The following is a 288358-nucleotide window of genomic DNA, read 5'->3' as shown; positions in this document are numbered from 1 at the left end:
AGGAGGGAGACATCTATCAGGTAGGAGGGAGACATCTATCAGGTAGGACAGAGACATCTATCAGGTAGGACGGAGATGATCAGTTAAGAGGGATACATCTATCAGCTAGGAGGGAGACATCTATCAGGTAGGAGGGAGACATCTATCAGTTAGGAGGGAGACATCTATCAGGTAGGAGGGAGACATCTATCAGTTAGGAGGGAGACATCTATCAGTTAGGAGGGAGACATCTATCAGGTAGGACAGAGACATCTATCAGGTAGGACAGAGACATCTATCAGGTAGGACTGAGACTATCTGTTAAGAGGGAGACATCTGTCTGTTAGGAGTGAGTCATCTATCAGTTAGGAGTGAGTCACCTATCAGGTAGGAGGGAGACATCTATCAGTTAGGAGGGAGACATCTATCAGTTAGGAGGGAGACAACTATCAGTTAGGAGGGAGACATCTATCAGTTAGGAGGGAGACATCTATCAGTTAGGAGGGAGACATCTATCAGTTAGGAGGGAGACAACTATCAGTTAGGAGGGAGACAACTATCAGTTAGGAGGGAGACAACTATCAGTTAGGAGGGAGACATCTATCAGTTAGGAGGGAGACAACTATCAGTTAGGACGGAGACATCTATCAGTTAGGAGGGAGACAACTATCAGTTAGGAGGGAGACATCTGTCTGTTAGGAGGGAGACATCTGCCTGTTAGGAGGGAGACATCTATCAGTTAGGAGGGAGACATCTATCAGTTAGGAGGGAGACAACTATCAGTTAGGAGGGAGACATCTATCAGTTAGGAGGGAGACATCTGTCTGTTAGGAGGGAGACATCTGTCTGTTAGGAGGGAGACAACTATAAGTTAGGAGGGAGACAACTATCTGTTAGGAGGGAGACAACTATCAGTTAGGAGGGAGACAACTATCTGTTAGGAGGGAGACAACTATAAGTTAGGAGGGAGACAACTATCTGTTAGGAGGGAGACAACTATCAGTTAGGAGGGAGACAACTATCAGTTAGGAGGGAGACATCTATCAGTTAGGAGGGAGACAACTATCAGTTAGGAGGGAGACATCTATCAGTTAGGAGGGAGACATCTATCAGGTAGGACAGAGACATCTATCAGGTAGGAGGGAGACATCTATCAGTTAGGAGGGAGACAACTATCAGTTAGGAGGGAGACATCTATCAGTTAGGAGTGAGTCACCTATCAGGTAGGAGGGAGACATCTGTCTGTTAGGAGGGAGACAACTATCAGTTAGGAGGGAGACATCTATCAGTTAGGAGGGAGACAACTATCAGTTAGGAGGGAGACATCTGTCTGTTAGGAGGGAGACATCTATCCGTTAGGAGGGAGACAACTATCAGTTAGGAGGGAGACATCTATCAGTTAGGATGGAGACATCTATCAGTTAGGAGGGAGACATCTATCAGTTAGGAGGGAGACAACTATCAGTTAGGAGGGAGACATCTATCAGTTAGGAGGGAGACATCTATCAGTTAGGAGGGAGACATCTGTCTGTTAGGAGGGAGACAACTATCAGTTAGGAGGGAGACATCTATCAGTTAGGAGGGAGACATCTATCAGTTAGGAGGGAGACACCTATCAGTTAGGAGGGAGACATCTATCAGTTAGGAGGGAGACATCTATCAGTTAGGAGGGAGACAACTATCAGTTAGGAGGGAGACAACTATCAGTTAGGAGGGAGACATCTATCAGTTAGGAGGGAGACATCTATCAGTTAGGAGGGAGACAACTATCAGTTAGGAGGGAGACAACTATCAGTTAGGAGGGAGACATCTATCAGTTAGGAGGGAGACAACTATCAGTTAGGAGGGAGACAACTATCAGTTAGGAGGGAGACATCTATCAGTTAGGAGGGAGACATCTATCAGTTAGGAGGGAGACATCTGTCTGTTAGGAGGGAGACATCTATCAGTTAGGAGGGAGACATCTATCAGTTAGGAGGGAGACATCTATCAGTTAGGAGGGAGATAACTATCAGTTAGGAGGGAGACAACTATCAGTTAGGAGGGAGACATCTATCAGTTAGGAGGGAGACATCTATCAGTTAGGAGGGAGACATCTGTCTGTTAGGAGGGAGACATCTATCAGTTAGGAGGGAGACATCTATCAGTTAGGAGGGAGACAACTATCAGTTAGGAGGGAGAAATCTATCAGTTAGGAGGGAGACATCTATCAGTTAGGAGGGAGACAACTATCAGTTAGGAGGGAGACATCTATCAGTTAGGAGGGAGACATCTATCAGTTAGGAGGGAGACATCTATCAGTTAGGAGGGAGACAACTATCAGTTAGGAGGGAGACAACTATCAGTTAGGAGGGAGACAACTATCAGTTAGGAGGGAGACAACTATCAGTTAGGAGGGAGACATCTATCAGTTAGGAGGGAGACAACTATCAGTTAGGAGGGAGACAACTATCAGTTAGGAGGGAGACAACTATCAGTTAGGAGGGAGACATCTGTCTGTTAGGAGCGAGACATCTGTCTGTTAGGAGGGAGACATCTATCAGTTAGGAGGGAGACATCTATCAGTTAGGAGGGAGACAACTATCAGTTAGGAGTGAGTCATCTATCAGTTAGGAGGGAGACATCTATCAGTTAGGAGGGAGACAACTATCAGTTAGGAGGGAGACATCTGTCTGTTAGGAGGGAGACATCTGTCTGTTAGGAGGGAGACAACTATAAGTTAGGAGGGAGACAACTATCTGTTAGGAGGGAGACAACTATCAGTTAGGAGGGAGACATCTATCAGTTAGGAGGGAGATAACTATCAGTTAGGAGGGAGACAACTATCAGTTAGGAGGGAGACATCTATCAGTTAGGAGGGAGACATCTATCAGTTAGGAGGGAGACATCTGTCTGTTAGGAGGGAGACATCTATCAGTTAGGAGGGAGACATCTATCAGTTAGGAGGGAGACAACTATCAGTTAGGAGGGAGACATCTATCAGTTAGGAGGGAGACATCTATCAGTTAGGAGGGAGACAACTATCAGTTAGGAGGGAGACATCTATCAGTTAGGAGGGAGACATCTATCAGTTAGGAGGGAGACATCTATCAGTTAGGAGGGAGACAACTATCAGTTAGGAGGGAGACAACTATCAGTTAGGAGGGAGACAACTATCAGTTAGTAGGGAGACATCTATCAGTTAGGAGGGTGACATCTATCAGTTAGGAGGGAGACATCTATCAGTTAGGAGGGAGACATCTATCAGTTAGGAGGGAGACAACTATCAGTTAGGAGGGAGACAACTATCAGTTAGGAGGGAGACAACTATCAGGTAGGAGGGAGACATCTATCAGTTAGGAGGGAGACAACTATCAGTTAGTAGGGAGACATCTATCAGTTAGGAGGGAGACATCTATCAGTTAGGAGGGAGACATCTATCAGTTAGGAGGGAGACAACTATCAGTTAGGAGTGAGTCATCTATCAGTTAGGAGGGAGACATCTATCAGTTAGGAGGGAGACAACTATCAGTTAGGAGGGAGACATCTGTCTGTTAGGAGGGATACATCTGTCTGTTAGGAGGGAGACAACTATAAGTTAGGAGGGAGACAACTATCTGTTAGGAGGGAGACAACTATCGGTTAGGAGGGAGACAACTATCTGTTAGGAGGGAGACATCTATCAGTTAGGAGGGAGACAACTATCAGTTAGGACGGAGATATCTATCAGTTAGGAGTGAGCCATCTATCAGTTAGGAGGGAGACAACTATCAGTTAGGAGGGAGACATCTATCAGGTAGGAGGGAGACAACTATCAGTTAGGACGGAGACATCTATCAGTTAGGAGTGAGCCGTCTATCAGGTAGGAGGGAGACAACTATCAGTTAGGACGGAGACATCTATCAGTTAGGAGGGAGACAACTATCAGTTAGGAGGGAGACATCTATCAGGTAGGAGGGAGACAACTATCAGGTAGGAGGGAGACATCTGTCTGTTAGGAGGGAGACATCTATCAGGTAGGAGGGAGACATCTATCAGGTAGGAGGGAGACATCTATCAGGTAGGAGGGAGACATCTATCAGTTAGGAGGGAGACATCTATCAGTTAGGAGGGAGACAACTATCAGTTAGGAGGGAGACATCTATCAGTTAGGAGGGAGACATCTATCAGTTAGGAGGGAGACATCTATCAGGTAGGAGGGAGACATCTATCAGTTAGGAGGGAGACATCTATCAGTTAGGAGGGAGACAACTATCAGTTAGGAGGGAGACATCTATCATGTAGGAGGGAGACATCTATCAGTTAGGAGGGAGACAACTATCAGTTAGGAGGGAGACATCTATCATGTAGGAGGGAGACATCTATCAGTTAGGAGGGAGACAACTATCAGTTAGGAGGGAGACATCTATCAGTTAGGAGGGAGACATCTGTCTGTTAGGAGGGAGACAACTATCAGGTAGGAGGGAGACATCTATCAGGTAGGAGGGAGACATCTATCAGTTAGGAGGGAGACATCTATCAGGTAGGAGGGAGACATCTATCAGTTAGGAGGGAGACAACTATCAGTTAGGAGGGAGACATCTATCATGTAGGAGGGAGACATCTATCAGTTAGGAGGGAGACATCTATCAGGTAGGACGGAGACATCTATCAGTTAGGAGGGAGACATCTATCAGTTAGGAGGGAAACAACTATCAGTTAGGAGGGAGACATCTATCAGGTAGGAGGGAGACATCTATCAGTTAGGAGAGAGACATCTATCAGTTAGGAGGGAGACATCTATCAGTTAGGAGAGAGACATCTCTCAGTTAGGAGAGAGACATCTATCAGTTAGGAGAGAGACATCTATCAGTTAGGAGAGAGACATCTATCAGTTAGGAGGGAGACATCTATCAGTTAGAAGGGAGACATCTATCAGTTAGGAGAGAGACATCTATCAGTTAGGAGGGAGACATCTATCAGGTAGGACGGAGACATCTATCAGTTAGGAGGGAGACAACTATCAGGTAGGAGGGAGACATCTATCAGTTAGGAGGGAGACATCTATCAGGTAGGACGGAGACATCTATCAGTTAGGAGGGAGACATCTATCAGGTAGGAGGGAGACATCTATCAGTTAGGAGAGAGACATCTGTCTGTTAGGAGGGAGACATCTATCAGGTAGGAGGGAGACATCTATCAGTTAGGAGGGAGACATCTATCAGTTAGGAGGGAGACAACTATCAGGTAGGAGGGAGACATCTGTCTGTTAGGAGGGAGACATCTATCAGGTAGGAGGGAGACATCTATCAGGTAGGAGGGAGACATCTATCAGGTAGGAGGGAGACATCTATCAGTTAGGAGGGAGACAACTATCAGTTAGGAGGGAGACATCTATCAGGTAGGAGGGAGACAACTATCAGTTAGGAGGGAGACATCTGTCAGGTAGGAGGGAGACAACTATCAGTTAGGAGGGAGACAACTATCAGTTAGGAGGGAGACATCTGTCAGGTAGGAGGGAGACATCTATCAGTTAGGAGGGAGACAACTATCAGTTAGGAGGGAGACATCTATCAGGTAGGAGGGAGACATCTGTCTGTTAGGAGGGAGACATCTATCAGTTAGGAGGGAGACAACTATCAGTTAGGAGGGAGACATCTATCAGGTAGGAGGGAGACATCTATCAGTTAGGAGGGAGACATCTATCAGTTAGGAGGGAGACAACTATCAGTTAGGAGGGAGACATCTATCAGGTAGGAGGGAGACATCTGTCTGTTAGGAGGGAGACATCTATCAGTTAGGAGGGAGACAACTATCAGTTAGGAGGGAGACAACTATCAGTTAGGAGGGAGACATCTATCAGTTAGGAGGGAGACATCTATCAGGTAGGAGGGAGACATCTATCAGTTAGGAGTGAGCCATCTATCAGTTAGGAGGGAGACAACTATCAGTTAGGAGGGAGACATCTATCAGGTAGGAGGGAGACATCTATCAGTTAGGAGGGAGACATCTATCAGTTAGGAGGGAGACATCTGTCTGTTAGGAGGGAGACATCTATCAGTTAGGAGGGAGACATCTATCAGTTAGGAGGGAGACATCTATCAGTTAGGAGGGAGACATCTGTCTGTTAGGAGGGAGACATCTGTCTGTTAGGAGGGAGACATCTATCAGTTAGGAGGGAGACATCTATCAGTTAGGAGGGAGACATCTATCAGTTAGGAGGGAGACATCTATCAGTTAGGAGGGAGACATCTATCAGTTAGGAGGGAGACATCTGTCTGTTAGGAGGGAGACATCTATCAGTTAGGAGGGAGACATCTATCAGTTAGGAGGGAGACATCTATCAGGTAGGAGTGAGCCGTCTATCAGGTAGGAAGGAGACATCTGTCTGTTAGGAGGGAGACAACTATCTGTTAGGAGGGAGACAACTATCAGTTAGGAGGGAGACATCCATCTGTTAGGAGGGAGACATCTATCAGTTAGGAGGGAGACAACTATCAGTTAGGAGGGAGACAACTATCAGGTAGGAGGGAGACATCTATCCGTTAGGAGGGAGACATCTATCAGGTAGGACGGAGACATCTATCAGTTAGGAGGGAGACATCTATCAGTTAGGAGGGAGACATCTATCAGTTAGGAGGGAGACAACTATCAGGTAGGAGGGAGACATCTATCAGGTAGGAGGGAGACATCTATCAGGTAGGAGGGAGACATCTATCAGTTAGGAGGGAGACATCTATCAGTTAGGAGGGAGACATCTATCAGTTAGGAGGGAGACAACTATCATGTAGGAGGGAGACATCTATCAGGTAGGAGGGAGACATCTATCAGGTAGGAGGGAGACATCTATCAGGTAGGAGGGAGACATCTATCAGGTAGGAGGGAGACATCTATCAGTTAGGAGGGAGACATCTATCAGTTAGGAGGGAGACATCTGTCAGTTAGGAGGGAGACAGAGAGCTATCAGTTAGGAGGGAGAAAGCTATCAGTTCGGAGGTAGAGGGAAATCAGTCATTTTCACATGACTGGGAATACAAATGTGCAACTTGGTCACAGATAAACTGTACAATGCTTTTTCCACATTTTGTTACGTTACAGCCTTATTCTAAAATGCATTAAATACAGTTTTTTCCTCAATCTACACACAATACCCCATAATGACAAAACAAAACAGGTTTTCAGAAATATTAGCACATTTAATACAAAATAAAAACAGAAGTACCTTGTTTACATAAGTATTCAGACCCTTGCTAAGAGACTTGAAATTGAGCTCAGGTGCAGCCTGTTTACATTGATCATACTTGAGATGTTTCTACAACTTGATTGGAGTCCACTTGTGGTAAGTTAAATTGATTGGACGTGATTTGGGGAGGCACACACCTGTCTATATAAGGTCCCACAGTTGACAGTGCATGTCAGAGCAAAATCCAAGCCATGAGGATGAAGTAATTTCCTGTAGAGCTTCGAGACAGGATTGTGTCGAGCACAGATATTGCAAAGGGTACCAAAACATTTCTGCAACATTAAAGGTCCCCAAGAACACAGTGGCCTCCATTCTTAAATGAAATAAGTTTGTAAATAACCAAGACTCTTCCTAGAGCTGGCCGCCCAGCCAAACTGAGCAATCGGGGGGGAAGGGCCTTGGTCAGGGAGGTGACCAAGAACCCGTTGGTCACTCTGACAGAGCTCTAGAGTTCCTCTGTGGAGATGGGAGAACCTTCCATAAAGACAACCATCTCTGCAGCACTCCACCAATCAGGCCTTTATGGTTAGTGGCAAGACAGAAGCCACCCCTCAGTGAAAGGAACATGAAAGCCCGCTTGGTGTTTGCCAAAATTAACCTAAAGCACTGTCAGACCATGAGAAACAAGGCTGTCTGGTCTGATGAAAACAAGATTGAACTCTTTGGCCTGAATGCCAAGCATCATGTCAGGAGGAAACCTTGCACCATCCCTACAGTGAAGCATGGTGGCAGCATCATGTCAGGTGGAAACCTGGCACCATCCCTACGGTGAAGCATGGTGTCAGCGTCATGCTGTTTTTCAGCTGCAGGGACTGGGAGACTAGTCAGGATTGAGGGAAAGATGAATGGATCAAATTACAGATCCTTGATGAAAACCTGCTCCAGAGTGCTCAGGACCTCAGACTGGGGTGAAGGTTTACCTTCCAACAGGACAACGACCGTAAGCACACAGCCAAGACAACGCAGGAGTGGCTTTGAGACAAGTCTCCAAATGTCCTTGAGTTTCCCAGCCAGATTCCAGATTTGAACTCGATCGAACATCTCTGGAAAGACCTGAAAAAAAACTGTGCAGCAACGCTCCCCATCCAACCTGACAGAGCTTGAGAGGATCTGCAGAGAAGAATGGGAGAAACTCCCCAAATACAGGTGTGCCAATCTTGTAGCGTCACACCCAAGAAGACTCAAGGCTGTAATCGCTGCCAAAGTACTGAGTAAAGGGTCTGAATACTTATGTAAATGTGATATTTCTGTTTTTAATGGGGTATTATATGTAGATTGATGAGGGAAAAAAACAAAATAATCCATTTTAGAATAAGGCTTTGACGTAACAAAATGTGGAAAATGTCAAGGGGTCTGCTTTCCGAATGCACAGTATATTCAAAAGTATGTGGACACCCCTTCAAATTAGTGGATTCAGCTTCATTAAATGGGTTTCCATGATATAAGATACTTTTACAAAAGTACAAGATCAACATGTGCAATGCCAAGCGTCGGCTGGAGTGGTGTAAAGCTCGCCGACATTGGAGTGGAAACGTGTTGGCAGTCCAACGGACGAATCTGGGTTTGGCGGATGCCAGGAGAACGCTACCTTCCCCAATGCATAGTGTTAACTGTAAAGTTTGGGGGAGTAGAAATATTGGTCTTGGGCTGTTTTTCATGGTTCGGGCTATGCCAATTAGTCCAGTGAAGTGAAATCTTACCACAACAGCATACAATGACATTCTAGACGATTCTGTGCTTCCAACTTAGTGGCAACAGTTTGGGGAAGGCCCTTTCCTGTTCCAGCATGACAATGTCCCGTGCACAAAACCAGAAATAGTTTGTCGAGATCGATGTGGAAGAACTTGACTGGCCGGCACAGAGCCCTGACCTCAACCCCATCGAACACCTTTGGGATGAATTGGAACAATGACTGCGATCCAGGCCAAATCGCCCAACATCAGTGCCCGACCTCACTAATGCTCTTGTAGCTGAATGGAAGCAAGTCCCTGCAGCAATGTTCATTCCACGTCAAGTGGAAAGCCTTCCCAGAAGAGTGGAGGCTGTTATAGCAGCAAAGCGGGGACCAACTCCATATTAATGCCGTGATTATCAAATAAAATGCTATTTCTCACATGCGCCGAATACAACAGGTGTAGACCTTTCAGTTAAATGCTTACTTACAAGCCCTTAAACAACAGTGTAGTTTTAATTTTTAAAAGTATAAAATAGAAATATAACAAATAAAGGAGCAACAATAAATGAACAGTAGCGAGGTGATATACAGGGGGTTCCAGTACGAGTCAATGTGTGGTGGCACCGGTTAGTCAAGGTAATATGTACATATAAGTAGAGGAAAAGTGACTATGCATGGATAACAAACAGAGAGTAGCAGCAACGTAAAAATGGGGGGTGGGGTGGGGACAATGCAAATAGCCCAGGTAGCCATTTGATTAACTGTTCAAGAGTCTTATGTCTTGGGGTAGAAGCTGTTAAGAAGCATTTTTGACCTAGACTTGGCGCTCCGGTACCACTTGCTGTGTGGTAGCAGGGACAATAGCCTATGACTAGGGTGGCTGGAGTCCTTGGCAATTTTTTGACACCGCTTAGTATAGAGGTCCTGGGTGGCAGGAAGCTTGGCCCCAAAGATGTACTGGGCTGTATGCACTACTCTCTGTAGTGCCTTTTGGTCAGAGGCCTGAGCAGTTGCCATACCAGGCGGTGATGCAACCAGTCATGATGCTCTCACTGGTGCAGCTGTATAACTTTTTGAGGATCTGAGGACTCAAGCCAAATCTTTTCAGTCTCCTGAGGGGGGAAAGGCGTTGTTATGCCCTCTTCACAACTTTTGGAATGAGATTTTGGAGTGAGATGTTCGACAAGCAGGTGTCCACATACTTTTTGTCATGTAGTGTACCTTTAAATAAAAAAGTAGGAGCGTAGATCAGAAAACCAGTACCTGGTGTGACCACTATTTACCTCATGTAGCGTGACACATCTCCTCCGCATAGAGTTGATCAGGCTGTTGATTGTGGCCTGTGGAATGTTGTCCCACTCCTCTTCAATGGCTGTGTGAAGTTGCTGGATATTCACAGGAACTGGAACACGCTGTCATAAACGTCAATCCAGAGCATCCCAAACATGCTCAATGGGTGACTTGTCTGGTTAGTATGCAGGCCAAGGAAGAACTGGGACATTTTCAGCATCCAGGAATTGTGAACAGATCCTTGCGACATGGGGCGTGCATTATCATGCTGAAACATAAGTTGATGGGGGAGGATAAATGGCATGACAATGGGCCTCAGGATCTCATCACGGTATCTCTGCGCATTCAAATGTCCATTTATAAAATGCAATTGTGTTTGTTGTCAATAGCTTATGTCTGCCCATACAATAACCTCACCGCCACCATTGGGCACTCTGTTCACAACATTGACGTCAGCAAACCGTTCGCCGACACAAAGCCACACACGCTCTCTGCCATCTGCCCGGTACAGTTGAAACTGGGATTAAACCGTGAAGAGCACACTTTTCCTGCGTAACAGTGGCCATTAAAGGTGAGCATTTGCCCACTGAATTTGGTTAAGACGCTGAACTGGAGTCAGTTCAGGACCCTGGTGAGTACGACGAGCACACAGATGAGACAGCTTCTGTGCAAACCCACATTTTCATCAGCTGTCAGATGAGGTCCTGGGCTGGCGTGTTTACACGTGGTCTGCGGTTGTGAGGCCGGTTGGACGTACTGCCAAATTCTCTAAAATGACATTGAGAGCGGCTTATGGTAGAGAAATTACCATTACATTCTCTAGCAGCACCTCTGGTGGACATTCCTGCCAATGCCAATTGCATGCTCCCTCAAAATGTGAGACATCTGTGGCATTGTGTTGTGTGAAAAAAAATGCACATTTTAGAGTGGCCTTTTATTGTCCCCAGCACAAGGTGCAACTGTGTAATTATCATGCTGTTTAATCAGCTTCTTGATATACCACACCTATCAGATGGATGGATTGTCTGGGCAAAGGAGAAATGCTCACTAACAGGGATGTAAACAAATTGGTGCACACAATTTGAGAAAAAAAAAAATATACCCAATATGGCTCAAAGCTGTAACCGTCGCCAACAGCACTTTTACAAAGTATTGACTCATGGGTGTGAATACTTAAGTCAATGGGATATTTCTGTATTGAATATCAATACATTTGCAAACATTTCTAAAATAATGGAGTATTGTGTGTAATCCATTTTGAATTCAGGCTGTAACAACAAAATGTGGAATATGTCAAGAGGTTTGAATACTTTCTGAAGGGCCTGTAGCTGAGACAGCCAGACAGACAGATACACACACAATCTACTACCTATAATAGTAGAGTAACGGTTGTATTTTTATTAAACTGAGTCTTTTAGATGAGGGATGTGGTGATGAGTCTGAGAGAGAACACTGTGAACAAGTAACACAGGATATGACCAGACCATGACCATAGGATTTGACCTAACATGCATCACTGCAGCTAGTACCTGGGTGGTCAGGGGCTAACTGAGATGCCAGGCTGGGCTCCAGATGGAGTCCCATCTCAATGTATAGGGAATGTTTGGTTTACATTTAATCATAGTAACTCGTTGGGTGTCATGCTAAGCACACACACACATGTTTGTTTTTACTATCGTTTTTGGAACCAAAGAATGGATTCCCATTCAAAATCATATTTTCCCTAGCGCTAATTCTAACCTTAACCCTAATTGTAACGCTAAACCTAACCCCTAAGCCTTTTCCTTGTCTGAATGTTCCTTGTTTTACTATGCTTGTGAGGACTTCTGGTCCCCACAAGGATAGTAAAATCAAACACACATGCACACAAACAGACACACAAACAGAGAAACACAAACTCAGAGTAACTAGGCGAAAGGGGAAGGTAGTGGGCCATAAACATGGCTTCTATTAGCTGAAGGGGATTGTGGGTAGTGGACTCTGCAGTGAGGTGCAGCAATGTAAGGAATGTGCACAGTGCTCAGTGTTGACCTGAGACGCACAGAGAGCATGCTGGGATTCCTCCCGCTATGGAAGATAGGGAACTTTAATGATTGTTCTTTTTCTCCTTTCATTGGAAAGGCAGCGGCTCAATCCTATTTTCAGGAAGATGAGTGGCAACATTTACGGGGACGTTTTAAAGAAGATCAAGTGCAGATATGTTACTGAAAACTAGCATTTTGCCAGGGATATAATACATGTTTTACGTCTATCTGCCATCTCGACCCCTCTCAACCCACAAAAAAACAAATGTGTGTGATAGCCAACAACAAGTAATGGATGATGGAAACACAATATTTACACAAGCCTAACTGGATTATCAGACGACTTTGGACACATGACTATGAACACTAACCAAGTCCCATCAACAAAACGTAAAAAATATATAATAATTAAGTAGCCTGTCCTGTTCATATTATTGCTGGCTTTTAGATTTTGCATCCACTCCAATAAAACATTAAAGGGGCAGGATAGGAACTAAGAGGTGTGCCACATGGTGGTCAATGAACATAACGATACATTAATTAGCTTCATTCACATCACTATTAATTTACAACCAGAAGTCATGCGTTTCATTTCCCTGCCCGCCAACCCCTCAGTAAATGTTTTATATCAACCACACACAGGTACTACATAATAGGGTTGGGTTAAATGCTGAAGACACATTTTGGTTGAATTCATGGACGTTTGCTACACCACCCAAATAACTTTTATGTACAGTAGAACTATATGTTCTATGATAGTTCTAGGCAACTGCATCTCTCTCTCTCTCTCTCTCTCCACTCCTAAATAAAATAATGTACTTTTTACTCCATACATTTTCCCTGACACCAAAAGTACTCATACATTTTGAATGCTTAAACAGGACAGGAAAATGGTCAAATTCAAACACTTTGTGCAAGCATTTTGCGTATGTGACCAATACAAGTTTTTTTTTTTTTTGTCAAGAGAACATCCCTGGTCATATTGTCTCTGATCTGGCAGACTCACTAAATACAAATGCTTCGTTTGTAAATTATGTCTGAGAGTTGGAGTGTGCCAAAAAAACACAAAAAGTGTGCCGTCTGGTTTGCTTAATATAAGAAATTGAAAATTATTCATACTTTTATTTCTGATACTTAAGTATATTCAAAGCCAAATACTTTTAGACTTATACTCAAGAAGTATTTTACTGGGTGACTTTCACTTGAGTAATTTTCTATTAAGGTATCTTTACTTTCACTCAAGTATGACAATTGGGTATTTTTTCCACCACTGCACGTGACCATAAGCAACCATGACTAACTCATGCCCGCTACATTTTAACCGGTGGTAAATTCATCTGTGTTTACCACGGAAGAAACCAGCATCTTGACCGCTAGACCAAGAGGAAAAACACTGATTTTGAAGTTGCAGGCGGGGCTACCTCATCACGTGACCATGAGCAACCATGACCGACTCATGTCCACGACATAAGGGAAGACGATTGTATGTGTGTGTAGCATGTGTGTTTGCAAATTTCTCTGCGTCTCTCTGTGTACATTTTTCTGTGTCTGTATATACAGGTATGTGCATAAGTGTCTGACTCTGTTTGTCTGTCCCTCCCTCCCTCCCTCCCTCCCTCCCTCCCTCCCTCCCTCCCTCCCTCCCTCCCTCCCTCCCTCCCTCTGTCTTTGATCCAAAGCCATGTTCCTCCTCCAGTAGCCTGCAATGTAGCAGTGGTTCTGGGCTGCAGCCTTGAGTATGACTGTCGTTTGTTTTGGATGGGGGAGCTCAGGTTCGGTAGCAGCAAATCAACCAATTTAGGAAAACACCCGACGGGGCCAGCCTCACATGAGTGGAGTCATCATAGGCAAACAGTCTGGTCTGCATCTGAGTAAAACTGGGACACTTTGTGTATCCGCTGCCATGCCTGTCTGTGACATATAGGACGGCTACCCCGGTTGTGCTCCAACCATAACACCAAGCACACCGAGTGTTCTTTCTACTCCACACAGTAGCACTGTAAGAGGAACCATAGTCATTACTTCAAGAATGGCCCAGCTAGTCATGGTAAACGTCTGTAGAACCGTAGTTGCTATGGAGCATGTCTGTAACCCTCAGGTCTCAGAGAGGTGTCTGTGGCTTGTCACATCCATGACTCCTCTAGAACTGGTTGGGACTCATAGTCATGATCAAGGGTCCGTTTGCTTTCCGGTTAAAAGTGCTGCACCTACACTTGTTTGTATGTATGAGGGGTGGAGGTAGCTGAAGGAACTGTTTTGTTTCTTGTTTTGCTTCTTGGATGAATTAGTTGGTTATACCTCTGGGGAAGTGGAAAGTTCACTGCACCTTTGAGAACCGGCCTATGCATGGCAGACTAGCGGAAGGAGTAGGTTCCCTATACTGAGGCAGACAAAGGACTTTCTTCAATCCAAACTGGTCACTTTATGAGAGGGATAAGTATTGTGGATGTTGTTTTCTGGTTAAACTGATTAAAAAATATATATATATCGAAAGGTAGCTGCTTTTATTGGTGATACATTAGCTATTCTTATCTACTGTTTTTCCCCCAAAAATCCTGATAACACATTAAACCGCCCATCTATATACATTCTGCACCGAGCACATTGATTTTACAGTCTACATTTTCATACTCCTGTCTCCATGTAGCTTTGTTAGAAAGGAAACAAAACATTTTCTCCCGCTGAATTCACTGAAAGGCACCTCTGGCCAACAGGTGTGGCAACTTTAATACATAAGTGTTAAGACTGGGGGGGAAGAGTTTGCTTGTAGCAACTATTTCACAGATTTCTAGCTCTAAATATTGGCTGCATGACTTTCTGAGCTCTGTATCCACATGAGTTGGTCTACAGCGTTTTAAAATATAATTAGTAGAAGTGGTCGGAAGTAGGGTAGTAAAGGTTTGATAGATTTGCTGAGGTAAATTCCTACTGTTGTAACTTTGGACCAGGAAGGACAATTTTGAAGATAAATGCTTATGTTGCCTTGGAGAAAGTTACATACTGTAGCTTTTTGACACAAACTGACTAGTGACACAAGTGTGTGTGTGTGTGTGTGTGTGTGTGTGTGCTGACAGTGCTAAATATAGTCTTTGTGATACAGAACGGTGAAATTCCTCCAATGTTCACTGCTTACATCTCTTAACAGTGTGAGAACACTGTGATCTTTGTGTGAAGGTGTACCGTGTGTGCTTTACAGTATGTGTCTAATGTGTATGTGAGCACACAGCATGAGTGAGACAGTTTTACACCCTTCTTGTACTTCGTGGGAGACCTAGTAATAAAACCACACACACACACACACACGGTAGATACAGTAGATATGAAACATTTGATGAAGTATTTAGGTAATGTATGCATTTGGTCTTTGGGGTTTATATGGGGACTCGCGCAGGGTGGAAAAGAAAATACACAGCACCTGGAGCAGGAACATGAGAGGGGATCCCAGAGAGGATCCTGGACAGACATTTACACCCCCACCTCTAGGAATTCAAAGGGTACACAGTTACACCACCACCCCCAGGGGTTCAGAGGGTACATAGTTATAGACTCACCCCCAGGGGTTCAGAGGGTACACAATTAGATACCCAGACTAAGGTCCACAGGGTACACAGTTACACAACTACAAAGCTACATACAAGATGGCACCGAAGAACATGTCTGACATTTCACATTCTCCCAACCAATTGTCCTATTTTGTTAGTTTTTTTTTTGCATAACCTGTCTAGGAGCGGAACCCCTCGCCAATAGCCAATGAAATTGCAGGGCGCCAAATTCAATCAACAGAAATCTCATAATTCAATTTTCTCAAACATACAAGTATTAGGCACCATTTTAAAGATACAATTCTCGTTAATCCAACCACAGTGTCTGATTTCAAAAAGGCTTTTCGGCGAAAGCAGAACATATCATTATGTTAGGTCAGCAACTAGTCTGTCACGATCGTGTGGAGGATTGACGGACCAAAACGCAGCAGTAGGAAAATAAGCCATATTCCTTTTAATGAATACGAAGGCAAAACGAAACAAAAACACTTATACACTAAACAAAACAAGAAAACGATCGTGAAGCTAAGAACGAAGTGCACATACAGGCTACAAACGTATAACATAGACAATTACCCACATCAAATGAAAGCCTATGGCTACCCTAAATATGGCTCCCAATCAGAGACAACAGAAATCAGCTGTCTCTAATTGGGAACTCATTCAGGCAACCATAGACTCTCCTAGACAACTAAACCAACATAGACACAGCTAGACACATGCACTCAACACAAACCCATACACTACACCCAACACCCCCTTTACCATATAATCACCCAAAACCGACAAAACACAAACATTCCCCATGTCACACCCTGACCTAACTAAAATAATAAAGAAAACAAAGAATACTAAGGCTAGGGCGTGACATAGTCACAGAAAGCATACAGCAATTTTCCAAGCAAAGAGAGGAGTCACAAAAAGCTGAAATATTGATAAAATGAATCACTAACCTTTGATATTCTTCATCAGATGACACTCCCGGGACAACATGTTACACAATACATGTAGGTTTTGTTCGATCAAGTTCATATTTATATCCAAAAACCTCAGTTTACATTTGGCTTTGCCTCCAAAACATCTCGTGAATTTGCACAGAGCCACATCAAATCACAGAAATACTCATAATAAACATTAATAAAAGATACAAGTGTTATTCACAGATTTAAAGATATACTTCTCCTTAATGCAACCGCTGTGTCAGATTTTTAAAAAACATTACGGAAAAAGCAAACCATGCAATAATCTGAGTACGGCGCTCAGACGACATACACAACCCAAGAAGATATCCGCCATGTTGGAGTCAACAGAAGTCAGAAATAGCATTATAAATATTCCCTTACCTTTGATGATCTTCATCAGAATGCACTCCTAGGAATCACAGTTCCACAATAAATGTTTGATTTGTTCCATAAAGTCCATAATTTATGTCCAAATTCCTCCTTTTGTTAGGGCATTTAGTAAACAAATCGAAACTCACGAGGCGCGGGCAAGTCCAGCGGAAATTTCGGACAAAAATTCTAAAATGTTATATTACTGGTCGTAGAAACAATTCAAATGATTTAAAGATTCAATCTTTAGGATGTTTTTATCATAAATGTTCAATAATGTCCCAACCGGAGAATTAATTTGTCTGTAGAAAAGCAATGGTACGAGAGGTAACTTTCTCATGACCTCGCATCACGAGCCCGTGGCTGCTGGCAGACCTCTGACTCATTCCCCTCTCATTCAGCCCCCCTTCACAGTAGAAGCCTGAAACAACGTTCTAAAGACTGCTGACATCTAGTGGAAGCCTTAGGAAGTACAAGAAGACCCATATCCCACTGTATATTCAATAGGGGCTGAGTTGAAAAACTACAAACCTCAGATTTCCCACTTCCTGGGTGGATTTTTTCTCAGGTGTTTGCCTGCCATAAGAGTTCTGTTATACTCACAGACATCATTCAAGCAGTTTTAGAAACTTCAGAGTGTTTTCTATCCAATACTACTACTAATATGCATACAGTGGGGCAAAAAAAGTATTTAGTCAGCCACCAATTGTGCAAGTTCTCCCACTTAAAAAGATGAGAGGCCTGTAATTTTCATCATAGGTACACTTCAACTAAGACAGACAAAATGAGAAAAAAAATCCAGAAAATCACATTTGAGGATTTTTAATGAATATATTTGCAAAAAAATTAAAAATTAAAAATCTCTGTCTTAGGTCTTAAGATCACCACTTTATTTTAAGAATGTGAAATGTCAGAATAATGTCAGAGAGAATGATTTATTTCAGCTTTTATTTCTTTCATCATATTCCCAGTGGGTCAGAAGTTTACATACACTCAATTAGTATTTGGTAGCATTGCCTTTAAATTGTTTAACTTGGGTCAAACGTTTTGGGTAGCCTTCCACAAGCTTCCCACAATAAGTTGGGTGAATTTTGGCCCATTCCTCCTGACAGAGCTGGTGTAACTGAGTCAGATTTTTAGGCGTCCTTGCTCGCACGCGCTTTTTCAGTTCTGCCCACAGATTTTCTATGGGATTGAGGTCAGGGCTTTGTGATGCCACTCCAATACTTTGATTTTGTTGTCCTTAAGTCCTTTTTCCACAACTTTGGAAGTATGCTTGGGGTCATTGTTCATTTGGAAGACCCATTTGCGACAAAGCTTTAACTTCCTGACTGATGTCTTGAGATGTAGCTTCAATATATCCACATAATTTTCCTGCCTCATGAAGCCATCTATTTTGTGAAGTGCACCAGTCCCTCCTGCAACAAAGCACCCCCAAGACATGATGCTGCCAACCCCGTGCTTCACGGTTGGGATGGTGTTCTTCGGCTTGCAAGCCTCCCCCTTTTTCCTCCAAACACAACGATGGCCATTATGGGCATACAGTTCTATTTTTGTTTCATCAGACCAGAGGACATTTCTCCAAAAAGTACAATCTTTGTCCCCATGTGCAGTTGCAAACCGTAGTCTGGCTTTTTTATGGCGGTTTTGGAGCAGTGGCTTCTTCCTTGCTGAGAGGCCTTTCAGGTTATGTCGATACAGGACTCGTTTTACTGTGGATATAGATACTATTGCATCTGTTTCCTCCAACATCTTCACAAGGTCCTTTGCTGTTGTTCTGGGATTGATTTGCACTTTTCGCACCAAAGTACGTTCATCTCTACGAGACAGAACGTGTTTCCTTCCTGAGCAGTATGACGGCTGCGTGGTCCCATGGTGTTTATACATGCGTACTATTGTTTGTACAGATGAACGTGGTACCGTCAGGTGTTTGGAAATTGCTCCCAAGGATGAACCAGACCTGTGGAGGTCTACAGTTCTTTTTCTGAGGTCTTGGCTGATTTCTTTTGAGTTTCCCATGATGTCAAGCAAAGAGGCACTGAGTTTGAAGGTAGGCCTTGAAATACATCCACAGGTACACCTCCAATTGACTCAAATGATGTCAATTAGCCTATCAGAAGCTTCTAAAGCCATGACATCATTTTCCGGAATTTTCCAAGCTGTTTAAAGGCACAGTCAACTTAGTGTATGTAAACTTCTGACCCACTGGAATTGTGATACAGTGAATTATAAGTGAAATAATCTGTCTGTAAACAATTGTTGGAAAAATTCATGCACAAATTAGATGTCTTAACCGACTGGCCAAAACTATAGTTTGTTAACAAGAAATTTGTGGAGTGGTTGAAAAACGAGTTTTAATGACTCCAACCTAAGTGTATGTAAACTTCTGACTTCAACTGTACCAAGAGAGTTCTCATCTATATTATTCGTAGTTGTCTATTTACCACCACAGAACGAAACAGGCTCTCAACCAACTCTATAAGGCCATAAGCAAAGAAGAAAATGCTCACCCAGAAGCGACGCTCCTAGTGGCTGGGGTCTTAATGCAGGCAAACTTAAATCAGTTTTACCAGCATGTCATATGTGCAACCAGAAAAAGAAAAAAAAATCAGAGACCACCTTTACTCCGCACACAGAGACACGTACAAAGCTCTCCCTCACCCTCCATTAGGCAAATCAGACCATTATTCTATCCTCCTGATTCCTGCTTACAAGCAAAAACTAAAGCAGGAAGTACCAGTGACTCGCTCAATACGTAGGTGGTTAGATGACGCGGATGCTACACTACAGGACTGTTTTGCTAGCACAGACTGGAATATGTTCCGGGATTCATCCAATGTCATTTTTTATTTTATTATTTTATTGCACCTTTATTTAACCAGGTAGGCCAGTTGAGAACAAGTTCTAATTTACAACTGCGACCTGGCCAAGATAAAGCAAAGCAGTGCGACACGAACAGCAACACAGAGTTAAACTTTGAATAAACAAATGTACAGTCAAAAACACAATAGAAAAAGTCTATATACAGTGTGTGGAAATGAGTAAGATAAGCGAGGTAAGGCAATACATAGGCCAATAGTGGCGAAGTAATTACAATTTAGCAATTAAACACTGGAGTGATAGATGTGCAGAAGATGAATGTGCAAGTAGAGATAATGGGGTGCAAAGGAGCAAAAAAATAAATAACAGTATGGGGATGAGGTAGTTGGGTAGGCTATTTGCAGATGAGCAATGTACAGGTGCAATGATATGTAAGCTGCTCTGACAACTGTTGCTTAAAGTTAGTGAAGGAGATATGAGTCTCCAGCTTCAGTGATTTTTGCAATTCGTTCCAGTCTTTGGCAGCAGAGAACTGGAAGGCGGCCAAACGAGGAATTGGCATTGGGGATGACCAGTGAAATATTCCTGCTGGAGCGCGTGCTACGGGTGGGTGCTGCTATGGTGACCAGTGAGCTGAGATAAGGCGGGGCTTTAGCTAGCAAAGACTTATAGATGACCTGGAGCCAGTGGGTTTGGCGACAAATATGAAGCGAGGGCCAGCCAACGAGAGCATACAGGTCCCAGTGGTGGGTAGTATATGGGGCTTTGGTGACAAAACGGATGGCACTGTGATAGACTGCATCCAATTTGTTGAGTAGAGTGTTGGAGGCTATTTTGTAAATGACATCGCTGAAGTCAAGGATCGGTAGGATAATCAGTTTAACGAGGGTATGTTTGGCAGCATGAGTGAAGGATGCTTTGTTGCGAAATAGGTAGCCGATTCTAGATTTAATTTTGGATTAGAGATGCTTTATGTGAGTCTGGAAGGAGAGTTTACAGTCTAACCAGACACCTAGGTATTTGTAGTTGTCCACATATTCTAAGTCAGAACCGTCCAGAGTAGTGATGCTAGATGGGCGGGCAGGTACGCGCAGCGATCGGTTAAAAAGCATGCATTTAGTTTTACTCGCATTTAAGAGCAGTTGGAGGCCACGGAAGGAGAGTTGTATGGCATTGAAGCTCGTCTGGAGGGTAGTTATACATACATATAGATAACACAGTGTCCAAAAAAGGGCCAGAAGTATACAGAATGGTGTCGTCTGCGTAGAGGTGGATCAGAGAATAACCAGCAGCAATAGCGACATCATTGATGTACTGTATACAGAGAAAATAGTCAGCCCGAGAATTGAACCCTGTGGCACCCCCATAGAAATTGCCAGAAGTCCGGACAACAGGCCCTTCAATTTGACACACTGAACTCTGTCTGAGAAGTAGTTGGTGAACCAGGCGAGGCAGTCATTTGAGAAACCAAGGCTATTGAGTCTGCCGATAAGAATACTATGATTGACAGAGTTGAAAGCCTTGGCCAGGTCAATGAATATGGCTGCACAGTATTGTCTTTTATAGATGGTGGTTATGATATTGTTTAGGACCTTGAGCGTGGCTGAGGTGCACCCATGACCAGCTCGGAAACCAGATTGCATAGAGGAGAAGGTACAGTGGGATTCGAAATGGTCGGTGATCTGTTTGTTAACTTGGCTTTCGAAGACCTTAGAAAGGTAGGGTAGGATGGATATAAGTCTGTAACAGTTTGGGTCTAAAGTGTCTCCCCCTTTGAAGAGGGGGATGACCGCAGCAGCTTTCCAATCTTTGGGGATCTCAGACGTTACGAAAGAGAGGTTGAACAAGCTAGTAACAGGGGTTGCAACAATTGCAGCAGATAATTTTAGAAAGAGAAGGTCCAGATTGTCTAGCCCAGCTGATTTGTAGGGGTCCAGGAGTACATCACCTCAGTCATCGGCTTCATCAGTAAGTGCATCGACGACATCCTCCCCACAGTGATTGTACGTACATATCCCAACCAGAAGCCATGGATTACAGGCAACATCCGCATCGAGCTAAAGGCTAGAGCTACCGCTTTCAAGGAGCGGAAGACTAATCCGGAACCCTTTAATAAATCCTGCTATGCCCTCAGACGAACCATCAAACAAGCAAAGTGTCAATAAAGGATTACGATTGAATCCTACTACACCGGCTCTGACGCTCGTTGGATGTGGCAAGGCTTGAAAACTATTACAGACTACAAAGGGAAACCCAGAAGCGAGCTGCAAGCCTACCAGAAGAGCTAAATGCCTTTTATGCTCGCTTCGAGGCAAACAACACTGAAGTATGGACGAGAGCACCAGTTGTTCTGAATGACTGTGTGATAACGCTCTCGGCTCTTTAAACAGGCCAACATTCACAAAGCCGCTGGGCCAGACGAATTACCAGGACGTGTACTCAAGGCATGTGCGGACAAACTATCAAGTATCTTCACTGACATTTTCAACCTCTCCCTGACCGAGTCTGTAAAACCTAAATGTTTCAAGCAGACCACCATAGTCCCTGTGCCCAAGGAATCAAAGGTAACCTGCCTAAATGATTACAGACCCGTGGCACTCACATCTGTAGCCCATGAAGCGCTTTGAAAGGCTGGTCATGGCTCACATCAACAGCATCCTCCTGGACACCCTAGACCCACTCCAATTCGCATACCGCTCCAACAGATCACGCAATCTCAATCGCACTCCACACTGCCCTTTCTCACCTGGACAAAAGGAACACCCATGTGATAATTCTGTTCTTTGACTACAGCTCAGCATTCAACACCATAGTACCCACAAAGCTCATCACTAAGCTAACAACTCTGGGACTAAACACCTCTCTCTGCAACTGGATCCTGGACTTCCTGACAGGCTGCCCCAGGTGGTAAGAGTAAGCAACAACACGTCTGCCATGCTGATCCTCAACACTGGGGCCCCTCAAGGGTGTGTACTTAGTCCCCTCCTGTATTCCCTGGTCACCCACGACTGCGTTGCCAAACACGACTCCAACACCATCATTAAGTTTGCTGATGACACAACAGTGGTAGGCCTGGTCAACTACAACAATGAGACTGCCTATAGGGAGAAGGTCAGAGAACTGTCAGTGTGGTGCCAGGACAACAACCTCTCCCTCAATGTGAGCAAGACAAAGTAGCTGATCGTGGACTACAGGAAAAGGAGGATCAAACACGCCCCCATTAACATCGACGGGACTGTAGTGGATCAGGTCGAGAGTTTCAAGTTCCTTTGTGTCCACATCACCAACGAACTATCATGGTCCAAACATACCAAGCAAGTCGTGAGGAGGGCACGAAAAAGCCTTTCCCCCTCAGGAGTCTGAAAAGATTTGTCATGGGTCCCCTGATCCTCGAAAGTTTATACAGCTGCACCATTAAGAGTATCCTGACCGGTTGCATCACCGCCTGTTATGGCAACTGCTTGGCATCTGACCGTAAGGCGCTACAGAGGGTAGTGTGAACGGCCCAGTACATCACTGGGGCCAAGCTTCCTGCCATCCAGGACCTATATAATAGGCTGTGTCAATGGAAAGCCCATAAAATTGTCAGAGTTATAGCTTGTCAGTCACCAAAGTTATAGCTTGTTTTCTCTGCTACCGCACGGCAAGCGGTACCGGAGTCTAGGACCAAAATGCTCCTCAACAGCTTCTACCCCCAAGCCATAATACTGCTGAACAATTAATAAAATCGCCACTGGACAATTTACATTGACCCCCCTCCCTTTTGTACACTGCTGCTACTCGCTGTCTATGCATATTCACTTCACCCCCACCTACATGTATAAATGACCTCAACTAACCTGTACCCTCGCACACTGACTCTGTACCGGTGCCCCCTGTATATAGCCTCGTTATTGTTATTCTTATTGTTTTACTTTTTATTATTACTTTATATTTTAGTCTACCTGGTAAATATTTGTTTAACTCTTCTTGAACTGCACTGTTGGTTAAGGGCTTGTAAGTAAGCATTTCACGATAAAGTCCACACTTTTGATTTGATTTGAGTTGACATCATAACCACACAAATACATCACAACTACAAAACGTCATCACAACTGATACAGATAGAGACACAGCTCTAGGGTTTAGAGGGTAATCCTAACAAAATAAAATAATAAAAACCTTAGTGCAACAACAGTTTTAGTAAGTAATACTGAAGTTGTGCACAATTATCAGTTTCTATTTAGGTTTATGTCGCCCATTCATAGTCAGTTAGAGACACAGTAGGACCCAAAAACATAATCAGTGCTCTAACTCCCGCTTGTGCTGGTCTGGAGCAATGAAGTGGTGACGCAGGGTACCGTACTAAACCACAAAGTCCTGCGGCGCAAGCTCGCAACTTTTAAAGGAGGAACCACTGTACACACATGACTGACCAGCTGGCACATAAACACTTCACAAGGTGACTGACAGAGTGACATATATGACATCAACAAAAAAAATGGCAGGTGGGCACACATACAGTGGATATGTGAAAGGGACATGTGGCAGCGCTGACACTGAGCAAACAGAACAGACTAACATTCCTCCCCCAGCTGGCCCGGGGCAAATATGCCACCCAGGGGAGGGGTCAGAGGTCACACAGGAAGTATACCGGACCAGAGCCACCCTGTCGACTGACGTTTATAAGACAAACGCTTCATACTGTAAAGAGAGAGCGAGAGAGAGAGAGTTGAGGGGATCCATCTTTGATAGATATATCATTGCGCTTCCTACTGTTACAAACCAGTGGCATGTCAAAGTGTGTCTCATGGGCTCAGTATTTACTACACACCTACTACTGCTTTACTTCACACAACATGTCTGGAGTACACACACACACTTTTAGATCACAGACAAAATGTCTGGGTCATGTTGTATCTCCACTGTTAAATCACAAACACACAATGGCTGGAGCTTACCATTACTGACAGGGACCAATGTGTGTGTATAAGTCACAACGGTGTGTAAAAACCTGTGTGATCAAACACACTGTCTGGAGAAAGAGAAAATACCATCTACACACCCGAGAATAAATATAACCAAAGATGAGAGAGAAAGAGTCAGAAAACACTAACTTCAGGCAGTAGCATCTGTCCATCCATACTGTCACCTATGATGTAATTCTGTTTGATATTGTACAACAACAAACAACAACAAACTTCACCATAATAGGAGCTTCCATCAAATAAAGAACGTGCATGATACCAAAGGAACGAACCATGACATGTGTGTGTGTGTGTGTGTGTGTGTGTGTGTGTGTGTGTGTGTGTGTGTGTGTGTGTGTGTGTGTGTGTGTGTGTGTGTGTGTGTGTGTGTGTGTGTGTGTGTGTGTGTGTGTGTGTGTGTGTGTGTGTGTGTGTGTGTGTGTGTGTGTGTGTGTGTGTGTGTGTGTGTGTGTGTGTGTGGCCTGGAAACGTTTGAGAACATGGTCCAATCTTTTGTCACCTTTTCTTGCCACCTCTCCTCTATTTAGTTGGTGTCTCATTAAACTATTTAGAAAACCTTGTAGATAACAAGAACACTCCTCTCTCCAAAATAAACCTGTCTGCTAGGTGACAAGGATACACATCTCTCTCCAAAATAAACCTGTCTGCTAGGTAACAAGGATACACATCTCTCTCCAAAATAAACCTGTCTGCTAGGTGACAAGGATACACACCTCTCTCCAAAATAAACCTGTCTGCTAGGTAACAAGGATACACATCTCTCTCCAAAATAAACCTGTCTGCTAGGTGACAAGGATACACACCTCTCTCCAAAATAAACCTGTCTGCTAGGTGACAAGGATACGCACCTCTCTCCAAAATAAACCATTGTATAATATTCATATATATTAGCTAACTATTAGCTAACTTACACAAACATATGGATTTCTTATACATGTAGTAAAATGTCACAATGAAGCCTGTTTGTGTATGTGTGTTCGCACCCATACGTGTGTGTATGTGTGTGTGTGTGCATTTCATAAGGTGCAAATGTTACAGTGTGCTATATGAGTACACATGGAGCTCAGGGGCTGTGTTTTATACAGAACTGGTGAGAAAATAAAGCTTCAGCCTGAGCAGGCCTGTCCTCAACCATTAGAGTACTAGTGAAGAAACATAGTGAGCATATTTCATCAGCTTTTCTGACAATGTGACCAGACTATGAGTCATAACTAGGACAGAACGTGACTATGAGTCATAACTAGGACAGAACTCGACTATGAGTCATAACTAGGACAGAACGTGACTATGAGTCATAACTAGGACAGAACGTGACTATGAGTCATAACTAGGACAGAATGTGACTATGAGTCATAACTATGTCAGAATGTGACCATTAGTTATAACTTAGGCAGAATGTGACTATGAGTCATAACTAGGACAGAATGTGACTATGAGTCATAACTAGGACAGAATGTGACTATGAGTTATAACTAGGACAGAACGTGACTATGAGTCATAACTAGGACAGAATGTGACTATGAGTCATAACTATGTCAGAATGTGACCATTAGTTATAACTTAGGCAGAATGTGACTATGAGTCATAACTAGGACAGAATGTGACTATGAGTCATAACTAGGACAGAATGTGACTATGAGTCATAACTAGGACAGAACGTGAACATGAGTTATAACCAGGGCAGAATGAGACTATGAGTTATAACTATGTCAGAACGTGACTATTAGTTATAACTAGGACATAATGTGACTATGCGTTATAACTATGTCAGAATGTAACCATTAGTTATAACTATGTCAGAATGTTATAATGAGTTATAACTATGTCAGAATGTGACTATGAGTTACAACTATGTCAGAATGTGACTATGAGTTATAACTAGTGCAGAATGTGACTATGAGTTACAACTATGTCCGAATGTGACTATGAGTTATATCTATGTCAGAATGTGACTATGAGTTATAACTATGTCAGAATGTGACTATGAGTTATAACTAGGACAGAACGTGACTATGAGTTATAACTAGGACAGAACTTGACTATGAGTCATAACTAGGACAGAACGTGACCATGAGTCATAACTAGGACAGAACGTGACTATGAGTCATAACTATGTCAGAATGTGACCATTAGTTATAACTTAGGCAGAATGTGACTATGAGTCACAACTAGGACAGAATGTGACTATGAGTCATAACTAGGACAGAATGTGACTATGAGTTATAACTAGGACAGAATGTGACTATGAGTTATAACTAGGACAGAACGTGACTATGAGTTATAACTAGGACAGAACGTGACTATGAGTCATAACTAGAACAGAATGTGACTATGAGTCATAACTAGGACAGAACGTGACTATGAGTCATAACTAGAACAGAACGTGACTATGAGTCATAACTATGTCAGAATGTGACCATTAGTTATAACTAGGGCAGAATGTGACTATGAGTCATACTAGGACAGAATGTGACTATGAGTCATAACTAAAACAGAATGTGACTATGAGTCATAACTAGGACAGAACGTGACTATGAGTCATAACTAGGACAGAACGTGACTATGAGTCATAACTAGGACAGAACGTGTCCATTAGTTATAACTAGGGCAGAATTTGACTATGAGTCATAACTAGGACAGAATGTGACTATGAGTCATAACTAGAACAGAACGTGACTATGAGTCATAACTATGTCAGAATGTGACCATTAGTTATAACTAGGACAGAATGTGACTATGAGTCATAACTATGGCAGAATGTGACTATGAGTCAAAACTAGGACAGAACGTGACTATGAGTCATAACTAGGACAGAACGTGACTATGAGTCATAACTAGGACAGAACGTGACCATTAGTTATAACTAGGGCAGAATGTGACTATGAGTTATAACTATGTCAGAACGTGACTATTAGTTATAACTAGGACATAATGTGACTATGCGTTATAACTATGTCAGAATGTAACCATTAGTTATAACTATGTCAGAATGTTATAATGAGTTATAACTATGTCAGAATGTGACTATGAGTTACAACTATGTCAGAATGTGACTATGAGTTATAACTAGTGCAGAATGTGACTATGAGTTACAACTATGTCCGAATGTGACTATGAGTTATATCTATGTCAGAATGTGACTATGAGTTATAACTATGTCAGAATGTGACTATGAGTTATAACTAGGACAGAACGTGACTATGAGTTATAACTAGGACAGAACTTGACTATGAGTCATAACTAGGACAGAACGTGACCATGAGTCATAACTAGGACAGAACGTGACTATGAGTCATAACTATGTCAGAATGTGACCATTAGTTATAACTTAGGCAGAATGTGACTATGAGTCACAACTAGGACAGAATGTGACTATGAGTCATAACTAGGACAGAATGTGACTATGAGTTATAACTAGGACAGAATGTGACTATGAGTTATAACTAGGACAGAACGTGACTATGAGTTATAACTAGGACAGAACGTGACTATGAGTCATAACTAGAACAGAATGTGACTATGAGTCATAACTAGGACAGAACGTGACTATGAGTCATAACTAGAACAGAACGTGACTATGAGTCATAACTATGTCAGAATGTGACCATTAGTTATAACTAGGGCAGAATGTGACTATGAGTCATAACTAGGACAGAATGTGACTATGAGTCATAACTAAAACAGAATGTGACTATGAGTCATAACTAGGACAGAACGTGACTATGAGTCATAACTAGGACAGAACGTGACTATGAGTCATAACTAGGACAGAACGTGTCCATTAGTTATAACTAGGGCAGAATTTGACTATGAGTCATAACTAGGACAGAATGTGACTATGAGTCATAACTAGAACAGAACGTGACTATGAGTCATAACTATGTCAGAATGTGACCATTAGTTATAACTAGGACAGAATGTGACTATGAGTCATAACTATGGCAGAATGTGACTATGAGTCAAAACTAGGACAGAACGTGACTATGAGTCATAACTAGGACAGAACGTGACTATGAGTCATAACTAGGACAGAACGTGAACATTAGTTATAACTAGGGCAGAATGTGACTATGAGTCATAACTAGGACAGAATGTGACCATTAGTTATAACTATGTCAGAATGTGACTATGAGTCAAAACTAGGACAGAATGTGACTATGAGTCATACCTAGGACAGAACGTGACTATGAGTTATAACTAGAACAGAACGTGACTATGAGTTATAACTAGAACAGAACGTGACTATGAGTTAAAACTAAGGCAGAATGTTTTTTTTCTGGTCAGGGCCCTATGTTCAGGAAAATTCTAACATTTGGGAAAAATGTATTCAACCCCCTGTGTCAAGACATGTTAGAATCACCTTTGGCAGCGATAACAGCTGTGATTCTTTCTGGGTAAATCTTTAAGAGCTTTACACACCTGGATTGTGCAACATTTTCTCTATATTGTTTTCAAAATTATTCAAGCTCTTTCAAATTGGTTGCTGGTCATTGCTATTTTATTTACCATTTTCAGGTCTTGCCATAGTTTTTCAAGTAGATTTAAGTCAAAACTGTAACTTGGCCACTCAGGAACATTCACTGTCTTCTTTCTAAGCAACTCAAGTGTAGATTTGGCCTTGTGTTTTAGGTTATTGTCCTGCTGAAAGGTGAATTAATCTCCCAGTGTCTGTTGGAAAGCAGACTGAACCAGGTTTTCCTCTAGGATTTTGCCTGTACAGGGGTCCATTCTGATTCTTTATTATCCTGAAAAACTCCCCAGTCCTTAACGATTCCAAGCATACGGAAAACATGATGCAGCCACGACTATGCTTGAAAATATGTAGAGTGGTACTCAGTAATGTGTTGTATTAGATTTGCCCCAAACATTACACTTTGTATTCAGAACAAAAAGTTAGTTGCTTTGCCACATTTTTTGCAGTATTACTTTAGTGCCTTGTTGCAAATGATGCATGTTTTAGAATATTTGTATTCTGTACAGGCTTCCTTCTTTTGACTCTGTCAATTAGGTTACTATTGTGGAGTAACTACAATGTTTTTGCTGTATCCTCATTTTTCTATCACAGCCAATAAACTCTATAACAGTTTTAAAGCCCCCATTCTCATCGACGGGGCTGTAGTGGAGCAGGTTGAGAGCGTCAAGCTCCTTGGTGTCCACATCACCAACAAACTAGAATGGTCCAAACACACCAAGACAGTCGTGGAGAGGGCACGACAAAACCTATTCCCTCTCAAGAGACTGAAAAGATTTGTCTTGGGTCCTCAGATCCTCAAAAGGTTTTACAGCTGCACCATCAAGAGCATCCTGACTGGTTGCATCACTGTCTGGTACGGCAACTGCTCGGCCTCCGACCGCAAGGCACTACAGAGGGTAGTGCGTACGGCCCATTACATCACTGGGGCTAAGCTGCCTGCCATCCAAGACTACACCAGGCGGTGTCAGAGGAAGACCCTAAAAATGGTCAAAGACCCCAGCCACCCTAGTCATAGACTGTTCTCTCTGCTACTGCATGGCAAGCGGTACCGGAGCGCCAAGTATAGGACCAAAAGGCTTCTCAAGACTCCTGAACAGCTAATCAAATGGCTACCCGGACAATTTGCATTGTGTCCCCCCCCTGCCAACCCCTCTTTTACGCTGCTGCTACTCTGTTTATCATCTATGCATAGTCACTTTAACTATACCTACATGTACATATTACCTCAATTATCCTGACTAACCGGTGCAAACACACACAGTTCTGGGTTGCTCATCTACAGCAGGAAGTTGTCTCCTGCCTGACTGAGAAAGCAGTCGATATTCTGATCCAGTTTGACACCACATACCTATGTCAGTCAGGGTTCAACTCTGGATTACTTAAAAAACAAGTAGAGAAACAGTCTCAATGCTGAGCATGACCTTAGTGTTGCGTCAGAAACTGATCCCAGAATAGACCTGCTTGTTGAAAACTTCGACCAGCCACACACCTCTCATTAGGACTGTGTGTGTGTTTTCTGGTCTACATCCGTGTGATTGTTTTTTTAAATATTTGTTTTATTTAAATTGAGCCTTTATTTAACTAGGCAAGTCAGTTAAGAACAAATTATTATTTACAATGACGCCCTACCCCGGCCAAACATTGTTTGATAATTGATAATTGTGCGCCGCCCAATGGGACTCCCAATCACGGCCGGATGTGATACAGCCTGGATCAATCAGTTAATTCTAGTTCAGAATAAAAAATGATGACTTGTATTTTAACAGCAACAGTTCCAACCTAGACTGTCTTTCGCCAGTAATTTCTACAGTAAGATGTACAGTAGACCAGATCATTTTTCATCTTCATCTGTACTCTAAGGGATGCACTATCAAAAAGCCTGCGTGTCTGTTGTGTTATGCATCTGTGTGATGTGATCAATCAATTTGTTCCAGTTCAGAATGAAAATTATTTATTGTATTTCAGCAGCAACAGTTCCAACCTAGACAGATATGTCAGAGTTTTTAATGGAGGAAATAAACATGACTAGCGATTTATGGCTATTTCATTTCATTGTTATTTGTTTTTGTCTATATTGCATTTGTTTTAGGCATAAGGGCAATGAAATGTACCGATATCTACGTATAGTTGCATATGTTCCTATGCTTGGGTCCCAGGAAAACACAGAATTTCTCATTTGGATCGCAGGCTGAAAAAGTTGAATAAGAACTCCTGAGCTAGACCATGCTGGTCAGACCAGCTTAACCAGCATAGACCAGCTTGAAATGTATACTGGTCTTTTCCAGCAGGGTAGTACCAAGGGGGAGAAAAATGTGTTCCCTGGTATATTTCTGCTTAATGTAGGCTTCTATACTATTATTGAAAGTGTGTATATTTATGGTAATTGAGATTGTATTACCTAAATATGTTGATGTGCATTCAATTCCTTTCTTTATGACCAGTAATTGCACTGGGAGCATATTTTCTGCCTTTTCAGTACAACACCGCAACAATCTCGTTAACAATTGGAAATCTCAATTGAGGGAGAATATGGGTGGGATTGAGTTCAACTAGAGATGAACTATCTTCTAACGATGTTTCATATCCGCACTCACATACAAGAGGTAAATCACACCGCTGTCCAACGCTTCACTTCATCTTGGACCGTCACCCCCATCCCCCTCATTCTACCACCCTCACTTTCATTCCAGCCCCTCAGTGTGTCTGTTTAGGCTACAAAATGCACGGTAGTTTAACGGAACACATATTAAGACAGACACACATGGTTAAGCGGACAGACGGTACTGTAGACCGCAGGACATGGGTCCGCAGGTCTGAATATGGTTCTCACACAGATTAAACAAATACTCCTCCAGTTCTTTCCATGACCATGAACATACTGTGTGCCCAATAACCACGTCTGTCTAATGTTAGTATTTCTGTCTCAAAATGTACAGGACATCTCCACAATGTGTGAATGTATGACTTGTGTCTGTCTACGCACTGGTGTGTTTTCTGCAGTCTTTCCTGCACTGTGTGTTTTGCGCTTGTGTCTGTGTGACTGTATGTATAGATGTGAAGGTGTGTGTATAAATGTGTATGTGTGTGTATAGATGTGTGTGTGTGTGTGTGTGTGTGTGTGTGTGTGTGTGTGTGTGTGTGTGTGTGTGTGTGTGTGTGTGTGTGTGTGTGTGTGTGTGTGTGTGTGTGTGTGTGTGTGTGTGTGTGTGTGTGTGTGTGTGTGTGTGTGTGTGTGTGAATGGGCCCTTTGTCCTGTTTAGCTGTGTGTGTTCCCCTGTGCAGATGGGAGGCCAGCGGAGACATAATCACCTCTGATTTTGAGGATCTTCTGCTTGTTATTCAGGCTGGTTCCGGGCCACACGGAGGTTCCGGGCCACACGGAGGCTCCAAGGAAACAGACAAACATCTGTGCGGTGTGTGTGTGTGTGTGTGTGTGTGTGTGTGTGTGTGTGTGTGTGTGTGTGTGTGTGTGTGTGTGTGTGTGTGTGTGTGTGTGTGTGTGTGTGTGTGTGCCCTCCGTGTGCAGCGTTTTTTGTGTTTTGTGTGTCTTTCATATGCATATACGTTTGAGGGTCTGCGAGCCCCAATCTTTCCAGCGGACGAGCGGAAGAGGTGGTTAATGGACGGAGAGCATTAGACCACCGGCCATGGCAAACCATTAGAAGCTGTATGGCTTCACTAAGTCAGGTTCAGCAAGGAGCAGATGTTTATTTATGGAACAAAAATGGAACATACATGTATCTAGCTAGACCACCACCCTAAAACCCTCTCACCGCACCTCTAACCCCATAATGATTCATTGTGACGGTGGTCTGGAGAGCTTACAACCACACACATGTATGCACTCACATACAACCACACACACACACACATACACACATACACACACACCTACACACACATACGTCACAGCTTAACAGGTGTGACTCATTGCTCCTGTTAATTCATCAAGCATTTTCATTGGAAAATGTACAAATGAATAGAACACCTGGCATGTATTTAAACCCTGTTCTAGGCGGCTGCCCAGGGCTGGTGATGCAGTCCAGAGGTATGGTGGTTGCATGGTTCATGAATGTGTTCCCAGGCCAGAGAGTTAGGCCACGCTGAAAAGGTGAACTTGTGAAACCATTAATCAATTTGTTAAATGTTTGAAAACAGTTTGTTGTCTGCTTCTACTTCACTCTAAATAACCTGTCACTTTTTCACCCTGTTACACACACACACACAGACTTCTATGCACCTACTGTATGATAAATGTGACACCATTCACTTGTAAACCTACCAAAGCCCCTCTTGTTCCTTCTTTCAAGGAATTCTTAAGCACTTTTTTTTTCTTCCACCAAAGACCTTTAGACTTGGATCATTAGACTTACCTCACCTGGGGGTTAGTCGCACCTCTATCCTAATGGGGTGTAGTGATACATACAGTACTAATGTCAGGCCAGAGACCTACGTGCTGAAGCTCATGGCTCAGCGAGAGAGAGAGAGAGAGAGAGAGAGAGAGAGAGAGAGAGAGAGAGAGAGAGAGAGAGAGAGAGAGAGAGAGAGAGAGAGAGAGAGAGAAAAAAGGTTAGAGGAATTGCTGAATGTGTAGAGGTAAAAAAGGTTTGTTATTCAAGAGTCAATCTTCTGCACCAGACATCTGTAGCTTTATAAATCTTCCCTAACAGTATGTACCATATGTCCATCTGCACTGTGCTGCTACCTGAGTCTGCCGGCCATGACAACACACACTTAGCAGCACACACACACACGCACAGGCCAAGAAGCTTCGAATATTTAATTCGAGAACATATGGACCTATTGGCTATTCCAGCTTCTTTGTCATAATTTTACATGTTAGAGGGTTTCTTACCCTCTTGTTTTCTCTTTAAAGTCACCTGTGTCTTCCCAACCCTCTCTCCATTTCCTAGCTACATCTCCAGCCCAAGCAGGCGTCAGCAGTGCACAATTTCCTATGCCAGTCTCATAACCATGCCCCATGCCCTTCCACAACCCCTACCTATGACATCATCTTCCATGAGTAAATAGCAAGCATTTTTTAAACGATCTGTTTGAGATACAAGCTTAAGGTGGGGGTTTTGAAGTCTTTTTTCTCAAATTTATGCTTTGGCCACAAATACGAGTCTAGGATCAGTCAACAACATTATTTGGATATGAGTTAACAGAATATTAACTTTTAAAAGTGAGATTTTCACTGGACATTTACTTTAAATAGCAGAAATATATATGTCCTTCTGGTTTCTAGCCTTGTCTTTCTCTCTTTCTCTCTCTCTCTCTCTCAACACTGATGTAGTGATTGACCCTGTAAAGAGCTCTATACTGACACCAGGTGGATGTATCCACTACAATATGCTGAACTCCCTTTAATTCCCAGCCTGGACTCAGGGGTTGTCACGATGGTCGTAATTACACTCGCACCAAAGCGCAGCGTGAAATCGGTTTGACATATTTATTTGAAGTTAATCGCACAAAAACCAATAACCGACACGTGAAGCTATGGCGTGCTCACAGGCAACTACACATAAACAAGATCCCACAAAAACCAGTGGGGAAATGGCTTCCTAAATATGATCCCCAATCAGAGACAACGCTAAACAGCTGCCTCTGATTGGGACCCATACCAGGCCAACATAGAAATTAAACAACCTAGAATACCCACCCTAGTCACACCCTGACCTAACCAACATAGAGAATAAAACGTCTCTCTATGGTCAGGGCGTGACAGGGGTAGACAATACATAGTAAATGTAAATCCGGGACACTCCAATTAGGAAAGGAAAGGAAAAGGGGGATATCTAGTCAGTTTACAGCTGTATGCCTTCAACTGAAATGAGTATGATATGTTACGTTTCATATGGTATGTATTACTTTGTGGATGTTCATCAATCATTTTGTATGAAATGTTACAAATGACAATTGGTATATGTTACAAATTGCAAATCGTCCAATATGTTACGAATTGTAATTCGTACAATATCTTACCAATGCAAAACATATATGTTGCAAATTCCAATTTGTTGTGGCTAATGTTAGCTAGGTGGCTAGGTGGCTAACGTTAGGTAAGCTAGGGGTTAAGGTTAGGGTTAAGGCTAGGAGTTAGGTTAAAAGGTTAGAGGAAGGGTTAGCTAACATGCTAAGTAGTTGCAAACTTGCTAAATAGTAGTAAGTAGTTGTAAAGTTGCTAAAAGCTAAAAGCTAAAGTTGTCCTTGATGAGATTCGAATGCACAGCCTTTGTGTTGCTAGATGTAAGCATTATACACCCACCCATTTACCCCGACCAACCACCCTACTTTTGTTGTTGTACTAAGTATCCTTCCGCCTTATGTAACCATACTAAACGTGACATAGGCGATGCCTTGGGTCTTTTCAGCATAAATGGTGGATTGAAGTTGAATTTTCCAGGTCGTCAGAGCCTGTAGCTTAGTAGCTGTGACCCTCCAACTCCCTGATCCTTGACCTGGTCAGTGCCAGGACCATCCAGAATGTCCACGCTCTCTCATACAGGTCAGTGTGGAAGAATGTTCTTTGGAACACACCAGCATTCCACCATGTCTAGCCTACTGACGATTGTGGAACATTCTGCTCAGAACATTCTAATGTCAGAGAAAAATACTAAAGTTTCTGAGGCATTCATCTGATTGGTAAGAGATGTTTAGGTACTTTATTCCCTGATTCTCATATCTGCTCATATCTGCTGTGGTTTAATGAAACTATTCCATTTACAAAAGTAGCCCATGGCCTACAATAGGAGCTCTAATACTTGTATTTATTCTTGCACTCATCTGCTAGTCTACAGTCCTTGAAGGCCACAGTCTTGCTGGGTTTCCTCTCTCCCTGACACTGATTAACTAAATATCATTGATGTGGCTCTAAACAAATTGACCAGTGTCTAATGTATGTGTGCAGTTGGATAGGTATTTTTTGTATTAGCTAACCACATCATATGTTATAGAAATGTGTCAGTCGACTAGTCGACGACACAGTGGATGATGTGGCTAACAACCATGTTTGTTGCGTCAGCCTCGCCTTAGCTGTGGACCGCGCTCAAACACTCATCCATCTTCACAGTGATGTCATCAAACGGGGACACTGCCAATCAAGCCTGACACAGAAGCTCTTAACTTAAAGAAAAGCTCAAAGCATGTGCTGACATCAGATTCCATTCCATCTCAATCCTTACCCTTAGAATCGTGACCAAGGGGGAGTAGCGGACTGAGGTGTAAACTCTGGGTTTTTTATGGTTGTCTTTTGAAGTGTGAGGCAGAGGGACGGTTCAGTGATCTCCCTGTTGGATCCTGTCTAGACAGACAGACAGAGAGAGAGAATGAATGACTCAAGTATTTGTTTGCACACATGGCTCTCCCAGTTTCCAGTTTATTCATCTGAGAAGCATAATAACACACACCGATGTCTGTCAACCTCAGACAAACTCTCAGATCCCTGTAACCACGGAGCCACAGCCTGCAGGCTGTATCGATCACAAGTGACTTACATGCTTTGAAAACCAAGATGAGCATACTGCCATGGAGATTTGTAGGCCAGTGGTGAGGTGTGACCAGGGTAAGACAAATGGACCACTACAACAACAACACCACACATCTCACCAAAACTACACTCTCTCTCTCACACACACACACACACATACAGATGAATGTATACACATGCACGCATGCACACACACGCGTGCTTACGTGTCTTTTTGGCGAGCTAAACTTTTTGTGGAAGGTACTTAGCAGCACACAGACCCCCTCACGCAATCAACTTCGTTGAGAGACATTGAGTTTCCTTGTAGGCCTATTTGGCAGGGAAAATGTGAAGCCAGCTGTATGACCTATTGCCTGTTTGTGTTTAGGAGTCTTTTATTAAAGAACGTGAAATAGTCTTGTGTCTGTTTTCTGCTTTTCATTAAATCATGCATAGGTGTTCTAAATATGACCTAATGGATCTGGTAAAAATGACATTTCAGTTAACAGACTCTTTGTCATATCACTATAGAAATTGAAACATTGTGATTTTAGAGACACAAAGTAACAATAGCCTATGATTAAAGGTTAGGCAATACTGGGCTCTCACCTTCATCATATTTATCATGATTCACATCATTCCAATTCAATCAAGTCATAACTATCAGCTTTGGTATTCACATTAGTGAGCAGGTTTTCCGAGTGAGAAGAGTCACATGGGTAGGCCTCAACGGAAAACTACATTTTCACATTAGTGAGCAGGCTTTCCGAGTGAGAAGAGTCACATGGGTAGGCCTTAACGGAAAACTACATTTTCACATTAGTGAGCAGGCTTTCTGAGTGAGAAGAGTCACATGGGTAGGCCTCAACGGAAAACTACATTTTCACATTAGTGAGCAGGCTTTCCGAGTGAGAAGAGTCACATGGGTAGGCCTCTCAACGGAAAACTACATTTTCACATTAGTGAGCAGGCTTTCCGAGTGAGAAGAGTCACATGGGTAGGCCTCAACGGAAAACTACATTTTCACATTAGTGAGCAGGCTTTCTGAGTGAGAAGAGTCAAATGGGTAGGCCTCAACGGAAAACTACATTTTCACATTAGTGAGCAGGCTTTCTGAGTGAGAAGAGTCACATGGGTAGGCCTCTCAACGGAAAACTAAATTTTCAGATATTTTCATGAAATTTCGTAACAAAAGAAATCCAATGTTTATATAAAATGACTGCCTTTTCCGCTACATTTTAACAGTCGAATAAGTAAATTAATATAGGACAACGTCACAAAATCCATTTGGTCTATGTCGTTTTATTTAATCTCATTATGATACAGAAAATGTAGGCTATTTCAAAAGAACAGAATACCATATTTTGAGTTGACTATATAGGCTATTATACTCAGTGGCGACGCATCATTCAGGGCAGAGCCACCCCTGTTTTGAGCCCCACCTGTTTGGCAAAAAATATATATAAATATATATTTTTTTTTACTGTTTTGCATGTAATTTTGGCATTAATACATGTCACATATCAGTTTGCAAATAATGTAAAAAAATAAATAATAATAATTGAGTTAATAAAGCCGCAAACAAACATGGTCTCTTTTTTGCTTTCTTTAGTAAGGCAGCTCCAAAATGCAGGTGTTTCAGCCTGGCTCAGTGCTTTCTGTGGTGGTGGGGCAGTCAGTGGAAAATACGGCGCATAGGGATTGGTAATGTTCTCTAGTTCTCTAGTGATTGTTTCAGTGTTCTGTCACTCATGGATACACTAAGTCACCGCAAAATCTATGGGTAGAGCTCGAAAATTCAAGCCCCTTGAGGCTGCCATAGACTTACATTGGAAGTGCCCATCCAAGAAGGCTCAAGATCATTGGACATAGATAAAATGACGTCAAATCACGTTATATCTACAGTAGCTTTGATTGGACTGATCATGGAACATCATACTTTCAAAATCTTAGCTAGCAAGTTAGACAAGCAGTCATCATCATGCATCAAGTCAGCAATCTACTGGCAAATATTTTTCAATCCTTGTCAAATTAAGTGAAATTATAGATAAAACGTATCGGTGCTCATCGGCCGTAAACATTACACAACAAGTTGGAAATCGTAAATTCAACAATGAGTGTTAAGGTGCTACTGCAGGCCTGGGTTCGATCCCAGGATGTGTCACAGCCGGCCGTGATAGGGTGACCCATGGGACGGCACACAATTGGCCCAGCGTCGTCCGGGTTAGGGGAGGGTTTGGCCGGACGGAATGTCCTTGTCTCATCGTGCTCGAGCGACTCCTTGTGGAGGGCCGGTCGGTCGACTTTGTTCGTCAGTTCAACAGTGTTTCCTCCGACACATTGGTGCGGCTGGGTTCCTGGTTAAGCGAGTAGTGTGTCAAGAAGCAGTTCGGCTTGGCTCTCGACCTTCACCGAGTCCGGCGATGAGACAAGATCGTAACTACCAATTGGGTATCACGAAAAAGGTGGTAACGCCATGGGCCAGAAAAGTTTGAATACATTGGCCATGCTGTCAATCCAGCATGACTTCTGCCACGTTCAAAACAGCTGGAAACTCGGAAACGGGAAATCTCAGACTTCAGTGAGTACAAGACAAGGAACTCGGATTGCCTCTTATCCCGCTCGTCATCCCCTTATGCCATAGTTTGTACATCTCAATTGTCAGAAGAAACCAAATTTGCTGAAGCAAGACAGCCATATCAGCTATGTGTTTTTAAAAGGCAGTAAATGGGTCTGAATTAACTGTTTCGCTGCCAGACAAGGCTCCGCTGATCGCCAGGTGTAGCAGTGGTAAGGTGTTGGGACTGCTGTTGGGACAGCTTTATGTAGGCCCTAACAGTTTGTGGGCACCGTTTGTCAACGTTATAGTGCAATTAATGCATTGCTTAGTGTTGTGTAGTGTAGTGGCTTTGCTGGCATGCACCTAAAAAACAATTTTTTGAGTTTGCCCCACCAAGATGTACATGCTAAAATCGTCATTGATTATACTAAAGATATATTCAAGGTTAAAATTTAAGGCAAGCCATTTCTTTAAAACATTTTTGATACCCACCTCATGTCTTGATAATATGAATGAGAATGTAGTCCATTTTGTTTTGAAATCAGCATTTGTCCATCTCTCCCATTGTTCCCATTTGTCTATCAACGAATATGTGTGAGATAGTCACAAGACTATAACATTGTAATGTTTACCCTGACTGTTGAGGACACAGGTGAAGCCATTCAATCAAACGAATTACAAGGAAATAACGTTGTTAGATTTTAAAACTGTTTTAAAAAGGCTATAGTACTACATATTTTGTCTGTATAGTTTGGATTATCCTTTTCGTAACGTATGACACATAAATAAATAAAAAACTCTTCAACTCACGTGCTATCAGCGGTTCACTTTACTGTCAAAGGGGAAATTATTTTCTGAATCAGCTGATGATTGTTGAAACAGAGTTCAAAATGGGTTGGGGAGAAGGTCGGAGGTCTGCGTCACAAATAAAGGTTTTGGATGCTGATTCGCTGCTTCTCTCCCACAACTCTGCCACATAGTTACTGTTGCTATGACAAACAGGCTTGTGCAAGTTATATATATATATATATATATTCTTTTATATATTTTATTTCAAAAAAAATTATTAACAACAAATCAATACAGAAAGTACATAAGGAAACACAAGTCTATATAGATGATATATAATGGACAATCGAGCTAGGGGGTACAATATCACATTACAATTACACAAGGACCTTAAGGGACATACATACACTTACAATTCTAACAGCTTTTTTGTTAGTAGAGTATTTAATAGTCTTAAAATACAGTTCAATTTCTTTTTGTAGGGTAAGAAAATGTGTTTTTTTGTTAGTAAATTTACATTTGTGTATATGAAATTGGGCCAAAAGAATAATGAAATTAATTACATAAAAATGTTTCAGCTTATTTTTATCGTATGTAAAGAATCCAAGCAGTACATCTCTCCACAATAGTGTAAAATCTTCATAAATGTGTTCAATTATAAATCTACTGATGTCTTGCCACAGTTTTCTTACATGTATACAATGCCAAAAAGATGCAACACTGTTCCTGGGTGGTCATTACAAAAGGAGCAATTTGAGTTGATGTTTTCCTTAAACTTCTTCATATAGTGGTTGGCAGGATAATATTTATGAATAATTTTAAAGGAAACCTCCTTAATTTTGTTAACAAGTAGGTATGTGTGTGGCAACATCCAAACTTTTTTCCAACAGATATTATCAACAATCCATTCCAATAAGGCATGACATAAGGTATAGATACAACATCCTGCTGAAACAAGGTTCGTATCGCTCTGTTGTTGAATGGGCCAAAAGAGAAACAAATCTTTCCTACTGGTGAGTCAACAGGGTCAATAGAAGGTAGGCTCTGAGGGTCAGGTCTTGACACGTTCCTGAATAACAGAGCAACACCTGAGGGAATGGCGTCTAAAACAATTGCAAAATCTTTAGGTGTTACAGGGACCTTGTAAAGAGATAAGAATTCCTTATAACTGACCCTCTGCATTTACCAGTTGGCTCACCAATAGGATATTATTTCAGAACCAATATTCTAAAAACAAAGAAGTATTTTTATACAATATATCCCGATTATTCCATATATAATATCTGTGTGTGTAACGCTCGTCTTCCTCCTCTTCTGAGGAGGAGTAGTAGGAAGGATCGGAGGACCAATGCGTAGCGTGGTTAGTTTCCATATTTTAATAAAGCAAACTGAACACTGAACAAAACAACAAAGAGAAACGAACGAAAACGAAACAGTCCCGTATGGTTAGACACAGGAACAACGGAACAGGAACAATCACCCACAACCCACAATGACAAAACAGGCTACCTAAATATGGCTCCCAATCAGAGATAACGACTGACACCTGCCTCTGATTGAGAACCATAATCAGGCCAAACGCATAGAAATAGACAAACTAGACATACAACATAGAATGCCCACTCACATCACACCCTGACTAAACAAAACATAGAAACATACAAGGCAAACTATGGTCAGGGCGTGACAGGGTGGAGAAAAATTGTGTTTATAAATTAAGGACCATGACAAGAAAACCTGCCGATGAAAAGCAGAAAGTTTCACTGGAATTTTGTCAATATTATAATTGCACAACAACATTAAGTTAAGGCCACCAAAAGTAGAGAAGACATGATGAGGAATAAAATTCTAGATAGAAGTGGGTCTTCTTAGGAATTGTTTTATCCAATTGATCTTAAAAGTATTATTTAAAGTAGTAAAGTCCAGAAAATTCAGTCCACCATGCTCATAAGTGTTCATTACAACAGTTTTCCTAATGTAATGGGTACGGTTTCTCCACAGAAAGTTGAAAAGCATCTGGTCTATCTCCTTGCTTATTTTACTGTCAAGATATAAAGATAGAGCGCCATATGTTAGTCTAGAGATACCTTCAGCCTTGGTTATTAGGACTCTTCCTTTTAAAGATAAGTCCCTCTGTAGCCATTGATTTAGCTTCTTCTGGGTATTTTTAATAAGAGGGTTAAAATTCAGTGAGCCTCTAGACTTCTGATCCTTTGTAATGGTTATGTCTAAATATGTAAGTTCTTCTTTTACTGGAATACCATAATATGAAGGTGTCACACAATCTTTGACAGCTATGAGTTCACATTTATTAATGTTAAGGTATAGACCAGACGCTTTGGAAAAGGATTGTATCACATTGATCAATATGGGAATTTGGTTAGCGTCTTTCAGAAAAAGTGTAGTCTCATCAGCCAGCTGGCTTATAATAATTTATTTACCAGCTATGGAAATACCTTGTACGGGACTATTTTTTAAAGAATTTGCAAGAAGTTGGGTGGTTAATAAAAACAGATACGGGGAGATAGGAATTAGGCAAGGTTGTCCTCTCTTTAACTCAAATCTAGGTGAGGTGCCATATTTCAATTTGATAGAGCTGTTACCATTTGCATAGAGAGTCTTAATAGCCTTACAGAAAAAATCCCCAAAGCCAAGTCTCTCAAGGGAGTGGAAGAGAAACTGATGCTCTACTGTGTAAAATGCTTTATACAAATCTAAAAATAATATGAAGCTATCCTCAGTTATTAGGTCTGAGTAGTCAAGTATGTCTAATACTAGTCTGACATTGTTAGAAATATGTCTGTTCCTCATGAAGCCAGACTGTGTTTCATCACTCATTGCATCCAGGACTTCTTTAATTATTTTTGCAAGGCTAATATCTTATAGTCATTATTAAGAAGACAAATTGGACACCAGTTATCCATGAGCAGCACTTCTTTTTTAGGCTTAGGTATCAGTGTTATTTACCCCTGACTCATTGTAGGAGGGAGAACATTGTTTTTAATACTCTCTAAAAAGACTTCAAATAGGAAGGGAGCTATTTGTTCAGAAAATAATTTGTAAAATTCTGATGTAATTCCATCAACACCTGGTGATTTATTGTTCTTTAGATGTTTGATAGACTCTATAATCTCTTCAACTTTGATGGGTTCATCACACGGTTTAGATTCTATATCACTGATAGAGTGAACATTAGTTAAAAAACATATCTGTGGATTCCTGACAGTACGTAGAGCTATACAATTTTCTGTAAAAATTGCTACAGTATTTAGCGATTCGTTTTTGGTCATCTGTAATAACACCATCAATGTTTAATTTATGGATAGTGTTATTTTTAGAGTGAAATTTCTCAAGTCTAAAGAAATAGGATGAATTCTGTACTCCCTCCTCAATCCATTTTTTCCTAGATCTAATAAAGGCTCCTTCTGCTTTTAATCTATATATATATATTATCCAGTTTATTTTGTAACTAAATTAGTTCCATCTTCTCCTCCCCCGAGAGGCCGGCTGGGGACCTCTGAGAAAGGGAAGTTATCTTAATGATCACCTTTTCCTCCTCAGCTCTTCTGGTCTTAGCAAGATTACTACCATATTTTCTAAGGTATTTGGACACCTCAAATTTAAAGAGCTCCCAGTTCTTGCAATAAGATTTTTCTTCACAAGCCCTTTCCCAAAAGTGTGAGAGCAGATCTTTAACCTCAAATTTAACTATATCATTTTTTAATAATGAGCTATTTAGCTTCCAGTAAGATGCTCTGCCAAGGTTAGTATCAGGGGTAAATATTTTGATATCAATGTAAATGCCCCTATGGTCTGTGAGGGGAGTAGTACAGATATTTGTAGTAACACTTGTGCAAAGGCTTGTGCAAGTAATAGCCCTTATGCACATTCCATGATCGAACGTTCTAAACACACTTCTTACCGGTGTGGCAATTTCCGGTGGCTCATACTATAGAACGGAAGTCAGTCTAGTTGTTATCGGCGATATAATGTTACTACCACTATGGCACAGTTTGTACTAGGTGTCTTCAACACTTGCCTCAAATTAATATTAATGATGTACATCGAATTGTTAAATCAGCCTCCGAGACTCCAGCTAGCAAGAATGAGAAAGGGTTCAAGATGTATATAGGAAGCTACATAGACAACTATGAAGGTGAGTATCAAGTCAGTGACCGATATAATGTTAGCTAGCTACAATCAAATTAGCTAACTAATTTAACTGGTAACTGTAGCTAGCTAGTTAATTCGTAAAACGATGTAACGTTGACAGAATCTTAGCTTGGAAATAAAAACAATTGTTATTCATGTCTTCTACACAGTATCTAACAAAGATACATTGACAGGGGAGATCGCCGTGAGGGCTGCCTGTCACAGGTCCATGAGGAAGAGTGAAAAGCCACACAGCATGAGAGTAGGGAATGTTATAGATAGCTACTAGGGACCTTGTTAAACATCTCCTGTGGGACACTGTCATCATGGTCAAAATGTGTTGGAGACAGAGTCCATGTTTAATCTTATCAATAGATAGATAGATAGATAATGATGGGTCCCAATCCCAATTTAGAATTGGCCGCTTATTTTAACAGGATATTTGGTAAAGATATGTTGATGCAGTGTTTGGTACCCCAACACTGGCCAACAGCTCTGCACCCCTCGCAGCAACTGCCACCCCCCGCTTCTCCTTCACCCAAATCCAGACAGATGATGTTCTTAAAGAGCTGCAAATTCTGGATCTCTGGATCATAACCGCCATCGATAAAAGACAGTACTGTGCAGCCGTCTTCATCGACCTGGCCAAGGCTTTCGACTCATCATATTCTTATCGGCAGACTCAACAGCCTTGGTTTCTCTAATGACTGCCTCGATTGGTTCACTAACTACTTCTCAGATAGAGTTCAGTGTGTCAAATCGGAGGGCCTGTTATCCGGACCTCTGGCAGTCTCTATGTGGGTGCCACAGGGTTCATTTCTTGGGCCGACTCTTTTCTCTGCATATATCAATGATGTCGTTCTTGCTGCGGGTGATTCTTTGATCGTCCTCTACGCAGACGACACCATTCTGTATACATCTGGCCCTTCTTTGGACACTGTGTTAACAAACCTCCAAACGAGCTTCAACGCCATACAACACTCCTTCCGTGGCCTGCAACTGCTCTTAAATGCTAGTAAAACTAAATGCATGCTCTTCAACTGATCGCTGTCTGCACCCGCCCGCCCGACTAGCATCACTACTCTGGACGGTTCTGACTTAGAATATGTGGACAGCTACAAATACCTAGGTGTCTGGTTAGACTGTAAACTCTCCTTCCAGACTCACATTAAGCATCTCTAATCCAAAATTAAATCTAGAATCGGCTTCCTACTTCGCAACAAAGCCTCCTTCACTCATGCTCCCAAACATACTCTCGTAAAACTGACTATCCTACCGATCCTTGACTTCGGCGATGTCATTTACAAATTAGCCTCCAACACTCTACTCAGCAAATTGGATGCAGTCTATCACAGTGCCATCCGTTTTGTCACCAAAGCCCCATATACTACCCACCACTGGGACCTGTATGCTCTCGTTGGCTGGTCCTCGCTACATTTTTGTCGCCAAACCCACTGGCTCCAGGTCATCTATAAGTCTTTGCTAGGTAAAGCTCTGCCTTATCTCAGCTCACTGGTCACCATAGCAACACCCACCCATAGCACGCGCTCCAGCAGGAATATTTCACTGGTCATCTCCAAAGCCAACACCTGCTTTGGCCGCCTTTTCTTCCAGTTCTCTGCTGCCAATGACTGGAAAAAAATGGATAAATATCACTGAAGTTGGAGACCCATATCTCCCTCACTAACTTTAAGCACCAGCTGTCAGTGCAGCTTACCGATCGCTGCAGCTGTACACAGCCCATCTGTAAATAACCCATCCATCCAATGGGCTATTTGTTTTAGTTTTTCTGCTCTTTTGCACCCCAGTATTTCTACATGCACATCCTCATCTGCACATACATCACTCCAGTGTAAATTGCTAAATTGTAATTACTTCGCCACTATTGGCCTATTTATTGCCCTACCTCCTTACTTAATTTGCACACACTGTATACAGTTTTTTTTATTGTTATTGACTGTACGTTTGTTTATCCCATGTGTAACTCTGTTGTTGTTTTTGAGTCACCGCTTTGCTTTATCTTGGCCAGGTCGCAACTGACCTACCTGGTTAAATACGTAAAGGTGATATATTTTTAAAAACCGGAGACACAATGTATTCCTGTATTGTTAAATGAGCCCCTAGATAAGAAGACTAGACACTATGTTTATTGTTATTTATGGGCCACATCATTCTTGTTTCTCACTTCAATCTTTCATAACACTAATCTTCACAGATGGTGTTAAAGCACTCTGTACCGGTGATAGTGGTCCAACGCCACTGCTCCGTGTTGCAGGAAGTGTCATGTGAAATCATCTGGTGGCCCTTCTTTACCAGACAGCGCACTACTCTCAACTAAATACTCCTGCTCTACCACCTGACATGGACCTTCTCTGCATCTCAGAAATGCATGCCAACTTTTCTCCACTTTGTGACAACAATGGTAATGTCAGCGGACGTGCCCCTGGTTGAGTCTGCCTTTGGGCCAGTGCAAGCTGGCAGTGTGCTCTCCTATCAACTTCCACAGCCAAAGACCCGTGAAATTGTGAAGATTGCTGATGCCCCTTCTCCACCATTAGATGGCTACAGGCTTCAGTCTTCCCAGTGTGCTTACGTCCTTAGCCATCAGCAGCAGTTCCACATCAAGGCATTAGAGACAACCTACGAGATGTCACACAAAGTTCAGGTTGGTACAAGGGAGCAGAGCAGCAGCCCGGAATGGCATCAGCTCAGGAAAATGAGAATAACATCCTCTCGTTTCCGAGAGGTTTGCCTTGTCCGGGGAGAGACCTCAGCTGACCGTCTAGCTGAGCGGATGTTCAAGGGATCTGGTATGCAGACCATGGCGATGAAGAGGGAACTAGCCATGGAGCCAGTGGCTGTACAGGTGTACTGCACACTGAAGAATGTGAACTTCTTTCCGTGTGTCTTCGTAGTGCACCCAGATGCTCCGTGGTTAGGATCCTCTCCAGATGGAATCACATTTGATCCCAGTGTAAGACCACACTTTGGACTCTTAGGGGTCAAGTGCCCAAATGTACCAAGTTATGTTAACTGCCCTTACCTGAAGATACAGAATGGAGAGCTGAAGTTGAAGAGATCTCATGCTTAACTACTGGCAGGTGCAAGGTCAAATCCTTCTCACAGGTTGTAGCTGGTGTGACTTTGTCATCTGTGCACAGGAGGACATCCTAGGTGAAAGGATAATTAAAGATCTACAGGTTGTAGCTGGTGTGACTTTGTCATCTGTACACAGGAGGACATCCTAGTTGAAAGGATAATTAAAGATCTACAGGTTGTAGCTGGTGTGACTTTGTCATCTGTACACAGGAGGACATCCTAGTTGAAAGGATAATTAAAGATCTACAGGTTGTAGCTGGTGTGACTTTGTCATCTGTACACAGGAGGACATCCTAGTTGAAAGGATAATTAAAGATCTACAGGTTGTAGCTGGTGTGACTTTGTCATCTGTACACAGGAGGACATCCTAGTTGAAAGGATATATAAAGATCTACAGGTTTCAAAACTATAAGAGAGAAGGTTGACCACTTTTATGTTTACCACTACCTGCAGAAGTGTCTCTCGCACCTGAATGGATCCCCTGCATGGGTGCCAAGTTTAGTGGTTTTATGAAAAATAAGTATTCATGTTCTTGTGAAGAAAACTACAGTAGAAAAAATGTATTTCTGCAAATGTTCAACAGTTCAGTTAATCAATTACACATCCTACATTGTATTCAATCTTGCATTCTGGCTATTCTGTGTTTACTTAATTTCTTGCCCCCACCCCTAAACTCATTGCCTAATTAAAGCCAATACAAGCTCCACACAAACTGATATTCACTACAACACAAATTATTATTTTGCTGCTAGCAAATAAACACATGTTCATTTACACTGGCTTGGCCCATGCTCTGACTAAAGGTCCGTTTTGATTGTTGACCAACTGGCACGCCACTGCAAATAATTGGTTGATGCTGCCTGAGATGGTCAGGGGGATGACTGCGTCAAACAGCTTGAGTTCCTTTACTCTGTGGATCATTCTTTCAACATGCACTCTCAGCCTGGCAATGGATTGGGTCTCCCTAACCTCATGCGCTGGCATCTGTGTGTGTCTTGACAGAAAGGCTGGCCGGTAGACCTTGTACAGAACAATGTCATCTACAAGAAAGCCCTTATCCACCATAATGGCCATGTCAGGGGTGAGTAAGGAAATAATTCCAGACTGCTTGAAGATCTCCTTGTCACTCACAGATCCAGCATACAACGATGACACAAACGTGACAGCTCCATGTGGTGACATTCCCAACATGCCCTTAAAGGTACAGTGTGACTTGTAGGAAGAAAACACCTCACTCTGCAGTAGTAGTGAAGATGGTGTCTGGCAGCGGAGTTCAGTGCAGTCGATCACTACCTGAGGGTCTGGATAGTCCTTAAACTCAGGTGGCAGGTGGGCTTTGATGGTTTCCTTGGGGTCCATATCCGTGCTGATCCAAGCAGACAGTAGAGGAAGTTGGCCCAAGAGATGATAATCCGGTTCACTGTTGATTGGTGTATGCTAAACCGATGGGCCAAATCCTTCTGCTTTAGACCCAGCAACAAATGAGTCATAAACAAGAAGAACTCGTCGTCGATTGATGGCAGTGTCTGAACGTAAAGAAAGCAGTTTTAGTACAATATAGTCCTTACATTTGGTCCATAACAAAGTAAATAATGTTTAACAATTACTGTAATGTGACAACCCTCCCACTCTGTCTACCGTTTTCTCTCTCTCTTTGCTCTTGTTTCCTTATTAGGATGTTGGTGGGCGGAGTATGGAGGGTCGTCAGCTACATGGGAAACACCTGGGCCCGGGTGTGTCCCAGGATAAATAGACCTCTTCCAGTCATTGGGGGAACTCTCTCCATGCAGACACTGTCATAGATTTTGTTGTGGTTTTTTGTGACTTTTTGGTTGTTTGCTTTAGCACCTTTCAACACACCGCATTATCACATTTATGCAAGCAAAACACTCACTTACATTACTGATTACACACACCATTGTTAATTGCATTTAGGTTACCTTAGTTAAATAAATATATTTTGTTATTCCTTATCTCCACGTTGTCTCCCTTTTGTTACGGGCTTTGAGCCGGTTCGTGACAGTAAGATCAAATAATATTCTCTTAAGTATTTTATGAAGTTATAGTCCTTTACCGGTTTTCTTTGAGTAACACTTGTTTCAAATGGATTGGTGCTTGTGACTCTGCTGCCTGCTCAATCAAGTGCCAGAAGACCAGGTGGGTGTAGCATATCAGGTGGGTGTAGCTTGCAAATCTAAAGACGGACCCAGAGTATTTGAATACCAAAAAAGCAAATTACTATTATTGCCTCTTCTCTAAGCATCAAGTAGCACTAGACATGACCTAGCTGCTATTGTAGCCTGTTTTTCTTGTTACTGCAATTCGTACTGTAATTCACAGCAGCTATCATCACAGTAGTGAATTTGTTTTAAATGTTCCGTTATTTAACCTGGGAAGTGGACTAAGAACCAAATCTTATTTGCAGCAACGAGCTGGGAGCATTTTTGTAGGTTAACTGAAAACTAATGTAAAGACGAATGTGAAGTTTCTTCAGCTTGGCTCGAAGCTCCTCAATTTCTCTTACGTGCTCATGGTTTGCCATTAGGGCCATGTCCAGGGCTGCGGGTTCAGGGACTGCACAGATCGGATCAGACCGGATCAGAGACGGCACAGTCCTTAGGCAGCACACCTTGTTCTTCATCCTCCTCCAGTCGGAGCAGGAGGTTTCGGTCTTCTTTCCAAAACACTAGGTCTCTTTTGAATGTGCCATTTCCACCCCAAGACAGTAGGAACAACACCTCCTTTTAGGTATTGTCGCCCCCCAAATTTTTCCCTCAACAAAGTAATTCTCGACGAAATGTGTACTACACACCTTTGTGTGTTTGGTGACAGTAAAGTTGTCACGACGTACTGCCAACAACCACCTTTTTCTGAGCACTACATCAACCAGGAAACTATGGAAGCTCACAATACCATTACATTTGGAAGGAACTGAACACAGAGGCACTGAACAATGTTCATTAGCACCTCCTTCGCGGGGCTGTAATTTAAATTTAGTCATTGCAAACTATTTCAGTCAGAAATGCATGACAACAGTTAGCTAGTTAGTAAGCTAATGATAAAATCGGAAATCGCGCCGGAAGTCATCAACCCGGTAGGAAGTAAATTAGAATGTTGGAGGCGGTATAATGCATAGAGCCTGTTCTCGGGAAAGGGAGAGACAGATCGGGCAAGCAGGGTGATGAAACATAAGCTAACAATATGATGGCTAATATCTAGCTAGCTTTTGCTATGGTGAGAGGCAACAGTTTGTTCTGCTAACTGGCTAGCAACCCATTTTACTGTATCCTTTAGCATGATCAACAAGTGATGTGTCTTGGTCAAATTTTAAGAGGACTTGAGTATATAACTAGTTCACTAAAGTCTGCTTGCTTACAACTGGTCATCATCTCTTCCAGACAGTTTGCGCCAATCAGAGTATCTCCACCCAGTGATCTCCACAGATGGATGAAACCCACCTGCTTGCTGTGCCCCTCCAGTGCTGTTCCACTGTGTACACCATATTTGCTTGACTCAATACTTTTAAAGATGCACCTTACTTCACAAGGTTGAAAATCCTACATTCAATGAGTCTTGCGGTTTTCCTTCCCACCATCAACAGGAACAAGTTGTGTAAGGTATAAAGTAAATAACATTGATATCATTAGTTCATTGGCTTGTCATGCTCATGCCATACCAAGTACTCTGAACATGTAACCATCACAGGTGATATTGTAACCCAGGGACCTGTGATAGAGACATTGTCTAAAGCTTACACAATCATTCTTGTCCTAAAAACAATCACTGGTGTTCAAGAAACGGGTTATAATTTACATAAGGAACGTGCAACTAGGTTTCTTTCAGTATGGTTTCCAGCATAAGATTGCTAGAACTTTACTGAAGAGCAAGTGTTTTACTGTATTGTAATTATTTTTTACAAAATACATTTCACCTATGACTAGTGGATGCAAACAAATTAGCACTGGTAATTATGACTGGACAGTTTTAGCAGTATAGCAACAACTTCCGTAGAGTTATATTTAATTGGTTCAGGGTAGCACTGCCACCATGGCGCATCGGTGAGAATGTAATGGAATCAAAAGGAAAGGGTTGCAGGATTGGATATTTATTACACAGATAAAACAGGAGCACACTGGCACGAGGTGTTTGAATGGAGGGGTTGGACTGAAGGCTTAGCAGTTGGAATTTTAAGTGTGTAGGATGGTTGTGGTAGGTAGGAAGGTGTGTGGTTTCTGGAAGGGAGATAAAAGCATATATTTGGATACACATAATATAAAAAGTAAATGAATGATAAAGTAGTAGCAAATATAATGACTGAGCATAACTGTAAAATAGTGGATCTAAAGTGGCCAAGGTGGGAATGAAAACTATTCTAACTTGTAGGGGGGGGAAGCCCTCTCTGGACTACCAACTGAGGACATTGAGGACAACGTTCAATGGAAAGAGCATTGCATTGTATTTGCAGAGAGTCTGAACTATTTATAGTCTAGGTTTGATAGTCTGGACTTTAGTACAGAGTATCTCATCCTTAGATGCTGTCTGAACTCATCAAGAGGAAAAATTATTTGGTAATGGAGGAAGTATTGTTGCATTAAAAGGGGCAATAAGTAGTTGCTACATCCATTTTTTGACTTATACATTTAAAAAAATGTACCTACTGTATATTTGAACAGGGAAGACACACTGAGACATAGGTGTGTTTTACAAATGTTCCCTGTATATACAGTACATTCGGAAAGTATTCAGACCCCTTGACTTTTTAAGGGGGGGGGGGGGGGGGTCAGAAGGATTGCTTTATCCTATCCTAGGTATTCCTTAAAGAGGTGGGGTTTCAGGTGTCTCCGGAAGGTGGTGATTGACTCCGCTGTCCGGCGTCGTGAGGGAGTTTGTTCCACCATTGGGGTGCCAGAGCAGCGAACAGTTTTGACTGGGCTGAGCGGGAACTGTACTTCCTCAGTGGTAGGGAGGCGAGCAGGCCAGAGGTGGATGAACGCAGTGCCCTTGTTTGGGTGTAGGGCCTGATCAGAGCCTGAAGGTACTGAGGTGCCGTTCCCCTCACAGCTCCGTAGGCAAGCACCATGGTCTTGTAGCGGATGCGAGCTTCAACTGGAAACCAGTGGAGAGAGCAGAGGAGCGGGGTGACGTGAGAGAACTTGGGAAGGTTGAACACCAGGCGGGCTGCGGTGTTCTGGATGAGTTGTAGGGGTTTAATGGCACAGGCAGGGAGCCCAGCCAACAGCGAGTTGCAGTAATCCAGACGGGAGATGACAAGTGCCTGGATTAGGACCTGCGCCGCTTCCTGTGTGAGGCAGGGTCGTACTCTGCGGATGTTGTAGAGCATGAACCTACAGGAACGGGCCACCGCCTTGATGTTAGTTGAGAACGACAGGGTGTTTTCCAGGATCACGCCAAGGTTCTTAGCGCTCTGGGAGGAGGACACAATGGAGTTGTCAACCGTGATGGCGAGATCATGGAACGGGCAGTCCTTCCCCGGGATGAAGAGCAGCTCCGTCTTGCCGAGGTTCAGCTTGAGGTGGTGATCCGTCATCCACACTGATATGTCTGCCAGACATGCAGAGATGCGATTCGCCACCTGGTCATCAGAAGGGGGAAAGGAGAAGATTAATTGTGTGTCGTCTGCATAGCAATGATAGGAGAGACCATGTGAGGTTATGACAGAGCCAAGTGACTTGGTGTATAGCGAGAATAGGAGAGGGCCTAGAACAGAGCCCTGGGGGACACCAGTGGTGAGAGCGCGTGGTGAGGAGACAGATTCTCGCCACGCCACCTGGTAGGAGCGACCTGTCAGGTAGGACGCAATCCAAGCGTGGGCCGCGCCGGAGATGCCCAACTCGAAGAGGGTGGAGAGGAGGATCTGATGGTTCACAGTATCGAAGGCAGCCGATAGGTCTAGAAGGATGAGAGCAGAGGAGAGAGAGTTAGCTTTAGCAGTGCGGAGCGCCTCCGTGATACAGAGAAGAGCAGTCTCAGTTGAATGACTAGTCTTGAAACCTGACTGATTTGGATCAAGAAGGTCATTCTGAGAGAGATAGCAGGAGAGCTGGCCAAGGACGGCACGTTCAAGAGTTTTGGAGAGAAAAGAAAGAAGGGATACTGGTCTGTAGTTGTTGACATCGGAGGGATCGAGTGTAGGTTTTTTCAGAAGGGGTGCAACTCTCGCTCTCTTGAAGACGGAAGGGACGTAGCCAGCGGTCAAGGATGAGTTGATGAGCGAGGTGAGGTAAGGGAGAAGGTCTCCGGAAATGGTCTGGAGAAGAGAGGAGGGGATAGGGTCAAGCGGGCAGGTTGTTGGGCGGCCGGCCGTCACAAGACGCGAGATTTCATCTGGAGAGAGAGGGGAGAAAGAGGTCAGAGCACAGGGTAGGGCAGTGTGAGCAGAACCAGCGGTGTCGTTTGACTTAGCAAACGAGGATCGGATGTCGTCGACCTTCTTTTCAAAATGGTTGACGAAGTCATCTGCAGAGAGGGAGGAGGGGGGGGGGGGGGGGGGGGGGATTCAGGAGGGAGGAGAAGGTGGCAAAGAGCTTCCTAGGGTTAGAGGCAGATGCTTGGAATTTAGAGTGGTAGAAAGTGGCTTTAGCAGCAGAGACAGAAGAGGAAAATGTAGAGAGGAGGGAGTGAAAGGATGCCAGGTCCACAGGGAGGCGAGTTTTCCTCCATTTCCGCTCGGCTGCCTGGAGCCCTGTTCTGTGAGCTCGCAATGAGTCGTCGAGCCACGGACCGGGAGGGGAGGACCGAGCCGGCCTGGAGGATAGGGGACATAGAGAGTCAAAGGATGCAGAAAGGGAGGAGAGGAGGGTTGAGGAGGCAGAATCAGGAGATAGGTTGGAGAAGGTTTGAGCAGAGGGAAGAGATGATAGGATGGAAGAGGAGAGAGTAGCGGGGGAGAGAGAGCGAAGGTTGGGACGGCGCGATACCATCCGGGTAGGGGCAGTGTGGAAAGTGTTGGATGAGAGCGAGAGGGAAAAGGATAGAAGGTAGTGGTCGGAGACTTGGAGGGGAGTTGCAATGAGGTTAGTGGAAGAGCAGCATCTAGTAAAGATGAGGTCAAGCGTATTGCCTGCCTTGTGAGTAGGGGGGGGAAGGTGAGAGGGTGACGTCAAAAGAGGAGAGGATACCCCATAATGACAAAACAAAAACAGGTTTTTAGAATTTTATGTATTCAGACCCTTTGTTATGAGACTCGAAATTTAGCTCAGGTGCATCCTGTTTCCATTGATCATCCTTGACATGTTTCCTACTAGGTCTAGTGTTCCCTTTTAATGTGCATAGGGAAGGAAAGGGGGGTAGCAACTAGCTAGCAATGTTAGCAGACTGGTTCTTGGCCAGACAAGTCGATGGAACTCGGTGGACTCCAATTCCCTCCAGTCAGCAGGCTGCTTGTCTCAGTGCTCCTATTGCATATTAATATAATTTTCTGTTCCTACAGTGGTGGCAGAGAGTGAGTGCCTGGCAGGGTAGTGAGCAAGTGAGTACTATTAAGATCACGAGTGCTTGTGTGGTATAGACTCTGTGTGCTGAATCAGACATGGATCCTCACATGGCCTTTTTCCCCAGCAGCCATCATCATGAGACGTCATGCCCTTCCCACATAAAATAATATTTGTAACAATTTTTTTTGAAAATTTTTAACAAATTTCAACATAACTGTTTTTGCTTTGTCATTATGGGGTATTGTGGGTAGATTGATGAGGGGGAAAAAACTATTTAATACATTTTTAGAATAAGGCTGTAATGTAACAAAATTTCCACTGCTCCTTTTTTTCTTGTCCATCATCTTCTTGTCCATCATCTTCCAGCAGCATACCACCCTGCATACCACTGCTGGCTTGCTTCTGAAGCTAAGCAGGGTTGGTCCTGGTCAGTCCCTGGATGGGAGACCAGATGCTGCTGGTAGTGGTGTTGGAGGGCCAGTAGGAGGCACTCTTTCCTCTGGTCTAAAAAGATATCCCAGGGCAGTGATTGGGGACACTGCCCTGTGTAGGGTGCCGTCTTTCGGATGGGACGTTAAACGGGTGTCCTGACTCTGAGGTCATTAAAGATCCCATGGCACTTATCGTAAGAGTAGGGGTGTTAACCCCGGTGTCCTGGCTAAATTCCCAATCTGGCCCTCAAACCATCATGGTCACCTAATAATCCCCAGTTTACAATTGGCTCATTCATCCCCCTCCTCTCCCCTGTAACTATTCCCCAGGTCGTTGCTGCAAATGAGAACGTGTTCTCAGTCAACTTACCTGGTAAAATAACGATAAAATAAAAATAAATTCTTTTTCACCAGATCTTTCAGAAGGCCTGTGTAGTTCCCCACTCCATGTTTATGCATTATATGCTCCACTTTCTTCCTTATTTCCTTTTCCACCATCTTCTCCAATCGCTCCCGTTCTCCAAACATTTCTCCCTGTGCAACCCTTCCAACGCCATGTTGACAACAGCTCAAGGTTTCACATGACCCTTTGTCTTGTAATAAAATTGTAAAGGAGAGTTCCCATCAAATATTTTTTGGGGTAATAAAACAACTTAGCTATTTACAAAATGATGTGTACTCACCTCCACACACACTTTATCTTCTCTTTCAGCCTTTTGATCCAATATGGTCCTTAGCTATGTAACGTTCCCGGAACTTTTTTCCTTTTAACAACCAAACGGCAACCACAGGGGAACATTTCAGAAAAGGTTGAATTCACCAAAAAATAACGTTATTTTATGAGGTTATTTGAACATTCTCAGAAAAATGTGTTTCTACCTTGACAAAAGAGCAACTCTCCTTAAAGGTTCCCCTTTGATTCTTCAAAAAATTACTTCCACACAACGTTGCCAAAACGTTCTGTGAAAGTTATTTTCTAAGAACCTTTAAGGAACTTTACAGGAACATTCTGTGCTAGCTAGGCTACGTGTATCAGCTGGTATAGATGAACTTCATGCCGATGAGCTTCTAGGTGTGCTCAGTAACGTTGCTTGCCCTCCAGTGGCCACCACCAATCTCCAGCCTGGTACTGGAAATCCTAGGTGGACAGGCAGACAGAAAGACACACTGGCAGACTTGGAAACAGAATCAAATTAAAATGTTGTAGCTAATTATATTGACATGCTTTTCAGATAGTGGCTACCCAGAAGCCACTAAGTCTTTGTTCTAAATGTAAAAGTAAAATAAATAGAACCTACTCAAACTAATTTATACAGTAAAATGGTTTGCCTCTCACCATAGCCAGCTATCTAAGATAGCTAGTTATCTAGCTAGCTACATATTATCATATTATCATATTGCTAGCTTTCGTTTCAGCACCTTGCTTGCCCGATCTGTCTCCCCTTTTCCCGGGACTGCTCACACGCCCCTGTTAATCATAGCAACAGTAACTGTCGGGAAAGTTGTTGGAGAGAAGCAGCTGCTCACAACAACACCCGGGTTGTCCACCAGAGAGCATCAGTTTCACAGCACAGAGCACATGCTGCTAGTAGAAGCTGCCCTTACGCCTTAGCCACAGATCTAGGATCAGATTACTGTAATCCTAACTTTACATTTAGGTGTTGGGATAATATATGATTAGTGATCTGTATTAGTGTTTAAAGGCTACTTACTCCAGATGAACTGAGGCCAGACTGTTCTTCAGAAACAATATTACTGCTATTTAAATCATTAAAACATGTATTACTTTTAGACAATGCATTTGGTCAATGTGAGAACTTAGCTGGTTGGAGAGGAGGATATCAGCTAAATACAATACCTAGAAAGGCCTCCACAGGAGGGCTTCTACTGATAACAACACTAGTAACACACGTTACTGGAAATCCACAAATGTAAGCACTAAGGAGATAGACGAGACAATTTTGGACTGCTCCTCTACACAGCAAAAATGTATGTCCCCGTAGAAAACATCTGTATGCATTCAGATTTCTCAACTGTAGGCCTAGACGCACATACAAAGACACACACAGACCCTCCGTGCGTCCACACAGTTCTGAATCCCTGAGCACATTAATCACTGGTGAAAACACTGTTTGTTACTACGAGTTACTAATGAATACTCAGTTAGTTGCATCACACGCCAAAGCAAGTCAAGTTCTTACCTCTGCCAAGTCTGTGTGTGTCTGTGTGTCTGAGCCATTATAAACACATGATGTGTATGTGTGTGTGGAGTGTGTTTGTCAAGGTTATTATAGTTGTGTATTTTTAAATGAGTTTTTATTTATATTGTAAACCAATATGGTGGAAGGAAACTCTGTATCTGTAACGATCGTCCTGGAAAGAAGGGGACCAAAACGCAGCGTGGTAAGTGTTCATTATAATTTAATAAATAACCTGAACACTGAAACAACAAAAACAACAAAGAGAGAGACAGAAAAGAAACAGTCCTATCTGGTGCAACAGCACAAAACAGAAAACAACTACCCACAACAAACAGGTGGAAAAAGGCTACCTAAGTATGGTTCTCAATCAGAGACAACGATAGACAGCTGCCTCTGATTGAGAACCACACCCGGCCAAACACACAGAAAAAGAAAACATAGAACACCAGACATAGAATGCCCACCTCAACTCACGCCCTGACCAAACCAAAATAGAGACATAAAAAGGATCTCTAAGGTCGTCCATGTTCACATTAATTCAAGGCTTTTTACAACTTTTCTCAATTGCTTAGACACAATTCCTGGAACAACTCATCGTATCTCATCAACGTCACACATTATGTTTGCTCTTGCCAGACAGTGTGGGAAAAATGCTTTAGAAAACCCTGGATAGACTCCACAGACACATCACCACAGGCGTCCACCATTACCTCCAGGAGGTTTTGCTGTGCGTAGGGGTTGCTGTCACACACTCTCCACCGCCATGCTGAGAAAAATTCCTCAATCGGATTCAGAAATGGGGAATATGCTGGCAAAAAAAGAATGGTGAACCTGGGGTGGTCATTGAACTAGGTGTGAACCAGAGGAGACGATGGGAACTCACGTTATCCCAAATGACAGCATATTGGGTTTTCTCTGGTTGCCCTGGCTCCCCATCCTGTTGAAGAATGTTATTGCGCAGCTGATCTAGAAATTGAAGGAGTTGTGCCGTGTTGTATGGACTCACTTTGACATGGTGGTGGGGGACGCCACGATTGCTGATGGCTGCACATAGGGTGACTTTGCCTCCCCTCTGGCCAGGAACTTGTATGATGGCACGGTGACCAATGATGTTGTGCCCCCTTTTGTTAGGTTGAACCCTGCCTCGTCGATGAAGATGTACTCCTGTGGGTCAGCCATGGCATCCAGTTCAAAGATTCTCTACAGAAGTAAAAACTTTTTTTATTTTTATTTTTTTACTGTTCTACAAATACAGTACTGTAGTGTACTACTGTACTGGAATGAAAGATTGTGTATAGCAGTTACTGTAGTTACTGTAACACATTACTATACAGTACTGTATTGATATGCTGGAGAGATGGACCATACTCTACATACTGTAAATTCTGTACAGTATAGCAATTACCTGCACATACTGGAATCGTTGCTCCTTAACTCTGTTTGAATTCCTTTCAAAAGGCACACAGTACAGCTGCTTTGTCCTTATGTGGTTCTTCTGAACGATCCGGTCAATGGTGGACATGCTGATGCTGTCAATTCCTTGGAAGACTACCAGGTCTTCAACTATTTGGGTTTGAATTTCCCTCAAACGGATGGCATTATTGGCAATCACCATATTCACCAGGGCAGTCTCCTGCTCAACTGTGAGAAGTCTCCACCTACCTCCAATACCTCTCAGTTCTGCAAAAATTTAATTTGACCATTACTGACCTATGGTCAGCCATTACTGTGGTTAAAAACTACACTGAGATTCAGTCTATATGCACTACAACATTACATGGATCACAGTAGCAACAAGACAAATAACCTGTTTACCCTTCTGAAAGTATGGACAATGGATGCAACTGTGTAACGGCTTAGGTTGGGTTGTGCTAGCAGTCCAGGTTCTCTCATAGTCCTCCCATGTATGAGCACATGATAACTAGGGTGGCACGGATTTCATCTGAGATTACTTGTCTTTGTTGTTGTTGTCCTCTTTCTCTCTGTTGTCTTGCAACTTCGGCATTGTTAGGATCCATTGTTACGAAGCACATGGGCATGACTCTAGGCTCCATTTATTGATCCTGCAATTCTGATTGGGGTGTTAACCATTTTGAGGCTTAGTGTTTGCACTTGGAGAAAGGTGTGCTCTTTGAGTTTAGGTTGTAATGACGTGAGTTAATTATATTGAGAGCATGTGTTTGGTGAAGGAATATAGAGTGGAATGAATTATTTATTTGGCCACTTTTGTGTAAGGTTTTGGAGAAAGAGTTTTGAATATTGAAACGTGTGGAAACAGGTGAATAGTGTTTACGGTGAAAGGGAAACGTGTGTGTGTTTTTGGGAATGACTTAAAGGAATGGGTTTTTGTGCGACAGGAACAAGTTTTGTGTTTATGCAATTGAGAAAAACTGTAGTAGTGCATGTAAGAAGAATCAAGTTAGCTACCTAGACAATTGTTTGCATGTTATAGCTAGTGTTAGTGATGTACAAGCTAGGCCTATTTGAATCACAGCTATTTACTGGTCACATATATTCCAACCAAATTAATTTGCTTGAAAACTTCCCAAAAGCTTAGTTTTGGAGTCAAAGATAATAGTTCCACAATAGTTTTCGTTTTTTCAAATGGGTTTATTTGTTAATCATTTTATTTCAGTTTACTAATTCGTTTTTTCATGATTAGTTCTCATTTTAGTTTAAGTTTAAGTTTACTATATTAACTAATGCACCACTGGGACTCAGGAACATCTGGACCCTGGACAGGGACCAAAATGTAGGCGTTCATTAATAATAGATTATTACTGGCACACAACCTACTATCCACAACAGACAGTCAATAACCAAGCCACTTTGTGTTATATCTCTTCAATAAAAGAGTAAGCTGTCTATCTTTACATAAAGCTAAGCACTGACTAAGGACTGAATGTGGCTGGGTCATGGGCCTGGGTATTGGGCAGGTATGGCAGTATGGGCTATTTAGGTTGTAGGCCTGTGGCAACTTGTCCTCCAATAAATGTTGATTACCTGGTTCATCCCTATCACCAGGGCCAGCTTCAGGCATAAGCAACATAAGTTGGGGTCTCAACTTACTACTGAGAGTTAGAATACTAGAATACTGAAGATGTAAGTTCAAATTTGGTTCTTTATCAACAATTTTTCTCTCATGTCATCACTGACAGTCACTCAGTTAGCCATGTCAGCTAACAATTTTAAGGTTGCTAGACTAATTTACCAATCTATCTAAACTTAGTAGTAATCTTGGCATACTACCGACAGGGTACACAGGGCATGTGCCCAGAGGCCCTGACCTCCATGGAGTCCCCATTGATTTTGTTTGTCACTCACTCAGATATCATTAACATTGCATAAGTTATTGCAAAATGTCTAGAATTGAAGGAATGTACTTTAAAACTGAAAATAATTATCTCCACCACATGGCAAAAGGGGTAGAGTTGAACTAAATGTGCTGTAAAACTGGATACATTTTTCTCTTTGCCCCGTGGCAAAAGAAGTAGAATTGCATGAAATTTGTTATAAAATTGCAACATTTTCTCTCTGCCCCATGGCAAAATGTGTAGAACTGCAGAAAACATGCTTTAAAACTGCAAAGTTTTCTCTGCACAGTAAATTTGTCAGTGTTTTACCACTACCTTAGATAACATATGGTCCCATTCTATAGTGTATAAAGTACTCTGATTGTAGTGTTATACATTTAGAGTGTTAATGTAACACTTCACAGTGTAAAACACTGCATTAGCCATCAAATTTAACACTGTGGGGTAACTAACACTCACAGCGTTATTTCAATTTAAAACTAGTATTAATCTAGAGTTAACTCCTATTAATGTTATGCAAAAAAACTGTTACGGTAAGTGATTTTGGGTGTCGTTTTAACATTATATGGTGTAAAGCCTCATTTGCTTATTTCACATGGTACCTTTTCTTTTCGAGTGAATTGTAGAGTTACCATCCATGACTGTATTTGTTAGTGACAGAGACATGGCTGTTGAATGCTTTGCTATTAAAGACCTGTGGCTTTCATCAAATGAGTACCTAGGTGAATGTTATCATTAAAAATGTTACTTTATGCCAATACATTACATATATCATAAGACCTTACTTTCATGGCCTAGTTTTACCCTAACAGAATGGTGTTAGGAAAATCCTGGTTTACAAATGACAGGCCAGATCAGGCCTGCAAGTCACATTATGCTAGCTGGCAAAGTTGATGTGTAATTCCTTTTCAGACAGAGTTGGGATATCCAACAGTTGGAATTTGTGTTCATCTGCAACCTGCATTTGGAATGACTACCAGTGTTAGGAAATCTGGAAAAGGAGAATACCTATACCATTTAAACCGGAACAACAATTTATGTGATGGGTGCAATAAATCTTACTAGCTGATTGGATAAGTTTAGAGACAATTATGATATTTATCTTTGTGTAGCTTAATATTAATCAATCAATTCATATGCAAAAATACAGATACAGTTGAAGTCAGAAGTTGACATACACCTTATCCAAATACATTTAAACTCAGATTTTCACAATTTCTGACCTTCAAACCAAGTAAAAAATACCTGTTTTTTTGGTCAGTTAGGATCACCACTTTATTTTAAGAATGTGAAATGTCAGAATAATAGTAGAGAATAATTTATTTCATCACATTCCCAGTGGGTCAGAAGTTTACATACACTCAATTAGTATTTGGTAGCATTGCCTTTAAGTTATTTAACTTGGGTCAAAAGTATTGGGTAGCCTTCCACAAGCTTCCCACAATAAGTTGGGTGAAGTTTGGCCCATTCTTCCTGACAGAGCTGTACCTGAGTCAGGTTTGTAGGCCTCCTTGCTCGCAAATGCTTTTTCAGTTCTGCCCACAAATTTTCTATGGGATTGAGGTCAGGTCTTTGTGATGGCTACTCCAATACCTTGACTGTTGTCCTTAAGCCATTTTACCACAACTTTGTAAGTATGCTTGGGGTCATTGTCCATTTGGAAGACCCATTTACAACCAAGCTTTAACTTCCTGACTGATGTCTTGAGATGTTGCTTCAATATATCCACAAAATCCCCCCCCCCCTGATGATGACATCTATTTTGTGAAGTGCACCCGTTCTTCCTGCAGCAAAGCACCCCCACAACATGATGCTGCCGCCCCTGTGCTTCACGGTTGGGATGGTGTTCTTTGGCTTGCAAGACTCCCCCTTTTTCCTCCAAACATAATGATGGTCATTATGGCCAAACAGTTCTATTTTTGTTTCATCAGACCAGAGGACATTTCTCCAAAAAGTACGATCTTTGTCCCCATGTGCAGTTGCAAACCGTAGTCTGGCTTTTTTATGGCGGTTTTGGAGCAGTGGCTTCTTCCTTGTTGTTTGGCTTTTCAGGTTATGTCGATATAGGACTCGTTTTACTGTGGATATAGATACTTTTGTACCTGTTTCCTCCAGCATCTTCACAAGGTCCTTTGCTGTTGTTCAGGGTTGGATTTGCACTTCTCGCACCAAAATACGTTCATCTCTAGGAGACAGAACACATCTCCTTCCTGAGCGGTATGACGACTGCATGGTCCCATGGTGTTTATACTTGCGTACTATTGTTTGTACAGATGAACGTGGTACCTTCAGGCGTTTGCCAAAACTATAGTTAGTTAACAAGAAATTTGTGGAGTGGTTGAAAAATGTGTTTTAATGACTCCAACCTAAGTGTATGTAAATTTCCAACTTCAACTGTATGAAAAACAATACTAAAAAACTACCTGCATAGCATGGACTCTATAGTGGTGCAGCGGTCTGCATCGCAGTGCTAGAGGCATCACTACAGACCCTGGTTCGATTCCAGGCTGTATCACAACCGGCCGTGATTGGGAATCCCATAGGGCGGCGCACGTGTTAGGGTTTGGTCGGGGTAGGCCGTCATTGTAAATAAGAATTTGTCCTTACAGTTTTTCTCGATTGCTTACACACGAACACTGGTTATTTTAGCACAAAAACCCATACCCTTACGTCATTACCAAAAACACACACAGATTTCCCATAACGGTCCACACGTTTCAATATTCAAAACTCTTTCTGCAAAACCTTACACAAAAGTGGCCAAATAAATCATTCATTCCACTATATATTCCTTCACCAAACACATGCTCTCAATATAATTAACTCAAGTCATTACAACCTAAACTCAAAGAGCACACCTTTCTCCAGGTGCAAACACTAAGCCTCAAAATGGTTAACACCCCAATCAGAATTGCAGGATCAATAAATGGAGCCTAGAGTCATGCCCATGTGCTTCGTAACAATGGATCCTAACAATGCCGAAGTTGCAAGACAACAGAGAGAAAGAGGACAACAACAACAAAGACAAGTAATCTCAGATGAAATCCGTGCCACCCTAGTTATCATGTGCTCATACATGGGAGGACTATGAGAGAACCTGGACTGCTAGCACAACCCAACCTAAGCCGTTACACAGTTGCATCCATTGTCCATACTTTCAGAAGGGAAAACAGGTTATTTGTCTTGTTGTTACTGTGATCCATGTAATGTTGTAGTGCATATAGACTGAATCTCAGTGTAGTTTTTAACCACAGTAATGGCTGACCATAGGTCAGTAATGGTCAAATACATTTTTTGCAGAACTGAGAGTTATTGGAGGTAGGTGGATACTTCTCACAGCTGAGCAGGAGACAGCGCTGGAGAATATGGTGATTGCCAATAATGCCATCGGTTTGAGGGAAATTCAAACCCAAATAGTTGAAGACCTGGTAGTCTTCCAAGGAATTGACAGCATCAGCATGTCCACCATTGACCGGATCGTTCAGAAGAACCACATAAGGACAAAGCAGCTGTACTGTGTGCCTTTTGAAAGAAATTCAGAGTTAAGGATCAACGATTCCAATATGTGCAGGTAATTGCTATGCTGTACAGAATTTTTACAATCTGTAGAGTATGACCCATCTCTCCAGCATATCAACACGGTACTTTATAGTTATGTGTTACAGTAACTGCAGTACACAATCTTTCATTCCAGTACAGTAGTACACTACAGTACTGTATTTGTAGTACAGTAAAAAAAATAAAAATAATGTTTTTACTTCTGTAGAGAATCTTTGAACTGGATGCCATGGCTGACCCACAGGAGTACATCTTCATTTACGAGGCAGGGTTCAACCTAACAAAAGGTGGCGCAACATCATTGGTCACCGTGCCATCATACAAGTTCCTGGCCAGAGGGGAGGCAAAGTCACCCTATGTGCAGCCATCAGCAATCGTGGCGTCCCCCACCGCCATGTCAAAGTGAGTCCATACAACACGGCACAACTCCTTCAATTTCTAGATCAGCTGCACAATAACATTCTTCAACAGGATGGGGAGCCAGGGCAACCAGAGAAAGCCCAATATGCTGTCATTTGGGATAATGTGAGTTCCCATCGTCTCCTCTGGTTCGCACCTAGTTCAATGACCACCCCAGGTTCACCATTCTTTTTTTGCCAGCATATTCCCCATTTCTGAATCCGATTGAGGAATTTTTCTCAGCATGGCGGTGGAGAGTGTGTGACAGCAACCCCTACGCACAGCAAAACCTCCTGGAGGTAATGGTGGACGCCTGTGGTGATGTGTCTGTGGAGTCTATCCAGGGTTTTCTAAGGCATTTTCCCCACGCTGTCTGGCAAGTAGAAACATAATGTGTGACGTTGATGAGATATTATGGCCTGACCCAGACCTGAGACGAGAACACTGATGCTGAGTAACCTGTACATTTTCTGTATTTGGAAAGAAAGCTTTTGGAAAATGGGTATTCTATTGTGCATGGACTCTTCCTTACATGTTTTGTCAGTGTGACATTTCAAAGGTCAGGTTTTTGACCAAAACAGCATATACAGTAGTATTCCCTTATCCACTAATGTAAGGTATTTATAACAGTACTGTTTTGAATTTCTCTCGCCAGGGTGTTCCTGAAAGGGTTATCTGGATAGTCAGTGCTGTGATTTTACAAAGTTCCAAGTTATTTATCGGAAATCTTATTCTAAAGATTTTGGTAGCAGTGTTTTTGACAGCTTGTGTGTGTTGTCTGAGGGCAAAGTCTGAATTGGGACACAGAAGTTAGCTGTTTGTATCATTAGGTGTGAGGTTTTTAAAATTGTGTGAAGATTTGAGAAAATGGTGAGTTGTTCCAGGAATTGTCTAAGCAATTGAGAACTGTAACTGACTTAGTTAAATAAATAGCATGCTGGAAAATATGATAACGATGGGTGTGGTTTTGATGTGACTCTCCACAGTGTAAATCATTTCTGGTTATTAACAACACTGGGGTTATTTTACATCACTAAGTGTTAATTTCACTCTAACAGAGTGAATCCTGAATCAACACAAAACATGTTACACTGAAAAATGAAAACTGTCCATTTTGCTGTGTACATACATGGAAAAATGTGTAGATTTGCAGGAAATTAGCTTAAAATGTTATCTCAGCTCTCAAGAGGGGGGCCACAAAATGTTATTTTCCTCGGGGTGGAGGGAAAACAAATCTTGCTTATTCTAGCCCCCAAAATGCTAGATCCGGCCCTGCCTATCATGTCCAACGGGGGAAACTCGTTACAGGCTGCTCACAGGAGCGCAGGGCAAAGTCACGGTTTATTTTTTATTCCATCACACCACTTGGTGGACTAGGGGATTCCTACTGAATCCTATTGCAATGTGGGAGGAGGGGCGGAAGTGGAGGAAGTCGTTCCACAGCCGATTGGATAATGTTTCTTCAGATTCAGTTGTGGAAACGAAGCTGAACGCGACCGCGCAGTGATTTCAGAGAGAGTGGAGAGTGTCGGAGGTTTCAGAGCGCGGAAGGAAGCAAGGGTTAATTTGACGGAAGACGGAGGTTTTGGGAAGCGGCGTTTTAAACTGCTTGTATGGACTAAACTTGGAGTTCACCGGTGTGAAAGCGTGCATTATGCATTCAGACTGCAGGCTGCTATGGGCAGAGCGGTAATGGTGGGCAGGGGACCGACAGGGACCAGGCTTTTCTTCTTGTCGACTGTCATCATCCTCACCGCCAGAAGCAGTCGAGCGCAGCAAGGTTGGTGTCGGTCGGTGCCACTCAATGCAACCAAGTGTAATAAAAGTGTTACAAACTCGATACATATAGTCTGTTACTAGCTATACGTCGTTATGTCGCAGTGGTCAAATGACGTTTGGCTACTCGGTTGCACTCGATAGTCAAACGGCAGAGATTATTTTGTTGTCCTCAGCAAGGGGAGCAAAACAGAGACTATATCGCCAGATGGCCTACCTTACATGGCTCGTTCTCTCCCCTATCCCAAATATGTAGTCAGAATCACAGACTGGAAAAGTTCCTCTTTTCTCCAAGTAGTTTGTTAATCATTGAAATGGGTTATTGAAGTGTAGCCCACAGCCTATATATAAAGGGCAGACAGTGCAAAATAAACACTAGTCATTTGTGGGCAGGATTTCAGGTAATGAAAGAGACAGCGATATCAGAATTTGGTAGAATTTTGCCAAGGGGTTGAAGTGGTAGAAGGGGGTAAACAACCTCATATCAATTTATCGTGGCATTACAGGTAGTAACTAGTTAACAAATCTTAATCCAGCGAACTAGGTTAATGTGCACGTGGTTTAGAAACGTATTACACTTCTCCAATTGACACTTGCACGGTTGGAAACGGGTTTTGAGCGTTTGGAAACGTTGGTGGTTGAGTACAGTGTTTGGTTGGTGTAAACGGACCCGAAAGCTGCTTCTCTCGAAGTCCAGCGGGATGGGGAGGTCACTGTGTTTTTGTCCAGTTCATCTGGCTAATGTCCAGCCAGTGTCAGTGATGTTACATAACACCAGCCAGGCTGCCATAATGTATGACTGTCCACTGTTAACGTGGTCCCCCAAAAATCCATAGCCCATTCCCCTATAGCTTATTAACCATAGCATGTCCCCCTATAGCTCCTAGCCTGTTCCCCTATAGCTTATTAACCCTAGACTGTCCCCCTATAGCTCCTAGCCTGTTCCCCTATAGCTTATTAACCCTAGACTGTCCCCCTATAGCTCCTAGCCTGTTCCCCTATAGCTTATTAACCATAGCCTGTCCCCCTATAGCTTATTAACCATAGCCTGTCCCCCTATAGCTCCTAGCCTGTCCCCCTATAGCTCCTAGTTTGTTCCCCTATAGCTCATTTACCCTAGCATGTTCCCCTATAGCTCCTAGCCTGTTTCCCTATAGCTTATTAACCCTAGCCTGTCCCCCTATAGCTCCTAACCCCTAACCTGTTCCCATATAGCTCATGACCTGTTCCCCTATAGCTCCTAACCCCTAACCTGTTCTCCTATAGCTCCTAACCCCTAACCTGTTCCCCTATAGCTCCTAACCCCTAACCTGTTCCCCTATAGCTCCTAACCCCTAACCTGTTCCCCCATAGCTCCTAACCCCTGACCTGTTCCCCTATAGCTCATTAAACCTAGCCCGTTCCCCTATAGCTCATTAAACCTAGCCCGTTCCCCTATAGCTCATTAAACCTAGCCTGTTCCCCTATAGCTCATTAACCCTGTTCCCCTATAACTCATTAACCCTAGCCTGTTCCCCTATAACTCATTAACCCTAGCCTGTTCCCCTATAACTCATTAACCCTAGCCTGTTCCCCTATAACTCATTAACCCTAGCCTGTTCCCCTATAACTCATTAACCCTAGCCTGTTCCCCTATAACTCATTAACCCTAGACTGTTCCCCTACAACTCATTAACCCTAGCCTGTTCCCCTATAACTCATTAACCCTAGCCTGTTCCCCTATAACTCATTAACCCGAGCCTGTTCCCCTATAGCTCATAACCCCTAACCCATTCCCCTATAGCTCATTAACCCTAGCCTGTTTCCCTATAGCTCATTAACCCTAGCCTGTTTCCCTATAGCTCATTAACCCTAGCCTGTTCCCCTATAGCTCATTAACCCTAGCCTGTTCCCCTATAGCTCATTAACCCTAGCCTGTTCCCCTATAGCTCATTAACACTTTCCCCTATAGCTCATTAACCCATCGAATGTTCCCCCTATTGCTCATTAACCCCTAGCCTGTTCCCCTATAGCTCCTAACCCCTAAACTGTTCCCTTGTAGCTCATTAACCCATAGCCTGCACCCCTACTTCTCCTATCCCCTAACCTGTTCCCCTACTTCTCCTATCCCCTAGCTTGTTCCCCTATAACTCCTAACCCATAGCCTGTTCCCCTATAGCTCGTTAACCCTGTTCCCCTATAACTCATTAACCCTAGCCTGTTCCCCTATAACTCATTAACCCTAGCCTGTTCCCCTATAACTCATTAACCCTAGCCTGTTCCCCTATAACTCATTAACCCTAGCCTGTTCCCCTATAACTCATTAACCCTAGCCTGTTCCCCTATAACTCATTAACCCTAGACTGTTCCCCTACAACTCATTAACCCTAGCCTGTTCCCCTATAACTCATTAACCCTAGCCTGTTCCCCTATAACTCATTAACCCGAGCCTGTTCCCCTATAGCTCATAACCCCTAACCCATTCCCCTATAGCTCATTAACCCTAGCCTGTTTCCCTATAGCTCATTAACCCTAGCCTGTTTCCCTATAGCTCATTAACCCTAGCCTGTTCCCCTATAGCTCATTAACCCTAGCCTGTTCCCCTATAGCTCATTAACCCTAGCCTGTTCCCCTATAGCTCATTAACACTTTCCCCTATAGCTCATTAACCCATCGAATGTTCCCCCTATTGCTCATTAACCCCTAGCCTGTTCCCCTATAGCTCCTAACCCCTAAACTGTTCCCTTGTAGCTCATTAACCCATAGCCTGCACCCCTACTTCTCCTATCCCCTAACCTGTTCCCCTACTTCTCCTATCCCCTAGCTTGTTCCCCTATAACTCCTAACCCATAGCCTGTTCCCCTATAGCTCCTAGCCTGTTCCCCTATAGCTCATTAACCCTAGACTGTTCCCCTATAGCTCATTAACCCTAGACTGTTCCCCTATAGCTCATTAACCCTAGCCTGTTCCCCTATAGCTCATTAACCCTAGACTGTTCCCCTATAGCTCCTTAACCCTAGACTGTTCCCCTATAGCTCCTTAACCCTAGACTGTTCCCCTATAGCTCATTAACCCTAGACTGTTCCCCTATAGCTCATTAACCCTAGACTGTTCCCCTATAGCTCATTAACCCTAGCCTGTTCCCCTATAGCTCATTAACCCTAGCCTGTTCCCCTATAGCTCATTAACCCTAGCCCATTACAATATAGCTCCTATCCCCTCAATGGTTGCAGACCTGTAAAGTGTAGCAAAATGTGACAGACTCCAGCTTGACTTTAAATGGATTAAAGGATGTGTATGCCATATGGCAACACCTACCTGGTCAACGGATTGGGATTTCGGATAAGTCCTCTGACTGGTACAATATAGGACCGGGTTAAAGGTAAAGCCAAAGAACAGGGTTCCGGTTGGCCAAAGTCAGCTGCAGTTGATTTGTCCGCAGAACTCTGTTGGTATCCCGATAACTAAACAGTGATGGTGAAATCCTTACCCCTCATTCTCTCCTGTCCACCGTTCAAAGTCTGAACATGTCTACGTCTATCCCACTGATATCTCCAGTTCGACAGTTACCCATAATGTGTGTGTACAGTATTTGTGTAACACAACCCTTATGTGCATATTGGCTACATTCACCCATTATGTGTGGATAGATACATGTACAGTTGAAGTCAGAAGTTTACATACACCTTAGCCAAATACATTTAAACTCAGTTTTTCACAATTCCTGACATTTAATCCTAGTAACAATTCCCAGTCTTATGTCCGTTAGGATCACCACTTTATTTTAAGAATGTGAAATGTCAGAATAATAGTAGAGAGGATTATTTATTTCAGCTTTTATTTCTTCCATCACATTCCCAGTGGGTCAGAAGTTTACATACACTCAATTAGTATTTTGGTAGCATTGCTTTTTAAATTCTTTAACTTGGGTCAAATGTTTTGGGTAGCCTTCCAAAAGCTTCCCACAATAAGTTGGGTGAATTTTGGCCCATTCCTTCTGACAGAGCTGGTGTAACTGAGTCAGGTTTGTAGGCCTCCTTGCTCGCACGCGCTTTTTCAGTTCTGCCCACAATTTTTCTATGGGAATGAGGTCAGGGCTTTGTGTTGGCCACTCCAATACCTTGACTTTGTCGTCCTTAAGCCATTTTGCCACAACTTTGGAAGTATGCTTGGGGTCATTGTCCATTTGGAAGACCCATTTGCGACCAAGCTTTAACTTCCTGACTGATGTCTTGAGATGTTGCTTCAAAATACCCACATAATTTTCTTGCCTCATGATGCCATATTTTGTGAAGTGCACCAGTCCCTCCTGTGTCAAAGCACCCCCACAACATGATGCTGCTACCCCCGTGCTTCACAGTTGGGTTGGTGTTCTTTGGCTTGTATGCGTCCCCCTTTTTCCTCCAAACATAACGATAGCCATTATGGCCAAACAGTTCTATTTTTGTTTCATCAGACCAGAGGATATTTCTCCAAAAAGTGTGATCCTTGTCCCCATGTGCAGTTGCAAACCGTAGTCTGGCTTTTTTATGGCGGTTTTGGAGCAGTGGCTTCTTCCTTGCTGAGCGGCTTTTCATGTTATGTCGATACAGGACTCGTTTTACTGTTTGGATATAGATACTTTTGTACCCGTTTCCTCCAGCATCTTCACAATGTCCTTTGCTGTTGTTCTGGGATTGATTTGCACTTTTCACACCAAAGTACATTCATCTCTACGAGACAGAACGCGTTTCCTTCCTCAGCGGTATGATGGCTGCGTGGTCCCATGGTGTTTATACTTGCGTACTATTGTTTGTACAGATGAACGTGGTACCTTCAGGCTTTTGGGAATTGCTCCCAAGTACAAACCAGACTTGTGGAGGTCTACACATTTTTGTTCTGAGGTCTTGGCTGATTTCTTTTGATTTTCACATGATATCAAGTAAAGAGGCTCTGAGTTTGAAGGTAGGCATTGAATTACATCCACAGGTACACCTCAAATTGACACAAATTATGTCAATTAGCCTCTCAGAAGCGTCTAAAGCCATGACATAATTTTCTGGAATTTTCCAAGCTGTTTAAAGGCACAGTCTACTTAGTGTATGTAAACTTCTGACCCACTGGAATTGTGATACAGTGAATTATAAGTGAAATAATGTGTCTGTAAACAATTGTTGGAAAAATTACTTGTGTCATGCACAAAGTAGATGTCCTAATCGACTTGCCAAAACTATAGTTTGTTAACAAGAAATGTGTGGATTTTTTGAAAAACGAGTTTTAACGACTCCAACCTAAGTGTATGTAAACTTCCGACTTCAATTATATGTCACAGGCGGCTGGTAGAACCTTAATGTGGGAGGATGGCTCATACTAATGGCTGGAACAGAGTTAATGGAATGGTATCAAACACATACAACACTTAGTTGCTTGATACCGTTCCATTCATTCCATTTCAGCCATCGTTATGAGCCGTCTTCCCCTCACCAGCCTCCTGTGATGTATGTATACGTGTCCAGCCATCACTCATTGTGTGTATGTGTGTCCCTGCAGGCGATGGCTGTGGCCTCAGTGTTTTGGGCCCTTGCAGTGGGAGCCTGTCGTCTCTGGGTTACCCCGGTACGTACCCTAACCACACGGTGTGTGAGTGGGAGATCAGTGTGCCGCAGGGCCGGAGGCTCCACTTCCGCTTCGCTGACCTGGACATAGAGGAAAACAACTGTCAGGTCAACTACCTCAGGATCTACGATGGTATAGGACCTCATAGGACCCAGATAGGTGAGAGAGGGAAATGGGGAAGGAGGGAGGGAGATCATCAGGAAGGGGGAGGGGTATGAAATATACTGACACTGTCATATAGTGATTGCCATTGATTATGCACAGTATATGACAGACATATCAATAGAATAACACTGTCTGTACCACTGTATGAATGTAGATAATAACCTCTAGTTCAGAGTACAAGATGAAGTTGTACTGCCAAGGTAGGATCATGGAACTAGTGAGTTCTATGCTATTGAACTGACCCTCTCCTCCTCTAGTGAAGTTCTGTGGTCTGGGCCTGAATGTTCCTGATCTCATCCTGTCCAGTGGGAACCAGGTCACCGTCCAGTTCATGAGTGGGACCCACCAAAGTGGGCGGGGCTTCTCCCTGGCCTACTCCACCACAGAACACACAGGTACCAGGGGTTAAAAGTTAGGGGGCAGGTTCTGAGCTGCTGCTGGTGTCCAAACTTTCAGATATGACAATGTCACTAAGGGCCCAATCATAGGCTGTGTTGACTCTTAGTTGAGATCACAATAGATTGTTTTACAGTAACATTGTGCCCCCATGACTAAGAGAGTTGCCTAGGTAACAGTGTGTGTGTATGTGTTTGCATGATTAGGGGTCTCATGTGAGTCATATTAAAGATGCTTCTCTTCTCCATCTCTTTTCCCTTTACTCCTCTACTCTCTTCCTTTTCATCCTTCCACCTCTTCCTTACTGGAGAAATAACTATTTTACGTCTATTACAGTGACTGGCATCTGTAAGTGGTGTCTCCTGCTGCTCACCTTCTGTCAGTGAGTGGGAGATATATGGAGTGAATTCAGTTACAGGGTGACGTGAGGGAAGTGATCTGCTGTAACATGGATTGTAATACAGCTGTCTGGCATTTACCTCTACATATAGCTGTGCGTGTGTTACTGCATTTTTGGTTTTACTATCCTTGTGAGAACCAGAAGTCCTAATAAGGATAGTAAAATAAGGAACATTCAGACATGTGGTGACATTTCGCCAGTCCCTACAAGGTACAGGGCTATTTTAGGCATAGGCGTTAGGGTTACAATTAGGGTTAGGAGTTGAGCTTAGGTTAGGTTTAGGGAAAATAGGATGTTGAATGGAAATCAATTGTTTGGTCCTCACAAGGATAATAAATCAACATGTGTGTGTTTAAGTTCTGTGTGAGCATCGTGTGTGTGTGAGCATCGTGTGTGTGAGCATTGCGTGTGTCTTTATGTGAGTGTGTGTGTGTGTGTGTGTGTGTGTGTGACTAAAAGAGAGAAGGTAAAGATGTGGCATAGTGAGAGATGAGGAGGTGAATAGAGAAGGAAGTTCCTGGATAGTTTCGGTAGAGGGCAGATGGAAGGACAGGGAGGCTACAGTGCCTTTGGAAAGTATTCAGACCCCTTGACCTTTGCCACATTTTGTTACGTTACAGCCTCGCTCTAAAATTGATGAAATAAAAAAATATCCTCAACAATCTACACACACTACCCTATAATGACAAAGTGAAAATAGGTTGTTAGAAATGTTGGCAAATTTATACAAAATCAAAAACAGAAATACCTGTTGTGGAAATTCTTACAGCATGACACTCAAAGTCAATCTTAAATGAATCATTGTTTATTGTCAGCGTACTGGAGAGGTTCCAACCAACTTAGTGAACGTCTGTCTGTCAGGAGCTCTAACGAGACAGTCCTGTTTAGTTCTTCTATATACTGCAGACAAGTCATATTTGCATGATTTAGCTTATTCATAATTAATTAATCATTAACGTTTGCTTCATTCAAGTGACCGACCAATACTGGGTCATGCATGTGACAGACCAATACCTCACAGGGCTTCTCTATAAACTGACACCTTGAAACTGAGATATCCCTTTCCCTAAACAAGGTTCTGGGCGTACTGTCAAATTGTAGACACTGATAGTGAGGATTCGTTCAATCAGTCATTTGCATGAACACACATTGGTTTATAGAAAAGCACAAACGGAGAACACAGAAATGGATGGATGAAAAAGCACCAACATTTTTCATCACATACCTTATTTACATAAGTATTCAGACCCTTTGCTATGAGACTCAAAATTGAGCTCAGATGCATCCTGTTTCCATTGGTTATCCTTGAGATGATTCTACAACTTGATTGGAGTTCACCTGTGGTCAATTTAATTGATTGGACATCATTTGGAAAGGCACACACCTGTCTACATAAGGTCCCACAGTTGACAGTGCATGTCAGAGCAAAAACCAAGCTCTGAGGTCGAAGGAATTGTCCGTAGAGCTCAGACAGGATTGTGTCGAGGCACAGATCTGGGGAAGGGTACCAGTGGCCTCTATCATTCTTAAATGGAAGAAGTTTGGAACCACCAAGACTCTTCCTAGAGCTGGCTGCCCAGCCAAACTTAGCAATCGGGGCAGAAGGGCCTTGATCAGGGAGGTGACCAATAACCTGATTGTCACTCTGACTGAGCTCTAGAGTTCCTCTGTGGAGATTGGATAACCTTCCAGAAGGACAACCGTCTCTGCAGCACTCTACCAATCAGGCCTTTACGGTAGAGTGGCCAAACGGAAGCTACTCCTCAGTAAAAGGCACATGATAGCCCTCTTTGAGTTTGCCAAAAGACACCTAAAGACTCTCAGACCATGAGAAACAAGATTCTCTGGTCTGATGAAACCAATATGGAACTCTTTGGCCTGAATGCCAAGTGTCACGTCTGAAGGAAACCTTGCACCATCCCTACGGTGAAGAATGCAGCATCATGGGGATGTTTTACAGTGTCAGGGACTTGGAGACTAGTCAGGATTGAGGCAAAGTACAGAGAGATCGTTGATGAAAACCCGCTCCAGAGCGCTCAGGACCTCAGACTGGGGGCGAAGGGTTACCTTCCAACAGGACAACAACCCTAAACACACAGCCAAGACAACGCAGGAGTGGCTTCGGGACAAGTCTCTGAATGTCCTTGAGTGGCCCAGCAAGAGCCCGGACTTGAACCCGATTGAAGATCTCTGGAGAGACCTGAAAATAGCTGTGCAGCAACGCTCCCCATCTAACCTGACAGAGCTTGAGAGGATCTGCAGAGAGGAATGGGAGAAACTTCCCAAATACATGTGTGCCAATCTTGTAGCATCACACCCAAGAAGACTCGAAGCTGTAATTGCTGTCAAAGGTGCTTCAACAAAGTACTGAGTAAAGGGTCTGAATACTGTAAATGTGTTTTTATTAGATTTTTTATTATTAATCTGCTTTGTCCTTATGGGGTATTGTGTGTAGATTGATGAGAAGAAAAAAAATGATTTAATCAGTTTTAGAATAAGGCTGTAATGTAACAAACTGTGGAAAAAGTAAAGTGGTCTGAATACTTTCCGAATGCACTGTACGCTTGACATTTAAAGGGAATTTCCAATTGTGCTGACATTGGCATTGTTACCTTGAATGCAATCTCCTGCGAACGCGGTAACATTGCCTTTAAAAGTCGCCTTATCTACAAGCTCAATCGGATGGTATCACAGCCTTAATGATGGGTTGTGTTGTTAACTCACCTCTGAACAGACACGCACACATGCACATATACACACTAGACATAACTTGTGCACTGCTGTTGTAGTTCTAGAGCTTTGTACCATTCTGTGCAGAGCACTTTCTTATCTCTCTGTTTGTGTTGCGCAGTTCTAACAGTGTGTGTGCATTACAGTGAGAGTGTCAGGAATAGTGTGTGTGTGTGTCCACATCACCAACAAACTATAATGGTCCAAACACACCAACAAAGTCGTGAAGAGGGCACGACTACGCCTTTTCCCCTTTAGGAGACTGAAAAGATTTTTCATTGGTCCCCAGATCCTCAAAAAGATATACAGCTGCACCATCGAAAGCGTCCTGACCGCTTGCATCACCGCCTGGTATGGCAACTGCTCTGCATTTGACTGTAAGGCGCTACAGGGGGTAGTGCGTTAGACCTACATACTGGGACCTATATACTAGGCGGTGTCAGAGGAAGGCCCACAAAATTGGCAAAGACTCCTGTTTTCTCTGCTACCGCACAGCAAGTGGTGCCGAAGCACCAAATCTACGTCCAAAAGGCTCCTTAACAGCTCATACCGCCAAGCCATAAGACTACTGAACAATTAATCACATGGCCACCTGGACTATTTGCATTGACCCCGCTCAACTAACATGGATCCCCGCATATTGCCTGGTTACCGGTACCCCCTGTGCTCATTATTGTTTTTTTATTTTGTTACTTTTTATAATTTTTTTATCTTTAGTTTATTTAGTAAATATTGTCTTAACCAACAATGCAGTTTAAAGAAAATAGAGTTAAAAGGGATTTTTAGTAAGCATTTCACCTGTTGTATTCAGCGCATGTGACAAATAACATTTGATTTTGATTTGATCCAGAACCCTTAGATGAATCCTACCTTGTCTCTGTGTGTCTGGGCCTTAGATGAATCCTACCTTGTCTCTGTGTGTCTGGGCCTTAGATTAATCCTACCTTGTCTCTGTGTGTCTGGGCTTTGTCACACATCACTCCAAAGAGCTGTACTTCTCTGCAGACTAGAAGAGCCTGTGTGTGTGTGTGTGTGTGTGTGTGTGTGTGTGTGTGTGTGTGTGTGTGTGTGTGTGTGTGTGTGTGTACTGAGAGCCATTAGGGCAGTGCAGGTCCAGCGTGTGTGATCACACTTCTGTTGTGTCAGGAGTCTGTCTACATCACCAGTCTCCCTGGAGTACTGTGGGGAGGGAAGAGACAGATGAGATCGAGAGAGAGTGGATTGACAGGAAAGGAAGATGGAGGAGACTAAAGAGGGAAGCAGGGTGAGGGGAAGCAGGGTGATGGAGATCAGGGAGAGAGAGAGAAAGGTGGGAGAAGGGAGGAGTCCATTTTAATTGAAGAGACAAAGAAGAGGGGGGGGGGGGGGGTTGGAGATTGATCCTGCCCAAGTTTTTTATTTTTATTTGCATACTCTGAAAGAAGGATATCAAATTACTGAAGAGAGAGAAAGAGATGGGGTGAAAGACAGATTTGTTTGTTATTGCTCATTCACACGTTAGAGAGTGTTATATTGAGATAACATCACTGTGAGCTCCAGTATACAGGCAGTACTGAGCTAATGTAGACCTGGCCTACTCATCATCCTCTTGGTTTAGCAGAGCCACCTAGCAGGGCAGGCCAAGCCTATCTACATAGAATAGCCATCTAAGCGACCAACCGACTGACGGAAGTCATTTTCAACCGCTTTTACATGTAGAATCGGTTTGCAGTTTTCACTCGGTTTGCAAATTACGGGCGGCACTTTGTTCAGAGGTGCGTGGGCGAAATAAGGGAGTCTGACAACGTTACTGCTGGTGTAGATGTCCAATGTTTACTTCGCCATTATTGTTTCATACATGGTACATCTTGTGTCACACTTAATGATGTCCCCATACACCCCAGTTGTAGTGTACTAGTTCCGGTGTAACACCCACCCATCTACATTTTAGTCCGGCAGATGCTTGACAAACCTACGGGTCCGTTCGTGCCTTGACAAATCCTGGGCCTGCGTGCTGGATCGCCAGTATAGGAAAGGCAAGCAAAGCAAAAATATATATCATTTGACTCTGTACCGGTTCCCCCTGTATATAGCCTCCACATTGACTCTGTACCTTATCACCCTGTATATAACCTCCACATTGACTCTGTACCGTAACACCCTGTATATAACCTCCACATTGACTCTGTACCGGTACCCCCTGTATATAGCCTCCTCATTGACTCTGTACCGGTACCCCCTGTATATAACCTCCACATTGACTCTGTACCGGTTCCCCCTGTATATAGCCTCCTCATTGACTCTGTACCGGTACCCCCTGTATATAGCCTCCTCATTGACTCTGTACCGGTACCCCCTGTATATAGCCCCGCTATTGATATTTTACTGCTGCTCTAATTATTTGTTACTTTTATATCTTACTTTTTAAAATGTATTTTCTTAACTACATTGTTGGTTAAAGGCTTGTAAATAAGCATTTCACTGTAAGGTCTACTACACCTGTTGTATTCGACACATGTGACAAATAACATTTGATTTGATTTGAATCAAGAAAGGGATTCGTCTGTTTTTAGAGGGGGAGGGGTGTGTGTTTGTGATGGGATGGTGGTTAGCAGTTTGAACAGCCACTCTGCTCTAAATCAAAGTATATTTGTTAAGTGCCTTGTAACAGTGAAATGCTTACTGAAGGGCCCTTCCCAACAATGCAGAGAGAAAATGTGAAAAATAATAGAAAAAGAATAACACAAGGAATAAATGCACAAAGAGTAAGGATAACGTGGCTACAGTATATACACGGGGTAGCAGTACTGAGTTGATGTGCAGGTGTACGAGGCAATGGAGATACAGTGGCTTGCCAAAGTATTTACCCTCCTTGGAATTTTTCCTATTTTGTTGCCTTACAACCTAGAATTAAAATAGTTTTCTGGGGGGGTTGTATCATTTGATTTACACAACATGCCTACCACTTTGAAGATGCTAAGTATTTTTTCTTGTGAAACAAACAAGAAATAAGACAATAAAAACAGAAAACTTGAGCGTGCGTAACTATTCACCCCCCCAAAGTCAATACTTTGTAGAGCCACCTTTTGCAGCAATTAAAGCTGCAAGTCTCTTGGGGTATGTCTCTATAAGCTTGGCACATCTAGCCACTGGGATTTTTTGCCATTCTTCAAGGCAAAACTGCTCCAGCTCCTTCAAGTTGGATGGGTTCTGCTGGTGTACACCAATCTTTAAGTCATACCACAGATTCTCAATTGGATTGAGGTTTGTGCTTTGACTAGGCCATTCCAAGACATTTAAATGTTTCCCCTTAAACCACTCAAGTGTTGCTTTAGCAGTATGCTTAGGGTCATTGTCCTGCTGGAAGGTGACCCTCCGTCCCAGTCTCAAATCTCTGGGAGACTGAAACAGGTTTCCCTCAAGAATTTCCCTGTATTTAGCGCCATCCATTATTCCTTCAATTCTGACCAGTTTCTCAGTCCTTGCCGATGGAAAAACATCCCCACAACATGATGCTGCCACCACCGCGCTTCACTGTGGGGATGGTGATGGGAGATGTTGGGTTTTCGCCAGACATAGCGTTTTCCTTGATGGCCAAAATGCTCAATTTTAGTCTCATCTGACCAGAGTACCTTCTTCCAAATGTTTGGGGAGTCTCCCACATTCTTTTTGACGGACACCAAACGTGTTTGCTTATTTTTTTCTTTAAGCAATGGCTTTTTTTCTGGCCACTCTTCCGTAAAGCCCAACGCTGTGGAGAGTACGGCTTAAAGTGGTCCTATGACAGATACTCCAATCTTCGCTGTGGAGCTTTGCAGCTCCTTCGGGGTTATCGTTGGTCTCTTTGTTGCCTCTCTGATTAATGCTCTCCTTGCCTGGTCTGTGAGTTTTGGTGGGCGGCCCTCTCTTTGCAGGTTTGTTGTGGTGCCATATTCTTAAAATTTTAAAATATGGATTTACTGGTGCTCTGTGGGATGTAAAATGTTTCTGATATTTTTTATAACCCAACCCTGATCTGTACTTCTCCACAACTTTGTCCCTGACCTGTTTGGAGAGCTCCTTGGTCTTAATGGTGCCGCTTGCTTGGTGGTGCCCCTTGCTTTGTGGTGTTGCAGACTCGGGGGGCCTTTCAGAACAGGTGTATATATACTGAGATCATGTGACAGATCATGTGACACTTAGATTGCACACAGGTGGACTTTATTTCACTAATTATGTGACTTCTGAAGGTAATTGGTTGCACCAGATCTTATTTAGGGGCTTCATAGCAAAGGGGGTGAATACATATGCATGCACCACTTTTCTGTTTTACATTTTGTTTTTAAATTTCACTTCACCAATTTGGACTATTTTGTGTATGTCCATTACATGAAATCCAAATAAAATCATTTCAAATTACAGGTTGTATTGCAACAAAATAGGAAAAACGCCAAGGGGCATGAATACTTTTGCAAGGCACTGTAGATAATTACATATGGGTAGGGGTAAAGTGACTAGGCAACAGGATAGATAATAAGCAGTAGCAGCAGTGTATGTGATGAGTTAAAATAGTTAGTGCAAAGGGGGGACATTGCAGACAGTCTGGGTATCTATTTGGTTAACTATTTAGCAGTCTTATGGCTTGGGGGTAGAAGCTGTTCCGGGTCCTGTTGGTTCCAGACTTGTGCATCGGTACAGCTTGCTGTGCAGTAGCAGAGAGAACGTCTATAAAGGTCCTGAATGACAGGGAGCTCGGCCCCAGTGATATACTGGGCCGTCTGCAATACCCTCTGTAGCAACTTGCAGTTGGATGCCAAGCAGTTGCCATACCAAGCGGTAATGCAGCCAGTCAAGATGCTCTCAATGGTGCAGCTGTATAACTTTTTCAGGATTCAAAATACTTTTCAGCCAACTGAGGCGGAAGAGGCATTGTCGTGCCTTCTATGTTAGTTCCTTAGTGATGTGGACACTGAGGAACTTGAACCTCTCGACCCGCTCCACTACAGCCCCGTCGATGTGGATGAGGGCGTGCTCGGCCCGCCGTTTCCTGTAATCCACGATCAGCTCCTTTGTCTTGCTGACGTTGAGGGAGAGGTTGGGACCTGGAACCACACTGCCAGGTCACTGACCTCCTTATAGTCTGTCTCATCGTTGTTGGTGATCAGGCCTACCACCGTCGTGTCGTCAGCAAACTTACGATGGTGTTGGAGGAGTGCACGGCCACGCAGTCGTGGGTGAGAAGGGAGTACAGGAAGGGACTAAGCACGCACCCTGTAGGGTCCCCCGTGTTGAGGGTCAGTCTGGTGAATGTGTTGTTGCCTACCCTCACCCCCTGGGGACGGACCGTCAGGAAGTCCAGGATCCAGTTGCAAAGGGATGTGTTCAGTCCCACTTGAACACTGAGCTGTAGTCAATGAACAGCATTGTCACATAGGTGTTCCTCTTGTCCAGGTGGGATAGGGCAGTGTGGAGTGTAATAGAGATTGCGTCATCTGTGGATCTGTTTGGGCGGTAAACGAATTGGAGTGTGTCCAGTGTGTCTGGGATGTTGGTGGTGATGTGTGCCATGACCAGCCTTTCAAAGCATTTCATGGCTGCAGATGTGAGTGCTACGAGGCAATAGTCATTTAGACAGGTTACCTTGGTGTTCTTGTGCACTGCTTGAAACATGTAGATATTACAGACTGGGTCAGGGAGAGGTTGAAAATGTCATTGGAAACAATTTCCACCTGGTCAGCGTATGCTCTAAGTACCTGTCCTCGTAATCTGTTTGGCTCCCTGGCCTTGTGAATGTTAACCTGTTTAAAGGTCCTACTCACATTGGCTACGGAGAGCAAGATCACACAGTCATCCGGAACAGCTGGTGCTCTCATGCATGGTTCAGTGTTGCTTGCCTCGAAGCGAGCGTAGAAGGCATTGGGCATAGAAGGCATTTAGCTCGTCTGGTAGGCTCACATCACTGGGCAACTCGCGGCGGGGTTTCCCTTTGAATCCGTGATAGTTTGCAATGCCTGCCACATCCGATGATCGTCAGAACCAATGCTGTCTTTGGTGACTGGTAGTTGCTTTGGTTACACATCAGGTTGAATCACTACTTGATCATGTGGTCATGACCTGACCAGACATGACCAATATCCCCCACGGTCCAGTGTGGTCAAACCAGACCTTAGCATGGTCAGGCAGGGGGAGTTTTCCATTTGTCACCCTCAGTGAATGGATGGGTTTTCTAACCTTGTGGTCAACCCCTCAGTGTTTGTCTAGAATGTTATTCCCTTAGTTTGTGTGTGTGTGTGTGTCTGTGCATACTTGTCTGTCCGTGTGTATCTGTTGCACTTGTGTTTGTGTACCTAAACAGGGTGTAGTACAGAGCGAGAGCTGAGTTAATGTGATCTGTGTGTATGTCTTTGTAGATCTGATCACCTGTCTAGACAAAGGAATCCACTTCACTGAGGCAGAGTTCACTAGATACTGTCCAGCAGGATGCCTGACATCTGTTGGGGAGATCTCTGGGACCATACCCCACGGCTACAGAGATGTGAGTATATGCACATTACACAGATAAGGGTGTGTGTGTGTTTGCACGCGTACATCCAGGTGCCTGTGTGAGTGTGTGTCTGTGGGCCTGCATGTGTGTGCAGGCGCCAGTGTATGTCTGTGTGTGTGTGTGTGGTAGTCTGCGTGTCCCAGTCATTGTGGTGTGCACACGGTTCCCAGATGATTCACACTGCCACCCTTCCACCCCCACACACACACACCAAGTCTGTCTATCCTGCTGAACCCTCAGTACCCAACAGTACCTCCACCGCTACCCCACAGGAGCTGATGATTCACACTGCCCCCCCTCACCAAGTCTGTCTCTCTGTCCTGCTGATCCCTCTGTACCCACCAGCACCTCTACCCCATAGGACCTAACTGGCCACAGAGCCATGACTCACTTCATGGTCATGTTCCCTTCTCTTTCTTGTTCTATATCTCTTTTACTCTCTCTTTCTATCTGTTTTCTCTCTCTCTTTCTCTATCTTTCTCTCTCTCTCATTAAGGACTATGTAAACAGGGCCTCTCTCTCAGCGGTATATAGGCACGTCCCAGGCTGATGACCTCACAATGCCCCGAAAGTGTCTGAGGTCATGGGGGCTGAGGTAGCCTCTGGCTGATGACCTCATACCTGGGTGGGTCAGAGGGCCCATGGGGTTGGGAAGGAAGGGAGGGAGGGGTAGATGGAGTGTGACTGTGTTATTGATGAGGGGAGGCCCAGGGGTGGCTCAGAGGCACGGTAGAGGGGAAGGGGGTGTGTGTGTCTCAAAAGCACAGGGGAGGGAAAGGGGTTGTAGGGAGGTGAGCTAATTGTTTGGCCGAAGGAACGGTCTGCTAATTCAGCCCAGCTGGAGAAGGGTGCTGAGAGGACTGGTGTGTGTGTTTGTTTGTGAATGGTGATGTGTGTGTTTGTGACTGGTGGTGCTTGTTAGCTTGTGTAGGCGGTGTTGTACGGTAGATTACATGGCAGAAAAGGATCCCTGGTTTTCCATGTTCAGCCAAACAGAGATGTAAGGGGTTACAACCATTACACCTAGAGTCAGTCCGAAATTAGTTGCCATGGAGTGTTGCTCATTGGACCAGACTAGAGGTCTTTACAGGTCCAACAGGCCCAAAACTCTGAGATCCGACCTGGGGCCCGAGCGGGTCCGGGTCCTAAATTCTGACTTTTCTCTCGGATCTTGGTCAGGTCTGATATACAGTGCATTTGGAAAGTTTTCAGACCTCTTGACTTTTTGTTAGGTTACAGCCTTATTCTAAAATGTTGTTTTATTCCTCATCAATCTACACACAATACCCCATAATGACGAAGCAAAAACAGTTCTTTAGAAATGATAGCAAATGTATAAAAAAAGAAGAAGTATTTAGACCCTTTACTCAGTACTTTGTTGAAGCACCTTTGGCAGAGATGACAGAAATCCATGTCGATGTCGGGAACATGGCACCGGCACATCTCGGTCTATCTCTCGGTCTCTCTAGGGCTAGGCCTAAGCTTGTCTCCTTTAATATAGATAGTTTTATATGAATATTGTACAGTGGACACCTAGGCCTGTGCCTATATGCATTTAGCCCTCAAATCTGACAGCAGCGCCGTGAGGTAGACAATTACTGTTTTAGGAAAGTAAAAAACAAATAAAACAATAGACAGACTATAAAGTGTTGAATATCCTACACATCGAAACACAACGAATAGTGATTTTGTAATTTGTTATTGGTCGTTATTAAGTACACATAACTGTGGATAATATCGCATGTTTATTGATGGCGCTGGCAGCACCCAGTTGGAGGTTTCTTTCTCTTTCTACTGCCGCGGATCTGAATGGGTCTCTCGGATCCAAACCTGCACGGGTCTGTGGACTGTGGAAAACAGATCCAAACCTGCACGGGTCTGTGGACTGTGGAAAACGGATCCAAACCTGCACGGGTCTGTGGACTGTGGAAAACGGATCCAAACCTGCACGGGTCTGTGGACTGTGGAAAACAGATCCAAACCTGCACGGGTCTGTGGACTGTGGAAAACAGATCCAAACCTGCACGGGTCTGTGGACTGTGGAAAACAGATCCAAACCTGCACGGGTCTGTGGACTGTGGAAAACAGATCCAAACCTGCACGGGTCTGTGGACTGTGGAAAACAGATCCAAACCTGCACGGGTCTGTGGACTGTGGAAAACAGATCCAAACCTGCACGGGTCTGTGGACTGTGGAAAACAGATCCAAACCTGCACGGGTCTGTGGACTGTGGAAAACAGATCCAAACCTGCACGGGTCTGTGGACTGTGGAAAACAGATCCAAACAGACCCGTGCAGGTTTGGATCTGTTTTCCACAGTCTTTTTCGGAAAGGGTCTGACTGTCCTCGGGTCCATTCGGAACGGGTCTCCGTTTTTTTAGAATATGTATTTATCCATATCAAACCAAATTGTATTTGTCACATGCGCCGATTACAACAGGTGTAGACCTTACAGTGAAATGCTTATTTAGAAGCCCTTAACCAACAATGCAGTTTTAAGAAAATGCCTAAAAAATGTAAGAAATAAAAGTAACAAATAATTAAAGAGCAGCAGTAAAATAACAATAGCGAGGCTATATACAGGGGGAACCGGTACAGAGTCAATGTGCGGGGACACCGGTTAGTCGAGGTAATTGAGGTTATATTTACATGTAGGTAGAGTTATTAAAGTGACTATGCATAGATAATAACAGAGAGTAGTAGCAGCAGCATAGAAGGGGGTGAGGTGGGGCAATGCAAATAGTCTGGGTAGCCATTTGATTAAATGTTCAGGAGTCTTATGGCTTGGGTGTAGAAGCTGTTTCGAAGCCTGTATACTTGGCGCTCCGGTACCACTTGCCGTGCGGGAACAAAGACCTGGGTGGCTGGAGCCTTTGACAATTTTTAGGGCCTTCCTCTGACACCGCCTGGTATAGAGGTCCTAGATGGCAGGAAGCTTGGCCCGGTGATGTATTGGGCGGTACGCACTACCCTCTGTAGTGCCTTGCGGTCAGAGGCTGAGCAGTTGCCATTCCAGGCAGTGATGCAACCCGTCAGGATGCTCTCGATGGTACAGCTGTAAAACCTTTTGAGGATCTGAGGTCCCATACCAAATCTTTTCAGTCTCCGGGGGGGGGGAATAGGCTTTGTCTAGCCCTCTTCACAACTGTCTTGGTGTGCTTGGACGCCAAGGAACTTGAAGCTCTCAACCTGCTCCACTACAGCCCCGTCGATGAGAATGGGGGCGTGCTCGGTCGTCCTTTTCCTGTAGCCCGCAATCAGCTCCTTTGTCTTGATCACGTTGAGGGAGAGGTTGTTGCCTTTGCACCACACGGTCAGGTCTCTGACCTCCCTATAGGCTGTCTCGTCGTTGTCGGTGATCAGGCCTACCACTGTTGTCATCGGCAAACTTAATGATGGTGTTGGATTCGTGCCTGGCTGTGCAGTCATGAGTGAACAGGGAGTACAGGAGGGGACTGAGCACACACCCCCGAAGGGGCCCCCGTGTTGAGGATCAGCGTGGCAGATGTGTTGTTATCTACCCTTACCACCTGGGGGTGACCCGTCAGGAAGTCCAGGATCCAGTTGCAGAGGGAGGTGTTTAGTCCCAGGGTCCTTAGCTTAGTGATGAGCTTTGAGGGCACTATGGTGCTGAACGCTGAGCAGTAGTCAATGAATAGCATTCTCACGTAAGTGTTCCTTTTGTCCAGGTGGGAAAGGGCAGTGTAGAGTGCAATAGAGATTGCTTCATCTGTGGATATGTTGGGGCAGTATGCAAATTGGAGTAGGTCTAGGGTTTCTGGGATAATGGTGTTGATGTGAGCCATGACCAGCCTTTCAAAGCACTTCATGGCTACAGACATGATTGCTACTGGTCTGTAGTCATTTAGGCAGGTTACCTTGGTGTTCTTGGGCACAGGGACTATGGTGGTCTGCTTAAAACATGTAGGTATTACAGACTCGGTCAGGGAGAGGTTGATAATGTCAGTGAAGACACTTGACAGTTGGTCAGCGCATGCTCAGAGTACACGTCCTGGCAATCCGTCTGACCCTGCGGCCTTGTGAATGTTGACCTGTTTAAAGGTCTTACTCACATCAGCTGCGGAGAGAGTGATCACACAGTCGTCTGGAACAGCTGATGCTCTTGCTCTTCAGTGTTACTTGCCTCGAAGCAAGTATAGCATATAAGTTATTTAGCTTGTCTGGTAGGCTTGTGTCACTGGGCAGCTCTCGGCTGTGCTTCCTTTGTAGTCTGTAATACCGGGTCGGGTGGGAAAGCCACGGATTCATTTTAGAAATAGTCCAACTTTTTGGACCCATGGAGACCTCTAGATCACACCTCATGTCACGGGGGGGGGGGGGGGGGTCAGTGCATCTCACTCAGTCCCTCTATCTTTGCACCTCTCCTTTACTTGGTCACACTCTCTGTCAACTTTCTCAGTCGGAATTTGTCCCTCTCTAGTTCTACCCCTTTAGGTTGGTTTGTGATGTGTTGTAATGAGGGAGAGTGTGTGTGTGTGTCTTTGAGTGTGCGTGTGTATGCATTGTGTGAGTGGTCTGTGCTCCGAGTGGCTGGGTGGGGTGGTTTAGTGCAGTGTGTTTGTGTTTGTGGTTTGGTGGGGTGCTGCTTCGGATGTGGTCTATGTTACTGGGATGTTTTAAAGCTGAGAGGGCAAGTGTTCAGTACTTGTGGGTGCCTCAGCTATGTGGTTAAAGTCAGTTTGTGTGTGTGTGTGCCTTTATCATCTGACAGTGTGTGTATAAAACCATCCCACTTCACTCACCCAGCTAGCTGCCCACTGCTGGGAACTGGTCTCACTAAGTGTGTGTTCACTAGTGTGTGTGCGTGCATGTGTGTGTGTTTTGCTAATATATGCATGAATGGATCCATTTTATGATGTCAGTAAATTACTGAGTCAGTTACTGGAATGCGAAGGGTTTACTAAAGGGAAATAAGGAAAGAGTTTCAACAATCCAAATTTTTTCAGTGATTTTAATATAAGATGAATTGACGGAAGGAGGGAAGGAAGGAAGCATTTCTAAAGAGTTGAAACAGACCTTGAATCAGCGTTCTTTTCTTCATGCCACTCAGTGTTCCCCCTGCCTGGAAGTGACGTCGTCATGCTGACTTATCTCCTGTTATCTGTGAGGCTGAGAGCTGTCCTCTGTGATCTATCTCACTGAAACTTTATACAACCCATTACTGTCCCTCACTGGGATATATGGCCTCTCAGCTGACAGTGGAATAATCACAACCACCGACACACTGCTCCCTTCCTCTCTGTCCATCCTTCTCTCTCCTTTCTCTCTACCTCTGCCACTCTCATGATCTTCTCTCTCTCTTCCTGTTCTAACCCCTTCCCTTCTCTGCAACAGCAGGGATTCAATTGACGTAGCAGTCATTTTATGAAGATGGTCATACATCTAAATGTACATTTTCCAAACAGTCATGAATGGATCTCCTTCCCCCCTCAGTCGTCTCCAGTGTGTCTAGCAGCCATCCATGCAGGTGTGGTGTCTAACTCTGTGGGCGGTCAGATCAGTGTGGTCAACAGTAAGGGCATCCCTCACTACGATGGTTCGCTGGCAAACAACGTCTCCTCCACTGTGTAAGTACTCCTGTCTGTCTGGGAGAATACATCTGCATTCTCTTCCCTTTCCATCTCTCTCCATCATTATGTCTATCTCTCTCCAGTGGTACCTTGTCCAACAGCCTCTTCACTTTCAAGACGAGTGGTGAGTTCAATCAGCTACAATATACAAAAACAGACCATGATACCACAACCACCATAGCCACACATGCTTCTGTATCCTTTTCTACTACACCTGCCACCACAATTACTTCTACAATATCCTAAACAGCCATGTGTCCTCCCAATTTAATACAGACTCACAGTTTCTCTCTCTCTCTCAGGTTGCTATGGGACACTAGGTCTAGAGTCGGGCGTTGTTAGGGACTCCCAGCTCTTTGCTTCCTCGGTGTGGGAATGGAGTGACGTGATTGGCGAACCCAGCGAGTGGGGCCCAACTGGGGCCCGCCTTAATGGGGCGGGGCTTCCCTGGGCGCCGGCTCACAGCGACCAGCAGCAGTGGCTACAGGTGGATCTGAAGAAGGAGAAGAGGATCACAGGCATCACCACTACAGGCTCCTCCCTCCTGGAGTACCAGTTCTACGTGTCAGCCTATCGGGTCCTCTACAGCAATGACGGACAGCACTGGAACATCTATCGGGAGGCAGATGCTACCCAGGACAAGGTGATGAAAATATCCCTCTCATAACCTTAAAGGTCCTGAATAGTCATTTTGAAAAGTACTTTTTCCCTCATGGCTAACTACCAGGAAGTTTGAAAAGACAGGCTAAGTGGGCGGGGAGCTTATATTCATGAGCTGGCCTTGACTGACAGCTCTTTGCAACGCTATAGCAGATGCAGTGTTGCAGTAAAATCATCTCAAGCTAGTTTAGTGATACACAAAGCAACTCAAACAACATTGAAATTGCATCAATGATGTAATTTTTGTTCTCTTGTGATGAGGTTCAGCACTGACGGATGTGTTGACAACTGGGTGGGAGTTTTGAAGGACCCTTCCCCCCCTTTTGTTCCATGCTGACTGAAGACCTAGCTAGCCAGTAACTAGCTAGCACCAGACACAGATGAAGACCTAGCTAGCCAGTAACTAGCTAGCACCAGACACAGATGAAGAACTAGCTAGCCAGTAACTAGAAAGCACCAGACACAGATGAAGACCTAGCTAGCCAGTAACTAGCTAGCACCAGACACAGATGAAGAACTAGCTAGCCAGTAACTAGCTAGCACCAGACACAGATGAAGACCTAGCTAGCCAGTAACTAGCTAGCACCAGACACAGATGAAGAACTAGCTAGCCAGTAACTAGCTAGCACCAGACACAGATGAAGACCTAGCTAGCCAGTAACTAGCTAGCACCAGACACAGATGAAGAACTAGCTAGCCAGTAACTAGCTAGCACCAGACACAGATGAAGAACTAGCTAGCCAGTAACTAGCTAGCACCAGACACAGATGAAGACCTAGCTAGCCAGTAACTAGCTAGCACCAGACACAGATGAAGACCTAGCTAGCCAGTAACTAGCTAGCACCAGACACAGATGAAGAACTAGCTAGCCAGTAACTAGCTAGCACCAGACACAGATGAAGACCTAGCTAGCCAGTAACTAGCTAGCACCAGACACAGATGAAGACCTAGCTAGCCAGTAACTAGCTAGCACCAGACACAGATGAAGACCTAGCTAGCCAGTAACTAGCTAGCACCAGACACAGATGAAGAACTAGCTAGCCAGTAACTAGCTAGCACCAGACACAGATGAAGACCTAGCTAGCCAGTAACTAGCTAGCACCAGACACAGATGAAGACCTAGCTAGCCAGTAACTAGCTAGCACCAGACACAGATGAAGACCTAGCTAGCCAGTAACTAGCTAGCACCAGACACAGATGAAGAACTAGCTAGCCAGTAACTAGCTAGCACCAGACACAGATGAAGACCTAGCTAGCCAGTAACTAGCTAGCACCAGACACAGATGAAGAACTAGCTAGCCAGTAACTGGCTAGCACCAGACACAGTTGAAGAACTAGCTAGCCAGTAACTAGCTAGCACCAGACACAGATGAAGACCTAGCTAGCCAGTAACTAGCTAGCACCAGACACAGATGAAGACCTAGCTAGCCAGTAACTAGCTAGCACCAGACACAGATGAAGACCTAGCTAGCCAGTAACTAGCTAGCACCAGACACAGATGAAGACCTAGCTAGCCAGTAACTAGCTAGCACCAGACACAGATGAAGAACTAGCTAGCCAGTAACTAGCTAGCACCAGACACAGATGAAGACCTAGCTAGCCAGTAACTAGCTAGCACCAGACACAGATGAAGAACTAGCTAGCCAGTAACTAGCTAGCACCAGACACAGATGAAGACCTAGCTAGCCAGTAACTAGCTAGCACCAGACACAGATGAAGAACTAGCTAGCCAGTAACTAGCTAGCACCAGACACAGATGAAGACCTAGCTAGCCAGTAACTAGCTAGCACCAGACACAGATGAAAGGGGAAACATTTAAGTATCTTAGCACCAGTAGAGTAGCTATCTAACTATATAAACCACGCCCTTCTGCAAACGCCTTCTCCAATGTTGGTTACAAGGCTGTACTTATTTAAATGAGGTTAGAGAATATCATGTTACCTTTGGTGTATTAAAATGAGAGTTTAAGGTGTCCCCTTAATCATTAATCCAAGTGTTTGACATGGGGGAGAGGACCAGTAACTTTGTGATCAAACTTTATCATTGTAGAAGCAAGTCATTTTTCATACTTTGGTCATCATACTTTGATCCTGTGTCCTTCAAATATCATCAAATTTCATGGAAAACCTGATTTTGACTGTTCATGACCTTTAAGGAGAGAGAAAGCCTATTTAGACAAAATATGGGAGTGCAAGAGGGAGTCGTTTGTTTCTATGGCATCAGTAATTGATTGTGGTAGTTTATGGCAGGAAACGTGAGCTGACTGTGGTTGTTAAGTGCTGTGGTCAGTCAGACTCAGTCAGGACAGCAGCTCATTAAAGATGGATGGAGATTGATTGCTTGTGCTAGTCAGGCTCTGTAATCAGGGCTTTTTTTCCTTACTTATACTAGTGAAAATCTATTTTACAAGAGACTTGTCCCAAGAAGGCAGCAATCAAACATTTGTTATACACCATACATAAAATGTACAATACAGTAGACCTGTTGGCAGTAAGCACAGGCAAGATAACATGAGATATAATTAGTTAACATAGCTTCAGTGTAGTATTAGTAGTATATTATTAGGAACTCCATTAGCTATTGCTACAGAAGTCTGTTTCTGTTTCCTGATAGATTTTTAAAGGGAACACCAATTATCTCCAGGAGGTGCGCAATAACTTCATCCCACCAATCGAGGCTCGTTATGTGAGGATAAGCCCCACCCAGTGGCACCAGCGAATTGCCCTCAAGTTTGAGCTGCTCGGATGCCAGTTCCATCAAGGTAACCAAACCAGCCAATCACATGCAGATGTTTTGACTTTGTAGCCAATCAGTGAATTTCAATTATTTTATCATTGTGTGAGGGTAGGCTACCCTCATAGCCTACCCTCACTGTATCTGCCAGCTGTTGGCTAGAGCGCAGGTGCCAGGACCAGAGCAGGTACATTTAGTTATTCAACACAACAGTCTAACTCTCGGTAGAGTTGAAAATGCGATGGAAACACATTGAACTTTACATTTTTAATCTGTACATGTAAACTGAAGTGTGTGCACTACATCATCACTCACTGATTTTTATCTGCAACAAGTCAGTTTGGTGCGAAAATGCGCATGTTTTCTTTGCGAATATTCGCATATAAATCTGTTGCCGATAGCGGAGAGGTGCATAAAGATGGCAGCCCCCATGTACTTACCACAAATACCTTGTTTGCTAAGTTCGCCGTATTGTACATTGCTCTTCGCTAATGTTAAAAAAAAAAATTTCGTCATAAGCACAGTATACATGATCTCAATTTTAGCTCTAAGACGCCAGCAATTTGAAAAAACCCAACATTTGATTGTGCTGATTAACAGTGCATTGAACCATGTCGCGCACTGTAGGTAAAAAACTGTGGATAGTGCTAAAACAATGACGTCATATCTGAATTCCGACATCTTTATGCACCTTCGTCATTGGATGGCAACCTAGCTATTGGAGTTGAGGGATCCTATTGAGGCCAATGTGGATGCTATCTGTACAAAGGGAAATAAGAGCCTGTTCTTCCTGAAGAAACTGTTTCAGGGTGGATAGGACGCTGATGACCATATTTTACAGATAATATATAAAATCCATTTGAACATTCCATATGATCTGCTGTTTTGGCAATATAAACTTAGTGTAAGAACAGGCTGGGTAACATTGTTGAAGTAGGAGGATCATTGGTAGGAACTTATATTTGTTATGTGTTCATTGTGTTTTACTACGTGCTGAAAAATGAATAACAAAGATTAGTCTACTTTATTGGAGTCATGTGATCCTAACCGTTCTGTCTCTTCTTCCATTGGACAGCGAGGCCCCGGATATACCACCCCGCTCGGCCTCCCCCTCCCTCAGTGGCCACGGACACCCCGCCAATGTACAGCCGGACCACCCACACCCCTGCCATCAGAAACACCACCATGCCTCCATGCACCATCAACGGTGAGCGAGAGGAGAAAGGGAAAAGAGTCCATGTCTAGTTGATGTGTTGTTGATTGTTGTTGGTTCACACTGTGTTGTGGTCGTAGACGTGGCGTTGGCAACGGTGTTGGTGCCGGTGTTGGTCATGATTCTGACCACCCTCATCTTGACCATGGTCTGTGCCTGGCACTGGAAGAACAGGTGAGGATGAACTATAACTAGTAACAACTAAACAGATATCCACTCAGTAGCTCCCAACAACCTAGAACACTTACATGCTGACTAGGCCGGGCACGCGCCATTTCCCGCATGTTGATTTTGTCCATCCACACTAGACCCGATCAGGACACACAGGTTGATGTGTGAAAACAAACTTTGAACCAACTATATTAATTTGAGGTCAGGTCAAAACACATGCTGTTGCTAGCTAATTTGTCCTGTGATATAAAAATTTGGGTTGTTATTTTTCCTGAAATGCAGTCTTTTTTTCTGGATCTTTGTAGAATTTTGACCCATTTTGATTCACACAATTGTGTGTTCTCTACTCCAACAATTAATCCACAGATAAAAGGGGAAGCCTAGTTAGTTTCTAGTAATCCCTCCTCCTTCAGTCTTCTTCTGTGGACTTTATATGGTTGTTGGCAACCAACTTTAAGGTGCGTTACCACCACCAACTGCCCTGGAGTGTGGACCTCAGTTCATCTTTCAATCACCCACGTGGGTATATGCTCCTAAAAACCAATGAGGAGATAGGAGATTTTCAGCGCGTTAAGTGTACATTTATTTTGCAATGCTTGCGGTGTGGTCAGCATGTTACATTTCTTTCTGTTTTGTCTTTCTCCTCAGGAAGAATAGTTCAGAGGGAGCTTATGACCGGTCTCTCTGGGACCGTACAGGTAAACACAACACTCTCAGTATGTGTGTGTGTGTGTGTTTAGATGTTTATTGCGTGTGTGTCTCTGTCCAGACTGGTGGAAGAGTATGAAGCAGTTCCTGCCATCCAAGATGGCGGAGGGGGAGGAGTCAGTCCGCTACAGCAGCAGTGAGGTGGGCCGGCTCAGAGTGAGAGGGAATACCCCCAGACTACGGGCCGAACCCGCAGGTACACACACAGGCCGTGTCCCAAATCTTTCTTGCCTAATACTTACTAAAAAGACATAAGCTGTGTTCGAATACTCATACTAACCGCACTAACCATACTATTTGTAACGTAAATTGAGTTTATAGTATGCTTATTAGTCATAGTATGGATTTAGTTAGTATGCCAACAGTTCCCGGATGTCATACTACCTACGAGGTATACAAGCAGTGGACACTATTGCCATGCTTTTAGGACCCATAATGCAATTTTTCAGAAAATGCCCCTGGCTTCACAACGTTTTCAGATTTTAATAAAATATGCAGTCAAGAGCGGATACAAATTCATTGCTTTTACTAATTATGACAAATGTTAAGCAATCTAATAAAATTAAGACTTTTCAAATAAGTTACAGTTTATGTTGGCTGACAATTTATTGGCTACGCTATCCTTACGAACCGCATATCACGACAGCAGTAGGTACCTAATGTTAGTTGGGTACTAATACATCAAACTTGCCAGTATATTAACTATATGCTATCCAACTAACTACCCAATGTTTATTGACTTTATTATTCACGTCATTCTTAGCAAAGTGGTATAGTCATTGTGCGTTCTCAATGGACATAAATTCGCTCTGGCTATCTACTCTGATTTCAGAATAACTAATGAATTTACAAACGCTCAACACCAGTTGAATATGACCGGTGTCAGTAAACGTTGGCAAAAAAGCATTATTAAAATTGTTCACCAACAGCACAGTTGGTCACCAACGCTCTGGATAACATGAAAACAGCCTAACCAGCTCTGCTAGGGCAGGTAAAATGGTCAGAGTGAGGTATTCTCTCATTTGCCTGGAAATAGCTAGCCAGTTAGCGTGTGTGCTTGACTGCCATTGTGATGGTCAGAACGCTCGGATCAACCCTACTCCTCGGTCAGAACGTCTACTGTACTCTCTGAACACTCCAAGAGAGAAACTTTGAATTTACGAACTGACAATATGACAACGCTGTGAATTTACAAACGCTCAGAGTGCACTCTGGGACTCCAGATTGAATTTACGAACACACCCGAAGTCGTAAAATGTCGAGATGGTAATTTGTTATGCTAGCAATAGCATCAACTTCGGGTAGACAAGCGTACCTCTAGTATGCTCAACTGAAATGATACCATTCGTTTACAGTATACTAAAGTTAACTAATGGTATATAGTATGTAGTATATACTCATTAAGCATGTTGTAGACAGTATGTTAGTATGGGTATTCAAACACCGCTATACTGTGTTTGAATTGTGTAATAATTGTACTAAAAACTACTTAGAACGTTCTGTTTATTAAAAAACGAACGCAGTAAACAACATACTAGGCTCCTGAGAATGTGTAATCTAACGCACAATTGTGTTGATTTGGGTACAGAACATCCCCTTATCTTCTTATCAGCTGTTGTCAGACACACATGAGTCTGGAAAGACTATTCTCTTCCTCAAAAGTCCACACTGAATTCTCCTAGAAGAAAATCCTAAATTAGTATAACATCCTGGCATTTAAAGCATCCTTGAAATTTCACATACTATAAACCTTTCTATTTTTGAACACTTAAAATGCATACTATTTAGATCGCATGTATGGTTATTTGGACACGGCCACACAGTTGTTTGTATGTTGAACACACCCTCTCCATCTCTTCCATTAGAGTACGCCCAGCCCCTGGTCAGCGGTGTCGTGACATCACTAGGTCAGAGGTCAACTTTCAAGCCAGAGGAAGGTTCTGACCCCGGCTACATGGACACTAACCTCTATGACGCTCCCATGGCAACAGACATTTACCATGCCTACGCTGAACCCCTGCCCGCCTCCGGTGCAGAGTATGCTACGCCCATTATAATTGACATTGCAAGCCACTTATCAGGGAGCTCCACACTGAACCAGCCAACCACAGTCTCCAGCTTCATGGGTCGTGGCCCTGCCTCCCTTCTCACGCGAACAGACAGCGGGCAATCGGGGAGGTCAATGTATGACACGCCCAAGAGTACAGGACAGGCCACACCCACTAAGGATTTAGCCTATCAGGTGCCTCAGAGCAGCAATCAGAAGCCAGTGGGGTAGGGCTAAAGTGAGTACTTTGATTGACAAGGCCATAAACCACTCCCCCCCCCCCCATTGACAGAGTGGGATGGAGAGAGAGAGGGTGAATTAAACTGTAAAGAACATTACCTTCAAGTTAGATGTCTGTATGTGAGTGTGTCTATAGAGGAGTCTATATGTGAGTGTCTACCTGTACGTGCATGGCCGGAGAGTGCTAGCATAGTACCATACCAGTCCTATCACTGAAACCACAAAGATGAATGTCTACATGAGAGCGAGAGAACGGAAAGAGAGAAGAAACAAGGAGAGATGGAGAGCTCACTACTGTTTCAGCCAGGCTAAGTCCCCTCTGTGTGTCTCTTAATTTGATGTTTTGTCAAACTGAGTATCTATTAGTTCCTTTCGTGTCAATCTAAAAGTGAAACAATAGGTTCTCTGAAGTGGATGCCTTCTATAGAAAGTCAATGTTTCTACCACTGAAGTGTTTTCTGCATAAAGGCCAAAGGTCACCTGTCTAAAGAGGAGCTTCCTCAGTTTACTATGGTACGCTTTGATTGGAGGCTTGTACTATTTCAGCCTTCAGTTAGTTCACAAAATCCGACCTGTCAAAATGTTTGAGTTTAACCAATCACCTTATACATAAAGCTAGAGTGAAATCCACACCAAAAACCTGTTTGAAGTTTCTGAAAAATTATTTTGTATTTATTTTTCTTTTATAATTCCTGCTGAAAATAACTCACAAAAAAAATACACTATGGAAAGCGGTGATGAATCAGCTTCAAATAATTATGGTTATATTTGTCATGGACACCTTGCCTCACGTGACAGTCAAAAAGAACCTCTGCATAACGTTTAGGTGCCATTTGTATTTGCCCGATTGGATTCACACTGCCAGACTAGGACCAGTTACTTGAAGAGGAAGAATCTGCCCTCATGGTGATACTAGAGAGGAGCTGTCCAACAGAAGGGCTGTCTCTAAAATATGTCAGTGAGACTAAACATTGCCTTATGTTTTGTTATTATGCATCATTTATCATGGCCACCGTCTGTAAATTCCCAGAGAATCCAGAGGTTGGAGGACTTCTGTGTGCTAGAGGAAGATGATCCACTCCAGCCAAACTCACACTGGAGTAGTCTAGGTTACCACGTCAGGTGTGTGTATGGTACGGCGAGAGAACATTATCACTAGTGACCAATCGGCATGCAGAAGTTAATATTTACAGAAACAACAAAGACGGTATGGCAAGATAACATTACTAGTGACCAATCAGCATGCAGAAGTTAATATTTACAGAAACGCCTCTAGTATGTGTGTCTGAATTGCTGTCTATTGTATGACTGTCTCATCAATGTATGTAATGGCTTTCATTAGTGTCTTTGTATGGTTGTCCTAAAGAGAGTATCTGTGTGCGGCTAGCTATGTCTGTACGACTGTCCCTATGAGTGTACTGCATCTGTGTTTGATTAGTCATGTTTGTAGTCAGTGGAGCACATTAGTCCGGTCAATCCCTGTCCTGAACACCAAATCTGAACCTGGACCAGTTGAACTTTAGGTTAAAGGTTAGGGATTCAGTAGGTAAGGCTGGCCGTAGGTCAGTGTTTTCCCTGGTCACTGTGTTTCTGTCTTCACAGATTGGACAAGGACAAATAAAGCCTTTTAAAGCTTTAAAAAAAACGTCAATGATTTCTTCATATTTCACATCTTAAAGTGGTAGTACTCACGAGCGTGAGACTGAAGCTCATTGGTTGAACTCAAATTGCTAGAGAGCTGGAACACGTAAGGAAAATGGCGTAGCAGTTTCTAGAAAAACTGGCTAATTGAGGTAAAACAGTAATTCTGCTCATAGATTATTCATTTATGAACTACACATTGACACACCCAGTGGGAGGCTTAAAAAAGACTTAGTCATCACCAAAGTTCTAGAGCATGTCTTTAATGCATATTCAAGCACAACAATTTCCTATGGTTTCCCACCTCGTTTCATTCTAACAGGACTACTGCCACCACATGGTCATGTAGGGAAATTAAACCAAGTACAAGCATTCATGATGATCAAATGCTGAAAACACAAACCCCATCTCTCTAATCTAGAACTACATAAATGTAGACCATTCACTGTATCTACAGTATTATGAATTCCATGTCTCCTCTTCTTCGTCACCTTTTCCATCACTCCTCCATATTCTGTCCGTTCTTACCAAACTTCCACCAGACGGCGGTGAGGATGACAGCGAGGAGCAGGATGAGACAGCCTGTGACCAGGTAGGCTATGGGCAGGAAGTTGTTCTGACCCCCAAACCAGCTGACTGTGGACAGAACCACTTCCTTTCTGCCCTGGAAGTACTCCACGGGGAAGTCTGGAGAGGGGGCAGAGGTCAAGGATAAACACAAACTTTTCATCTAAACAGAGGATTTAAATAGGCTTACTAATAATGGGCTAACAATTGTTTTCACACAAATAAAGGAAATAGCTGTTGGTGTTTTTGTGCTATGACTTTCCATTGTTCTTGTAACTGACCAAATAAACATCCAATATTCCAAGCCACAACCTACGGTTTTCACTATCATCCAAAGAGAGACTAGCTACATTAACCCCAATCTACCTAAGGGTTGGAAATAAGATCATGCTGTTGGAATATACAGGATAAAAAATAAGAGTTACGATTTGATTGACTGTGATCTCCCTGGTAACAGTAATATGCATAAGAAAGGATACTGTAGGAGATAAGGACGCTGTAGTTCCCAGCCGGCAGCCCCTCGGTGAAGGGTTCTATGGCTCGGTTCAGGACCCCGTAGAGCTTCTTGAAGTTGGGGAAGGCAGCCTCCCTCATCCACACGATCAGGTCTTCGTTGATGAAGCCGTTGTTGTTGCGGTCCCAGGGGTCCAGGTCATACACTGGCTTCTGCCAGTACAGAGGCTTGCCCGTGCCTGACAACACACAGACAACGGTTACATCTAGAGTCCAGACAACGTTTTAACAACAGCAATACAACGGTTATACGACATTGAGATTTGGAAAAGGTTTTGACAACAGTCATACAACATTTGGAAAGGCAAGAGAGCAGCGATAGAAATGTCTATTAAATAAAATGTGGAATTAATAATAATCATGACCATGAACACACTGTGTGGGTGTGTTGTGATGCTGAACATGCTGTGAACACACTGTGTGGGTGCATTGTGACGCTGAACATGTTGTGAACACACTGTGTGGGTTATGAACACACTGTGTGGGTTATGAACACACTGTGTGGGTTATGAACACACTGTGTGGGTGTGTTGTGATGCTGAACATGGTGTGAACACACTGTGGGTGTGTTGTGATGCTGAACATGCTGTGAACACACTGTGTGGGTTATGAACACACTGTGTGGGTTATGAACACACTGTGTGGGTGTGTTGTGATGCTGAACATGGTGTGAACACACTGTGGGTGTGTTGTGATGCTGAACATGCTGTGAACACACTGTGGGTGCATTGTGATGCTGAACATGCTGTGAACACACTGTGGGTGCATTGTGACGCTGAACATACTATGAACACACTGTGTGGGTTATGAACACACTGTGTGGGTTATGAACACACTGTGTGGGTTATGAACACACTGTGTGGGTGTGTTGTGATGCTGAACATGGTGTGAACACACTGTGGGTGTGTTGTGATGCTGAACATGCTATGAACACACTGTGTGGGTTATGAACACACTGTGTGGGTTATGAACACACTGTGTGGGTTATGAACACACTGTGTGGGTGTGTTGTGATGCTGAACATGGTGTGAACACACTGTGTGGGTGTGTTGTGATGCTGAACATGCTATGAACACACTGTGTGGGTTATGAACACACTGTGTGGGTGTGTTGTGAAGCTGAACATGTTGTGAACACACTGTGTGGGTGTGTTGTGATGCTGAACATGGTGTGAACACACTGTGTGGGTGTGTTGTGATGCTGAACATGCTATGAACACACTGTGTGGGTGTGTTGTGAAGCTGAACATGGTGTGAACACACTGTGTGGGTGTGTTGTGATGCTGAACATGCTGTGAACACACTGTGTGGGTGTGTTGTGACGCTGAACATGTTGTGAACACACTGTGGGTGTGTTGTGACGCTGAACATGCTGTGAACACACTGTGTGGGTGTGTTGTGATGCTGAACATGATATGAACACACTGTGTGGGTGCGTTGTGATGCTGAACATGTTGTGAACACACTGTGTGGGTGTGTTGTGAAGCTGAACATGTTGTGAACACACTGTGTGGGTGTGTTGTGATGCTGAACATGTTGTGAACACACTGTGTGGGTGTGTTGTGAAGCTGAACATGTTGTGAACACACTGTGTGGGTGTGTTGTGAAGCTGAACATGTTGTGAACACACTGTGTGGGTATGTTGTGACGCTGAACATGTTGTGAACACACTGTGTGGGTGTGTTGTGATGCTGAACATGTTGTGAACACACTGTGTGGGTATGTTGTGACGCTGAACATGCTGTGAACACACTGTGTGGGTGTGTTGTGATGCTGAACATGTTGTGAACACACTGTGTGGGTATGTTGTGACGCTGAACATGCTGTGAACACACTGTGTGGGTGTGTTGTGATGCTGAACATGCTGTGAACACACTGTGTGGGTGTGTTGTGAAGCTGAACATACTATGAACACACTGTGTGGGTGTGTTGTGAAGCTGAACATACTATGAACACACTGTGTGGGTGTGTTGTGAAGCTGAACATACTATGAACACACTGTGTGGGTGTGTTGTGAAGCTGAACATACTATGAACACACTGTGTGGGTGTGTTGTGAAGCTGAACATGCTATGAACACACTGTGTGGGTGTGTTGTGAAGCTGAACATACTATGAACACACTGTGTGGGTGTGTTGTGAAGCTGAACATGCTATGAACACACTGTGTGGGTGTGTTGTGAAGCTGAACATACTATGAACACACTGTGTGGGTGTGTTGTGAAGCTGAACATGCTATGAACACACTGTGTGGGTGTGTTGTGAAGCTGAACATACTATGAACACACTGTGTGGGTGTGTTGTGAAGCTGAACATACTATGAACACACTGTGTGGGTGTGTTGTGAAGCTGAACATACTATGAACACACTGTGTGGGTGTGTTGTGATGCTGAACATACTATGAACACACTGTGTGGGTTATGAACACACTGTGTGGGTGTGTTGTGAAGCTGAACATGGTGTGAACACACTGTGTGGGTGTGTTGTGATGCTGAACATGCTGTGAACACACTGTGTGGGTGTGTTGTGATGCTGAACATGCTGTGAACACACTGTGTGGGTGTGTTGTGAAGCTGAACATGTTGTGAACACACTGTGTGGGTGTGTTGTGATGCTGAACATGCTGTGAACACACTGTGTGGGTTATGAACACACTGTGTGGGTGTGTTGTGATGCTGAACATACTATGAACACACTGTGTGGGTGTGTTGTGAAGCTGAACATGCTATGAACACACTGTGTGGGTGTGTTGTGAAGCTGAACATACTATGAACACACTGTGTGGGTGTGTTGTGAAGCTGAACATACTATGAACACACTGTGTGGGTGTGTTGTGAAGCTGAACATACTATGAACACACTGTGTGGGTGTGTTGTGAAGCTGAACATACTATGAACACACTGTGTGGGTGTGTTGTGAAGCTGAACATACTATGAACACACTGTGTGGGTGTGTTGTGAAGCTGAACATGTTGTGAACACACTGTGGGTGTGTTGTGATGCTGAACATGTTGTGAACACACTGTGTGGGTGTGTTGTGAAGCTGAACATGTTGTGAACACACTGTGTGGGTGTGTTGTGATGCTGAACATGTTGTGAACACACTGTGTGGGTGTGTTGTGATGCTGAACATGTTGTGAACACACTGTGTGGGTGTGTTGTGATGCTGAACATGTTGTGAACACACTGTGTGGGTGTGTTGTGACGCTGAACATGTTGTGAACACATTGTGTGGGTGTGTTGTGAAGCTGAACATGTTGTGAACACACTGTGGGTGCGTTGTGATGCTGAACATTTTGTGAACACACTGTGTGGATGTGTTGTGCCGCTTAACATGTTGTGAACACACTGTGTGGGTGTGTTGTGAAGCTGAACATGTTGTGAACACACTGTGTGGGTGTGTTGTGAAGCTGAACATGATATGAACACACTGTGTGGGTGTGTTGTGACGCTGAACATGTTGTGAACACACTGTGTGGGTGTGTTGTGATGCTGAACATGTTGTGAACACACTGTGTGGGTGTGTTGTGATGCTGAACATGTTGTGAACACACTGTGTGGGTGTGTTGTGACGCTTAACATGTTGTGAACACACTGTGTGGGTGTGTTGTGACGCTGAACATGCTGTGTGGGTGCATTGTGATGCTGAACATGTTGTGAACACACTGTGGGTGTGTTGTGATGCTGAACATGTTGTCAACACACTGTGTGGGTGTGTTGTGATGCTGAACATGTTGTGAACACACTGTGTGGGTGTGTTGTGATGCTGAACATGTTGTGAACATACTGTGGGTGTGTTGTGAAGCTGAACATGTTGTGAACACACTGTGTGGGTGCATTGTGACGCTGAACATGTTGTGAACACACTGTGTGGGTGTGTTGTGAAGCTGAACATGTTGTGAACACACTGTGTGGGTGTGTTGTGACGCTGAACATGATATAAACACACTGTGTGGGTGTGTTGTGACGCTGAACATGCTATGAACACACTGTGTGGGTGTGTTGTGACGCTGAACATGCTGTGAACACACTGTGGGTGTGTTGTGATGCTGAACATGTTGTGAACACACTGTGTGGGTGTGTTGTGACGCTGAACATGATATGAACACACTGTGTGGGTGTGTTGTGACGCTGAACATGCTATGAACACACTGTGTGGGTGTGTTGTGACGCTGAACATGCTGTGAACACACTGTGTGGGTGTGTTGTGAAGCTGAACATGTTGTGAACACACTGTGGGTGTGTTGTGACGCTGAACATGTTGTGAACACACTGTGTGGGTGTGTTGTGACGCTGAACATGCTGTGAACACACTGTGTGGGTGTGTTGTGACGCTGAACATGCTGTGAACACACTGTGGGTGTGTTGTGACGCTGAACATGCTATGAACACACTGTGTGGGTGTGTTGTGACGCTGAACATGCTGTGAACACACTGTGTGGGTGTGTTGTGACGCTGAACATGCTATGAACACACTGTGTGGGTGTGTTGTGACGCTGAACATGCTATGAACACACTGTGTGGGTGTGTTGTGACGCTGAACATGCTATGAACACACTGTGTGGGTGTGTTGTGACGCTGAACATGCTGTGAACACACTGTGTGGGTGTGTTGTGACGCTGAACATGCTGTGAACACACTGTGTGGGTTATGAACACACTGTGTGGGTGTGTTGTGACGCTGAACATGTTGTGAACACACTGTGGGTGTGTTGTGACGCTGAACATGTTGTGAACACACTGTGTGGGTGCGTTGTGACGCTGAACATGCTGTGTGGGTGCATTGTGATGCTGAACATGCTATGAACACACTGTGGGTGTGTTGTGATGCTGAACATGTTGTGAACACACTGGGTGGGTGCGTTGTGATGCTGAACATGTTGTGAACACACTGTGGGTGCGTTGTGATGCTGAACATTTTGTGAACACACTGTGTGGGTGTGTTGTGCCGCTTAACATGTTGTGAACACACTGTGTGGGTGTGTTGTGATGCTGAACATGTTGTGAACACACTGTGTGGGTGTGTTGTGAAGCTGAACATGTTGTGAACACACTGTGTGGGTGTGTTGTGAAGCTGAACATGTTGTGAACACACTGTGTGGGTGTGTTGTGATGCTGAACATGTTGTGAACACACTGTGTGGGTGTGTTGTGAAGCTGAACATGTTGTGAACACACTGTGTGGGTGTGTTGTGATGCTGAACATGTTGTGAACACACTGTGTGGGTGTGTTGTGATGCTGAACATGTTGTGAACACACTGTGTGGGTGTTTTGTTTAGCTGAACATGTTGTGAACACACTGTGTGGGTGTGTTGTGACGCTGAACATGTTGTGAACACACTGTGTGGGTGCGTTGTGACGCTGAACATGCTGTGTGGGTGCATTGTGATGCTGAACATGCTATGAACACACTGTGGGTGTGTTGTGATGCTGAACATGTTGTGAACACACTGGGTGGGTGCGTTGTGATGCTGAACATGTTGTGAACACACTGTGGGTGCGTTGTGATGCTGAACATTTTGTGAACACACTGTGTGGGTGTGTTGTGCCGCTTAACATGTTGTGAACACACTGTGTGGGTGTGTTGTGATGCTGAACATGTTGTGAACACACTGTGTGGGTGTGTTGTGAAGCTGAACATGTTGTGAACACACTGTGTGGGTGTGTTGTGAAGCTGAACATGTTGTGAACACACTGTGTGGGTGTGTTGTGATGCTGAACATGTTGTGAACACACTGTGTGGGTGTGTTGTGAAGCTGAACATGTTGTGAACACACTGTGTGGGTGTGTTGTGATGCTGAACATGTTGTGAACACACTGTGTGGGTGTTTTGTTTAGCTGAACATGTTGTGAACACACTGTGTGGGTGTGTTGTGATGCTGAACATGTTGTGAACACACTGTGTGGGTGTGTTGTGATGCTGAACATGTTGTGAACACACTGTGTGGGTGTGTTGTGACGCTGAACATGTTGTGAACACACTGTGTGGGTGCGTTGTGACGCTGAACATGCTGTGTGGGTGCATTGTGATGCTGAACATGCTATGAACACACTGTGGGTGTGTTGTGATGCTGAACATGTTGTGAACACACTGGGTGGGTGCGTTGTGATGCTGAACATGTTGTGAACACACTGTGTGGGTGTGTTGTGTCGCTTAACATGTTGTGAACACACTGTGTGGGTGTGTTGTGATGCTGAACATGTTGTGAACACACTGTGTGGGTGTGTTGTGATGCTGAACATGTTGTGAACACACTGTGTGGGTGTGTTGTGAAGCTGAACATGTTGTGAACACACTGTGTGGGTGTGTTGTGAAGCTGAACATGTTGTGAACACACTGTGTGGGTATGTTGTGACGCTGAACATGTTGTGAACACACTGTGTGGGTGTGTTGTGAAGCTGAACATGTTGTGAACACACTGTGTGGGTGTGTTGTGAAGCTGAACATGTTGTGAACACACTGTGTGGGTGCGTTGTGACGCTGAACATGTTGTGAACACACTGTGTGGGTGCGTTGTGACGCTGAACATGCTGTGTGGGTGCATTGTGATGCTGAACATGCTATGAACACACTGTGGGTGTGTTGTGATGCTGAACATGTTGTGAACACACTGTGGGTGCGTTGTGCCGCTTAACATGTTGTGAACACACTGTGTGGGTCTGTTGTGAAGCTGAACATGTTGTGAACACACTGTGGGTGCGTTGTGAAGCTGAACATGTTGTGAACACACTGTGTGGGTGTGTTGTGATGCTGAACATGGTGTGAACACACTGTGGGTGTGTTGTGATGATGAACATGGTGTGAACACACTGTGTGGGTGTGTTGTGAAGCTGAACATGTTGTGAACACACTGTGGGTGTGTTGTGATGCTGAACATGTTGTGAACACACTGTGTGGGTCTGTTGTGAAGCTGAACATGTAGTGAACACACTGTGGGTGTGTTGTGAAGCTGAACATGTTGTGAACACACTGTGTGGGTGCATTGTGAAGCTGAACATGTTGTGAACACACTGTGTGGGTGTGTTGTGACGCTGAACATGTTGTGAACACACTGTGTGGGTGCGTTGTGATGCTGAACATGTTGTGAACACACTGTGTGGGTGTGTTGTGACGCTGAACATGTTGTGAACACACTGTGTGGGTGCGTTGTGATGCTGAACATGTTGTGAACACACTGTGTGGGTGTGTTGTGATGCTGAACATGTTGTGAACACACTGTGTGGGTGCGTTGTGACGCTGAACATGTTGTGAACACACTGTGTGGGTGCGTTGTGACGCTGAACATGTTGTGAACACACTGTGTGGGTGCGTTGTGACGCTGAACATGTTGTGAACACACTGTGTGGGTCTGTTGTGACGCTGAACATGTTGTGAACACACTGTGGGTGCGTTGTGATGCTGAACATGTTGTGAACACACTGTGTGGGTGTGTTGTGAAGCTGAACATGTTGTGAACACACTGTGTGTGCATTGTGATGCTGAACATGTTGTGAACACACTGTGTGGGTGTGTTGTGACGCTGAACATGTTGTGAACACACTGTGTGGGTGCGTTGTGATGCTGAACATGTTGTGAACACACTGTGTGGGTGTGTTGTGACGCTGAACATGTTGTGAACACACTGTGTGGGTGCGTTGTGATGCTGAACATGTTGTGAACACACTGTGTGGGTGTGTTGTGAAGCTGAACATGTTGTGAACACACTGTGTGGGTGCGTTGTGACGCTGAACATGCTGTGTGGGTGCATTGTGATGCTGAACATGTTGTGAACACACTGTGTGTGCATTGTGATGCTGAACATGTTGTGAACACACTGTGTGGGTGTGTTGTGACGCTGAACATGTTGTGAACACACTGTGTGGGTGCGTTGTGATGCTGAACATGTTGTGAACACACTGTGTGGGTGTGTTGTGAAGCTGAACATGTTGTGAACACACTGTGTGGGTGTGTTGTGACGCTTAACATGTTGTGAACACACTGTGTGGGTGTGTTGTGAAGCTGAACATGTTGTGAACACACTGTGTGGGTGTGTTGTGAGACACACCTTCAAACACCTGTGCTAACGTTAGGGTCTTGTTCGCCACCTGTGGGTTGCGGAACTTGACGTTCTTGTCGGTGTACCAGGTGATGCCCTTCCTGAACAGAGGAACCACCCGACTGCTCGCTGCTGAGTGGTACACCAGAGTGAAGGAGTCTGGGATAAACACAAACAAAACTCATCAAGAAATCAAATCAGTCAATTAATCCAAACCAGGTATTTCATGTCAGGGAGAGATTTGATCATATCACTGGATATTAATGCAGTGACATTATTAGCAGAGACTGATGACAAACTGATATTGCTGAGTGATGGTGTAATACCGTTGAACATGCTGTTGGCCACAGCCCCACAAGGGGCAATAGGGAGTCCGTTCTTATCTTTTATGAAGGGCTCGCAATAGGAGCTCGGGTTCTGTAGAGACAGACAGGAAGGATTTGATGTTGTAAAAGCTCAGAATTAACCAGGAAATTAAGAGGATGAAGATTGATAGATTAACAGTAGCTACCTTGAGGTTTTTATTTCTCCCAATCATCTGTCCATCATCCCTGGAGTCCATGTATTGCCGGAGGTTCTGGTGGAAGTTGATCAGGCCGTAATAGAAGAACACATCTCCCTGGGACAGGAAACACATAATCACTGTCTGTCTTACTTGGATTTGGTTTCCAACATTTTTAACACTGACACATACAGTACATTAGTTTGTGGTCTTGTCGAAGTGTACAGACCAAGACAAACACACATACTCACACACCTTGAACGTGTTCTCAATGGTAAACACCACAGTGCAGTTGCAGCTCTGGCTCGCATTGGAACGGTTTTTACGCATCTCAAAACACTTATCACATGACCCTGCGTGTGTGTAGTCAACCTGTAGAGGGAGGGAAGGAGATATAGCAGGAGGGAGAGAAATATATACAGTGCATTTGGAAAGTATTCAGACCCCTTGACTTTTTCCACATTTTGTTACGTTACAGCCTTATTCTAAAATGGATTAAATAAAATATTTTCCTCATCAAATCTAAACACAATACCCCATAATGACAAAGCGATTATTTTGCAAATTTATTCTAAATAAAAAACAGGTACTTTTTTTACATAAGTATTCAGACTTTTTGCTATGAGACTCGAAATTGAGCTCAGGTGCATCCTGTTTCCATTGATCATCCTTGAGATGTTTCTACAACTTGATTGGAGTTCACCTGGGGCCAATTCAACTGATTGGACAGATTTGGAAAGGCACACACCTGTCTATATAAGGTCCCACAGTTGACAGTGTATGTCAGAGCAAAAACCAAGCCATGAGGTCGAAGGAATTGTTCGCAGAGCTCCGAGACACGATTGTGTTGAGGCAAAGATCAAGGGAAGGGTACCAAAACATGTCTGCAGTGTTGAAGGTCCCCAACAACACAGTCGCCCTCCATCATTCTTAAATGGAAGACGTTTAGAACCACTACGACTCTTCCTAGAGCTGGCCGCCTGGCCAAACTGAGCAATCGGGGCAGAAGGGCCTTGGTCAGGGAGGTGACCAATAACCTGATTGTCACTCTGACCGAGCTCCAGAGTTCCTCTGTGGAGATGGGAGAACCTTCCAGAAGGACAACCATCTCTGCAGCACTCTACCAATCAGGCCTTTATGGTAGAGTGGCCAGACGGAAGCCACTCATTAAAAGATCGCCAAATGGCACGTAAAAGACTCTAAGACCATGAGAAACAATATTCTCTGGTCTGATGAAACCAAAATGTAACTCTTTTGCCTGAATGCCAAGTGTCACGTCTGAAGGAAACAAGGCACCATCCCTACGGTGAAGCATGGTGGTGGCAGCATCATGCTGTGGGGATTTTATTCAGCGGCAGGGACTGGAAAAGTAGTCAGGCTCGAGGGTAAGATTAACGGAGCAGAGTACAGAGAGATCCTGATGAAAACCTGCTCCAGAGCGCTCAGGACCTGAGACTGGGTGCGAAGGTTCACCTTCCAACAGGACAACGACCCTAAGCATACAGCCAAGACAACGCAGGAGTGGCTTCGGGACAAGTCTCTGAATGTCCTTGAATGGTCTAGCCAGAGACATGACTTGTACACAATCGAACGTCCCTGAAGAGACCTGAAAATAGCTGTGCAGCGATGCTCCCCATCCAACCTGACAGATTTTGAGAGGATCTGCAGAGAATGGAAGAAACTGTGCAAATACAGGTGTGCCAAGCGTCATACCAAAAAGGCTGTAATCGCTGCCAAAGGTGCTTCAACAAAGGGTCTGAATAGTTATGTAAATGCGATATTTTTTTTATTTTTATGGAGTACGTAGATTGAGAGAGAAAAAAACTATTTAATCCTATTTTCGAATAAGGCTGAAACGTAACAAAATGTGTAAAAAGTCAAAGGGTCTGAATATTTTCTGAATGCTCTGTATAGCCAACACATTAAAATCTATATGAATCCCACAGCTATTTATTATACTGTAGCTTCACTTCTTCACATAATACCCTGGAAGTCCTCTCTCTTATCGTCTCTTTCTACCTCTCCCTCTATCTTGTGTTCATGGTTAGATAAGCTATGCGCTCTGGAGGGTGTTACCTGCTCCATTTCAAGTTATTGTGTGTAACGGTAGAATAAAAAAATATTTTATCTGAAAGGATCGCTTACTCACCTTCAGTTCATGTGTATTCTGCACGGTGACAAGTAGCCACACTCCCAGCAGCACACACACAGTGGCCATACCGTAGAAGAAAGGCAGGACGGTTTGAGCTGTGAGCATGGGGGACCAGGCAGGCAGTCTCTGCTGTTTGAAAGCAGAGTTATCAGGCCTCCGGGCCAGGGGCCCAGCGTTGGCCTTCGCCTTGCCCATGAGAGCTCTGGCTGGGGAAGGGTGATGAGACCGGGAAAGTCAGACAACCAGAAAACAAGCAAGGAACAGGAGTCTTCCCTCTCTTCTCTTCCGGTCTTCTTTAACGCAGTCTTATCAACATTTCTCTCCCTCGCTCCCCGCCTGCCAAGAGACTTTTCCCAGCAGGCTTAGGGCTAGGGTGGGGAAGACCTTTGAGACAGGCTGCTGGCTGTTACTCATTAACTAGAATCCTCTGCTCTACTTCCTCTTTTGTTCTTTTTCTACTGTTCTTCGCTCACTCCTTCCCTAGCGATTCAGTCCTACATACATACATACATACATACACACTGATGTATTACAGCCTATCATCCAAGTACTAAAATATCTCTGATTTATTTTCCGACAGTACCTTACGATCCGTTATTTCTTCCCCACTGAATTAGTTGCCGTTGTTCCAGCCTCCTTGTTGTAGAACACACTTACACACAGGATGTTATGACAAACCAGACTACCTACTGGGCGAAACAACTCATGACATCACAGACTCAGTGGGAGGGGCTTCCCGCTGGTGTGAACAAATAAGAGAGTCTGGTTCCATTCAAATGTCTTTATTCAAACCATCACACAAAGGGCTGTGTCACACAGAGGGCTGTGCTATTGTTGAACTACAACACTGTATAAACCATATCAGACATTTTACATGGTCACTTAAAATAGAACAAGAACAGTGTCACAGAGAGAGAGGGTAAAAACAGGATAGGGTAGATGGTTGAAATGTCCAGCAGTCTTTGTCTGTTATGGAGACAGGATTGGTTTGAGGGGCCCCAATTAACTTTGTTGCGTGTGAGTGTTTGTGTGCGCGTGTGAACAAGAGCATGATGAGAAGAGGTCCAGTCTGACTTGGTTGGGTGTGTGTTTGTATGTCAGTATATAGCAGAGTATGGCACTAGGTGTGTGTTTGTATCTCAGTATATGGCATCAGATATCTGAGCAGCTCACCGATCGCTGCAGCTGTACACAGCCAATCTGTAAATCGCCCATCCAACTACCTACCACATCCCCATATTGTTTTTATTCACTTTTTTGCACACCACTATTTATACTTGCACATCATCATCTGCACATCTCTCACTCCAGTGTTAATTTGCTAAATTTTAATTACTCTGCTACAATGGCCTATTTATTGCCTTACCTCCTTACTCCATTTGCACACACTGTATATAGATTTTTCTTTTGTTATTGACTCTACTTTTGTTTATCCCACGTGTAACTCTGTGTTGTTGTTTTTGTCACACTGCTTTGCTTTATCTTGGCCAGGTCGCAGTTGTAAATGAGAACTTGTTCTCAACTGGCCTACCTGGTAAAATAAAGGTGAAATTTAAAAAATGGAGGATTATGGCACGAGGTGTGTGTTTGTATCAGAACAGTCCCACTTTGACTTTTCCTTCCCTACAACCTTTCAAGATCCCCATATCCAGCAGCTTCAGCAAGTCACCTTTGACCTGGAAGTGAAAAAGAGGGCTGTGTTATTAAGAAACTCCATATAGTCTGTCTGGCAGAAAGCCCATGTACTACTAGAGTAAATTTTCCATGCTGTGTAAAGTGTGACTGTTACTGGTCCAGCAGGGGGCGTTGTAGTCTCACCTCAGGAACATCCACCATCCTGCGAAGCTTCTGGTCTCTCCAGTTCCAGTCCAGAACCAGGAAACGCAGGGGAGGCAGGGTCAGACCCTCTGGAAAAGGTCAGAGGTCAGATAGGGGTCAAATGGGGGTTAAATCCCTGAAGGGGAGTGAATTAGTGCACACCTCCGGTTGAAGGTTAGAGGATCAGAATAAAGTCACAGCAAGTTAAGCCACACCAAGGACAAGCTGTACCTTTCTCAATGAGGGCAGTCAGTCTCCCTGGCGTCCCCACCCCGATGTGTGTCACCCCCGTCTGTAGGAGCTTCACCTGCTCCTCTACCTGGGGACAGAAAGACAGAGAGGACGGTCACGCTTGGCTTCACTCACAGAATGGCTCATCTGTACACATTAATATTCATAGGAATCTATTGTACTGTAAGGTCTGTTACCTTGATGTGCTTTGCAAACAGCTTCAGCACTTTGGCCTCTCCCCTGAAGGTGGTTAACTGTCTAGTGAAGATGTAAAAACAAGGGAGCATTATATTGAGCTGAGAAGTGCCATAAAGTATACACAATAAAATATGATAAATGGCAAAAGAGGGAGATGTGCGTTGTCACTCACTTGATGAGCTCGATGACTCTTAGCGCGGCGCTACAGACGATGAGCAGAACCACAGAACTCTTCTCTGTGTGCTGCTTCTGGACCTTAGCCCATTTGGGACAAACTGAGCGAAAAGAGAAAGGGAAAAACATATATTGTGATACAAGGGACGGATGTCAATAGTCTAAAGTGGCTTCCTCTCCTCATTTTCTCTACAACAGCAGTGCAGATGAAGGAGAGGCGATTAGGAGGGGAAGCCAACATCAGACTATTGAGTTAATACCCAAGGACACATCTAGGAACATGACAGAAGACTTAGAGCACATATGGGACACAGTCCTATTAGTGTAACATGGAGGTTAAAAAGGAGTAATGTATTGGTGAGAGGTATGTAATGTAAATGTTATGTATTTAGGTATGTATGGTGTGATGGTTAGAACTCACTTTCTTTCAGGTAGGAGGAGAGGCTGTGTGTGAGGTCATTACTCCTCACGAAGCAGGAATCTGGGAGTGACCAATCAGAGAAGAAAGTCACATTAGGAAATTCATAGAAAGTGAGTAAGAGTGAGAGAGAAAGAATGCGAGAGACAGAGAGACTTGTCAGCATGCTTCAGTTCGGCTGGCACCTATCCGAACACAGCTAGGCAAACCGAACGAGTGTACTCCCATAAAAGGACAGCTTCAAAAACAAGAAAAAAAAACGGCAAGAGTACAGTTTGTCCATTTTGAGACATCGTAGCCAGTATACACTTCCTCAATAGTCAGAATGAATCTACGATAATTCAAGAAATCTGTCACTCATTTTGCAGAGAATATCTTAATCACACAATTTTACATCGAACTAAGCTGTTAGTGCAGTATTTCTTAAAACATCTACAAGATCGCCACCCCCCACCCCGCAGGACGGTTGAGCGTACGTTGTAAGTAACAAGAACATTTCCCAGGACATAGAGATGTCTTATATGGGCTTAAATTATTGTTAATCTAACTGCACTGTCCAACTTACAGTAGCTATTACAGTGAGAAATACCATGCTATTGTTTGAGGAGAGTGCACAAAAAACTCATCACGGCAACTGGTTTGATACATTCACCTCAGAAGGTAAATAATGTACTTACATTCAGTAATCTTGCTCTGATTTGTCATCCTGAGTGTCCCAGAGATAAAATGTAGCTTGTTAAAAAATAAAAATAAATAAAAATGATATTCAAATGTAGGAACTGGGTTCTACAGTTTGAACCCCTGCTGTGTTTCCCCTATCTACATGTGTGAAGGTTAGTGTCTTTTCTGCAGGGTAGCTAATTATCCATCGTTTCTGACATTCCTGGGAGTGTGTAAACTTCAATTTTTTATTACCATATTATTGTTGTATGTTCTCTATAGATATGTACTTGAAAATGTATCAATAGACCAATTCGGCACATTTGGGCAGACTTGATACAACATTTTGAACAGTAACACAATGGTTCATTGGATCAGTCTAAAACTTTGCACATACACTGTTGCCATCTAGTGGCCAAAATCTAAATTGTGCATAGACCCCTAAGATTACATATCGGCCTTTCTCTTACATTTCAAAGATGAAAAAAAAACGAGTTTTCCTTTATATTATCTTTTACCAGATATGTGTTATGTTCTCCTACATTAATTTCACATTTCTACAAACTTCAAAGTGTTTCCTTTCAAATGGGATCAATAATATGCATATCCTTGCTTCAGGTCCTGAGCTTCAAGCAGTTAGATTTGGGTATGTCATTTTAGGCGAAAATTGAAAAGAAAAGGATCCGATCCAGGTTAATGAAAAAATGTGCATGAAAATGAGTCGTCTCTCAGTGAATGACAACAAATCTCTACTGTTGACCAATCACTGACGAAAGGGTGTAGACTTCGGCTTGCCTGAGAAAACCTTGTGTGCCCGAACAGACGAAAAAAAACAAAAAGTCCAAAACAAACAACAACAAAAAAGTTTTTAAAAAGTCCAAAATGAACAAAAATGTCACAAAATGTCATTATAATATACTGTATGAAAGACCTCTTCTGAAACGTTTCGGCTGGGAAGCATGCGGACGCCTTTAGACAGACAGATGGTCCTTAAAGCTCAGACACACCAGTATGATTGTCCAATGCTTGCCTGCCTACCGTACTTAGCACCTCAGGTGTCGGCAGTCAATCTCTTTTGTGTTCACACAGCAAAGTCCTTTGAATTCGTCATCCACTCAGTCTTGTTAAAATACTCCAAACCAGAAAGTGGCAGTAGTGTTATTTTTTTATATATATATATATATATATATATATATATTTTTTTTTGTTGTCATTTAGCAAACTCTTTTCCAGAGCGACTAACAGGAGCAATTATGGTTGTGTCTCGTTCAAGTGCACATCGACAGATTTTTAGGCTCAGGGATTTTAACCAACGACCTTTCTGTTACTGGCCCAACGATCGTAACCGCTAGTTTGGCAATGCATATCCATTGCTTATGGTCTAGATTCCAAGGTATCTGTGCTAATGTTGCCATTTTGTAGAAAGCCCTTGTTGATACTAACTTGATAACTACCTAGCAAGATGACGAAGAAACAATTGAATTCCCTCTCCATAATCCCATACTGCCAGTGCCAGCCCATAGCCAAATGTTTAGCTAGCAAGCTAATGTTAGCTAAGAACACTGCACAAACTCGGCAGCTAACACAGGCAGCTGTTTCATGGAAACTATTGTGATTTAATTACAATGTCAATATTTGCTTGCTACAGTGGTTAGCTAGCTTGGAGGAAGTATTTAGTGTTGTGTGCATTGCGTCTGTGCACTTAGCTCGCTACCATTACAAATTACTACGGTACATTGCATATGAAGTGTGACTGGCTCATCTGTGGATGTACAGAGAAAATGCCCTCTTTTTTTCCTTTTTTGTTGTTGGCTCCCCCACGTGAGGGTTTGTGCTCTCTGATTGGCTCAAAGTAAAGTTGTTGGCCACTGGCAAACATTGCTACAAGTAGAATTGGCAGGTCCGTCACTACCGGGTCAGGACAGGTACCGCTTTTGTTCTTGCAAGAGAAGGAATGGCCCCCCACTGTGATAAGTACCTATCGGCAGTGAGTACCAATGTGTTTCATTTATTTTTTTATTTCACCTTTATTTAACCAGGTAGGCCAGTTGAGAACAAGTTGTCATTTACAACTGTGACCTGGCCAAGATAAAGCAAAGCAGTGTGACACAAACAACAACACAGGTGTAACAGTTGGAAGGTCAAAGGTGACTCACCCTGTAGTTTGAGATCCTCCAGCTCGATGACGGAGCGTTTGTCTTTGAAGTGTTCTAGAACCAGGCTCTGCAGGTCACCCGGAGAGCCCGGTTTGGGTTCCGAGGTAGCGAGGACGTCTGTGATAGTCTTCTTCTTCTTCTGAATACACACAAAGCCACAATTCCCACGTTTAACTCCAATGCAATTGAATGTAGGCACATTTTAACGGCAGTTCCTCTTTGGTACAGCAGGTGTCTCTTCAATGCCCTCCATCCTCAATCTTACCTTTCTCTTTTTCTTGGGCTTTTTTTCTACTTCATCCTCTTTCTTCGCCTGAGCCATAAAACACGCAGTCTGTGATTTCTGTGTAGACAAATAGAATTAAGAGAAGCAGTACATAATCCAAACAAAAACACATAGAAGTCAGAAGTGTGAAGTTTACAACAAACTATTACATACCAGTGCAGTCTTCTTCTTGACCGGGACTGGGGTTTCTGTTACACTCTTCCTCTTCTTTCCTTTCTTCTCCCGTGGGGATGCTTGCTCTGTGGGCTGTTTCTCCGGTTCTTCGCTCTCCTCCTCTCCCACGGGGGAATCTGAAAGAGCACAGAGTGCAACTTCTAGTGTGACTAATCAACCTCACTGGACAGGCATAGTTACAAGGTGCATTGTCACCAAGAGGAGTATACTTTGTCACCTTGCAAGCCAATGTTGTAACATACAGCCATACCAAATGCCTAGCTAGCTCTCATCCTCGCCTCTAATGCTGTGAAGTCATGCCCAGGCCCCATAGGAAAAGAGGACAGAAGAGAATGCCCGCTCGTAAATACCTCTGGTTTAATTTAAACAGGCAAAATCCACGATCCTACTTCTAAATCTGGACATTTCACAACACTGACTGGCCCCACCGTATTCAGTATTCAGAGCCCCCCTCTATTTTCACATTTTGTTACGTTACAGGCTTATTCTAAAATCGTTTATTTTATATTTTTTCATCAATCTACACACAATGACAAAGCGAAGAGTTTTTTTTGATGTTGACATTTTTGCAAAGGGCCTTGGTCAGGGAGGTGACCAAGAACCCCATGGTCACTGACAGAGCTCCAGAGTTCCTCTGTAGAGAACCTTCCAGAAGGACAACCAATCAGGCCTTTATGGTAGAGTGGCCAGACGGTAGACTCTCCTCAGTAAAAGGCACATGACAGCCCACTTGGAATTTGCCAAAAGGCACCTAAAGGACCATGAGAAACAAGATGCTCTTGGAACCAAGATTAAACTCTTTGGCCTGAATGCCAAGCGTCATGTGTGGAGGAAACCTGGCACCATCCCTATGGTGAAGTATGGTGGTGGCAGCATCATGCTGTGAGGATGTCTTTCAGCAGCAGGGACTGGAGACTAGTCAGGATCAAGGGAAAGATGAATGGACCAAAGTACAGAGAGATTCTTAATGAAAACTTTCTCCAGAGCGCTCAGGAACCCAGCCTGGGGTGAAGGTTCACCTTCCAACAGGACAACGACCCTAAGCACACAGCCAAGACAACACAAGAGTGGCTTCGGGACAAGTCTCTGAATGTCCTTGAGTGGCCCAGCCAGGGCCGGGACTTGAACCCGATCGAACATCTCTGGAGAGACCTGAAAATAGCTGTGCAGGGACGCGCTCCCCATCCAACCTGACAGAGCTTGAGAGTATTTGCAGAGAAGAATGGGAAAAGCTACCCAAATACAGGTGTGCCAAGCTTGTAACGTCATACCCAAGAAGACTTAAGGATGTAATCGCTGCCAAAGGTGCTTCAACAAAGTACTGAGTAAAGGATCTGAATACTTATGTAAATGTGATATTTCAGTTTTTATAAATTTGCTAACATTTTAAAAACCTGTTTTTGCTTTGTCATTATAGGGTATTGATCAACACGAATAGAGGTGTTTTCTAGACAGAATGTGTAGGCTGAATAGTTTATCAGTTGATAATATGTTTATAAGACTCCAACGCCTGATTCCCTCTTCATGTGTATACCACCAATAGTTCATTCTAATTCCCATGGATTCATAAGCCTATAAGGTCCTCCCACTACAATACAGACTGTGTGTCTGCATCTGGGCCCTCTACAATACAGATGACTGTGTGTCTGCATCTGGGCCCTCTACAATACAGATGACTGTGTGTCTGCATCTGGGCCCTCTACAATACAAGTGACTGTGTGTCTGCATCTGGGCCCTCTACAATACAAGTGACTGTGTGTCTGCATCTGGGCCCTCTACAATACAAGTGACTGTGTGTCTGCATCTGGGCCCTCTACAATACAAGTGACTGTGTGTCTGCATCTGGGCCCTCTACAATACAGATGACTGTGTGTCTGCATCTGGGCCCTCTACAATACAGATGACTGTGTGTCTGCATCTGGGCCCTCTACAATACAGATGACTGTGTGTCTGCATCTGGGCCCTCTACAATACAGATGACTGTGTGTCTGCATCTGGGCCCTCTACAATACAAGTGCCTGTGTGTCTGCATCTGGGCCCTCTACAATACAGATGACTGTGTGTCTGCATCTGGGCCCTCTACAATACAGATGACTGTGTGTCTGCATCTGGGCCCTCTACAATACAGATGACTGTGTGTCTGCATCTGGGCCCTCTACAATACAGATGACTGTGTGTCTGCATCTGGGCCCTCTACAATACAAGTGCCTGTGTGTCTGCATCTGGGCCCTCTACAATACAGATGACTGTGTGTCTGCATCTGGGCCCTCTACAATACAGATGACTGTGTGTCTGCATCTGGGCCCTCTACAATACAGATGACTGTGTGTCTGCATCTGGACCCTTATAGACAGAGGCCATGTCCGAATATCCATACTATACATACATAAACTGCATACTATTTACTCATTGTAGTCCATATAGCCCCTCTATCCTATTTAAAAAAGGACTGAAGACAGAAACAGAATTTGGTTCCATTTCAACATATTTCTTAGTGAAACCAAAGTGCTGTAACATACAAGTGTAATCAAATAGCCTAGTACACACATCAACACTTCAAATGTTCAAATCAAAACACTGGTGTACAGAAGCACGTGGACAGCCGGGTGCATCACAAATTCACAACTGCTGGAAAGCAACATAGTAAACCAAAGCACTGATCATTGGGAACGAGATCAGAATGACTGCTAAGGCTTAATCCATCAATTAAATAGGTAGCCACGCCTACAAAACTAAAACAATCCATATGTTCCAATCAAACGGCCTGATTAACATGACATCAACAACACAGCCACATCCTGAGTCCCCGGTGCCCACACATTCTGAAATCAAAAGATGGTTTAGTATTTAGTTTAAAAGCTGACGAAGACCACGAGAACAATAAACACTTTCCAGTGAGAAAACAGACACGCTTTGGGTAAACATTTTGTTGAAAGACTTTTGTTTTCAAAGACGTAGCATACGATGCAATACTCGTTATCATTTTAAGGAGAACACAATCTACTTTGCCTACATTTGAACAGCACTGCAGAAGCTTTGGGTACCTTCCCAATGAAGAAGACAAATTGTTTTGTTTGGCGGCTTGTATGGATTGTGGAAAAGTGTGCATCGAAATCTACCAAATGAAGAGCTGAGACAACATCCTGGCTTTTAAACCATAATCCATTCTCAAAATGTCGCATACTATTAAACATTCTATTTTCGCCCACCGTGGCGAACTCTTCAACCTCAGGATGTGGCCTGTCCCAAAGGTCCCTCACAGTGTACTACAGGAGCCCCATTGAGAGCATATTGTCTTGCTGCATCACAGCCTGGTACACGTACTCCACCAACGTGGATCGTAAGGCACTACAGAGGGTGGTATGCTTAGCCGAACCAATCATTGGGTGCACACTGCCTGCCCTCCAGGACACCGACAACACCAGGTGTCGCAGGAAGGCCAAGATCATCAGAGACCTCAGCAATCCGAGCCACGGCCTCTTCTCCCCCGCTTCCATCACTAAGACGCGGGCAGTACAGGAGCATCATGGCAACAACTGGAAGACTGGCCAAGAGCTTCTAACCCCAGAACATCAGGCTGCTGAATATCCACTAGTCAGCTACCTGCTCCCCCTGTTCCCTTCTTTAGTGTAATTCATAATTTAACTGCATATCTGGTCCTTTAATGGTGCATCTAGTGATGGTTCTGTACTGCTGCTGCTCATGACAAATAATACATACAAATTATATACTTCTGCCAGGTAAGCCTACTTTGCAGTTAACATTTAATTGAGAAGGCTTGGGTGAAAAAACCCATTTCAACCCACAAGACAGTTATCACATCAACTGGCTACACACGTAGTGACAGACAGGTGCAATATTTCTGGAAATGTATTAACAGACAGTGTGTTAGGATTGGCTTTTTAAGTCAATAGTGGCTAACCAGAGGTAGGATAATGTAAACGTCGGGTTGATTACATAGTAGCTGGGAGCTTGCGGTGTCTGATACGTGTGAGATTTGTTTATGACACTGTGCGATAGAACACATTAAAAATTGCATGTGCTTTCAGAATTAATTGGCGAGTTCCTCTTTGGTGAACTATGGTAGCTCACCATCGACCTGTTGGAGACCTCTGATTTAGAGTAATGCAGTGGTATATGTTTGGAGTAACACATGGGTGTCCACTGATCTTTTTAGTCCACTCACTTTGCAGGACGGTTGGTTCATGCTCTGAGTGCCCAGCATAGCTGACAGTGACGTGCATTAGCCAGACATGCAGCTCAAAATACTACAATGACAAACTGCACCGTCGACCAACTGCGGAGCGACTGGAGAGTGTGTGTGTGAAGGTCACCCTGTTTTGTCCTCTCTGCCCCCATCTCGATCTGTCCCTCGTTCTCCCACCATCACTTTTCAGTCAGTCCATCTGTCCAGGGGAGAGACGGTAGGGGGTTTGTGGGTTTAGGCACTGGGGGGGGGGGGTCGTAGTTAGGGCTGTTGTAGTTAGGGCTGTTGCGGTGACCGTATTACCGCCACAACGGACAAGAGTTACAAAAGCAGTCAAATTCCACGTGACCGTGTAGTCATGGTAATTAGGCTTCTCCCAGCTCTGATGCTGCTGATGGTCATTACTAGCCTACCAAACTTGTTAACTGCTTGTTCTCAGCACTCTATTGTCCCTCTAAATCACTCTGATATCAATGCAAATGTAATCAAAAATGTAATCAAAACACTTCATGAGAGCCCATTAGCTCATGTTGCGCAACATTTCTTTAGGCTATTCAATTGCGCGAGAAAAGAGCCATGACCTCCACTAAAAAGATCAGCTTTCTATAGGCTAGGCCTACTATATTTATTTCTCAACTTTCCTAATACTAAGCATATTAATTATATTTACAACAGGTATATATTCTACCTGGCTGGCATGAAAATAAACCACGGGGAAAAGCGTCCTCAATACGCTAGTTAAGTTCATAGATTACATATTTTTCCCAGCTGCCCTGGTTTTGATACAGGTGCATGATAATGGTCCATTCTAAATCAAAACAAATTTCACACATTATTTAGTATACAGTACCAGTCAAAAGTTTGGTCAAACTTACTCATTCAAGGGTTTTTCATTCTTTTTTTTCTTTTACTATTATCTACATTGTAGAATAATAGTGACGACATCAACACTATGAAATAACACATATGGAATCACGTAGTAACCAAAAAAGTGTTAAAACAATAAAATATATCATATATTTGAGATTCTTCAAAAGTAGCCACCCTTTGCCTTGATGACAGCTTTGTACATTCTTGGCATTCTCTCAACCAGCTTCATGAGGAATGATTTACCAACAGTCTTGAAGGAGTTACACTTATGCTGAGCACTTGTTGGCTGCTTTTCCTTCCCTCTGCGGTCCAGCTCATCCCAAACCATCTCAATTGGGTTGAGGTCAGGTGATTGTGGAGGCTAGCTCATCTGATGCAGCACTCCATCACTCTCCTTCTTGGTCAAATAGTCCTTATATAGCCTGGAGGTGTGTTGGGTCATTGTTCTGTTGAAAAACAAATGATAGCGGGACTAAGCGCAAACCAGATGGGATGGCGTATCGCTGCAGAATGCTGTGGTAGCCATGCTGGTTAAGTGTGCCTTGAATTCTTAACAAATTACAGTGTCACCGGCAAAGCACCCCCACACCTCCTCCAAGCGGAAATCATCCGTTCACCTACTCTGCGTCTCACAAAGACACGGCGGTTGGAACCAAAAATCTCACAATTGGACTCGTCAGACCAAAAGACAGATTTCCACCTCTCTAATGTCAATTGCTTGTGTTTCTTGGCCCAAGCAAGTCTCTTCTTATTATTTGTCTTTAGTAGTGGTTTCTTTGCGACCATGAAGGCCTGATTCACGTAGTCTCCTCTGAACAGTTGATGTTGAGATGTGTCTGTTACTTGAAGTCTGTGAAGCATTTATTTGAGCTGCAATCTGAGGTGCAGTTAACTCTAATGAACTTATCCTCTACAGCAGAGGTAACTCGGTCTTCCATTCCTGTGGGGATCCTCATGAGAGCCAGTTTCATCATAGCGCTTGATGGTTTTTGCAACTGCACTTGAAGAAACTTTCAAAGTACTTGAAATTTTCCGGATTAACTGACCTTCATGTCTTAAAGTAATGATCACTGTGCTTTTAATGTGTAAAAATAGACAACATTTTAAGCTAAATATTCTGATCTGTTGCGTCAGATTTTTTTATGCTAGTGGTTGTATTGATTTGTATTAAATTAACAGGCTAGTGGTTTTGCTGTTTGTTAGGCCTACTCATCTTGTTGGCTGATAAAGTAAATGTGGACAGTTTTTCCAATATCTTCAATATGCATCTCGGAATTGGATAAGGAAGCGCGCAGTTGCGTCCACAATGTATTGGTCTTCACTTGTAGCCTGTGAAAAGACCCGATCACGTGATGGAGCACAGAGTACTCAGGGAGAAAGACACCGCCCACTGGCCGCAAAAGGCATCCATTTTTTTAGGGTGCATTACGGCCACACAAAGGGGATGCCGCCGTGAAATTCTAGACATTATCAAGTGCTTGTCAAATTGTGAATGAGACTATTGGAGTGTGTACAGCCTGCGCAAAAAAAAAACTAAGCAGAGATCATGCCTTTCAAGCAACTTTTTTCAAATCAGAGTTGCATCACGCAGCCTTACAATGTACTAGAAATCAAAACATATAGCCCAACGTTTGTAGAACAACTAGTTACATTAATAACTCTAAATTAAGAATATAGGAATAGCTATCTTTGTTAACTGCTCAACACAGAATAGTCGTATGTGCGCACTCCCTCAAATCGTTTGGAGAAAATATCCTATTTTATTCAGCTTTGTTCAATGGTATTCTTCATACTATAAAAAAATGCCACGGAATTCTAAGCAAATCTTGTCTGCTAAATGAACTAGTGTAGCCCACAGCCATAAGGCATAACCAGATCAGAACCTAACATAAGGACAACTCAGAGTATGCTATTCTGTTCTTCTGAAATAGACAACATTTTCTTCATATCACGCTTCTTTAGACCTGTCAAAAAATAAATAATGGATTTACTGTGGAGGTGTAGGCTATATTACATGGATTTATTTGACTTTTTAAAATGTAGATGTTCCAAAGGTCTGCATCAGTGTGTGGAAGCCAGGAGATGCTAAACGTGTTTATGTTAATTAACGACCAATTACCGTGAGACCAACAGTTATTTACTTGACAATCACCGGCTGACAAAATTTCCTGACCGCCACAGCCCTAGTCATAGCAGGAAAGAGGGTGTGTGTGTGTGTGTGTGTGTGTGTGTGTGTGTGTGTGTGTGTGTGTGTGTGTGTGTGTGTGCGTGCGCATGTTACATTTAATTAGGGCCAACTCATTTCTGCATGGTAGGTCTGATCCTATCCACTCCTCCCTGGCCCCACCCCTTCCCTCTATCCTTCTTTACAGTCATCTGTCAGGGCAATCGCTCCCTCTCTCCATCCGTCCACCCTCCCCATCCCATCTTTAAGGACCAAACCACACACTCTCCATCTCACACAGACACACACATCCCCCTCTCTTTCCTTCCTATCTGGACATCTGAGGAAATGTGAGGACACAAGAGAGAAAAGAGAATAAAGGAGAAGACAAAACACGGACAAGAAGAGCGCATAAGGGGGATCATTTTATTGGATGACAGTGAAGGAGAAGGAGTACCAGACGGAGTAGCACAGCCAAGGCCTCACAGAATCACCTGTCTGGTCCATCAGCCCTGCAGGTACGTTGGCCTGTCTATTAACTGGTCTGCTGTTAACCCAGGTTGACAGATAGAAAGTCAGACCAGTTAAATGGTCTGTCTGAACACTGGCTTTGTAGACAGAGTTGCTCTCATAGAAATAGAACCTCCTCTGGGCCGGTCTGCGGTTGCCCTGGGCCGGTCTGCGGTTGCCCTGGGCCGGTCTGCGGTTGCCCTGGGCCGGTTTGGATAGAGCTCGTTTTAGCTGCTGTTTATTTCTCAGTTCTAAAAATTGTGATTGTCTGCTTCTCAAGTTTGACTGCCTTCAAACTCCTAACCCAGTCGATGTGTGAGGATCTGAGTGTGTGACTGACTGTGTGAAACTGAAATGATGCCCTTTCTTCTGTCTGGTGCTGGGAAAGAAGGACTGACTCACCAAACACAAGTCCCTGGTTGACTTTGAACAACCCAGACTATTTGTGCGCCAAGGGAATGTAGGATAAACGATCAGTATGTCTAATGAGTGCAGAGAGACAAATCCAACTCTAATCTCTTTAAGCCACAAAGACCCCCCTGACAACCGGTCAAGCAGTATCGGTGCGCGCGTGTGTGTGTGTGTGTGTGTGTGTGTGTGTGTGTGTGTGTGTGTGTGTGTGTGTGTGTGTGTGCTGAGCCAATTCAGCGAGTGTCTGACTGATTTTAGGATTATGCTGGAGGTCAGGTTTACCTTGACAAACCAAACACTATAACGTTGGGGGTCTAAAAACAGGAAAGGCATATGTGTGTGTGTGCGTGTGTGTGTGTCTGTGTGTGTGTATGTGTATGTGTGTGTGTCTGTGTGTGTGTGTGTGTGTATGTGTGTGTGTCTGTGTGTGTGAGAATGTCTGTCTCTGTCTGTCTCTGTGTGTGTGAGTGTGAGTGTGTCTGTATGTGTGTCTGTGTGTGTGTGTGTGTGTATGTGTGTGTGTCTGTGTGTGTGAGAATGTCTGTCTCTGTGTGTGTGTGTGTGTGTGTGTGTGTGTGTGTGTGTGTGTGTGTGTGTGTGTGTGTGTGTGTGTGTGTCTGTGTGGTAGGGATGGGCATTTGAAATAATTTCACTAGTCAAATAACATGTCAATTTTTCAGATATATGAATAGTCGAGTTTGACACGGGAGGGAGAGAGTAGCCATACAGACTCACGTTAGTTAGACAAACCTGTAGATGCCATAAGTTATCTATCATTCCAGCTGGTAGTGCCTGTCTTGACAGCGTCAAATCAATGTTAAAAAAGCTAGTTAAGATAGCCAGCTAGCTAGTTTGCTATCTAGGCAAAAATGGTTACTGATTGTTCAATGCCCTTCCCATCCTCATCTACAACAAGTCCATTTAGATGAAACAGCCTACCTGATGGTTTCTCATTGTAGCCCACTCCTCATTTAACTTAATTCTGTCATTTTAATTCCATCTTGCATTGATTAAAGATCTCCTGTGTTGCTGGCTACACATGGGGCCACTGACTGTAGACAGCGCATGTCAAAACTACATTCAAAAATGTTGTTTTATTGAATTAAGAATTTCCAAATGTCATGTGTGTATCAATGTCACAGATTTAATTTATTTAGACAATGCGTTTTCATTGTTAAAATAGGCCTATGATTATTTTTAATTTTTTTATGAATACTCTTGCAAGTATTCAAATACTAATGTACGTTCTAATATGTGCATGTTTTAAATGTGTACCTGTGTGAATGTTTGTGTGTAGTATGGTCAGTAGGGGAACCGAGGGCCTCGGTACAAGGGATACATTTCTCCCCCATGGAACAGCGGAGAGATCAAATTTCCCTCCAGAATACCTGGAGGTGACTCTAGGAAAAGAGCTCTATTAATACAACATTCTAACGCTAGAGCACACTATGCTAATGCTAGCACAAAAACCCCTCAGAGCAGCTGGACTGCTAAAGCTAAAATCAGATTTAAAGCCACTAGCGAGGATGCTATCAATGATCAAATACATGCAGTACATACTATGGCTACACAACTACGGTAGCCTAGTATGTAAATATGCTAATAAAAATACATAACTCACAAAAAGACTAACATTGCCATAAAAAGCAAACATGTTTCTTCAGATTATTGCTTCAGAGGCCTTTTATCCCCCGCCAAGGGAGAAACAAGCTAGGGGAAACACTGCTAGGCTGTGTGTATGTATGCCTGTCTGTGTTCTCGTCAAAAAGTACCGACAGGCATTGGGCACATTCAATCCCTCATTTACACAGAGTGACGTGTGAACAGTAAAAATACCCCCAATGATGCATCACACAGAGGTCGCTCCTAAAAGTCACTGGCATTTTGGGACCAACGACTGTCACACATCTGGGCCCATCGCGCCACACACACACACTTCTAGGCCAGTCCTACCAAACACACACAGGTCGTCCAGGCTGGAAAGGTGAAAGGTCAGAGGGGGGTGATAATTGGCATCCCTCTCTATCATGTCATGTTGCTTATTGGGACATCCCAAAATGACACAGGGGTGTAGCGCCCTAAACACCCTCATTAGAGACACAGGATTAGAGAGCCTATTTTACACCCAGGACCACATTCTGACCCCAACAACACCAGAGACAGAGAGAGACAGAGAGAGAGACACAGACAGAGAGAGGTGAATAGAGGAGAGAGAGGGAGGGAGGTGGTATGAGAAAGAGAATGGAGAGCAGAGAGAGTTCGTGGATGGGGAAAAATGAGACACACACTGCACAAGTTCATTCCAGACAATTTCCTACATAGTTAAGGGGTAGGGAAAATTACCCACAGCATTTACATTTGAGTCATTTAGCAGACAGACTCATCCAGAGTAGATGTCGACCGATTAAATCGGAATGGCCGATTAATTAGGGCTGATTTCAAGTTTTCATAACAATCGGAAATCTGTATTTTTGGACACAATTTTACGCCTTTATTTAATCTTTATTTAACTAGGCAAGTCAGTTAAGAACACATTCTTATTTTCAATGACGGCCTAGGAACGGTGGGTTAACTGCCTCGTTCAGGGGCAGAATGACAGATTTTTACCTTGTCAGCTCGGGGGATTCAATCTTGCAACCTTACAGTTAACTAGTCCAACGCTCTAACCACCTGATTACATTGCATTCCACGAGGAGCCTGCCTGTTACGCGAATGCAGAAGAAGCCAAGGTAAGTTGCTAGCTAGCCTTAAACTTATCTTATAAAAAACAATCAATCATAATCACTAGTTAACTACACATGTTTGATGATATTACTAGTTTATGTAGCGTGTCCTGCGTTGCATATAAATCGATGCGGTGCGTATCGTTGCTCCATTGTGTCCCTAACCATAAACATCAATGCCTTTCTAAAAATCAATACAGAAGTATATATTTTAAACCTGCATATTTAGCTAAAAGAAATCCAGTTTAGCAGGCAATATTAACCAGGTGAAATTGTGTCACTTCTCTGGCGTTCATTGCACGCAGAGTCAGGGTATATGCAACAGTTTGGGCCGCCTAATTTGCCAGAACTTTACGTAATTATGACATAACATTGAAGGTTGTGCAATGTAACAGGAATATTTAGACTTATGGATGCCACCCGTTAGATAAAATACGGAACGGTTCCGTATTTCACTGAAAGAATAAAAACGTCTTGTTTTCGAGATTATAGTTTCCGGATTCGACCATTTTAAATGACCAAAGGCTCGTATTTCTGTGTGTTATTATGTTATAACTAAGTCTATGATTTGATAGAGCAGTCTGACTGAGCGGTTGTAGGCAGCAGCAGGCTCGTAAGCATTCAAACAGCACTTTCCTGCGTTTTGCTGTGCTTCAAGCCTTTCAACTCCCGAGATCTGGCTGGTGTAACCGATGTGAAATGGCTAGCTAGTTAGCGGGGTGCGCGCTAATAGCGTTTCAAACGTCACTCGCTCTGAGACTTGGAGTAGTTATTCCCCTTGCTCTGCATGGGTAACACTGCTTCAAGGGTGGCTGTTGTCGATGTGTTCCTGGTTCGAGCCCAGGTAGGAGCGAGGAGAGGGACGGAAGCTATACTGTTACACTGGCAATACTAAAGTGCCTATAAGAACATCCAATAGTGAAAGGTTAATGAAATACAAATGGTATAGAGAGAAATAGTCCTATAATTCCTATAACAACTACAACCTAAAACTTGGGAATATTGAAGACTCATGTTAAAAGAAACCACCAGCTTTCATATGTTCTCATGTTCTGAGCAAGGAACTTAAACGTTAGCCTTCTTAAATGGCACATATTCAAATCAAGTTCAAATTTTATTTATTTTATTTTACCGTTATTTTACCAGGTAAGTTGACTGAGAACACGTTCTCATTTGCAGCAACGACCTGGGGAATAGTTACAGGGGAGAGGAGGGGGATGAATGAGCCAATTGTAAACTGTAAAGCCAATTTAGCCAGGACACCGGGGTTAACACCCCTACTCTTACGATAAGTGCCACGGGATCTTTAATGACCTCAGAGAGTCAGGACACCCGTTTAACGTCCCATCCGAAAGACGGCACCCTACACAGGGCAGTGTCCCCAATCACTGCCCTGGGGCATTGGGATACTTTTTAGACCAGAGGAAAGAGTGCCTCCTACTGGCCCTCCAACACCACTTCCAGCAGCATCTGGTCTCCCATCCAGGGACTGACCAGGACCAACCCTGCTTAACTTCAGAAGCAAGCCAATAGTGGTATGCAGGGTGGTATGCTGCTGGCAAGTTTCAAATCAAGTTTATTTTATATAGCCCTTCGTACATCAGCTAATATCTCGAGGTGCTGTACAGAAACCCAGCCTAAAACCCCAAACAGCAAGCACATTGCAAACATATTGCACTTTTACTTTCTTCTCCAACACTTTGTTTTTGCATTATTTAAACCAAATTGAACATGTTTCATTATTTATTTGAGGCTAAATATATTTTATTGATGTATTATATTAAGTTAAAATAAGTGTTCATTCAGTATTGTTGTAATTGTCATTATTACAAATAAATAAAAATGGTCCGATTAATCGGAATCGACCTTTGTTTGTCCTCCAATAATCAGTATCGGCGTTGAAAAATCATAATCGGTCGACCTCTAATCCAGAGAGACGTACAGTAGTGAGTGCATCCATTTTATTTTTTCATACTGGTTCCACGTGGGACCCCTGGCGTTGCAAGAGCCATGCAGCCACACGGGACCACATGAATGCCCTCATTTCCTAACCCCTGATCCTCCCTGGTCAGACCAGATGGTTATAGGCTGTTCTGCTCACAGATAAGGCTAACAGGTGAATGAGTTCACAGGAGGGAGAGACATGGATCAATGGAGATGCCTGGTTTAAATGGGAATCAATAATGTTAATTGGTTTTTGAGATGATCAATAGATTGAGGCAGAAATCAGCTGAAACCAGATAGGCACCATGTTGTTCACTGGGCACTGTTGTAAAGTCATGATCAAATCACAGACTGGTTTTGAGTACTGTATAAGAACCAGGTGGACTCTTGAAAATACACACACACACCAAAAACACGTGCAGACACACACTAAAAACACGTGCAGACACACACACCAAAAACACGTGCAGACACACACCAAAAACACGTGCAGACACACACCAAAAACACGTGCAGACACACACCAAAAACACGTGCAGACACACACACCAAAAACACGTGCAGACACACACCAAAAACACGTGCAGACACACACACCAAAAACACGTGCAGACACACACTAAAAACACGTGCAGACACACACTAAAAACACGTGCAGACACACACCAAAAACACGTGCAGACACACACCAAAAACACGTGCAGACACACACACCAAAAACACGTGCAGACACACACCAAAAACACGTGCACACACACACTAAAAACACGTGCAGACACACACACCAAAAACACGTGCAGACACACACCAAAAACACGTGCAGACACACACCAAAAACACGTGCAGACACACACACCAAAAACACGTGCAGACACACACCAAAAACACGTGCAGACACACACTAAAAACACGTGCAGACACACACCAAAAACACGTGCAGACACACACACCAAAAACACGTGCAGACACACACTAAAAACACGTGCAGACACACACTAAAAACACGTGCAGACACACACACCAAAAACACGTGCAGACACACACTAAAAACACGTGCAGACACACACCAAAAACACGTGCAGACACACACTAAAAACACGTGCAGACACACACACCAAAAACACGTGCAGACACACACCAAAAACACGTGCAGACACACACACCAAAAACACGTGCAGACACACACTAAAAACACGTGCAGACACACACCAAAAACACGTGCAGACACACACCAAAAACACGTGCAGACACACACACCAAAAACACGTGCAGACACACACCAAAAACACGTGCAGACACACACCAAAAACACGTGCAGACACACACTAAAAACACGTGCAGACACACACTAAAAACACGTGCAGACACACACTAAAAACACGTGCAGACACACACACTAAAAACACGTGCAGACACACACCAAAAACACGTGCAGACACACACTAAAAACACGTGCAGACACACACCAAAAACACGTGCAGACACACACTAAAAACACGTGCAGACACACACTAAAAACACGTGCAGACACACACACTAAAAACACGTGCAGACACACACCAAAAACACGTGCAGACACACACTAAAAACACGTGCAGACAGACACCAAAAACACGTGCAGACACACACTAAAAACACGTGCAGACACACACTAAAAACACGTGCAGACACACACTAAAAACACGTGCAGACACACACTAAAAACACGTGCAGACACACACACCAAAAACACGTGCAGACACACACTAAAAACACGTGCAGACACACACACTAAAAACACGTGCAGACACACACCAAAAACACGTGCAGACACCAAAAACACGTGCAGACACACACTAAAAACACGTGCAGACACACACTAAAAACACGTGCAGACACACACACTAAAAACACGTGCAGACACACACACTAAAAACACGTGCAGACACACACACCAAAAACACGTGCAGACACACACTAAAAACACGTGCAGACACACACTAAAAACACGTGCAGACACACACTAAAAACACGTGCAGACACACACCAAAAACACGTGCAGACACACACCAAAAACACGTGCAGACACACACTAAAAACACGTGCAGACACACACCAAAAACACGTGCAGACACACACTAAAAACACGTGCAGACACACACCAAAAACACGTGCAGACACACACTAAAAACACGTGCAGACACACACTAAAAACACGTGCAGACACACACCAAAAACACGTGCAGACACACACTAAAAACACGTGCAGACACACACTAAAAACACGTGCAGACACACACTAAAAACACGTGCAGACACACACACTAAAAACACGTGCAGACACACACTAAAAACACGTGCAGACACACACTAAAAACACGTGCAGACACACACACTAAAAACACGTGCAGACACACACCAAAAACACGTGCAGACACACACCAAAAACACGTGCAGACACACACTAAAAACACGTGCAGACAGACACCAAAAACACGTGCAGACACACACTAAAAACACGTGCAGACACACACTAAAAACACGTGCAGACACACACTAAAAACACGTGCAGACACACACTAAAAACACGTGCAGACACACACCAAAAACACGTGCAGACACACACCAAAAACACGTGCAGACACACACTAAAAACACGTGCAGACACACACTAAAAACACGTGCAGACACACACTAAAAACACGTGCAGACACACACCAAAAACACGTGCAGACACACACCAAAAACACGTGCAGACACACACCAAAAACACGTGCAGACACACACTAAAAACACGTGCAGACACACACACCAAAAACACGTGCAGACACACACTAAAAACACGTGCAGACACACACCAAAAACACGTGCAGACACACACACCAAAAACACGTGCAGACACACACCAAAAACACGTGCAGACACACACCAAAAACACGTGCAGACACACACTAAAAACACGTGCAGACACACACTAAAAACACGTGCAGACACACTCCGGCTGATTATCCCTGCGGGGCAGATAGGCCTAAGTGCCCTGAGTAAAGCTCTTAATCACTAACAGGGCTAACTATTAGTCTGATTAAAGATACCACTCAGCCCTGCAGGATATCAACCGCTGTGTGCTTGTGCGTGTGCAATTTCAACACGATTAATCTCACTTGAGATGTTATATACGTAACATTAACATCCATTGGTAGTGGACGAGGTGAGTAACCTCCTAATACAATATAAATCACCCTAAGCACCTGCAAAAGAGGTGTATAAAGCCTAACTCATCAACACAATTCCTTTTAAAGCATCTTTCTGTCTTCCACTCTCCTGGCTAGACAACAAGTACACAGCTGCCAGGTAAACTGGGTTTGGTTCTGAATTCTACAGTACCACTGAGCACTATGATATCCCAGGCCCATTTCTCATCATGTTCACTTTGACCTTTCAGGTCAGCAAAATAACATGTTTCCGTGTTTCAGAAATTCTAGATAACTTTTTTTAATCAATGAAGTGGTTAGAAATCTATACTTCATCCCAGGTCAAGTAGAAATGGCCCATTTTGCAGTCCAGAGAATATATTGATGACGTTGATGCCTGTTCTTTCTTCCTCCTTTAGACACTATTGAACATCCGTTATTGTTAAATCAATAGCGAATTTAGCAAACTACAGGCACAAATTAAACAACCCTTTTAACTGTCAGTGAAAGATGTCCGAGATTGAGGAAACGTGTTTGGGGAGATTCTCTGCTCATGAGGTCAAGAGACATTTTCCTCCCCTACTGAAAAAGGGTAAACCATTTGTTGACTATTTTTAGGTAGTTTAAGAGTATACATCTAATGTTAAATGGAGTGTTAGGAAGTGACAAGTTCAGGAAGAGGCACAGGTTGTAGACTGTGAAATGGATCAACCACTAGCCTACAGTCTATTTAGTATAATGGATGATAAGAGTTCCCTAGTCACAAGTGTCATCACAACAGAATAGGCTAAATGCTGCCCCCTATTGGATTGACCAACACATTAGCTCTCACATGAGACAGATGGTAATGAACTGGAGCAAGCTTTTTAATTCAGGCAAGTGTCAAAACACCCCAATGATTTAAACTGAATAAGAAATATACACGGTGTACAAGTACTGCATATCGACTGATGGTACTTAGTGTATATAGTCATTGTTACTCAGAGGCTGCTGCCTACATACAGGCTTGAAATCACTTGCCACTTTAATAATGCAACTTTAATGATGTTTACATAGCTTGCATTACTCATCTCATATGTATATACTGTATTTTATATACCATCTATTGCGTCTTGCCAATGCCGCTCTGTCATTGCTCATCCATATATTTATATATTCTTATTCCATTCCTTTACTTAGATTTGTGTGTATTAGGTAGTTGTGGAATTGTTAGATATTACTTGTTAGATATTACTGCACTGTCGGAACTAGAAGCACAAGCATTTTGCTACACTCGCATTAACATCTGCTAACCATGTGTATGTGACCAATAAAATGTGATTTGATTTATTCCTAACGTTCTCATTTTTCTCTCTCTGCATTGTTGGGAAGGGCCCATCAGTCAGCATTTTACTGTTAGTCTACTACACCTGTTGATTACAAATCATTTCGCAAACACATCTGATTTGCTTCTATTTTCTTAGTAAGACAGTAATACAACACATACTTAAGTGCACAAATTGTGTAGCGTCACAGCCTTGGGTTTATCCACAACGCAGGGGTACAGAATCATATAATCATTGACCTGTGATGTCAGAGCGGTTGCATGTGATATCCATGTGTCTATGAGGGCCAAAGCACATCTCTGAGCTCTCTCTTTCCCCCTGACAGATAGTGTGTGATGTTTAATGTTTAAGATCACTCCAGCCTCTCTCTATCATGTCTGTAGCACTCTGATGCAATGCCAGAAGAATCTACAACCTGATGGCTGTGGATGGACGGCAAGTGTGTGTGAATGTGCAAACCTGACTACCTTGCAAGCATACTGTATCCATCACAGACACACACACAAACGTGGACTTTCACATGATTCCCCTATCCAGAGATTGTACTAAGCTCTCTTGACAGAAGGTCAGTCTTTATTTTGCAGCAGAGGACTCACACCCCATTTTATATCCTCAGTCCAAAATGTAAACGACATGTCATTACATCACAATGACCTTCAAATGGACTGTGCTTTTCCATGTTAGTGTTATGGTTGACAGGCTTATATCCTGTATTTCCACAGTCTGAAAGAGTGGTTTTAGGTCTGTTTAAAGCCAAGAGACTACACCCAGCCAAGAAAATAACCACTCAAATTGTAAAAATATATTACCCACTGAGAGGGCAGTTCTGCCAAAATAAGAACAATAAATAAGGCCCATTAAGCTGATGGGAAGTTTGGTATGCATCAGTCATGAGTATGTGAGAGCGTAGCACTAGCCATGCATGTGTGAAACAGAGGCCACCAGTTGGAATGCTCCAAGACAAGAAACAGAGAGACAAACCCCACAAAGAAAGAACTGTTTCATAAACGGTAAAAAGCCTATACAACGTCTAACCATTCCAGCAGTATGAGACTAGTAAAAGCTACACAGCAAATCTGTTGTGCAAGGCGACTTCATCGCAATGGTAGCAATTTAGTCAATTCCCATGAATTGTGATTTTTCTCTCATACTGTTTCTAAAAAGGTAGAAGGTGGTTCACAACATTCACCGTAGACAATTCCTGGACTATAACCAGTAAATCCCTTTTCCTTCATGCACAGTGATTTGAAAGAATTGGAGTGCTGCGGGGGATATGGTGGAGTAGACCTATCAGTGGCCATGAAGGGAGGGAGACGAGGATGGCCAACCGAAATATTGAACACTTTCTGACAGCAGTTCAAAAACAAACGCCTCAGAAGATGGAAAGGAAGGGGATGTTTAAAAAAGGTTTTCAATTCTCTGGTGGGCGTGTCATTAGATGCAAACATCTATCACAGGTGCAAACCCAATGTTTAATGTTAAATATTTGGAAAAACTTTATTGCTCATGACTTGTTCCTCTGGTCCAATTCCATGAAGAGGATATTGTAAAACGCCATATCTTTGAAAACTGCCTCACCCCCGAGATTCCATAAAACCTTACTTCTCCGAGGGCCGCTGAATACTAACATGAGTGAACATAGCTTTAGTAATTCATGCATTGAAGTCAAGGCAAAGACGCAACCCGAGACTCCCCTGCATCCTATTGATTAACCACATCAATAGGCATTAACAGCTCCTCAACACATGACTTCATAAAAGGTCAATAGGGTTCAGCTAATTCATGTGCTGTGTTTTTTCATCACAGCTGAGCTTTAAGGCTGATCTCAGTGGTAATGGTTGGCTGTCTGAAACGTAACTTGGACTCATGTCACTAATATAAGTGTTTTACGATCAGTAGAAAACCTGAAGTAATGATGTAATCTATACTGTGCTAGGTCTATGGCACAGAAACTTTGCCTAAATAATTGTACACCGACTTGTTTGAAGTTGATTCAAACAATGTCATGTAAACAGGTCATGCAGGATGAGTTTCCTAATCTGCATGACTGCAGCAAATGTTTACTAAAGCAAGAATGATGGAATTGTTGGGAGAGCCATTATTTTCCCTTTGTTGTGTTGGTTGTGGGTAAGCGAGCTCCTGGAACAAAGACTGTTGTTGGGTTCTAGAACTCCTGCTCTTGGAACCAATAATGTTGTTGAGTTCTACAACTGCAGCTGGAACCAAGACTTGGGTTCTACAAATTCTGCTCCTGGACCAAAGGAGTTGTTGGGTTACAGAAATCCTTCTCTTGGAACCAAATGTGTTGTTGGGTTCTAGAACTTCTGCTCCAAACAGGTGATCTACTGCACTACTGTTCCAATATGTCTGACACGTTTACTAGCTCTCTATAAAAGCAAAAAACTGAGACAGAGAGAAATAAAAAGAGAAGTGAAGGACTCTCCTGCTGAGAAAGAGGTAACTGAGCCATTTTCTAACAGATGAGAGGTTAGGGGAAAGTGATGACAGCCTTGTTCCATTGTTAGAGGAGCTGAGCAGAAAGAAAACTGACAGAGGGAACCAACTCATTCATCCTCCCTAGACAGTGACCACAGTAGGGCATAATCTTGACCATGGCACCTACAAGTAGCCACCTACACCCCAAAACTCCTATCCCCCAACGTGTACGCCAGGGCATAATCCTGACCATCTACTCGGGGATCATTTAACTCTAAGGTGGTCTGAATGTTGCACATTCAGTTTGTTTTTTAACTCATCCACCAGCTTGGCAGGACTGAGGTAGTAGCGGTATCATTTATCCGTCACAATAAGTCTTACAACCAGGCACGCTGTCACCTACACGTCAGCTTTTGTAAAACACTGATTTAAGGAACGTTGATGTGTGCCATCTTAACCCTGGCACGAGAGGAGCGGGAGGGAACCTCAACCTGAACCCAAGCCTCCCATAACAGGTGGGTAATACATTGGTGTATTGGGAGTGAATTGGTAGCGACAGGCTGGACAAGCCAGGCCTTCTCTCAGCCTTTTATTAAACATGTACTAGACCTTTCCACGGTTAATTAGTTTAAATGGTTACATAACAGGGTTCAGAACGCCAGTGAATAAATGTGCATTCATAGACTGAAGTCATGTTTATATTAATCAAGCTTTAAGATGGTATTTAAGAGGGCAGGCGAGTGGTGAAAGTGTGTGTGTTTCACCATGTACAATATGAGAGTTATTTAACGGTTGGGTGCTGAACGGGTGTGTACACGTGACCATGTTTTTTATTTCGAGGTGTTAGTGATTTTGGATCCCGGGGCAACCTGTAGAAGGGGAAAACCGGGTCGACGCGGGCAGCTCTCCATGGTTAAGAAAATAAACCAAGGAGCCAATGGGCATGAGGCGCTGCCATTCTGTCTGCCAGAGGAAAGCCCTCAACTGGGTCCGTGACGAACACAGACACTGCACATGTACTGGGGTGAACCTACACTTAGGATTGTATGAGCAAATGAGTCTGCATTTGTCAAGAGATTAAGCGTATAGGCTAGGCTATAAGCCGGAGTGCATATCTGTGAGTGTGTCCAGATGAGTCCTGTGTGTGCGTGCAGAACTCAGCTGTCTCTCTCATCATTAGGCACAGGGAACACAGAAGTGCAGATGTAATGGAAAGCAGGATGGACAAGAGAACATGAATTGGTCCACGTGAAACACAGACCAGGCCAGCAGATAGAAATTATATTCTATTAACTTCTTATGGCTGCAGGGGCAGTATTGAGTAGCTTGGATGAAAGGTGCACGGAGATGCCCAGAGTAAACGGCCAACTCCTCAGTCATAGTTGCTAATATATGCATATTATTATTAGTATTGGATAGAAAACACTCTGAAGTTTCTAAAACTGTTTGAATTATGTATGTGAGTATAACAGAACTCATATGGCAGGCAAAAACCTGAGAAAAATACCAAACCGGAAGTGGAAATTCTGAGGCTGGTGGATTTTCAACTAAGATCCCATTGAAATCACAGCGAGAAATGAATGGGTTTGCACTTCCTACGGCTTCCACTAGATGTCAACAGTCTGTAGAACTTCTCCGGTTGGAACGTTATTCAAGATTTATGTTAACAAACTATAGTTTTGGCAAGTCGGTTAGGACATCTACTTTGCGCACCACACAAGTAATTTTCCAAACAATTGTTAACAGAAAGATTATTTCACATAATTCACTGTATCACAATTCTAGTGGGTCAGAAGTTTACATACACTAAGTTGACTGTCCCTTTAAACAGCTTGGAAAATTCCAGAAAATTATGTTTTGGCTTTAGAAGCTTCTGATAGGCTAATTGACATCATTTGAATCAATTGGCGGTATACCTGTGGATGAATTTCAAGGCCTACCTTCAAACTCAGTGCCTCTTTGCTTGACATCATGGGAAAATCAAAAGAAATCAGCCAAGACTTCAAAAAACAATTGTAGACATCCACAAGTCTGGTTCATCCTTGGGAGCAATTTCCAAATGCCTGAAGGTACCACGTTCATCTGTACAAACAATAGTACGCAAGTATAAACACCACGGGACCACCCAGCCATCTTTCCACTCAGGAAGGAGATGCGTTCTGTCTCCTAGAGATGAACGTACTTTGGTGCAAAAAGTGCAAATCAATCCCAGAACAACAGCAAATGACCTTGTGAAGATGCTGGAGGAAACAGGTACAAAAGTATCTATATCCACAGTAAAACGAGTCCTATATCAACATAACCTAAACGGCCGCTCAGCAAGGAAGAAGACACTGCTCCAAAACCACCATAAAAAAGCCAGACTACGGTTTGCAACTGCACATGGGGACAAAGATTGTACTTTTTGGAGAAATGTCCTCTGGTCTGATGAAACAAAAATAGAACTGTTTGGCCATAATGACCATCGTTATGTTTGAATGAAAAAGGGAGAAGCTTGCAAGCCGAAGAACACCATTCCAACCGTGAAGCACGGGGGTGGCAGCATCATGTTGCAGGGGTGCTTTGCTGCAGGAGGGACTGGTGCACTTCACAAAATAGAAGGCATCATGAGGCAGGAAAACTATGTGGATATATTCAAGCAACATCTCAAGACATCACTTAGGAAGTTAAAGCTTTGTCGCAAATGGGTCTTCCAAATGGACAATGACCCCAAAAATACTTCCAAAGTTGTGGAAAAATGCCTTAAGGACAACAAAGTCAAGGTATTGGAGTGGCCATCCAAAAGCCCTGACCTCAACCCTATAGAAAATCTGTGGGCAGAACTGAAAAAGCGTGTGTGAGCAAGGAAGCCTACAAACCTGATTCAGTTACACCAGCTCTGTCAGGAGGAATGGGCCAACATTCACACAACTTATTGTGGGAAGCTTGTGGAAGGCTACCCAAAACGTTTGACCCAAGTTAAAGAATTTAAAGGCAATGCTACCAAATACTAATTGAGTGTATGTAAACTTGTGACCCACTGGAAAAGTGATAAAAGAAATAAAAGCTGAAATAAATCTCTCCACTATTATTCCACATTCTTAAAATAAAAGTGGTGATCCTAACTGACCTAAAACAGGGAATTTTTACTAGGATTAAATGTTAGGAATTGTGAAAAACTGAGTTAAAATGTATTTGGCTAAGGTGTATGTAAACTTCTGACTTCAACTGTAGCTAGGTGTAAAATAACCCTAATTTATAAGACAGTTCTTATTTTATCTTTCAATGACATTCGCAACTCAACAATCATCTATTTGGTAGCTATGAGACCTGTTGGCAAAGATGACGATAACTAACCCTTTTATCTGTGGTGTTCGCAAGCTGTGTTGGTCCCATGTTTCATAAGCTGAAATAAAAGATCCCAGAAATGTTCCACACAGAAATGTTCTACACAAAAGGCTCCCTTCTCTAACATTTTGTGCACAAATTTGTTAACAACCATGTTAGTGTGTCTTTGTCCTTTGCCAAGATAATCCATCACACTGACAGGTGTGGCATATCAAGAAGCTGATTAAACAGCATGATCATTACAGAGTTTTGTCACACAACACAATCCCACATATGTCTCAAGTTTTACGGGAGTGTGTAATTGGCATGCTGGCTGCAGGAATGTCCGCCAGAGCTTTTGCCAGATAATTGAATGTGAATTTCTCTACCATAAGCCGCCTCCAATGTCATTTAAGAGACATCGGACCCAACAAAATCCTTATCAGTAGTTCTCTAATAGGTGCTATAGTTACCCCTGGGGCCCCACGTTTCACCCCACCCCCTCCAATGAACTGAATTTACCTTAAGTAAATTTTTTCAGCTTATTTGCTGATCAAAAGATGTACAGTTTAATAGACAGACTAAGTTAGCAAAACAATACCATATAATCAATAGTTAACACTCCCGATATGGGTAAAGTATATCTACATAAAAATAACATTGTTTTATCAATGTATTACATGTTTTTTTTATCAATGGTTTTGACAGGTTTTTTTCTCTCTCATGCCGGTCTCCATCCAAAACCGTCAATGCCATGGTTTTCCAATTACCGTCACAGCCCTGTGTGTGTGTGTGTGTGCGCTGTGGACTTGCATTTGAGGCTGTGTCCTAGGTTGGAAGTACTTGATGTTAGAATGGGACCTCATTAAAGGCTTACTTTATCATTCCTTCCATCCCAGTAAACGAGTGGAGCGAGGGAGGCCAGAGAAAATGAAGGCCAGATATCTCCATCTGTCTTAGTAGTCGATAAGGAGAGGATAACAACTTAGACAGACAGCTTTGACACACACACACACACAATTGGATTTGTCACGACTTGTTTTTGCTGTACTTTTTTTACATTGTAATTATTTGTGTACTTGTTTGACATTTTACTGCATTGTTATGAGCTAGTAACATTGGCATTATGCTGCACCTGCTATAACATCTGCTAAACTGTGTACGCACCAATAAACTTTGATTTGACAAATCACACACGCACAAAACCCCCTTTAATAATCTGTCTACTTCGGCTTCCTCTTTCAAACGACCTTATTGGACTGTTTTGATGACAGCATCCAGCTGTAGCCTACATTCCTACTCCCCCATTCTTGTGTTGTTGGGACATCGGACTAATCTTTCACTGCTGTGTAACTCTGGAAACTCTTGTCCTGTTTATAGTGTATTTGTGTACGTGCGTTAGCGTGTGTTACCAGGCCTATCTTGTGTGCATGCGTGTGTGTTCTGTGTATGAGCTCACCTACTGGCTCGAGCTGTGTGTGACCCTTAAATTCTAAACATAGAATGCTTTGGCTGGGTATTAGGATGATTCTCTCAGATGTTTCTCCTTCTAAATGAGTTTGTGCAGAGATACTATGGGGCCTACTTTATTAAAAGGATATTCTGCGGTTGGACCAGCATTGTTTGCCGTTGCTGTAACCTGTTGGAGTCAGCGTTGAGAACACACACCCACGCACACAGAGACAGACCGGCAGTTCATATGGTCTGTAATTAAGCCCTTGGTCAAGCAGACAACCAGCCCCCCCAGTCAATTATGTGCTAACAGAGAAACTATAGATGGCCTGAGAAACATAAGCAAGCATGCTGAAGCTATCTTTTAAGCCCTGGGCGGCTGGTTATGACTACGTACCTCAGTGTTTACATCAGCTGTAATAAAGTCATTAAAGCTGTAACTGATACACACAGGCACTAGTTCATTCAAACAAGAAATTGATTGAAATTATACCACTGTCCCCGTCACTGCAATAACCTCCCTTTACTCTCTCCCTCTTTTTCTCCCCCTCTCACACTTCCATGTCCCTAAATCTCTCACTATCTCTCACTCCTTCACTTACTCTCACTCCCTCCCAGGTGCGTTCCCATAGCAACATCTGTAAGATGGCTGCCCGGAACGGCTATGGTTCACAGAACTCCGTGGCCCACCTAGACCCCCTCAAGGGCACTGTCCTGAGGGACAGCATGGGAGGAGAGAGGGGGAAAGACCTGTCCAGGGATGACCTCGTGTTCCTTCTCAGTATAATGGAGGGAGAGCTGCAGGTGAGGACAGGACAGACCAGTCCTAGTGTATCTGGACCTAAGTTTATAGAAGTGGAGTTAGCCTATTAGCCTGATCCACAGTGATGACCGCTGCGCTCTGTAAGCTCAACAGATCAGGATGGTCGTACGAGGCTATAGCTCAGACTTGGCCATGTTCAAAACCACAATATGGTCAAATCCGTATAAGTGAAAATACGAGTCGTACATGGTTTCCACTAGATACAACAGCCACAAAGTCAAAATTGGCTATGGTGTAGAAATATTTGCTTTTTGGTCTTAATTGAAGGTTAGGGTTAGGAATAAGGTTAGCAGTGTGGTTAAAGTTAGGTTTAAAATCACATTTTAATAAGAGAAATTGTAGAAATAGGCAAGGTTTATGATTTTGTGGCTGTCGTAACCGTCATACATCACGCATTGACGTCATCACTGGGACATTTGTTCGAAACTGAGTTGAGTCCAGCTGTATGTGAGCTGTAGAGAGAATGATTCCCTCTCTAACAGAGGAGCCTATTGTGACTGTGACTAAAACCATGGGTAAAACACTCCTAGACATGCCTCACAGACCATGACACACACACAGCCTACACCACAGCTGTATAGGACAGATTTATTTTCTCCTTCTGTTGGGAGTCTAATCTCTTCATCCCTTTCATTCTTCATCCCTCCATTTGTATTATATCTATCCATCTCACCAGGCAAGAGATGAGGTGATCACGGTCCTGAAAGCAGAGAAAATGGATCTGGCTCTGCTGGAGGCCCAGTATGGCTTTGTCACCACAGGAGAGGTGCTTCGAGCCCTGCAGAGAGACTCACTCCAGGACCAGGCTTCTGAGGCCCAACAGCAGGATGTCTATGAGAAACCCATGGCTGAGGTAACAGGCTATAAACCCTATTTCTATTAAAGCCATCAGTCAAACTTAGGAGTGTGTATGCTTTGAGGCATGGGTTTGCAGTATAGATAGCAAATGATAAACCAACCAACATATTAACCCATTGCCAGTTTCAAACGACACAATGAGAACCATGGTGTTTTAAGTTTGGCCCAGTCTTCATGTCCGTCTCTCGCTCTGAGTTAGCTGGACCGGTTGGTGGATACGGGGAACCAGAGCTACAGGCGGATGCTCGAGCAGCTGCTGCAGGTGGAGCGTTCCCACAGTTGCGCCCTCTGCAGGCTGGAGGAGCAGGACCAGCAGCACCGCGCCTTCATGCAGCGCAGCGACGACCTCACCTGTCTACTGGAGCAAGACCGTGAGAGGTCAGTGACACTGACCGACCGCTAGCTCGCTAGCACATTTTTAGCAATATTAACCTGTTGGGGATGGGGGCGCTGTTTAGACTACTTATGCTAATTTGGCTAATTTTTGAAACGGCTTCCCACAAAATCCTTGATCGTACAATATGCATATTATTATTATTATTGGATAGAAAACAGTCTATAGTTTCTATAGGAGTTGAAATTTTGTCTCTAAGTGGAACAGAGCCCATTCTACAGCAATTTCCCTGACATGGAGTCAGATTTGAGAAATGTTGGCCACTCTTCTGAAGTCATTTAAAAGGGCACTGTCGTTGCTATGACTATACGGACACTTCTTACGTCTTCCCCTGGATGCCTTTACGTGATGACGATTCCAACGGGGTCGATTGCGCGTTCACAGGCCCTACAAATGAAAAAACCCTGAAGCTAGTCATTCTTTGGGAGCTGCGTCATGAGCCAAGAGGACACCGGCGCGCACCTGTTCCAAGCGTTAGTTTAGCCTGTTATATTTCTCCGGTCATCTTTTCACTCGTTATAGGAGTTAAAAACATCATAAGGTAGTTAATTTAAAGCGTTTTATAGCAATTTATATCCGTTTAGTGCGATTTTGGGACATTTATTTTTGCAACGATGTGAAAAGTTGGGCACGCTTTTCAGTTCATCCCGAACGCAGTTGACATTTCCACATGGCAAGAGGACAGCTTTCCACCAAAAGACGATTTCTCCCAAGAAAGGATCCTTTGCCCAAGATACTGATGGAAGAACAGCTCAAGGTAGGACATTTTTATTATGATAAATCGTGTTTCTGTCGAAACATTTTAGTGGCTTAGGACGCCATGTTTTTTGACGTAGCTTCGCTTGGCGCAAACTGTATTGAAAAGTAAGGATAAATTAAAAAATGTAATAACGCAATTGTATTAAGAATTAAATTGTCTATCAATCCCTGTCCACCCTATATTTTTTAGTCACGTTTATGAGTATTTATGTATAAGAGTAGATCACTGTCTAAGTGGCGCAAGGAAATTTTCTGACCAACTGAGCTACATTTCACATTGTCTAACCATGATTTTGGTGGCTAAATATAAACATTTTCGATCAAACTGTATATGCATGTTGTAATGTGATGTTACAGGAGTGTCATCGGAAGAATTCTGAGAAGGTTAGTGAAAAAATTAATATCTTTTGGCGATGTTGACTTTTATCGCTCACTTTGGCTAGAATCAATGCTGGGCTGCTAATTGCTATGTGCTAAGCTAATATAACGATTTATTGTGTTTTCGCTGTAAGACACTTAGAAAATCTGAAATATTGTCTGTATTCACAGGATCTGTGTCTTTCGATTCGTGTATGCTGTGTATTTTTACGAAATGTTTGATGATTAGTAGTTAGGTAAACACGTTGCTCATTGTAATTATTCTAGTCCATTTGTGACGGTGGGTGCAATTGTAAACTATGCCATCTACCTGAAATATGCACTTTTTTCTAACAAAACCTATCCCATACCATAAATATGTTATCAGACTGTCATCTAATGAGTTTTTTTGTTGGTTAGGGGCTATAAATATCTTAGTTTAGCCGAATTGGTGATGGCTACTGGTGTTGGTGGACAAATAAAAGATGGTGGATTATGCTAATGTGTTTTTAGGTAATAGATGTACATCTTTACATATTGTGTCTTCCCTGTAAAACATTTTAAAAATCGGAAATGTTGACTGGATTCACAAGATCTGTGTCTTTCATTAGCTGTATTGGACTTTAATGTGTGAAAGTTAAATATTTAAAAAAAAAAAATTTTTTGAATTTCGCGGCACTGGTTTTTCAGTGGGGGGGGGGGGGTGTGCCGCTAGCGCCACGCTGATCCTAGACAGGTTAAGTCAAAACACCTCAAAACAAGACATGGTATCAAGAGCAAGATCAAACGAGCCACTTAGGATTCCCCACATGGCATCTTCTTGTCATTTGTTGCTCGCTATCTGGCCATCCAGAATCACTACACAGCCTTCTGACCCTTTGAAGCACACGCATCGTTTCCTGACGTTGTCGTCAGCTAACCAGTCTATCCTTCCTCTACTTGATGTCTTCGAAGAGCTCATTCTAGGCATAGGACAGGCAAGAGGACAGGGGTCGTGTTAATAATGCAGAATTATGCCTTTTTTTACACACAAAAAAATATCTTGCTGCGTTTTGTAAACACAGCTCTAAAACGCTTCTTATTGTAATTTCTGCTCGGCATCTGACTAAGTTTGTGCTTCAGTCGGACTTCTCTACTCACAACTTCATGAACGGGCATTCTACCAGCAGACAGCGCTCTGACTGAGCTGTACACTTTCTGGTAAAATGCAAGATTAACTTCAAGCTAAACATTAGGAAGAATGTAACCTGCTACATTTCCTATGATAAACATTATAAATATGATGACCATGCATAGTTTTGGGGAAAAATAGGTTGTTTTTTCGTTCAGCTTGTTTACTTGTGTGGCTGCTAGCCAATGATGTTGCACTTCTATTATCATCTGATGAAAATGAAGCTTTGTCTTCCTGATGTGTTGCACTAATGTATTTTCTGTGAAGGAAAACTAGTTGCATGCCCCTGATCAATCTATTGAATAAAAAAAACATTCAATATAAAATATCGGTGAAACTGTCTAAATGCAGATTTGTGCTTTGAAAATGCAGATTTCTGAACTATAACTTGTCCCCTGAAGTATAAAGGGCATGCTTATCTCTCTGAGAACATTCTAAAAGAGTGAGATCACACACGCACGTCTAAGCCTCACAATGCTTAAATTTAATCTGCCATGTTTATCTTTGATATTAGACACTCCTTCAATCAGACTGTCTTTTTACTGCATTACTTATCCTCTCGGCTTCTCTCCCTTTCTAAAAATAAACACAGGCTACTCCCTGGAGCTTGACAGAGAGAAGGATGGACATCGGGTCTGTGACTCTCAAAACATTACAGCAAGAGAAAATGTCTACACCTTGACAAGAGACTACACATGGTTGTTAGTGCTGGAGGGAAAAGTAAATACTGGAAGTAGGAGATGACACTGAGCAGGGAACGTATCTCAAATTTAATCTGCCCTTTATCTCGCTCGCTCTCTTTAATCATCACTCAATCCCATCTCCTGCGTAATTCAGACACTGATCTTAAGTCTCTCTCTCCCTCTCATAATATCCAGTGCCTCAGAGAGGAATGTCTCCCACTCATCTCCTCTTAAATCTCTCTTCCTCTCAATTCATCCACTCGGGGGTTCAAAGACATCCACATAATATCGGTCCCCCCTTCCCTCCCTCTTTCCCCATCCTCTGGTAAATGAAAGAGATGAAGGATGATGTAATCTTAGCACGTTATAGCATGATCTAGTGTTGGGCGGGATCCAGATGTTCATACCGTTTCTGTACCATACCTGGGTATCCTGACCCCCTCCACCGGTAGTTTCTGTACCATACCGGGGTATCCTGACCCCCCGGTAGTTTCTGTACCATACCTAGGTATCCTGACCCTCCGGTAGTTTCTGTACCATACCTGGGTAGTTTCTGTACCACACCGGGGTATCCTGACCCCCCCCCCCCGATAGTTTCTGTACCAAACGGGGTATCCTGACCCCCTCCACCGGTAGTTTCTGTACCAAACGGGGTATCCTGACCCCCTCCACCGGTAGTTTCTGTACCAAACGGGGTATCCTGACCCCCTCCACCGGTAGTTTCTGTACCAAACGGGGTATCCTGACCCCCTCCACCGGTAGTTTCTGTACCAAACGGGGTATCCTGACCCCCCCCCCCCCCCCCGGTAGTTTCTGTACCAAACGGGGTATCCTGACCCCCTCCACCGGTAGTTTCTGTACCACATCGGGGTATCCTGACCCCCCCCCCCCGGTAGTTTCTGTACCAAACGGGGTATCCTGACCCCCTCCACCGGTAGTTTCTGTACCACATCGGGGTATCCTGACCCCCCCCCCCCCCCCGGTAGTTTCTGTACCAAACGGGGTATCCTGACCCCCTCCACTGGTAGTTTCTGTACCATACCTGGGTATCCTGACCCCCTCCACCGGTAGTTTCTGTACCATACCTGGGTATCCTGACCCCCTCCACCGGTAGTTTCTGTACCATACCTGGGTATCCTGACCCCCTCCACCGGTAGTTTCTGTACCATACCTGGGTATCCTGACCCCCTCCACTGGTAGTTTCTGTACCATACCTGGGTATCCTGACCCCCTCCACCGGTAGTTTCTGTACCATACCTGGGTATCCTGACCCCCTCCACCGGTAGTTTCTGTACCATACCTGGGTATCCTGACCCCCTCCACCGGTAGTTTCTGTACCATACCTGGGTATCCTGACCCCCTCCACCGGTAGTTTCTGTACCACAACGGGGTATCCTGACCCCCCCCCCCCCCCCCCCCCGGTAGTTTCTGTACCAAACGGGGTATCCTGACCCCCTCCACTGGTAGTTTCTGTACCATACCTGGGTATCCTGACCCCCTCCACCGGTAGTTTCTGTACCATACCTGGGTATCCTGACCCCCTCCACCGGTAGTTTCTGTACCATACCTGGGTATCCTGACCCCCTCCACTGGTAGTTTCTGTACCATACCTGGGTATCCTGACCCCCTCCACCGGTAGTTTCTGTACCATACCTGGGTATCCTGACCCCCTCCACCGGTAGTTACTGTACCATACCAGGGTATCCTGACCCCCCATCCCACGCCCACCGGTCGATAGGCTGTTGGTTGACAGATTTCTTTAGTCGAGCAGTCGCGAATAGATTAAAAAATAATTGTGGCGCACAAGACACCCGTGGAGTGAGGAGAAAACTGCCTGTGACTTTTTTGTATAAGAAAAGTGAGGAGAGGGGAAACCAACTTAATTAGGTCTGTAATCAATAGCCTAGCTGTTAAATGTGCCTGGCTTTAGAAATCATCCATATATACACTAACAGTCAAAAGTTTGGACACACCTACTCATTCAAGGGGTTTTCTTTATTTTTACAATTTCTACATTGTAGAATAATAGTGAAGACATCAAAACTATGAAATAACACAGATGGAATCATCTAGTAACCAAAAAAGTGTTAAACAAATCAAAACATTTTATATTTGAGATTCTTCAAAGTAGCCACCCTTTGCCTTGATGACAGCTTTGCATTCTTTCAACCAGCATCATGAGGTAGTCACCTGGAATACATTTATATTATCAGGTGAGCCTTGTTAAAAGTTGATTTGTGGAATTTCTTTCCTTCTTCATCGTCATAAGTAGGATTAGTATAGTAGACTTGTATAACCACAATCGAGCTGCAGGCCTAAGAGTGTATCCTGTTTAGCTGTCTTAATACCGTAACTTACTTAGGCCTGTATTTCAAAATACAGCCTACTGTATCCATCCTTCATTTGTTCATGTCATCACAGCATGAGTCACTCATGCTTTGAAATGCAATAAAGCATTTTAGTTTTAAAATGAAATGATCCTTGAACAACTAGCCTAAACAATAAATAAACTGCAACATGTCAGCAATTGCATTCACGAATAAAACTGTTTTGTTTGTTAGAACACCCACTTTAGTGTTGTTTACATTGTTGCAAACAGTCAGAATTTTGATTTATACTATGTAGTGCTTCCTCCTAAAACCATCCTCCTTTTTCTGGATCAAAGGTCTTCCAACACAGACTTCCCCTTTCCCTCCTGAGCAACCACGTCCTCCGTATCTACTATGCTGTCACATATTATGGTGTTGGAGTTTGTTTATAACCAATTTATTGATGTGATTATGATATGCTATCGGTCAGGCCCTATTGGTCACGGGCATGTGATGCATACATGTGTCACAAAGAGAGCAAGCGCTGAGGGAATGTTTTTCCTAAACAAATAAGGGATTTCGGTAAGTTAACTTTTCAGTCAGAGAAAAAAACACAAGAAAGTAGAAATGGCTGTAATCATGTTGCAGCTTCAGCACCACAGACTGTGCCACAAACACTGCTGCTGTGCTGTGGTCCCTGGTTGCTGCAGCAGGGAGGAGAGACAACATGTGCCAGTCACACAGGCACCCGCTGTCATTTGTTAATACAAATGTTTTTTTACACTGCGCGGCAAGTCCAAGCCCGGCCCAAATCAATTCCCGCCGGGCTACCTCGAGTAAATTGTGTCTTCATTATTTCAAACAGTGTGCTTAAAGTATCAGACAAGCTCAGTGCATATAGTTGATTTTATTGAAACACTTAGGGTGTGTTTAAATATTGAAAAATACACATTTAAAAATGTCAACCAATCGATTGGTCGAAAGGACAGGGGTGGGGGGCATAGCACAGTAATACCTGAAGCCCACACAAGCGCCGATATGTCACTTATTTTATAAATAAAAACTATTTAGGCAACAGGGATATTGATCCAGGAGGGGATTGAATGTCTCTATTCTGGGTACCAGTCTTTTTGGCTAACATTACATTCCTTGCCACTCCATTTCATTGCCAAAGCGACTGGTCTTTTGGCAATCTCAGGATTTATGGAGGAATTGCTCATTGGTTGTTGGAAAAAACATCAACATAAAGTCAAAAATAATCCTTTAGCTAGGATAGTATTTTGATGCTTAGAAACAAAGCAAAGAGGTTTAGTGGTTGGAATTGCAGTATGTATTTAGTTTGAGAATTAAGACATGAGCTAGCTGGTTTCATCTGGACAAACAAAACAATGGCTTAGCAACCGGATACCAGCATGTTCTGTGGAGAGAAAAAAAAAGTGATATAGTTCCAATATTTGGAAAATCGTTGTGATTGGAGGATAGCTGTGAGGGTTATCGAATCAGGATCAACTGTTAGTTAAAGAGACTGGTGCTCAGGCTAGAGTGTCTCTGTTGTAACCAAGAAGCTTGATCTTAACCTTGACATCTAGCCACTTAGCTAACAAGTTTGCTAACCAAATGCTGGAGGTTTAAACTGGATAGAAATTATTTGGCACATCTTAAATGTCTTATAGTTATACTTCAAATTGACAACATTTTAGGGACATGAAATCTTATCCAAATCTGTTCATATACACCCCCAGAAAGAATAGGACTACTTTTTTACATTTGAGAAGCAAGCACTTAGATATGGTCATTTTCACACTTTCGTGGACTGTTTGGGAATGATGTAGAGTATGGCAAGTGAAAATTCTATACCAATATAGAGTGGGAAAGCAGCCGTGGGTTTGGACAGTTGATATGCCCTGCAGTAAATTAAATGTGTCAGTCTTGTCCAGCACCAGACTCTACACAGACAGGTACGCCATAGCCAATCATTGCTTCAGTAGGACTATATGCAAATAAGCCATTTGGCACACGGGCCTGCCATCATTCACTCTGAACTGGACTGTGTGTTACAGGCAGCAGGACCGGTCATCATTCACTCTGAACTGGACTGTGTGTTACAGGCAGTAGGACCGGTCATCATTCACTCTGAACTGGACTGTGTGTTACAGGCAGTAGGACCGGTCATCATTCACTCTGAACTGGACTGTGTGTTACAGGCAGTAGGACCGGTCATCATTCACTCTGAACTGGACTGTGTGTTACAGGCAGTAGGACCGGTCATCATTCACTCTGAACTGGACTGTGTGTTACAGGCAGTAGGACCGGTCATCATTCACTCTGAACTGGACTGTGTGTTACAGGCAGTAGGACCGGTCATCATTCACTCTGAACTGGACTGTGTGTTACAGGCAGTAGGACCGGTCATCATTCACTCTGAACTGGACTGTGTGTTACAGGCAGTAGGACCGGTCATCATTCACTCTGAACTGGACTGTGTGTTTACAGGCAGTAGGACCGGTCATCATTCACTCTGAACTGGACTGTGTGTTTACAGACAGTAGGACCGGTCATCATTCACTCTGAACTGGACTGTGTGTTTACAGGCAGTAGGACCGGTCATCATTCACTCTGAACTGGACTGTGTGTTACAGGCAGTAGGACCGGTCATCATTCACTCTGAACTGGACTGTGTGTTACAGGCAGTAGGACCGGTCATAATTCACTCTGAACTGGACTGTGTGTTTACAGGCAGTAGGACCGGTCATCATTCACTCTGAACTGGACTGTGTGTTTACAGACAGTAGGACCGGTCATCATTCACTCTGAACTGGACTGTGTGTTTACAGGCAGTAGGACCGGTCATCATTCACTCTGAACTGGACTGTGTGTTACAGGCAGTAGGACCGGTCATCATTCACTCTGAACTGGACTGTGTGTTACAGGCAGTAGGACCGGTCATCATTCACTCTGAACTGGACTGTGTGTTTACAGGCAGTAGGACCGGTCATCATTCACTCTGAACTGGACTGTGTGTTTACAGACAGTAGGACCGGTCATCATTCACTCTGAACTGGACTGTGTGTTTACAGACAGTAGCAAAAGCGTGACTTTAGATCAGGGGTGTCAAAGTCAAATGGACGGAGGGCCAAATAAAAAATTTAGCTACAAGCCGAGGGCCGGACTGTTCGAATGTTCATTGAAAAAATTTTAAATGACGCATATAGTCTAGTGAACCTAATTGAACCTACTGAAAACCTAACAAATATATTCCAATATGATCAGATAAATAAAGCAATATTTTCTTATGGCTCTGTCAGTAATCTTTAATTTTCAACAGACACAAAAGACAAATTTCCTTTATATAAAAATCCCCATAACATGAACATTAAATGAAAGAAACCGGTATTCAAGGCACCATCAGTAGCCTATATTTTCTATTTTAGCAAAAGTGGGCTAAATTTACTTCAAAGAAAAAAACAATAATAGCAATTTTCTATCATCCACTCAACTGAAATATTTTTTAAATATAATTGGATTGAAATACAATAAAATAGTGCAAAAATCTATTAATCAAAAACAACACTTTGTTTAAGGAGAAGTAACATGCAGTGAAAACAAATATTAAACTTTAACTTTTAAACTTGAACTGAGTAAAAACTCTAAATATGTGATTGCACAGTAATGTTCACTTGTTTGAGGTTGAGGGTGATACTTGGTGGTGTCCCATCTTTTCCACAAGTTCATCAATGTTCGGGGTAAGGCTCTGAGCTGAGGAAATCCTCAGAATTGAGTGGAGGTGTTCAGCAGTAAGTCGACTTCTGTGTGATGTTTTGTTCAGGTTCATCAAAGAAAACAGTTGTTCACACAGGTATGTGCTGCCAAACATAGACAACGTTTGAGCAGCCTGGATGCGCAGCTGGGGCATTGTGTCGGGGAGGAAACGGGCGAACTCCGCAGCACCCACTGCCGCATATTTTGCCCTCAGTGCATCATTGCATTGGAGGTCAATCAACTCCATTTGGAGGTTTGGTGGTGAGCTTTCCACGTCAACAGCAAATGGGTTACCGAGCAGTTCCAACCTGCTTTTTTGTGCTTCAAAGTCAGCAAATCGGCGTCGAAAGTCAGCGGCAAGCATACCTATTTTATCAGCCAACTGTGCGCTCGGGAACGCACTGGTAGAGAGCTTCTCTTTCATGGTCTGGCAGCTGGGAAAGTGGCTCAAATTTTCTTTCCGCATCTGCGTCTCCCACAGAGTCGGTTTGGTTTTAAATGCCTTCACTGTACTGTGCATATCAGAGATGACATGATCCCGACCCTGCAGCTGCAAGTTCATTGCATTCAGATGACTCGTAATGTCACACAGAAAAGCCATTTCACACAGAAACATTTCGTCTCGGAGTTGTGTTGTGTCTTTCCCTTTGCTGTCCAAGAACAGACAAATCTCCTCACGAAGCTCGAAACATCTTTGAAGCACCTTTCCCTGGCTTAGCCATCGCACCTCTGTGTGATAAGGCAAATCACCATGCTCCGTTTCTAACTCCGTCAGAAATGCCTTGAACTGGCGGTGATTCAAACCTTTGGCTCTGATAAAGTTAACTGTGCGCGTGATGATGCTCATTACATGCTCCATTTTCAAGGCTTTACCGCACAACGCTTCCTGGTGTATGATACAATGATAAGCTGTCAGCTCACCTGTCGCGTTTTCCTCTTGCATCTTTTCCCGTATCTTCGCCACCAGTCCGCTCCTGTGTCCACACATCGCAGGTGCTCCGTCGGTTGTCAAACCCACGAGTTTTTCCCAAGGCAGCTCCATCTCATTTACACATCTTGACACCTCTTCATACAAATCATGCCCCGTAGTTGTGCCATGCATAGGACGTAAAGCCAAAAACTCCTCTGTCACGCTTAGGCTGGAGTCCACTCCGCGGATGAAAATTGACAACTGGGCAATGTCAGAAATGTCGGTGCTCTCATCCACAGCCAAGGAATATGCAATGAAATCTTTTCCCTTTTTCACAAGCTGCTCTTTTAGATTGATGGACAACTGGTCTACTCTCTCGGCAATGGTGTTTCTGCTCAGACTCACATTTAAAAAGAGTTGCCTTTTTTCTGGGCAAACTTCGTCACAAACTTTAATCATGCAGTTTTTGATGAAATCCCCCTCCGTAAATGGCCGGGCTGATTTAGCGATCTCTTCTGCCAAAATAAAACTGGCCTTGACAGCAGCCTGGCCTTGTGATTTGGCTTTTTTGAACAGAGCCTGTCGAGATTTGAGGCCTCGTTTTAATTCCTCTGCCTTTTGTAGCCTTTGTTCCATGTCCATATTCTTGTTTTTGTCCGCGTGTTTCGTTTCATAATGTCGTCTCAGATTATACTCTTTCAGTACCGCCACACTTTCTCCACACAGAAGACACACAGGTTTTCCAGCTACCTCCGTGAACATATACTCCGACTCCCACCTTGTTTGAAACCCCCGGTTCTCAGTGTCCACCTTCCGTTTTGCCATTTTTGATGGGTATCTGAAAGTTAATTTTACTGTGATGCTGACGACTGCTGTGCCAATAAATATTGAAATGAAGCAGCCTACTGCTCGGTGCGTCACCGTTGCATTGTGGGAAATGTAGTATTGGTGCGTGTAAAAGATCTGCGGGCTGCCGGCTTGCTGCGGTCTGCGGGCCGGTTCTAATAATAAATCAAGATCATCCCAGGGGCCGTAAAAAACCTTCTCGCGGGCCGGATGTGGCCCGCGGGCCTTGACTCTGACATATGTGCTTTAGATCATTAGAACACATTTGCCAAAAGCCACAAAATACACTTGAATGGATTTCATTGGGTTGACAGGTCTTCAGTGTTAACCGTTTACACGTTGTTGACGACACACACAGATGTTCAGCACACACACACACGTGCATTCTACAGGACTCACTCACACCCCAAACGTCCCCAACTCTTTCATGATCTCAAACGTCCCCATATTTAGTTTTCAGATGATCTTCTCATCAAACGCCTCTGAAGGTAAGGGAGTCTTATGGCATCATCACCTAACAATCGATGGGCACGCCACGTCCCCAAGGCAGAGGGAAAGATGAGTGAGTGAGAAAGGATTTCCCCCTCTTAAATCCGTGCTGTGTTAGACACCAAAGAAAATGTTTTGCTTGCTTGTCCCGAGAGACTGGACACTGTAAACTTGGCCGAGTTGCCATGGAAACAGCCAGCTGTTCATTCTGTCCAACATGGTTATGCATCCATCAGCCCAGCCAGTAATGTGTAAGGGAAGTAGGGATCTCTCACTGCAAACTCACTGTCAGTACGGTCTAAACTGCTTGGTTCATTCAGATTTCTACTAGTATGGTCTAAGATATTGGTTAATGACTTGATACAGACAAAAACAAGTGCATCCATAGTCTGAACTGCTGGGCTCCTTCAGTTGCCTTGCATAGAGGACTCTGAGGACAGGCTCTGGACTGTACCAAGCTCAAAATACACAGCCCCAAACCACGCAATAGTTGTGTCACAAACACAGAGCACTTCTAAATCCCAACTGAACACCCTGTGGAGAAGTCTGGCATCAAATGACTCGATGGAGAGTTGGATCTAATTAGAAAGAGAGCAGATTAAAAGGCATTTAGGACTACAGGGAGCCCTTGACAGGCGCAACACTGATTGAGTAAAACCCCAGATACACACCCACACACTGCTGACTAAGGACTACTACCACTGACAGGGACATAAGACACGTACATATAGATAATTGCAAACAGCCTCTGCATTGTCACAAACATCAATCGTTTCATAAAAGTCACGTGTTGTTGAAAAACCATTCTGTCCAATCACCTGAGTTCTAGTATTATGTTGAGTAGAGAGCAGAACATGCAGATACGGCAGTGTAGCAGTGTACGATAACTAGTGAACAGCAGTTCACTGTGCATATCTGTTCAGCCTTCTAAATGACCCTGGAAAGGGATCGAGTGCTGGCCAACTGGTGGACTCATCAACCGTGGTTGAAAAAAATTCTCTAAATGTCTAGAAATTATACCTCTCACACAGTGGAAAGAAGGCGAGAGATCTACAAAGAATTCGAAAACAAATCCAATTTTGATAGACTCCCATATCTACTGGGTGAAATACCACAGTGTGCCATCGCAGCAGCAAGATTTGTGACCTGTTGCCACAAGGGCAACCAGTGAAGAACAAACACCATTGTAAATACAACCTATATTTATGTTTATTTATTTTCCCTTTTGTACTTTATTTGCACATCGTTACAACACTGTTTACAGACATAATGACATTTCAAATGTCTTTATTCTTTTGGAACTTCTGTGAGTAATGTTGACTGTTAAACAATAGAAATTATTTCACTTTTGTTTATTATTTACTTCACTAGCTTTGGCAATGTTAACATATGCTTCCCATGCCAATAAAGCCCTTGAATTGAGAGAATGTGAGAGCCTGAGAGAGAGCGAGAGAGACAGAGAGAGAGAGAGAGAGAGAGAGAGAGAGAGAGAGACAGAGAGAGAGACCGAGAGAGAGAAAGACAGAGAGAGACCGAGAGAAAGAGAGACAAAGAAGGAGAGACAGAAGGAGAGAGATGGGAAGAGAGAGAGAAGAGGGAGAGAGAGAGAGAGACAGAAGAGACCGACAGAAAGAGACCGAGAGACAAAAGAGAGACCGAGAGAGACAAAGGAGAGACGGAGAAGAGGGAGAGAGACCGACAGAAAGAGACAGAGAGACCGACAGAAAGAGAGACCGACAGAAAGAGACAGAGAGTGACCGAGAGACAAAAGAGAGAGAGACAAAGAAGAGGGAGAGAGAGAGACATAGAAAGAGAGCGAGACAGAAAGAGAGACTGACAGAGACAAAAGAGAGACCGAGAGACAAAAGAAAGACCGAGAGACAAAAGAGAGACCGAGAGAGAGACAAAGGAGAGACAGAGAAGAGGGAGAGACAGAAAGACAGACAAAAGAGAGACCGACAGAAAGAGACAGAGTGACAGAGAGACAAAAGAGACAGAGAGACAGAGGACAGAGAGACAGAGACCGAGAGAGAACGAGACACAGAGAGACAAAAGACAGACCGATAAACAAAAAAGAGAGAGACAAAAGCGAGACAAAAGCGAGACCGAGAGACTGACAGAGAGAGACAGCGAGAACGCGCAAGAGAGACAGCGCTCTTCTCATAACAGGCCTATTACGAGGAAGCCATGTTTGAGGGCTTTCCTGGAAATGCCTTTGAGGGCTCCAATCATCCGTGTAATTGTGGACAGGCAATGACGCAGCCAGACCCTCCTTGAAGGGAAACAGGACCCCATTAAACCCTGTGCTTAGAGTTAGTGGTCCTCTGAATACTTTCAAAAAAACTTCCTTCCTTCCTTCTTCCTCCCTTCCTAGGATTTATGTGTCACGATCGGCAAGGCTTCAATTACATAGCTTCACCTATCCAGTGATGTCAGGGCGTATAGGCTACTTATCGGATACGTCAAGGAAGGAACAACATCTTCCTGAAGTATTTACAGGACTGTGGATTGAATGAGGAGCACTGTCTGATCCGCACCAAATTCCTTCCGTTTCCAAATAATTGATTATGCAGTACTCTTTAGGTAGGAACAAGAGTGTTTCCCTGACCATGGGGCCTGACCAGGTAAAATGCCTAGGCTAATGGTCCAGACAAAGTTTTACAGCAACGGGTTATAGAAATAAATGTAAAAAGCTCTGGCTCTAGCTAACACACTTAGGAAGCAACAGTAGTAACACAACATCCAGTAGTTCCTGCCGTCAGACTAAACTACGACCTGAAAGAATCATGGCTATTACAGCATTGTAGCATACTGGAATTGGAGCCACATGCTGCTAATCAGATTGGTCCAAGTTTAAGGGATGTCACATGAGCAACTTCCGTGTGTGTGTGTGTGTGTGTGTGTGTGTGTGTGTGTGTGTGTGTGTGTGTGTGTGTGTGTAGGGAGGGGGGGGGGGGGTAATTGGCCAGAGTTTTAGTCCTATGTTGACTAATTCACAAACATACCAACAGTCCTTTCTATAAATAGTGACATTTCCAGAGAACTGGGGGCCTTCAGGCGGTTTTGGAAATGCTTGTGTGATGACGGCATGTCACAGGGGACATATTTCACCCTTAAATTGGGACTGGAGGCCCCCCCCCTGCAAAAACAAAAGGGAAAAACATCAATTTCCTCTTCAGAGTAGATTGAGCAGTGTTTAGCCACAATGCTGTGTTCCTCTAGAGCAGCAGTTCCCATGAGAAACAGAGGCCGCTCCAAATGCATCTTTCTGTGGGTGAATAAGGGGGGATATTGTATGCGCGTCAGTATATGTGTTTGAGTACGTGTCTCAGTATACAACAGTGTACACAAAATACCTGCTCTATCCATGACATGGACCGACCAGGTGAATCCAGGTGAAAGCTATGATCCTTTATTGTTAAATCCACTTGGAATCAGTGTACATGAAGAGAAGACAAAGACAACAAAAGACTTAAGTGCGTTTGAAAGGGGTATGGTAATAGGTGCCAGGCGCACCAGTTGGATTGGGTCAAGAACTGCAACGCTGCTGGGTATTACATGCTCAACAGTTTCCCATGTGTATCGAGAATGGTCCACCACCCAAAGGACATCCTGCCAACTGTGAAAATGATTGGAGTCAACACGGGCCAGTATCCTTGTGGAATGCTTTTGACATAGAGTCCATGCCCTGACAAATTGAGACTGTTCTGGGGGCAAAAGGGGGGTGGGGTGCAACCCAATATTAGGAAGGTGTTCCTAATGTTTTGTACACTCAGTGTATGTAACCAGTATGTGTTTTTGAGAACATGTAACCAGTATGTGTTTGAGAAAACATACAGTACCAGTCATAAGTTTGGACCTACTCATTCCAGGGGTTTCTTTATTTTTACTATTTTATACATTGTAGAATAATAGTGAAGACATAAAAACTATGAAATAACACATATGGAATCATGTAGTAACCAAAAAAATTGTTAAATCAAAATATATTTTATGAAATTCTTCAAAGTAGGCACCCTTTGCCTTGATGACAGCTTTGCAGACTTGGCATTCTCTCAACCAGCTTCATAAGGTAGTCACCTGGAATGAATTTCAATTAACAGGTGTGCCTTCTTAAAAGTTCATTTGCATTTGTTAAAAGATAATTTTGCATTTGAGCCAATCAGTTGTGTTGTGACAAGGTAGGGATGGTATACAGAAGATAGCCCCATTCGGTAAAAGACCAAGTCCATATTATGGCAAGAACAGCTCAATTAAGCAAAGAGAAACGACAGTCCATCATTACTTTAAGACATGAAGAACAGTCAATCCGGAACATTAAGAACTTTGAAAGTTTCTTCAAGTGCAGTTGCAAAAACCATCAAGTGCTATGATGAAGCTGGCTCTCATGAGGACCGACACAGAAAAGGAAGACCCAGAGTTACCTCTGCTGCAGAGGATAAGTTCATTAGAGTTACCAGTCTCACAAATTGCAGCCCAAATAAATGCTTCAGAGTTCAAGTAACAACATCAACTGTTTAGAGGAGACTGCGTGAAAATCAGGCCTTCATGGTCAAATTACTGGAAAGAAACCACTACTAAAGGACACCAATAAGAAGAGACTTGCTTGGGCCAAAAAACACGAGCAACGGACATTAGAGAGGTGGAAATCTGTCCTTTGGTCTGGCTAGTCCAAATGTGAGATTTATGGTTCCAAACGCCGTGTCTTTGTGAGACACAGAGTAGGTGAACGGATGATCTCCGCATGTGTGGTTCCCACTGTGAAGCATGGAGGAGGTGGTGTGATGGTGCTTTGCCAGTGACACTGTCTATGATTTATTTAGAATTCAAGGCACACTTAACCAGCATGGCTACCACAGCATTCTGCAGCGATACACCATCCCACCTGTTTTGTGCTTAGTGGGACTATCATTTGTTTTTTCAACAGAACAAAGACCCAACACACCTCCAGGCTGTGTAAGGGCTATTTGACCAATAAGGAGAGTAATAGAGTGCTGCATCAGATGACCTGGCCTCCAGAATCTCCCGACCTCAACCCAGTTGAGATGGTTTGGGATGAGTTGGACTGCAGAGTGAAGGAAAAGCAGCCAACAAGTGCTCAGCATATGTGGGAACTTCTTCAAGACTGTTGGAAAAGCATTCCAGGTGAAGCTGTTTTGAGAGAATTCCAAGAGTGTGCAAAGCTGTCATCAAGGCAAAGGGTGGCTACTTTGAAGAATCTCAAATATATTTTGATTTGTTTAACACTTTTTTGGTTACTACATGATTCTATATGTGTTATTTCTTTGTTTTGATGTCTCCACTATTATTTCACAATGTCCAAAATTGTAAAAATAAATAAAAACCCTTGAATGAGTAGGTGTCCAAACTTTTGACTGGTTCTGTGTGTGTATTTTTTGCACACGTGTGTGTTGTTCCTCAGCCAGGGTTCCTGAGGAGAAAGCATTTCTGTATACCTATAGAACACCTTATATGGATTAGAGCTGCCATAGGCCTCACAATGCATCTGTCCCATATATTAGAACGAGAGGGTGATGGAGAGGAAAAAGACCATACCTCTATACACACACACACACATGTGGATGTGATTGCAGACCTACGATGATGTCATCCCTCAGTCAGGTTATCAGGCTCGGCGGCTAGCACAAACGTGTAGCTCCAAAACACACACACACACACACACACAGCATTGTCCTTACTGTACTCTACACTAATGTGAGCGTTGCCAAGTAACTTGTTAGAACTGAGATGGAGTGAGGTCCCTGTTCTATCATTCATTCTCTCTCGGAGTACACTCTCTTCCTCTGTCCTTCCCTTCAGCCTCTGGCATGGCTGCAACATGACCTCATCTGGAATGGGCTGATATCCAACACACACAAATATATATGTTTGAACACAGAGATAAAAAAGTAACAAACATGACAAACACACATCTTTCAAAATGCGTTCACACACTAGAGGCTGTCAGAGCCCCTTATAAGGTCTTGTTGATGATGTAATGCGCTGTAGGGCTGTGCTGTCTGGCTGGGAGTGTGTTGAGAACACGTCTCATAATGTTAGTTTTCTGCCTGGAATGCCCACATTGCGAGGAACGCCGGGAAGGAGAGGTGGGTGAGCGGAGGGAATAGGAATTGATCCGAGACTTTACAGATAAGGTAGGAACAAACACAGATGAACTAAGGAAAATGCTCCCTTTAGTGTGTATGAGTGGGTGAAATGGTTTAGCCTACTTTTAGGTTCCGCAAATAACTCCTAAAATTGCAAGTAATTATTTAGCTATCCAGTGATGGATTTAAATCTGCTCTTATTAGCCTACACATAGCCTGGATGTACCATACAAAATAATGATCAAATGCTAAATTAGGCTTAAAGTATTTGTCAAACACTCAAATTAAATTGCACCCTTACGTTTGGCTTATCAGACAAGTCTAGAAAACAAATATGAAAAAAATGAAATATTTACACATAATATAGTTTGCATCTATAGAAAAGGTAGCCTATAACAGTAATACAGAGGCTAAATCATGATAAAATATTCCTCTTCAGTGAAATTACTAGAAATTATAGGCTACATTAGCCTACATATTCACACACAGACACACAAAATGTTGAGTATGGTTACTATCACTAATCACATTTACCGGTAGAGCGTTGAGCTAATCCCAAACTCTGTTCACATTTCCCACAAGGCTCCCGGCATGGATTTTACAGCATTCCAAACCATGTTGGTGACAAATCAGTTGGGAATTTTCAGTGAGAAATGTGCCAAGTTGAAGCGTATTAAGTTAAATAGCACTAATAGAACACAGCATTCAGTTTTTCCATGAAGGAATCCTGTAAAAGTTCAAAATGAAGGGTAAACTTTGTGACCAGTTTGTCTAGCTACTGTAGAATAGGCTGGGTTTTGGGCCTGTCTGTGTGTCTGTGTGTCTGTGTGTCTGTGTGTCTGTGTGTCTGTGTGTCTGTGTGTGTGTGTGTGTGTGTGTGTGAAAATCCCCATTGAGTACCGACAGTTATCAAGCTCATTAGCATTTCTGTACTGTCGTAACACTTATGACATGCCAAGAAATTGCTCATAAAAACAACCAAATATTTAGAGAAAATAAACTACTAAATTGCATTGCAAATGTATCAAACATAATACATCAATGCAAGACCGTACAGAAAACGTCAGAACCCCTCAATGATGTAACTCTGCACGCTAGCCCTATAGAAACCCTATAGGCATCCGTATCCAGGCTATAAATGGGAACATTTTTACAACACAAAAAATGTATATGAAATTGATGTTTTAAAAAAAATTCACCTTACATCAGCTTTGTGCATGCTAATGTTAGTGTGTGTGTTTGTGCATGTATGTGTAAAGTGCGTGTATTTGTGTGTAACATTTTTATGCCGTGTGTATGCTGAAATCTGGAGGACTTTGTAAATGTAGCCAGTCTGTAATTGCCTCTGGAACAAGGGGGAATTCCTATCAGAGTAGGTACACGGGCAGGACAAGATGCAGTAGAGAGGGTACTAAGGGGTAGAGGAACCCCTTAATTAACCAACTGCTCTCTGACAAAACACCATCTGTGATGCCAGTCAAAACATCCTCGCAAACACCAGCGGGACAGGGCCGTGGAGAGAGGAGGAAAATGAGATGGATAACACGCAGTTGTCCATCTAGGAACAGCGTTTGTTCCTAGAGAGCACGGAGGGCCAGGGAACAGGGAGGAAATGATGTCTCCGTCAAGGACATGGTACATTTCCTGTCTGATGGTTGGCTCACCAGCTCAGCAGTGTACTGTAGTAGACAGAGGGAAAAGTGTGGGAGAACTTCCACATTGGAAAACATTGCATTCAGATGAGAGACAAATGCAGGCAGCCATCGCATGTCTTAATTGAATGTTAAGGCTCGTAAACCTTGAACAGAAGTCTAGTTGTAGACTTTTAAATATGTTAGCCTACATCACTAAGTTAAACCACACCGTTCAATATAAACTACATTTTGTTTGTCTCCCTCTTCTACAGGCTGAAGCTGCTGCTCATCCAGGAGAAAGCCTACAGGGAAAGAAAGGAGGAAAAGAGCAAGAAAGAGGTCTCTGCTTTAAAGGAAGAGCTGACTAAACTCAAGTCTTTTGCATTGTTGGTCATTGACGAGCAGAAACGCCTTTCAGATCAGCTTTCACAGCAGAGAAAACGTGTCCAGGAACTGACGGACATTGATGACCACGCCCAACAGGAGCTAAACTCCACCCATTCCAGGGCAAAGGAGCAGGAGCTTAAAGTAATTCGCTTGGAAGAAGAGTTACGCGAACAAGCTTCCCACTTCCACCTCAACCAGGAAGCCATGATGGCCAAACTGGCCAATGAGGATGCACAGAACCGACAGCTGCGTCAGCGGTTGGCCGCCCTCAGCCGACAGCTGGATGAGCTGGAGGGGACCAGGAGCGCCCTCAAGAGGGCAGAGGAGGAGCTGCAGGAGCTGAGGGACAGGCTAAGCCATAGGGGAGAAGGGTGCGCAACAACCCCTGGCTTGCTCTCAGAAGTGGAACAGCTGAGGAGGAGAGTGGTGGAGATGGAAGGAAACGACGAGGAGCTCATCCGCATGGGAGACCAATGCCGGGACCTAGACCGCAAACTGGGGAGGGAGTCTAGTCAGAGCCGAAGCCTGAAGGCCGAGGTGGACAAGCTGAATGATCGGATCAGTGACCTGGACAGACTGGAGGAGGCTCTGGGAAAAAGCAGACAGGAGTGCAGTGCTCTGAAGGGAAGCCTGGAGAAGGAGAGGGCCAGCACCAAGCAGCTGTCTGGAGAGCTGTATACCCTCAAGGTGCGGGTGAGGGAACTGGAAGTCATCGAGGGCCAGCTGGAAAGATCAGAGGGGGCGTTGAGACTGGACTTTGCCAAGTTGAGAACACTCACAGTGGTGCTGGTTGAAGAGAGGAAGAACATGGCCGAGAGAGTCAGGCAAACAGAAGAGAAACTCCAGGAGAAGAAGGATGGGAAACTGCAGGCTGAGCGTGACAGCGTGTCGACAGCCACAGAGAAACTCATTGAGGAGAGCCGCAAGGCATTGAGGTCTAAAGCAGAGCTCGAGGAGAGGATTCAGAGAGTGGCGAAAGACCGGGACGAGCTGCGGGTGAGGCTGAGGGCAGAGGAGGAAAGGAGCGGGGATCTGCAGAGCAAAGTTAGCACCATGAAAAAGAGGATTCAGGTCCTGGAGGTCAAAGGGGGGGAGTTCTGTCGAGAAGTCAAGATCCCCCTGCTGGACAACACTAACCACTGCTACCAACAAGAAGAGAATAAAGTCAAAGAACTCACCCAGGAGGTAGACAGACTGAGCAGGAGACTCATGCAGAATGGAGTGGTAGAGGGTGAGCTGATGAAGGCCGAGGAGGACTTTGATTCCCTGGAGATGAGGTGGTTCAAGGAGCAGGAGAGAGCCAGGGCCCTGGCAGTGGAGCTGGAAGAGTCCAGGAAGGAGGTCTCTAAGTACCAGCTGGCAGAGAAGAAGGAGAAAAACCAGGAGCACCTCCTCCTCAGGCGACTTCAGGAGGAGCAGGTCAAGTCTGTCCTCCTCAAAAGGGAGGTGGAGGCTCTCAAGGAGAAGGTCCAGTGGCTGATGGGGACGGAGGAGTCCATCTGTCAAGTGCAAATAGACAGCTCTACCCTGCAGAAGAGGCTGACCCAGCAAGAGGTCAGGAACAGGGAGCTGGCCAGAGAGATGGAGGGACTGACCCATGAGCTGGACAGGTACCGGCGAGTCAGCAAGAACCTCCGGCCCGGCATCGCTGGTCGACGCTTCTCAGACCTCCACCTGTGCACCAAGGAGGTGCAGGCGGAGCCCGCATACACCCTGCCACCTGACTACAGGAGCCTGACTCCGCTGGAGCTCAGCGGTAAACTGTATGAGGAGATCGATGGAGAAGACCCAAATCAAAACGAGGATCTTGACCTTAAGTGCAACTCGCCTCAGCTAACAAGCATTGAAAGCTTGAACCACCAAAACAGTAATGTGAGGCCATTCAGCAAACTTTCACCCAACGGCAAGGACAATCCCCATACCATTAACAGCAAATTGTTAAAGGGTAACTTTGTCCAGAAAGGAGATGTGACGCTTGCACACACCCCAGGGCAGCCCTTACACATCAAGGTAACGCCGGACCATGGGCACAACACGGCCACACTGGAGATCAGCAGCCCCACCGCCGACAATGCCACATCCTATACCAGCACCGCAGTTATCCCCACCAGCGGAGTCCCACCAAAACAGAGAATCACCATCATCCCAAACGCTGCCATCTCCCCAGTGGCCAGAACAAAGAGCTCCCTGCCCCCAGAGGGGTTTGGCAGCCCTGAAAGAGCCCTCTCCCCTCTAACTATGACCCCCATCACTGTAAACTCCCCAGACTCCTCCAGGTCAGTGTCACCTGACTACACCGTCTCTCCCATCCAGATGGTAACAGTCAGTACTGGATCGCTTGAATCCAGTGAGGTCATAGGTCAAGCAATGTTTCGTGTGAGCCCGGAGAGGCGGAACGGTTGGCAGATCCAGAGGTCTAACAGCACTGGTCCCAGTGTCATCACCACAGAGGACAACAAGATCCACATCCATCTTGGGAGCCCCTACATCCAGTCTATTAATGGTATAACTCAGAGCCAGTCTGGGGGACCGTACCACACCCCCGGACTGGAACCAAGGACGCCAGTACAGACCAATGGCTGCCACATCAAAGGCGGCAGCAAGATCACCAGTAGCATCACCATAACCCCTGCCAACACCCCTGTCGCACGACCCTCATACATTACAGTAAGTTGCCCTTATGATTGAAACGCCCACCTCCATCCAGCCTCTAGTGACCTAGCTTCTCTTACACAACCCCCGCGTCCCTTTCACCAGAAAAGCAACAGAGAATCAGCCCTAACCAGCCTGTCGGAACAGCCACATCATCATCATAATAAGTGTACTATTACATAACTGTGTGCATGTGAAAGCACTTATCTAATCCTGTTTGGACTCACACCTGCACTGAATGTAAATGGTCACCTTAATCTATTCAAGACTACTACTTACAAATATATCCTCCCACATTTCTGATATGTGCATTTAATAATTCACTATACCTTGTTACATTTAACCATTAAAAACAGTTTGGTTTCTTTTGTTGTTTCCCCTGTTGTCCATTTACTAAAGGCCATTTCCTAATTAATATTTTGACTATAAGTCTAAAATAGCATGTATTTTATATTTATATTACTTAGGCTAACTACGTTTGTTAATTAGGCTATATATTTTTCTGACGAGTCTCATTCACTGTGAAATACTTAAACAATGACCATATTACCATGTGCACCAATATTCCACTATTATTCGGGATACTTGACGCATATAAAACATCATATCCCGGGGCCTCCCGAGTGGCGCAGCAGTTACAGCACTGCATCGAAGTGCTAGAGGCATCACTACAGACCCGGATTCAATCCTGGGCTGTATCACAACCGGCCGTGATCGGGAGTCCCATAGAGTTCACCTCCCGAGCCCTTTGGGGAGTTGCATCGATGAGACAAGATTGAAATTGGGGAGAAAAGGGGTTATGAGAAACCCGCGGGATAACTTTGCGAGTTCCACGCGCCAGCTAAGCTTCTGGGAGAGTGCAATGGTTCCCTTTTGATTAGTTATTAAACCCGGATAAGATGCCTGGGATATGCGGATCTTAGACGGGATACTGTGGCATGTAAACATCTTATCCCATTTACTGAGGTCTGCGCAGGCTCAGTTTTGCATATCATGGATGATTGACAATCAGATCACTTCAAAAACTAGGCTACCTGCACAGTTCCATCCACCATTATAATGCCATAATCATTTATTTTGCTGATCCTCCATAGTAGACTGTATAGCCTACTGGCTACTTTCACCCCTAATTTAGACAACTTTCTGCTAATAATTTCAGATATTTGGTAGGGTAATTTATAATTTCTGACATTTGGTAGGCTATTGTTTGCCAACTATAGTTAGATACATGCAGCTTCTCTTCTGTCATAACTTGTTGCCCTTTGAGACTAAATATAGTGGTGCTCACCAGAATAATGTCTTACATTGATAGAATGAATGCATTAGTAATTTAGTTAATACCGGTAAAGTTGTCTGTTTTGAATCTCATCACGGACAACGTTAGCATTTTAGTTAATCAGCAACTTTAACCACTTACTACTTTATAGCTACTTTGCAAATACTTAGCATGTTAGCTAACCCTTTTAGCTAACCCTTCCCCTTTAACGCCTAAACTTAACCCTAACCCAGCTAACATTAGCCAGCTAGCTAGAATTCGTATCATATCGTACATTGTGCACATTCGTAAAATATAATAAATTATAATTTGTAACATATCATACGAAATGGAGTGTCCCTGGTTTACTTACAGAATAATACAAAATGCTCTGAGACCAGGTTGTTTATGCTGTTGAAATACTGTCTGCTTGCATTACCGTCAAAGATAACACATTACAGACACATTCACAATTTCTCAAGAGACGCTGAAAGAAATCATATTTCTCCACTCCTGTTCACAAAACCAAAGTAACATTTGTTCTATAATTTTACTGCAAGAAATGCAATATTCTGCAGGAGTTAATATTATGCTACATGTAAGAGGTTATAGGCCTACAGTCATTGTCCATATTTCAGTTACTATTTCACTTAATTCATATGAACTTAAATTAGGAATATTCTGTTTATTCATGGCTACAGGGATACTCGTAGGTGGGATATCAAAAGGTGCATGTAAACAGCTTATCCTGAATGAGACCTGAAGCGTGATATGAGTTACTAATAAGAATACTGAGCGCATGTAAACGTGGTCATCGTAACTCCGAACTGGTTGAAAATAGCAGTTGGAAGTTGGATATTTTTTTAAATGCTCTCATTTTTAATACTCACTGAGACCTAAAAGGGCAACTCCACCACTTTTCAACTTCATTTTGCATTATCTCCAGCACAATACCAGTGTCAATAAATGTGATAACAGTACATTTAAGTTTTGTAGGAGGTGGTAGAAGCAAGAAAATCCACTCCCTCGGGCTAGAAACAACTTTCAGGTTTTGAAAATCACAGTCTTGTACTTTTAATCCTACCCTGTGAGGTCACAGAAGCATTTTGAGGACCACCTTACATTTTTTTACCACAGATCATAGAAATGTGCTGTTTTCACATATGTAGACAATGGTTTGGTGCTGTAGATGATGAATGAGGTTGAAAAGTGTCAGAATTCATTTTTAACACAGAGGATGGTAAAAACCTCTGTGTTAAAAATCAATTCTGACACTTTTCAACCTCATTCATCAAGAGGCTCACAAACCAATAGGGATTAATGGGACAGAAAAAACAGCAGTAACATTCCAACATATGTGTGCTTGGATCAGTGAGATTCACAGGCTGATGTCATCACCAATTCATCTCTACCACACCACAACCCCAGCATGAGCATATGCCTGTATTCTCTGTAGGCCCGTGTGTGTGTGTGTGTGTGTGTGTGTGTGTGTGTGTGTGTGTGTGTGTGTGTGTGTGTGTGTGTGTGTGTGTGTGTGTGTGTGTGTGTGTGTGTGTGTGTATAGTCTTATCCAATGGTACACAGGAAAATTCAGCTCAGATAAAAAGAACTGTGTAGTAGACTAGACCGAAGGGGGCAGCATCACTGTGTAGTAGACTAGAGCAAAGGGGGCAGCATCACTGTGTAGTAGACTAGAGCAAAGGGGGCAGCATCACTGTGTAGTAGACTAGAGCAAAGGGGGCAGCATCACTGTGTAGTAGACTAGAGCAAAGGGGAGCATCACTGTGTAGTAGACTAGAGCAAAGGGGAGCAGCACTGTGTAGTAGACTAGAGCAAAGGGAGCAGCACTGTGTAGTAGACTAGAGCAAAGGGCAAAACTGTGTAGTAGACTAGAGCAAAGTGGTGCAGCACTGTGAAGTAGACTAGAGCAAAGGGGAGCAGCACTGTGTAGTAGACTAGAGCAAACGGGGCATCACTGTGTAGTAGACTAGAGCAAAGGGGCGCATCACTGTGTAGTAGACTAGAGCAAAGGGGAGCATCACTGTGTAGTAGACTAGAGCAAAGGGGAGCATCACTGTGTAGTAGACTAGAGCAAAGGGGAGCAGCACTGTGTAGTAGACTAGAGCAAAGGGGAGCAGCACTGTGTAGTAGACTAGAGCAAAGGGCAAAACTGTGTAGTAGACTAGAGCAAAGTGGTGCAGCACTGTGAAGTAGACTAGAGCGAAGTGGTGCAGCACTGTGTAGTAGACTAGAGCAAAGGGAAGGGGGGCAGCACTGTGAAGTAGACTAGAGCGAAGGGAAGGGGGGCAGCACCGTGAAGTAGACTAGAGCGAAGGGAAGGGGGGTAGCACTGTGAAGTAGACTAGAGCGAAGGGAAGGGGGGCAGCACTGTGAAGTAGACTAGAGCGAAGGGAAGGGGGGCAGCACTGTGAAGTAGACTAGAGCGAAGGGAAGGGGGGTAGCACTGTGAAGTAGACTAGAGCGAAGGGGGGCAGCACTGTGTAGTAGACTAGAGCGAAGGGAAGGGGGGCAGCACTGTGAAGTAGACTAGAGCGAAGGGAAGGGGGGTAGCACTGTGAAGTAGACTAGAGCGAAGGGAAGGGGGGCAGCACTGTGAAGTAGACTAGAGCGAAGGGAAGGGGGGTAGCACTGTGAAGTAGACTAGAGCGAAGGGAAGGGGGGTAGCACTGTGAAGTAGACTAGAGCGAAGGGAAGGGGGGCAGCACTGTGAAGTAGACTAGAGCGAAGGGGGGCAGCACTGTGTAGTAGACTAGAGCGAAGGGAAGGGGGGCAGCACTGTGAAGTAGACTAGAGCGAAGGGAAGGGGGGCAGCACTGTGAAGTAGACTAGAGCGAAGGGAAGGGGGGTAGCACTGTGAAGTAGACTAGAGCGAAGGGAAGGGGGGTAGCACTGTGAAGTAGACTAGAGCGAAGGGAAGGGGGGCAGCACTGTGAAGTAGACTAGAGCGAAGGGGGGCAGCACCTGGGGAACTTTAACTGAGTACTCAGTGAGGTTAGGCCTACCTTATATGGTAAAAAAAAATCCCAAACGTGATCTATTTCGAGGATCAGTGTTCCAATGTGAAAATAAATAAACTGAGTCCGTAGCCTTATTTGGGCAAGCAATTCAAACAAACAAACATATTGCCTTAGCCGAGACAGTCAAGCATAAGAAGCACACACAAAGTTGTGACGGAGACAGACACAGAGCATACGTACTCTACAGAGGGAAGTAAGGAATAGTACTTTTAAGCTTCAAAGAAAAAGGGCTCCCGAGTTGCGCAGTGGTCTGAGGCACTGCATCTCAGTGCTAGAGGCGTCACTACAGACCCTGGTTCAAATCCAGGCTGTATCACAACGAGCCGTGATTGGGAGCCCCATAGGGCGCCGCACAATTGGCCCAGCGTCGTCTGGGTTAGGATTTGGCCGGCCTAGGCCGTCATTGTAAATAAGAATTTGTTCTTAACTGACTTGCCTAGTTAAATAAAAGGTAAAAAAATCTAAACGAAAATAAAAAAAAAGAACAGAACAGAGAACCAGACTTCTAATGCAGCATCCTGTATCTATGGTGACAAGCTGAATCCTACCATTATAACACCAGAGGAGAGAAGACTAGCTGGGAGCCATTAGGAGCAGACAGACAGAACCTGACATAGATGGAGCGTTTCCAGTGCTGATGATATTCACTTGGCGAGGCCGTGACCAGGTGATTGCCTGAGGCCATACATCAGAGGCCTTACGACCACAAACTCAGTCAGTCAGTCAGTCAGTCAGAATATTGAAGACTCATGTTAAAAGGAACCACCAGCTTTCATATGTTCTCATGTTCTGAGCACGGGACTTAAACATTAGCTTTTTTACATGGCACGTATTGCACTTTTACTTTGTTTTTGCATTATTTAAACCAAATTGAACATGTTTCATTATTTATGAGGCTAAATTGATTTTATTGATGTATTATATTGAGTTAATATTGTGTTCATTCAGTGTTCATAGTGTTCATTCAGTATTGTTGTAAGTGTCATTATTATTTTCGGGTCCTCCAGTAATCGGTATCGGCGGTGAAAAATCATAATAATTCTAACCAGAACCCACTGGATTCTCCAATTAATGAACTACAGGACAAAATACAAACCTTCCAACCCAAAAAGGCCTGTTGTGTTGATGGTATCCTCAACGAATTGATAAAATACAGACCACAAATTCCAATTGGCTATACTTAAACTCTTTAACATCATCCTCAGCTCTGGCATCTTCCCCAATATTTGGAACCAAACTCTGATCACCCCAATCCACAAAAGTGGAGACAAATTTGACCCCAATAACTACAGTGGGATATGCATCAACGGCAACCTTGGGAAAATCCTCTGCATTATCATTACTAGCCGACTCGTACATTTCCTCAGCGAAAACAATGTAAAAATGCCAACCTCGACCTGATGTCTAGTTTAACTTTACTTAATACCCATCCCGGATCCGGGAGCATCCTCATCAAAAAAGCTGACTAGCATAGCCTAGCCTAACGGGACAGGGATATCATATAATATAATTTCATGAAATCACAAGTCCAATACAGCAAATGAAAGATAAACATCTTGTGAATCCAGCCATCATTTCCGATTTTTAAAATGTTTTACAGCAAACACAATATGTATTTATATTAGCTAACCACAATAGCCAAACACACAACGGCATATTTTCACCATGTTTCCACCGCATAGGTAGCCTTTACAAAACCCACAAATATAGATAAAATTAATCACTAACCTAGAACAACTTCAGATGACAGTCTTATAACATCATGTTATACAATACATTTGTTTTGTTCGAAAATGTGCATATTTATAGCTACAAATCCTGGTTTTACATTGTAGCCACAATCACAAATAGCACCAAAGCAGCCAGAATAATTAGAGAGCAATGTGAAATACATAAATACTCATCATAAAACATTTATGAAAAATACATGGTGTACAGCAAATGAAAGAAACATCTTGTGAATCCAGCCAATATTTCCGATTTTTGTGTTTTACAGAAGTGTTTTACAGCGAAAACACAATATATATATATATATTTCTATTAGCTCATCACAATAGCCAAACACACAAAGCTATTTATCCACCGCCAGCATAGATTTCACAAAAACAGCAATATAGATCAAATTAATCACTAACCTTTGGACAACTTCATCAGATGACAGTCTTATAACATCATGTTATACAATACATTTATGTTTTGTTCGAAAATGTGCATATTTAGAGATGCAAATCGTGGTTATACATTGTGAATATGTAGCAACAATTCACCAAAATCTCCGGAGATATTTTGGACAGTCACCTAATCTAATCAAAGAACCCATCATAAACTTTACTAAAAAAATACATGCTGTACAGCAAATGAAAGATACACTGGTTCTTAATGCAACCGCTGTGTTAGATTTTTAAAAATAACTTTACTACAACATACAAAAAGCTTTATTGTGAGACAGCGCTCACATATTCTACCCCCTGTTGGAGTGAACATATTCCACAGAAATAACATCATAAATTGTGTCTTACTTTTTCTGAGCTTCCATCAGAATGTTGTGCAAGGAGTCCTTGGTACAGAATAAATCGTTGTTTGGTTTTAGAATGTCCATTTCTTCTGTCGAATTAGCAACCTTGGCTAGCCATGTGGCGCGAACATGCCCATCTTCTCTTGGCGCAAAGAACGGAAAATTCCAAAAGTCCCAATAAACGTTGAATAAACGGATAAAGTAGGATTTTTCTACCTCGTTTTATGATGTTTTTCTCATATGTATCAAATAAAATCAGAGCCGGAGATATTCGCCGTGTATACCGAACGCTTTTCAGAAGACAATGTGGAGCTCATTCGCACGCTGTGGAAAACTGACAAAATGGCTGACCTGCCACTCCAAAAGCTCTTGTTCGGCCTCAGATCAAGCTAGACACCCCATTCAACCTTCCACTGCCTGTTGACATCTAGTGGAAGGCGTATGAAGTGTATACATATCGATAAATAAAAGCCAGTTGAATAGGCAGGCCCTGAAACAGAGCCTCGTTTTCAGATTTTTCACTTCCTGTATGGAAGTTTGCTGCCAAATGAGTTCTGTTTTACTCACAGATATAATTCAAACAGTTTAGAAACTTGAGTGTTTTCTATCCAATAGTAATAATAATATGCATATTGTATGATCTAGAACAGAGTAAGAGGCCGTTTAAGTGAAAACAGCGCCCCCCTATTGACAAGAAGTTTAACGCCGATGTGCAAAACCGATGTCAAAGCTGATGTGCATACGTATATAACGTAACGACACCACGGAAAATACAGCGCTACACAGAACAAAAGCAGAAAAATACTAAGCGCACACTTACAACAGCTAAACAACTTGAGCAGTCATTTGAAAGAGTAAGAAATGATCCGCGAGACAACTCAAAGGTGAAATCCATTAGCACCAAAATAATATCATTCATTATGCTACTTGCTATGGGCGTCACGACAGATATTTGGACAAGCGATGTCAGCCCCATGAGCATGCTGAGTCTGGCAGCACAGTTGGTCGATGAGGATTTCATACTGAGGAAAACCGTATTGCATGCTCAAGAATGTGCTAGTTCTTATACCGCTGCTGCCATTTCAATGGCATTTGAGAACATGTTTGAAACATGAACACACTCCTAGCTCCATTCGAACAACTGACTCGAGAAATAAGCTCATCAACTACGTCTGTAACAGACGTGATACCCTCTGTCATGGCATTGAAACACCTGCTAAACAAAACTGCCGACAAACCGTGGGGTTAAAACTTACAAAAGTACTCGAGGCTGTGAACAAGCAATTTGGTGGTATTCTCGCTGAGCCTCTTTACTGTGTCGCCACCATGCTTGATGCTAGTTACAAAGACAGCAACTTCGATGCAGACAAGAAACAGGGTTTACGTGAAATGTTACATACACAGCTAGACAAAATGGAAACGGACACAGTGACAGTGCGCACCGAGGCCACGGACAGACAAAGCTGAAACTTTACTGCTTGACATGTATGATGAAATCCTGGTTGAGAATGAAAAGACTGAACTATGAAACAGCACAGCAAGTAAGTGAAAGAAATAGGTTTTGACTGTTTTACTGGTAATGGGGTATTACGTAAAGGCCAACAAAATAACTTTTTGGTCAGTGTGGTATGGTGTGTAACTTTTATTGAACTAGGCAAGTCCGTAAAAAACAATTTCTTAGTTACAATGACGGCCTACCCCGGGCGAAGCTGGGCCAATTGTGTGCCGCCCTATGGGACTTCCAATCATGGCCGGATGTGATACAGCCTGGATTCAAACCAGGGACAGTAGTGACACCTCTTGCACTGAGATGCAGTGCCTTAGAATGCTGCGTTCATGTGTGTGTGTGTGTGTTAAATAGTTAACTGTACTAGAATGCTTAAAAAGGCCACTCAAATTTGAAATATTGGTTATCGGTATTGTTGTTGTTATTAGGCAAGGAAAATATCAGAAATCGGTATCGACTAAAAATGTCATATCGGTGCATCACTATCTTCGACTATGTACAAACTCAGTGAGCATAGCCTTGCTATTTAGAAAGGATTCTGTAGGCAGACCTGACTCTCAAGAGAAGACAGACTATGTGCACACTGCCCACAAAATGAGGTGGAAACTGAGCTGCACTCCCTAACCTACCAAATGTATGACCATATTAGAGACACATATTTCCCTCAGATTACACAGATCCACAAAGAATTCAAAAACAAACCAAATTTGAATGACTCCCATATCTGCTGGATGAAATACCAGTGTGCCATCACAACAGCAAGATTTGTGACCTGTTGCCACAAGAAAAGGGCAACCAGTGAAGAACAAACACCATTGTAAATACAACCTATATTTATGTGTATTTATTTTCCCTTTTGTACTTTATTTGCACATCGTTACAACACTGTTTACAGACATAATGACATTTCAAATGTCTTTATTCTTTTGGATCTTCTGTGAGTGAAATGTGTACTGTTCATTTTATTGTTTATTATCTACTTCACTAGCTTTGGCAATGTTAACATATGTTCCCAATGCCAATAAAGCCCTTAAATTGAATGGATATAGACACAGGGAGATGGAGGGGGGATGTAAAGGAAATGGATATAGACACAGGGAGATGGAGGGGGAGGTAAAGGAGATGGATATAGACACAGCGAGATGAGGTAAAGGAGATGGATATCAATCAAGTTTATTTTATATAGCCCTTCGTACATCAGCTAATATCTCAAAGTGCTGTACAGAAACCCAGCCTAAAACCCCAAACAGCTAGTAATGCAGGTGTAGAAGCACGGTGGCTAGGAAAAACTCCCTAGAAAGGCCAAAACCTAGGAAGAAACCTAGAGGAACCAGGCTATGAGGGGTGGCCAGTCCTCTTCTGGCTGTGCCGGGTGGAGATTATAACAGAACTATGCCAAGATGTTCAAAAATGTAGACACAGCGAGATGAGGTAAAGGAGATGGATATAGACACAGCGAGATGAGGTAAAGGAGATGGATATAGACACAGCGAGATGAGGTAACGGAGATGGATATAGACACAGCGAGATGAGGTAAAGGAGATGGATATAGACACAGCGAGATGAGGTAAAGGAGATGGATATAGACACAGCGAGATGAGGTAAAGGAGATGGATATAGACACAGCGAGATGAGGTAAAGGAGATGGATATAGACACAGCGAGATGAGGTAAAGGAGATGGATATAGACACAGCGAGATGAGGTAAAGGAGATGGATATAGACACAGCGAGATGAGGTAACGGAGATGGATATAGACACAGCGAGATGAGGTAAAGGAGATGGATATAGACACAGCGAGATGAGGTAACGGAGATGGATATAGACACAGCGAGATGAGGTAAAGGAGATGGATATAGACACAGCGAGATGAGGTAAAGGAGATGGATATAGACACAGCGAGATGAGGTAAAGGAGATGGATATAGACACAGCGAGATGAGGTAACGGAGATGGATATAGACACAGCGAGATGAGGTAAAGGAGATGGATATAGACACAGCGAGATGAGGTAAAGGAGATGGATATAGACACAGCGAGATGAGGTAAAGGATATGGATATAGACACAGAGAGATGGAGGGGGGAGGTAAAGGAGATGGATATAGACACAGAGAGATGGAGGGGGGAGGTAAAGGAGATGGATATAGACACAGAGAGATGGAGGGGGGAGGTAAAGGAGATGTATATAGACACAGGGAGATGGAGGGGGGAGGTAAAGGAGATGGATATAGACACAGGGAGATGGGGAGGTAAAGAAGCGGATATAAGAGCACCTTCCTCAGGTACTCAGTCATTTAGATGTGACTGAAGTGACAGTTATTGGGTGTCTTTGAAGCATCAGATCAAATACTGATTGAACTCTGCTTTGGCAGTGTGTGATGATGCAAAGCCCTACAATGGCAGCGCTAGTGGGTGATGTCAGAGCTATGGCAGCCAGAATGGTTCAGCTGCACCCCTACTGACAGACTGTCAAAGTCAAGCAATGGAAAAAATTATTCGCTTTTTCTATTTTCATTCAGTGCAGAAACCATCATGACTGTGTGTCAGGGTTTGGAGCACAAAAAAAAGCAGATAATTAAAATTGACTCCGGCCAAGAAGAAAAATCCCATTGCAAAATAATGCTTTTTAGCCTATTCGTGGATGGAAATAGCAGTTGATGAATATAAATTTGACTGGTCATGCTTATCGGTCTCTAGGTTAATTTGCATAATTTAGTGGAATAAAATTGATGCTTGTACAGTATATCCGTTATGTATCACACACATACAGCATAGTGTCTGAAATCTGTCAGACAGGGGAAGAGCTGATGCTGCAGCATCTTGTGGTGCTTTAAGAGACAACTGTGAAAAATACGAGGTCAAATCATGACGTCGGTGATCTTCAGGTCGGAAAGTCGGAGCTCGAGAAAGAGGCCCGAGTGGGAATTCCCAGTTGGATGACCGTTCAAAACTATTTTTTCCCCCAGTAGCAATTTTTTTCTCTCCCAGTTGTCTTGAACGCACTGAAGTTGGAAGTCTGAGATTTCATACTTCAGTTGTTTTGAACGCAGCATCAAACAGCAACAGAAGCCAGGCTCCATCAGCCCGTCACACACCACTTTACAAAGAGCTGGAGGAAGCAGACATTTTGAAAACATACCTATTGTTTGAAGCCTGAACGTTTTAATATATGTTATGATGCATGTCTTGCCTTGCTTCAAAATAGCCTATGAATTTGGTATCTATCATCCCACAACTGTCCCAGTCTGTTTGGAACAGGCTATTTCTTCCTCCATAAGCTGACCAATAGAATAGGTAGCCTAAACGTTTCTAATACAGAGGATTGACATAGTGATTTTGCTGTTAGTTACTGGTCTTGTTGGCTGAAAAAATGTAAATGTGGACAGTTATTATATGTTTAAAGAGCACATCAGAATTCGGTAAGAAGGACCGCACATCGTTGCATCCTTGACTTGCATGTTCTGTTCATATGAATTACCATATTCTAAAATATGATTTCCGTCATTCTGAGCCCCGTGGGTGGATGCCGTAAGCAGGTTACGCAACCAAAGCACATGGGTCCAGTAAATGTCTCAAATGCCTAGTAAATGAAAAATGTTGCCGGTCCTAACGGAAACCCTGTTGTGTGTGAAACCTGATCAGGAAAGACTCCTGGCCCTAATAACAACATATTGTGACCGCTGTTGACACATTTCCATTTCCACTCGCCAGGTTCCTGCAATTCTGAAGCCCGGCCCCACCAGGATCCCCAAACCAAAGGCTACAGTATGCCGAGAGGGACAAACAGCACAACTAACACTAGACAGAGCAAAGGACAGCCGCATGCCGCCGCCAAGCAATCTGGGAAAACACTGAACGGTCAGACTGTGTTCAACATGAGAAACTAACCAACCACATCCTGAGAAGCACAATAGACACGGCTGGGGTGAATTCCGGGGAAATGTTCAGAACATTGCAGATGGAAAATATATAACTACATCTGAGACAATTCCCTATTTTACTAACTAGGGAAATAACACATTGCAGGTGCTATAATATTTGAAACCAACTGCTTGCATTAGTGCTGTGTAAATCATGTATTATGCCATTGTGCGCAATCTGTTAATTTCCTGATGGTCTATTTAAAAATGTCAAAATCTCCTTTATTAGGTGCTACTTTGTAATTTCAGAAAACGTCCATAATATATAACATCCATATTCTACACTGTTTGCTCAATGTCAGTTTCTATGAGAAAACAAGCACTGAATAGTGTACAGCATCATTGTACCATCTAAATCGCCGTGACATCTTTTCAATAACAAAAAATAGTTTTTACAGCTGTTTCAAGTTGTTGAACCAAAAGTAACTTTAGTTTTGGTCCACCAGCTTCAAACATCTGTAAAAAGCATATTTTGGTTATCGAAAAGATATGTCACAGCGATTTGATGGTGCAATGATTCCCTACACTACGCAAAAAATACTCCTATGTGTAGTAGGGTGGGGAGATATTTGGGTACACCTCTTCTATGATATGCTACTCCAAATATCACTATATCCAATATAATAGTTTTGCGCCGTTAATGACAGTCATTCCAGACTGTGTCATTTTTGTGCTTATTTACAATATTATAGTTGCATTCTCATTAAAATAATATTTGTATGAAGAAATAAGGCTTAATTAATGTATAACATGTTGAAACAGCGCAACTGATAAAACTGCAAGATTTTGATTGGTAAAGTTCAAATAGAGTATATTCTTGCACATCACAATATATCGTCAATGTCAAATATCACTATATTAAATGTAATCATACTGTATAACGACACAACCCTAAATATGTAGCATCTTTAAAGTTGTCTAGGTAGGAGCATGTTCATACTCGACAAGTACAGTTGATCTCGGAAGTTTACACACTTCGGTTGGAGTCATTAAAACTCGTTTTTCAACCACTCCACAAATTTCTTGTTAACAAACTATAGTTTTGGCAAGTCGGTTAGGACATCTACTTTGTGCATGGCGCAAGTCATTTTTCCAACAATTGTTTACAGACAGATTATTTCACTTATAACCAGAGGTGTGGACTCGAGTCACAAATATGATGACTTGCAACTCGACTTTGACCCCATTGACTCGTGACTTGACTTGGACCTTCTGACTCGACCAGCCACACTCCCCAAGCCCAAAAATTAAAAGTTATGCTATTTTAAAAAGTGTGCAGCGCATCAACTCGTCATTTAACGGATTACAGTTTGAATCGGACAGCAGCCAATCAAATTGTGCCAGCTGAAAAAAAGTTGTGCGTGGCAGTGCAGAGGAACGTCGGCGGGTGAATTCAGATGGAGCCCTTGGAAAGATGATACCCCAAATTATTATTTTCGGATATAAAGACGACACTGTATCAACAAAAAATGGATTGCAACTTGCAAAACATGAGGGAAGGAAATTACTGATGGAGGCGCAACAATTTCCAACTTTGTTTGACAATTGAAGCTGCACAAAGAACGGTAATTTGTGGCAGTGTACGCTCAAACCGGTGTGATTAGAACGCTTATTTAGAACATCCGGTTTTGATTGACACAACAGTCTGCATTTAAGCTAGCCACACTGTTTTTTCATAGAAATATTTTGCACAAACACAGTCCTTACGAAGTTATGTCCTGAATGTGACCAGTTTATTTTTAGATGCGATATTCAGACATTCACAGAAGTATCTACAGCATAACACAATCATCCAAACCGGAAAATGTAGGCTACATTAGTCCTAGCTCTAACTGAAGAAAGATTGCAGTCATATTTGGATAACTCTCGGCTGTCAGAAAACGCAATATGAATTAGCAAATAGCAATTACTATTTAGAATTCATCATGGGTGAGCGCACAATTGATCAAAATAATTTAGTAAAACACTTTTTAGAAATTGAAAGTAATCCGATGGGTAGTTTGTGCACGCCATGTTTTTTTTCTTCTTCGCATCAACCAAAGATAAGAGGCGACAAGGTGAGTTTGGTCTGTTTGCAGTATGCATGTTGAAGGGGGTGTGTCGTCTATGATCATTCACTTCCCTTCCGGAGGTTTAACCCTTCACCTCATTATAACATCTTTGGTCTGACAGACGTTCAAATGACAGCCAGAATGAATTGCATAATGTCAAACATGGAGCCACACATGGTAAATAGCATTATCTCAATATAAATCAGTACACCCTTTTTCACACATCATAGGTGTCCATTACAATCTATGCAATAATCAGAATGCATTATTTGTCACCAGTACTTGAAAACACATGGCTAAAACTGTAAATACAACATGCTCCATCCATACATACTGTATGCTACAGTAGGAACACCACAACATACAGAAAATAAGGCACTTTGACAGGACACATCACTGCACTCTATTCTCCTCTGTAAATTGGTCATCTCTGTATACTCGTCGCAATACCCACTGGTTGATGCTTATTTATAAAAACCCTCTTAGGCCTCACTCCCCCCTATCTGATATACCTACTGCAGCCCTCATCCTCCACATACAACACCCGTTCTGCCAGTCACGTTCTGCTAAAGGTCCCCAAAGCACATACATCCCTGGGTCGCTCCTCTTTCAATTCGCTGCAGCTAGCGGCTGGAACGAGCTGCAACAAACACTCAAACTGGACCGTTTTATCTCCATCTCTTCATTCAAAGACTCAATCATGGACACTCTTACTGACAGTTGTGGCTGCTTTGTGTGATGTATTGTTGTCTCCACCTTATTGTGCCCAATAATGTTTGTACCATGTTTTGCTTCTGCAATGTTGTGTTTCTACCATGTTGTGTTGATACCATGCTGTGTTGTCATGAGTTGCTGCTATGTGGTTGTCTGTGGTCTCTCTTTATGTAGTGTTGTAGTGTTTCTCTTGTCGTGATGTTTGTTTTGTCCTGTCCTATATTCTTAATCCCAGCCCCCATCACCGCAGGAGGCCTTTTGCCTTTTGGTAGGCTGTCATTGTAAATAAGAATGTGTTCTTAACTGACATGCCTAGTTAAATAAAAGGTTAAATAAAATAGATAAAAAATAGGAATGCACACATGTCCAAAGTTATTATTTGTAAGGAAAACAACAAGGAAGGCAATGTGAGCAACAGCCAGAAAATGTGCCAATTCCTGCAAGACTGCGCAAATGTCTGCGGAAACATTGGTGAAGTGCTTGGGCTCTGTGGAAGAGAGAAGTTTGTCCGGCTCAGTAAAGCTTCAAACATAAATCGTCCGAAACACTGAAATAGGCTACTTCTATGTGAATTAATAAGGAAGCGGAACACACCTCAATTCAAACTGTTGTTAAAAAATAAAACTTGTTAGAAAATAAGTTGAAATTGAAAAATGTAAACATAGCCTATAGATAATTAGCAGGGAGTGCGTGTTAACTGTCCTGTTGGGTAACAATCACATTTTGGAACAGTGACTACATTCTGACATCCTGCGCATAAAACAACTCACGCTGGGGCGACCGTTAGAGATATTTTGAACTCACTTGTGAAAAGGTTAAGTTGCCAAGACCAACAACACAAAGACTATACAGCTACAATTAACTTCTTATGGGCAGGTGGGACGGTAGCGTCAACATCCGGTGAAATTGCAGAGCGCGAAATTCAAACTACAGTATTATAAATATTTAACTTTCATAAAATCACAAGTGTAACACATCAAAATAAAGCTTACTTTCTTGTTAATCCAGCCGCGGTGTCAGATTTCAAAAAGGCTTTAACTTCTTGCGACTACAGGGGGTGCTGTTTACTCATTAGCATATTAGCATTACAGATTAAACGGCTTCCTACTCTCCTACTTTATCGTACAATATACATATTATTACTATTATTGGATAGAAAACAGTCTCTAGTTTCTATAGCCGTTGGAATTTTGTCTGAGTGGAACAGAACTCATTCTACAGCAATTTCCCTGACATGGAGTCAGATTTCACACATTTTGGCCCCTGATCTGGAGTCAGTTTAAAGGCCACTGTGAATGCTATAAGGATACGGACACTGCTTACGTCTTCCCCTGGATGCCTTTACGTGATGACGCTTTGAATGGTATCGATTGCCCAATCACAGCCACTATAAAACAAAAACACGTGTAGGTAGGAACTCCTTTCAAGCTGCGTCGGACGCACGGTGGACACCGACCCGTTCTTTTTCCAAGCGGAAGTGGAGCCAGTAATATTTCTCAGGTCATGTTTTTACTCGTTATAGGAGTTAAAAACATCATAAGGTAGTTAATTTAAACCGTTTTATAGCAATTTATATCCGTTTAGTGCGCATTTTGGGACATTTATTTCTGAGACTTTTTGAAGAGCCGGGCAGGTTTCCAGTTCATGCCGAACGCAGTTGGCATTTCCACATGGCAAGAGGACAGCTTTCGACCAAAAGACGATTAGACCCAAGAAAGGATTCTTTGCCCAAGATTCTGATGGAAGAACAGCTCAAAGTAGGAACAATTTATTATGATAAATCGTGTTTCTGTCGAGAAATGTTAATCGCTTATGACGCCATTTTGTTTGACGTAGCTTCGCTTGGCGCAAACTGTATTGAAAAGTAAGGATAATTTAAAAAATGTAAATCAGCGATTGTATTAAGAATTAAATTGTCTATCAATCGCTGTCCACCCTATATTTTTTATTCACGTTTATGAGTATTTATGTATACGACTAGATCACTGTCTAATATGGCGCACGACATTGTCTGACCAGCTGGGCAACTTTTGTCATTGTCTAACCATGATTTTGGTGGCTAAATATGCACATTTTCGAACAAACTGTATATGTATGTTGTAATGTGATGTTACAGGAGTGTCATCTGAAGAATTCTGAGAAGGTTAGTGAAAAAATTAATATATTTTGGCGATGTTTACGTTATCGCTCTCTTTGGCTAGAATCAATGCTCTGGTAACGTTTGCATATGTGGTATGCTAATATAACGATTTATTGTGTTTTCGCTGTAAGACACTTAGAAAATCTGAAATAGTCTGTATTCACAGGATCTGTGTCTTTCGATTAGTGTATGCTGTGTATTTTTACGAAATGTTTGATGATTAGTAATTAGGTAAACACGTTGCTCTATGTATTTATTCTAGTCCATTTGTGACGGTGGGTGCAATTGTAAACTATGATATCTACCTGAAATATGCACATTTTTCTAACAAAACCTATCCTATACCATAAATATGTTATCAGACTGTCATCTGATGAGGTTTTTTCTTGGTTAGTGGCTATCAATATCTTAGTTTAGCCGAATTGGTGATAGCACCTGATGGAGTAAGAAACTGATGGAGTTAGAAAAGTGGTGTCTTTTGCTAACGTGGTTAGCTAATAGATTTACATATTTTGTCTTCCCTGTAAAACATTTTAAAAATCTGAAATGGTGGCTTTATTCACAAGATCTGTATCTTTCATTAGGTGTCTTGGACTTGTGATTTAATGATATTTAGATGCTACTATTTAATTGTGACGCTATGCTAGGCTATGCTACTCAGTGTGGGGGGGGGGGTGGGGGGGTGCTCCCGGACCCGGGGTAGATACTCGTGAAAGGTTAAGGCGAAAGCAAACCATGCAATTATCTGAGGACATCGCCCCGCATACAAACACATGAAAAACATATTTCAACCAGGCAGGTGCGACACGAAAGTCAGAAATAGCGATATAAAAATGCCTTACCTTTGATGATCATCTTCTGTTGTCCTCGTGGGTTTCGCCTGCCATATCAGTTCTGTTATACTCACAGATATAATTTTAACAGTTTTAGAAACTTTAGATTGTGTCCTATTCAAATCTACCAATTATATGCATATCCTAGCCTCTGGGCCTGAGTAACAGGCAGTTTACTTTGGGCACGCTTTTCATCCGGACGTAAAAATACTGCCCCCTACCCAAGAGAGGTTAATGAGTGGAGTTACAAACGGACTGTACCAAAGAAGTTACATTTTGTATTACCTGTAATTAAATGTTTTCCACACCCATGTCTACGTGTAGCCTACTTCGACACCGTGTCCCCACATTTCCCACTCTCCCATGCCGAATAGCCTGAAGCCACAGGGCTCTTATCACAGGCTCTATTTCACTACATGGGATTATTGCAAACCATAGGTTGGGATTTGACCTGGCTACATGTACATTGAACACCACAGCAGCTTTTCGGGCTGTTTTGTTATTTCTGTATAACAAAATCTACGACACAGTTGCCTCTTTTACACTGGGAGGTCAACGGGAAAGAATGTTGGTTTTCCCCAATTTGTGGGCGTAGTCAAGAGGAATTCCTTATTATTACCAACTAAGACTCCAGTCTCTTTAGCTAACATTCCATTCTTTACCTCTCTGTCATTGCCAAAGAGACTGGCCTTTCGTCAATCTCAACATTCAATATGTGCTGGATGCTCATTGGTTTTGGAAATAACGTTCATATTTTCCATGACAACATGTGGAGCCTCAAAAGTAGAACTAGAATTTCTAACAAAGTCAAAAACAATAATTTTGCTGTTAGTGAGCTAGTTGATGTATTTTGACGTTTTGTGGTTGGAACTGCAGTATGTATTTAGTTTGAGAATGTAGATGTGAGCTAGCAACTTTTGACAGACTGGTTTCATCTGGACAAACAATATGGTTGCTTAGCAACCAGATACCAACATGTTCTGTGGAGAAAAAAAGTTCAAATATTTGAATAATTATTGTGATTGGAGGACAGCTGTGTGAGGGTGATATAATCAGGACCAAATCCTCTGTTCTCTTCAAGCTCATTAACATTCATGATAGAATATTCATATTTGAAGATGGCAGAAAGGCCAGTCTCTTTGGCACATGATATCAAGTACAGAGAGTGGATTAGAGTTCTCTCTGGTTCAGGCAAAGATTTTTATAACTAACCCAAGATAGACCACAGCCTGTCGTTTCCGATGAGAGCAAATTAATCATAGTCCGTAGAGCAAGCAAGGAGGCGGGCAGAGCCAAGCATGACATTGTTCTACAGTTCATATCTGTGCCAATGAAACAGATATTTCACTGGATTTTTAAATGTGAAGCATCCGCTTGGTGTTTCCACAAACCCACTGGCGTGCAGTGGGAGAAGATTAAACTACGTAGATGGATTTTGGCAGACATTTCGCAAATGTCCCCATCGATGAAACATTTGATCTCAATACAGTTCTGTTTCCAAAACTAGAATCTGTTATAAACAGAGTGTACTAAGGTTTGTAAACTTTAACCATGGCGATTTTTTTTTTAAATACACTTTTGCATTGTTTAGGAGTGCAAAGGCGAATTGAATTACACACACACACACACACACACACACACACACAAAAGAGTAGGCGTCCCATAAAGAAAATATGCAGATGATGCTAGCTCGTGCTTGGCTCTGCCCACTATGGCTCATTTGTTCCCATTGGAAACGACAGCCTGTGGTCTACCTTGGTTTAGTTATAAAAATCTTTGATATTGGCAAGTTCTACCATTATTTGCATATTTCTGTTAGGGAATGCTTTCTTTGAACTGCGCGTGTGTTATAACAATTCGCCCTTATACTCATAAAGGCATTTATTTTTACGTTTGCAAAGGGTAGAGTCAACAAAACTTAGTCCATTCTGTTCGTAACAGATTTTAGTTTTGGAAAAATGAAAACTGTATCGAGATCTGTGGTACAAGTCTAAAAACGCGTTGAACATCAACTACCACAATACACCTCGGTGTGAGCTCCATCAGCTACACACGTGTAAAACAGAACATACACGCATGTTGCTTTGGCTAACTAGCTCAACTCTATGGACGAACACAGCGCAGGCATAATATTAAAATACATTAAACCTGTTCGGAAGAGGACAGTTGAGCAATTGCTTTGAAGGCCTTCAGCTAAACATGGACAGAATAGCCAAGCATGGGAGTCTCGTTAGCTAGCTACTAGTTATCTATGTTAGCTGTCCTATAGATATTTAAAATACACCCAGTGCAATGACAAATATGAGACGATATCTTGCTCAACCAAAGGCACACACACTTCCAGCTGTTAGAAATATTATAACTTACCCGAATTGCCCTTTTGTTCCCACCAGTCATCACCTAAATCGTCCCCCATCTTCAAATCCAAAACTACCGCTGCGCTGTGGCTTCTGGTTGTTCACAATCGCATGACATTTGTTAACAGTTTAAACGGAAGTGTTACCGGGTCATGGACAAGCCATCAAGTCTACACTTACTACGTTAGGTTAAGTCTACACTGGCAAAGCCCCTGCAAAAGAAACAGTCACCAAAGTGGCATCTGTTATTGTGTAAATGTTTCAAGAAGGGTTACAATAAAGAATTGCTAAACCGCTGAGAAACGTTATGTGACATTGCGGTATATAACGTAACTCAAATATTTGTATTTTAACATTAAAATCTAGATTCAAGATAAATGTGCATAATTAACGCAGGGCATATGTCATGACAAGTTTATGTATAAATTAAAATGTTTTGAAATGTAACGTAAGCTATGTTATTGAGAGAGAATGTATTTCTGATTGATGTCTTTTATGGGGAATCTGCAACTTGAGTCCTATTCTATTCAGACTTTATTGGCAGCGTTTCAAATTCGAAGTAGACAGCCCTTGGCCCTAAACCCTATGCGCTTGGGGGAGTCCCCGATGCCATATTTGTCGTCGGTCCTAACGATTAGCCAAGCAAGGGAAGTTGGCAACGTAAGCCCCCCAGCCCTCGCTTTTAATGGAGTTTGCGAGTGTACAATTTTGTTCGCTTCGTGCCTGAAACGCCCCATATTTCAATTCGCGATGATTGTACATCCGCTAAGAAAAATCCTCAGTCAATATGGAGTCAACATACAAGTGTAAGTAAAAACGAATGTAAATAAGTTAAATTGTGCTACTAATGCACAAACACGTCTCATAAAAGTAATGATGTTTTTGTTTGGTTCGTTTTTGGAAATTGTAGAAAAAAGAGAAAAAAATCCTTGGCAGGCTAATGTCTGTTAGCTAATTAATTTGCTAGTTATCATAGAGTAGACGTATATTAATAATTATATAGTTAGTTATAGTAGACATGAAATCACAATTGACTGTAGCTCATATAAAGCAACCACAAGCTACCCGTGGCTGAAAACACAATCATTGCGGGATGAACAAGGGACGAATTTCCTGGCAAGGGCGGTCCATTTAAAAATCATTCCTTCCTCCCTCACCCCTTGCCCTGTAAGTGTATACTCATCAGACGTCATGAAACGTCATCAGAAGTGTCCACTTAATTTGAGGGCTGAGGAGATAGGGTGTGTCTTTTTAAGAGTTTTAAACGCACTCTATCTAGGCTTACCTAAACATCAGACTGTTACGATTTTCAGTCTAACCAAAGTTGACCTAAAAAGATGCAATTTTGCAAAGATTACAAGCCAGAATTTGAATAACATGATATTTACACTACTTTACTGGTTGTTGGCTACATGCTATTGGTCCTTTTGGCGGTAGGAAGTGGAGAAGGGGTATCCACAGGAAAGTGTTGTTTACTCGACTTTTTGCTGCACTGTTACCTGATGCACAATATGTAAACAATAACCTAATGTAAACCGAACTAAGTCGACCGTAGCACATTTCCTTTGCCATCACCTGAAAGTGTTTGTCATTTGGTTTGTGATTCGGTTAGGCTCGGCCATATCTTGCAAGTGTTTGTCACATGCGAATTGTATCAATATTGACAATAAAACGCAAATACAAACTGATATACAGGCCAGCATACTGAAGGTCAGGTTGATAACACTTCCCTATGTATAGTCTGTACCAGATTACCTCCGACAGGGACAAAATCGATGGACAACAGGTAAAGTAAATTGAAATTAAGTTTGTTCATCATTCTGACTTGTAATGGGACTATTTGGGAAAGCTGAGCCTACATGTTGGAGACAAGTGTATAACTATTTCACACTCTGATTCTAAAATAGGCCAAATTACTAAGCCTATTCTATTCTGTATTTAATCCAGAATTTTTTGTACAATCAATGTATAATCTATGTCGGTTTGAATTTTTTTACTTTCTAAGTGGAGGTTTTGAGCAAAATGCCCAGTTGAAAATGTGGTTGTCCTAATCAGAACACATTGTCCCAGGGTGGCCTCCTATAGGCCTACTTCATAAGCTGAGTAGAGATAGTGGCTTTTGTTTCACATGCAGTGGAACTATATCTCAAACTCCAATTTAATTACGCGTCAAGAGGCAAAGGGGAGGCTTTGCATAATACAGCTCCACTTTCTGACCTTTGGGAGATGACAGAGGCAATTACAGAAGAGTACAATACCACTACACATGCATTAGTCATCATCATCAGAGGTAATGCCTCCTCAGGGCGTTGGGCTGCAGCGGCCTGTTCCCTGGGGTGTCTTTCTCTGCAGTTTACATTACACACTCTCTGTTCTGTCATCATCACAGAGACGGGCCTTCTCATTAGTTTTACACACAGAGAGAAAGAAAGAAAGGGGGGAAAGACAAGAAGAAAAAGGAGGATGTGATTGGAATGGTGCCCTCCTTTCTGCAGCTGTGGAGGGAGGGAGGGACAAGTCTTCCGGGAGTAAGTGTGTGTTTCTGTCGGAATAACACATTTTCTGGCTGCGAGACGTTTGATTAAAGCTTCGCCACCACGTAGAGAGAACAGGCTGATTACCGAGGAAATTATACAGAGTCAGGATGGCTGTGCTGTGGTACCCCCAGAAAGCAGAGATAAAGAAAATAGGTAAGGGAAAGAAAGGAAGGACAAAGTGAACACATTGAGCTGAGTGCAGCCAACATTCAGATGAGACAATGGGCCGTAAATGGCAGCTCCACATGTAATTAACTGGTCTATCATCCCAAGAAAGAGACAGACGTCTGGCTCAGCTCTCCTCCTCTCTGGGAGTGTTGGCTGTGTGCTAGTGAGGTACAATGAATCTACAGCTTCTAGTTACTGTGTGTGTGTGTGAAAAGGAACAATCCCGCTCTCTGCCACTTGGAACAATAGGGAAATCTACTTTTCTTTCAAAGTTCATCAGCCATTCATATTGTTTGGCACAAAAGCTGATATGATTAGTTTTGAAGAAAACATCTGTTAACTCATATGAGAAGAGAGAGAAACAGACTCTTACCAAAACATGAGCAGATGACTCTCCTGATACAGAGAAAATCAATAAAAAACTGTGGGAATCAAAAAGATCACCAGACTTTCTCCTGAAAGCCTGTTTTTGTGAGGGAGATAGAGGATGAAAGTTTTTAAGACTAGGCGCTTTAGCAGCTGTGTCTGTGGACCTGTGTGTGTTAATGTGTTGATTTTGTTGGATGCAGCTGTTCCTCACTTTCCCTTTTTAATGATCACAAGGAGACGTGTTGTTTTTGGAATATCGTCCTCTCTGATGCTGGCCATTTCTTCACTGAGCACTAAGAGAGAACAACAGAGGAGGAGGAGCGAGAGAGAGAGAGAAGTCTAATTAGCACTGAAATCGTTCACTGCTAATTACTGTGTGCCCGCAAATGTCTCTCTCTCTCTCTTGTTTTTCTCTCCCAGAACTTATAACACTCCCTATTCTGATTTTCTCTCTGACCTTCCAACTCCATTTTTGTCCCTCACCCTCCCTCCCTTACTATTTTCTTCCTTTCACTGAGCCTCTACACACAAAGTGATAATCCCCTCCTCACAACTGGAATGAGAATCACAACAAAATCTATTTCATGTGTGTAGCACCATACACTAGGTTTTTAATGAGGTAGATTTGTGTTTACTGTTGTCTCTTGTTTGTTTGTTTGTTTCTCTGCTTGTTCTCCTAACTGTAGCATTGAGACACTCGTACTCAGTCAAGTGACACTCGTTCACACTCACTCTTTCTCTCACTCAATTCGAAGGGCTTTATTGGCATGGGAAATATATGTTTACATTACCAAAGCAAGTGAAATAGATATTAAACATTTTGTGAAATAAACAATACAAGTTGTACAGTAAACATTACACTTACAAAGTTCCAAATGTCATATTATGTGTATATACTGTATATACGGTGTTGTAATGATGTGCAAATAGTTAAAGTACAAAAGGGAAAATAAATAAACATAAATATGGGTTGTATTTACAATAGAGTTTGTTCTTCACTGGTTGTCCTTTTCTTGTGGCAACAGGTCACAATCTTGCTGCTGTGATGGCACACTGTGGTATTTCACCCAATAGATATAGGAGTTGATCAAAATTGGATTTGTTTTCAAATTCTTTGTGGGTCTGTGTAATCTGAGACCTGTGTATCTCTAATATGGTCATACATTTGGAAGGAGGCTAGGAAGTGGGCTAGGAAGTGCTCTCAGTTTCCACCTCATTTTGTGGGCAATGTGCACATAGCCTGTCTTCTCTCGAGAGCCAGGTCTGCCTTTGGCGGCCTTTCTCAATAGCATAACTGTCCTCACTGAGTCTGTACGTAGTCAAAGATTTACAACATTTTGGTTCAGTCACAGTGGTCAGGTATTCTGCCACTGTGTACTGTATGTTTAGTGCCAAATGGCATTCTAGTTTCTTCTGTGACAAGTAATTATATTTTTGTTTTCTCATGATTTGGTTGGGTCTAATTGTGTTGCTGTCCTGGGGCTCTGTGGGGTCTGTTTGTGTTTGTGAACAGAGCCCCAGGACCAGCTTGCTTAGGGAACTCTTCTCCAGTGTTTTTTCTCTGTAGGTGATGGCTTTGTTATGGAAGGTTTGGGAATTGCTTCCTTTTAGGTGGTAATGGCTCTTTTCTGGATTTTGATAATTAGTGGGTATCGGCCTAATTCTGCACTGCATGCATTATTTGGTGTTTTCCGTTGTACACAGAGGATATTTCTGCAGAATTCTGCATACAGTGTCTCAATTTGGCGTTTGTCACATTTTGTGAATTCCTGGTTGGTGAGCGGACCCCTGGCCTCACAACTAGGATTGCAAAGGGTTGGTAACTTTTCGGTAAATTCTTTGAATTTAAACCGGAAATTTCCCATGGGAAGTTAAGCCTGGGAATTTAGCTTAAATTCATCAAAAAAGTTAGTTTATAACGATGAACCCTTTTTTGTGGGATACACATAAGGCAATTCTAGGTCTTGTGGCATATTTTGGTTAAACTATCCCCAATTCAATGGAATTGCAACCCTCTGCATGCACAGTGCATTCTTCCATCACATGTGCAGCTGACTCTCAAGATCTTGTACACTAATGAGATGCTATTGAGCCCACACTACTACACTGTCTGAGCAAAGGACTACATGGTTTCTGGTACGTTTTGATTACAATACTGGGTGGGGTAATTATTTTATATGACATGCATGATTTTTTGTTAACTAGTAAATGGTAGCCTACAGCAAAGTATGTTTAAATAATTTTTAACCTCTACATTTCTGCTAGCTAGTTTTTGCTACCATGTGGGTTTTAGCTTACTTGAGCCTGCTAACTGAGGAGTGTTAATTCACCTGTTTCTATACATGTTTCATTTTAAAACATGTATCTTACAAAGGAGTTGTTTAATCGAACTGATTAAATATTTATTTGTACATGGAATTGTACTTTATCTATTTTTTACTCATTTTTTCTAATCTTTACAGGTAAATGCCACAGGCACTATCTGCAACTTACTGAAGCTAATGCAGAAGGAAAAGCTGTGTACATTTGCAAATACTGTGCCAAATCATATGTGAATAATGCAACAAAGATGCAGAATCCTCTGGCCAAATGCATAAAGTTCCCTCAGCGCTCTGACAAAAGTCCCTCTACTTCTATTCGAGGTGAAAATGATGAATCAGATACCTTATTGATAGCAACAGCTCATGGTCCTCCTGGAATCAGAAGTTTTTTTGACTCAATGGAGGAACGTAGTCAAAGAAATGGTTATGAATGTCTTGCTCGAGCTGTGTATGCAACTAGTTCGACTCTGATGCTCACAGGCAATGTGTATTGGAAGAGATTTCTCAATGTTCTTCACACAGCATACACCCCTCCAACCAGACATGCTTCATCTACTCATTGGCTGGATGCAGAGTTCAACACAGTTCAAGTGAAGGTCAAGCCAATCATAGAGAAAGCAGACTGTATTGCAATCATCTCTGATGGGTGGTCGAATGTTTGTGGGCAAGGAATAATTAACTACATCATCTCCACCCCTCATCCAGTATTCTACAAGAGCACAGACACAAGGGACAACAGACACACCGATCTCTACATTGCAGATGAGCTGACGCCAGTCATCAATGACCTTGGACTACAGAAGGTATTTGCACTGGTGACAGACAATGTTGTGAACATGAAGGCTGCTTGGTCTAAAGGGGAGGAGTCCTACCCTCACATCACACCCTTTGGCTGTGCTGCTCATGCATTGAATCTGCTCCTCAAGGACATCATGGCACTGAAAACAATGGACACACTACAAAAAAACCAAGGAAATGGTTAATTATGTGAAGGGTCATCAAGTTATAGCAGCAATCTACCTCACCAAGCAAAGTGAGAAGAATAATAGCATCACATTGAAGCTGCCCAGCAACACCCGTTGGGGTGGTATTGTCATAATGTTTGACAGTCTCCTAGAGGGGAAGGAGTCTCTCCAAGAAACGGCCATATCACAGTCTGCTGATATGGACAGCCCCATCAAGAGGATCCTCCTGGATTATGTATTTTGAGAGAGAGTGGTAAGCAGCCTGAAACTCCTGAAATCTATAGCAGTAGCCATTGCACAGATTGAGGGAGACAACGCCATCCTGTCTGATGTTCAGACTCTGCTTCCTCCAAGCAGAGGAAACTGCAGTTCTGAAATGCATCAAAAAGCTTGAAGACATCTGCCTGAAGCCCATACATGCAGCATCGTACATGTTGGACGCCAAGTATGCTGGCAAGAGCAGAGATCAACAAGGCCTATGGTGTCATCACCACCGTGTCTCGCCACCTTGGCCTGGACGAGGGCCAAGTCTGGCGAAGTACACTTCCAAGCAAGGGCTTTGGGATGGAGATGCAATATGGCAGTCGTACCAACATATCAAATCAAATGTATTTATAAAGCCCTTCTTACATCAGCTGATATCTCAAAGTGCTGTACAGAAACCCAGCCGAAAACCCCAAACAGCAAGCAATGCAGGTGTAGAAGCACGGTGGCTAGGAAAAACTCCCTAGAAAGGCCAGAACCTAGGAAGAAACCTAGAGAGGAACCGGGCTATGAGAGGTGGCCAGTCCTCTTCTGCCTGTGCCGGGTGGAGATTATAACAGAATATGGCCAAGGTGTTCAAATGTTCATAGATGACCAGCATGGTCAAATAATAATAATAATCACAGTGGGAATATCTCATCAACCACCTGTTGGAAGGGACTTCGTTGATCTGAGGCTCTTTCCCCTGTTGCCTCCATCATCCTCCAAATCCCACCAACATCAGCCACCTTAGAGCACAACTGATCCTTGTTTCGGAACACACACCCCGAAGCACACAACAGGCTGACCAATACAATGGTTCAAATTTGGTGGCCATCCGGGCAAATTTGAGGCTTTTTGAGCCTTACAACGAGCCATCCTCATCCTCAAGGTTAGAAAGTGGCAGTGAAGATGAGGCCTCAGAGTCTGATGTTCAAAAGGTGGACTTTGAGGAGGTCCAGGGAGAAGACATGGAAGCCTGAGAGGAAGACGACCACATCTTTGACTATCATTTTACAGATGTATGTTGAAAACGTTTTTGGGAGATGCGATGGATCGTTAGGGATCATTCAATATTCCCTTTTGTTGTTCAGTGAAACCATCCCATGTGAAGAGTCAACTCATTTAATTAAAGCTCAATTCGTACATTTTTTTTATTTCTTTTGGAAGTATTTAATCATTTGCAATTATGTCTACTTATGATAAGGTAAAATGTTTATGTTTCTGTCTCCATATGATATGGTAAATATATCCAATGCAAAATACATCTACATTTAAATGGTATTTATAATCATTTGCATATATTTCCGTTAATTCCCACGGAAAGTTTCCACTTCTGAATATTCCCCAAAATGTGCAACCCACTCACAACCATGAAGGGCAATGGGTTCTATAACTGATTCAAGTATTTTTAGCCAGATCCTAATTGTTATGTCGAATTTTATGTTCCTTTTGATGGCATAGAAGGCCCTCCTTGCCTTGTCTCTCATATCGCTCACAGCTTTGTGGGAGCTACTTGTGGCACTGATGTTTAGGCAGAGGTATGTATAGTTTTTTGTGTGCTCTAGGGCAACGGTGTCTAGATGGAATTTGCATTCGTGGTTTTTCCGTGGTGTATTTTTGTATTGTTTTAGTGATTCACCATAGTGAAGGCGTAGGCTCAGGTTTTCTGGGTCTATGTTTTTGGTTGGACAGGTTTCTCAATTTCTTTCTTAGGTTTTTGCATTCTTCATCTAACTATTTGTCATGGTTCTACATTTTCTTCGGTTTTCTGTTTGAATTTTTTAGATTTGATAGGGAAGCTGAGAGGTCAAATATACTGTTTAGGTTTTCTACTGGCAAGTATACAAATGTATTTGCTTTTTGGTAGATTTCCACACTATTTTCCTTTCATCTTTAGCATTTCTTGTTATTCAGCTCCTTTGTCTTTGATGCCTCATGATTGGGCATAGCTCTGTTCAAGTTGAGTGTGATTTTGCTGTGGTCTGATAGGGGTGTCGGTGAACTGACTGTGAACACTCTGAGAGATTCTGGGGTGAGGTCAGTGATAAAGTAGTCTACAGTACTTCTGCCAAGAGATGAGCTATAGGTGTACCTACCATAGGAGTCCCCTCGAAGCCTACCATTGACTATGTACTTACCCAGCATGCGACAGAGTTGCAGTAGTTGTGACCCGTTTATGTTGTGGTAGTTGTGTTTAGGGGGGCATATGGGGGAGGGAATGCTATCACTTCCAGGTAGGTGCTTGTCCCCCTTTTTGCTGAGGGTGTCAGGTTCTTGTCCAGTTCTGGCATTTAGGTTGCCATAGACTAGTACGTGTCCCTGGGCCTGGAAATGGTTGATCTCCCCCTCTAGGATGGAGATGCTGTCATCGTTAAAGTATGGGGATTCTGTTGGGGGGATGTAGGTAGCACACATGAGGACATTTTTCTCTGTTGAGATAATTTCCTTATTCATTTCTAGCCAGATGTAGAATGTTCCTGTTTTGACTAATTGAATAGAGTGGGTTAGGTCTGCTCTCTACCAAATTAACAGACCCCCTGAGTCTTTTCCCTGTTTCACACCTGGTAGTTTGGTGGATGGGACTACCAGCTCTCTGGAACCTAGAGGGCAAACAGTGGGTCCGTCTCCTTTATACCATGTTTCTTGTAGGATGACAATGTCTGTATTTTCAATTTCTTTGAAGTCTGGCTTCCTTCTCTTTAGGCCAAAGGCAGATGACCTCAGACCTTGTATATTCCAGGATGAGATAGTAAAAGCTTTGTGTTCCATAGTGTTTAGTGTTGTTTTTGTGTGGGTTAGGGCCGGAACATTACAGTAGGTGTGAGCAAAGCATGTTGAGCATCTGATACATACCTCTTAGCTCTCTCGTTTGAAATTTCATATGAAATTGTCCCATAAGAATGCTAATTTTAAATTCTAAGGTTCAAAACTGTTCACTGTTATGTGGTCAGCCCATTACTCTGGCTTACCACATTACGCCCTGGTCACTTCGGGCCTACTAGCCGTGGAGAGGTCAGGGGTCAGCAATGACATCTCTGATTGGACAGCTCTGTCTGAGGAAGAACAAACAAACTGGAAGTGACCTTGAGCTCCACTAAACTTTGTCACAAACAACTTCCTGTGTCTCCAAATTCCCTCTGCATTCATGAACATCTGGTTGGGCTTAACCCGCAAGTAGCCGAGCTGCATTCCTGAGCATCTGGTTGGGTTTAACCCGCAAGTAGCCGAGCTGCATTCCTGAGCATCTGGTTGGGCTTAACCCGCAAGGAGCTGAGCTGCATTCATGAGCATCTGGTTGGGCTTAACCCGCAAGGAGCCGAGCTGCATTCATGAGCATCTGGTTGGGCTTAACCCGCAAGGAGCCGAGCTGCATTCTAAAGACTTGGCAGGGATCTTTATTGTTGTTTCATTCATCGTGTGTTGTAGTTTATATTTTTTTGTCTTGGGGGACTCAGTGGCACTCTGCTGTTCGATCATTCTGCTATTCCAATGGATTGCACTACCTGACCTGTGTGTGTGTATTTGCATGCTTACATGTGTGCATGTGCGTTTTGCCTGTATGCATTTGCGTGCAGTTCCTGTCAGCCGCATCAAATGTTTAAGCACATGGGTCAGGTCAGCGCAGCAATCAGGGCTGGAACTCATTGGTCAACAATTCAGGTCTTACAGCCTTTTGACTGCAATATATTCACTGCAAACTGGGTTGATTTACTTTGAGGCTACATTCACTATGTGGTAAGGTATTAGATATTATAAAAGGAAATTAGTATAGAATAAATGTATTATAATAAAGGTTCCATCTTCCATGGGTATTCCAGCCATGTTTTAGAGGTCGACCGATTATGATTTTTCAACGCAGATGCCGATTATTGGAGGACCAAAAAAAGCCGATACCGATTAATCGTCCGATTATTTATTTATTTATTTATATATATATATTTGTAATAATGACAATTACAACAATACTGAATGAACACTTTTATTTTAACTTGTAAAACATCAATAAAATCTATTTAGTCTCAAATAAATAATGGAACATGTTCAATTTGATTTAAATAATGCAAAAACAAAGTGTTGGAGAAGAAAGTAAAAGTGCAATATGTGCCATGTAAGAAAGCTAACGTTTAGGTTCCTTGCTCAGAACATGAGAACATATGAATGCTGGTGGTTCCTTTTAACATGAGACTTCAATATTCCCAGGTAAGAAGTTTTAGGTTGTAGTTATTATAGGAATTATAGGACTATTTCTCTCTATACCATTTGTATTTCATATACCTTTGACTATTGGATGTTCTTCTAGGCACTATAGTATTGCCAGCCTAATCTCGGGAGTTGATAGGCTTGAAGTCATAAACAGCGCAGTGCTTGAAGCACAGCGAAGAGCTGCTGGCAAATGCAGGAAAGTGCTGTCTGAATGAATGCTTACAAGCCTGCTGCTGCCTACCACCGCTCAGTCAGACTAATCTATCAAATATCAAATCATAGACTTAATTAGAATATAATAACACACAGAAATACAAGCCTTAGGTCATTAATATGGTCAAATCCGGAAACTATAATTTCGAAAACAAAACGTTTATTCTTTCAGTGAAATACGGAACCGTTACGTATTTTATCTAACGGATGGCATCCCTAAGTCTAAATATTGCTGTTACATTGCACAACCTTCAATGTTATGTCATAATTATGTACAATTCTGGCAAATGAATTACGGTCTTTGTTAGGAAGAAATGGACTTCACACAGTTCGCAACAAGCCAGGCGGCCCAAACTGCTGCATATATCCTGACTCTCCTTGCACAGAACGCAAGAGAAGTGACCCAATTTCCCTAGTTAAGAGAAATTCATGTTAGCAGGTAACGTTAGCTAAATATGCAGTTTTAAAAATATATACTTGTGTATTGAATTTAAAGAAAGGCATTGTTGTTTATGGTTAGGTACGTTGGTGCAACGACAGTGCTTTTTTCGCAAATGCGCTTGTTAAATCACCCGTTTGTTGAAGTAGGCCGTGATTCAATGAGAAATTAACAGGCACCGCATCGATTATATGCAACACAGGACAAGCTAGATAAACTAGTAATATCATCAACCATGTGTAGTTAACTAGTGATTATGTTAAGATTGATTGTTTTTTATAAGATAAGTTTAATGCTAGCTAGCAACTTACCTTGGCTCCTTGCTTCACTCGCGTAACAGGCAGTCAGCCTGACACGCAGTCTCCTCATGGAGTGCAATGTAATCGCCCATAATCGGTGTCCAAAAATGCAGATTACCGATTGTTATGTAAACTTGGAATCGGCCCTAATTAATCGGCCATTCCGATTAATCGGTAGACCTCTGGTATGTTTGTGTGTGAGTGTTCAGGTGTATCTAGGGTTGCTTGTTGACAATGCCGTTTAGAGAGGTACGCAAAGACCTTTCAAAAACCTGGTCAGAGTGCCAGTGATATTTTGTTCCATTTCCTGATTAGAATACAGCGTTGGTCATCATTAAATGAGGAAGTGATATCGCTAAAGACCAAAGAGCCTTCATCTCAGCTGTGCTCTGAGTGACACGAACAATGCCAAGGTGACACCTGAATCAGAACACCTGTGGCAGGTTATACATACACGCAGTGAGACTTTCGGGTGAGAGGGGGTTGATGTGTAAATGCTCCTTTCAGGTGAGAGCTTGTTCTCCACGTGGCATTTAATGACACAACACCCACAGGTCAGGAAATAAACAGGAAGGAAATAAATGCTGATGGTGTTGAAACGAACGGGACTGGTGTACCAAACTATATTCCATAGTGTCCGTATGGTTTCTCAATTTTTAATCTATTTTTTTCCTCATCCTCTCTATATCCAATATTGCCATATCCTCAAAGCATGGTGTTTCTATTTCTTACCAAACCAAATATGAAAGGACACACAATAGCCGTGCTATTGGCATTTCAGCTTCTCACAGCTCGTGCAATAACATCCTTAGTGACATATGCAAATGAGGATGATAATACCATGGCAACACAGGACCCCCTGCCCCCAGTACAACACCAAGACAGAGAATAGCTTCATAATCTTCCTTATTAATCATAATTTCTGCAGCAATCCATCAAATATAATTTGGAAAACAATCCCCTGGCATCTATTCAGACTGGAGGTTATTGGGATTGGCACTGTGAGTGTTTGCTTGACGGAGGTCAATAAAGCTGCAAGTTCATTGTGTTATTACAATACGTTTCAGCCGCGCTGTGTGGCTGGCTTCTCTTTCCATGCAAATATTTGACATCCAAACTTTTTGGTGATGGAGGCACATGTTTCCTCATCAACAATTCCCAGTGTACCGAAGCTGAAAACATCTCGAGCTCCTGTAAACCAAACTGGAGTATCTGATGCTAAAATCCGACCCCACTATATGCCGAGGGAATTCATGTGTTATTATCACAACTGTGTACATACCACCACAAGCAAACACCAGGGCGGCACTCAGCGAAATGTTCAAGATCATTAGCCAGCATGAATTCGCTAACCCAAAAGCAATCTCTATTGTCGTGGGTGATTTCAACCAATCACGTTTAAAACACAATTTTTTCAGAATTTCACCAACATGTATCCTGCCCCACAAGAGGAAGCAATGTGCTAGTCCATGTATATACAAACATTCATGATACATCTCCCGCCCCCACTTCAGCCAATCAGATCATGTCTCTCTGTTCCTACTCCCCGCCTACAAGCAGCAACTTAAGAGGGCGCCATCAACACAGAGAATAGTGAGGCGCTGGACAGAGAACGCAGACTCAATGCTGCATGACTGTTTTGAGAATACTGATTGGAATATGTTCAAAGATTCATCCACCCAGGACTCATCCATCAACATTGTGGAATATACATCGTCAGTCATATGCTTCATTAGGAAATGTGTTGATGATGTTGTACCCACAATAACAAACTGAAAACCCTGGATGAACGGACATATCCATACCTTGCTGACAGCCTATAGTGCAGCATTCAATGTCAGCAGAACGAAACCCGATGGCTTGGTGGTGTGTCATGCGTACAAGGCTAGCAAGTATGAGCTCTGCAAATTCATTAGGGACGAAAAAAGACATTACAGACTCAAACTTGAATTGATGTTCGGCAACTCAGACTCTTGATGCATGTGGCAAGGACAGACTATCATGGACTACAAAGGCAAATCCAGCTGTGTGGTGCCCTCCGAAGCCTCCCTGCCAGACGAGCTAAGCACATTCAATGCTCACTTTAAGGCACACAATACCGAGTCATCCTGGAAGACTCTCACTGCTCCGGACAACCAGCTGTTTTTGCTCTCCGAGACTGACGTGAGAAACTCTTAAAAGACTGAATAATCCCAAAGTCGCAGGCCTAAATGGCACTCTGGCCGTGTCCACGGAATCTGTGCTGACCAGCTGGCGGGCGTATTCTCGGACCTTCAACCTGTCCCAAGTTGTAGTCCCCACCTGCTTCAAGGAGACCACCATTGTCCCAGTGCCCAAGAAAAACAAGGTGACATGCCCAAATGACTAACGAACAACATCCGCAATGTGGAGAACATGGATGGAATCACAGAATCCAGACATTAAAACAGAATTCAACAATATTAAAAAATGTATTGAACTTAGTAGGGAATCAACTAAATGCGTTGAAAATGTATTCATTTGCCAAAGTTTATCATAAGACAAGAATAGAATGCATCAGTGATTCGTATTTCCTTAAACTTTCTGAAGAGGCAAGGAGAATCCACTGTATGTGTGGTGTGCACGTCTACCACTTTGTGTGGCCATTGGCGATAATGCTAATGAAAAGTCTTCTGGTAGATGGAAAGGCTTTCCCAAAAACCTTCTTAATTAAATGTTAATTACAAAGTAGCCTATGCTTACCTGGCAGAATGGGTATTGTGGGTGTAGTTACCCATATCCAGTGGGTATTTGTTTTGCAAAGTCTACCATCACGTGAGCTACAAAAACACGCTAAACAACAGCTAGGTGTTGCTAGGTGCACACTGGAATTAAAGGGTAACTCCACCCCAAAATGTACATTTGTTCAAATTTTCCCAGACCTCAAAAGTGGTCTCCTGATGTGGTTTATGCATTGTTGTGGATTTTGAACATCCATTATAGTTGTTTTTCTATTTAAAAAAAAAGTTTTTTTGTGCCAAAGCATAAATAACCAGGGGGAAACCAAAAGCAGGAAATACAAAATGGAGAAATAGGAATTTGGGATGAAACTAGACTGAATCAGGTAAAAAATACAACAGATTTTATAGGGCCCTACTATCACCCGCTTCACTCAAGTGCTTGGAGAGGCTGGTCATGGCCCACATCAAGGCCAGCATGCCAGGCACACTGGAACCACTCCAATTTGCCTACCGCTCCAACAGAACTACGGAAGATGCCATTTCCATCGCTATTCACACAGCAGCAAAACACCTGGACAAGAGGAACACCTACAGTTGAAGTCGTAAGTTTACATACACTTAGGTTGGAGTCATTAAAACTCGTTTTTCAACCACTCCACACATTTCTTGTTAACAAACTATAGTTTGACAAGTCGGTTAGGACATCTACTTTGTGCATGACACAAGGAATTTTTCCAACAATTTTTTCAGACAGATTATTTCACTTATAATTCACTCTATCACAATTCCAGTGGGTCAGAATTTGACTTACACTAAGTTGACTGTGCCTTTAAACAGCTTGGAAAATTCCAGAAAATTATGTTTTGGCTTTAGAAGCTTCTGATAAGCTAATTGACATAATTTGAGTCAATTGGAGGTGTAACTGTGGATGTATTTCAAGGCCTTCCTTCAAACTCAGTGCCTATTTGCTTGACATCATGGGAAAATCAAAAGAAATCAGCCAAGACCTCAGAAAAAAAATGGTAGACCTCCACAAGTCTGGTTCATCCTTGGGAGCAATTTCCAAACGCATGAAGGTACCACGTTCATCTGTACAAACAATAGTACGCAAGTATAAACACAATGGGACCGCGCAGCCGTCATACCGCTCAGGAAGGAGACGCGTTCTGTCTCCTAAAGATTAACGTACTTTGGTGCAAAAAGTGCAAATCAATCCCAGAACAACAGCAAATGACATTGTGAAGATGCTGGAGGAAACAGGTACAAAAATATCTATACCCACAGTAAAATTAGTCCTATATCAACATAACCTGAAAGGCCGCTCAACAAGGAAGAAGCCACTGCTCCAAAACCGCCACAAAATAGCCAGACTACAGTTTGCATCTGCACATGGGGACAATGATTGTACTTTTTGGAGAAATGTCCTCTGGTCTGATGAAACAAAATTAGAGCTGTTTGGCCATAATGACTATCGTTATGTTTGGAGGAAAAAGGGGGAGGCTTGCAGGTCGAAGAACACCATCCCAACCGTGAAGCACGGGGGTGGCAGCATCATGTTGTGGGAGTGCTTTGCTGCAGGAGGGACTGGTGCACTTCACAAAATAGATGGCATCATGAGGCAGGAAAATTGTGTGGATATATTGAAGCAACTTTTCAAGACGTTTGTCAGGAAATTAAAAGTTGGTCGCAAATGGGTCTTTCAAATGGACAATGACCCCAAGCATACTTCCAAAATTGTGGGAAAATGGCTTCAGGACAACAAAGTCAAGATATTGGAGAGGCCATCACAAAGCCTTGACCTCAATCCTATAGAAAAATTGTGGGCAGAACTGAAAAAGTGTGTGCGAGCAAGGAGGCCTACAAACCTGACTCAGTTACACCAGCTCTGTCAGGAGGAATGGGCCAAAATTCATCCAACTTATTGTGGGAAGCTTGTGGAAGGCTACCCAAAACGTTCGACCCAAGTTAAAGAATTTAAAGGCAATGCTACCAAATACTAATTGAGTGTATGTAAACTTCTGACCCACTGGGAATGTGATGCTAGAAATAAAAGCTGAAATACATCATTCTCTCAACTATTATTCTGGCATTTCACATTATTAAAATAAAGTGGTGATCCTAAAAATCCTAATTTTTTACAAGGATTAAATGTCAGGGATTGTGAAAAACTGAGTTTTTAAATGTATTTGGCTAAGGTGTATGTAAACTTCTGACTTCAACTGAATGTGAGAATGCTGTTCATTGACTACAGTTCAACATTCAACACTATTGTTCCCTCCAAGCTCGACACCAAGCTCAGAGCCCTGGGTCTGGACACCACCCTCTGCTACTGGATCCTGGACTTCCTGACGGGCAGACCACAGGCTTTGATGCTTGGCAACAACATCTCCTCCACACTGACTCTTAACAAAGGAGTGTCTCAGCCCTCTGCTGTACTCCCTGTTCACCCACGACTGCGTGGCTTTGCACAACACCAACGCCATCATTAAGTTTGCTGATGACACCACAGTTGTAGGCCTGATAACCAACAACAACGAGTCAGCCTATAGGGAAAGAGAAAAGTGAACTAACATTTTGATGCCAGTACAACAACCTCTCCCTCAATGTCAGCAAAAGAAAGGAGTTGATTGTTGACTTCAGGGAGCCAAGGAGGGAACATGACCCAATACACATCAACTGGACTGCGGTAGGGAGAGTCAGCAGTTTTAAGTTCCTCAGCGTCCACATCATAAGGACTTGACATGAACAAACAACAACACCACTCTTGTCAATAGGGCGCAACAGCATCTCTACTTCCTATGGCATCTTTTGAAATTTGGCATGCCACCCCAGGTCCTCTCCAAATACTACCACTGCACCATAGAGAGAGTCCTGACCGGTTGCATCACGGCTTGGTACAGGAATTGCACCTCCAACCCATCCAGGACATATACTCGAAATGATGTCTGAGGAAGGCCCAAAGCATCATCAAGAACCCCACACACCCCAGCCATGAGCTGTTCACAGGCTCAGAGACAATTTCTATCTTCAAGCCATCAGACTGCTGAACACTTGAACTGGTCTGACCACCTGTTCTTCTCTGCACCTTCACACACACACCACACACACACTACATACACATCACAACTGCTGCTACCATACTCGTATAATGATTGCTAAGTAATGCACAATTCAAACACTTGGCCCCAATCCCCCCTTCCCTAAAGCACGTGTAAATATTGGATTATAAATTGTGTATTACATTTATGCTAAAATGTTATTATATTCTACTAAGACATTTACTTAATGTTCCTATTTTTATATTTTATTATTTATTATTGCATTTCGAGAAGGAACCTTCAAGTTAGCATTTTCGTTGGACGGTGTATACCATATGTATCCCGTACATACAGTACAACTAGTAAAACTTGAAACACACTCCCCACACCTTTCACCACCTACCAGTGAAAGATAACATTTCTAAGCATGAATGAATCCCCAAAGATCTACAGTAGCTACCTGTCAAAATAACAGAAATATTACCCCTTTTATTATACTGAACAAAGATACCAATGCAACATGCAAACATTTCAAATATTTTACTGAGTTAGAGTTCATAAAAGGAAATGTTAGCAATTGTCAGAGAGAGAGAGAGACTCCTTCATAACTGCCATTTCATTCTCACCACACTCTCATTGTCTCCTTTACTACAGAGAGAAGTTTGTGTTCTCTCTCTCTCTCTCTTCACGTATTCATTTACCCTTATCTCACCAGGTCAGACTGATCATTCCTAACAAATGTCATGAATAGATCTGACGTGATTCCAACACCTACATGTCGGAAAGGTTAGCGCAACCTGGGATCCTTGGGACGTCCCTACCCTAAACCCTAACCTTAACATGAAACCTAACCTTAAAACCCCTTCCCTAACCCTAACATTGACCTTAACCTTAACCGTTTTAAGGACGTTGGGACGTTCCAAGGACCCCTTTCCCATGTCAGAGAGGCATGTTTGTGGTCAGGGAAAAGTAGGGGGAAATGTTTATCAATTGTCAATGGATGGAGTTCTAGAAACCAGTGGAAAAACACAGCTGATCTGTCATTAGTATGGGTTCCTCGTCATGGCTGGCTCACAGCTCTATAGCTAGAGCACAAGGGGGGAGCAGCACGGTGCAAATTAGGTTGGATTTCATCTTTAAAGAAGCTCTAAGCCCTTTACCCCCACCACAGGGCCGGTGTGTGTGTGTGGATGGGTACATGCTTGTGTGAGACAGAGAGCGAGAGGAGATTCCTCTCTCTCTCTACTTTGTTCTATGCCTGTACATCATGTTCTCATTCTAGGAACAGGAGTAAATATTTTTCACCTATTTCACAATATGTAAATTACTGTAACTAGTAGTTACTGGTTATTAGTAAGAACAGTACCCACTGGGCAAACACTGGTTGAATCAAAGTAGTTTCCTGTCACACCCTGATCTGTTTCACCTGTCTTTGTGCTTGTCCCCACCCCTTCTCCATGTGTTGCCCATCTTCCCCATTGTCCCCAGTGTATTTATACCTGTGTTTTCTGTTTTCTGTTGCCAGTTTGTCTTGTCTTGTCAAGCCTACCAGCGTGTTTTTCTAGCCCTTCCGGTTCCGTCCTGTTCTGCCTGCCCTGACACTGAGCCCGCTTGCCTGACCATTCAGCCTGCCCTGACTTCGAGCCTACCTGCCCCCCTGTACCTTTCAGACTCTGACCTGGTTAATGAACTTCTGCCTGTCCTCAACCTGCCTATTGCCTGCCCCTTGTATTCTAATAAATATCAGAGACTTGAACCATCTGCCTCCTGTGTCAGCATCTGGGTCTCGTCCTGTGTCATTATAGTTTCCATGTCATTTCAACAACAAAAAATCTATATGATGACTTTGAATCAACATGGGAAAAAAAGGGAATTTTGTATTTTTTTTCACCTAACTTTAGGGCGACAGGTAACCTAGGGGTTAGAGCGTTGGGCCAGTAACCGAAAGGTTGCTGGATCGAATCCCTGAGCTGACAAGGTAAAAATTTGACGTTCTGCTCCTGAACATGGCCGTTAACCCACTGTTCCCCGGGAGACCGTCATTGTAAATAAGAATTTTTTCTTGACTGACTTGCCTAGTTAAATAAAAAATAAAATAAAAAAATCCATATTTTTTGTCGTTTTCACGATGAATTCAGGTTAGTTGACAACTCAACCAAATATAAATGAAAACTAGATGTTGATCTGACGTCCATGCCCAGTGGGTAGTTTGAAGTTTTAAGTTGAGGAGGTGGGGAAAGCAAATCCTCAGTTAAAGTAAGGGATCCCATTCTGGTCTGTATTATAAGAAAAAGCTGTGAGAGGCGAGCCAGTCTAGTGGTTCTCTTTAGTCCATCTTGCTGTGCTGCTTCACCAGTTTCACTGCTTGTTATCATTTGAAGAGGCTAACCAATGTCACATCCCAACAGCTGTGTGTATTGATAGTGAACAGTAGAAATACTGCCTATACGTGGCAGTGGGAAGTCTTTTTCTGATGCCTCTCTGGTATTGTGTGCCTAAAGATAGAAGGCCTCACACACAGTGACACATGCAAACACACAGCATGCTGCCTTTATGTCCTCTACAGATAATCCGAGAGAGAGACCAGGTCCAACTCTACACGGCAGCAATCCCAACTTTTGCCAGGACCCTGAAGGACGTCACCCTCAACCGTAGCCCCAGCACTTCACACAGGAGCAACAGAGCAACGGGCACCCCGCCCAGACCAGCGAGACACCCTCCCAGACCTGTAAGACCTACTCCTGAAAAACCTGCACTGAGAAAACCCACGCCAAGAGGACCTACACCAGAACACAGCGTCACCAGCCACACCCCAACCAGCTAAGACCACCCCAAGCAAACCCTGGCCACACCCTATATAGGCCCCCTCATATCAGAACTATGCCCCTTCTGCCCAACCAATGCCCCTGCGGCAAGGACCTCAACATGACAGCAAGGACATATGCCCAGGCCGTGAGCAGAGCAACAGGCCCAACCCCACTGTTACACCCACACAAGCCCCATCCTGAGACCTAAGAGGTATGTATCATGCTCTGCTCACACCTAGTGTGATGGTCCGGGCCTAAACCACACAAAAACAACACTAGACACTATGGAACACAAAGCTTTTACTATCTCATCCTAGATTATACAAGGTCTGAGTTCATCTGCATTTGGCCTAAAGAGCAGGCACCAAGACTTCATCAAATAATTTGAAAATACAGACATTGTCATCCTACAAGAAACATGGTATAAAGGAGATGGACCCACTGGTTGCCCTCTAGGTTCCAGAGAGCTGGTAGTCCCATCCACCAAACTACCAGGTGTGAAACAGGGAACCAGAGTGGGTTATGCTAATTTGGAGACCTAACCCACTCTATTAAATTAGTCAAAACAGGAACATGTTACATCTGGCTAGAAATTCAAAAGGAAATTATCTCAACAGAGAAAAATGTCCTCATGTGTGCTACCTATATCCCCCCACTAGAATCCCAATACTTTAATGAAGACAGCTTCTCCATCCTGGAGGGGGAAGTCAATAATTTCCGGGCCCAGGGACACGTACTAGTCTGTGGCAACCTAAATACCAGAACTGTACAAGAACCTGACACCCTCAGCACACAGGGGGGACAAACACCTGCCTGGAGGTGACAGCATTCCCTCCCCCATATGCCCCCTTAGACACAACTATGACAAAATATCCAACAAAAACAGGTCACAACTCCTGCAGCTCTGTCGCATGCTGGGTAAGTACATAGTCAATGGTAGACTTCGAGGGGACTCCTATGGTAGGTACACTTATAGCTCATCTCTTGGCAGTAGTACTGTAGACTACTTTATCACTGACCTCAACCCAGAATCTCTCAGAGTGTTCACAGTCAGCCCAGTGACACCCCTATCAGACCACAGCAAAATCACAATCTACTTGAACAGAGCAATACTCAATCATGAGGCATCAAAGCCAACGGAACTGAGTAATATTAACAAATGCTATAGATGGAAGGAAAGTAGTGTGGAAACCTACCAAGAAACAATTAGGCAACAACAAATTCAATCCCTTTTAGATAGCTTCCTGGACAAAACGTTCTACTGTAATAGTGAAGGTGTAAACTTGGCAGTAGAAAACCTAAACAGCAAGGAGTCATCATGCCAGGTAGTCCTGAACCATAGTCCTAGGGCTCAGGTCCTCCGAGAGAGAGAGAAAGAAAGAAAGAGAGAATTAGAGAGAGCATACTTAAATTCACACAGGACACCGGATAAGACAGGAGAAGTACTCCAGATATAACAGACTGACCCTAGCCCCCCGACACATAAACTACTGCAGCATAAATACTGGAGGCTGAGACAGAAGGGGTCATCTACGTAACATTGCAAAAATCAGAAACTTTCTGTCCAAAAATTATGCAGAAAAATATATCCATGCTTTTGTTACTTCTAGGTTAGACTTGACAGTAAATCTCAGTAAGACACAAATAATGGTCTTCCAAAAAAGGTCCAGTTGCCAGGACCACAAATACAATTTCCATCTTGACACCGTTGCCCTAGAGCACACAAAAAACTATACATACCTCGGCCTAAACAGCAGCGCCCCAGGTAAATTCCACAAAGCCATGAACGAGCTGAGAGACAAGGCAAGAAGTGCCTTCTATGCCATCAAAAGGAATCGGATGGGGCCACAGTGTCTCCTGACCCCTCCTGTCTCAGCCTCCAGTATTTATGCTGCAGTAGTTTATGTGTCGGGGGGCTAGGGTCAGTTGGTTATATCTGGAGTACTTCTCCTGTCTTATCCGGTGTCCTGTGTGAATTTAAGTATGCTCTCTCTAATTCTCTCCTTCTCTCTTTCTTTCTCTCTCTCGGAGGACCTGAGCCCTAGGACCATGCGTCAGGACTACCGGGCATGATGACTCCTTGCTGTCCCCAGTCCACCTGGCCTTACTGCTGTTCCAGTTTCAACTGTTCTGCCTGCGGCTATGGAACCCTGACCTGTCCACCGGACGTGCTACCTGTCCCAGACCTGTTGTTTTCAACTCTCTAGAGACCGCAGGAGCGGTAGAGATACTCTTAATGATCGGCTATGAAAAGCCAATTGACATTTACTCCTGATTATTATTTGACCATGCTGGTCATTTATGAACATTTGAACATCTTGGCCATGTTCTGTTATAATCTCCACCTGGCACAGCCAGAAGAGGACTGGCTACCCCTCATAGCCTGGTTCCTCTCTAGGTTTCTTCCTAGGTTTTGGCCTTTCTAGGGAGTTTTTCCTGCATTGCTTCTACACCTGCATTGCTTGCTGTTTGGGGTTTTAGGCTGGGTTTCTGTACAGCACTTCGAGATATTAGCTGATGTACGAAGGGCTATATAAAATAAACTTGATGATTTGATTTGATATGCCATCAAAAGGAACATAAAATTTGACATACCAAATGGCAAAAAATACTTGAATCAGTTATAGAACCCATTGCCCTTTATGGTTTTGAGGTCTGGGGTCCGCTCACCAACCAAGAATTCACAAAATGGGCCAAACACCAAATTGGGACTGCATGCAAAATTCTGCAAAATGAAATTGAGACTCTGCATGCAAAGTTCTGCAAAATATCCTCTGTGTACAACGTAAAACCCCAAATAATGCATGCAGAGCCGAATTAGGCCAATACCTGCTAATGATTCAAATCCAGAAAAGGGCTGTTAAATTCTACAACCACCTAAAAGGAAGCGATTCCCAAACCTTCCACAACAACGCCATCACGTACAGAGAGATGAACCTGGAGAAGAATCCCCTAAGCAAGCTGGTCCTGGGGCTCTGTTCACAACAAAAAACAGACCCCACAGAGCCCCAGGATAGCAACACAATTAGACCCAACCAAATCATGAGAAAGCTAAAATATAATTACTTGACACATTGAAAGGAATTAACAAAAAAACAGAGGAAACTAGAATGCTATTTGGCCCTAAACAGAGATTACACAGTGGCAGAATACCTGACCACTGTGACTGACCCTAAACAGAGAGTACACAGTGGCAGAATACCTGACCACTGTGACTGACCCTAAACAGAGAGTACACAGTGGCAGAATACCTGACCACTGTGACTGACCCAAAGTTAAGGAAAGCTTTGACTATGTACAGACTCAGTGAGCATATCTTTGCCATTGAGAAAGGCCGCCAAAGGCAGACCTGGCTCTCTCGAGAAGACAGGCTATGTGCACACTGCCCACAAAATGAGGTGGAAACTGAGATGCACTTCCTAGCCTCCTGCCCAATGTATGACCATATTAGACACATATTTCCCTCAGATTACACACATCCACAAAGAATTCGAAAATAAATCAAATGTTGATTAACTCCCATATCTACTGGGTGAAATACCACAATGTGCCATCACAGCAGCAAGATTTGTGACCTGTTGCCACGAGAAAAGGGCAACCAGTGAAGAACAAACACCATTGTAAATACAACCTATATTTATCTTTATTTATTTCCCCTTTTGTACCCTAACTATTTGCACATAATATGACATTTGACTTGTCTTTATTCTTTTGGAACTTTTGGGAGTGTAATGTTTACTGTTCATTTTTGTTTATTTCACTTTTGTTTATTATCTACTTCACTTGCTTTGGCAATGTTAACATATATTTCCCATGCCTATAAAGCCCTGAGAGAGAGAGAAAGACAGAGAGAGAGAGAGAGAGAGAGAGAGAGAGAGAGAGAAAGAAAGACAGAGAGAGAAAGAGAGAGAAAGACAGAGAGAGAAAGAGAGAGAGGAAGCGAGAGAGAGAAAGACATGGAGAGAGAGAAAGACACATAGAGAGAGAGAGAGAGAAAGACAGAGAGAGCGAGGGAGAGAGGACAGAGAGAGATAGAAAACAGAGAGAGAAAGAGAGAGAAAGACAGAGAGAGAGATTTGAATGCCAGTCTGTTGAGAGAAGATTCCATCCCTTAACAGTATAATGCTGTGAGAACTCCATTCAGTCAATGTCATCTAAAACACCCACCTGAATGTGTGGACAAATATGTAGGGCTATATACTGTATGTATTCCTTCTAGCTGATGTATTGTGTGTTTTCAAACTGAACAATAGATAGCACACTGTGGTTGAATGTGCAGTTAGATTAGCAACACAACATTTTATTTAATACCCATGTCTTCAGCAGTGATAAGCCTTTGGCAAAAACATAAAGTGCTGGAAAATGGTACAGTACAATAGCCCACCATATGATACTTCCAGATGGTTGCACAGTAGAACAGCGGTCCTAGTACCACCGGTTGGGAATCACTGCAGTAGAACACTCAGATTGAACTCAACATTGGTGTACCGGCGGTCCGGCGGCCGTATATTAGGTACTATTTCAACTAGCTCAAAGTCTCACGCTAGAATTAGACATTCATCCATATTTCGCAAACGTCAAATTTCGAAGTTGTTCCAAAAATCAAATATGAAGCTTTTAAGTATAGATTTAGGCATTAACTCTGTATTTTTTAGGTTAGGGTTAAGTTCTGGAATGATCTCTGAAATCTGAAGGTTAGGTATTAACTCTGAATGGTTAAGGTTAGGTATTAACTCTGAATGGTTAGGGTAAGGGTTAAAGTTAGGTATTAACTCTGAATGGTTAGGGTAAGGGTTAAGGTTTGGGATAGGCTTAAAACAAAAATCTCAAAACAACTTTCTATCTCTGGATTCTGACATGCAACCTTTGGCACCAGAGGCAGATGTTTACCCCCATCCACCATCCCGGTCCACAAAACCAAAACTTATTTGAAGGTAACAGCACTCACTGTTGTCCCAAGTAGCCGGTTTCCACATCATCTCTCGACGTCCTCAGACATGGATGGATGTCTAATACTGACTTGTATCACGGGTGACCTAGCTGACCATTTTGGGATTGTTCAATTAAAAGATGGGACATTTACAGAATTGGATTAAAGGAAGGATGGACAGAAGGAGAAGGCTGAGCCCTACTCATCTTTATAATTAAAAAAAAAATGTTTTTTTTACTTCAGTTTATTTTAGTAAATACTTTAACACTTATTTTTCTTAACTGCATTGTTGTTTAAGGGCTTGTAAGTAAGCATTTCACTGTAGGGTCTACACCTGTTGTATACGGCGCTTGTGACACATAACATTAGATTTGATTTATATTGTATTTATTTATTATTTTGATTTGATTTGTCTGTGCCTTAAGTCCTGCAGGTTACACAACAACCAGTAGATGGTGCTGTCCACTGTCTGCAGATATACTGTATCTGTCTCTAAAGTGTTTGTGTGTGAGGATTCATGCATTTGCTCACTCATATCTGTGTGGTTGTGTGTGTGTTTGGGATTCAACTATTTGAGGGCACATTTTGAAGTTTTCTTCTTTGCGATGTGAGATAGGCAGAGCTTTTTCCAGTGTTGGAGGTCAGAGGAGGAGCACTGCACGGAGACTGGCTTTAAGAGAGAGCTGCTCTCAAGTGCCTGTGGTGAGCCAGCACTTCAGAGGAGGACTTGGAGCTAAACTCTTCTCTGTTGGGGAGACTGGTTTTATGAAGGAAGGTTGAACAGTTCCCTGCTTATCTCTCTCTCTCTGCTCATCCTAGTTAAATAAAGGTTAAATAAAAAGTTAAAAAATCCTCTGCATTTAACTCCATCTGTCTCATTCTAAAACTCTCTTTCGCTCTCTTTCTCTCTCATTCAACCCCTCTCTCTCCCCTGCTGTCTCTACCTCTCTCATCCTCTCATCCTACCCTCTGTCAGCAGCCCCATACCCATGATCCCTCTGGCCCTGAGGAGCATCTGCCCCCCCACACCATATGCCCTGTGCCTCTGAGCCAGGCCCCCTAACTCTGCAGCCAATCACTTATTCAACAGCAACATGAATTAACAATAGTTCATTTTCCATTCCACCAACAATCTGACGTCTAATCTAATCTTAGTCCTGAACTGCTTCTGCCTAGATGAGCCCGGTTACATCACACAAACACACTGCCACTAAGACAAGATACTAGAGGCTGACGATGGGCTTATACGAACATCGCTGAACTCCAGACATCAGATCCAAGCGGCTGCCAGAGCCGTGAATTTGGGCCCTGCTTTAAAGGGAATGGACAGGGAAAACTGCATTTATATTGAATTTAATTTACGTTTGAACTAAAGCAGATCTCATTACTATCACCAAAGTCTGAAAAATCTATATTATTGCTCTGTCTGTTAAGCTGTATCTGAAAATCCAATCACGTGGCATGAGTCTCGGAGGTACCCAAAGTTGATCACAAGAGTGCCACTTGCAGAGCACATTTTGAGCGCCTTCGAGAATCTGCTGCACAAAAAAATGGGGTATGCCAAGTTTCTTATACTGAAGCACAATGCAGTTCCACTGACAGTCCCAGCAGCAAGCGTGGATCACCATGAACCGTTAAGTAACTAGCTAACATAGAATAGTAGAGATGATCTAGGTAGCTAACTTTAACTCATTTATTTGTCAACTCATTTATTTGTCAATGTTAGCTAGCTAGCTAGCTGTTAGGCAAGCTAGCTGTTAGCCAAATATCTGACTAAAGAGAATGTTTTACAATCATATTTTTGCGCATCTGTTTTGCTGCATAACAGATTGAGGTCGATTGTAAATAATTTTCTCTTTGAATTATAGGGCTAGCTAATGCCATTAGCTGTATGATGATAGACATATATGTGGTATTTGTATGATTTGGAAGGGAAATAGTGTGTAAATGTTAGGCTATACAGTGCATTCGGAAAGTATTCAGACCCCTTCAATTTATCCACATTGTGTTACATTACAGCCTTATTCTGAAATTAATTACATTATTATTTTCCCTCATCAATCTACACACAATACCCCATAATGACAAAGCGAAAACAGGTTTTTAGAAATGTTTGCAAATGTATACAAAATAAAAACAGAAACACCATTTTCTTTCAGACTCGAAATTGAGCTCAGGTGGATCTTGTTTCCATTGATCATCCTTGAGATGTTTCTACAACTTGATTGGAGTCCACCTGTGGTAAATTCAATTGAGTGGACAAGATTTAGAAATGCACACACCTGTCTATATAAGGTCCCACAGTTGACAGTGCATGTCAGAGCAAAAACCAAGCGTTGTAGTCGAAGGAATTGTCCATACAGCTCACATCAACACCATTATTTAAGAAACCCTAGACCAATTCCAATTTGCATACCGCCCCAACAGATCCACAGATGATGCGATCTCTATTGCACTCCACACTGCCCTTTCCCACCTGGACAAAAGGAACACCTATGTGAGAATGCTTTTCATTGACTACAGCTTGCCGTTCAACACCGTAGTGCCCTCAAAGCTCATCACTAAGCTAAGGACCCTGGGACTAAACTCCTCCCTCTGCAACTGGATCCTGGACTTCCTGATAGGCCGCCCCCAGGTGGTAAGGGTAGGTAACAACACATCTGCCACGCGATCCTCAACAATGGGATCCCTCAGGGGTGCGTGCTCAGTACCCTTCTGTACTTCCTGTTCACCCATAACTGCATGGGCAAACATGACGCCAACACCATCATTAAGTTTGCCACAACAGTGACAACGATGAGACAGCCTATAGGGAGGAGGTCAGAGACCTTGCAGTGTGGTGCCAGGATTACAACCTCTCCCACAACGTGATCAAGACAAAGGAGATGATTGTAGACTACAGTAAAAGAGGACCGAGCATGCCCTCATTCTCATCGACGGGGCTGTAGTGGAGCAGGTTGAGAGCTTCAAGTTCCTTGGTGTCCACATCACCAACAAACTTTCATGATCCAAACACCAAGACAGTCGTGAAGAGGGCACGACAAAACCTATTCCCCCTCAGGAAACTAAAAAGATCCTCGAAAAGTTTTACAGCTGCACCATCGAGAGCATTAATTATGTTATTTTTCTATTTTTATTTTTCTTTTCTTTCTTTCTTTTTTATTCAGTTTATTTTAGTAAATACTTTCTTAACACTTTTTTTTCTTAAAACGGCATTGTTGGTTAAGGGCTTGTAAGTAAGCATTTCACTGTAAGGTCTACAGCTGTTGTATTCGGCGCTTGTGAAAAATAACAATTTGATTTGATTTGTGTCGAGGCGCAGGTCTGGGGAATGGTACCAAAACATTTCTGCAGCATTGAAGGTAAACCAAAAACACAGAGACCTCCATCATTCTTAAATGGAAAAAGTTTGGAACTACCAAGACTCACTCTTCCTAGAGCTGGCCGCCCAGCCAAACTGAGCAATCGGGGGAGAAGGGACTTGGACAGGGAGGTGACCAAGAACCCGAAGGTCATTCTGGCAGAGCTCCAGAGTTCCTCTGTGGAGATGGGAGAAACTTCCAGAAAAACAACCATCTCTGCAGCACTCCACCAATCAGGCCTTTATGGTAGAGTGGCCAGACGGAAGTCAGTCCTCAGTAAAAGGCACATGACAGCCCGCTTGGATTTTGCAAAAAGGTACCTTAACGGCTCTCAGACCATGAGAAACAAGATTTATTTTTTATTTAACCTTTATTTAACTGGGCAAGTCAGTTAAGAACAAATTCTTATTTACAATGACGGCCTATCAAAAGGCAAAAGGCCTCCTGCAGGGACGGGGGCCTGGGATTAAAATAAATAAATAAATACAATATAAATATAGGACACAACACACATCACAACAAGAGAGACAACACAACACTACATAAAGAGAGACCTAAGACAACAACATAGCAAGGCAGCAACACGGGACAACACAGCATGGTAACAACACAGCATAACAACAACATGGTAGCAACACAACATGGTAGCAGCATAAAACATGGATTCTCTGATCTGATGAAACTCTTTGGCATGAATGCTAAGCGTCACGTCTGGAGAAAACTAGGCATTGTTTATCACCTGGCCAATACCATTTTAGAAAAAGGCTGTAACGTAACAAAATGTGGAAGTGAAGGTGTCTATATACTTTCCGGATGCACTGTAAGTATGGTGGATGCTGCATGGTGTAGCTAATTGTTAAAACTTCTTCGGGATCAGTGTCCCTTCCACTGGACGGTTGAGTTAACGTAGGCTAATGAGATTAGCATGAGGTTGTAAGTAACAAGAACATTTCCCAGGACATAGACATATCTGATATTGGCAGAAAGCTTAAATTCTTGTTAATCTAACTGCACTGTCCAATTTACAATAGCTATTACAGTGAAGAATACCATGCTATTGTTTGAGGAGTGTGCACAATTTTGAACATGAAATGTTATTAAAAAAACTAATTAGGCACATTTGGGCAGTCTTGATACAACATTTTTAACAGAAATACAGTGTATCCTTGGATCAGTCTAAAACTTTACACATACACTGCTGCCATCTAGTGACCAAGCTCTAAATTGCAGCTGGGCTGGAATAATACATTATGGCGTTTCTCTTGCATTTCAATGATGATGGTGCAAAAAAAATACAAAGGAACGGTTGTTTTTTCCTTCGTGTAATTTTTTTACCAGATCTATTGTGTTATATTATCCTACATTCAATTCACATTTCCACAAACTTCAAAGTGTTTCCTTTCAAATGGTACCAAGAATATGCATTTCCTTGTTTCAGGGCCTGAGCGGCAGGCAGTTAGATTTGGGTCTGTCATTTTAGGCAAAAATTGAAAAAAAGGGGCGGATCCTCATTAATGTTCTAGTTTATAGTGCTTGATTAGGTAAGAGATCAGATTCGTTGATAAGATTTTATCTAGCCAAAATAGATTACAATAAGACATGTTTTGGAAGGAAACATATTGGAGGGAAACAGGTAACATTATAACGTTGGAGGGATAAATTAAAGGAAAACGACGAGTAATGTTGGAGGGAAACTGACAGATATAATTTTGGAGGGAAACGGTAAAACGTTGAATTGGCTATCTTCCAGAGATTAGGCCTATTTATCCAGCATTTAGCCTGTGATGAATACATTATACAAATGTATTAATTAAAAATGTAAGGTTAAACCAAAGTCTCCCGCACTGCCCACTACAAGAGACATGGGTTATCAAGGGGTCCTCGCTGGTTACCACAGTCACAAAATCAGAAGGCCCACCTACTCGACCAATCAGATGAGGGAATGTGATGATGCATACGCCGGCTCGGAAGGCCTGCCTACCCTCCTATTCCGGTTTGTGAGATACCCCTCATTTTCGAAATGGCATATCTCAAGTTTGAGGACAAAATAACTAAATACATTTAGGAACAAGAATTGGTCATGTCACTAAAATTCCTAACATTGAGAAAGGACAAAAATGTTGTGCAAAAGGTTAAATTGTCTTTTCTTTTTTAGATAACTAGCAGCTAACTTGTGCTTCTCTCATGTTAAATGAGTAAAAGGGATTCCATTCCCAAAGCACAGGGGCGTTATTCTATTTGACAGAGCAACATTGTTAATTTCCCTACAATCCTTTCATTCTAATAGTAATATATCATATTGTTGACCTTCAACAGATGCGCAGCCTTTGGCAGGAAAAGAACTCAGTTGGGAGAATAAAAGGCTCCCAGTCAATGGTGTTCAGTTTCAAGTTGTGGGCACAAATATGTATGAATGCCACCAGGGGAATGACAAACAAAAGCCAAGGAGAAATATGCTGCTGAAATGAACAAGAAGGCAGTAAGTTCGAAGACAGATCACAGTAATTTATAAAATACACTTTTACAACTTTTTTATAAGTTGAAGTACTAACAATAAAATGTTCCTTAATAAAATTGAAGAAGACAGGACTTTAAACAGGAATCCCAAAGATCCCATGAGGGGGGAGTGTTTATATTTGTCCTGTTTTCTCTGCATGTGTATATATATAGTATCAAACTGTATTGCTAATAATACTGTTTATAAAAGCACCATGTACAGTTAAAGTCGGAAGTTTACATACAACTTAACCAAATACATTTTAACTCAGTTTTTCACAATTCCTGACATTTAATCCTAGTAAATATTCCCTGTCTTAGGTCAGTTAGGATCACTACTTTATTTGAAGAATGTGAAATGTCAGAATAATAGTAGAGAGAATGACTTATTTCAGCTTTTATTTCTAGCATCACATTCCCAGAAGTTTACATACACTCAAATAGTATTTGGTAGCATTGCCTTTAAATTGTTTAACATAGGTCAAACGTTTCGGGTTGCCTTCCACAAGCTTCCCACAATAAGTTGGGTGAATGTTGGCCCATTCCTCCTGATAGAGCTGGTGTAACTGAGTCAGGTTTGTAGGCCTCCTTGCTCACACATGCTTTTTCAGTTCTGCCCACAAATTTTCTATGGGATTGAGGTCAGGGCTTTGTGATGGCCACTCCAATACCTTGACTTTGTTGTTCATAAGCCATTTTGCCACAACTTTGGAAGTATGCTTGGGGTCATTGTTCATTTGGAAGACCCATTTGAGAACAAGCTTTCACTTCCTGACTGATGTCTTGAGATGTTGCTTCAATATATCCACATAATTTTCCTGCCTCATGATGCCATCTATTTTGTGAAGTGCCTCCTGCAGCAAAGCACCCCCACAACATGATGCTGCCATCTCCGTGCTTCACGGTTGGGATGGTGTTCTTCAGCTTGCAACGTCATTGTGGCCAAACAGTTGTTTCATCAGACCAGAGGACATTTCTCCGAAAAGTACGATCTTTCTCCCCATGTGCAGTTGCAAACCGTAGTCTGACTTTTTTAGTGGCGGTTTTGGAGCAGTGGATTCTTCCTTGTTGAGCGGCCTTTCAGGTTATGCCGATATAGGACTCGTTTTACTGTGGATATAGATACTTTTGTACCTGTTTCCTCCAGCATCTTCACAAGGTCCTTTGCTGTTGTTCTGGGATTGAATCACACTTTTTGCACCAAAGTACATTTATCTCTAGGAGACAGAACGCGTCTCCTTCCTGAGCGGTATGACGGCTGCGTTGTCCCATGACGTTTATACTTGCGTACTATTGTTTGTACAGATGAACGTGGTACCTTCAGGCATTTAGAAATTGCTCCCAAGGATGAACCAGACTTGTGGAGGTCACATTTTTTTTCTGAGGTCTTGTTTGATTTCTTTTGATTTTCCCATGATGTCAAGCAAAGAGGCACTGAGTTTGAAGGTTCCAACCTAAGTGTCTGTAAATTGTATTAATATTGAATATGTAGTAAAATATCTGTAAAAAAACTAAAATGTAAAGTTACTTTTGTCCCTGAAGATGGGGTTTAATGGCCCAATACAATAAATTCAAATAAAGGGTATGTAGGTGGGGTAATGGTGGTGAGTTACCACTGTAAAGAGTGGGGTAAAGGTGGTGAGTTTCTCCTGTATAGAGTGGGGTAAAGGTGGTGAGTTTCCCCTGTATAAAGTGGGGTAAAGGTGGTGAGTTTCTCCTGTATAGATTGGGGTAAAGGTGGTGAGTTTCTCCTGTATAGAGTGGGGTAAAGGTGGTGAGTTACCACTGTATAGAGTGGGGTAAAGGTGGTGAGTTTCCCCTGTATAAAGTGGGGTAAAGGTGGTGAGTTTCTCCTGTATAGATTGGGGTAAAGGTGGTGAGTTTCTCCTGTATAGAGTGGGGTAAAGGTGGTGAGTTACCACTGTATAGAGTGGGGTAAAGGTGGTGAGTTTCCCCTGTATAGAGTGGGGTAAAGGTGGTGAGTTTCCCCTGTATTGAGTGTGGTAATGGTGGTGAGTTTCCCCTTTATAGAGTGGGGTAAAGGTGGTGAGTTTCCCCTGTATAGAGTGGGATAGGGTGGTGAGTTTCCCCTTTATAGAGTGAGATAAAGGTGGTGAGTTTTCTCTTGTATAGAGTGAGGTAAAGGTGGTGAGTTTCCCCTGTATAGAGTGGGATAGGGTGGTGAGTTTCCCCTTTATAGAGTGAGATAAAGGTGGTGAGTTTTCTCCTGTATAGAGTGAGGTAAAGGTGGTGAGTTTCCCCTTATAGAGTGGGGATAAGGGTGGTAAGTTTCCCCTGTATAGAGTGGGGTAATGGTAGTGAGTTCCCCTGTATAGAGTTTGGTTAGGGTGGTGAGTTTCCCCTGTATAGAGTGGGGTAAGGGTAGTGAGTCCCCCTGTATAGAGTGGGGTAAGGGTAGTGAGTCCCCCTGTATAGAGTGGGGTAAGGGTAGTGAGTCCCCCTGTATAGAGTGGGGTAAGGGTTGTGAGTCCCCCTGTATAGAGTGGGGTAAGGGTAGTGAGTCCCCCTGTATAGAGTGGGGTAAGGGTAGTGAGTCCCCCTGTATAGAGTGGGGTAAGGGTAGTGAGTCCCCCTGTATAGAGTGGGGTAAGGGTAGTGAGTCCCCCTGTATAGAGTGGGGTAAGGGTAGTGAGTCCCCCTGTATAGAGTGGGGTAAGGGTAGTGAGTCCCCCTGTATAGAGTGGGGTAAGGGTAGTGAGTCCCCCTGTATAGAGTGGGGTAAGGGTAGTGAGTCCCCCTGTATAGAGTGGGGTAAGGGTTGTGAGTCCCCCTGTATAGAGTGGGGTAAGGGTAGTGAGTCCCCCTGTATAGAGTGGGGTAAGGGTAGTGAGTCCCCCTGTATAGAGTGGGGTAAGGGTAGTGAGTCCCCCTGTATAGAGTGGGGTAAGGGTAGTGAGTCCCCCTGTATAGAGTGGGGTAAGGGTAGTGAGTCCCCCTGTATAGAGTGGGGTAAGGGTAGTGAGTCCCCCTGTATAGAGTGGGGTAAGGGTAGTGAGTCCCCCTGTATAGAGTGGGGTAAGGGTTGTGAGTTTCCCCTGTATTGAGTGTGTTTAGGGTGGTGAGTTTCCCCTTTATAGAGTGTGGTTAGGGTGGTGAGTTTCCCCTTTATAGAGTGGGGTAAAGGTGGTGAGTTTCCTCTTTATAGAGTGTGTTTAGGGTGGTGAGTTTCCCCTTTATAGTGTGTGGTTAGGGTGGTGAGTTTCCCCTTTATAGAGTGGGGTTAGGGTGGTGAGTTTCCCCTTTATAGAGTCGGGTTAGGGTGGTGAGTTTCCCCTTGATAGAGTGTGTTTAGGGTGGTGAGTTTCCCCTGTATAGAGTCGGGTTAGGGTGGTGAGTTTCCCCTGTATAGAGTGGGGATAAGGATGGTTAGTTTCTCCTGTAAAGATTAGAATACGGGTGGTGGGTTTCTCCTATGTAGAGTATGGTAAGGGTGGTTAGTTTCTCCTGTAAAGAGTGGGCTAAAGGTGGTGAGTTTTCCTTGTATAGAGTGGGGTGAAGGTGGTGGGTTCTCCTGTATAGAGTGGGGAAAAGGTGGTGAGTTTCCCTTGTATAGAGTGGGGTAGGGTGGTGAGTTTCTCCTGCATAGAGTGGGGTAAGGGTAGTGAGTTCCCCTGTATAGAGTGGGGTAAGGGATTTTAGTTTCCCCTTTATAGAGTGTGTTTAGGGTGGTGAGTTTCCACTTTATAGAGTGGGGTAAAGGTGGTGAGTTTCCCCTTTATAGAGTGTGGTTAGGGTGGTGAGTTTCCCCTGTATAGAGTGAGGTAAGGGTGGTGAGTTTCTCCTGTATAGAGTGGGGTAAAGGTGGTGAGTTCCCCCTGTATAGCGTGAGGTAAGGGTGGTGAGTTTCTCCTGTATAGAGTGGGGTAAGGGTGGTGAGTTTCTCCTGTATAGAGTGGCGTAAGGGTGGTGAGTTTCTCCTGTATAGAGTGGGGTAAAGGTGGTGAGTTTCTCCTGTATAAAGTGGGGTAAAGGTGGTGAGTTTCCCCTGTATAGAGTGAGGTAAGGGTGGTGAGTTTCTCCTGTATAGAGTGGGGTAAGGGTGGTGAGTTTATCCTGTATAGAGTGGGGTAAAGGTGGTGAGTTTCCCCTGTATAGAGTGGGGTAAAGGTGGTGAGTTTCTCCTGTATAGAGTGGGGTAAAGGTGGTGAGTTTCCCCTGTATAGAGTAGGGTAAGGGTGGTGAGTTTCTCCTGTATAGAGTGGGGTAAAGGTGGTGAGTTTCCCCTGTATAGAGTGAGGTAAGGGTGGTGAGTTTCTCCTGTATAGAGTGAGGTAAGGGTGGTGAGTTTCTCTTGTATAGAGTGGGGTAAGGGTTGTGAGTTTCTCCTGTATAAAGTGGGGTAAGGGTGGTGAGTTTATCCTGTATAAAGTGAGGTAAGGGTGGTGAGTTTCTCTTGTATAGAGTGGGGTAAGGGTTGTGAGTTTCTCCTGTATAAAGTGAGGTAAGGGTGGTGAGTTTATCCTGTATAGAGTGATGTAAGGCTGGTGAGTTTCTCTTGTATAGAGTGGGGTAAGGGTGGTGAGTTTATCCTGTATAGAGTGGGGTAAGGGCTGTGAGTTTATCCTGTATAGAGTGGGGTAAAGGTGGTGAGTTTCCCCTGTATAGAGTGGGGTAAGGGTGGTGAGTTTCCCCTGTATAGAGTGAGGTAAGGGTGGTGAGTTTCTCCTGTATAGATTGGGGTAAAGGTGGTGAGTTTCCCCTGTATAGAGTGAGGTAAGGGTGGTGAGTTTCTCCTGTATAGAGTGATGTAAGGCTGGTGAGTTTCTCTTGTATAGAGTGGGGTAAGGGTGGTGAGTTTCTCCTGTATAGAGTGATGTAAGGGTGGTGAGTTTCTCCTGTATTTTTACCAGCATGTCACATGTGCAACTACTACAACGGCTCTGACGCTTGTCAGTGGCAGGGCTTGAAAACTATTACGGACTACAAAGGGAAACCAAGACGCGAGCTGCCAGTGATTTCTACCAGACGACCTAAATGCATTTTATGCTCGCTTCGAGGCAAGCAACACTCTACACAGTTTCACCTGTATAGAGTGGGATAAGGGTGGAAGGTTTCTCCTGACACTAGAGTAAATGACTATAGTAAATGCCTAGGTGCTCTTGGAAACCGTTAAGACCTGAACACGTTTTCTTGTATAATCAGCATGTCAGTAGTAATTACCCTGTTATGGGTTATGTTGAATCAAATTAAAATCAAATCAAATTTTAATTCTCACATGCTTCGTAAACAGCAGGTGTAGACTAACAATGCAGAATATATATATTTTTAAAAAATAATAGAAAAAAATTGCAACACGAGGAATAAATACACAATGAGTAACGATATATAAACTCAGAAAAAAAGAAAAGTCCCTTTTTCATGTCCCTGTCTTTCAAAGATAATTCGTAAAATCCAAATAATTTCACAAATCTTCATTGTAAAGGTGTTAAACAATGTTTCTCATGCTTGTTCAATGAACCATAAACAATTAATGAACATGCACCTGTGGAACGGTCGTTAAGACACTAACAGCTTACAGAAGGTAGGCAATTAAGGTCACAGTTATTAACACTTGGGACACTAAAGAGGCCTTTCTACTGACTCTGAAAAACACCAAAAGAAAGATGCCCAGGGTCCCTGCTCATCTGCGTAAACGTGCCATAGGCATGCTGCAAGGAGGCACGAGGACTGCAGATGTGGCCAGGGCAATAAATTGCAATGTCCGTACTGTGAGACGCCTAAGACAGCACTACAGGGAGACAGGGCGGACAGCTGATCGTCCTCGCAGTGGCAGACCACATGTAACAACACCAGCACAGGATCGGTACATCCAAACATCACACCTGGTACACAAATACACCATGACAGCGCAATACACAAGGGGTGGAACAGTGGCAAAGGTACCCACAGGACAAACAGAATAATATTAGTCTGAGGAGAGATTAAATAGCATTAATACAACAAAAATAATTCTACATTTACATTTAAGTCATTTAGCAGACGCTCTTATCCAGAGCGACTTACAAATTGCAAAGTTCATACATATTCATCCTGGTCCCCCCATGGGAATTGAACCCTGGTCCCCCCGTGGGAATTGAACCCACAACCCTGGCGTTGCAAGCGCCATGCTCTACCAACTGAGCCACACGGGACCACCATTCTAAACACACCTTTACTTTACAAAGTTAAACAGATGTATTTTTTCTTCATAATAAGCAGGAGTAATATTCTTAGATCAGAATGATAGCAGACTGTACTTCTATACATGTCACTAAAGACTAACAGAAACAAAAGACACATTTTGGAAATGATTCATGTAACTCACTTGACAATTTTCATAATTTTGTTCACTGTTCATGTATGTCTTGAGACTGAGATGGTAGTTCTCTTGTCATCTCCTGAAGTTGTTTCTATTGAATTAAACAGAAGGGTGTCCTCTATGCAACAATATCTCATTGCTACTCTCACACCATGCCTTTTCATTCAGGGACCCTAGAGGCTTCAGGGAATGGACAATGATGATTTAACTAGGATTAGAGGAGGACCGAGAGGTTGTAGATTACTCCAAAAAGGCTTGTGCTTTTCATCTCCGAGGCCTGGCATGCCTGCATCTTTTTGTACAGTGCAGTAAATGTGCTTTCTAAGAACTTACTGCCCGCATCCATAAGCTATGCAAATTATTATTATTATTTTTTTTAAATAAATCACACAGGTACAGGATGACAACAACAACTGCCCGAGTTACACCAGGACGGCACAATCCCTCCATCAGTGCTCAGACTGTCCGCAATAGGCTGAGAGAGGCTGGACTGAGGGCTTGTAGGCCTGTTTTAAGGCAGTTCCTCACCAGACATCACCGGCAACAACGTCGCCTATGGGCACAAACTCACCGCCGCTGGACCTGACAGGACTGGCAAAAAGTGCTCTTCCCTGACAAGGTACGGTTTTGTCTCACCAGGGGTGATGGTCAGATTCACGTTTATCTTAGAAGGAATGAGTGTTACACCGAGGCCTGTACTCTGGAGCGGGATCGATTTGGAGGTGGAGAGTCCGTCATGTTCTGGGGCGGTGTGTCACAGCATCATCGGACTGAGCTTGTTGTCATTGCAGTCAATTTCAACGCTGTGCGTTACAGGGAAGACATCCTCCTCCCTCATGTGGTACCCTTCCTGCAGGCTCATCCTGACATGACCCTGCAGCATGACAATGCCACCAGCCATACTGCTCGTTCTGTGCGTGATTTCCTGCAAGACAGGAATGTCAGTGTTCTGCCATGGCCAGCGAAGAGCCCGGATCTCAATCCCATCTGGGACCTGTTGGATCGGAGGGTGAGGGCTAGTGCCAATCCCCCAAGAAATGTCCGGGAACTTGCAGGTGCCTTGGTTGAAGAGTGGGGTAACATCTCCCAGCAAGAGCTGACAAATCTGGTGCAGTCCATGAGGAGGAGATGCACTGCAGTACTTAATACAGCTGGTGGCTTCACCAGATACTGACTGTTAATTTTGATTTTGACCCCCCCCCCCCCCCCCCCCCCCTTTGTTCAGGGACACATTATTTCATTTCTGTCAGTCACATGTCTGTGGAACTTGTTCAGTTTATGTCTCAGTTGTTGAGTTTTGTTATGTTCATACAAATATTTACACATGTTAAGTTTGCTGAAAATAAACGCAGTTGACAGTGAGAGGACGTTCCTTTTTTTGGGGTACCAGTACTGAGTCGATGTGCAGGGGTATGAGGTAATAACTTGGCTATAAACATGAGTGCCGGTACCGAGTCGATGTGCACGGGTACGAGAAAAATTGTTGTAGATATGTACATATTGCTAGGGGTAAAGTGACTAGGTAACAGGATAGATAATAGACAGTAGCAGTTGCGTATGTGTGTGGAAGTGTGTGCGTGGCGACAGTGTGCCTGTGTGTACGTGTTGTGTGTTTGTGTGTGTTGGAATGTTGGTGTAAGTACAGTGCATTCTGAAAGTATTCAGACCCCTTTACTTTTCCACATTTTGCTATGTTACAGCCATATTGTAAAATTATTTCAATATTTTTTTCCCTCGTCAATGTTTCCAAATGTTTCCAAATGTATTAAAAATTAAAACGGAAATATCACAATATCACACAGTATTCAGACCCTTTACTCAGTACTTTGTTGAAGCACCTTTGGCAGCGATTACAGCCTTGCGTCTTCTTGGGTATGACGCTACAAGCTTGGCACACCTGTATTTGGGGAGTTTCTTCCATTCTTCTTGGCTGTAATAGCTGTCGCTTTCCTCATCCTCAGATGAGGTGAGGAGAGAAGGATCTTCAGACCAATATGCGGAGTCAGGGAAATATGCCATCTTTATTATTAATACGATGGTCACGAAACAAAACACTTTAACAAACTACAAAATAAGAAAACGACGTACAACGGAACCTGAACATAAACTTACATGGACAAACGTAAACTCACGAACAGGAACGGACATCAAAACGAACGAACAGCCAAACAGCTCCAAAAGTGAATACATCGAAACATAACGAAGACATCACAGGAGACAATCACCCACCAACAAACAGTGAGAATGCCCTACCTAAATATGACTCTTGATTAGAGGAAAATGCAAACCACCTGCCTCTAATCAAGAGCCATACCAGGCAAACCGAAACCAACATAGAAACAGATAACATAGACTGCCCACCCAAAACACATGCCCTGACCAAAAACACATAAAAACTAACATAAATAGGTCAGGACTGTTACAGTACCCCCCCCCCCAAGGTGCGAACGCCGGGCGCACCAGCACAAAGTCCAGGGGAGGGTCCGGGTGGGCAGTTGACCACGGTGGTGGTTCCGGTTCAGGACGCTGTCCCCATACCACCATAGTCACTCCCCTCTTCTTTCTACCCCTTCTAATGCCCACCCTAACACTACCTTCCCCTAAATAAACAGCTAGCACCAGGACAAGGGGCAGCACCGGGACAAAGGGTAGCACCGGGACAAGGGGCAGCACCAGAACAAGGGGCAGCACCAGGATAAGGACCATCACTGGAATAAGGGGCAGCACCGGGACAAGGGGCAGCACCGGGACAAGGGGCAGCACCGGGACAAGGGGCAGCACCGGGACAAGGGGCAGCACCGGGACAAGGGGCAGCACCGGGACAAGGGGCAGCACCGGGACAAGGGGCAGCACCGGGACAAGGGGCAGCACCGGGACAAGGGGCAGCACCGGGACAAGGGGCAACACCGGGACAAGGGGCAACACCGGGACAAGGGGCAGATCCCGGCTGAAGGACTCTGGCAGGTCCTGTTTGGACGGCTCTGGCAGGTCCATGCAGGCTGACGGCTCTCGACGCTCATGGCAGACTGACGGCTCTCTACGCTCATGGCAGGCTGACTGCTCTCGACGCTCATGGCAGGCTGACGGCTCTCGACGCTCATGGCAGGCTGACGGCTCTCGACGCTCATGGCAGGCTGACGGCTCTCGACGCTCATGGCGCTCTGACGGCTCTCGACGCTCATGGCGCTCTGACGGCTCTGGCTGCTCATGGCTCTCTGACGGCTCTGGCTGCTCATGGCTCACTGACGGCTCTGGCTGCTCATGGCTCTCTGACGGCTCTGGCTGCTCATGGCTCTCTGACGGCTCTGGCTGCTCATGGCTCGCTGACGGCTCTGGCAGATCCTGTCTGATTGGCGGCTCTGGCAGATCCTGTCTGGTTGGCGGCTCTGGCAGATCCTGTCTGGTTGGCAGCTCTGGCAGATCCTGTCTGGTTGGCGGCTCTGGCAGATCCTGTCTGGCGGGCGGCTCTAGCGGCTCCTGTCTGGCTGACGGCTCTAGCGGCTCCTGTCTGGCGGATGGCTCTGTAGGCTCATGGCAGACGGGCGGCTTTGCAGGCTCATGGCAGACGGGCGGCTTTGCAGGCTCCTGGCAGACGGATGGCTCAGATGGCGCTGGGGAGACGGATGGCTCAGATGGCGCTGGGGAGACGGATGGCTCAGATGGCGCTGGGGAGACGGATGGCTCAGATGGCGCTGGGGAGACGGATGGCTCTGGCCGCATACGGCGCACTGTAGACCTGGTGCGTGGTGCCGGAACTGGAGGCACCGGGCTAATGATAAGCACCTTCCTACTAGTGCGTGGAGCAGGGACAGGGCACACTGAACTCTCAAAGCGTACTCTATACCTGGTGCGTGGTACCGGCACTGGTGGCACCTGGCTGAGGGCACGCACCTCAGGACTAGTACGGGGAGAAGTGACAGTGTGTACAGGACTTAGGAGACGCACAGGTGGCTTAGTGCGTGGGGCCGGAACTGGAGGCACTGAACTGGATACACGCACTATAGGGAGAGTGCGTGGAGGAGGAACAGGGCTCTGGAAATGCACTGGTAGCCTAGTGCGTAATGTAGGCACTGTAGGTACTAGGCTGGGGCGGGGAGGTGGCGCCGGAAATACCGGACCGTGCAGGCGTACTGGCTCTCTTGAGCATTGAGCCTGCCCAACCTTACCTGGTTGAATGCTCCCGGTCGCCCTGCCAGTGCGGCGAGGTGGAATAGCCCGCACTGGGCTATGCAGGCGAACCGGGGAAACCATGCGTAAGGCAGGTGCCATGTATGCCGGCCCGAGGAGACGCACTGGAGACCAGACGCGTTGAGCCGGCCTCATGACACCTGGCTCAATGCCCAATCTAGCCCTACCAGTGCGGGGAGGTGGAATAACCCGCACCGGGCTATGCACACGTACAGGAGACACCGTGCGCTCTACTGCGTAACACGGTGTCTGCCCGTACTTCCGCTCTCCACGGTTAGCCTGGGAAGTGGGCGCAGGTCTCCTACCTGCCCTTGGCCCACTACCCTTTAGCCCCCCCCCAAGAAATTTTTGGGAGTTACTCACGGGCTTTTCGGGCTTCCGTGCAAGACGTGTCCCCTCATAATTCCGGTTTCGAGCTTGATTCTCCGGCTTCCATCCACGTCTCCTAGCTGCCTCCTTAAACCACCGCTCCTGGGCTGTGGCTGCCTCACTCTTCTCACGAGAGCAGCGATGTTCTCCAGTTTGCGCCCAGGGTCCTCTACCAGACAGGATCTCCTCCCAAGTCCAAAAGTCCTTGTTGCTCCGTCGAGCATTCCCATACCGCTTGGTCTCTGTATTTTGGTGGGTGATTCTGTAATAGCTGTCGCTTTCCTCATCCTCAGATGAGGTGAGGAGAGAAGGATCTTCAGACCAATATGCGGAGTCAGGGAAATATGCCATCTTTATTATTAATACGATGGTCACGAAACAAAACACTTTAACAAACTACAAAATAAGAAAACGACGTACAACGGAACCTGAACATAAACTTACATGGACAAACGTAAACTCACGAACAGGAACGGACATCAAAACGAACGAACAGCCAAACAGCTCCAAAAGTGAATACATCGAAACATAACGAAGACATCACAGGAGACAATCACCCACCAACAAACAGTGAGAATGCCCTACCTAAATATGACTCTTGATTAGAGGAAAATGCAAACCACCTGCCTCTAATCAAGAGCCATACCAGGCAAACCGAAACCAACATAGAAACAGATAACATAGACTGCCCACCCAAAACACATGCCCTGACCAAAAACACATAAAAACTAACATAAATAGGTCAGGACTGTTACATTGGCAGATCCTCTCAAGCTCTGTCAGGTTGGATGGGGAGCGTCGCTGCACAGCTATTTTAAGGTCTCTCCAGAGATGTTCGATCAGGTTCAAGTCGAGGCCTCTCAAGGACATTCAGAGACTTTGGAGCAGGTTTTTTGACGAAAGCAAGGTTTGAAGGACAGTCATTATTTAAATTAAAAATCCTTATTTATAACCTTGTCAATGTCTTGACTATATTTCCTATCTCTCTGTACATTGCTCCTTTAATCTTTTCCTTGATCCTGAGTAGTCTTCCAGTGCAAGCTGCTGAAAAACATCCCCACAGCTTGATGTTGCCACCACCATGCTTCACCGTAGGGATGGTGCCAGGTTTTCTCCAGACATGACGCTTGGCATTCAGGCCAAAGAGTTCAATCTTAGTTTCATCAGACCAGAGAATGTTGTTTCTCATGGTCTGAGAGTCTTTAGGTGCCTTTAGCAAACTCCAAGTGGGCTGTGCCTTTTACTGAGGAGTGACTTCCATCTGGCCACTCTGCCATAAAGGCCTGCTTGGTGGAGTGCTGCAGAGATGGTTATCCTTCTGGAAGGTTCTCCTATCTCCACAGAGGAACTCTGGAGCTCTGTCAGAGTCACCATCGATTACTCAGTTTGGTCGGGCGGCCAGCTCTAGTGGTTCCAAACTTCTTCCATTTAAGAATGACGGAGGCCACAGTGTTCTTGGGACCTTCAATGTTGCAGGAATGTTTTGGTACCATTCCCCAGATCTGTGCCTCAACACAATCCTGTCTCGGAGCTCTACGGACAATTCCTTTGACCTCATGACTTGTGTTTTGCTCTGACATGCACTGTCAACTGTGTGGGACCTTTATATGTGCTGGTGTGTGCCTTTCCAAATCATGTCCAATCCATAGAATTTACCACAGGTGGACTCCAATCAAGTTGTAGAAACATGTCAAGGATGATCAATGGAAACAGGATGCACCTGACCTCAATTTTGAGTCCCATAACAAACGGTCTGAATACTAATGGAAATAAGTTATTTCATTTTTTTTTGCACAAATTTCTAAAAAACTATTTTTACTTTGTCATTATGGAGTATTGTGTGTAGATTGACGAGAGAAAACAACATGTATTTAATTCATTTTAGAATAAAGTTGTAACGTAAAACAAAATGTGGAAAATGTCAAGGGTCTGAATACTTTCTGAATGCACTGTATGTGTGAGTGTGTTGGTAGAGTCCAGTGTGTGTGCATATAGTCAAAAAGAGTTAGTGAAAAAGGGTCAATGCAGATAGTCTGGGTAGCTATTTGTTTAACTGTTTAGCAGACTTATGGCTTATGGGTAAAAGCTGTTAAGAAGCCTTTGGTCCTAGACTTGGCACTCCGGTACCGCTTGCCATACGGTAGCAGAGAGAACAGTCTATGACTTGGATAGCTGGAGTCTTTGAGCATTTTTAGGGTCTTCCTCTGACACCGCCTGGTATATAGGTAGATCTGTAGTATGTGTATGTTATGGGTTAGGCTGTGCCTATGTGCATTGTATTTAGGCATAGGGAAAGCATAGTAGTGCCCTGTCTGAGTTAAAAAATGATTCCATAAGGGTTGGGTAGGAGCCATCTGTCTGGGGTTAGAACATGTTTTGTAAAAATGAATAGCAACCACCTGTCTGGGTTATGATAAGGTTGAGGTTGAGTTACTGTCCTAGTTTCTGTGGAAAGCGAGGAGATGGCTTTGAACGTCAGAGTTGGGGAGCGGAATGAGAATAACAGGATGCAGATAGCGGAATCGTATTTCAACAAGGGAGATCAGAGCTAGACAGCCATCTGGCCCAGCCAGGGTCATCCTGCTGAGACTTTTAGCCCATGTACTGTAGATAAAAGACTGTGTGAGTCTGTATCACTATGTAATTGAGCTGAAGCATCCAGTTGGGTGAATAAATCTCATTTGAGCTTGTCCGACTGGGTCTGTACCTTGAGTAGAACCTAACAGTGCCAAATAAAGTAACAGGGTTGAAGTTTCCATCTGAAATCAGCCCCCCAAAAATCAGGCAATTTAAAAAGTTGACATTTCTACGTTTGACTTGTGGATTTTGAAAATAAAAATACAAACTCAAGCTAAGTCAATTTGTTTGTCTACATGCCATTTTTAAAACAATGCAGACATTGGAGTAAACTAATTTTGGGTTAAGACAAGTAACTATGAGTAAAGGCAAACATCATGATAAGCTTGAAAAAGACATCCGATTAACATTTATAATGGTTGGTTTTACTGTATCTAGTAAATAACCAAACCAGTGATGGATCACTAGATAAAAGAGGTGCACGTCTCATCTGCCCCTGCAAGCCTGTCGGCATACGTGTCATCATCACACTCCCTCATCTGATTGGTCAAGTAGGCAGGCCCTCTGACTTTGTGGCTGTGGTAACTAGTGACGACCTTGTCAATGGGCAACCAGACCAAAGGATCGACCCCAAGAACCAGAGAGGAAGAAGAACATTTGGCTCTTGGCTTTCCATGGTAACTCTACAGCTGAAGACAAGGATTTGTGGTGGGTAGCTGCTAAAAAAAATATCACCCTGTGAAAGTAGTATAAATATGTTAAAAAATCTCCTCTGTGCAGCTTCCCAGGCATCCAAGTCCACCAAAAAATGTGGCATTTGGCACCACCATGTCAGTAGATAACTTCCTCCAGCCTGGTCTCATAGACTAGACGTAACATAGTAAACGATAATCTGGGACACTCAAATTAGTATGATATGTTACGTTTGGTATGGCTACGTAAGACAGATAGTTACTTATGGCAAAAATGAAAGTAGGGTGCTTGGTCGGGTGGATGGGTCGACGTATAATGCAAATGTTTTACAACCCAAAGGTTGCGAGTTCAAATCCCATTAAGGACAATTTTAGGTAATTAGCAACTTTTCAACGACATACTTCTTTTTAGTAACTTTGCATGTTAGCTAATCCTTCCCCTAACCCTAACCTTAACACTTTTAGCTATCCCTTCCCCTAACCTTTAATAACCTAACTCCTAAAGTTGACCCCTAACCCCTATCCTAGCTAACATTAGGGAAAGGGAAAGGGGGATGTATACATAGTCAGTTGTACAACTGAATGCATTCAACTGAAATGTGTCTTCCGCATTTAACCCAACCCCTCTGAATCAGAGAGGTGCGGGGGTCTGCCTTAAATCGACATCCATGTCTTCGGCGCTTGGGGAACAGTGGGTTAACTGCCTTGCTCTAGCTACCTAGCTAGAACTCGTAACATATCATATGTTTAGCAAAGTCTTAACATATACTACATTTGCAATTTTGTAACATATAATACGAATTGTAATTCATAACATATCACACAAAATGGGTGATGACATCACAAATGAATACACTACCGTTCAAAAGGTTGGGGTCACTTTGAAGTGTCCTTGTTTTTGAAAGAAAAGCACATTTTTTTGTCCATTAAAATAACATCAAATTGATCAGAAATACATTGTAGACATTGTTAATGTTGTAAGTGGCTATTGTTGCTGGAAACGGCAGATTTTTTATGGAATATATACATAGGCGTGCAGAGGCCCATAATCAGCAACCATCACTCCTGTGTTCCAATGGCACATTGTGTTAGCTAATCCAAGTTTATCATTTTTAGAAGGCTAATTGACCATTAGAAAACCCTTTTGAAATGATGTTAGCACAGCTGAAAACTGTTGTTCTGATTAAAGAAGCAATAAAACTGGCCTTCTTTAGACTAGTTGAGTATCTGGAGCATCCGCATTTGTGGGTTCGATTGCAGGCTCAAAATGGCCAGAAACAAAGAACTATCTTCCGAAATTCGTCAGTCTATTCTTGTTCTGAGAAATGAAGGCTATTCCATGCGAGAAATTGCCAAGAAACTGAAGATCTGGTACAACACTGTGTACTACTCCATTCACAGCTTCACAGAATAGCGCAAACTGGCCCTAACCAGAATAGAAAGAGGAGTGGGAGGCCCCGGTGCACAACTGAGCAAGAGGACAAGTACATTAGAGTGTCTAGATTGAGAAACAGACGCCTCAAAAGCCCTCAACTGGAAACCTCATTAAATTGTCTCCGTAAAACACCAGTCTCAACCTCAACAGTGAAGAGGCAACTCTGGGATGCTGGCCTTCTAGGCAGTGTTGCAAAGAAAAATCCATGTCTCAGAGTGGCCAATAAAAAGAAAAGATTAAGATGGGCAAAATAACAGACACTGGACAGAGGAAAATCGGAAAAAGTGTTATGGACAGTCAAATCTAAGTTTGAGGCGTTCGGATCATGAAGAAGAACATTTGTGAGACGCAGGAAGAAAAAAAAAGATGCTGGAGGAGTGCTTGACGCCATCTGTTAACCATGGTAGATGCAATGTGACGGTCAGGGGGTGCTTTGGTGGTGGTAAAATGGGAGATTTGTACAGGGTAAAAGGGATCTTGAAGAAGGAAGGCTACCACTCCATTTTGCCACGCCATGCCATACCCTGTGGATGGGGCTTAATTGGAGCCAATTTCCTCCAAACTATGCAATAACTATTTTGGGAAGAATCAGTCTGCTGGTATTCTGTCTATAATGGAGTGGCCAGCACAGTCAGCGGATCTCATCCCTATTGAGCTGCTGTGGGAGTAGCTTGACCGTATGGTACATAAGAAGTGCCCATCAAGCCAATCCAACTTGTGGGAGGTGCTTCAGGAAGCATGCGGTGAAATCTCAACAAATTGACAACTAGAATGCCAAAGGTCTGCAAGGCTGTAATTGCTGCAAATGGAGGATTCTTTGACGAAAGCAAGGTTTGAAGGACACAATAATTATTTAAATTAAAAATCATTATTTATAACCTTGTCAACGTTTTGACTATATTTCCTATTCATTTTGCAACTCATTTCATGTATGTTTTCATGGAAAACATGAACATTTCTAAGTGACCCAAAACTTTTGAACGGTAGTGTACATCTATACGAAGCGTAACATATCATACTAAAGGGAGTACAGAATAATACGGCATGCTCTGAGACCAGGTTGACTCCTCACGCCCTCTCTCCTCGTCTCCTTCTCAAAACCCATTGGGTGAGTAAGCTAGATGTCCTGCCCCTCTGACCTTCTCATCCAATGGGTTTTGACAAAGAGGCAAGGAGAGAGGTCTTGAGGATTATGCAATTGAGAAAAAGCCATACTGCCAGGAGGAGTCAGGAACAGGAAATAGAAAACAGGAAGTACAGAGAGAGGAAGGACAATATCTGCCTCAAAAATACTTTTTAAGTTCCAGCAGATGTCCATCCCTGAGAACCTGAATGCACGGTTTGAAAAGCCACCAAAAGCTGAAGCGGTTGAGAGAAAATCCAGATTCAATCAAGGGGGGGGGGGGGTCTGAATCCTGTGTAGACTCCTTCAGCGTCGGGTAGCTGCTGGTGGATCCGGAGGATGACACATGTAGGTATCTCCACCCTGTTCCTCCTGCACAGCCACCCCAGCACTAGCACACAAAGCTCTGATAGGCCATTTACCTGATGCGACTGCAATATATATTTTTATTATCCGTCATCAAAGCAAGACATTGGGTAAAAAATGTAGATCTCCATGTCATATGTGATATGTAATACTGTTCTGAAAATAACACGTAAGATGAGGTAGTGATGTAATTTGATGTTTCATCTAAATGTTCTCAGCTGCCACCAGAACCACCAGTACGCCATCAGCACTGCCAGTACGCTACCTGCCTACCACCAGTACCCCATCAGCACTGCCAGTACGCCACCTGCCTACCACCAGTACGCTACCTGCCTACCACCAGTTAGCCACCTGCCTACCACCAGTACGCCACCTTCCTACCACCAGTACGCCACCTGCCTACCACCAGTACGCCACCTGCCTACCACCAGTACGCTACCTGCCTACCACCGGTACGCTACCTGCCTACCACCAGTACGCCACCTGCCTACCACCAGTACGCCACCTGCCTACCACCAGTACGCCACCTGCCTACCACCAGTATGCCACCTGCCTACCACCAGTACGCTACCTGCCTACCACCAGTACACCACCTGCCTACCACCAGTACGCCACCTGCCTACCACCAGTACGCTACCTGCCTACCACCAGTACACCACCTGCCTACCACCAGTACGCCACCTGCCTACCACCAGTACGCCACCTGCCTACCACCAGTACGCCACCTGCCTACCACCAGTACGCCATCACCACCGCCAGTACGCCACTTGCCTGCCACCGGAATTCCAGCGTTCCACCACACACCAACAGCCACTTCTTGCAATGTGACCCTTACAAGTGAGTTGTTCAGTAATATTCTTCATTTAGGATAATTTAGGATAATCTCTACAACCCTGTTGTACATGTCTAGCTCCTTGATAGCTCCTTGATAGCCTGTGGGAAAACTTTGGTTCCACCTGCCCTCAATCCTGTCTGATGCCAGAGGCTATCCTGGACCCCACAGTAACTTCCTCATTTAAGTAGGACAGCCTGATTCCTCTTCAACTCTCCTGGCATGACCCATGAAGTGAGTACTCATTCACACAATATTCAACCTCTCAAGAAGCAGTTTTTCTATTATATATTTTGTGTAATGTTATGACCAAAGCCATGTTTTGACAACAGTATGGCTCAGTTCTCTGGCTCAACAGTCTAAAGTGCCATCCTCTTCTTGTCTCCTTCCCCAATCAGTTGTGATACAGGATATGAAGGTATCAGTAGTGATACAGGATATGAAGGTATCAGTAGTGATACAGGATATGAAGGTATCAGTAGTGATACAGGATATGAAGGTATCAGTAGTGATACAGGATATGAAGGTATCAGTAGTGATACAGGATATGAAGGTATCAGTGGTGATACAGGATATGAAGGTATCAGTAGTGATACAGGATATGAAGGTATCAGTGGTGATACAGGATATGAAGGTATCAGTAGTGATACAGGATATGAAGGTATCAGTAGTGATACAGGATATGAAGGTATCAGTAGTGATACAGGATATGAAGGTATCAGTGGTGATACAGGATATGAAGGTATCAATAGTGATACAGGATATGAAGGTATCAGTAGTGATACAGGATATGAAGGTATCAGTAGTGATACAGGATATGAAGGTATCAGTGGTGATACAGGATATGAAGGTATCGGTGGTGATACAGGATATGAAGGTATCAGTGGTGATACAGGATATGAAGGTATCGGTGGTGATACAGGATATGAAGGTATCAATAGTGATACAGGATATGAAGGTATCAGTAGTGATACAGGATATGAAGGTATCAGTAGTGATACAGGATATGAAGGTATCAGTAGTGATACAGGATATGAAGGTATCAGTAGTGATGTAGGATATTAAGGTATTTGACTGTTGAAAGGTAAAACATTCCAGGCATCGTTACTTTAGCTTTTTCCTTCCCATGTGTTATCAGATCAGTGTGTAGGTGAGGAGAGGAAGACAGCCTGATCCCTCATCAACACTCTTGGCATGAACAGTAAAGTTATTACTCAATCACAATATTGTCAAAAAGAAGCCCCTGGTCTCCTGCCCTCTGAACAACTGAAGCTTTCTTCATTACTGTATGTAGACTATATCACATGTTCAGTTCTGATTCATGTGTAGCTCTATGTATCTGCTGTTTGTGTTTACAGCTAAGACTCATTATGTTCCCTGATTGAAGAGGTGATGACCACTCCACTACCAGTGTCAACTCTCTCCTGACATGAACTGAACCCATGTCCCATGTGCCCTCATCCACTGGACCATTGAATGTTTCCTCTCCAAGCCCTGTGAATTGTATTTCATTACTATATGAACAGTAAATGAAAATCACTAACACAATCACGTTATCACACATCAATGAGACTTTACTCCTTGCTTAGACTAAGTCATTAATTCATAGTTGTTTTGTGTTCCCAGTCAAATCCTGTCTTGCCCTCAGCAGAAAAGTTGAGCTCTTCTCCAACACCCTCCATCCATGATGAGCCTGTGTCCTGAAGTCAAGCCTATGAAGACATCAACCCTTTTCATGTTCTGAAGTCAAGCCTCAGAAGACATCAACTCCTGTCCCGTGGAGTCCTGAAGTCAAGCCTCAGAAGACATTAACTCCTGTCCTGTGGAGTCCTGAAGTCAAGCCTCAGAAGACATCATCTCCTGTCCTGTGGAGTCCTGAAGTCAATCCTCAGAAGACATCAACTCCTGTCCTGTGGAGTCCTGAAGTCAAGCCTCAGAAGACATCAACTCCTGTCCTGTGGAGTCCTGAAGTCAAGCCTCAGAAGACATCAACTCCTGTCCTGTGGAGTCCTGAAGTCAAGCCTCAGAAGACATTAACTCCTGTCCCGTGGAGTCCTGAAGTCAAGCCTCAGAAGACATCAACTCCTGTCCTGTGGAGTCCTGAAGTCGTGTACCGATCTCTTCCCAACACAGTCCAAACACTGATGTTTGAATAAATACCATAGTAAACCAGCAACTAAATTAATGTCATATACATCTATTTCACTCTCTGCTTGGTCTAAGTCATTCATGCGTAGCTCTTGGTCTAAGTCATTCATGCATAGCTCTTGGTCTAAGTCATTCATGCGTAGCTCTTGGTCTAAGTCATTCATGCATAGCTCTTGGTCTAAGTCATTCATGCATAGCTCTTGGTCTAAGTCATTCATGCGTAGCTCTTGGTCTAAGTCATTCATGCATAGCTCTTGGTCTACGTCATTCATGAGTAGCTCTTGGTCTAAGTCATTCATGAGTAGCTCTTGGTCTAAGTCATTCATGCGTAGCTCTTGGTCTAAGTCATTCATGCGTAGCTCTTGGTCTAAGTCATTCATGCATAGCTCTTGGTCTAAGTCAGGGGTGTCAAACTCATTTCGCATCGTGGGCCACATACGGCCTAGGGAGATGTCAAGTGGGCCGCACCATTAAAATTATACCATACTCTGCTATAAATAACCAAAATATCATGTCTTTCCTTTGTTTTGGTGTAAAGAAGCACAAGAACATTAGGAAAATATTGAAATTTAATGAACTATCCTTTTACAAAACATTTCATGAAACACCTCATATTTCCTTAGACAAATGTGCAATTGACTTTTATCATTCACAAATATGCATTGCAACTGATCCCACTGATTGTACAAAGGCACAAAACTTTAATTGGTACTGAAAAATATAGTAATGCACTTTAAGATTAAATGAGACTTTTAAAGAAAGGAATTTTTAAACCACTTACACATACGCATATAAAATCTAAATGTAATCCCTGCGTACACCTTACAAACTAAGGAGAGTGATTTTAAATGTGTAATGAAGAAAGTGTTCGCCTGTCCTGTAAATCTGTAAACTTCATACATGAAACATACATACACATACAATACATACTGAACATTTATGGAGTTGTATGAACAGTAGAATTCCATCACACAACTTTTGTTTTGAAGCTGCTGACTAACATTAAAGTGCACATTTTTTAAATCACCACAGTAAGGATTCATCTTCACAGAGCTGTATTCTTTCAATGCAAACAGTATCTAAGGCAGCATTTTAAAGGTGTTAGTCTAGTCTGGACTTGTATTTGTTCCTGAAACTTGGCATCTTTTGGCCTGTACAAGTGCATCAACACCAGGTGTCATGTCCTGACTAGCTGTCACTTTCAGAATGTCATTTAAGTGCTTGTTTGTGAGCCTTGAACGCATTTTTGTTTTATTGATATTCATCACTGAGAAAATTTGTTCACAAAGGTAGGTTGTCCCAAACATGCACAAAATTTTAGCAGCCAGGGCTGTTAATTTGGGGTACCCTGGTAGTAGATACTGATAAAATCTGTCCAGACCTACAGAGGCAAATTTGCCCTTCAAATCTGCATCACCCTGGTAGCTGGCTTTTACCGCTGCTTCACTGACTTCTCGGCTCTGGATGAAAGTTGACTGCTGTTTCCTCAGACCCGCCAGCAATTCGTTAATCTTATCTCTTCTCAGTTGTCCTTGCAAGCCGTCATATTTTTCGCTGTGATGAGTCTCGTAGTGGCGTCGAATATTATATTCCTTCAATACCGAAACTTGTTGCAAACACACCAAGCACGAAGGTTTTCCGTGCATCTCTGTAAATAAATAGGACGTGGTCCATTTTTCTTTGAAAATTCTACACTCCTTATCTACTTTTCTCCGTTTGGATAACGACATTTTGGCTAATGAGGGTGTAGCGGAGAGGTAGAGACCAAGGTATTAACAACGTCGTAACAAGCAGCAGATGGCGCATTGATACCGTCTGCTGTTTTCAGTCTGTCTCAGTGATGCGGCTTGTCTTCTACTCTGATGGAAAGAGTGCGCCCCTTAGCGGATAATCCATGAATTGCAGCGAATTAAAAATATTAATTCCATGTCTTTTATGCATTTTTTCCACTTTCAAATTATCCTGCGGGCCTGATCGAACCTCCTTGGGGGCCGGTTCCGGCCCGCGGGCCGTATGTTTGACACCCCTGGTCTAAGTCATTCATGCGTAGCTCTTGGTCTAAGTCATTCATGCATAGCTCTTTGTCTAAGTCATTCATGCATAGCTCTTGGTCTAAGTCATTCATGCGTAGCTCTTGGTCTAAGTCATTCATGTATAGCTCTTGGTCTACGTCATTCATGAGTAGCTCTTGGTCTAAGTCATTCATGAGTAGCTCTTGGTCTAAGTCATTCATGCGTAGCTCTTGGTCTAAGTCATTCATGCATAGCTCTTGGTCTAAGTCATTCATGCATAGCTCTTGGTCTAAGTCATTCATGCGTAGTTCTTGGTCTAAGTCATTCATGCATAGCTCTTGGTCTAAGTCATTAATGAGTAGCTCTTGGTCTAAGTCATTCATGCGTAGCTCTTGGTCTAAGTCATTCATGCATAGCTCTTAGTCTAAGTCATTCATGCGTAGCTCTTGGTCTAAGTCATTCATGCATAGCTCTTGGTCTAAGTCATTCATGCATAGCTCTTGGTCTAAGTCATTCATGCATAGCTCTTGGTCTAAGTCATTCATGCGTAGCTCTTGGTCTAAGTCATTAATGCGTAGCTCTTGGTCTAAGTCATTTTACTTTTTTATTTTTTTTATTTATTTTTTTATTTTTTATTTTTATTTTTTTTAGGGGTGGATCAGCTTAGTATTGCGGAAAGAATGTTGCTTCCAATGTAATTGTCTGCATCATTTCCATTCCCCCATATTTTTTGGGGTAAATATATATATCCATACACGTATGCATACATATACACATATATACATACACATACCTATATAGACATACATACTTTTTTAAAGAATATGCCTTTATTATTATTCCCCGCGACCCTACCACCAATCCCCCAATTGGAGTAAACTTATAAACACTTCTGCTTTTACCTTCAATTTCTACATCTTATACCTATCTTACAGACACAGTCCACTTTACAATAGTTCTCTCTTATTTGTTCTTAGTCCTTCCTCTATTTCTGTTGTCCATCCAATTTTATTTCCACTTGTAACTGTGCTATTTCACAAAAGCTCCGCACCTATACACATTTCACAGATCCCGTATGCCCTATATTATTTATCTTGTTATTAGTCCCACCCTTCAGCTCCACCCAACCCCTCCCATCTATCTTCCAACATCATCCATTTCGGATTTCTATTTGCCATACATTTCTCAACTGTGCTGTGATGCTTCACAAAAGACCTGAACCTTCCTATTCTCATAGCTTCTACAGATTGTAAATTAAAAATAAACATCTTTGCCAAAATAATTATTATATTATTGATTGATTGACTATGGCTTTTCAAATCCCCCAGTATTGCTATCTGTAGCGTTAGTTTTAGGCAAATGTTGCAATTCTTCAGCCATTCCTGGACTTGTGACCAAAAACGAGCTACATATGGACAATACCAAAATAAATGATCTAATGACTCTGCCTCCTCACAACAGAATCTGCAGAGCTGGGAAGATTGTATACCCCATATATATAACATTCTATTAGTTGCAAGAATTTTGTACAGTAATTTATATTGAAAAATTCGAAGTTTTGAATCCGGCGTTGTTTTGCGTATCAATTCATAAACCATGTGCCATGGAATGGGTACATCGAAAATCTCTTCCCAACTATTTTGCAATTTGTATGGCACAGCTGTTAGTTTTTTGGTCCTTAAATGAAATTGGTATATGTTTTTATTTATCACACTTTTCTTTAACCATTTTTGTTCTTTAATACAGGGCCGACATACAAGTTCCTTACTTTTTTCCCCTTCTACTTGCCTCTTCCATTTTTGTGGTAATGCTGCAATTAATTGGTTGTAATTTTGGGTAGAGCAGACTTTTCCGTATGTCTGTGTTAGCTGCATGTGTGACATAACTCCACCAGTCCTATTTATGATATCATTCACAAAAATTATACCTTTTTTAAACATTTCTTCGATAAATACAGTTTTTTAATCAATTATTATATTTGAATTTAACCACAATATTTGTTGTACTATTTGTTCCGTCCTTTCAGGTGGATTAAACTGAAATTGCAACCAACTTTCTAAGGCTTGTTTAAAGAATAAGGATATTTTGGAGATCATTTCCTTTTCAAACAACCGAAAATGAGCAGGTGTAATCTGAATAAAGGGAAAAAGGCCCTTCTTGAACATAGGATGAGACATTCGTACCAGTTTACTAGAGAACCAGTTTGGATTTAAGTATAACTTTTGTATGACCGATGCCTTTAGTGAGAGGTCTAATGCTTTAATATTTAATAATTTCTGCCCTCCGAATTCATATTCGTTATATAAATAGGCCCTTTTAATTTTATCTGGCTTGCCGTTCCAAATAAAATTGAATATTTTTTGTTCATATAATTTAAAAACAGGTCACTAGGTGTAGGCAAAACCATAAGCAAATAGGTCAACTGTGATATGACTAAAGAGTTGATTAGGGTGATTTTTCCACAAATAGACAGGTATTTTCCTTTCCATGGTAGCAAGATCTTATCTATTTTTGCTAACTTTCTATAAAAATTTATTGGAGTGAGATCATTTCTTTCTTTTGGGATTTTTATACCGAGTATGTCCACATCTCCGTCAGACCATTTAATTGGTAAACTACATGGCAATATAAAATGTGTATTTTTTAGTGATCCAATACGTAATATGGTACATTTATCATAATTTGGTTTTAATCCAGAGAGGATAGCAAAGGTATCTAGATCCTCTATGAGGCCCTGGTCTAAGTCATTCATGCGTAGCTCTTGGTCTAAGTCATTCATGCGTAGCTCTTGGTCTAAGTCATTAATGCGTAGCTCTTGGTCTAAGTCATTAATGCGTAGCTCTTTGTCTAAGTCATTCATGCGTAGCTCTTGGTCTAAGTCATTAATGCGTAGCTCTTTGTCTAAGTCATTCATGCGTAGCTCTTGGTCTAAGTCATTCATGCGTAGCTCTTTGTCTAAGTCATTCATGCGTAGCTCTTGGTCTAAGTCATTCATGCATAGCTCTTGGTCTAACTGTGTTGTGCACTTGTTTTTTTGTGTTTCCAGTCAATTCCTGTCCTGCCCTCAGCGGAAGAGTTGAGCTCTTCTCCAACACCCTCCATCCATGATGAGCCTGTCTTGCACGGGTACTTCCTGACCTTGTCCCATCCCCCCCATTTTTTAACTCATGTGATCCCTCCCCTCTTAACACCGAGCCTTTCAGGAATGAGTACCTATCTCTCTCCCAGCACGCGTACTGGTCAGACACCAAAGGATATCCTGTACCCCGCAGCAGCATCCATGGTCAACTTGGACAGTCTGTTCATACAGTACCACCTGCTAAAACCTGATTCCCCCAACATCTGCCCATGCATTACCACCTGCTAGAACCTGATCCCCCAACATCTGCCCATGCATTACCACCTGCTAAAACCTGATCCCCCAACATCTGTCCATGCATTACCACCTGCTAAATCTGATCCCCCAACATCTGTCCATTCATTACCACCTGCTAAATCAGATCCCCCAACATCTGTCCATGCATTACCAGCTGCTAAAACCTGACCCCCCAACATCTGTCCATGCATTACCACCTGCTAAAACCTGATCCCCCAACATCTGTCCATATAGTACAACATGCCAACTTGTGAAAAATAAATACTCATTGTACCTTGTTTTCACTCATTATGTGAAGGACCTGTCCATTACTGTTTGGTTACATGAGTATAAAATAGACAAACTACAAGTGGTAGAAAAAGTACTCAATTGTCATAGTTGAGTAAAAGTAAAGATACCTTAATAGAAAATGACTCAAGTAGAAGTGAAAGTCACCCAGTAAAATTCTACTTGAGTAAAAATCTAAAAGTATTTGGTTTAGAATATACTTAAGTATCAAAAGTAAATGTAATTTCTAAAATATAATTAAGTATAAAAAGTAAAAGTATAAATCATTTCAAGTTCCTTAAGTTTCTTCAAGCAAACCAGACAGCGTAATTTTCTTGTTATTTTAATTTACGGATAGCCAGTGGCACACTCCAACACTCAGACATCATTTCCAAACGAAGCACATGTGTTTAGTGAGTCCTCCAGATCAGAGGCAGTAGGATGACCAGAGATGTTCTGTTGATAAGTGAATGAATTGGACCATTTATGTCCTGCTAAGCTTTTGGGTGTCAGGGAAAATGTATGGACAAATGTAGTGAAGTAAAATTAAAAGTTGTCAACAATATATATAGTAAAGTACAGATACCCCAAAAAACAACTTAAGTAGTACTTTAAAGTATTTTTACCTAAGTACTTTACACCACTGCAAACAACAAATGATTACTTTTACCATAAGATCAATATTTTATTCTAGATTTATTACATTGACTATTCTTGCTTACTCGGTCCTTTAAGATACAGTTATGTGAACAATCTGTTCAGTTAGTTACATCGAAGATCATGGATGCAACATAAACACAAAAGGGCGCCAACCCAGACAGGAAGACCACGTCAGCGACTCAACCCACTCAAGTGACGCACCCCTCCTAGGGACGGCATTGAAGAGCACCAGTAAGCCAGTGACTCAGCCCCTGTAATAGGGGGTTTCTAGGCCTCCTTGCTCGCACATGTTTTTTCAGTTCTGCCCACAAATCTTCTATGGGATTGTGGTCAGAGCTTTGTGATGGCCACTCCAATACCTTGACTTTGTTGTCCCTTAGCAATTTTACCACAATTTTGGAAGTATGCTTGGGGTCATTGTCCATTTGGAAGACCTATTTGCGACCAAGCTTTAACTTCCTGACTGATGTCTTGAGATGTTGCTTCAATATATCCACATAATTTTCCTACCTCATGATGCCATCTATTTTGTGAAGTGCACCAGTCCCTCCTGCAGCAAAGCACCCCCACAACATGATACTGCCACCCCCGTGCTTCATGGTTGGGATGGTGTTCTTCGGCTTGCAAGACTCCCCCTTTTTCCTCCAAACATAATGATGGTCATTATGGCCAAACAGTTCTATTTTTGTTTCATCAGACCAGAGGACATTTCTCCAAAAAGTACGATCTTTGTTCCCATGTGCAGTTGCAAACCGTAGTCTGGCTTTTATATGGCGGTTTTGGAGCAGTGGCTTCTTCCTTGCTGAGAGGCCTTTCAGGTTATGTCGATATAGGACTCGTTTTACTGTGGATATAGATACTTTTGTACCTGTTTCCTCCAGCATCTTCACAAGGTCATTTGCTGTTGTTCTGGGATTGATTTGCACTTTTCGCACCAAAGTACGTTCATCTCTAGGAGACAGAACGTTTCTCCTTCCTGAGCGGTATGACAGCTGCATGGTCCCATGGTGTTAATACTTGCATACTATTGTTTGTACAGATGAACATGGTACCTTCAGGTGTTTGGAAATTGCTCCCAAGGATGAACCAGACTTGTGGAGGTCTATACATTTTTTTTGAAGTCTTGGCTGATTTCTTCTGATTTTCCCATGATGTCAAGCAAAAAGGCACTGGGTTTTAAGGTAGGCCTTGAAATACATCCACTGGTACACCTCCAATTGACTCAAATTATGTCAATTAGCCTATCAGAAGCTTCTAAAGCCATGACATCATTTTCTTGAATTTTCCAAGCTGTTTAAAGGCACAGTCAACTTAGCGTATGTAAACTTCTGATCCACTGGAATTGTGATACAATGAATTATAATTGACATAATGTGTCTGTAAACAATTGTTGGAAATATTACTTGTGTCATGCACAAAGTAGATGTCCTAATCGACTTGCCAAAACTATAGTTTGTTAACAAGACTTTTGTGGAGTGGTTGAAAAACGAGTTTTAATGAGTCAAACCTAAGTGTATGTACAGTAAACTTCCGACTTCAACTGTACATAATGAAAACTACTACTCATCTGGAGAGGCGACGTTCACTTTAACCCCCTCAGTGCTGTGATCATGCAGTGGTGATATAAGAGAAGCCAAAGGAAAGTTTCAGAGAGAGAGAGAAAGTGTGTGTTTGCTCTGCATGTTTAAAGTACCGTGTGTGTGTGTGTGTGTGCATGTGTTTGCACAAGTTTATCTGTGTGCGTGTGCGTGTGTGTGTGCGCGTGCGCGTGCACGTGCGTGTGCGTGTGTGTGTGTGTGCGTGCGTTCATACGTGAGATTGTCTGTTTGCTGTCTCACTGTGTGACACTTCCAGGCCCAGCTCAAGGACATCATTCAAAGCCCTGCCAGGTATCAGTCAGCCAGTCAGTCAGTCAGTCAGGCAGGCCTTTGAAGTTTCTTCTCTTCACCCTTCAGACTCTCAGAGGAGGAGGAGGTGGAGAGGAGGAGGAGGAGGTGGAGAGGAGGAGATGGAGAGGAGGCGCAAGGGAATCAGTGTTTTAACATGCTGCCATGCATCAAGAGTTGTCTTTAAATTGCCCTGCTTTTAGCCATGAGAGATGGCTGCCTTGAAGTGTGCTGCCTTCAAAGAGCTGTCTCACACACGCACGCACGCACGCACGCACACGCGCACGCACGCACGCACGCACGTACGCACGCACGCGCGCGCGCACGCACGCACGCACGCACGCACACACACACAGCAGTGTAAAGGCAGGGCAGAGGCGCCCAGAGCCATATTAGCATGGCAAACTCACCGTGACAGCAGTTTTGCTACAGTGCTGTTAGTGATGGAGACAATATGCTCTCTGCTTGGGATGCTCCAGGGCAAGAGCTGCCTTCCAAAGTTTGTTATCATGTAGCCCTGGGTGGAAGCTAGAGGGAGAAGTATAGGTTATGAATGGAAAGGGAGGAGAGAGAAGGGTGGGGTGAAAAGATGGGAGGAGAGAGGAGGGGTGAAAAGATGAGAGGAGAGAAAAGAGAGCAGTGAAAAGATAGAAGGAGAAGGATGGAAGGTGGTGGGAGATGGGTAGGGGAGATGGAGGGGAGGGAGGTGGGTAGTGTAGAAGGGATGGCCTGATATGATGGTAGTTGGTGAGGGAGGTTTGGGAGGTGTGGATGAGAGGTAGGGAGGGAAGTAGTGGTGATCTGAAGATAGAGTTTAGAGTTGTAAAACATGACAGCCAGCTCAGTGAGAGCCTAGGAACTATAGTGAGTTTGGGGAAGTGGACTTGGTGTTAGAACGAATGGGTTCTGGCCACTGACTGGTTGACAGTCAGTCCACAAACACACACACACACGCACACATGCGCAGACACACACGCCCACACACGTGCACACACATACACACACACAGGTTTGAGGGAGAGAGGAGGTGACAGAGTTGGGCTGATTGGAAAAGACAGAGCTGGGCTGATTGAAAAAGACAGAGCTGGGCTGATTGGAAAAGACAGAGCTGGGCTGATTGGAAAAGACAGAGCTGGGCTGATTGGAAAAGACAGAGACAGCAGCAATCAGCTCCTCCTCTCCCGTGAGAGAGTACAAAATCACATCTTATAAACACACACGGAGAACAAGCCTCTGCAGAAAACATCCCCATGGCTGCCTGGAACACACAACATATATTAAAACATATATTTACTGTGTTTACTCATGTATTCGCTTATAAATTCACTCACATATTGAATTATGTTATCACTCTCCTATTCACTCATACAGTATGTATGTTCACTTATTTTCCCTTTTTACTAATATTTTCCTCTCTAACCTCAGAACACTCCCCTATCATTGATCATCATTCTGTATGTTCCATTGTCATAGTAACTGACACTTTGCTTGTCATCCTCTCACATATTCCTGGCATTCTATCATCTTCTCTTCTTCTCATCACTCCATCCTGTAATTATTCTCCTATAGAAAACAGATGGGAGGAGAGAGAGCCACAACCAGCAATGGAGCATCGTAGGGGAACTTGTTCCCTCATCACCGTAGCACTTGTTCCCTCATCTTGTTGGCAGAGAAGAGGGAAGAATAAGTCTTGCGCTGAAATGTATCCTAATGAATATTACCAATATCACCAGTACAATTCTGTAACAACTACATCCTCTCGACATCACTGGAAACAGCTACTACAACGTTTATTGTTCACAATAATATCAGGTGATTGGCTGTAGCAAAGATCGGCAGATGATTCAAACACCTGTACTTGTCAGTCAAAGCTAGGTTGCGCCGCACACACACACACACACACACACACACACACACACACACACACACACACACACACACACACACACACACACACACACACACACACACACACACACACACACACACACACACACACACACACACACACACACAAATATATTACATCCACCCATCCATCCATCCATCCATCCAGTACATACATACATACACTACATATACCAAAGTATGTGGACAACCCTTCAAATTAGTGGATTTGTCTCTTTCAGCCACACTCGTTGCTGACAGGTGTATACAATCAAGCACACAGACATGCAATTTCCATAGACGAACATTGGCAAAAGAATGGCCTTACTGAAGAGCTCAGTGACTTTCAGCGTGGCGCTGTCATAGGATGCCACCTTTCCAACAAGTCAGTTGTCAAATTTCTGCCCTGCTAGAGCTGCCCCGTTCAACTGTAAGTGCTTTTCTTGTGAAGTGGAAACGTCTAGGAGCAACAACGGCTCAGCCTCTAAGTGGTAGGCCACACAAGCTCAGAACGGGACCGCCGAGTGCTGAATCGCCTAGCGCGTAATAATCGTCTGACCTCGGTTGCTACACACACTACCGAGTTCCAAACTGCTTCTGGAAGTAACGTCAGCACATAAACTGTTTGTCAGGAGCTTAATGAAATGGGTTTCCATGACAACTGGTCCGTCCGGCGCCGCCGCAACTTTGGCAGCTGAACCTGGGCCGTCCGACGTCGCCACAATGGGTCAGTCCGACGAAGCTACTTCAGCAGCCACAACTGGCCCGTCCGATGCCACTGCTACTGGTCCGTCCTACGCCGCCGCAACTTCGGTAGGGACAACTGGCCCGTCCGACTACGACGCAACTCCAGCAGCTGCATCGGGTCCTGATCGACCCGCACTGCGTTCCTGTGATCATCCTCAATGGCGGTGTCAATAAATAAATAGGCAATAAATAGGCCATGGAGGCAAAATAATTACATTTTAGCATTAACGCTGGAATGACAGATGTGCAGATGATGATGTGCAAGTAGAGGATAGAGATATTGGGGTGCAAAAGAGCAAGAGGACAAGTAACAATATGGGGATGAGGTAGTTGGGTGGATCTGTTGGTGCGTTATGCAAATTGGAGTGGGTCTGGGGTCTCTGGAATAATGGTGTTGATGTGAACCATTACCAGCCTTTCAAAGCATTTCATGGCTACAGACGTGAGTGCTGCGGGTCGGTAGTCATTTAGGCAGGTTACCTTAGTGATCTTGGGCACAGGGACTATGGTGGTCTGCTTGCAACATGTTGCTATTACAGACTCAGACAGGGAGAGGTTGAAAATGTCAGTGAAAACACCTGCAGTTGGTCAGCGCATGCTTTGAGTACATGTCCTGGTAATCCGTCTGGCCCCACGGCCTTGTGAATGTTGACCTGTTAAAAGGTCTTACTCACATCGGCTGCGGAGAGCGTGATCACACAGTTGTCCGGAACAGCTGATGCTCTCATGCATGTTTCAGTGTTGCTTGCCTCGAAGCGAGTATAGAAGTTATTTAGGTCGTCTGGTAGGCTCGTGGCACTCGGCAGCTCTCGGCTGTGCTTCCCTTCATAGTCTGTAATAGTTTGCAAGAACTTCCACATCCGACGAGCTTCGGAGCCGGTGTAGTACGATTCGACCTTAGTCTTGTATTGACGCTTTCCCTGTTTAATGGTTCATCGGAGGGCGTAGCGGGATTTCTTATAAGCTTCTGGGTTAGAGTCCCGCTCCTTGGAAGTGGCAGCTCTACCCTTTAGCTCAGTGTGAATGTTGCCTGTAATCCATGGCTTCTGGTTGGGGTATGTGCGTACTGTCACTGTGGGAACGACCTCATCGATGCACTTACTGATGAAGCCAGTGACTAATGTGGTGTACTCCTCAATGCCATCGGAAGAATCCCGGAACATATTCCAGTCTGTGATAGCAAAACAGTCCTGTAGTTAAGCATCTGCCTCATCTGACCACTTTTTTGTATACTGAGTCACTGGTGCTTCCTGCTTGAATTTTTGATTGTATGCAGGATTTAGGAGGATAGAATTATGGTCAGATTTGCCAAATGAAGGGCGAGGGAGAGCTTTGTACGCGTCTCTGTGTGTGGAGTAAAGGTGGTCAAGAATCTTTTCCCTCTGGTTGCACATTTAACATGCTGATAGAAATGAGATAAAACTGATTTAAGTTTCCCTGCATTAAAGTCCCCGGCCACTTGGAGCGTCGCCTCTGGATGAGCGTTTTCCTGTTTGCTTGTGACGATATAGTAATTGAGTGCAGTTTTAGTGCCAGCATCTGTGTCTGTGTTGGTATGTAGACAGCTACGAAAAATACAGATGAAAATTCTCTAGGTAGATAGTGTGGTCTACAGCTTATCATGAGAAATTCTACCTCATGCGACAAAACCTTGAGACTTCCTTAGATATCATGCACCAGCTGTTGTTTACAAATATACATAGGCCCCGCCCCTTGTCTTCCCAGAGGCTGCTGTTCTATCCTGCCGATACAGTGTAAAACCCACCAGCTGTATGTTCTTAATGTCGTCGTTTAGCCACAACTCGGTGAAACACAAGATATTACAGTTTTTTATGTCCCGTTGGTAGGATCTACATGCTTTCAGTTCATCCCATTTATTTTCCAGCAATTGAACATTAGCTAACAGTACGGATGGCAATGGCAGATTAGCCACTCGTCACCTGATCAAGTGGCTAATCTGCTCCAGCTATTTTTTTGTTTTTTAACCTTTATTTAACTATGGAAGTCAGTTAAGAACAAATTCTTATTTTCAATGACAGCCTACGAACAGTTGGTTAACTGCTTTGTTCAGGGGCAGAACAACAGATTTTTACCTTGTCAGCGCTTGTCAGGTTTTAAGGGCAGGCCAGATTTCTAATCACTCTATTCTCAGTTCCTACTGCCTCCACTGGATGTCACCAGTCTTGGGAAATAGGTTGAGGTTATTCATTTGTGCAATGAAGAAGAAGGCAATCAGGAAGTAGAGTAACGTCTTGTGTACTGTTTTTGAGTTGCGCAAGACTAGAAAAGTAGCGTTAGTTTGTTGATCTCCTGTATTGAAAACAGATTGACCCGTCTTCAATTTGATCGATTATTAACGTTTACAAATACCTTAAGTTGTATTACAAAAGTTCTTTGAAATGTTTTGGCAAAGTTTAGAGGTAATTTTTTTGATATTTTGTAGTGACTCTGTGCTTATTGGAAGCTGTTTTTTTCTGGTACAACGGCGCCAAATAAATGGACAATTTGGATATATATGGACGGAATTAATCGAACAAAAGGACCATTTGTGATGTTTATGGAACATATTGGAGTGCCAACAAAAGAATCTCGTCAAAGGTAATGCATGTTTTATATTTTATATCTGCGTTTTGAGTAGCGCGGCATGGTTGAAATAGGCTACACTCTCTTTGTTGACATTGTGCTATCATCAGATAATAGCATCTTATGCTTTCGCCGAAAAGCCTTTTTGAAATCTGACAAGTTGGCTGGATTCACAACGAGTGTAGCTTTAATTTGGTATCTTATATGTGTGATTTAATGAAAGTTTGATTTTATATAATTTTTTTGAATTTGGCGCTCTACATTTCCCCTGGCTATTGGCCAGTTGGGACGCAAGCGTCCCGCTATCCCAGAGAGGTTAAAGAAAAATTATTCATCCAATTCGAGGTGAGTAATCGTTCTTCTGATGTTTAGAAGCTATTTTCGGTCATAGGAGACAGTTGCAGCAACATTATGTACAAAATAAGTTATTAAACAATGCAAAAATACGAACGAAATAACACGGTTGGTTAAGAGCCAGTAAAACGGCAGCCATCATCTCCAGCGCTGTCTTTCAGCCAGTATATATGCATATGAGATGACGTTTCACCCCCACCGACCCATCGCCATGAAGATGGATGCCCTACCGTTTCCACGGCAGCACTCAATAAGCTTACTGCCAAGCATCCACGGTCTGTTAGTGGTCCATTATTTACCCAGTGACGTCATCATTAAATGACAACAGAGTGACAGGTACCTAGGTTGAAGATACCCAGGTTAGGGCATGTATGCACGCATTACTGTACATTGCTTTGGATAAAAGCATCTGCTATATGGCGCATATTATATTTTATTATTACTCTGCATAAATGCGGAAGACTTCTATACAAAGGGATGCTAGTTAAAAATGTTGCTGGTCCCATGAATCTTGCGCACTTGAATACAACTAACGTTTAATATCTTTAACTTAAACAGGTACTTGCCTGTCAGGGCCTGTGGTGAAGGAGTACCCCTCTAAATTCACAGATTTAAGATCAAATCATCTGTCACGCCCTGACCTGAGATATCTCTGTTTTCTTTATATTTTGGTTAGGTAAGGGTGTGACTAGGGTGGGTACGTTAGTTTTTGTATTGTCTAGGGTTTTTTGTATGTCTAGGGTTTTTGTAGGTCTAGGTGATTTGTATGTCTATGGTGGCCTGATATGGTTCCCAATCAGAGGCAGCTGTTATTCGTTGTCTCTGATTGGGGATCATATTTAGGTAGCCATTTTCCCTTTGGTGTTCGTTGGTTCTTGTCTATGTGTAGTTGCCTGTCAGCACTCGTTTGTATAGCTTCACGTTTCGTTTTGTTATTTTGTTATTTTGTTAGTTTGTTCAGTGTTCATTCTTTTAATAAATAAGAATGTACGCATACCACGCTGCGCCTCGGTCCGATTCATACGACGAACGTGACACCATCCTTCCCCAATGTTTATCTTTAGCTATTAGAACATGAAATACAAAACTGGCCTTAGATCACTGTTAAAGGGTAACGTTATCCTGGCCAAATATATTGGACAGCCTGGTTAGAAGCCACAAAGAATTATTAGTGCCTGAGTCAATCTGTCACAAATGTTCAGTTTGTGCATCAAAAGACTCCCTCTTGTACTCAACACCAGGGTCAAGCTGATTCATTATTCAAAATAATCTGATTTCAAAAGGAGTACAGTTTGAGCTCATTGAATACATGTACTTACTGCCACTATACCCAAGATGAAGTAACAGGGTACGCACTGATTTGAGGGGTTTAACAGACCAAATTCACCCCTCTTGGGTTACAGTCTCTCTGCACACAGAAGCAAACATACACACACACACACACACACACACACACACACACACACACACACACACACACACACACACACACACACACACACACACACACACACACACACACACACACACACACACACACACACACACACACACACACACACACACACAAACCCAGGGCAGTTATGAAGTAGTTATAAATTGGTCCTGAGGGGGTCGGTCAGTCCGTTCGTCCTTCTCAATATCCTGTTTGTTTACAGCCATTGACATAAAAAACTAAATCAACTCATAAAAGTACCAGACAGACAGATGGACAGACAAATATAAAATAAAGTTTTGGATGGCCTGACGACTGAAATCTAGGACTTCAAAGGGCTTTAGTCTTTTTTAATGAAGTCGTTCTCTGAAGGGAGCAGAGGAGCCACATCTTTATTAGAGCACAGCCACTAAGGGCCCCCTGTGGACCCACATAACAAAGTGTGTCATTAAAAATTAACTCTGGGTGGAAGAGACTCATCCACAGAGGAGAGGAGGAGAAAGGAAGCTGCGGCTGAGAATTGCCAGGGTTGGGGCTCCAAGGGCTGGGGAGCCAGCGGAGCGTGGCGGGGTCTGAGCTGGGAGCTCCACGCTCTTATCACGATTGTGCCAGATCCAGGCCCACTGACTCACCAGCCCCTAGCTGACCCTATTGATCTTTGAAGCAGACAATCAAAGAGGCTTGGACCATCCAGACCATAGGAATGAATGTAGAGTAACCTCTCTACCGCTTCTAATCCTGTAATCTACCTGCAGATCCAAGTGCTATACAGAGATACAAGACACCGTTCATTGAGCATCCTATCTATTCCTCCAAGACTATTTCATGAGCATGGCCAGACCCCCGTGTTTGGCCAGACCCCCGTGTTTAGGTCAAGTGGTCAGGAAAAGCTTCAGTGTTTTATGGTGGCAGCGTTGCACTTCCCTAAAGCAGCCACAGACTCATTAGTGCACTTTGGCTGCTCTACAGGCAGCAGTCAGGCTTCCATCTGTCTCCTCTCCCACTCATCAGAATCAGTCACAGCCTGTCAGTCCGTTGCTCCTGGCAGAGCGTGGATGTCTGAGGAAGACGGGGGAAAAATAAGAAAAAGTGGCGTTCCATCCCGTCTGGAAGCCGTGGAGAAGACGTAATAAAGAGACTCCCTCTGAAATGGGCCTGGCTGGCACGGCAGGACTGTGAGGCAATGCTGTACTGAACACCCAGACTGTGGGGAGAATGGAGAAGTATTAGGTTCTGATTCATAGCACCTTATGGAGAAGTACTGGGTTCTGATTCATAGAACCTTATGGATAAGTACTGGGTTCTGGTTCATAGAACCTTATGGAGGATTACTGGGTTCTGATTCATAGAACCTTATGGATCAGTACTGGGTTCTGATTCATAGAACCTTATGGAGCAGTACTGGCTTCTGATTCATAGAACCTTATGGATCAGTACTGGGTTCTGATTCATAGAACCTTATGGAGCAGTACTGGGTTCTGATTCATAGAACCTTATGGAGGATTACTGGGTTCTGATTCATAGAACCTTATGGATCAGTACTGGGTTCTGATTCATAGAACCTTATGGAGCAGTACTGGCTTCTGATTCATAGAACCTTATGGAGCAGTACTGGGTTCTGATTCATAGAACCTTATGGAGCAGTACTGTGTTCTGGTTCATAGAACCTTATGGAGCAGTACTGGGTTCTGATTCATAGAACCTTATGGAGCAGTACTGGGTTCTGATTCATAGAACCTTATGGAGCAGTACTGGGTTCTGATTCATAGAACCTTATGGAGCAGTACTGGCTTCTGATTCATAGGACCTTATGGAGCAGTACTGGCTTCTGATTCATAGGACCTTATGGAGCAGTACTGGGTTCTGATTCATAGAACCTTATGGAGCAGTACTGGGTTCTGATTCATAGAACCTTATGGAGCAGTACTGGGTTCTGATTCATAGAACCTTATGGAGCAGTACTGGGTTCTGATTCATAGAACCTTATGGAGCAGTACTGTGTTCTGGTTCATAGAACCTTATGGAGCGGTACTGGGTTCTGATTCATAGAACCTTATGGAGCAGTACTGTGTTCTGGTTCATAGAACCTTATGGAGCGGTACTGGGTTCTGATTCATAGAACCTTATGGATCAGTACTGGGTTCTGATTCATAGAACCTTATGGAGCAGTACTGGGTTCTGATTCATAGAACCTTATGGAGCAGTACTGTGTTCTGATTCATAGAACCTTATGGAGCAGTACTGGGTTCTGATTCATAGAACCTTATGGAGCAGTACTGGGTTCTGATTCATAGAACCTTATGGAGCAGTACTGGGTTCTGATTCATAGAAACTTATGGAGGATTACTGGGTTCTGATTCATAGAACCTTATGGAGCAGTACTGGGTTCTGAGGGCTATACAGTACTGGGGCTATACAGCCAATTATTTATTGATTTATTGATTAGCTGGTTGATTGATAAGATCCCATAGAGAAGTAGTGGACAAGGTTCTCCAGAGGGTGGTGCGGTCTGCCCAATGCATCACCTGGGGCAAACTACCTGCCCTCCAGGAAACCTACAGCACCCGATGTCACAGGTTGGCCAAAAAGATCATCAAGGACATCAACCAACTGAGCCACAGCCTGTTCACCCCGCTATCATCCAGAAGGCGAGATCAGGACAGGTGCATCAAAGCTGAGACCGAGAGACTGAAAAACAGCTCCTATCTCAAGGCCATCAGACTGTTAAATAGCCACCACTAGCCGGCTACCACACGATTACGTAACCCTGCACCTTAGAGGCTGCTGCCCTACATACATACTGTTAGTCAATGTTTACATACTGCTTTACTCATTTCATATGTATTATATGTACAGTATATGTATTATATTCTACTGTATTTTGGTCAATGCCAATTGCTTAAGCTAATATTTATATATTTCTTATGTCCATTCTTTTACTTTAGATTTGTGTGTATTGTTGTGAATTGTTAGATATTACTGCACTGTTGGATCTAGGAACACAGGCATTTCGCTACACCCGCAATAACATCTGCTAAATATTTGTATGTGACCAATAAAATTTGATTTGATTTTGATTTTGGATGCTGATTCATAAGGCCTTATGAAAAACACAGTCTCATCACATGGTAATGCATCTAATACCTGCATGCACACCGCCATAAAACCCCTACGAAGAAGAACAGCCTCATCACCTAGGGGAATTCTTCGGCCCCCAACCCAGCATCAATCACAGAGTATTTCAGCCCAAAACACTCTCTCCATGACTGCTCACAGTCACACCGCCGAGGGCAGTTTTATGGACGATTACATGCATATTCATTAGAGCATATTAGATTTGGTATGGATTTTTTTTCTCCCTTTCTTAAATGCCATCTGAGTAATTTGGCTGAGATTTAGATTTAGTATTCCAAAAAGGGGATGGATGCACTCTAAGTTGATTTGATTTCTGAACATCCTCATTGGGCAAAGCAGACCTCAATGAGTCAAGTATAGTTCAAAAGGTCATCTCTTTTGGACTCTGCGATGACCTCTCACCTCTAATATGAAGCCAATGAGTTTCATAGATGGTTCTCTAGAAAGAGATTATGGGGAATGAAAAGACTGTGTTGACCCTTGTCACGTGATTGACCATATTTATATTTATATTCACTATCAGTGTAACGGCCATCGTTGCATGAAGAAGTGGACCAAAGCGCACCGTGGTAAGTGTTCATCATTTATTCATAAAACTGAACACTGAATAACAAAAACAACAAAGAGAACGAACGAAACAGTTCTGTCTGGTGCAGACACAAAACTAAAAACAACTACCCACAAAACACAGGTGGGAAAAGGCTACCTAAGTATGGTTCTCAATCAGAGACAACGATAGACAGCTGCCTCTGATTGAGAACCATACCCGGCCAAACACACAGAAATAGAAAACATAGAACACAAAACATAGAATGCCCACCCCAACTGACGCCCTGACCAAACCAAAATAGAGACATAAAAAGGATCTCTAAGGTCAGGGCGTGACAATCAGTGTGCCCTCTGAAAATGTTTTGCCTGCTTATCTCAGATCTTAAATTCGATAAGGATAAATAACTTTGAATGAATCCTATTGATTTAAACTTGAACAGAACCAGTGTCACAGATACCTCTCATATCTGGACAAAGATATTATCTACTGAAATCTAAGCTCTCTACCTCCGATGAAAGAGTGTGTGTGTGCATACGCGCATGTGTGTGTGTGTGTGTGCGTACGTGTGTGTGTGTGTGGGATAACATGTGGCGGGTCCTTTCCACAGAGAGACAGCGTCTGGTGTGGACCGGAGAGAAAGAGGTAATTTGGATCCTCATTACATTTTCAAAAGTTCTAATGGTCTACTGAAAATTGAACCAACTGTTCCAAAGCAACCTTAATTTTATGCTACAGTAAGTGCAAATTAGTTTCACAAAAAGTATTTTTAATCACACTCTACCGAGTTAATTTGCACTGTGGTAATTTTCTACTTGCTCCCCTTAACCCTCGTTCTCGCACATCGAGCACGGTGACTTTTACTGCGATCTGTGTTAGCCCTACGTCTGCTACTAATCCAAACTTCTCCCTTGTTACCAATGCTTTCTCCTGTCCATCTCTCGTTCCCCCCTATATACGGTGCCTTCGGGAAGTATTCAGACCCCTTGACTTTTTCCACATTGTGTTACGTTGCATTTAATCGTGGGCAGCTGGGAGATATTGGAAACGCTAATTGGCTTTTAGTTCTGAGCTGAAACAGGCGAGCGCTTTTGTACCCTGCTCACTGGGGCTAAACATTTTCCCCTCGCTCGCAGGTGGAATAGAGTCGATTTTTGGGCTCATTGATTTGAACCTTTTTTGTGAGCAATAATAACAATAATAATGATAATAACATTAATGCACCATAGGGTGTACGTTATAAGAGGAGAGCTGTGTGAGAAGACATGAGCCACCAGAAGGGTGTGTTTATTCGTTTATAACGTACATGTACACCTACGACTACAATACAAGTTTGATTGATTTTGTTTGTTTGAGTCCTGGGTCTTTATTGCATGGTCACTGAAGATAGTCTTTCTGTCCCATCGGCGAAGAGTCCACAGAAGGCAGCTCAAGATAATAGAAATTATTTGGGAAAACTGCCAAAATTCTCCCTTCTCCGAGATGCCACACTTCCTTCAAGAAGCAGCGCATTTGTTCCCCCAGGGCAGGATGCTCGAGTCTGATTTGGAGAGAGTACAGAGAGGACGCAAAGAAGAGGAGGAGGAGGAGAAAGAGGAGGAGGAGAAAAAGGAGAAGGATGAGAAGGAGGAGGAGGAAGTGGAGGAGGAGAAACAGGAGGAGGAGGAGGAAGGGGAGGAGGAGAAACAGGAGGAGGAGGAGGAGGAGGAAGTGGAGGAGGAGAAACAGGAGGAGGAGGAGGAAGGGGAGGAGGAGAAACAGGAGGAGGAGGAGGAAGGGGAGGAGGAGAAACAGGAGGAGGAGGAGGAGGAGGAAGTGGAGGAGGAGAAACAGGAGGAGGAGGAGGAGGAGAAACAGGAGGAGGAGGAGGAGGAAGTGGAGGAGGAGAAACAGGAGGAGGAGGAGGAGGAGGAGGAAGTGGAGGAGGAAAAACAGGAGGAGGAGGAGGAGCGGCTCCATCTGCCCATGGATCTGACCATTACAAGTCCCCCAGGAGGAAGAGGGAGTCTTGGGCAGGACTCGTCCAACACAGCCCTCTCTCTGCCATCTCACTGGCTCTGTTTGCCAACAAAGGGATGGACAACAAAACCACATATGGCTCCCAAAAACACACACATATGGCTCAGAAGTTTTTAAAGCCAAGGAAAAATGTAAAATTGTCAGGAAAAACTCCTAGACAAAATTCCATGTAGATCACTTGGATCTGATTGCTAGACGCTAAATAGTCTGCTTTATGTGTCTCATTTTCTTTTCTGCCATTTCAAAATTAAAATAGCACAAATGAAACAAAATAATATTTTTTAACATATCAAAGTATGTACTGTCCATCTGGGGTTCTGTAGGGGCAGTGTGTGTGCGTGTAAGCTTGTGTTCATTTGCATGTATTTAGATATGAGTGTGTGCTTGTGTGTGCTTGTGTGTGTTTGTATATGTGTGTGTGTAGAGGGGGGTCAGCTTTGCTCCTCTCCCTGGCAGACAGTGACCATCTGGACGAGGGGGTTTGGGTCAGACACTCTCTGTTGAAAGCTGTGACCCTTATCCTCACGCCACCCCAGATGCCCCCTTCCCCCTGTCCCCCAGTCCCCCTGCCCCCTCTCTAGGGTCCAGCTTAACACAGGAAGACCAACAGCCCCTAAATCCAACAGAAAACCAGTGAAAGGGTCAAAAGACAAAAGAAGGGACGTCTGGAAGGGTCGATATTGAACAGAAAACAAAAACAAGGACAAAGAAAAGCGAAAACTGAATTCCGGTATATCAGTTGATCAACAACCACCGACACTAATTATCTTATTATTGACTAGTCTCCAAATCAATATCTTATTATCGACTAGTGTCCAAATCAATATCTTATTATCGACGAGGGCACAAATCTTATTATCGACGAGGGAAAGGGGGAGTTTTATGTATTTTGTTGTTGTGCAAGTTTCCTCACACATCATTGGCTTTTAGTGTGAGGGACTGTGGTGACATTAGTAGTGAGGGGATGAGGTACTGGGTCATGGTTGCGTAGTTTGGTGAGGAGATGAGGTACTGGGTCATGGTTGTGTTCTGTTGAGGGGATGAGGTACTGGGTCAAGGTTGGGTTCTGTTGAGGGGATGAGGTACTGGGTCATGGTTGGGTTCTGTTGAGGGGATGAGGTACTGGGTCATGGCTGGATTCTGATGAGGGGATGAGGTACTGGGTCATGGTTGGGTTCTGATGAGGGGATGAGGTACTGGGTCATGGTTGGGTTCTGTTGAGGAGATGAGGTACTGGGTCATGGTTGGGTGCTGCAGAGTGGTGGTACTGGGTCATGGTTGGGTGCTGCAGAGTGGAGGTACTGGGTCATGGTTGGGTGCTGCAGAGTGGTGGTACTGGGTCATGGTTGGGTGCTGCAGAGTGGTGGTACTGGGTCATGGTTGGGTGCTGCAGAGTGGAGGTAATGGGTCATGGTTGGGTGCTGCAGAGTGGAGGTAATGGGTCATGGTTGGGTGCTGCATAGTGGTGGCACTGGGTCATTGGGTGCTGCAGAGTGGAGGTACTGGGTCATGGTTGGGTGCTGCAGAGTGGTGGTACTGGGTCATGGTTGGGTGCTGCAGAGTGGTGGTACTGGGTCATGGTTGGGTGCTGCAGAGTGGAGGTAATGGGTCATGGTTGGGTGCTGCATAGTGGTGGCACTGGGTCATTGGGTGCTGCAGAGTGGTGGTAGAGCCTCTCCCTACTTTGTTATGGTTCTCCCTCAGTTGTTTTGGGTGACAGATGAGGGTGGGGGTTGACTGTAAACCATGTTTTGGGTGACAGATGAGGGTGGGGGTTGACTGTAAATCCTGTTTTGGGTGACAGATGAGGGTGGAGGTTGACTGTAAATCATGTTTTGGGGGACAGATGACGATGGGGGTTGACTGTAAATCATGTTTTGGGGGACAGATGAGGGTCGGGGCTGACTGTAAATCATGTTTTGGGTGACAGATAAGGGTGGAGGTTGACTGTAAATCATGTTTTGGGTGACAGATGAGGGTGGAGGTTGACTGTAAATCATGTTTTGGGTGACAGATGAGGGTGGAGGTTGACTGTAAATTATGTTTTGGGTGACAGATGAGGGTGGAGGTTGACTGTAAATTATGTTTTGGGTGACAGATGAGGGTCGGGCTGACTGTAAATCATGTTTTGGGTGACAGATAAGGGTGGAGGTTGACTGTAAATCATGTTTTGGGTGACAGATAAGGGTGGAGGTTGACTGTAAATCATGTTTTGGGTGACAGATGAGGGTGGAGGTTGACTGTAAATCATGTTTTGGGTGACAGATGAGGGTGGAGGTTGACGTTAAATTATGTTTTGGGTGACAGATGAGGGTCGGGCTGACTGTAAATCATGTTTTGGGTGACAGATAAGGGTGGAGGTTGACTGTAAATCATGTTTTGGGTGACCGATGAGGGTGGAGGTTGACTGTAAATTATGTTTTGGGTGACAGATGAGGGTCGGGCTGACTGTAAATTATGTTTTGGGTGACAGATGAGGGTGGAGGTTGACTGTAAATCATGTTTTGGGTGACAGATGAGGGTGGAGGTTGACTGTAAATCATGTTTTGGGTGACAGATGAGGGTGGAGGTTGACTGTAAATTATGTTTTGGGTGACAGATGAGGGTGGAGGTTGACTGTAAATCATGTTTTGGGTGACAGATGAGGGTGGAGGTTGACTGTAAATTATGTTTTGGGTGACAGATGAGGGTCGGGGCTGACTGTAAATCATGTTTTGGGTGACAGATGAGGGTGGAGGTTGACTGTAAATCATGTTTTGGGTGACAGATGAGGGTGGAGGTTGACTGTAAATCATGTTTTGGGTGACAGATGAGGGTGGAGGTTGACTGTAAATTATGTTTTGGGTGACAGATGAGGGTCGGGCTGACTGTAAATCATGTTTTGGGTGACAGATAACGGTGGAGGTTGACTGTAAATCATGTTTTGGGTGACCGATGAGGGTGGAGGTTGACTGTAAATCATGTTTTGGGTGACAGATAAGGGTGGAGGTTGACTGTAAATCATGTTTTGGGTGACAGATAATGGTGGAGGTTGACTGTAAATTATGTTTTGGGTGACAGATGAGGGTCGGGGCTGACTGTAAATCATGTTTTGGGTGACAGATAAGGGTGGGGGTTGACTGTAAATCATGTTTTGGGTGACAGATGAGGGTGGGGGTTGACTGTAAATCATGTTTTGGGTGACAGATAAGGGTGGGGGTTGACTGTAAATCATGTTTTGGGTGACAGATGAGGGTGGGGGTTGACTGTAAATCATGTTTTGGGTGACAGATAAGGGTGGGGGTTGACTGTAAATCATGTTTTGGGTGACAGATGAGGGTGGGGGTTGACTGTAAATCATGTTTTGGGTGACAGATAAGGGTGGGGGTTGACTGTAAATCATGTTTTGGGTGACAGATAAGGGTGGGGGTTGACTGTAAATCATGTTTTGGGTGACAGATGAGGGTGGGGGTTGACTGTAAATCAGACGAGATGCGGTGATTTCCCCTTTAAGCCATTAACAGGACTGCCCTGCATGACGAGTGCATATATTGCTCACACACACAAACTCATGAATACATACACAGACAGAGTGAAAATTAGGAAAATGAAAAAAGAAAGTGAAAGAAGGAGAGATGAGAGGAGACGGAGGTGCCAAGGGGACGAAGTATATGCATAGCAGGGAAAGACTGGGAGGGGGAGCGACGAGAGACAAGGAGTGAGGCTCAGATACAACAAGGCTATAAAAGCTATAAAACCTCTGTTTCATCATTGAAATGATTTTTAGCTGACAGAGATGATGTTGTATATTTACTGTAGTCATCCAGAGGGCTATCAGTATCTCTCAGCAACAAATGGTGCTTTTGTGAAGGATACGGCCTCCCTAAAACTAAAAGGGAGCATCAATACAATTGACTCAACACAGTTTGTCAAGGCTGAGTAGCCATTAATTGAGAAAGACTAATTAACTTAAACGATCAAGATACGATATCTGGTTCTGGTTTTTCTGGGTCCAATTACGGAATTCTATAACAGGACGTGATGCCAGTTGGTAGCACCTGTAAGTTCAGAAGCAAAATAACTTCTTCACTTTCAACTCTCTCTTTCAGCTTTTTTCCTTTCTTGCTTTTGTAATTGTGCCATGTACAGTGTGTAGCAGACACAATGTACCAGACATTAGTTCATGGTCATGGCCACACATTAAGGCAATATATACACTGTGGCGGTGGAATTAATGGTAATGTGATGGGTTAGTTTGGGCCGATGTGATTGGTTGGCACAGCCAACATGATTACAGGTCTGACCATGAGTGTTCTAATGGACCCAACAACCTTTCCAGTGATTATGGGTTATTTTCGCTTTGCTGTAAAATGTTATTTGTGTGTGTGTGTGTGTGTGTTTGTGTGTGTGAGTGCATGTGTGCGCGTGTTTGTGTGTGTGTGTGCGTGTGTTTGTGTGTGTGAGTGCGTGTGTGCGTGTGTGAGTGCATGTGTGCGTGTGTTTGTGTGTGTGTGTGCGTGTGTTTGTGTGTGTGAGTGCGTGTGTGTGTGTGTTTGTGTGTGTGTGTGCGTGTGTTTGTGTGTGTGAGTGCGTGTGTGCGTGTGTTTGTGTGTGTGTGTGCGTGTGTTTGTGTGTGTGTGTGCGTGTGTTTGTGTGTGTGAGTGCGTGTGTGCGTGTGTTTGTGTGTGTGAGTGCATGTGTTTGTGTGTGTGTGTGCGTGTGTTTGTGTGTGTGAGTGCGTGTGTGCGTGTGTTTGTGTGTGTGAGTGCGTGTGTGCGTGTGTATCAATAACTCTGGACCAACTCTGGACCAGGTCCTCGTCAGTATCATTTCTTAGCAATTTAAAACAATTAGAAGCGGAATGTTTTAAACGAGATGAACATAGCAGGCACAAACATCAGAGCTCTCCACTTAACAAACATCAACTCCGAAATAGACTCCTGTACAGTAGTTCTCCATTACGGTCTTTATCTCATTATAATGACTCTGGTTACCACGGTGACAATTCCTCGGTTTCCAGGAACAAGACAGGCCTAATCGAGGTGTGATTTAAAGAGGTTATGTTCTTACGTGTTCTCTTTCTGTCAGGATTAAAGTACCCCATTCTGACAGGAATGATCGGTATCAGTCATCATTCTCAGGGTCCTGGTCCTACACACTATTCCCAATTTTGAGTGAGCTATGGACAGTGTATGTCTAGGGAGGTTCAGGGACAAACAGTGGACCATGTGTTTGTGTATGTGTGTGTGTGTGTGGACATGTTTAACTATTCTTGTGTGGACCGGAATAGTAAACAAACAAAGATTTGACCAACTGGGGACATTTTGTTCGTCCCCACAAGGTCAAATGCTATTTCTATTTTTAAGGTTAGGGTTAAGGTTAGGTTTAGGGTTAGGGTTAGGGTAATGAGTACGGGTTAGGCGTTAGGTGTCACGACCTCCGCTGAAGTCGGTTCCTCTCCTTGTTTGTGCTGCGCTCGGCGTCGCCGGTCTTCTAGCTATCATCGATCCACTTTTCATTTTCCTTTTGTTTTGTCTTGTCTTCCCACACACCTGGTCTCAATTCCCTCATTACATGTTGTGTATTTAACCCTCTGTTCCCCCATGTCTTTGTGCGGAATTGTTTATTGTAAGAGCATGTGCACATCTTCTCTGGTGCGCGACAGGTTTTGTACCCATTTGTTTATTGTTCTGGTTTCCGGTGGTATTATGAATAAAACTGCTCTGTTGATTACCCACTTTTGCTCTCCTGCGCCTGTCTTCCCTGCAACCAGTTACGCACTCCCTTACATTAGGGAAAATATGATTTTGAATGGGACTGAATTGTTAGCTGTCTAAGTCTGTGTGTGTGTGTCCGTGTGTGCGTGTGTGCGTGTGCATGTGTGTCTGTGTTTGTACCCAGGGAGGGTCAGAGACGAAAATAAAGACCGAAGATGTAGGGCAGCTCTTCTTGCTCAGGTCAACATTACACAAGTTCCCCTCCCTCCCTCCCTCCCTCCCTCCCTCCCTCCATTTACATTTACATTACATTTAAGTCATTTAGCAGACGCTCTTATCCAGAGCGACTTACAAATTGGTGCATTCACCTTATGACATCCAGTGGAACAGCCACTTTACAATAGTGCATCTAAATCTTTTAAGGGGGGGGGGGGGTCAGAAGGATTACTTTATCCTATCCTAGGTATTCCTTAAAGAGGTGGGACCCTCCCTCCCTCCCTCCCTCCCTCCCTCCCTCCCTCCCTCCCTCCCTCCCTCTGGGCGTAAGCCCCTGCCTCTGATGGATTAAAGCCTATCCCAAACCTTAACGCTTACCTTAACCATTCATAGTTATTGCTTAAACTTAACCCTAACCTAAAAAATTCTGAGTCAACGCCTAAACTTAACCTTAAACACGTCGAAATTTGACGTTTGGAAGAACTTAAAAATTCTAAAATCTAATTCTGATGTGAGACTTTGAGCTAGTTGGGGATAGATATTACTATCTATCCCAAGGAAGAGAAGGAATGAAGGACAGAAGGACGACATCAAATATCCCCCTTGATATTAACGTGACATAACACTTTAACATCAGCCTATATGAAAGCCTAACTCTCATCATCAAAAATGTACCGTTGGTGTAACATTTGACCTTTCCATCCAGAAGAGTTCATGAACCCTGGACTGCTCCTCACATCTTATTTGATGAATTGGAATGTGAAAACATGTAGTAGTGTCAGAGAGAGCATCAGCGCATTGAGAGAGTGCCTTTGCATTATAAAGCATATGCACTATTCTTATTTAACCCTTATTTTACCAGGTAAGTTGACTGAGAACACATTCTCATTTACTGCAACAACCTGGGGAATAGTTACAGGGGATGAATGAGCCAATTGTAAGCTGGGGATGATTAGGTGGCCATGACAGTCAGATTAGGAATTTAGCCAGCCAGGACACCAGGGTTAACCCCAGTACTCTTAAGATAAGTGCCATGGGATCTTTAGTGACCACAGAGAGTCAGGACATCCATTTAACTTCCCATCTGAATGACAACACCCTACACAGGGCAAGATCCTCAATCACGGCCTTGGGGAATTAGACCAGAGGAAAGGGTGCCTCATACTGGCCGTCCAACACCACTTCCAGCAGCACCTGGTCTCCTAGCCAGGGATTGACCAGGACCAACCCTGCTTAGCTTCAGAAGCAAGCCAGCAGTGGGATGCAGGGTGGTAACACAAGTGTTGTGTTATTGAGCTGTGCGGCCAACATTCACTGACTGTCAAGCCCTTTGAACAGAAGAGAGGAGGAGGGGGTTAATGCTCCTGAATGGCACTGGGCTGTACTTTTGATGCATGACCCTGGCCTGTTCAGGTATACTATATTGAGCTAATGAGGTGTGATATTGGCAAATTGAGGGCCTATTATCAAGAAAATGTTCATGATCCACGACATACACACACACACACACACACACACACACACACACACACACACACACACACACACACACACACACACACACACACACACACACACACACACACACACACACAGTGGGGGATTGGTGTAAGTGCCGTGAAGAGGGTTTCATCCAGCTCATATTAGTGGATGCAGAGCACAGGCCTTTCTCTCTCTTTATCTTTGTACATCAGGTCACTCAGTGTGGCAAAAGGGCAAACATTCATTCTACTGCTGGGAGACAAATGTGTCAGTCCAAACCTCATAATAATCTTTATGAAAAGTAATCAATTTAAATAAAAAGAACTCCTTTGGCCATATTGTACTGTACTTTACAGCATATAGTGTCTAGCATATAGTGTCTACATACGGTGATATTCTGTGTCTATAAAGGAGGTACCCCAAAGGAGTACTAAGATATGAGTCAACATGGATTGTGTAAGCAGCCATCCGTCGCCCCTGTATGATATCAGAGTAGGAGCTGCAATGCAGTGTGGATGCCCTGCCTCCTTATTCTCTAGCAATTCATTATCAGTGAATGGTAGTCCTTAGGGCAAACAACAATATCAATACTGCGTCTACACGTCGCAATCAATAAACAAGTTATTCAGGGAATTAGTACCCTCTCCCTCTTTTCCTCTCTCTCTCTCATTCTGGTCACTCTTTCTTTCTCTCTCCCTAGCTGTCTTTGTCTTTATCTCCCTTTCATTCTCACCCTCTTTCTCTCTCCCTACCTCTCTCCTGCATTGGAGTGAACAGTTCATTAACAGATGCCAATAAGCTCTACACTGTAAATCCCAAGGCATTTTTAACAAATACTTCTAGGAAGTTGAAGTCAAAGTCAATGAAAAGTCATCATTACTTAAAATGTTTGCAGTACTCACTCAAAACTAAAGGAGTAGGTAGTCACAATAACAAAAGAATTATGTTATGATAACAAATTCACTTTTTTTCCCGGCATGTTCTACTGCAGGTCGATTTTTTGGAATTGTTTTTAATATCTGTATTTTTGCATGTACATTGAGTGATTGGTTGATCTTATGCTACACACATTTAACATACATTTCTAAACTAACCTAATCATTTAGTTCGATTTTTTGCATTCGTTACTGAAATGGTTGTTCCAGTTTAAATGGCTTAGGTAGTTTCCTCACTCTGTTCCTAATCCAGTCATTATCAACTCAGGTTGCAGTTGAATACAATTCCAACTGTTGGAATCCTAACTCTGGCTGGATTCCAATAAGAGGTACACATAACTTTATAAAGCAGCATAATGTCATTTGCAGGTATGTGTTACGCTCGTCGAAATGATCAGACCAAGGTGCAGCGTGGTTGGCTTACATTTTATCTTTATTAAAAATGAACACCCAAAAACAACAAAAGGAAAACGAACGAAACGTTCGGTAGGCTACACAGAGCTATACAAAAACAACATCCCACAAACTAAGGTGGCAAAACAGGCTGCCTAAGTATGACTCCCAATTAGAGACAACGATAGACAGCTGCCTCTGATTGGGAACCACACTCGGCCAAAAACAAAGAAATGTAGAACATAGAATGCCCACCCAAATCACACCCTGACTTAACCAAATAGAGAAATAAAAAGGCTCTCTTAAGGTCAGGGCGTGACAGTACCCCCCCCTCCCCCAAAGGACTCCGGCCGCAAAACCTGACTCTATAGGGGAGGGTCTGGGTGGGCATCTATCCTCGGTGGCGGCTCCTGTTCGGGACGTAGCCCCCGCTCCGCACGCTGATTCCTCCGCTTCCGTGGAACCGGACAGTGGATCATCGCCGGAGACTCCGGACCGTGAAACATCGCCGGAGGCTCTGAGCTGGGAACCACCGCTGGAGGCTCCGGACTGCAGCTCGTCGCTGAAGACTCTGGACTGCAGATCGACGCTGGAGGCTCTGGACTGCGGACCGTCGCTGAAGACTCCGGACTGCGGACCGTCGCTGAAGACTCCGGACTGCGGACCGTCGCTGAAGACTCCGGACTGCGGACCGTCGCTGAAGACTCCGGACTGCGGACCGTCGCTGGGGACTCCGGACTGCGGACCGTCGCTGGGGACTCCGGACTGCGGACCGTCGCTGAAGACTCCGGACTGCGGACCGTCGCTGAAGACTCCGGACTGCGGACCGTCGCTGAAGACTCCGGACTGCGGACCGTCGCTGGGGACTCCGGACTGCGGACCGTCGCTGGGGACTCCGGACTGGGCACCGTCGCTGGAGGCTCCGGACAGGGGACCGTCGCTGGTGGCTCCGGACTGGGCACCATCGCTGGGGACTCCGGACTGCGGACCGTCGCTGGAGGCTCCGGACTGGGGACCGTCGCTGGAGGCTCCGGACAGGGGACCGTCGCTGGTGGCTCCGGACTGGGCACCGTCGCTGGAGGCTCCGGACTGGGGACCGTCGCTGGAGGCTCCGGACTGGGGACCGTCGCTGGAGGCTCCGGACTGCGGATCGGTGCTGGAGGCTTTGTGCCATGGATCCTCACTGCTGGCTCCGGGCCATGGATCATCACTGGAGGCTTTGTGCCATGAATCATCACTAGAGGCTTCGGGCCAATGATCATCACTGGAGGCTTCCTACGTGGAGCCGGAACAGGTCTCACCGGACTGAGGAGACGTACTGGAAGCCTGATGCGTGGAGCTGCCACAGGGCTTACCAGGCTGGGGAGAGACATTGGAGGCCTGGCATGTGGAGCCGGAACAGGTCTCACCGGACTGAGGAGACGTACTGGAAGCCTGGTACGTGGAGCTGCCACAGGGCTTACCAGGCTGGGGAGACATACTGGAGGTGTAAGGGCTGTCTCTCTCCTCATCCTCGGACGAGGAGAGGAGAGAAGGATCATCAGACCAAAATGCAGCAGTAGGGAAATAGGCCATCTCTTTATTTAAAAAAAACGATGATGGCAACACGAAAAAACAAAACACTTTCAAAAATACAAAACAAGAAAACGAAGTAGACGAAACCTGAACAAAAACTTACATAACTAAACGTAACACTTACGGACAGGAACAGACTACATCGAAACGACACGAACAACCGAACAGTCCCGTATGGTGCAAGACATAACACAAATACGGAAGACAATCACCCACAAACAAACAGTGAGAACACCCTACCTAAATATGACTCTTAATTAGAGGAGAACGCAAAACACCTGCCTCTAATTAAGAGCCATACCAGGCAACCAAAACCAACATAGAAACAGATAACATAGACTGCCCACCCAAAACACATGCCCTGACCTAAACACATACAAAAAACAACATAAAACAGGTCCTGACCGTTACAGAACCCCCCCCTCAAGGTTCGAACGCCGGGCGCACCAGCACAAAGTCCAGGGAGGGTCTGGGTGGGCAGTTGACCACGGTGGTGGCTCCGGCTCTGGACGCTGTCCCCACACCACCATAGTCACTCCCCGCTTCTGTCTTCCCCTCCCAATGACCACCCTAAAACTAACATCCCCTAAATGAATGGCCAGCACCGGGAGAATGGGCAGCACCGGGATAAGGGGCAGCACCAGGATAAGGGGCAGCACCGGGATAAGGGGCAGCACCGGAACAAGGGGCAGCACCGGAACAAGGGGCAGCACCGGAACAAGGGGCAGCACCGGGACAAGGGGCAGCACCGGGACAAGGGGCAGCACCGGTACAAGGGGCAGCACCGGGATAAGGGGCAGCACCGGGACAAAGGGCAGGTCCCGGCTGTGATACTCTGGCAGATCCTGGCTGAGGGACTCTGGCAGGTCCTGGCTGAGGGACTCTGGCAGGTCCTGGCTGAGGGACTCTGGCAGGTCCTGGCTGAGGAACTCTGGCAGGTCCTGGCTGAGGGACTCTGGCAGGTCCTGGCTGAGGGACTCTGGCAGGTCCTGGCTGAGGGACTCTGGCATGTCCTGGCTGAGGGACTCTGGCATGTCCTGGCTGAGGGACTCTGGCAGGTCCTGGCTGAGGGACTCTGGCAGGTCCTGGCTGGACGGCTCTGGCAGGTCCTGGCTGGACGGCTCTGGCAGGTCCTGGCTGGACGGCTCTGGCAGGTCCTGGCTGGACGGCTCTGGCAGGTCCTGGCTGGACGGCTCTGGCAGGTCATGGCAGGACGGCTCTGGCAGGTCATGGCAGGACGGCTCTGGCAGGTCATGGCAGGACGGCTCTGGCAGGTCATGGCAGGACGGCTCTGGCAGGTCATAGCAGGACGGCTCTGGCTGGTCATGGCAGGACGGCTCTGGCTGGTCATGGCAGGACGGCTCTCGACGCTCATGGCTCTCTGACGGCTCTGGCTGCTCATGCCTCGCTGGCGGCTCTGGCAGATCCTGTCTGGTTGGCGGCTCTGGCAGATCCTGTCTGGCGGGCGGCTCTAGCGGCTCCTGTCTGGCGTGCGGCTCTAGCGGCTCCTGTCTGGCGGACGGCTCTGTAGGCTTATGGCAGACGGGCGGCTTAGCAGGCTCATGGCAGACGGGCGGCTTTGCAGGCTCATTGCAGACGGATGGCTCAGACGGCGCTGGGGAGACGGATGGCTCAGATGGCGCTGGGGAGACGGATGGCTCAGATGGCGCTGGGGAGACGGATGGCTCAGATGGCGCTGGTGAGACGGATGGCTCTGGCCGGATACGGCGCACTGTAGACCTGGTGCGTGGTGCCGGAACTGGAGGCACCGGGCTAAGGATGAGCACCTTCCTACTAGTGCGGAGAGCAGGGACAGGGCACACTGTACTCTCAAAGCCCACTCTATAACTGATGCGAGGTACCGGCACTGGTGACACCGGGCTGAGGACAAGCACATCAGGATTAGTAGGGGGAGAAGATACAGTGTGTACAGGGCTCTGGAGACGCACAGGAGGCTTTGTGCGTGGTGCCGGAACTGGAGGCACCGAACTGGATACACGCACTACAGAGAGAGTGCGTGGAGGAGGAACTGGGCTCAGGAGACGCACTGGTAGCCTAGTGCGTAGTGTAGGCACTGTAGGTACTAGGCTGGGGCGGGGAGGTGGCGCCGGAAATACCGGACCGTGGAGGCGTACTGGCACTCTTGAGCATTGAGCCTGCCCAACCCTACCTGGTTGAATGCTCCCGGTCACCCAACCAGTGCGGGGAGGTGGAATAACCCGCACCGGCCTATGTAGGCGAACCGGGGAAACCATGCGTAAGGCAGGTGCCATGTATGCCGGCCCGAGGAGACGCACTGGAGACCAGACGCGTTGAGCCGGCCTCATGACACCTGGCTCAATACCCCATCTAGCCCTGCCAGTGCGGGGAGGTGGAATAACCCGCACTGGGCTATGCACTCGTACAGGAGACACCGTGCGCTCTACTGCGTAACACGGCGCCTGCCCGTACTCCCGCTCTCCACGGTAAGCCTGGGAAGTGGGCGCAGGTCTCCTACCTGCCCTTGGCCCACTACCTCTTAGCCCCCCCCCCAAGAAATTTTTGGGTGTTACTTACGGGCTTTTTTGGCTTCCGTGCCAGACGCGTTCCCTCATAACTCCAGTTCCTCTCTCCGGTAGCCTCTACTCTCCTCAGTGCCTCCAGCTCAGCTTTGGGACGGCGATATTCTCCCTGCTGTGCCCATGGACCTCTCCCGTCCAATATTTCGTCCCAAGTCCAGGAGTCCTTGTTGCCCTGTCGAGCTTTCCCTTGCCGCTTGGTCCTAATTTGGTGGGTGATTCTGTAAGGGCTGTCTCTCTCCTCATCCTCGGACGAGGAGAGGAGAGAAGGATCATCAGACCAAAATGCAGCAGTAGGGAAATAGGCCATCTCTTTATTTAAAAAAAACGATGATGGCAACACGAAAAAACAAAACACTTTCAAAAATACAAAACAAGAAAACGAAGTAGACGAAACCTGAACAAAAACTTACATAACTAAACGTAACACTTACGGACAGGAACAGACTACATCGAAACGACACGAACAACCGAACAGTCCCGTATGGTGCAAGACATAACACAAATACGGAAGACAATCACCCACAAACAAACAGTGAGAACACCCTACCTAAATATGACTCTTAATTAGAGGAGAACGCAAAACACCTGCCTCTAATTAAGAGCCATACCAGGCAACCAAAACCAACATAGAAACAGATAACATAGACTGCCCACCCAAAACACATGCCCTGACCTAAACACATGCAAAAAACAACATAAAACAGGTCAGGACCGTTACAGGAGGCCTGGTACGTGGAACTGGAACAGGTCTCACCGGACTGAGGAGACGTACTGGAAGCCTGGTGCGTGGAGTTGCCACAGGGCTTACCAGGCTGGGGAGACACACTGGAGGCCTGGTACGTGAAACCGGATACACTGGGCCGTGGAGGAGCACTGGAAGTCTCGAGCATAGAGCTGGCACAACCCGTCCTGGCTGGATGGTTACTTTCGCCCGGCAAATGCGGGGCGCTAGCACAGGACGCACTGGGCTGTGCAGGCGCACCGGAGACACAGTGCGCAGAGCCGGCGCAGAATATCCTGGGCCGAAGAGGAGCCGGCATCATCCGTCCTGGCACCATCCGTCCTGGCTGAGCCGGCACCAAATAGAGAAATAAAATGGCTCTCTAAAGGTCAGGGCGTGACAGTATGGTTGCAAAATTCAGGTACATTTCACAGGTTTTTCAGAATTCCCAGTTGGAAAATTCTGGAAAATTCTTCAACCAGGATACTTAGAAAATCTGATTTGCCTTGGAACACACTTGGTTGAGGCTACAGGACTGAAAATGAATGAATTCAACAACCATATCTCTGTCACTAACAAACACAGTCATGGTTGGTAACTACATTTCACTCAAAAAGGCAAGGCACACTGGGAAATTATATTGGAGGCGTGGGGGCATTACACTTTTCAAGACAATTCCCCATGTGGGTCAGTTAGTAGAGCATGACGCTTGCAATGCCAAGGTTGTGGGTTTGAGTCCAATGGGGAGCCAGTAGGAAGAAGTATAAAAATGTATACACACTACTTACTGTAAGTCGCTCTGGATAAGAGTGTCTGCTAAATGACAAGAAATGTTAAAATGATACGACTCAAATCTGGACCCTCTACCTACAGACTCAGTTTAAGTAACTACTCAGATACAGTGCCTTCAGAAAGTATTCAAACCCCTTTTCCACAGTGGGATAAAAGTGGATTGAATTGTCATTTCTTTTGTCAACGATCTACACAAACTACTCTGTAATGACAAAGTGGAAGAAATATTCTAACATGAAATAATATATATATACGGAAAATAAAACACTATTATATCTTGATTAGACAAAATATTCAATCCTCTTAGTCAATACATGTTAGAATTCCCTTTGGAAGCGATTTCAGCTCTGAGTCTTTCTGGGTAAGTTTAAGAGCTTTGCACACCTGGATTGTACAATATTTGCCCACTATTCTTGTAGAAATTCTTCCAGCTCTGTCAAATTGGTTATTGATCATTGCTAGACAGCCATTTTCAAGTCTTCCCATAGATTTTCAAGCTGATTTAACCAGGCCACTCAAGAACATTCAATGTGGTCTTGGAAAGCAACTCCAGTGTACAGTATATTTGGCCTTGTGTTTTTAGTAATTATCTTGCTGAAATGTGAATTTGTCTCCAGTTGTAACGAAGATGCTATGAGTCGAGAAGCAGGGGAAATGTTTAAGAAAACAACAAACATGGAACGAGACAACATAACCGTAGCGTCTTTGCATAAACACAGGAACAATACTGACTGGGGAAAGAACCTAAGGGAGTGCCAGATATAGGGGAGGTAATAAGTGATGTAATGGAGTCCAGATGTGCCTCATGATGACATACAGGTGCGCGTAATGATGGATGCCAGGACCGATGGTTAGCATACCGGCCACGTCGCAAGCCAGAGGGGAGGAGCGGGAGTAGGCGTCACACCAGTGTTTGTTGGAAAGCAGACTAAACCAGGTTTTCCTCTAGGATTTTGCCTGTCCTTAGCTCTATTCCGTTTCTTTAAAAAAACTCCGTAGTCCTTGCAGATGACAAACATACCCATAACATGATGCAGCCATCACCATGCGTGAAAATATGAAGATTGGTTTTGCAGTATTACTTTAGTGCCTTATTATTGTGGAGTAACTCAAATGTTGTTGATCCATCCTCAGTTATGTCCTATCACAGCCAATAAACTCTGTAACTGTTTTAAAATCCCCATTAGCCTCATGTTGAAATCAATTCCTCTCCTGCAACTGAGTTAGGAAGGGCGCCTGTATCTTTGTAGTGACTGGGTGTATCTTTGTAGTGACTGGGTGTACTGATACACCATCCAAAGTGTAGTTAATAACGTCACCATGATCAAAGAGATATTCAGTGTCAGCTTTTTTTACCCATCTAAATGCCCTTCTTTGCGAACCATTGGAAAACCTCCCAGTCTTTGTGGTTGAATCAGGGCTTGAAAATCACTGGACCTTACAGATAATTGTACGTGTGGGGTAGAGATGGGGTAGTCATTTAAAAATCATGTTAAACACTATTATTGCACACAGAGTGAGTCCATGCAACTTATTATGTGACTTGTTAAGCACATTTTTACTCTTGAACTTATTTATGCTTGCCTTAACAAAAGAGTTAAATACTTGGGGTTTACAGTGTACGTACAGACGTAGGATCATAATTTGATCAGGAAATGTTAAACTGTAGTGTATTTGAGGTTTGAAAAGGCTTCTATAGTTTACAATTTCCACTTTGAAATTTCCGACTTGATTTTCCCTTATGAAAATGAATTAACCCTACAAAAATGTCCATTAATTATAATCAACTTAATATCTAACATTTTCTGTTGCTGCAGAATTGTGTTCCCACTGTAGCAAACTGGCTCAAATGAAAATGCTACATCTGTAGTGTGACAACATGTTCTCAAACAGGTTAGAGCCCTAAAGACAACTGGAATATTGTTATTTTGTGTGCGTTCATTCATTTTCATTTGGATATGATTAGTGTGGCAATCAAATGAAATCATATCCCGGCTTTGGCCTTTGTGAATACCACACACACACACACACACACACACACCCACCCACCCACCCACCCACCCACCCACCCACCCACCCACCCACCCACCCACCCACCCACACACACACACACACACACACACACACACACACACACACACACACACACACACACACACACACACACACACACACACACACACACACACACACACACACACACACATTGCCTATCCCACTCCCCCAAGCTATTGCAGCGAAATAAGATTTCAAATGCCTTTAGATTAATTGAGGTGATTAGCTCCTAAATTTATCACCAGCTCTCTGAAAAGTCATTAACAGTCACAACAACATCAGAGAATCATCAAACAGTCAACACAATGTCATCCACTGGCAGAATTGGTTTGTTTTTATCCATTACACATACAGTAATATGTTCTCAAAGTCTTACCCGGCTAAGTAAAGGATGAGTAAATCAGTATATAAATACATAAATAGCAAGACATTAAAATCAGAAAAAATAGAAATTATCCTTGTTTGATTGTGCAGCCAGGTGCTCGTGCAGTGAGCAGGACATGTGTGCCAGTCGGTCAGATCTGTCACTGCTACAACCTTGTGATCTAACATCTGTATTCACTAGAAGTTTCAGAGCCTGGCTCCATGCCTCTTAATCACTGTGATTGCCTCTGATCTCCTCTCAAAACACTGCTACTGTATTTATCCCCAGCAATTACCGGAGCATCTGTGGCCTGCTCCATGGCCTGCTGATGTCCACTGACAGGGACAAGTAACCTTGATAAAGCCTGTCTTTATGGAACATATTGCATTTCTATCATAAAGAAACACTTTATCTCTCTCTCTCTCTCTCTCTCTCTCTCTCTCTCTCTCTCTCTCTCTCTCTCTCTCTCTCTCTCTCTCTCTCTCTCTCTCTCTCTCTCTAATAATACATGGATTTTATATTCCACGTTTCATTACACAGATAATCTCAAGGAACCTTAAAAACAAAGCGCTGTGCATGTAGTTCTTGGGCTAGACCATGGTTGTCATCAGAGGCTGGAGCATCCAGGTCACATCAACTCTGGTGGGCAGCACTTAGGCCAAGCCTACAACAGTCTCCTGAAAGTCAGTTAAGAACCTTCACTTGCCACCCTCAGCACTCTCATACGCAACGCTCAATGTTTTCCCAGATGTCATGGCTTTAGAAGCTTCTGATAGGCTAAGGTCCTGGAGTGGCCTAGCCAGTCTCCAGATCTCAACCCCATAGAAAATCTTTGGAGGGAGTTGAAAGTCCGTGTCCAGCAACAGCCCCAAAACATCACTGCTCTAGAGGAGATCTGCATGGAGGAATGGGCCAAAATACCAGCAACAGTGTGTGAAAACCTTGTGAAGACTTACAGAAAACGTTTGACCTCTGTCATTGCCAACAAAGGGTATATAACAAAGTATTAAGATAAACTTTTGTTATTGACCAAATACTTATTTTCCACCATAATTTGCAAATAAATTCATAAAAAATCCTACAATGTGATTTTCTGGATTTTTTTTCTCATTTTGTCTGTCATAGATGAAGTGTACCTATGATAAAAATTGCAGGCCTCTCTCATCTTTTTAAGTGGGAGAACTTGCACAATTGGTGGCTGACTAAATACTTTTTTGCCCCACTGTATATTGACTTAACCTGAAAGGCCGCTCAGCAAGGAAGAAGCCACTGCTCCAAAACCGCCATAAAAACTCTGGATAAGAGTGTCTGCTAAATGACGTAAATGTAAAAAAGCCAGACTACGGTTTGCAACTGCACATGGGGTCAAAGATCGTACTTTTTGGAGAAATGTCCTATGTTCTGATGCAACAAAAATAGAACTGTTTGGCCAAAATGACCATCATTATGTTTGGAGGAAAAAGGGGGAGGATTGCAAGCAGAAGAATACCATCCCAACCATGAAGCAGGGGGGTGGCAGCATCATGTTGTGGGGGTGCTTTGCTGCAGGAGGGACTGGTCCACTTGACAACATAGATGGCATCATGAGGTAGGCAAATTATGTGGATATATTAAAGCAACATCTCAAGACATCAGTCAAGAAGTTAAAGCTTGGTTGCAAATGGGTCTTCCAAATGGACAATGACCCCAAGCATACTTCCAAAGTTGTGGCAAATGACTTAAGGACAGCAAAGTTAAGGTATTGGAGTGGCCATCACAAAGCCCTGACCTCAATCCTATAGAACATCTAAAAAAACGAGTGCGAGCAAGAAGGCCTACAAACCTGACTCAGTTACACCAGCTCTGTCAGGAGAAATGAGACAAAATTCACCCAACTTATTGTGGAAAGCTGGTGGAAGACAACCCTAAATGTTTGACCCAGTTAAAGAATTTAAAGGCAATGCTACCAAATAGTATTTGAGTGTATGTAAACTTCTGACCCACTGGGAATGTGATGAAATAAATAAAAGCTGAAATAAATAATTCTCTATTCTATTATTCTGACATTTTACCTTCTTAAATTAAAGTGGGGATCCTAACTGACCTAAGACATGGAATTTTTACTACGATTAAATGTCAGGGAATTGTGAAAAACTGAGGTTAAATGTATTTGGTTAAGGTGTATGTAAACTTCTGACTTCAACTGTATACATATAAAAACAATACAATATTATACAGGACCTCAGGGTGCCATGGCAACCACTGAACTTATCAACGTCTCTCTGTCTCTCTGTCTCTCTGTCTCTGTCTCTGTCTCTGTCTCTGTCTCTGTCTCTCTCTCCACAAATTACACTGATCTACCTCCTTTCACAATTGCTGACGCTACAGAGGAACACCAGGAAAGTGAGGGAATGATCCTATCGTTCAAGACTCCAGAGTTATGGACCTTGGGGTGTGGCTCAGAAAGACCAGCTGCATGGGCTGAGGCATAGATGCAGGAAGTAGGGGTGCTGATTGAAAAATATGAACAATTCGTCCCACCAAATTTGTGCACCAGGCCTTTAATGTATGAGTGGAGAGGAGCAACGAACTTGTCAGCAGATCGGTGATAAATAATTTAACCACCTAATCTAACTTAAACTTTACTAATACCCTAGATGGAGTCTCATCACAAAAAAAATTAATAAATTGGAACCAGTGAATAGCTCTGTGGTCTACTAAAAACTACACAAGCCCTGAAGCAAGCTTCCAGAAAATAGGAACGTAAATGGAGCTCCACCGAATTGGAAGTCTTCCGACTAGCTTGGAAAGACAGTACCGTGCAATATCGAAAGCCCAAAAAGCTGCTCGATCAGCCTACTTTTCCAACTTGATTGAGGAGAATAAAAACAATCCAAAGTGCATTTCTGATACTGTTGCAAAGTGTTACAAAAGCAGTATTCCCCAAGTGAGGATGTCCTTCACTTCAGCAGTGATGAATTCATGAACTTCTTTGACTAAAAGATCATGATCATTCGAAAATAAATGAAGGACTAATCTTTGAATATGCGTATTTCTGCATTAACTCAGTTGTCCTGAGTCTGCACAGAACTGCCAGGGCCTCGGAGCAATGGAGATATTCAAGTTTTTTAATCCAGTATCTCTCGACACATTCACAAAAATAGTCAAGGCCTCTAAACCTTCCAGCTGTCTACTGCACCCTATTCCAACTAGTCTACTGAAAGAGGTACTTCCTGTGCTTGGCCCTCTTATGTTGAACATAAATAACGTCTCCCTATCCTCTCGACGTGTACCAAACTCACTAAAAGTGGCAGTAATAAAGCCTCTCTTAAAAAAGCCAAACCTTGACCAAGAAATTTTATAAAACTATCAGCTTATATCAAATCTCCCATTGCTCTCAACATGTTTTTAAAAAGCTGTTGCTCAGCAACTCACTGCCTTCCTGGAGACAGATAATGTAAACAAAATGCTCTAGTCTGGTTTTAGACCCCATCTTAGAAATGAGACCACACTTGTGAAGGTTGTAAATGACCTTTTAATGGGGTCAGACTGAAGCCCTGCGTCTGCCCTCGTGCTCCTAGACCTTATTGCTGCTTTCGACACCATCGATCACCACATTCTTTTGGAGAGATTGGAAACCATTATTGGTCTACGCAGACAAGTTTTTGCCTGGTTTGGATCTTTTCTGTCAGAAAGATATCAGTTCATCTCTGTGGATGGTTTGTCATCTGACAAATGGCCGCTATTGATTTCATTATATATGCTACCTCTTGGGGATGTCATTCGGAAACACAATGTCAACTTTCACTGCTATGCAGACGACACACAGCAATACATTTCAATGAAACATGGGGAAGCCCCAAAATGGTCTACCCTGGAAGCCTGTGTTTGAGACATAAGAAAGTTGATGGCGGCAATATTTTTACATAAACTCAGAATAAAACAGAGATGCTAGTTCTAGGTCCCAAGAATCAAAGAGATCTGCTGTTGGATCTGTCAATGAATCTCAATGGTTCTAAATTCGGCTCAAATAAAACTGTGAAGGACCTCGGCGTTACTCTGGACCCTGATCTCTCTTCACAAACATATTAAAACATTTCAAGAGCAGCCTTTTACCATCTTTGTGACATCTTTGTACAAACTTTTTGTACAAAATTATTAGAAATTAGAAAAGCTAATCCATGCTTTTGTCACTTCAAGATTAGACTACTGCAATGCTCTACTCTCCAGCTACCCATATAAGGCACTAAATAAACTTTAGCTAGTGCTAAATTAGTTTTTCCTAGCCACTGTGGTTCTATATCTGCATTGCTTGCTCTCTGGAGTTTTAAGGTCGGTTTCTGTATGAGCACTTTGTGACTACTGCTGATGTAAAAAGGGCTTTATAAATACATTAGATTGATTGATCTACAGTGGAGGATTATTCACCAGTGGTGTGTATTCATGGATCCCAAGGGACGCTAGGCTTCCACAAATATTTGACAAATAAAAAAGATAAAATAATACATTTTTGTCTCTCTGTCTTTTCATAATTTTCCGTCAATTCGCAAGCGGCTCAATCTCACAGGTGAAATCATCTGTGCGAGGGAAATAGCTCTACTCTTTCTCAGTATGTGTAGCCCATGTATCTGATGCTGTCTGGACCAAAAGAGTATAACATGTTGTCGCCGAAGCATTTGATGGATTGATGCCAGCAAGCATTTGGCCTTCCTTGACAATTTTTTTAATAATTAGCCAATCAGCGCTGAGTTGAGCTCTCCTGTGGGTTGTCCTAGAGAAGCAAACACCCCCCAAGGGAGTCCAATTTGGATTTGGCTTTAGACCAATCAAATCACTTCCTAAGCAAAACTTAATTTTCAGAAATAGGTGACTGTTTCTGGTCTGCTTGTGTTGATGTCCAGAAGTAGCTAGCTTGCTAAATTAACCCTTTCCTAAGCCAATGATGGAGATGGGGATTTGGACTTGTGGTTTTGACTTAATTCTCTGTACAGACCAATGATCATGATTGCAATTCTGATCTAACCATAAATGAATATATTGTTGCACTGGCCATGGAACGATTGAAGTGCAATATGTAGCCCAGATGTATCCTAGTAGGCTCAGGTTAGCTAGCTAGCTAACTTAGCTGGTCATTGTTGCCCATGTGAGGAACGTAGGCTAGCAAGCATTTTAGCTAGGTAGCCTATGTCAACAACAACTAAAAGTGTACTGTATGACAAAGACATAGACCGTTTTGCCAACATGAAAGAGAGGGTGATGGCGTTCAACATGCTTTGTTTTATTTGCGCGCACGCGCACACACACACACACACACACACACACACACACACACACACACACACACACACACACACACACACACACACACACACACACACACACACACACACACACACACACACATCAGTACCATGGACTGCCACATGATATTTAGCAACACTGATTGGAATAAATTGTTTTTGGTATCTTTAAGTTGGTTTTCAGTGTATTAAACTAAGCATATATAGCCTTCTTGAAATTATGATGTTTAAATTTTTAAGTTGAAATGGTGCTGGAATAGCGTGTTTTTGTAATTTCTGTTAGGAATAGTTTCTATTTGCAAAATACAGCTTAAAACCAGTGATGGAAAAAGTACCCAATTGTCATACTTGAGTAAAAGTAAGGATACCTTAATAGTAAACTACTCAAGTAAAAGTGAAATTCACCTAGTAAAATACTACTTAAGTATCAAAACTAAATGTAATTGCTAAAATATACTTAAGTATCAAAAGTAAAAGTATACATTATTTCAAAGTTCTTATATTAAGCAAACTAGACAGCACCTTAATAAAACAAACAATAATAATTTTGGATAGCCAGGGACACACTCCAACACACAGACCATTTAAAAACAAAGCAGTGTGTTTACTAGGCTCTCTAAAAGACTAATAGGCTTGATTACCAAAATCCTCTCAGACCTCCAGTAGGTCAGGGTGTAGGGTTTAGGGCTTGATTTGGGATTGGACCACCATCCTACTTCCTTAGGATTCCTCCTCCTGCCAGGACCCCAGCTGCCATGGTTACACCACAGAGACAACCCCACCTGGATAGATGTATCATTGATGAACTAGTGGGGAACACCAATGCTCCAACAATACAAATCAACAACAATGCTCTCTTTAGTCACAAACCCTTGCAAACAAAAAGAAAAGAAAAATAGAACAGAACAACACTTTAACCATACATTCTCCAGCCCCATACATTCTCCAGGCCCATACATTCTCCAGCCCCATACATTCTCCAGGCCCATACATTCTCCAGGCCCATACATTCTCCAGCCCCATACATTCTCCAGCCCCATACATTCTCCAGGCCCATACATTCTCCAGCCCCATACATTCTCCAGGCCCATACATTCTCCAGGCCCATACATTCTCCAGGCCCATACATTCTCCAGGCCCATACATTCTCCAGGCCCATACATTCTCCAGGCCCATACATTCTCCAGGCCTATTTCTATCTCTGTAATTGTCCTCTGTCACAACAATCCAGACAAGGTAGAGTTGGAGGAAGACTATATGGTTCAATAGGACAGCCAGGCAATCATCTTCTCTCCCCTGTACTCTCCTCTTCTCAGAGTCTGTGAGGCTCCATCGCTCAGGCTCATGTCCACACAGGAAGAGGGCTTATTAATCATCACAATGTCCTTCCCAACTGCTATAATGAAAATAAAACGCACTCAACAAAGCCCTGGCTATCAACAACACCAGTGCATTTATTGAAGTGATACTCGGCAGTGGAGGCCCCTCTATCACAGACAAGTGCATTCACAATGTATAGCAAATTGGCTCCCTCAAATTACTCTTAAAGGCTGTCTTTATGGAACATATTGCATCTGTCTCACTCACTCACTCACTCACTCACTCACTCACTCACTCACTCACTCACTCACTCACTCTTACACACACACACACACACACACACACACACACACACACACACACACACACACACACACACACACACACACACACACACACACACACACACACACACACACACACACACACACACACACACACACACACACACACACACACACACACACACATTTTCCAGATCTCAGGTCTGACTCTTAGCTCACTAAAAGCCATAGTAGTCTAAACATAATTCCCTATATTCACATACAACACAGAGTATTTCTGTTCGGTGTCGTTAGAACCAACATAGTAACTCAGTGGACCTCCATGTATAGATTTCTTCTATACATGTAGATTTATAGATTTTATTCTAATCAGGCAAAACTGTGCCAGTCAGGGTCACAATCAGAGTATAAAAGTTAGCATTCTTTTCTATTTCAGTAATATGGGACCAGGGATGTGTGTGTGTAATGTGTTTGATGTGGAGTTTCACCTCCCCAAGATGTGAAAGTTACATAAGAGGTGACGACGTTGCCAGATTAGGTAGACTATGGCCCTCTGTACCCTCCTATAGCCCCCTGTACCTTCCTGAAGCCTCCTGTACCCTCATTTAGCCTCTTGTACCCTCCTGTACACCCAGTACAACCTGTACCCTATTGTACACACTGTACCCTCCCATAGCTTCCTGTACACCCAGAACCCTCCTATAGCCTCCTGTACCCTCCTGGACTTTCCTGTAACCCCTCTACCCTCCTATAGCCTTCTGTACCCACCTACAGCCCCTGTATCCTCCTGTACCCTCCTATAGCCTTCTGTACCCACCTACAGCCCCTGTATCCTCCTGTACCCTCCTATAGCCTGCTGTATCCTCCTATAACATCCCGGACCCTCCTGAAGCCTCCTGTATCCTCCTGTACCGTCCTATAGCCTCCAGTACCCTCCGAAAGCCTCATGGACTCTCCTGTAACCCCTCTACCCTCTTATAGCCTTCTGTACCCACCTAGAGCCCCTGTATCCTGCTGTCCCCTCCTGTACCCTTCCATAGCCTTCTGTAACCACATATATCCTCCGGTACCCTCATATAGCCTCATGTACCCTTCTGTAATCTCTCTACCCTCCTATAGCCTTCTGTATTCTCCTGTACCTTCCTATTGCCTCCTGTATCCTCTTATATCCTTCTGGACCCTCCTGTATCCTCCTATAGCCTCCTGTACCCTCCTGTAACCCCTCTTCCCTCCTATAGCCGTCTGTACCCTCCTGTATCCGCCTGTACCCCCTATATCCTCCTGTAGCCTTCTGTGCCCTCCTACAGCCTCCTGTATCCTCCTGTATACTCCTATATCCTCCTGTACCCTCATATAGCCTCCTGTACCCACCTGTAGCACCTGTACCCTCCTACATCCTCCTGTATCCTCCTGTACCTTCCTGTAACCCCTCTACCTTCCTATAGCCTCCTCTACCCTCTGTATATCCTCCTGTAGCCTTCCATACCCTACTGTACCCTCTGTATATAGCTTCCTGTACCCTCCTATAGCCTCCTGTACGCCCTCTTGTACCCCGCGTGTATACACTACATGGCCAAAAGTATGTGGACACTTGCTCGTCGAACATCTCATTACAAAACCATGGGCATTAATATGGAGTTGGTCCCCCCTTTGCTACTATACCAGCCTCCACTCTTCTGGGAAGGCTTTCCACTAGATGGAACATTGTTGCGAGGACTTGCTTCCATTCAGCCACAAGAGCATTAGTGAGGTCGGGCACTGATGTTGGGTGATCAGGCCTGGCTCACAGTCGGAGTTCCAATTCATCCTTAAGGTGTTCGATGGGGTTGAGGTCAGGGCTCTGTGCAGGCCAGTCAAGTTCTTCCACACCGTTCTTGACAAACCATTTCTCTATGGACCTTGCTTTGTGCACGGGGGCATTGTCATGCTGAAACAGGAAAGGACCTTCCCCAAACTGTTGCCAAAAAGTTGGAAGCACAGAATCGTCTAGAATGTCATTGTATGCTGTAGTGTTAAGATTTCCCTTCACTGGAACTAAGGGGCCTAGCCCACACCATGAAAAACAACCCAAGATCATTATTCCTCCTCCACTAAACTTTACAGTTGGCACTATTTATTGGGGCAGGTAGCGTTCTCCTGGCATCCGCCAAACCCCCGATTAGTTCGTCGGACTGACAGATGATGAAGCGTGATTCATCACTCCAGAGAACATGTTTCCACTGCTCCAGAGTCCAATGGTATCCAGCCGATGCTTGGCCTTGTGCATGGGGATCTTAGGCTTGTGGGAGACTGCTCGACCATGAAGCTCCCGACGAACAGTTCTTGTGCTGACGTTGCTTCTAGAGGCAGTTTGGAACTAGGTAGTGAGTGTTACAACCGAGGACAGACACTACACGCTTCAGGACTCGGCGGTCCCATTCTGTGAGCTTGTGTAGCCTACCACTTTGTGGCTGAGCCGTTGTTGCTCCTAGACATTTCCACTTCACAATAACAGCACTTACTGTACACTTGACTGGGGCAGCTCTAGCAGGGCAGAAATTTGACTAACTAACTTGTTGGAAAGGTGGATCCTATGAGGGTGCCATGTTGAAAGTCACTGAGCTCTTCAGTAAGGCCATTCTACTGCCAATGTTTGTCCATTGAGATTGCATGGCTGTATGCTCGATTTTATATACCTGTCAGAAACGGGTGTGGCTGAAATAGACAAATCCACTCATTTGAAGGGGTGTCCACATTTTCTATATATAGTGCAGCCTCCTGTACCCTCCTGTAACCTCATGTACCCTTCTATAGTCTCCTGTACCCCTCTGTGTAGTTCCTGTACCTTTCTGTACCCTCCTCAACCCTCCTGTATATTCTCCTGTACCCTCCTGCATAGCCTCTTGTACCCCCATGTGTACCTTCCTGTACCATCTTGTACCCCCCTGTATCCCTGTGTAAAGGCTCCTGAACCCTCCTGTAGCCTCAATAACCCTCCTGTAGCCATCTGTATCAATCTATCAGTAGATGTCACAGTGCTATACAGAAACCCATCCATCTCCGGGTGGAGATCAGAGACCTAGAAAGGAACCAGGCTCTGAGAGGTGGACAGTCCTCTTCTGGCTGTGCCAGGTGGAGATTATAGGAGGACTGTGGGGGACTGTGAAGGGACACACTCACAGGCACAGACACACATACACATGATAAGACATGCACTCTACACGCATGTACACATGGATTTTGTATTGCAGATATGTGATAGTAGACTAGTGGTCTGCAGGAACACACTTAATGTGTTGTGAAAAGTGTTATGAAAGGTAATGTCATGTAAAATTTTAAATTGTATGTAACTGCCTTAATGTTTCTGGACCCCAGGAAGAGTAGCTACAGCCTCAGTCGACCTAATGGGGATCCTTAATATATGTAAAAATACAAACAAACAAGAGTACATGGTCATTAAGGCTAGATCATTCTTCAAGATGTTCAAACGTTCATAGATGACCGACAGGTCAGCACCTCAGGAGTAAATGTCAGTTGGCTTTTCATAGCCGAGCATTCAGAGGTTGAGACAGCAGGAGCGGTAGAGAGAGAGAGAGAGATAGGGAGAGAGAGAGGATTGAAACAGCAGGTCCGGGATAGGGTGGCACGTCCGGTGAATAGGTCCGGGTTCCATATCCACAGGCAGAACAGCAGAAACTGGATCAGAATCACAACCAGGTGGACTGGGACGGGACAGCCGGGAGTTGTCAGACCAGGTAGTCCTAAGGCATTTCCTAGGGCTCATGTCCTCCGGGAGGGGAGAGAGAGAAAGAGATGTGGGAATTAGAGGGAGTGTACTTAAGATCACAGATAAGACAGGATAAGACAGGATAAAAACACCAGATAGGACAGACTCGCCCTAGCCCCCCGGCACATAAACTATTGCAGCATAGATACTGGAGACTGGGACAGGGGGGGTCGGGGGACACTGTGGCCTCGTCTGACAATACCCCTTGATAGAGCCAACCAGGCAGAATATAACCCCACCCACTTTTCCAAAGCACAGCCCCCATACCACCCGAGTGATATCAACAGACCACCAACTTACTACCCTGAGACAAGGCTGAGTATAGCCCACAAAAATCTCCCCCACCACACGAGCCTGTGGGGGCGCAAGACCAGACAGGAAGATCATGTCAGTGACTCAACTCACTCAAGTCTAGTATTGCAACAAAATGCATGAGAAGATGTGATGCACCCCCCATTAGGGACAGCATGGGGGAGCACTAGCAATAGGTTCAGAGGCAGAGAATCCGAGTGGAGAGAGCGGAGCCGGTCAGGCAGAGACAGCAAGGGTGGTTCGTCAATCCAGTGCCAGACTAAACTCAATCATTGCACCTACTGAAGAGATGAGTCTTCAGTAAAGACTTAAAGGTTGAGACCGAGTCTGTTTCTCACATGGATCGGCATTCCCTTCCATAAAAGTGTTGCTCTAGGAGAAAGAGATTCTAGGAAGAATAAGCAGGCCTGCATCTTGTGTTCACTGTACCTTCTTGCAACCTTCTGTGGCCCCCTGTACAGCCTCCTGCACTTTCCCTACACTCCTGTACCCCCGTAGTGTCCTGTACCGTCCTGTACCCCCCTGTACCCCCTGTACCCTCGTACCCTCCTGTAGCCTCCTGTACCCCCCTGTACCCCCGTACCCTCCTGTACCCCCCTGTACCCCCTTCACCCTCCTGTACCCCCCTTCACCCTCCTGTACCCCCTTCACCCTCCTGTACCCCCTTCACCCTCCTATAGCCTCATGTACCTCCCTGTACCCCCGTACCCTCCTGTACCCTCCTGTACCCCTGTACCCCCTGTACCAAACATGTACCCCCGTTCCCTCCTGTACCCCCCTTCACCCTCCTGTACCCCCTTCACCCTCCTGTACCCCCCGTACCCTCCTGTAGCCCCTGTATCCCCTGTGCCCTCTTATACCCTACTGTGCTCTTCCGTGCCATCCTGTACTCTTCCGTACCCTTCTGTAACCTCCTGTAGCCTCCTGTAACCTCCTGTAGCCTCCTGTAACCTCCTGTAGCCTACTGCCTCTCTATCCCCCCTGGTTCCATTATTAATGAGAGAGGAAATAGGGCATGAAAGCATCAACTGGGGTTTCAGTGTTCACTGAGTAATATAGCTCGGTGTGCTTTGTTTTAACAGAACGCTTTTTTATTTTGTGGTAGCCTTGAACGCTCAAAATTACAACATTTTGTTAGGAGGTAACCTTGAATGCTCCAAATTACAACATTTTGTTAGGAGGTAACCTTGAATGCTCCAAATTACAACATTTTGTTAGGAGGTAGCCTTGAACGCTCCAAATTACAACATTTTGTTAGGAGGTAGCCTTGAACGCTCCAAATTACAACATTTTGTTAGGAGGTAGCCTTGAATGCTCTAGATTACAAAGTTTTGGAGGAAAAACAGGAAGGAAAGAGGCATCAAAATAACTTGAATGTCATTATCCCACCCATCAGGCATTTTTCTTGACCATTAGGGTTATATTGCAGTGGAAAGATTATCACAAGCACCAACACTTCTCCTGCAGGGACAACTCCAACATCTCCACAAAACATTTTAAAGGTCAAAAACCCAAAGCAACATTAGAACTAATAACAATCTGAGTGCCTTTTCTCTCCATCCTTTCATTAACCACCTAACTGCCTACCCCTATTCTCTTCTCTTCTCTTCTCTCTTCTTCTCTCTGTCCTTTCATTAACCACCTAACTGCCTACCCCTATTCTCTTCTCTCCTCTTCTCTCCTTTTCTCTCCATCCTTTCATTAACCACCTAACTGCCTACCCCTATTCTCTTCTCTCTTCTTCTCTCCTTTTCTCTCCATCCTTTCATTAACCACCTAACTGCCTACCCCTATTCTCTTCTCTCCTCTTCTCTCTTCTTCTCTCTGTCCTTTCATTAACCACCTAACTACCTACCTCTCTTCTCTCATATTCTCTCCTCTTCTCTCTTCTCTCCTTTTCTCTCTATTCTTTCATTAACCACCTAACTACCTACCTCTCTTCTCTCCATCCCCACTCTCTAACCCCGCACTCAATACATCTCTCCATTGCGCAGGAATCTCATTCATCAATGTCAATACCAGGAGGATATTAGACAGCCCACAACAGAGAGTGTGAGTGTATTATCTTCTCTGCCCTCTTCAGTTCATCAGAGAGACGCTGCATGTAAAATAGTCATTACCTAAAGTCTGCCAGGCTGATTAGGCCTCTGTTGCCTCTAACCCTATTACAGGGGCTGAGTCACTGGCTTACTGGTGCTCTTTCATGCCGTCCCTAGGAGGGGTGCGTCACTTGAGTGGGTTGAGTCACTGACGTGATCTTCCTGTCTGGGTTGGCGCCCCCCCTTGGTTTGTGCCGTGGCGGAGATCTTTGTGGGCTATACTCGGCCTTGTCTCAGGATGGTAAGTTGGTGGTTGAAGATTTCCCTCTAGTGGTGTGGGGGCTGTGCTTTGGCAAAGTGGGTGGGGTTATATCCTTCCTGTTTGGCCCTGTCCGGGGGTATCATCGGATGGGGCCACAGTGTCTCCTGACCCCTCCTGTCTCAGCCTCCAGTATTTATGCTGCAGTAGTTAATGTGTCGGGGGGCTAGGGTCAGTTTGTCATATCTGGTGGATTTCTCCTGTCTTATCCGGTGTCCTGTGTGAATTTAAGTATGCTCTCTCTAATTCTCTCCTTCTCTCTTTCTTTCTCTCTCTCGGAGGACCTGAGCCCTAGGACCATGCGTCAGGACTACCTGGCATGATGACTCCTTGCTGTCCCCAGTCCACCTGGCCTTGCTGTTGCTCCAGTTTCAACTGTTCTGCCTGCGGCTATGGAACCCTGACCTGTTCACCGGACTTGCTAAAAAAGCCAACTGACATTTACTCCTGAGATACTGACTTGCTGCACCCTCGATAACTACTGTGATTATTATTATTGGACCATGCTGGTCATTTATGAACATTTGAACATCTTGGCCATGTTCTGTTATAATCTCCACCCGGCACAGCCAGAAGAGTACTGGCCACCCCTCATAGCCTGGTACCTCTCTAGGTTTCTTCCTAGGTTTTGGCCTTTCTAGGGAGTTTTTCCTAGCCACCGTGCTTCTACACCTGTATTGCTTGCTGTTTGGGGTTTTAGGCTGGGTTTCTGTACAGCACTTTGAGATATCAGCTGATGTTCGAAGGGCTATATAAATAAATTTGTTGTCGTGGCGAGGCGGGTTTAGTTCTGATGATTCATTGCGTGTTGATCCGGTAGACTCTGTTGTGGTAAGGTTTGCTGAATGATCGCGGCACAAGTCCTACTGTCATTAGAAAAGAGTAGGGGGGAGAGGCCTGCGGTGGAATAGCCACCTCTTCTCCTTGTTTATCTCATTAAACAGAGATAGTGAGAGATACAACACAATTAGACCCTACCAAATCATGAGAAAACAAAAAGATAATTACTTGACACATTGGAAAAAATTAACAAAAAAACAGAGCAAACTAGAATTCTATTTGGCCCTAAACAAAGAGTACATAGTGGCAGAATACCTGACCACTGTGATTGACCCAAAATTAAGGAAAGCTATGTACAGACTCAGTGAGCATAGCCTTGCTATTGAGAAAGGCCGCCATAGTCAGACCTGGCTCTCAAGAGAAGACAGGCTATGTGCACACTGCCCACAAAATGAGGTGGAAACTGAGCTGCACTTCCTAACCTTCCAAATGTATGACCATATTAGAGACTCATATTTCACTCAGAATAAACAGATACACATAGAATTCGAAAACAAACCCAATTTTGATAAACTTCCATATCTACTGGGTGAAATACCACAGTGTGCCATCACAGCAGCAAGATTTGTGACCTGTTGCCACAAGAAAAGGTCAACCAGTGAAGAACAAACACCATTGTAAATACAACCCATATTTATGTTGATTCATTTTCCCTTTTGTACTTTAACTATATGCACATAATATGACATTTGTAATGTCTTTATTCATTTGGAACATTTTGTTTAATGAGTGTAATGTTTCCTGTAAATGTTTTATGTTTACTTCACTTTTGTTTATTATCTATTTCACTTGCTTTGGCAATGTTAACATATGTTTCTCATGCCAACTAAACCCTTAATTGAAATTAAATTGAATTGAATTGATATCCCACTCCATTGATAAGACATGTGACACAATGGCCTGTCTTGCTCAGAGATGTTCTCGATCGTGAGAGATTCCCTTCTCTGCCTCCTCAGGCTCTGTTATAATATAGATGACCTTGTCCTCCTGGAGCCATATGAGAATAAATCTATTTGATATACTGTACCTTTCTCTTCCCTCGAGGATCCTGCAGATTACGAATAAACTGGACACAATAACCTACATTCTGCTCCAATGATAACCTCAATCCGAGTGAAAATAAAACATTTAATCTTTCTCCAACAACAACAATATGTGCTGAAATAGATGTGTCTGGCCTTGGTCCTAATTTCTCAGAGGTCAAATTACATTTCAACCA

General features: G+C 43.6%; 4 protein-coding genes across 5 annotated transcripts; 2 read left to right on the top strand and 2 right to left on the bottom strand.

Annotated features, from left to right (window-relative positions):
• The first annotated feature begins 66062 nt into the window (after positions 1–66062).
• Positions 66063–97279, top strand: LOC129820758 (discoidin, CUB and LCCL domain-containing protein 2-like). Its single transcript, XM_055877700.1, has 13 exons — positions 66063–66508; positions 72013–72237; positions 72501–72638; positions 82138–82262; positions 87726–87859; positions 87946–87986; positions 88165–88505; positions 91136–91283; positions 92331–92462; positions 92549–92642; positions 93288–93337; positions 93409–93543; positions 95213–97279. Exons 1-13 carry the CDS (start codon positions 66406–66408, stop codon positions 95623–95625), a joined length of 2079 nt encoding a protein of 692 aa, XP_055733675.1. The 5' UTR covers positions 66063–66405; the 3' UTR covers positions 95626–97279.
• A 238-nt stretch (positions 97280–97517) lies between these two features.
• tmem30c (transmembrane protein 30C) lies at positions 97518–109733 on the bottom strand. The gene is made up of 8 exons (XM_055877702.1): positions 109625–109733; positions 109039–109247; positions 107145–107261; positions 106899–107006; positions 106714–106804; positions 106397–106546; positions 98322–98534; positions 97518–97962 (listed from the first exon to the last, which is right to left on the bottom strand). Exons 2-8 carry the CDS (start codon positions 109234–109236, stop codon positions 97775–97777), a joined length of 1065 nt encoding a protein of 354 aa, XP_055733677.1. The 5' UTR covers positions 109237–109247; positions 109625–109733; the 3' UTR covers positions 97518–97774.
• A 74-nt stretch (positions 109734–109807) lies between these two features.
• Positions 109808–184379, bottom strand: cmss1 (cms1 ribosomal small subunit homolog). Its single transcript, XM_055877703.1, has 10 exons — positions 184152–184379; positions 115136–115272; positions 114962–115039; positions 114697–114835; positions 111884–111943; positions 111461–111563; positions 111288–111348; positions 111091–111178; positions 110860–110948; positions 109808–110717 (listed from the first exon to the last, which is right to left on the bottom strand). Exons 1-10 carry the CDS (start codon positions 184198–184200, stop codon positions 110634–110636), a joined length of 888 nt encoding a protein of 295 aa, XP_055733678.1. The 5' UTR covers positions 184201–184379; the 3' UTR covers positions 109808–110633.
• Positions 140296–179109, top strand: LOC129820761 (filamin A-interacting protein 1-like). Of its 2 annotated transcripts, XM_055877704.1 has the most exons (5): positions 140296–140478; positions 141174–141350; positions 141555–141733; positions 161046–163827; positions 175838–179109. In XM_055877704.1, exons 1-5 carry the CDS (start codon positions 140320–140322, stop codon positions 175979–175981), a joined length of 3441 nt encoding a protein of 1146 aa, XP_055733679.1. In that variant the 5' UTR covers positions 140296–140319; the 3' UTR covers positions 175982–179109. The 2 variants fall into 2 exon arrangements, with proteins under 2 accessions (XP_055733679.1, XP_055733680.1); XM_055877705.1 differs by lacking the exon at positions 175838–179109 and having other exon boundaries at positions 161046–164180.
• Positions 184380–288358: the final 103979 nt, after the last annotated feature.

The sequence above is a fragment of the Salvelinus fontinalis genome, chromosome 23 (genome assembly GCF_029448725.1).
Source record: "Salvelinus fontinalis isolate EN_2023a chromosome 23, ASM2944872v1, whole genome shotgun sequence".
NCBI lineage: Eukaryota > Metazoa > Chordata > Actinopteri > Salmoniformes > Salmonidae > Salvelinus > Salvelinus fontinalis.
This window is presented reverse-complemented; position numbering and strand designations above follow the sequence as displayed.

Coding starts and splice junctions, on each gene's coding strand:
- cmss1 (XM_055877703.1), bottom strand. CDS start 184,200: ATGGGGGACGATTTAGGTGATGACTGGTGGGAACAAAAGGGCAATTCG. Junction 115,040..115,135: donor TCAAGAAGAAGACTGCACTG/GTATGTAATAGT, acceptor TTGTCTACACAG/AAATCACAGACTGCGTGTTT. Junction 110,718..110,859: donor GGATGGTGGATGTTCCTGAG/GTGAGACTACAA, acceptor TTTCACTTCCAG/GTCAAAGGTGACTTGCTGAA.
- LOC129820761 (XM_055877704.1), top strand. CDS start 140,320: ATGGCTGCCCGGAACGGCTATGGTTCACAGAACTCCGTGGCCCACCTA. Junction 140,479..141,173: donor TAATGGAGGGAGAGCTGCAG/GTGAGGACAGGA, acceptor CCATCTCACCAG/GCAAGAGATGAGGTGATCAC. Junction 141,734..161,045: donor CTGGAGCAAGACCGTGAGAG/GTCAGTGACACT, acceptor CCTCTTCTACAG/GCTGAAGCTGCTGCTCATCC.
- LOC129820758 (XM_055877700.1), top strand. CDS start 66,406: ATGGGCAGAGCGGTAATGGTGGGCAGGGGACCGACAGGGACCAGGCTT. Junction 87,860..87,945: donor AACAACGTCTCCTCCACTGT/GTAAGTACTCCT, acceptor ATCTCTCTCCAG/TGGTACCTTGTCCAACAGCC. Junction 93,544..95,212: donor ACTACGGGCCGAACCCGCAG/GTACACACACAG, acceptor CTCTTCCATTAG/AGTACGCCCAGCCCCTGGTC.
- tmem30c (XM_055877702.1), bottom strand. CDS start 109,236: ATGGGCAAGGCGAAGGCCAACGCTGGGCCCCTGGCCCGGAGGCCTGAT. Junction 107,262..109,038: donor AGAATACACATGAACTGAAG/GTGAGTAAGCGA, acceptor CTCCCTCTACAG/GTTGACTACACACACGCAGG. Junction 106,547..106,713: donor GGCCAACAGCATGTTCAACG/GTATTACACCAT, acceptor TGTTTATCCCAG/ACTCCTTCACTCTGGTGTAC.